This window comes from Hippopotamus amphibius, chromosome 8, assembly GCF_030028045.1.
Source record: "Hippopotamus amphibius kiboko isolate mHipAmp2 chromosome 8, mHipAmp2.hap2, whole genome shotgun sequence".
Taxonomy (NCBI): domain Eukaryota; kingdom Metazoa; phylum Chordata; class Mammalia; order Artiodactyla; family Hippopotamidae; genus Hippopotamus; species Hippopotamus amphibius.
In genome coordinates this window covers 141,107,535-141,332,208 of record NC_080193.1, presented here as the reverse complement: position 1 = coordinate 141,332,208, position 224,674 = coordinate 141,107,535, and the positions used below count along the sequence as shown (strand labels likewise).

Here is a 224,674-nt window from a genome sequence, read left to right as displayed (position 1 = left end):
GAAGAGAAAGCACCTTTCCCCTCTGCTTTTTCAACATGTTTTGTTTCTATCGGAAACTTACCTAAAACCTATCAGTTTTCCTAAAGATCTAAGCTTTTCCAAAATGAAGCCCAGAGTACTTAGCGGCTATTTCTCTTTTCCGCCTTGACATGTAATTGGCTGGGTTTGGAAAGAAGAAATCAGTTCTCTGCCTGAATGTGTGGAAAGTGAGGGAGAGCAGAAGCAAAGGGTAAAGACAGGATGGAAAAAAAAAAATCTGAACTGAACATCAAATGATATCTGAAAATATGCAAAGTAAAATCTCATTTTCTTTTTGTGTTAAAATTCTTATAGCATAGACTGTCTCATATACACCAATAAACCAGTCTGTTCTTATTTCCAGGTAGTATATTTAGGTACAAAACCCAAGAAAAATACAGACTCTCTGACCTCAAGAAGTTGTCATCTAGGTGAGGGAACAGACTATTAGTAAAATGAGATAAAAATAATTAAAGGTGGTATATACTGCAACTCAGATTATTAATAGAAGTAAAGGTACCATAGCTACTGACTTGATTATCACCATAGGACTTGATCTGGCCTCTGACCACACACTAGCAGTATCTACATCATTAGGAAAAACAATATTTTCACAAGTTTAAGCCCAATCTTCTTCCTCTCTTGCTTCAACTCCCAACTACTTAAAGTTCTTCTGCTCAGAAAATCACATCTTTGCTGCCACAACACAGCCTGAGCACTTGAAAATCCATTACCAAGAATTCTGAGTCTTAATGCTCTCAAAGCTTCCAGTCCATCCAGCAGAAACAAGGAGAGCAGCCTGCTTTCCAGATGCGCACCATACTCTCATCCTGAGCAGCAAAACTGCAGAAAATTCAAGGCACAACAGTGAAAACTGTTCAATAAATTCCTTTTAATAAGTGTAAGCTTTAGATAAAAGTTTATTTTCTGACTAGGTCTCATCATTAAGTATACTCTATGTTACAAATGACTATTTGTTCTCCCAAACTTGTTCTTTCATTCTTATATGGTAATAGCATCCCTGATTCTTAGCTAGATACATGGCCTTCTGGAATAAATACTATATTTTGTAATCTTTTTTTTTTTTTTTCCAGTTAAGACTGGCCACATAACTAAATTCTATCCTTTTTAACTTTCTTTCCACTGACCAGAACATGGATGGAGAGGCAGGCCATCTGTTATGAAACAAGGGAGACCAACAATCAATGAATGCTAAGCAGTAAGACAGAAGAGCCTGGTTCAGATAATCATACTTTATGATTAAAGTATAATCATATTTTATGATTAAAGCAGGGAACAGTCAGATCACATTGTATCTCCTTTACCTAAACTGTGAAGAAAAATAAGAACCCTTGAGGGATGACCTAAATCTCTTTCCAAAATTTGCAGGCAGAATCATATTCTCTAGAGTTTAAACCTGAAACTTTGTTATACAGTAGTACAGTAGAGAGCATAGCACTCTAATATAATATCCCATTATAATTAGCTCTTTGTTAGCCATATTGGTATTACGGGCAGTAGTTTCCAAGCCTACATTGACTTTCACTTTTTACTTCGAATTCTCTCCAAGAAACCTAAACAACTGTATTGGAAGGAAACTATCCTAAACCCATAAAATAGTGCAGTTGTGAAGTAGGAGTGCCTTTTCGATCACTGGATACATCATACTGTTTCAGCACATGAAAGAGCTATCTTTTTTTTTTTGCTGAATAATTATTTCTTTCTAATTGTTCTATCAATCATGCCTGACAATGCTGGTGAAGGGAAGTGTTCATTCTCTCAAATGAGTAAAGCTTTTAGATCAAGGAGAAGCACTGACATATTTAGGACAAGCAAGACTCTGCGGTAGTAGCATCAGTTTGATTAAAGGAGATGTGTTGATTTTCTTTTACATCACAGAGAGTGACTAAGAATCATCTCTAAGATTTCTGTTTTTCTCCTGAACCTTAAATTATTAAACACATTTCCCTGTCCTCACCTTGCTTTCTGCAGATGAAAGCACTGCATCCTTCCAGTGCACACAAAGACTCTACCGCATTGTAACCCAAGCAAAACCAGCCACAGTCTGCCGTGGATCTCTGCTGCTGCATGTACAGGATACACACAGGGAAGGTCTCATGAATAATACACAGTTATAAACAGGTGGCCACATCAAGATCTCTTCACATAATGCTATTCCAAACACACTCCAAGGAAAGTAATTGGATACCTTCATTAGCGATTGATCTGTACAGGAAGAAAGTGTGATTAAAAGTTTGCAAAACGTCAACTGCATGTGCATTAGCTTGCATTGACCTGCCCTGTTTTCTATGGAAAACCCATGCACTAATCAGAATTGTAGTGCTAAGCAGAAATATAAACTATTTTAAAACCACAAGTATGAAAATCCAGAACAATTCATCCACTGCAGCGTGTGTAAGAAGCAAAACAGCTTATCATAAGGCCACGTCATAACTGGGTACGTGCTCTCGAGGCAGCGTTGAGTGCTGATGTGCTACCTATAGAACAGCTTGCAGGTTACGAATCCACTCTAGTCCCGTTTTCTTAACACCAATGGCAAGAAATGTCAGGAGGCTCTAAGCGCCTTCCTGGAACAGCCATCATTAATCTCCAATATGATCACATTACCTTTTTATTATTTTAGATGAAAAAAATAGTGGGCACTTTTTTTTTTCCCCAATCACAGACTATGTGTTAAACCTACAATGTACAACCTTTGTGCATTCACCTCAATATGCTAGAAGTATCAACACAATTAGCCACTGTCAACTGCCGCCCCTGGTGGTGGAAGAGCAGATGGCTTCCGTTAGCGAGTCATATACTACAGATATGAGCCTCTCAACGCTTTTACACAAATCTTCCTTAACAGGAAGATGCAAAATGTTCTAGTTATACTATACGAGCTAGACTATAAATTATTATTATTGTAGTAAGCATTTATGGGTGTTTGTAAGACAGCACTAAAATAATTTCTGTATGTTTTGTTTTGTTGTATATTGTTTTAACTCAGTGGTTCTTATGTTATCAGTAATTCCTGTATAATATTAACTGTATCTGATTAACTTTTTCTCTCTGAAATTACAAAGTAGAGTAATTCATCTAGGTGCTCTGGAGATTCTATGTTGCTGACTGTGGTAAAAAGTTTTGTTTATATCAAAGCTCTGTCATGGTTATGTTCTCCATATCTTAGTTACATCAGGTTGTCTGTGTTGGTTTAATGCATGAGAATTAAATATCCTAATGTGGAAGAGAAAAAAATCAAATTCTAAGCTATCATTAATGTGAGGTGCAGTCATCGGGGAAGAAGGATTTATTTAAGGTTACTTAAAATTAAAGTCAGGATCTTCTACTTACATTTACAAAAGGTTGATGTAAGAATTGCCATCTCACTGTAAATAACTAGAAAACTTGACAAAATGTATGAAACAAATATTTTTAGACATTGAACAATAGTCAGCACAAGATTATGAAATCTGACAGAATGGTTCCTGAGACAACTAAGTTTCAGGATCTCTGTCCTTTATCAAAGGCTGCTCCAGACCTGACTCAAGTACGCTTTAACATAAGCCTCAAAAATCTAAACAAATCTTAAAGGAATTTAAGTGCATTTCATACTTAAGGAATACAATAAAATGCAGCAATCAGTAATATAAAATTCATGATGTCAAGTATACAATCAAAACTCTCAGACAATGGAAGAAGCAGGAAAATGTGGCTCTTAATCAGAAACAAAAAGAAACAAATTCAGTTACAATATTAATTATGAAATAAGTAGACCAAGATATTAAAATAGCTATTCTGAATATTATAACTATGGACAAGGTTGTAAAGGAACACATGAATTAATAAGGAGAGAAATTAAAATTATAAAAAGTTATCCTAATAGAAGTCCTAGGGATGAACAAAAATCACCTGAAATGAAAAACAAACCAGATGGGTTTAACTGCAGATTAGAGACTGCAGTAGAAAAGATCAGTGAACTTGAAAATGTGGAAGAAAAACTATGCAAATTTAACAGAGAGGAAAAAAAGTTACAGAGTCTCAGTGACCTATGGCCCAATATCTAGCAGTCTTATGTATGTGTAATCTTGCCAAAACAGAAATAAATATTTTTTAAGACAAACAAAAGATAAGAAAATTTATCACCAGTATTACTGCACTACAAGGTCAAAGGAAGTTCTTCAGGTGGAAAGCAAATGATGTCAGATTGAAATGTTTATTTAAACAATGAAATGAAGAGCACTAGAGGTTGTAAATATGTGGATAAATATGAAAGATATTTTCTCATCTTAAATATTTTTAAGTTGACTGTATAAAACAAAGTTAATAATGTATTTTGCTATAATTTGTTTGTAATACATGTATAAAATTGCATAACAACATAACAAAAAGGACAAGATTGAGGAAATACAAGTATTTTGGAATAGGTTTTATACTGTAAACATGAATTGGTATGTTATTTGAAGTTAGACTGTGGTAAGTTAAAGAAGCACATTGTAAATTGTAGAATAACCATTTAAAAATATAAAACAAAGAGAAAGTTAATAAGCCAAAAGAGGGGACATAATGGAAACTTTTAAAGTACTAAAATAATCTTTTAAAAGAAAGAAAAACTTGAAAAACAAACAAAAAAACAGATGGAACAAAGAACAAATAGTAAAATAGCAATATGATTGATTTAAATTCAAGCATACCAATAATTACATAAAGTGTAAATGATCTAAACATTTCACCTACAAAACAAATATGGGACTTCCCTCGTAGTCCAGTGGTTAAGACTTCGCCTTCCAATGGAGAGGGTGTGGGTTCGATCCCTGGTCTGTGAGCTAAGATCCTACGTGGCTTGCGGCCAAAAATAACAAAACATAAAACAGAAGCAATATTGTAACAAATTCAATAAAGACTTTAAAAACGGTCCACATCTCACACATACACACACAAAGACAAATACATCAAATAGAATTTAAAAATTACCAAACCCAATTTAAATATGGAGATATAACTAAAGTACAAAGATGGGATAAAAGATACCATGCAAACACTAACCCAAAGAAAGCTGGACCGGATTTTTGAAATAAAAACATAAGTATATTTAAGATAGATAAGACGAGAAATAAAGTCATATGTTTTCTTGCAATAGAAGAGTCAAACATCAAAAGTAAATATCAACCTAAATGTATATGCACATAATAGCAGAGCTTCAAAATACGGAAAGCAAAACTAATGAAACTAAAAAGAAAATTAGCCATCCATAAGTACACTCAGATTTTAACACTCCTTTTTCAGCATTTGATTGAACAGGTAGACAGATAATCAGAAATAATGTAGAAGATGTGAACAACCAACTTGACTTTATTGACATTTTAGAACACTCTGCCAACAACAGCAGAATATAGATTCTTTTCAAGTACAAATGAATTATCCACTCAGACACAAGAGGCTGAGGCATAGAACACACCGCAATGAAGGTAAAAGGATTGAAATTATTCAAATATGTTCTCAGACCCCATCAAGATTAAACTGGAAATCAATAAATGAATATATGGAAAATCCTCCAAATTTTTGAAAATTGAAAGCCACAGCTAAATACTACATGGATCAAAGAAAAAACCAAAAGAGAAGGATGAAATAACTCTGCCTCTGTTTGGAGACAAAAACATTGTGTACATAAAAAAATCCATGGATTTTTTAATAAATAAGTTTTAGAAAGCTATTACACCAAATAGAATTTAGAAAGATGCACAACACCAATAAACAAAATCACGTAGTGTTTCTCTATAATTTTTTGGACATTGCTTTTAAGTAAACAATATCATATACAAGCACATGGAAACGTGAAGTACTTAGGGATAAATTTGATAAAATGTATACAAGACCTATTTCTGAGAGGAGTTAAGGCATATAAATGAAAAGAGATACACAGTTGATGGATTAAATGTTTGATGTTGTTAAAATGTCAATTTTCCCCAAATTAATTTGTAGAGTCAATGCAGTCCCAATCAATATCACAGTAGAAATCATCAAGCCAATTATAAAATTTATATGGAAATGCAAAGTTCCAAGAAGAGCCTAAACAACCTTGAAAAAGTATACAAAGTTCAATGACTTACATTACCTAATTTGAAAAGCTGCTATAAAGCTACAATAATTAAGACTATGTAGTATGAGGATAAGAATAAGCGTACATATATCTTTGGAACAGAATAGAGTTCAGAAATAAATCCACAACTACATGATCAACTGATTTTCAACAAAGGAGCCAGGATGACAAAACGGAGTAAGGAAATGTTTTCAACAAATTGTGCTGGAACAATAGGATATTGACATTCAAAAATAAATAGATAAATAAACCTTGGCTATACATCCCACCATTTAAACAAAAAGTTAACTTGAAACAGATCTTAGGTATAAACATAAGGGCTAAAGCCATTAAGTTCTATAAGAAAATATAAGAGATAATCATTGTAGTATTTGGTTAACCAAGGCTTTCTTAAACAGGATACAAAAGCAAAAACTATCACAGGAAAAAATTGATGACTAGGACTGCATAAAAAGTCAAACCATTTGCTATTGAAAACACTGCAAAGAAAATGAAAGCCCATTATAGTCTAGGCAAAAGATTTCCATATATATATCTAACAAGAATAAAATATACACCTCAATAACAAGATAAAAAAGACAATAAATGACAAAAGATTTGGATACTTCGCAACTGGAGACATATAAGTGACAAATATAAGAGATACAAATAACGAGTTCAGAGGAATTAGTTATTATGGAAATGCAAATAAAAACTCAATGAGATACCCGTATATACCCACTAGAAAGGATACATTTTTTAAAAGTGACAATGGGGGGTACTGGTGAGGATGCAAAGCAGCTAGACCTGCTGTATATTATTGTTAAGAAGGTAAAATGATGCAGCCACTTTGGAAATAGTTTGATGACTTCTTACAGCACAGTTTTGTTACCCAGAAAACCGACTCCTAGGTATATAGGAGAGAAATGAATACAAACATCTACATAAAGACTTTATAAGGTGTTCGTAGCAGGTATATTCACGATACTCCCAAACGAGAACAATCTAAACGACTGGTGAATAGATAAATTGTGATGATCTCTACAATGGGATACTACTCAGGAAAAAAACGGAACAAACGACTGGTACTCACAATATAAATGAGTTTCAAAATCATTGTGCTAAGTGAAAGAAAGCAGATCCAAAAGACTGCATATTCTATGATTCCATTTAAAGTCAGTTCTAGAAGAGGTGAAACTGTAGTGATAGAAAGCAGATCAGTAGTTGTCTGGGGCCGGAGGTGGGGTGAAGGGACTAAAGGGAACATTTTGGGGGACAGAAATATTCAATTCAATATCTTGGCAGTCATGGGTATACCACTATACATTCAGCAGAACTCACTGAACTGTACATATAAAATGGGGAACTGTATTGGATATAAATTATACCTCAATAAATTTGATTTGAATAATGTATAATTTGTTATGGCAAATGAAATAGACACACATGTATGCACATGAATTCTGGAAGAATAGACAAAGGAAAATTTTCGCAATCTCTAGGTAGCACATTTATTGACGAGAAGTTAAATATAATGAATAAAATATTTTATTAGAAAAATTTATATCTGGATAAGAACATGCTGTAAACAGTTAAGAATAAGTATCACAAGAAATGAAAGGAAATAAAGAAAACATATCGACCAAATAGAAGGCAAGAATGGAATAAAAAGAAGAAAATTAAAAGTAACACAAACAGGAAAAAAAAAAGGATGCCAGAAATAACTTCAAATACTAGTACATAAGTAATTACAATAAATTAAATAGAATACACCTATGAGGACACAGTATTTCATACAGCGTGGAAATGGCGAAAAACAGAGTGACTTTACAATGAAGAGACCTGGCAAACACTAGGTCAGCCAGATGATGAAGGTCAAGATCAATGGTGTTAATTATGCTGATAGTGTGTACCTTTGATATGATATGAAAGAAAAGGGACTTTACCTCTGTGATCTTCCTCCAAAAATCCTATAACCCCAGTCCAATTATAGGGGAAACATCAAACAAATTCCAATAGCAGGGCATTCTGCAGAATTGCTGACCCGTAGTCTTCAAAACTGTCCTGGTCATTAAAATCGATGGAAGCCTGGGAGACTATCACAGCCCAGGGAAGCCTAAGAAGACATGACAAGTATATGTAATGTGTTATCCTGGATGGGATTTTGGAACTGAAACAGAATGTGAGGTAAAAACCAAGGAAATCTGAATAAACTATGGACTTCAGTTAATAATTATCAACATTAGTGCAATAGTTGTAAAAAAATACCATGTTAAATTAAGAAATTCATGATTGGGAGAGCTAGGGTGAGTATATGGTAACCGTTCTCGTTTTTTCTGTAAATCTAACATTGTTCAGAAAAAAAATTAATTTTAAAATTTAAAAATATATTATAAATTTATGTACTTACATACCTATGTATGTATGTAAGACAAATCAGAGTGTCAACTATTTCACTCAAAAGATAAAAATAAAAGAACAGAGTAAAAAAATGTATCTATTTTTTAAAAGTAGATAAATAAAACCCACAAAAACACGCAAGAACAAAAATACCTGCATAAAATTTGCTCTTAAAAATACAGTTTTAAGACTACATAATTAAAAGAAACAAATACCACATATATATTCCTCAGAGATATACACATAAAGGAAATCATAGAGCAAGATTGAAAACAGCAAAATAGACATAAATAAATGCTAATAAAAAGGGGGTAAGCAATATTAATATTAGACAATACAAAATATACACTAAAACACTTTAATAGTGATGAAGAGGGCCACTATTTAAAGAAACAAACATAACCTAATAACTTGGCATTTCAAAAAAGGAGTCAATGGAGAGGTATGCCGATGGAGAGGCTTGATATTAAAGAAAATAGTAAACTCTCCTAAAATTAATATAATTCCAATTAATATTTTTCTTAATATTACCGCTATTGCTGGAACTAGGCAAGCTGGTTGTAAAATTCACATTAAAGAGGACTTTTCCAAGTGTAGCAAAGTCAATCATGAAAAATAAACAAATAAATAAACAAATAGGACAATCACCTTTCCAGATATTAAAAAACAGCAATAATTTTCCTCCTTCCTCCTCCTTTATTGTTCTCCCTGCCTCCTTCCCTCACTACTTTCTTCTTTCCTTTCTAGCTTTTCTCAGTTCCCCCTGCTCTCCCTGTTCCTTCCTTCCTCCCTCCATTCCTTCTTTCTTACTTATTTATGTAACCTAATCCCATAATGGAAAAGAGCAACTTCAGCCAAGATATTGGAAAACAATGTTCTAACTAGTAACTTCTCACACACTTCTGACTTACGTTATAATATCAGGAATCCTTTATCCTCAGAAGTAGTCAATATTCTCTGACTAAGCCATCAGATACCTCCAAATGAAGGAGCACCTTTGAGATAATTCTTTTCAGATAGTGAGATGGGTCCCAAATTTGACTCTAGTAGAATGAATGATTTAATGAAATGGTACTAATCAGGGGATTATCATTATGTTAATAATTTATAGCTTATAAATTATTTATAATTAACATTATAAATTAATTAAAATTTTATATAATTTTAATGACTCACAGGATATCTCAGTTTATTAGAGCAGACGCTAGTCTTACTTTTAATTCTGATTATGACTTTTATTCAGTCTATAGATATATACTATACTTAAAAGATATGCTAGAGACAGCTGATAATTGAGGGTTACTTTTACCAAACAAATTAGCCACAGACAAATTATAAGAAAAAGTGTTTTGACTAAATTCATATTGAACACTTTAGTGCTTACAGTAATGTAGCATTTATAAAAGCCATTTTATGCATAATACTATAAATTCCACTCCTTCCCTCAAATGTGATGAATAATAATGGCTTATAAAGGTGGCAATCAGTTATTGAATGCTGATGATAAGTCAAGCACCATACTAAGAATTTTATGTGTATTACCTTCTTACAAAGATCCACTGGATGGGAATTATTCTTGTCCCCATTTCACAGATGACTCTTAGGCAGGTATATGGTAGAGATAAGTTTCAAATCTATGTAAACAGATTCTACCGCACTTGGCCACTTTTAAGTAAAAATAGTGAAATGTCTATTTGGTTTTCTTAAATCAGGACAAACTTTCATTTGTACAGATATTGATTTGCACCGCATCTTGTTCTAGAATGGAGTTAAGGTAACTTTTGAAATTATAGTCCTTATGCGGCAGATTCTATTTGTGGTCCCAATTTTTCACTCTTCCCTATATCTATGCCCTGTGCTGCGTGGTGTTACAGTTTATCTCACTAAAGAGTGAGATACGTTCATTTCTCCACCTTGAATCTGAGCTTGGCCACGTGACTTACTTTGGCCTTTGCACACCATTTCTGGACATCGGCCGCAAGACATCTTACATGTTTCCACTTCTGTTTTGTGCCTGAAAACATGGAAACATCCTTGGCAAACCTGCCCTTCTGGGTGATGAGAACTCTATCCCGTAGTATTGAGCTGTCCAAAGTGTCCCAGCTGAGGCCACTCTAGATCAGTCTAGTTTAGTCACATCCAGCCAACCTCCAACCAGTCCAGATCATCAGGGCGGCCCATCCAATCCCCAGGAAACTGTGGCAATAAATGCCGATTATTGTATGCCAGTGAGATTTTCTGTGACTGTGGCTTATGCATTATTATTATGGCCACAAGTAACTCACAGGATATAAATTTCAATGAGCTGAGACTTTGAGTGCTCACTCTATTCTAGACGCTAGAGTTACAGTAGTAACCAAAACAGACACGGTCCTTGCTCTTTTCAGAGATTGCACTCTATAGAGGGACACTGATTTTTTTTTAATGTGTACAAGATATTTTCAGATAGTGAAAACTACATAAAGAAAATCAAATCAGATGGTGTAATAGAGACTGATTGGGAAACAGAAGGTGTGAGGCATACTGTATGGTCAGGGAAGGAAACATTCCGGTGTGGCATCACCACAGATTTCAGAAAGAGACATTTGGGCTGGTACTTGACTGACAAGAAGGTGTTAGCCATGCGAAGATCTGAAGACAAATCATTCCAGGCAAAGGAAACACCACTGCTGAGTAAAACTCCAGGCTGGTGTATGAGCTGAATTTTGTCCTGCAGAAAGATATGTTTGTTCTAGTCCTACCCCCCAGTACCTGTGAATGTGACCATACATAGAAAAAAGGTCAACTTTACCATCAAGTTGAGATGAGATCATAATGGATTAGGGTGGGCTCTAATCCAATCCCTTATCCAATTTGGAAATCTGGACAGAGACACAAGCATACACAAGGAGAATGCCATGTGAAACCAGAGGCCAATTGAAACACTTAGAGACCAAAAAACAAACAAACAAAAAAGCCAAGAACGGTTAACAACCACCAGAAATCAAGAGAGGGGCGTGAAACAATGTTTCTTCCTCAAGACCCCCCAAAAGGAATCAACCCTACTCACACCTTGATTGTAGCCTTCTGGTCTCCAGAACTGTGAGAGAATAAATTTCTTCTATTTTAAGGCAATCTGTTTGTGGTACTTTATCACCACAGCCCGAGGAAAGGAACACAGCTCAGGACAAATTTGGTGGATTATAAGACCTGAAAAGACTCACGAGCTACAATACGGTGAGGGAGGGAGGGAAGTGCAGAAGTTGAACTGGAAGAGACCAGGGGCCCCGATATTCAGGGAAATAAGCTATGGTTTCCTTTTAAAAGTAAAGAAAGAAGGAAATGAAACTAAAAGAAAAGAAGGAAAGATACAATGAAACCAGGAATAAATTTAAATAGACAGGTATCCATTTCATGGATTCCACTGTGCTTGTTAGAAATGGACTCTGAATATCGCCCTAAATTTTCTATGGTCCTTTGCAGAGAGAATCTCATGAATCAAAGTGCTCATAACAGCAATCTAGCTGCCCATCACAGACAAGATAAACTCTAAGTTCCTTGGCATGTCATATAAATCCATCCATGATTTATTTCTGCTTCTCTTTTCAACATCATTTTCATTCACTGTCTGCCTACAAATAAAAGTCATCCAACAAGTTGTAATAATTTCATTGCACCATTTTATCTCTGCATTCTGCGTTTGCACATGCTATTTGATGAAATATTGTACCACCATCAGCCCCGCATTCACTTGTCAATTTCTTCTTTATTGTTCCATCCATTCATTTAATAATTGAGCTGCTCTGTACCAAGCATCCTTTAGGATTAAGGCATACTAATAAATAGAGTACATATATTCCCTTTTTCACTGAGCTTTGGTTTAGCAGGTGAGGCTTGAAAATAATTAGACAATTAATTACAATTGTGTCAAATGCAGTGAAAGGAAAGTTTAAAGCATGCGACAGGGAGAACCTGACCCAGTCTTGGAAGTTGAGAATTGGCTTCACACTGAGAAATAATGGATGAAAAGAGTTATCTAGACAAAGAATGGAAGTGGCGTTCCAATCAGAGAAAGCTGCATGGTCAAAGGCCCTTGAAATGAAAAGGAGTATTTCATGCTTCAACAATCTGAAAGAAACTGCTTCTCCTTTCTCTCTCTCTGTTTCTCTCCGTCTCTGTTTCTCTCCGTCTCTGTTTCTCTGTCTCTCCTCGTCCCCTCTGTTTCTCCTCCCTCCCTTTCTCTTTCTCTCCCTCCCTCTTCTCCCTATCCCTTTGGTTGTTGATTTTTATTTCCACTCAAAAGAGTTTACTATTTGTGTAGAAATTTATTTATTTAAGATATGCCCCAGTATCCTTAGCTGTTAAACAGGAATAACAAAAATGCTTAACCCCTGGATTGTAAGGAGGATTTAATGTGTTTGTGCGCCAACGCCTCAAAAAACTTAGCTATGACTGTATTTATTTATCTAGTTTTCATTGAGCATTAACTATTCGTTTTATCCGACAAGCTTAGCGTTAAGGTCTTTTTATAGATATGGTCTTATGAAATCCCTACACGCATACGAGACAGGTGTTACTATTCCCATAATGAGAGAACTAGGATGTAGAGTGTTTAAATAACTTTCTCATAATAACACAATTGACAAGCTTCACCTGCCCCTAAAACCGGGGCTTTTAAACACTGCAGTATACTTCATCCTTTCATGAGTTTCATGAGTTAAACGCATGGTGTGCTTCATCGTTTCACCTTTTATTTTAAAGGAAGTGTGTTCTTTCATACTGACACTGTTTAGCTTTGTTTACATGTAGAAATTTTAAACTCAAACGTAGGATAGGAACAAGATAAGATAGCATGATTCTTCGGCTCATAACTAGTTACTGCAAAGTTAAATCACTGAGAAAAAAGGATAGAAAGCAAAGTGATTGTTAGAAGAATGTAAAAGGAAATAAGTCAATCAAAATGGAGTCATTATGTTTTTAATTCCTGTGAACTATAATGTCCTTGCCAACCCAGCTTAATGATACAAATCATTTTCCAAACATGTATAATATGGGAGACTTCCAAAAAAATACAGGCTAGATCATTAAAAGCTACAATCAGCCAGCGGCCATCATTTCAGCTCTCTCTCATCATTTTCTTCCTTCCCCAGTTCCCATAGGGCTGATGCTTTGATGACATCCCTCGATGTGGGCCAGTGGCCTAAGAGATCAGGAAAGACAATTGTATCAATTGGTCTCATTTATGGTTCTCTGATGGTCTGTGTCAGATATATATTTTGGGGGTGCCCATAAATCATAAGTACATATGGATGGCTGAATTTTCAGACAGTATCCCCTTTCTTTCAACAATGTTACTGAAGCACAGAATGTAATAAATTCTCTGATAAAAGCTTGAAGTGCAAATTCTCTGTACGTGTTAAGTCCAGATCTTTTGTGCATCATTTGAGCTGGCGTACACTCCGTGTTTTTAATCACACTACAAAGTCTATGGCAAAGAGTAATACAAACATCAATAGACTCTTCAAACAAGAGGTTGTCGATGTGGGCCCATGACTGTACAAATTCCTGAGAAGTTTTCACCTGTCCTCAACGCCTGACCCCTCTATAATGGGGATCAGTACCTCCAGTCTACATTCTCATTGTAAGCAGACATCTGTCTGGCTTGGTGGCGGTGGGTGGGTGGGGGGGGATCTGCTGTCTCCATAGCTCTTACAGCTTGAACAATTAGCCAATTCATTACCTGGCCTCCAACGCTTTTATTCTCAGACTTTCAAGGAAAAGTCAGAAATAGTGCCAGATGATAGAAACCGGAAAATATTTTCTTTAAATTCTTACAGTTTCCCCAGAACAATATAACAGGGCAATTGACTCTACTTTCCCCAACGTTTCTATGCAATACAGAATCTTTTGAGACAGAGGAATCAGACAAAAAGAGTTGTATGGAAATTCGTTGGGAAGTCATCTCAGGAATTATAGCTGCACAGAAACAGAAGAAGAAGGATTAGGCAAAAGAAATTGAACTGTTGCAGCTGCACAGCAACCTTAGTCAATTCAGGGGAAGTACTAACCTATACCCAGGAAAAGGGACTGGGCCTTTGTACCCTCCCATTAACCAGTCGTTGGATGCGGTGTGCCTCTGGGGAGGGGCCACACCTTGAGTTAGGCTTCTCCCTTCATTCAAGGATAACTCCCATATAGGATTACAGCTGTGAGCCATGAGGAGCCCATGAACCCTTCAGTTTCAGGAATGAGCTCTTTTTTCCTGAAGGGGGATGGGAAACATGCCACAGCAGCCACTGCCTGTTGTGAACAGTGATACGCTGGGTCCAGGGTACCCCAGATATTTGTTCTTGTCTCTGCGTTTTGCGACCAGATGTGGATCCCTAAAGCGACAAGCATCTAAGTCAAGAAAATCATGGCGAGCAATGTGATATTGACAGATAAAATTAAGTGGTAACTTTTCAATTTAGAAAATTATATATGTGTGTATATATCTATATATATATGTGTGTGTGTAACACATATATATACACACAAAGGATTTTTTCCTGTCAAGAATGTTACTTTATTCTGAGATTATGTTCTGGGTACTCCTTTGGTGTTAAAGTATAGGTCTTAAATATCATATTTGGAATGTTTAAAAATGACAACGTTATGTTGAGTCCACACATCCAGATTTCTTCCTAAACACTTCCACTTGGATGTCCCCCAGCATCTCAGACTCAATGTGTGTAAATCCCTAGTCAGCAGCTCCCTGCGTTAAGCCTATTTCTCTTATCATATTAACTTTTTGGTGGGGCAGTGGAGGGTTGTTAACAAAACCATTATTGTCATCTGTGGTCACTCATGTCAAACTTTTGATCTATCCTAAATACCTCTATCTATTCTCCTGCCTGAATTCAATAAATACTTAAAAAAAAAAAACTCTATTTAAAGGAAAAAAAACCTAACAGTTCTAACTATACTGCTCCATTTTTTACTTCATTAGTTTCTTTAGGTCTTTATTTTTTCTCCTCTATATTATTGGTCAAACCATGCTTCCTGGTGTTGCCAGAGTAATGTGGATTTTTCTTTTCTAATAGAAATGATGCTTGTAAAAATCAAACATGAGAGTGATAATTCATAGTTTCAAAACATTTAGAATGTCACCTTTTGGATTAAGTGCAGACGGTTTATCAGTGTATATCCAGGACCTTTCATGACCATATGCCTCCTTCTCTCTTGGCTTATGTTCTCTCATTTTCCCAAGTGCTCCCTGAACTTCATTCAAACTGAAACTGAAGTCATCTGCAGTTGCACAGGAATATTCCATCTTCCTGGAAGCTCTTTATCCTCAACCCCATCTGCTCGACTAATTCATGAACAGACTCCCAGGTCCAGCTAAAGCCTTTGCTGGCATCCAAACAAACAATTACAATAAAATGTGATAAATGTTTGGATAAGGGAAGTTCACGGTATAATGTAAGTAGGGAGGAGGGGAATTTAACCCATACTTAGCAGGGCAAGCAGGGCTTAGAGAATGTGACATCTAAGATCTGATGAGACAGGGTGCTCCATCAGAGGAAAGCGCAAGAGCAAAAGCCTTCCTGCTAGAGGTAAAGCATAAGTTAAGGAATTTGACCTCCATCCTGAGGGCCACTAAGTAAACAGGGAGTGTAGAGAATTGGTTAAAACTGGTAATGCTGAAGCTGACAAAACAACGTGGACCCAGTTTCTATAACCCGGATAAAAGTTTATGCCACCCAAGCTAAGATAGTAGGAATAGGAACAGAAATAAACAACTAAATTTGAGAGAATTTAGTATAAATACCACCCCCCCAAAAAAAAAGAAATAAAGGAAGGAAGGAAAAGAGAGAAAAAAATGAAAGAGAGAGGAAGGGAGGGAGGGAAGAAGGAAGGAAAGGAGGGAGAGAGGGAGGAAAGAAGGAAGGAAGGAAGGCAGGAAGGAAGGAAGGAAGGAAGGAAGGAAGAAAAATATCAGGAAAGAAATGTTTGCTGTATGCTTCTTTCCTTTCTCCTTTGCTTAGAGAGAACAAACAGCTCCTACTTTCCAAGAGGCCACCAAATGTCCAACATTTGCCATTGACCTCTTCTTTGGTCAACATATATTAGAATCTCTTTGATAATTTCTTTGTGAACAAAAGGCATTTCAAAGCCAACCCAGAAGCAAAGATACAGCATTCTGGAATAGTACTCTAGTTATTAATGTTTTGGCATTTCATCAAAAAAGGCAAAGATCATTGCCAGATGCCTCCCACAGTCTGCCTTTACTTATCATTACTTTTCTCCTTTCCTGCAAGAGCATATACTAGTGAGGGTAGGAAAAGTGAGAGGAGATATTAGGAATAGTATTCAAGTTTGAGATCTATTTAGAAGTCTATCAGGGGACTTCCTAGGTGGTGCAGTGGGTAAGAATCTGCCTGCCAATGCAGGGGAAATGGGTTCGATCCCTGCCCCAGAGAGATACCACATGCCGTGGAGCAACTAAGCCCGTGCGCCACAACTATTGAGCCTGTGCTCTAGAGCCTGTGAGCCACAACTACTGAAGCCCACGCGCCTAGAGCCCGTGCTCTGCATCAAGAGGCTATCGCAATGAGAAGTAGCCCCCGCTCGCCGCAACTAGAGAAAGCCCGTGTGCAGCAACGAAGACCCAACACAGCCAATTAAATAAATAGATAAATAAATTTATTAAAAAAAAAAATAAGAAGTCTATCAGGGATTATTCAAAGCCTGCCACACTTGGGAGTAATTCAATTTAAATGAGTTCAGGCCTTAGAAGACAACAAAGGCCCTGGAATGAAGCAGACTTTTCTGGAGAGCTATAGGCACATCTCCTCTTAAGAATATGTGTCCCCCACTGATACTATCACCTCCTTTGCTCTCTCACTGCTATGGAAACAGTGCTAATAGGCCTTTCCCTGTTCCACTCCTTGGTTTCCTGTCCAGCCAGTGATTTTACCTGGTAACTCTAACCACCATACCTTGAATTTCCTCCAACCTATTTTATTATGATGAAAGAAGTAAAAATAGCTTGTTCATAAATTCGAACAATTTTATTTGAGGTATTATATTTTTAAATTAAATTGTGCTTCATAAAAACTTTAATTACATTTAAATTTTCAGAAAGAAAACTTTCTCAAATATGCTAATTTCTATACCTATTTCTACTATCCCTCTGTTTTGTTTTAAATTCATACATATCTCTGAGATGCTTTTGTTGTTTTGCTTTGCTTTGTTTTAAATCAAGAGAATAATAACAAGTTTATATGATTCAAGGTAGGTTTTTCTGTATCAGGTAAGGTCCCCTTAAAAAATAACTTGAATAATTTTTAAGAAGATCACAAATAGGGAAAGAAAAGGTTGCACAAAATAATTACAAACTGTTCACAATATATCTCAAAAAAAGAAAAAAAAAAGGAAAAAGAATCCAAATCAAACCTGTTGTATTAACCAGCTGAAATGACTTCTTTGAAAATATCTCCTATACACACTCAGATGTAGTTTTGTTCAGCTCATCTAAAGATAGATTTTGGGACTTCCCTGGCAGCTTAGTGGTTAAGACTCTGTACTTCCAGTGCAGGGGGTGTGGGTTCAATCCCTGGTCAGGGTAACTAAGATCCCACATGCCATGTAGCGTGGCCAAAAAAAAAAAATAGAAAAAAAGACAGATCTTAAATCTGAACACCAACAAAGCATAATTTCCTCCTTGCTGGTCATGTAAAGAAAATTATGACAAGATCTACAAGAGGAAAACTACAAAATTCTGATGAACAATATCAAAGGAGATCTATCCCATGTTCATAAAGAGGAAGACTCAATATTGTCAAGATGTTAGTTCTTCCCAACTTGATCTACAGATTCAATAGAATCCCAATCGAAATCCCAGCAATTATTCCATGAAAATTAACAAACTGATTCTAAAGTTTATGTGGAAAGGCAAAAATCCAGAATAGCCAACACAAAATTGAAGGAGAACAAAATTGGAGAACTGACACCACCTAACTCCAAGGCTTGTGATACAGCCACAGTAATCAGGATAGTGTGGTACTGGTGAAAGAATAGGCAAATAGATCAATGGAACAGTATGCAGAGCCCAGAAATAGACACCCATAAATAAAGTCAACTAATCTTTGACAAAGAAGGAAAGGTAACAGTGGGACGAAGAAAATCTCTTCAACAAAGAATGCTAGAACAACTAAACATTCACAGGCAAAAGAAAAAAAAATCTAGACAGGAGCTTACACTCTTTACAGAAATTAACTCAAAATCAATTACAGACTTAAATGTAAAATGCAAAACTATAAAAGTTTTAGAAGATAACATAGGAGGAAACCCAGGTGACACTGGGTGTGGTGATGCTTTTTTGGATACAACATCAAAACTCAGTCCATGAAAAAAAAGAATTAATAAGCAGGACTTCGTTAAAATTAAAAACTTCTGCTCTGCCAAAGATACTATGTTTGATTTAGAAGATGAATCACAGACTGGAAGAAAATATTTGCAAAAGACACATCAGATAAAGGACTATTATCCAAAATATACAAAGAACTCTTAAAACTCAACAGTTAGAAAACAAACAACCCTAAATATGAGCCAAAGACCTTAACAGATTCCTCACTGAAGAAGATACACAGATGGCAAATAAGAATATGAAAATATGCTCCACATACTATGTCATCAGGAAAATGCAAATTAAAACAACAGTGAGGTATCACTTACACAGCTGTGAAGGCCAAAATCTGTAACATTGACAATAGCAAATGCTGGTGAGGATGTAGAACAACAGGAATTCTCATTTACTGCTGGTGGAAATGCAAAATGGTACAGCCACTTTGGAAGACAGTTTGGCAGTTTCTTACAAAACAGCACTTACTCATAGCATATGACTGAGCAATCGCCTTCCTTGATATTTATCCAAAAGTGCTGAAAATATATGTTCACACAAAAACCTGCACACACATACTACAGCAGCTTTACTAATAACTGCCAAAATTTGATGCAACCAGGATTTCTCTCAGTAGATGAATAGATAAATAAACCAAGATACATGTAGACAATGGAATACTAACTCAATGCTAAAAAGAGAAGAGCTATCAAGCCATGAAAAGACATGGAGTAAATTTAAATACATATCACTAAGTGAAAGAATCACTCTGAAAAGGCACACAATACTGTATGATTCCAACTTTATCACATTCTGGAAAAGGCAAAACTATGGAGACAATAAAAAGATCAATGGTTGCCAAGGGTGCAGGGGGAGAGGGAAGAGAAGAACAGAATATAGAAAATTTTAGGGCCATGAAAATACTCTGTAAAATATTATAATGTTGGATATATGTAATTATACATTTGTGCAACATCCCATAGAATGTACAACCCCAAGAGTGAACTCTAGGGTAAACTATGGACTTTGGGTGATTATGACGTATCAATACAGATTCATCTTTGGTAAAAAAAAAATATACCATTCTGGTGAGTGATGTGAATAATGGGGAGCTGGGCATGTTTGGGGGGAGGGGTATATGAGAAAGCTTCCTTTCAGATTTGTTGTAAACCTAAAACTTCCCTAAAAAAGTAACACAAAAAGAAAAGAAAAACTGTAAAAGATTTGTATGACTTTCTAAAACATTTGACTTATTTTGAACACCAGGTGGCAGTAGATATAGCATTTATCAAAAATGAATGCATGAGGAGGAAACTGTGTGTGCAAATTAATAGTATATACAGAATGTCCACTGTTTGCAGCATGGTAGAATTTGACTGGGGTACCTCTGAAGGAAACAGTCATAATCCACTGCTGTAGAGATAACGTCACGTTTGAATTTGTGGTTTTTATTCAATTAAATCTCATGTGATTATTTCTTTTAACCTGTATCAATAGACATTAACTAGTCATTTTGACAACATATTCCAAAAGAGGCCATCAAAGAGAAGATATGAATACTGAATACATGTTTCTTACAAACAGCAATTCCCCAGTAAGTAACACATTTCAATGAAAGAATATTTGATTTAAATTCGACTTGGAAAAAATTACTCACATTCATATAGAAGAAACAAATCTAAATTGTTAATGAAGAATGGACCTTAAAAATAATTTAGTACAAACCTTTCTATTTACTGAGGAGAAAAGTGAAATACACAGAGATTAGGAGAGTTGCCCAATGAATGACACAGTAGTAACTGATAGGTCAGGAAATGGCTTCTGTATTCTCTGCACTATGTACAATGCAATTCAACTTCTCTGACATGTTTGATTTCAGTTAACAGGTTTATTTGTAAATAAATGAACTGCTGAGAGGTTTACTTACTTTATGTTTATGTAGTTCTACATTACATTTACCAATTTTATTTTCAAGTCATAATTATAATGTAGCCTGGCCAATTTTTCTAAATGTGTATATTGTCTTTTTATTTATTTATTTATTTATTTATTTATTTTATTTATTTATTTATTTATTTATTTTTGCACGGGCTTCTCATTGCAGTGGCTTCTCTTGTTGCGGAACATGGGCTCTAGGCGTGTGGGCTTCAGTAGTTGTGGCATGGGGGCTCAGTAGTTGTGGCGCACGGGCTTAGTTGCTCCACGGCATGTGGGATCTTCCCAGACCAGGGATCAAACCTGTGTCCACTGCATTAGGACAGCTTCTGAGGATCTATGATTTCCTGACCATCTTTGTCTCTGGAGCAGAATGTTTTCCTCTACTTTCTTCTGGGTTGATAATTCTATAAACCTTGTCTTACTTTTTTCTCAGGGAGTACCTGTATATTGTCTTTTTAAAACATAGAATAGCCGTTTCCCTACGGGGGTAATATCTCTTGGTACTTAAGCACAGACTCCGCAGCCTGATTCTCTAGGCTAACACGTTGGCCCTTCCACACATTAGCTGGGTGCACTTGGGCAAGTAGATTAAAACTCTCACATTTAAATTTTCTTACCTGCAAAACTGTGGATGATAATATTACTTACCTCCAAGAGTTGTTGTGTGGATTAAATGGGTTAAAAAAGTAAAGTTTTAAAAACATCTGTACATATTAAAATGTCAGCAAGTGTTATTAACCTCACTGGCAAGGACAAAAGTAATTTTAAGTGTTAAACCTAACTACTTTTCTGAATTTTTTATAAAAATGTACTGAACATTTAAAAAAAAAAGTACTATTTACCATTCAGTCTATCTTTATCACATTTCACATGATGATACACTCAAAATATTTTTTGGAATAGGTAGCTATTTTAGACATTGCTTAAACAGGCTTCAAATTTAAAATTTACCATATTCTATTCACCGTAATACAAATACTTTTTTTTAAAATCTGATTTCTTTTTTTTTTTAATCTTTCTTCACTACTAGAACATTTGAGTCTATTTACTGAATTGCTTATAACACAGCAAGGTAGACCTTTTTTTTTAATTGTCAGAACTCCCCACTACAATGGTAATCTGATCATTTGAAAATCTGGAATTTCAAACTAAATTAGTATTTACATGATAAAAAGTTGCAGTGTGGGAATCTTTAAACAACAAACTTAGTGCTTAGAATGTGGGGTCCATAAGTAGTAAAAAAAAAAAAGTCCTTACAAATGTATCTCAGACCCTTTGAACCCTGGGCCCCTGGAGACCTCCCCTGGCAGACCCCTCTCTTACGTCTTCCTCAGTCACTCAGAACTTCTGATATAGACTGGGAACATTCATTCCATTGTTTCTTCTTTCTCAAATACCCATCCCATCTTTGCTTTAACACTGCCTACTCTGGCAAAACTCAGTTATGACCACATCCTAGACCACACATTTGAAATTGCCAACAGTCTACTTCTGACAGCAATCAAAACAACCCCTCAAAATGCCTATATAAACTCTATATAAACTGCATTTCATGTTGCATAATGGAAGTTTCTATTTAGTAAAAATACCAGAGTTAACACATTTAAATAGCCGTTATCCCCTTTAAAGTAGCAGTTTGGGAAGTTATAACTTGATTTCACCAGTGATAATTGCTGAAATATTTTTAAATTTTTCTTTTGGAACTATCTTCAGTGCCTGTTTTATATATCTTTAATGGACAAAAATTTCTTTTCTTTTTTTTAAGAATTTTTATTCAGATATAATTGACATACAATAAACTGCATATATTTAAAGTATACAATTTGATATTTTTTTCTTAATAGTGATGTATATATGGCAATCCCAATCTCCCAATTCATCCCACCCTAACCCTACCCCCCAAATACCCCCTTGGTGTCGATATGTTTGTTCTCTACATCTGTGTCTCTATTTCTGCCTTGCAAACCAGTGGATCTGTACCAGTTTTCTAGATTCCACAACATGTGTTAATAAACAATATTTGTTTTTCTCTTTCTGACTCACTTCACTCTGTATGACAGTCTCTAGGTCTATCCATGTCTCTACGAATGTCCCAATTTTGTTCCTTTTTACAGCTGAGTAATATTCCATTGCATATGTGTACCTCATCTTCTTTTCCATTCATCTGTTCTTGGATATTTAAGCGGCTTCCATGACCTGGTTACTGTAAATAGTGCGGTAATGAACATTGGAGTGCATGTGTCTTTTTGAATTATGGTTTCCTCTGGGTATATGCCCAGTAGTGGGATTGCTGAATCATATGGTAACTCTATTTTTAGTTTTGCAAGGAAACTCCATACTGTTCTCCACAGTGGCTGTATCAGTTTACATTCCCACCAACAGTGCAAGAAGGTTCTCTTTTCTCCACACCCTCTCCAGCATTTATTGTTTGCAGATTTTCTGATGATGCCCATTCTAACCAGTGTGAAGTAATACCTCATTGTAGTTTTGATTTGCATTTTTCTAATAATTAGTGATGTTGAGCAGCTTTTCATGTGCCTCTTGGCCATCCGTATGTCTTCTTTGGAGAAATGCCTATTTAGGTCTTCTGCCCATTTTTGGATTGGGTTGTTTGTTTTTTTGATATTGAGGTGCATGAACTGTTTATATATTTTGGAGATTAATCCTTTGATGATTCGTTTGCAAATATTTTCTCCCATTCTGAGGGTTGTCTTTTCATCTTGTTTATACTTTCTTTTGCTGTGCAGAAGCTTTTAAGTTTCATTACGTCCCACTTATTTATATTTGTTTTTATTTCCATTACTCTAGGAGGTGGGTCAAAAATATCTTGCTGTGATTTATGTCAAAGAGTGTTCTTCCTATGTTTTCTTCTAAGAGTTTTGTAGTGTCTGACCTTACATTTAGGTCTTTAATCCATTTTGATTTTATTTTTGTGTGTGGTGTTAGGGAGTGTTCTAATTTCATTCTTTTGCTTGTAGCTGTCCAGTTTTCCCAGCACTACTTACTGAAGAGGCTGTCTTTTCTCCATTGTATATCCTTGCCTCCTTTGTCATAGATTAGTTGACCACGGTTTATCTCTGGGCTTTCTAACCTGTTTCATTGATCTATATTTCTGTTTTTGTGCCAGTACCATATTGTCTTGATAACTGTAGCTTTGTTGTATTGTCTGAAGTCACGGAGTCTGATTTCTCCAGCTCTGTTTTTTTTCCTCAAGATTACTTTGGCTATTCGGGATCTTTTGTGTCGCCATACAAATTTTAGGATTTTTTTGTTCTAGTTCTGTAAAGATTAAATTTTGGTGTTTTTATATATTCTGTTTCTCACTCTTCATTATGCTCACATTTTTCTCTACTGTCTTGGGCATACAAAGAACATATAATATGGAATCCAATGTCCTAATCTGTTAATTCCATCGTCTTTGCCACTTCTGGGTCTGTTCCTGTTAATTGACTTTTCTGCTCGCTATAGTTTATATGTTCCTTCTTCTTTGCAAGTATGGTAATTTTTTTAAGAAATGGATGCCAATCAGTGATAATTTTATGTTGTTAGGTCCTTCAGGAAGTGTTGGATTGTATTCTGGTTAGCATTTTAAAAAGCTGAAACCAGTTGGATTCTTTTAAGTTTTGTTTTTAAGCTTTGTTGCTGTAAATCTGGAGCAAATTTAATCTAAAGCTAATTTAGCCCCACTACTAAGACAATACCCTTTTAAGGATTCTACTGATATCTCACATGTGACAAGATCCTTCTAGTTGACTGGCGGGACACAAATTCTTTCTATCCCTGTGTGAGGTCTAAGAACTTTTTGACATGCTGCTTTCCATTAGTTCTTTCCCTGGCCTTAGGTATTTCTGTTTTCACACAATGACATATCAGGAACAACCAAAAAGGTCAGGGGTCTCCTCTGCAGGCCCCTGGCGTACTCTCTGTGCAGTTCCCTTCACTGGTTCTCCAGCCCACAAATGCCAGCTGCCTCAGGCTCTCAACCTCTAGTTTCTGTCTTCTCAACTCAGGGAGACTGTAGGGCTCTTTGGGGTTTCCCTCTTTCTGTGCTTCATGAAAACCGATTTCATGTAGTAAGCTGGGGCAAACATGGGACTCACCTTGTTTATTTCCTTTCTCTCAGTGTTCACGTTTTGCAATCAGGTTGCCCCAATGTCTAAAAGCAAAGTTTTCATACATAGTGCAACCTTGTCTAGTTTAAGGCTTCTGCAAGAAGGGGACTTGGCTAACAGTGGTTCTGATCAAAAAGCATTCCATAGAAAGCACATCATCAGCAAAAGTGTTGCTTTGATAAAGGACCTATCGGTGGGCTGTTGGATCTTGTGAGAATTCTTCACGAATAATTGACCAATCAATATACTTACTAAGCATCTACTACATGTAAAACAAACATATTTATTTTTCTTTACATGAGTTTACTGGCACAAAGGCCAATAGCATGTCAAAATAGATCAGCAAACACTCTGATGTGGATGCATTTTTAGGAAACTGCTTTTCTTCTGTTGTTTCGTTATGCATAATTTGTCCATCTTATCACTTCAGCCTACGTCTGAGAAACTTTCTTGTTTATTGCACCATGTTTTAACTATAGTTCTAGTTCTTTTTAATCCTACTCTGAAACTCTACTTTTGAACCCTACTTTTTAGCTATGTATACAAAGAAACTAATAGCCGTATTCTTCCATTTTCACAACAGTGCAGTTGTTTTTTCTCAAATTAGAATACTGCCATGTAGCAGATATTAGAAGATAACTATATATTTCTAATGCTATTTAATAAGAAAAACTCTGCCAGTACTGTATTGCTCAGTTTATTGTCTCATATTACTATTTCTTTTTCCAGAAACTTCTGTAGTTTTGAAAATTGGAGTGGCAATTATGGAAAAGATAGATGTGTGGATTTCCATGTTATCACCAAGTAAAACAAAATTCTTATTCTGGTTTTGAAGTATAATATTCATCATTTTCAAAAAACATCTCCATTTTTTTCTACCCAAATTATAGAAGATTAGTTGTGAATAGTCCAAGAATTTATTGGTTGTTGGTTGGTCCAACTGGGTTCTTCTCTGCCTCTCCTAATTCAAACCTACCTTTTTTCTCAATGGCCTTATCTACTTATGTCTACATGTGACACCATCACTTAGTGTCTGGTGAATTCTTAGGGCTATTTAATATTCAATAGGAGACTCAGGTTTTTTTTTTTCTGTATTTAAACAAAAACAAAACATCCCAGGACTGCCAAAAGAGCGATAAAAACACAGACAGCATAGACCAAAGGAAACAGATTACAAAATGCTTGCAAGACTTAAAATGGTACATAAACAGATGGATGATAAACAAATAGCTGGGAGATGAAAGAGAATTAGAAAAATAATGAATAATACACACCATACTTTGCCAATGAATTCACAGGCAAAATCCCACCAGGGATGCCTCAGACAAACCCAGGAGGTTTTATTTCTGAAGACCCCTAAGAATAACCTAGGTGTATTGAACAGACTCTTACAGTGGCAAAGCATGGTGTATATTCATTGGCAAAACACAGTGTATATTATTCATAATTTTCTTAGTGGCAGGGGGAGGAGGATACCAAACCCCTTTCCTACCACACAAGTGGGAAGAATTTTTTTGGTCATTAAGAAAAGCTGATACACTTCATCAAACCGATGGATCACCCAGCCTAGTATCTCATCACTATCCCAAGTGATGTTTTCTAGGTAGTGCTTTATGTCATTCACCATCAAAAATGACTCCAATTTCCTATAATACTATATGGTGCCATCATTTATCAATTCATCTTGACTATTTTTGTCTTCATTTTGCATCATTTCTAGGAATAACAAATCTAATAAACTCACTCCATATTTTATAATATGGTACTTTGGTTTGTTCTTGATTGCTTCTTTAAAGCTCTGAGTATTTTGGAATTTGATCAGATCTGTGTTAATCATATTAATAAATTTTATAATTTGAGAGTCATTGATCATTTTTTCTTTGTCCTAATCAGCTAGAAACTTTATGTTCTAATTTATCTTCTTAAGGAAAAAATACCATGGATTTGAAATTCTCTGGGTTCTAATTATCCCGAATGTCATATGGATTATTCCCTAATGAAATGGAGATTAGATATGAGAGCTATAAGTGAAATGGTGGACTGAGCTCATCTTACATCTCAGCGGCTGCGCATCAGACAATTTAGTTGAAGAGGGACTTCAAGGTGGTAAGAAAAGACAGTGGCTACACTGCATCTAATTAAGAGTACAGTTAACTCTTCTTATATCTGCAAACAATGACAAGAGAGTGATTTGGCCATGGCATGGCATTGAGAATTAGCCCCAAGTTTCCAAGTTCGCTCTTCAGTGAAGAGCCTCAGAAACTGACAGTTTCCTTCCTTCAGTAGCACATCTTAGGAGTCAAGAATGTAAGGTCCAAAGCCCAGGACAAATCTCAGAATCTCAGTAAGCCGCCCAGGAAGGTAAATCCTGGGGCTTGAAATCCTGTGTGTTTACCACTAAGTTTCATTTCCACAAAAGAAGGAGTGGAAGCAAATTACACTACAGCTGCAAATGGCCACCATTCATATTTACACAGCAAAGTCATCTATCCTTTCTTTAAGGCAGGGACCCAGAAATCGTCCCTGCCTCAATGTCGAATCCTTCTATTTTTCCCCTTGGTGGAAATTTCCTGTTTCTCTTTGAGAAAAATAATTCGATCCTGTTTGCATCGCTCTTCCTCCCAGCAGGCTGCTGTAGAAAACACGCGCGCATGCACACACGCCGCACAAAATGATTTATGAAGATTTCTTTTCACAATCGCTCGCACCCAGCTTTGAAAGTCAGAACCTGTATGACTGATGGTGCATCGAGATGAGCAGGTCCCAGGTCCAAGAAGGCACCCTCTGCGCCACGTGCCCCTCTCCACCCACGGCAACCTGGAGTCCTCACTCCGCCTCTGAAAGAAAATGCATTCTTTGCTTGCCTGGAAGACTTGGCAACCCCACCGATCTATCCTAAAAAAGAAAAAGAAAATCGCAGCCTTGAGACAGGTCTTGCACGCCACCACCCCAGCCTCCATGCGCAAAGTCCCAGGGAAGGAACCGATTCCCAGTTTTGAATCCACCGAGCCCAGGGCCCAGGAGGCACTGGCTGGGCCTCTGCCATCGGTCCCCACCTCCTCTGCCCGTAGTTTTCTCCGGCTCCCCGTCAAGCCACAGTTAGTGGCTTCTCGGAAACGCTGGCAGATTGTGCTGAGCGGGAAGGAGGGAAGGGGTGATGGGGGCGGAGCGAGATAAGGGAAGGGCTCTTCTGGCGGCTGGACACACACGAGCGCGCGCACACACACACGCACACGCGCACACACACACACACACACACACACACACACACACACACACACGCCCCGCCCTATGGGGTAGGCGAGGGTCCGCGGTCGTGCGACCCTCCTCCTCTGCACACGTGCGCGCGCACACACACGCGCGCGCGCACACACACACGCCCCGCCCAATGGGGTAGGTGAGGGTGCGCGGTCGTGCGACCCCCTCCTCTCCTCTGCCTTCTAACGCCCAGTGGAGACACTGCAGCATCTCCATCACCGCCGGCTGGGTCCCCGCCCGGCGCCCCGCGCGGGCGTGCAGGGCGGCGCGGAGCGGGGCTGGGGAAAGGGCGGGGAGCGAGGAGGGGCCGGAGCCCCGGGGCGGGGCGGCGGGTTCCCTGGGCGCGCCCGGGAAGGAGGGGCGCGGGCGCCGGGCTGGCAGTCGCTGGGCTCCCGCGGCGGGCGTCTGCTCTCCAGCTGCGCGGGCTGGGCGGGCTCGGGGGCCGGCGGCGCGCAGCGGCAGGCGCCCGCTCGGCCACGCGAGCCCGGAGAAGGAGGGAGCGGCCGCGGCGAGGACGCTGGGGGAGAGGGGCCGGCGGCCACGAGGGGTCCCCGAAGCCCGCTCCCTCCCCGGAGCCAGACCCTGCGGGCGCCCTGGGCGGCCACGATCGGCGGGCAAGGTCGCAAGTAAGTGCCTTTCCTGTCGCTCCGCGGGCGCGGCGGGGAGGGACGCCGCCAGCCTCTCGCCGGGGCTCGCCTCCGCCGCCACACCCACCTGTGCCCGCGGTCGCCGCGCGCGGGTTGTGGCCGCCGGGTGTGGACGCCACCTGGGAAGCGGGGAGGGGAGAAGTCAGGCGAGGAGGTGCCAGCGGCCGGGCAAAGAGGAGCCGCGCAGGCGGCCGGTCCTTGGCCAGCCTCGACGGCGCGGGTTTGCTGCCAGGTTCTGAAGATGTGGAAAGGCAAGGCATCTGTAGCTCACGGTTTACTAGGATTTCTTTCCGTCTACGCGAGCTGAGTCGTTGGGTGGGTTTCGGCTCCGGGTGGTGGTGGGGGGGGGGGGGGTAGTCGTATCCTTCCCGAGCGGAAGGCGTGTGTCCTCTTCCCCATCTGCGAAGGTGAGCGTGCGGAACCCGCAGAGCGGACGCTACCTGTGGGCCCGGGAGGATGCGCCGCACCCCTTCCCGGCGCACAGACACGAATGATTGACGCGGCTGCTTAACCCCGTTTCTCGACGCAGTGTATTATTATTCTTTTCAAACGAATATTCACCTCATCGTGAAATTCAGATGAGGTTCAGTATCGTTTTAACTTTTTATCGGCTTCAGCTGAAACCGTCGTTCAGTTTTAGAAGAAAACAGTTGTTTTCGTTACTGCTGTTAAAGGCAAAAGATCAAAGCGAGATGAACAAACTGGGAACTTCTGTGCCAACTTTTGTGATTACAGCAAACATATTTCTCATTATTTTAGTGGTTTTTTTTTTTTTTTTCAGTTGCAGCGTTCGAGGTAATTTATATCTCCTCTGAAGCTAAGAGCAGTTTTTATGTGAGAGAAGCTTAGGGGAGGTTTTAAAAAGCTCACTCCAGCAAGATAAAGACCAGATCAGGGTAGGCTTTTAAAAGAATGAAGGATTTTCAGTTGTTGAGTGAAGTCAATGTTCCAAGGTTCGGGTTTTTTCAGAAACACAATGTTCTTTTCTATTTCCCCTGCTTCTCTATGGGCAGAAGAAAGGTTCTGTCTGTCTGTCTGTCTTTCTCTTGGTAATTTAAAATATATATTTATGATTTTTGCTTTCATATCAATAAACCCTATCTGTATATAATCTGCAAACCAAGTCCAATTATTAAACAGTCAATTTTACTGAAAAGTCTTCAAATCATTTTTCCCTCATTTAAAAAAATTTAAACTAGAGTTCACTTTTTTAGAAACTATGTTCAATAGGATCTTTACCAAATTTTATTAATTATTGGAAAGCTAGTCTTATCTGAGCCCTGTGTATGGAATGATCATGATTGCTAGAACAACTTATTCACAACAAAATGTTAGACAAAATACGGCTTTTGATATAATGAAGGATGTTAGGCAACTGACAATAGTTTTGCTTAAGATAAGTTTTTGTATTTAAAGTATCTGTCTATTTAGAGGTGCCCTTCGAATGTGAACCATTGTACAATTGTGGGACATGGTGACATATTCTTATAAAAGCTGGGTATATGGTTTGCCATGATTCCTATAGTGCAGGGCAGGGCTTTACAGGGTACTTTACGCTTCTATGGAAGAAAAGATGAGTCAGGTCTGGCTGTCTGCCAAGAGCATCCTCCTGCCTGTGTCTCTCAGGACCAGAGAAGATAATCATGGGAGCCCTCCCGTGGTAATGCTTCTGTGTTTTTGCTGCCTGTTGCTGAGGAGACTTTTGGCAGCAAAGAAAAAGTAAGAAATTCAGAAGTGTGGAATCAGTGGGGTCCTATTCACCTTACTTAATGTGACCAACCAACTTTCTCTGTTGGAAAAAAAATAGTATCTTGCATTTTTCATGAATAGTAAAAATTAATATGTGTCTAATACCTGTTCCTATTAGATTTGTGAAAGAGTGTGAAGTACTGGGGAGAATTATATATTATTTTTTGAACTTTGTAAAGGAACTTAAAGTTTATTAATATGAATGGGTTGTTCTAAATGTCATAATGGTAATATGATTTTCTCTGAAACTCAGTCTCAGATCCTTTTCCCCAATCTTTCTCATCTGGATTAATGGTTCCAGCATCCACCAAGTGTTGACTGCTTTCTCTTCCTCGTCATGACATTTCATTCCTAGCCAGTCCATATTTAGATCTCTCAGTCTTATCTCCCAAATGCATTTGTGTTCAATTATACTTCCCGGCTGTTCCTCTTCCACCCTGTTTTCTATATCTACCCTGCACCAAATTAGTGGCATCACTCTAATTTTCCTGGACTCCTGCTACAGCCTTCACATTAACCTCTCTACTTCCATAGTTTGCTCCTTTGTGATTCACCCTTCTTTCAAAGTAATGCCATTATGCCTCTCCTTAAGAACATTCAGCGGATCATAACTACGTAGAAAAAAGGAATAAACGCAGACACACAGAAACAGATTAACAACAAATTCCTTCTGTTAGCATACAGCTCACTTTCTGATCTGGCCCTCTACAACCTCCCTGAGCCCATCTTCCACTCATTTATATGCTCCAGCCACTCTGGTCTTTTAGTACCTGAAACACAGGAAGCAATTTCACTCCCTGAGGCCTTTTCAAGTGTTCCCAGTGCCTGGACTATTCCTTCCTCTAATTCCTCACTGGTTTGCAGATTTTAAGCCTCAGCTCAAAAGTCTCTTCCTCACAGAGATCATTCTTGATCACCTTGTCAAGAGTAGGCCGTTACCTGTTAGTTTCTGTCTCGCTGCCTTGTTTTATTCCTCCGTAGTGCTTATGACAGCATGCAGGTATCTTGTGGATTTGGATGTTTCGTGGATTTGGGTATAGAATGCTCCAAATGAATGGACACCATGTTTTTATTGTTGACCTCGCTTCCAGAACAGTACCTGCAGTGAAGCAGTAGGGGGTTCCTAGATATTTATGTAAATAATGAAGTACAAAGATAAGACTTATTTCACCATAGAGTGCACTAACCCTGCAAACTTACGCATTTTAAGATTCAATTTCTTTTTTATTTGTTGAGCGTCTGGTATGTTTACACTCAGTACTATGATTGTGAGGAGGTAAAATTAAAATATCCTGGAATGTCTTCCCATCTCTCCGCAGTGTAAGCATTAAGATGTTCAAAGGAAGTAGATTATAACACACCCTTAGAAAGGCAGTGACCACAACTGGAATAAAATGTATTTTGAAGAAACATTGGCGTGCATAAGCCAGTGACTGTATGTCATTAGTGTGAGTGACTCCTAATATACAGAGATGACCTTATTAGGTTTTAAATATATATCTTTTACCAAAATTTGAGGGTTACTTAGTAATCACTAAATTTAAAATCTTGTTTTGTAGTAAATATGGACTCATATTTGAGTCCCTGTTTGAGTGGGCTCAGTTGATGGAATTATAGTCGAATGAGGCTGAGGCCATAGCTAGGGTGCCCACATGATCCAAACTGATGTTTATTCCAGACGCAAGGGACGAATTGTCTCACAAATGCAAAGTGTTCACCAGGGAAGGCTCATAGAGACGCTGTGGACTAATCCAGGAAGATCCATCACTATTATTGGGGCAGGGCAATGGGCTTCAAAATTCACGCTGGTTAATAAGAGCGCCATATTTGTACTGGAATGTATACACGCACACACACACACGCTCTCTCTTTGTGTGACAATAAGTCCCCTCTTTTTTTGAGACTGTACTTAAAGATATGAAACAAATAAGTAATTTTGCTATTAACATTTGGTTGAAAATTTAGCTTTCAGTTAGGCAGTCAGCTTTAATTAATGATATTTTTTGTCTAGGAAGTAGCCAACCACATTTGTTTTTGTTTGTTTTTGGTAAAGAATTTGCAATCATGTTTCTTCTTGAAGGACTAAACTGTTTCATGAATTGTCATCAGGGATTTTGTTAAATTTGCAATGATGGTGGTACAGTGTGGTTGTGTAATGTATTGGAGTGCATCTGTGCACTAATTGAAGTTGGGTCCCCATTTTACACAGCCCGCATTAGCTAATTCCCACATGGAGGTATTAGAGGTTCCTTCTTCAGGACTAGGTAGGATTAGATTACTATTTAAGATGGCAAGGTCATAATGAAGTGGATATTCTAAGATTGTATGAAAATGATTTTCATATGAGAATTTTTAGGAGAGCATTCACAGAAGGTGGGTACATTACTTTTGTGGAACATGAGAGGGCAGTTTTGGTGTCTTGCCATCCTGCACACTGAAATTTCTTCATTGGAGGTTTAACTTACTCTTCCTTCTCTCTGTAGCTAGAAGGAAAAGGTTTTAGGCAACAGGGAAAGCCATTAGCTCTTGGCAGGTAAAGGTAGAATGAAGTTTGGTGGAATGAAACCCTTGAGTGGTGAGGAGAAATGTCAGACCGTGAAAGAGGGGAAGGAGGAGGGAGTGCCTTGAACATCATCTGCCACTAACAAATCTGAGTTGACATTGTGTATAGAATTGAATGATCTTGTATCTTTTTAGCCCCACTGAGAAAATAACTTTCTCTTCTCTTTAAAACAACAGCTGTGTTTTAAGTGAAAAACTTCTGTCATTGCTTCTTTAATACAGGAAATGGAATACCTTTGGATTTTTAAAGTGATGTAAACGGGACCCAAAAATACCATCTATTATTGTTAAAATATACCATTACTTTAATTGTAATTTCATTGCTATTCATTTTATGCTTTCCTTCTGTTGTGTCAGGTGTTTGAGAGGCTGCCATTATTGATCACAACTTTCTTTAAAATGTGTCTTTGGATTTTTTACAAAGCTGTCTGAATCATTTATCAAAATCTGATAAAACTTTAATTGCAGCTATGATTGTTCACTTGGAAATTGTTCACTCTTAGAGGGCGGGAGTCCATTTACGGATTCATTAACCTACCATGTCTACCCTGCAATGAATGCCTTTTTCTTTCCCTTTCTCTCTTACATCTCATCTTTGAAACATTTGATCTGTATACCAGTAATACAAATTTTGCCCCACTATTAGGTGAAAGTATTAGCAAATAATTGGCAAATTGAGCCTCTAAAGAAGAATTAATAAGATTAGATAGCTACATTAAAATATAAATACCAAAACATTTCTGTATAGATGTTTAATGAAATCTTCTTTGTGTTATATACCAAACCAAACTCCCTGTGTCATCGGATTGTTTTTTAAAAATAGGGGTGATTTCACTAGATGTAGTGTTTGCCAACTATATTAGTTGCTCATAAACTATATATCTTATAATCTAATGTAATTACAAACATGTCATCTTCTTCAGGGCCTATAATTTCGAAGTTCGGAAAAGGAGTAAATAGAAGTAAACAGTAGATATACAAATTCATACATAAAAGTAAAATGGGGAAATGAGAGAAGTGTTACATGATAATGAAATATCCCCTTACATATTTACTTAAACTCCACTCAATGATTATTCTTTCAAGTCCAATGGACAGTGCTTCCTTTAGGGCTTAGAGTATGGATAGTTTACTAACTGTACATTTTAAATAGAATAAATAGGATATTTTGCTGGTAAATTACGCTTTCACTTTCTCTGGGTGATGATATAAAGTTAGCATTCTTTCTAGATGAATTTTATGGGACCAGTCGTCATAGATGATCCTTTCATGGAACACATATTACAAAGCTGAAGTGATGATTTCCAGCCCTCATCCCCAACATAATGCGTATACATCCTTGTTACCCTGGACAAACTCAGCTCATTGTAATTCGAGTAGGAAGAAAAGAAATGACATCCTCAGGGGTCAACTGGGAGCACGCTTCTTACAATCCCATGAGATCATCTTACAGACTTTCAGGAATGAATGTTTGTGGAATGGCTGTGCAGAGAAACTTTTTTGAAAATTCATATTATGTCCCTCCTATAGTTCAGAATCTTTGTAAAATGCTGTTATAACATGTCAAAAGCACAGAGGATTAAATTTGTGTTCACATTAAGGTAGTGAAAAAATGTTTTTCTAGATATCTCTCTTGCTGAACATGTGATCTTAGTCAAATATTTTCACTTCTCAAATGCAACTTTGTTCTAAAATTGGTAGTGTCTACCTCTCAGGGTTGCTGCACAAATTAGGTTAAAATATATATATTCACAGAAGTCATTGTAGTGTCTCACTCATGATAAAGAGGTGTTCAATAATGTTGGCTAGACATTTGGTAACTATATTATAATTAAAATGTACTCTGATTATATTTTGAATACAAATGGTACAGCATCTAAAGTTTATCATTGTTACTTCTACTTTCAGTCCTGTTTCAGTGAATAGTAATAATGCAGTTTCCCCTGCTTTTGAAGACAGTATAATTATAATATCTCTAACATAGGACCATACCATTTATAACACTGTTGGTAAAGTTTTCAGCTATAGGCTATTACAGAGAGTTTATATGAAGTATGTAAAAACTTATCAGTAGGAAAACATAGGAGAGACATTCAAAGATCAAGAATTTAACCATCCAGTTACATTTTGTTTATGTTTTTGAACCTGACCTATCAGAATTCTGCATTAACAGAGAGCAGTTCAGTGGAGGTGACCTGTCAGATGTCCTATTAGTGCATCTTACAACAAGTAATGTCTACTTTGATAGGAATTTTTTAAAAGAACATATGAAATGTCTCACCTATGTATGAAATCAAACTTACTCTAGTAATTCAGTCATCAGGAACATAACTTCAAATTTTTAAATCAGTAAATAAAATGTCTGAACTTGAGGGAAATACTTGCCAATATGTCCCTTCATTTACTTTCATTGGTGATACATTAACAAAAATCCAAATTTTGTAAAGCAAATCATCAAATTAAGGGTAATCATTAAATTGTTTTTTATTGTTTTCTTTAGCATTTCATATTTTTTGCTCAGATACAAAGAATAACAGAATACTAAGAGGTTGGCCAGGGCAATATCATGAAGACAGAAAATGAATATATAACGGGTACACTGCCGTAAGGGAAAATACAGACAGTACAATTTACATCTTGTTAATATTACTGATAATAACATTGATTTAACAGCTTTGTGTGTTAGGGTCTCATTTATGCCAAGCAGTACATTAAGGGATTTGCAAATGCGCCTTTGAAATCCCTACAACCACCCTCTGAGGTGAAAAAACACTAAGGTTCAGAAGTTACCTAACCTTCCCAAAGACGCACCGTGTTTACTACACTTGAGTAACATATATATTCCTCTTAATGGAAATAAAATCTTATTTATCCCAAGACTACACTTGCAGATATCCCTCACAGATACACCTGGTTACCACAAAAGCCTTTTTAACCCATAGTGGAGCTGAAAGAATCTACATTTGCAATGAAACATAGCAAACTGCGTGATTACAACTGTATAGAACAAGAAGAAAGGTTGAAAGTTGTTGAAATGTTTGTCTTCAGTACTGATTCTTGGGCCGTGCATTTGTATTAAACTGAAATTGAGATTTAGGTAGAAGTTTGAAGACAGTATGATATTATGAAATGTGTTTCTGAGGTTGTTTTAGACATTGAATAACTTTGCTTTCTTGGTCTAGGGGTATCCCTGTATTACTCTGACTTGAGTTGGCCACAATTAGAATGTTTTGTTTGTTTTATTATGAGAGAATCAAGATAGAAAAGGAGATTTTCCCAAGATGGACAAAAATGGAAAGAAGAGGGGTAGTGTCATTGTAAGCGGTATGTCTGTGAAATGTTCGGAGCAGGTGCATTCAGCTGTGAGTTATGAAATGGAGTAGAAACAGGGAGTGGAGCTGTATCTATGAAATCCTGGGTGTTAGGGGATGGAGAAAGAGAGAAAGCAAAGTGATCTTGTGCAGGGTAAGGAAAGAAGACAGTGTTCATCTAAAGTGTTCTTATGTCCTAACCTAAAGCTTAGTACTTCTTGTCACAGAAAAAAAATCAATGATTTATGTCAATTACAGTGATTCTTTAATATCAGTGATTCAGGGTGCTTACTCTTAAGGGTTTTAAAACATTTGGGGAAAAAGAATTTATTTTATATGATACTTACAATAATTTTTAAGGCAAATGATTTTCTTTTAATAACTATTATCTACTTAGATGCTGTCCTTTGAGTGGGATATAAAAATCATGAGAACTTGGACCCCTGAGTTCTATATATCTCAGTCAGTTATGATGACTGTGGATTGGCAGCTTATCTGCTAGACTATTAAGGTTTTAAGAGTAGAGACCGTAACTTGTTCATATTGGCAGCCCTGCAGGGTGCCATTCGTGCAGTCATTCTTAATACATATTTCATGAGCGAGTGATACATACTTATTACACAACCGTGTGCTCGACTTTTATTAAAAATAGCTTTTTTGCTGAAACTGAATACTTTCTAAGAATATAGGAGGAATAAGTTAACAAAAATTTAATAATTTATGCTTCTCTTGCCTAGCTTTTTATCCTTACTAGGTAAATTCATATTTCTTACTTCTTACTCAAGGAAGGAACAGCATTCTTGCTTATTTTCTGCCCCAGTTTGGGTTCATCAATTCTAAATGACAACATTTAGCCTTCTTTGCATAAAAGAGCCAAAATATTTTGACATGTACTCAAGTTGATGCATTAAAAAGACTGAAGCCCAAATCTTTTTCTAAAAGTAAGTTATCTTTTGGAGGATTTGCTTAAGAGGTGGACTGGTAATCAGATAGCAAAAAAAAAAAAAAAAAAAAAAAAAAAGATTCAAACTAAAATTTCCAGCTGATTTGTCTTGAGCTGATGATCAATCATTAAGCCCTATCTGGTTGGCTTCCAAAATGTGTGGGTCAGGAATTCGAATCCAAGTTGGTATCAGTGCCATTGAGGTTTGTGGGGAGGGAGGACCTGGCAGAGATCCCAAAGGGTAGTGGTGAAGAGCTGCTGAGTTGTTCCAGGTCAGTTCCTAGAGTTCTCAGCCTCACTATTCCTGGCATTTGTATGTTTTCTGAAACTTAATGATAATTCCTTCTTTCCTTCCCTCTTCCTTTGTTCACTCCCTTTAGCAAATATTTATTGAGTAGCTGTTCAAGACACTATTGTAGATACTGTACATTCAGCATTGAACAAAACATGGCGGTTTCCTGCTAGTTTTGAGACAGATAGTGACTCAATAAACAAATGTTCACCACTTCCTGACCTTGTATTATACTATATACTGTGAGGAAAAATAAAGCAGGACAGAGAAAATTGAGGGAAGGAGGCATTGTTTATTAAGGGTGGTTAGAACAGCCTTTTAGAGGTGCTATTTGAGCAGAGACCTGAAGGAGGTAAGGAAGTGAGGGAGGCAGCTAAGCCACAGGAAAATGATTCCAGTCGCAAGAAGCAGCGACTGCAACAGCCCTTAGGCATATTTGATTTGTTTACAGAACAGCAAGGAAGTCAGTATGACTGAAGTGCAGAGAGCAAGCTGGAAAGTGGTAGAAGATGAGGACCTTTTCTTAATTTGAAGAAGATTACGACGTCTGCCTAGAGGTCTGTGTGATGTCAACATTGCAGTGACTGACAGAGGACAGACTTTGGGAAGGGATGAAGTGTGCTTTTTTTAAAAACGGGATCCCATTCTGGATGTGGGTACCACACAATCTAAATATATGATTGGGAAACTCCTAATTTCCATACAAAATTAATCTATTAGTCATTTTTTTGTGCTTTATATGTAAATGTTTTATATTCTTTTCTCATCTGTAATAGATTAGATTCTTGGAAGCCGTTTGAGGAAAGAAGGGCTAATATGACAGCGGTTACAATTGAGAGTGTCTTTAAATGTTTAAATTCTGGAAATTAAAACATGGTGAAAGAACAGTAATATTTTGCATGTTTTGATTAATTTTTATGTATATTGTGCAAATTATTTCTCATGAAGTAATGATACTGCGTATACATATAAAGGAGTCCTGCCTGGCTAAATAGATACCAGAGAAGCATATCTGAATCCCTTTGTGGTTGACCCGCTAACTGCCATGACTTTGGTATCTGCCTGACTCTCCTCCTTACAGTTTTCAGCAAATTTTTGCAAATTAAAAAATAAAAAAGAATTCTTTTGTGGTAAAATATACATAACATAAGATTTACCATTTCAACCGTTGTTAAGTGTACAACTCAGGACACTAAGTCCATTCACGTTGTTTGTAACCCACACCACCATCCATCTCCAGAAATTTTTCATCATTCCACACCGAAACTCTATACCAGTTAAATAACAGTTCATCATGCTTTCCATTCCCCCCGTCCCTAACCCCCATTCTACTTTCTTTATGAATTTGACTATTCCAGGTACCTCATGTAAGAGGAAATATACAATATTTGTCCTTTTTTGTCTGACTTATTTCACCTCGCATAATGTTCTTAAGGCTCATTGATGTTACAGCATGTATCAGAATTTCCTCCTTTTTTAAGGCTGTATAGTATTCCATTGTATGTATGTACCACATTTTATTTATCCATTCCTCCACTAATGAATGTTTGGGTTGCTTGTGTGTTTTGGCTATTATGAATAATGCTGTGATGAACACTGTTGTACAAATATCTCATTGAGTCCCTGCTTTTAATTCTTTTGGGTATGTACCCACAAGTGGAGTTGCTAGGATCATAGGATAATTCTATAACTAATTTTCTGAAGAACTGTCATACTCTTTTCCACAGTGGTTGCACTATTTTATATCCCCACCAGCAATGCGTAATGGTTCCAATTTCTCTACAGCCTCACTAACGTTTATTTTCTCTCTTTTTAAATAATGGCCATCCTGCTGGGTGTGAAGTTGGCTCTCCCTGTGGTTTTGATTTGAATTGCCTAATGATTAGTGAAGTTGAATATTTTTCATGTGCATATTGACCATTTGTATATTTTCTTTGCAGAAATGTCTATTCAAGTCCTTTGCTCATTTTAGAATAGGGCTGTTTGTTTTTGTTGTTGAGTTTAAGAGTCCTTTATATATTGTGGATATTAATCCCTTATCAGATACACAATTTGCAAATATTATGTCTGTCCTCTGGGTTGTCTTTGTATTCTCTGACAATGTCCTTTGACACACCAAAGTTTTAATTTTTATGAAATCCAATTTATCTTTTTCTTTTGCTGCCTGTACTTTTGGCACCATATCCAAGAAATCATTGCCAAATCCAGTGTCTTACAGGTTTACCTGTGTGTTTCCTTATTTTAGTTTTATAGTCTTAGCTCTTACGTTTAGGTCAGTGATCCATTGTTGATTATTTTCTTCCATTCCTGTAGACGTTATAGAGTCTAAGAGTCTTCAACTTCCCTTCACCTGTCTCTCCCAGAAGTTTGGTTTTTAGTTCAGTATTCCTTACTCTGAATATTTACCTTTCCTTTCAGTAACCCCCATTTCACTTTTTCTTTCTTGCATGCTAGGATTAAAATGCTTGAATTATTGAAAGACTGTAGTAGCAACATAAAGGGATTCCTAGCACAGGGAGAATGTTATATATTCACATGTTCCTAGTCTCTGATTGGGTTCATTCATCCTTTTGATCAGTCTTATTATTGAAAAACGTTTGGGCTTAGTCCCTTCCTATGTAGTTTATTCTGATTCTTTACTAACTAGTTAATGGAGTCAGGAGCTCTTTATATCCTGATCCTAGGTATTAGATGATATGATTAAATGGAGCAAGAATTTTGTCTTGCAACAGTTATAACCCCTCCAACCACAGCATAATATTTTACACAGAGTGAGTTCTCAGTACTACTTGATTGAATAAACAAATGAGTAAATGAATAAAATAAAAGACTATCTTATTTCCTTAGATATTTGGTAAATCAATGACCTCTACTATTTAGAATTTTAGATTCATTTTAATAAAAAACAAGTTCACAATCACCTTTCCCCTTTCCCTTAATTCCTAGTGAAGACACTAATTTTTCTATCAGTCTTGTTAGAATTGTTTTTAGAAGAGTTTGCTGCTGAGAACTGACATTTGAAGATTAGAGTTTGTACCACACATATTTCTGTTCCATTAGATGGTCCTTGTGGAGGTTAAGCCCTGTTAGCAGCACCTTTCCCTTGGGTAGATACCAGCAAATGAAAAATGGTGACTATTTATAGAAACTCAGGGTCACTGTGTACAGTTTATATTGTCATGAAAGTCATGCATTACTTAGAACAATAGCTGAAAGAAATAAAACCCGGGAAGCACTTTTGCCATTGGATTGTTACATACTCTTTTTGTCTAATAACTCATCTCAGATTCCAAATCTTCTGGTCAGATATCTACTAGAATATAAATTTGAAGAAGGATGGGAATTATTTTCTCCCCATTTACTTGTTACTCTTTGGCTACTACCTAATCTGGAATTTTCTCGATTGTTCTAAGCCTATTTACATTTATTATGAGAGTCTGAAAATCCTGCCTAAAAATGGCAGAAAGAAATAATATCATACATTTAATTCATCCCTGTTTAAAAACAGCCATACCCTTCATCTTCTGAATATCTTTTAAACAACAACCACCTCAAAAGAGGGAACATTTTATTTTTTTAAGCTCTTTATTGGAGTATAATTGCTTTACACTGTTATGTGAGTTTTTGGTGTATAACAAAGTGAATCAGCTGTATTTATACATATATCTCCATACGCCCTCCCTCCCACAAGTCCTTCCCACTCTCCCTATCTCAGCCCTCTAAGTCATAACCCATCTAAGTTGATCTCCCTGTGTTATGCAGCAGTTTTCTACTAGCTATCTATTTTACATTTGGTAGTGTATGTATGTCAGCGCTACTCTCTCACTTCATCCCAGCTTCCCCTTCACCCCCCCCACCCCGTGTCCTCAAGTCCATCCTCTACATCTGCATCTTTATTCTTGCCCTGTCACTGGGTTCATCAGTACCATTTGTTTAGATTCCATGTATATGAGTTAGCATATGGTATTTGTCTTTCTCTTTCTGGCTTACTTCACTCTCTATGACAGACTCTAGGTCCATCCACCACACTACAAATAACTCAATTTCATTCCATTTTATGGCTGAGTAATATTCCATTGTATATATGTGCCACATCTTCTTTATCCATTCATCTATTGATGGGCATTTAGATTGCTTCCACGTCCTGGCTATTATAAATAGTGCTGCCATGAACATTGTGGTACATGTTTCTTTTTGGATTATGGTTTTCTCAGGATATATGCCCAGGAGTGGGATTGCTGGGTCATATGGTAGTTCCATTTTTAGTTTTTTAAGGAACCTCCATACTGTTTTCCACAGTCACTATACCAATTTACATTCCCACCAACAGTGGGGAGGGTTCCCTTTTTTCCACAGAGGGTACGTTTTGAACAGTGTTATGTAGGTTTCATCATATTCTCAGGTTAAAGTCAGGGCTGCTAAATGCCTTGCCATAATTATAGCCTCTAGTTCCGAGAAAGAGTAGAGAAGTATGAAGCACAGGAGGTTCCTCCCTTGATGAACGTATTAGTTTGATGGACATATTAGTTTGCAAAGGACTTGTTTGTAAACTCATGTGATTTATTCCATGGTTATTTACCATCCCTAGATGAACTTCCACTAAATAAGCTGTTTCTTTAGAATCACAAGACCTCCTTTCCCTGCCATTATGCATTCTAAAAAAATATCTACATCAAAAACCTTCTAAGTAGACAGCAACTTTTCTTGATCATGTCCACAAATATTCCAAAGAATCTCTTGGCATGTGTGCTACTTGACTCACTTGTTCTGATATTGAGTTAAAGGGCTTTGAGTCTGTTGAACCCTTTCTGGACTGCCAGAAATATTTCAGCAGCAGCTGTCCCTGTGCTTGGATTTTACCTTCTTGAACAAATACCTAGCCTTCTCTTGCTTTAACATTAGGTCCTGGAGCATCCACTACTAATGAAGGATAATGCTCTGACCCCTACTAGAAATTTCTCCCTTTTTGTTTTTTCGTAAGTAATATTTCTCTGTACCATGCTGGCTATTGCTTACCCTCAGCATTTTTAACCTATTTCTCAGTCCTAAAAAACCATTTCTACTGTCAGATGATTAATCTTTTTCGAACTTGCCACATTCCTTAGACACTTTCAATTATTTTATTATTTCCACTTTGGTTTTCACCAGATTCCAATTTTTTGGTCATCAGTTATTTTAACACTCTTCGTATATTTGCATTTAGCAAGCCTGATTGATTCAATAATTTTCATCACCTCTTAAAAGCAATGTACACATTCTGTGTACACTGCGTGGACTGATTAGCCTTATGTCGGGCAGGGACTAGATAACTGTGTGACATATATTGCCATCTGTTGGTAGAAAGCAGTGTCGTTTTGGTTTTACAGTGATCATAGTTTAGTTTTAATCTTTAAAATATCCTGAAGAAGAAAAGTCTCTTTATGTAGATAAATGCAAAGCTTTATCTATTATGTAGTAACCAAATTTATTCTCCTTTCTTAAGAACGTTAAGTGTGCAAAATCAATTGATAAGAATTAGTTGAAAAACTCACTCATAATAGTGGTTAGAGTGTTTTGTGCATTTACAGTGTTATCAGGAAATATGCTAAATGAATGGTTAGAATGTATTGTACACTTAAAATGTACTAGGAAATGTGCTTCATGTTTAAAATGCAGTGTCTCATTTTTTCCCATAAAATGATCTTATTGGATAATCATTTTCAGCCCTGTTTTCCAATGCAGAAACTAAGCTTTAGAGAGGTTAATAAACTTGCCCAAGGGCACAAGCTAGTAAGCAGTAGAGATGAGATTTCTCACTCTGGAGCCACAAATTTAAGAACTGTGAATATTGCTAATATTTATTTAGCCTAGGCACTGTGGTAGGCTCAGAAACTGTTTCTATTTTACCTAATAACCTTGTAAGACAGCTACTTTCCCTGCTTCATGTGTAAGGAATTTGCATAATGTCACAAGGCTACTTATGTGTTATAATCAGGGAAATCAAACCTAACCCTGCCTGGCACCAAAGGTATTCTGCCCTTTCTCCAAAACCATGTCGATGTTTTGGGGAATTGGGTGCATGCATAATCATAGTAGAAGTGTACCCTCTATACAACACTTTATAAAAAGGGTTAGGACCTCTTCTGCAGCCATACTTTAGTGACCCAAGAAGTTACCTAAGTTTGTGATGATTTGTGCTCTCAGGAAAGTGTTAATTCTAGCTAATAGGGAAAATTTCATGTGAGCAAAGAAACCTTTTCCCATTTTCCTTCATACATCACATATAAATGGGACCACATGAATTTTCTTTTAAAAATTTCAAATTTAAACATATTTTAAAAATGATGCCAGCAATCATTGACAATAATCTTAATTTCCCTCAAAGTAATATACTTCTTGAGATCATAAACTTTAATTTCTTATAAATTTGAGGAGTACTGTATTTTGTAAGCCTATGCATGGAGACAACTTCTATCTTAAAGTATAACATAGATAATCCTCACAGGCTGTTCTGAAAGACCCAGATCACAATATTTCAATAATTTTCCTTATCAAAGAGTCTAGAAATAAATCCCTATCTGTCTGCTACTTTTGGTGTAAAGTTATCACACACAGTCCTTAAAACTTTTTGTGTATCAGTTGATCAAACACTATAAAATGTCGTGAAAACGCTTTGATTTGGGGACATGGAATACTGAGCTACTCTTTTGAAGTATTTGTCACCCCCCAAATTATACATCTTTAAGAAATAATAGTCATTTTAATAATTGATTGATATAATTAACATGGTGCTAAATATGCAATGGTAGGATTTCAGCAATCAGAAAACAATTAAAATGATTATTATTATATTTAATTTATAGATGATATACCTATACTTAACATTAGGGGCTTTAAAGTGGGTAGCCAGCTCAGCCCATTTTTCTTATTATGATGGCATACGTTGTGTTTATGATCTAAAGAAAAGGTATTAAGTGAAGGAGGTATAGCATAGGAAGATGATCATTCTTTTTTTTTTTTTAATTTTATTTATTTATTTATTATTTTTTGGGGGGTACACCAAGTTCAACCAACTGTTTTTATACACATATCCCTGTATTCCCTCCCTTCCTTGACTCCCCCCCCTCGAGTCCCCCCCACCCTCCCCGCCCCAGTCCTCTAAGGCATCTTCCATCCTCGGACCATTCTTTTTAAGTTAACATATAAACTTACTGCAATCCCAATGAAAATAAAAATAGAATTTTCATTCTTTGAGATTAGATAAACAGTCTACTTAGCTAGGACAATATACAGAAGAAAGAGTAATATCTGATTGGAATATCTAACCCCATTAGATATTAAATGATTTTATAAAACTAGAGTAATTAAAATGGTGTAATCTTGGTATAATACATAATGCAATGGAGGAAAATATAATGTCCAGAAATAGACAGATTACATATGAGAATTAGAAAGGTGGCATCTCAAGCAGATGTGGGGAAATATTATTTAATAGGTGTCCCTGGGACAGCTGGATGGCCATGTGGCTAAAGATGAACTCAGGTTGCTACCTTACAACTTAGTCCCAAGATAGATTTCAAATGAATAAAATATTTAAAATATAAAATATAAACCACAAGGAAAAAATATTACTAGAAGAAAACGTTGCATTTTTTCAAAATCTTAAGATAGAAAATTTTTCTAAGGTAATATAAAATGCACTAGCCATTAGAGAAAGGATTGGTGAATTCAATTCAATAAAAAACTAAATTTTTTGAAGGGGCAGCATCACCATAAACCCAAAGAAATGAAAAATAGCAAAGTGTTAAAAATGTTTACATCCTATTCCACAAAAAAGAACAAATTTCATTATTATATTGAGTTCCTAAATTAGCAAGAACAGACCAATAGCCCACTATAAAAATGGACAAAGGCTGTATACAGAGAGCTCACAGAAAAGGAAGAACAAATGGTTTCTAAGGATAGGAAAAGATCCCCAACCTTACTCATAAGAGAAAATGCAAAATTAGGCAATAGGAAGTTGTCATTTCCCACTTCTCAAAACGTCAGAGATGAAAACATTTTTATAAAACTCTGTGTTGAAGTTATGTGCAAACAATTCCTGGCATATTGTGGGGAGTATGAATTGATAGAACCTCTATGAAAAGTATTTTGGCACTATTATCTTTTTCCAAATTAGAAACATAGATACAATTATGACCCAGCAATTCCACTTTCAGGCATTTCTCACAAATATAGTTCCATATTGTGAAGCTGTATATGAGAGGATAATCATTGTAGCTTTGTGAAAAAACTAAATGTTCTACAAGGGGAAATGGCTAAATAATTTTGGCACATTCATACAGTAAGAATTTATGAAACTGTTGGAAGGAAGAGGTGGTGGCTCTATACATTCTACTGTGGAAATATTTCCAGGTCATATTTTTAAGTGATAAATGCAAAACGTAAAGCAGTGTGTATATAGGGTATTATTTGTGTGAAAAGAAAAGTTAATCGGTATTTATGTGTTTATAAAAACATGTAGATGGATACACAAGGGATTGGTACCAGTGGTTCCCTCCAGGGTAGGAGTCTGGGTGCCTGGGAAACAAGGGCGAGGGAGAATTACTTTTCATTATATATACCTTTGAGTTTTGTGGCTGTATTTAGTCTTCAAAAACAAATATAAGAATGCTATTTAGGGGGAAAGAGTCATAAACCTGTAGTTTTGACCCAACTATTCAACTTAAAAGTATTCTATTCTTGGAGTTACTAATTGCTCTGACGCTTAGGGTTGTAATCAAATATCATATCCTCAAAAATACGTCTACAATGAATTTAAATGAATGAATGATACAGGTAAAAGTGTTTAGTGAACCAAAATGTGTATAAAAATATATAATATTATTACCAGCCCTTGTTTAGAATGGAGTCATCTGAATTAAAGAAATGTCACTCTACAGAAATTCCAAATGCAAAAAAGGTTATACAGAAGATCTGAGGAGGTACGTGACCCAAACACTGAGAAAAGAGGAAAGGCATAGGTTAAATTGGATGAATCCAGTCGAGGCAAAATGAGCACCCTCTCTCAGCCTCAGACCTGCTCCAGGGACTATGTGAATAGCTCATTCCTAGGCAAATTTTTACAGCCTTTCTGGAAAGCATTTTGGCTGTATGTATATGTATAAAAAGATAAAGCAAACACTTCAGAATATCATCAGTGATTTTTCCTGAATAGGTTAATTTCATTTTAATCTTTATTATGCTTTTCAATATTTTCTAAATTTTCTACCAATGAAAATTGCTATATTTATATTCAAGTATATTAATAACCTTAAATTAGTTACATGCATAACGTTCTTCAAAGTATATTGTATATTGGATTTAACAATAATAAAATATTTTCTGTATAACTTGGCTCTGCTATTTACTTAAAAATTTTAAGTACATTGCATTGTTAATGGCAAAATTTGTTAGAATTAATCACCAATATTTTATCTGTGCCGAAGTTTCTAAAACGATTAAGTTATCACTTTGCTAGAGAGCCAGACATTTGGGGATTTGTCGTTAATCACATACACGTTTCAGATGGAAGTATTTGTAATTTGGGCGTGCTTAAGCACTGGTGAAATGGAAAAACATTCCTAATGCATTCTTAGGAGTGACTGGTATGATTGTGACAATACATGACTCGTATGATTCAGAATTGAAGAATTTTAACATTTAATTAGGTGACGTCCACCTTATTGGTCTCCCTTCTAATCTATCAGATCAGGCTGTTAACTTTACTGTTTTTGGTTGTTAGAACACTGCTTTGATTAAACCCAAGCAGATAGGCAGTAGTTTTTATTTTGATATCATTAAAATGAGAAACAGACTATAACAGCAGAAATTTTACATTTCTTGCACACATCAGGCTACATATAAGGTTAGGAATTGTTTTGTTTCTGAATGTGTTTTAACTTTTCAAATGAGGAGAAAAAGAAAAATTGAGAGTGCCATATTTTTTTTAAAGTTTCTGATGTTAAGTCAGTGACATGATAGCTATTGATTACTGTATTTGAAGATACTCTCAAAATATTGAAAACTCGTAAGTAATTTCACTAAATAATAATTGAAATTCACTTACAAATCAGTGTGACATATTATACATTACATTAAAGGCAAGGTGCTTGCTTCTTCCTGTACTGGGGTTGGGAGAAGTTGTCATTCATCAAGCGTTCAGCAGGTTCCTATGACATGTAGATACCATGCAATATGCTAGTGATAAAAGATACCTAGAACAGGTTTCCTGTCTGAAGAACTTAGAGTCTAGCTGAAGAAGACAGGCGTGACAACTAATGAAAGAAATGAGGCATTATAAGAAATATGATGAAAAGCTGTACTAGGGTGTAGTTGGGAGTCCAAGACAGGAGAGATGAGAGAAGGAGAAGCTGATAAAGAGTTAAATTTGTACTTCAGGGAGGAAAGGTAGGAGATGAGATCAGAGCTCTTCATATAACAGGTGCTGAACTGAATATTAAAAGTGAGTACCCAGATGACCATGGTAGTTGAAACTGAATAGAAGGAGCAGCCTGAGAAGGCAGGGGTCATAAAACAATCTGGCTGCCCTTTGGGGAAATGGAATGCAGAGGGATGTAGCTGAAATGTAGATGCACACAGGAGAGGAAAAGAAGCTGTCGGCACCTGGCTAAGAAAAGCTTTCTGTGCCAAACCAAAGCCATGGCAGGTTATCCTGCAGGCAGTGGTCAGCTATAGAAGAATTTTTTTTAGCAAGGAAGGTCATTGAATTTCCCACTGTAAAGGCAGGATCTCTTGCACGTTGAATGAATATTATAACTGATCCAAACTTCCTTGGTACTACCCAACTAAATACTTTCCAGCATTTTCTGTAGCACAACTCTTTTTTTTTTTTTCTCAAAAGAAATCTTGTGGTGCTTCAGTAAGAAAGATAGATAAAAATGGAACGATAGGGTCCTTAACAGTTTTAAATCTTGGGTTAGAGAAAATAATTCATTTTTCTAACAACCCCTGATACACCTAAATTGAAAACCACTAATGTGGCCCATCTCACATGCCCAGAAATGACACCCAATTTTCAATTGATGGAGGCAACAGAACAGAGCAGTATGGAAACCTGAAGCCCCCTTTCAGGTGGAAGGCTCAAATTCCTCAAATAGGCTCTATTTGGAGTTTCTTCCCTTTTTTTAAGTTTGAAAGTCTGACCATATTCTTATAATTGCGGGGGCAAAAGTATTTTGATAAGATATAATAGAATATTTTACAATATTATTGTAACTAGAGAGAAAAATTTAAAAATTTGAAGCAGAATATTTTTAATGAATTCATTAAAATTCTAATGAAGATACATTTAATAACAGCAACACATGTATTTTAGTTAATGATTAATAATTTGTGATTGAGGATTGCTTTCCTAAATACTCCTTTAGTTCAGTGTAGGACATAAGGTCCTTGCTAAGGCATTATTTGGTTTCTTAGTTTCAGTCTTTCTGTGCTCTGCTCTTATGGTAGGTTTTTTTAAAAAAGTTATCATCATTAATGTGCCATGGTGTTTCATTTTTTTGAATTTCACTTATTTAGATCATATTTTAGATGCTTTATTTCTTGTCTCAGAGCAAAGGAATACACATCAGCCATGTAAGTATTTTTGAGTAGGACAGTCTTTAAAAGTACATCATTAAATCAATATGGATTTATCTATTTTACATTTTCTATTAAGCTATCTAAAGTAGGACTGTGTAGAACTGATAATCTGTTAAATTATAGTAAGAAATGTACCAACATTCCAAGTGAGCAGTTTTTTCCCATCTTGCAGGTATAAGGTTTGTTTTCTAGTCATGTCAATATATGTTCAACATTGTACATGTTGCTTAAGAACATGCAGAAGAAGAACCGTAGAAAGTATTTGTGACATAGTAGATATATATAATTTAATAATATAATATAATCAGTTATAATGGAGCTAGACTATATATATAATACACGTTTATTTATATACTTTTTTTTTTTTCTGTGTCTTACAACAGTAAAAAACACTATAACACATTGTACTGGAATAAAAGACTTTTTAAGTGTCACTGTATTATTTCACTTATAAATATGTCCTTAGGTGGTATCAGGTATACTGATGATGTGCTTCATAGTACTTGTTTAAAACTCCAGAATAAGATTTGTTCCCCTTGTAATTAAGAAGAACAAGGCATTTTGAAGAAAAGGAAAGAAAGGAAGGAAGAAAGAAAGAGAGAAGGAAAGAAAGAAGGAAGGAAGGAAGGAAGGAAGGAAGGAAGGAAGGAAGGAAGGGAGAAAGAAAGAAAGAAAGAAAGAAAGAAAAGAAAGAAAGAAAGAAAGAAAGAAAGATTTATTCTCTGGTAATTAAAGTTAAACATATGGGCACCTGGCTGAAAAGGTTTAGATATTGTGAATCCACGTGGTTTTTCTCCCCAGCCCCCAAACCTAATGACTTAGCCGCTCCTGTTGTATCCGCTTGTCCATAGCAAAGACAGGTGGATCACCCAGGGAATTCTCCACTAGCTCTGCCTCTCTGAAACCACAGTGTCAGGAAATGTAATCAGAGGGCCCAGCTGAACCAGAGCAGAGCTTTCCTAATGGGTAACTGTGACTTGAGAAATCACATCCATTAGATAAAGTGATTAAATATACATCAGCCCTTTGGCAAGGGAGCCATGAAGATGTTGCAATAGAACATCATCATGTGACCCATCTCTCCTGCTTGAAAAAAGAAACATGTTTTTACCTTTGACATGTGTCATCTCTACATTCCTCAGCTCAGTTGCAGGGAAACATTTTTTCGTGACGAGATTTATGCAGTCCTGATTTTCTGTGAACTAAAAAGTAATCGTGTGGTTGATAAAACATTATAAAAGAAATATTTCTGACTTGCTCATTCCCCCACACTGTTTTTGTTTTATTTTGTTGTTCTTCATTTCTAGGGCATTTCATACTTCAAGTTATTTTTTAAACATTCTTCCAGTGGAAGCCTTTTGTGTCCCCAAATTAGATTTCTTCCACTTAGATATACACATCTTACACATCTACTTAGAGAAAAAAAATTGTTGTATCTGTGTTCATGCAGATTTCTCTTAGCTTTCCAAAAAGTTTATGTTAAAATAACATTTAAAGAAGATTTATCTTTATAAAGAAATAGCACCATTAAATAGCATTGACTTTGACTATATTTATAGTTCTAGAGACTCCAGTTTCTTACTCTTAGTTACAACCATCTTTTGATTAATAATATGCTGCCCATCATATATTAACATATTTGCTGCTAACCTACTTGCTACTAAAACATGCCTTAATGTTTTTTTAAGCAATGAATAATCTTTCAGTTTTTCCCTGGTGATCATCAGCAAACTGCAGGATGACTGACAGATAATGTGTTTATAGTCATGGAGTCACAGATAACTAACTGGAAAGTACCCTCAAAAATTATAGGCAACCGCCTCACTTTAAGGTGAATCCTGGAGTGCTCAATTTGTTGAGTCTAGCATAATAGAAAGCACAATTAAAGACATGATTTCTCTTCATATTCTTAAATCTCCAAATCCTCAAAGTCAGCAGAAATGAAGTGAAGCTCTGATTTTATTGGGTTTTGTGCACATATTTATTGGATTTTGAGGCACATACAGGGATGCCTACTTTCACGAGACCAAGTGGTGGGGGTATTACATACGCAGAGAAAATTGTCGCAAACAAAGCCAGATAAGAATGAATATGAAGTGCCTGGAAAGCTGTCTTCACTAGCCTGTTTAATAATGTCTGGTTATGCAAAATACTCAAATTTTACTTGCAAATTATACATGCAGGAAAAATGGAATCAGAATTTGCATACAGAAGGGAACCTTACAGATGTGCTAGTATAAGTGTTCTTGGTGCCAGAGATAGCTTAGCTATAGCATAGCAAGTTACAGACAAGTCTATGAACCATTCATTGGTAGAAAGGCTTTCAATTGAAAATACAGCAGACCTAGCATTGTTACTCTGAAACATTTTTATGTGCATGATGACTCTAGGCTCCTACAGTGTACTGCCTTCAGTGTCTACTTAGAGTGTTTGGTAAAATTATCCCCAAACTTACAATGTAGTGGAGATATTATAATTTGCAGAATTGACAATATTTTAATTCTCTCCGACCATTGAGAATGTTTCATTTAATATTTCACAATTGGGAGATGAGGAGAAAGTACTCATTAGGTAAGTAAAGTATGTGATTCAGTGCAGAAATTGAAATTAAAAAAATGGATTGTATAGAAAATAATAAATACGAGAGAGAAGTGAAGAATTCATTACATAACTTTATGACATTTTTCTTTCTATTCTATTGGGGGTCTTGAGTTTTGAGCTTTTTCTGACCTTTTCTGGAGTAAGGAATAGAGAAAAAAGTGTATAACCATTGAAGCAATGTTTGTTGTCTACCTCATTGGGCTAAACATTGGGATTGAAAGATGGATAAGATGTCAAACGGTGATGAGAGTAACTACCTTGGAGACTTAAGGAAAGTGGTCCTGGGTGAAATAATTTTTGAACCGGCTCTTGAAGGATGAATGGGAATGCTCCATTGGACCAAACATTGGTGATTTTTAAGTGAAGTGATATGATCAGTTTTTATTTACCACTCTGATAGTAATATGTAGTCTGTAGATTAGAGGAAAAGAGATTGGAAACCTAGACATTGGGAAGCTATTGTGATAATGTAGATAAGAGGTAAAGAATAAAGAGAAAAGCTGTGGGGATGTAAAAGGAAAGAACTTAGGGAAGATGTAAAAAGAAGAGTCAGTAGGACTTGTTGATTGGATATTAAGAGGCTATTCTGAATCCCCAGACAGTGGGTGATATTTGTTACTTCTAGTACCGGCTGCTGCTGAGTAGTGTCATTTAAATGATCAGGGTGATAAAGGAGTACAGGAAAGACAGATACGAGTTTGCCAAACCGAAGGACGTAGCTAGGCTGGAAAATAGCTGTGTCTCATGTTTTTGCAGTGGAAAGCCTTTTCATCCTTAGTGTGTAAAAAAAAACACCGTCCACATGATGACAAAAAACTGCATGTGTGCAAAGGTGACATCTTAGTTGATTTCCATTGGCTCATGGGTCATTTCTGCCTGGCGTCCTGAGAGTCGCAGCATGACAGCTGGGAAGTGGGTTCTCTCCGCCATGTGTTCTCCCTGTGTGTGCACCTGATTTTAGTACCCGCCATCTTATTATACGATAGGAAAAAGGCCTAGTTCCTCTGGTACATGGTCATGAAAAGTTGCCAGTTCCTTATGTAGGTCCTGGAACTATCTGAAATTCAAATTCAGCTGGGCACCACATATTTCATCTGGCAACTCTATCCTGTATTTTAAAAAAAAAAGTTCATCCTTTTCTGTCTCCTCATGACCTCATTATATAAGCTCTAGATCAGAATGTACCTCTTAAATTCTGGGACATGAACTTCAAATGCATGTGAAGGATGGGGTCAGGGGAGGATAGTCTACCAATCAATTCCAGGTACTTCAGACATTAATTCCTGGATTTATTTTCAATGTTGTCATTTCTTGATGACTTCACATAAAGCTTTAATGTGTTTATAACTCAGAAGGAATGATGGAATAGTACTAACAGTGCCCCAGGTGTGTTTTGAGCATTAATTAGTTAATTATGAAACAGTTGAGAGGCATCTTAAGTAGCACAGAACTCAAGGCCTTTCACCTCAACTGGGGGTCCACTTAAATAGCACTTTACTAAACCACGAAAAACAAATACAACTTGTCCATGAGGTACATCACCCACTAGGAAGGCTGATCTCCCAGTGTGATCACTTGCATGAAGATATATCCCCTGGGTGTCAAAGGCTTTCTAAGAGCAATGATTCATGAACCTCCTGGATTTTTAGGACAATATTGTGAAAATATTTTTGTCTGTATTCTTAAACAGTTACTTGACATGATTAAAATATTTTATGCTTTGATCTAGGAGTTATAGATGTAAGTGGAAAGGACATAATACTCCAAAATTATAAGACCCCAGAGGAGATTAAGGAGTGGGAGAGGACAGTGGGTTAGGAAGATGGATAGAGTGGTAACCCACTGCCTAAAGATTTTAGACAAACTTGCAGTACTAATGCTTCTAGTTTGTATTCTCTAAATTCCATTCTTGTTCATTCAGGATCACCGTTATACATAAAAACATTAAAAAAAAAAAAAAAAAAAGACCAATCAGGTATCAGCACGTTGATGTTGAGGAGGAGGAGGAGGAGGAGACATGTGGGTGACTCAGCCCCAGTCCCAATTCCCCATCCTAATCTTCATATGAAATATTCAACCCTTCAAGGAAACTGAGTTCTTTCCAATCAGAGGCTCAGATGATTTGAATGGTTCTCTCACAACTATTGTGCAGGTGTCTGTTTTTCTATAATTTTTTGGTCTTTCTGGGTTTTTCCTCTCCTGGCTTTCCCACCTACTACTAGAAGTCATATACTTTATCATGTGCATTTATGTATTATACGTCCTTTTCCTTGAGCTGGATTCCCACCTGAACCCGTGCTATGGAGAGAACAATGATAGATTTCTCTGCATCTGTTCCATGTTTAGTAAGTTTCCAGTTCCTTTCAGTGTCAAACAATAGCATCTATCTCTGTAGTCCCTCAGGTCACTAGTGTGCTTGGTTTTGTTGTCAAGGTAGCAGCTGAACTATATCTTTCACAAACGGGTGGTAAACTTTTTTCCAACTTGAGCTGGGCATCTCCCATTCATTAGGAGAAATCCCCCTAGAGGCCCATCTCTATGTCGTGGACACAGCCAAAGCATTGTATACTTTAAAATGTCTAATATATACAGTATTGAATTGTTTTAAAACATTAAGTATCTTAGTAAATCCTCTTACTTTGTTGAGATGAATAAAAGGCCTTCAGTTTCTCCCAAGGCAAGACTGAAAAGATCTATGAGAAATGCCAAGTCATACTAGATTCATTTGGGGAAAAAAAGAGAAAAGTTTTGTGCAAAAGGTTCATGATCTTTGGTATTAAATTTTAGAATTAAGAATAGACCTAAATAATGAGAGGATTTTCTGATAATCTGTTCCATTTTTATATCCCCTGACTAAGCCCATTTTCTTTTTGAGATATTGACTAAGGCAGGAAAGAGGGGGCAAGCATTAGGGCATCACTGGTCCTTCTTTCCATGTTTGTTTACAAGTGGTGAGACAGATTACCTCCCACAGCAGCACAGGTTAATCAAGAGGCTCGGAGGAGCAGAAGGATGAGACACTCCTTACTGACATTTCAGTACAGAATTCTCCATCTTGGTGATTTCAAGGCAGATGACAAAAGCTCCGCAACCCATAAATCCCAACAAGCAGACCTAATGACATAAAACTTCATCACATGTTCCATGGTGGCAATTTTAAATGCAGAATACTGCCATGTTTTAGCGAGGATGCTAGGTCTAGTTGTTTTTCAGTGATATTGGAAAGTCTAATCTGTAATACCTTTGTTTAAACAGTCTTTTGTTTCTAACAGGTTATAACTTTTTAGAAGGCATTCTCTTGGAATGAGAATTAAAAATGCAGGTTAGGCACCGTTTTATTTTGGGAGGAGGTGGTAGTAGGGAAAACATAACCAAAGATATCATCTTCATTGCTAATCATGGCAACATGCAACTCTGGGAGCTCAGGAAGAAGGAAAGCAACTAATACTTTCACCTTTAACAGGACCTCTGGCAAATATACCTGGGTGTTTTTTGGTTGGTTAGTTGGTTGGTTTTTGTTTTATTGTTTTTTTAAATTTCTCTATTGGTTTGAAATACCTATTTGTATCGTGTGTTTTCTTATAACTTACACCTTTATGTCAGCCAGTATCCCATTTTCCATAGCTTTTTCTCCCCTCACCTTTTAAAGAGTCTACTGTTGATGTCAGCGTGGTGAAAACTTTCAAAACAGGGAGAACTGAGTTTAGGCTGCCTCTGCCCTTTTCTGGCAGTATCAAAGAACTTCTCTAGGTCTCCATGAATTAGAATGAGAATCATAACACATTCATAGTGTTTCTGAAAAGATTACATTTCCAGCACAGTGCTTAATACAGAGTAGCTGCTAGATAGATAGATGATAGATAGATAGATAGATAGATAGATAGATAGATAGATAGATAGATAGATAGATATAGATATGGATATAGATATTAGCTTTCTTCTATAGCACAACCAAACTCTACCTACTCTCAAAAATCATATTCTCTCCTGATGTCATTTATAGCTTTGTAAAAGCTCTCTTATCACTGGCCTATTTTCTAAGCTATGCAGCCACAACTCAGTACCAATTTTATCATGAAATGACCTAAAGATAGCCTAATAGAGATTCTGTGAAAGAACTTTGGGTACTACTAAACCAAGATATGTATTACCAAGCAGCAATTTGCTTGCTATTCTTCTATGCAGATGAGAGCTGAGGTCTCTAGGCCACTTGATGATCATCTTACATGGCAGCTGTGATATTTTAACTTCTGCAGTAATTGGGGGAATATTTGCAATACAATCAGCTCAAATCTAATTTATCAATTTTTTGAGGTCTGAAACATAGTCAGAGCTCCCTTTCGGAGCCTTGAGGAAAAGCTGCTTTGCCAAGATAACAAAGGGCATGACTCAGGGCTTTCTGATTTGCACTCCTGCTTCACATCAGACGCAGAGAATTTTATATTCAGCGACCTCCTCCTCCCACATATTTTGGATTGTCTCATCTACAGGCACAGCTGTGACATCAGCGGCGGAAATTTCCATGTCTGAGTTTGTTATCTTGATTAGTTTTTCCTGCTTGCACAAAGGATTTTAGGTGGCTTTCCATAAAACACGCATGAAAGGGATCACTAAAAGGAATTTCAAGCTGAATTAGGTATTTGCAGTGGAGAAAACAATCCGAGCAACAGGAAATTTTGTTTTGTCTTTGACAGAAGGCCTACCACATACTGATGAATTACTCGTATGATGATTATTTACAAAGCTCAGATACATCTTCTTAAGGCTCATTCTCTAGTTTCTTTTGACCAAGCCCAGTTACCCTTATAAGGTTGAATGATTCTGAGGATAGTTGACTAGGAGGACCCCTTTCTAAGCCAATGTAGACAATTGCAAATCCTTAGTTTCGTAAGATAACTTCTCACCAAAAGGCTTTACTTTGTGGTCTCTCACGTTTCACACTTCTCTGAACTCCTCGGTGATGGTTAATGGTATTGTTTTTTGCAGTGCAGTGTTATTAGGTTCCAATGAAATAACAGATAGTAAAAAGCTTTATACACTTAAAAAAATATCAAAAAATATCAAAATGTGGTTTTAATGGTGCTTCACTTATTCTAAATAATATGATGTAGTTAATAATTTTTCAATTAAGTATGTGTCTGTGCCAGCTTAGTTTGGTTGATTGAAATATGATACTACTAAAGCTAATGCAATGGATTGGATCCGTATAGGAACACTTAGCATTTATTTCTCCATGAAAAGACATCCTATACTCTCAGGTACTCCTCCTTGACCCTAGCCGCTCATCCACATAAGCATAGATTTAACTGTAGCATTTTGAGATTTAATACTTTATTGAGTGGTTTTTGTGTTCAGCACCCCCTCATCTCTTTATCTTATCAAGTCATCTATATAAATAGATGGCTTTATACGCATTATCTGTTGTAACGCACACAATAGCATGATGAGGAAAGGCACTATTGTTGTCTCCACTTCTTAGGTGAGCAAACTTGATCTTAGAGAAGTAAAGACACTAGTCCATCTCATACAGTCAGAAAATAATAGAGCTGAACTTCAAAAGCCCGCTTGTCTGACTTATAGTCCCTAATACAACACTATGTTCCTCAAACCGAAGGATCTCTCTTGGCTTATTTTGAAACGTATAGCATAATTAATTCTTGGGGGAAAAGAAAGCAAGATTTTATTTAAATCTTTTTCTTTCCCAGAAAAGTTATCTGGGAGGTATTTTGCATCAACTGGGACTTCTTTTTTGAAATACAGACATTTCCAGTTCTGTAAAATATTGACATATGTAATGTTTCCTGAAAACTTGGGGTTTCCATATATAAAGCCTTCTTGCTTTCGTTTCAAAATAAAACACCAGTCATAATTCTAAGTGAGTTATCCCAAATATGTAATTTTCTCCTGTAAACCAGCAAAGTATATGACAAAAAATTTAATGTGCTCTCTTTTTCACCACACTGAAAAGTCGGTTTTATAATTATTTCATATAAATAAGACTTTTCACCTGCACTAAATTATGTAGTTAATTTCACAACACCTAGAAAGATGTTATACAGATGTTACAATTAATCTTGATGTAAAAAAAAATAATAATTTTAAAACCAAAAGTGGTCTGTGCACTAAGAGTATTTTTGCAGTATGAAGGCAGGAATAAATGGGGGCATGTTTGTCAGAGTTCTCCAGGGAAGTTTTGGTGGTGGATATGAGGCCTGAACTGAGCTAGTAAAATAAGTTATGATTTGGACGTGGGAAAGGCATAACCTGTAGTCTCTAAGTGCATTATACACAGCTAAGAAGGATGCTGGAAGACCTTTTTTTTTAATTCTTGTGTTTAAATTTTCAATTTTATATGTACATACTTTTAATGTGTATAATGTTTTACAGTTGCACATGTAGAGTCTTTAAAATTTAGTAATAGTGTAAATTCTTGTATTGGGAGATGCTCACTTTATTATTGTTGTTTATTATATTATTGTATTATTTTGCTAGTAAAAATGAGTCTGGGACATTTTTATAGTGATAAGGATTGCAGACTGATCCTTTAAGTATTACCATGTTAAGGAAAGGCAGGGAAACTTAACTGTAGGAATTGACTGTTGGCATGTTGTAGGGGTCATGACTGGCCTAGTGTATCAGAAAGTGACCAAACACAAACATCTCCATGTGACATTGACTGAATAGATTGGCCCACCACTGATTTAAATCATTTGTGTTTGTTTGACTTGTATTTCTCTAATGATTAGTGATGTTGAGCATCTTTTCATGTGTTTGTTAGCCATCTGTGTATCTTCTTTGAAGAAATGTCTATTTAGGTCTTCCACCCATTTGTGGATTGGGTTATTTGCTTTTTTGGTATTAAGCTGCATGAGCTGCTTATATATTTTGGAGATTAATCCTTTGTCCGTTGCTTCATTGGCAAGTATTTTCTTCCATTCTGAGGGTTGTCTTCTTGTCTTGTTTATGGTTTCTTTCACTGTGCACAAGCTTTTAAGTTTCATTAGGTACCATTTGTTTATTCTTGATTTTATTTCCATGATTCTAGGAGGTGGGTCATAAAGGATCTTGCTTTGATTTATGTCATAGAGTGTTCTGCCTATGTTTTCCTCTAGAAGTTTTATAGTGTCTGGCCTTCCATTTAGGTTTTAGTCCATTTTGAGTTTATTTTTGTGTATGGTGTTAGGAAGTGTTCTAATGTCATTCTTTTACATGTAGCTGTCCAATTTTCCCAACATCATTTATTGAAGAGACTGTCTTTTCTCCATTGTATATTCTTGCCTCCTTTGTCAAAGATAAGCTGCCCATATGTACGTGGGTTTATCTCTGGGCTCTCTATTCTGTTCTATTGATCTATATTTCTGCTTTTGTGCCAGTACCATACTGTCTTGATCACTGTAGCTTTGTGTTTCATGCACAAACTTGCAATAACCCAAAAATTCTAAATTATTTTAAAGTAAATATAATGTGTCATGATATTATATATTATATACATACATCTGCATATATATTTATTTGCTCTTCTTTTTTTATATTTGTAAAACATCACATATTCCCAAATGTCAAGGACAGAATCTTCATGAGATTTTTAGAAAGTATACATAGTCACTCTAATTATTATTTTGATTGATATTTATGCAGCACACAGAAATAAGTCTGAGACATTTCCTGTGTATTGACCTCATTATTCTGCAAGTATGCTTACAAGACAATAAAAGAGAGACCAGAATCTCCTTGTTTACGTAAAATTAAGATCAACACGCCTCACATTTCCTGAATGAAACGACAGGTTAATACTATTGATGAAATGATTATGGCTTGGCTTCCTTGAAACAGAAGCTGTTAGTAAAAAAAAAAAAGCAATTAGGAAAATAATAAAGAAATGAAACAGCAGTTCCTCTCCCATTTTTTCCTTTCCTCTGTGTTGTGTCATAAGCAAAAGTAATGTAATAGCCACTAATTATAGGAAACCTCTCAGACTTTGTAATCGGATCTCTCATTTTTCCCACAGCAACTGTGAACTGAGAATTTATTCACAGATAAGTGTGGTTCATTCCCGTGACCTCTTCGTGTGTCTTTCTGAGAGCCTTAAAAAAAAAAGAAAGAGAGAGACCCATGTGCATATTTAGACATATTGGCTAAACTGGAGCCCTTTTTTTTTTTTTTTAAGAAAGCAAATATCTTCAGGCTTATTGTTGCCAATTCTTCCATCTACTATCAAAATGACCTGTCTTAAGCAGAATGAGGTGGTGAGAGGCACTGAACTCAAAGCTCAAAACTTGACTTCTTGTCATGGCTCCAATATTTCCTTCAACATGACTTTGCAAATACTAAACTGTAAACCTTGATGTCACCATTTGTTTTAAGAAAAGGAAAGGATATTTGCATTTTTTATTGCAGAGCATTGGCATATGAAAGAGCTGTGAAAGTTATAAGACCATTGTAACTCAGTATATCTTCAAATAAGTTTGTTATTCTTGAATTGGAAGTGTATTTTTAATTTTTTCTCCTCAAAAGGTGCTACCAATTAAGAGGTGTTTCCAAAAGAAATTAGTTCTTTAGAAGATATGTTGGCATAGTAATGTCTGTCAAAAAAAATACAAAGAAATGTAGATATAAAAATAAAACATAGAGCAAATACGCAAAACCATGTTCTTGGCATACATCAAGAAGTAAACTTCATAATGTGATGAGAGAACTGAATCTGAAATATTAGAAACCTGATAAAATCAAAATTAGAAAACAAAGAATCATTGGCACTAGTTGAAAGAAAATAAAACTGAATGAGAAGTCGTGGTGAAATCGATGTGGAAACAATATTTGGTAAAATGTGTATGTCTTTGCTAAGTCATGTATATCAATATTAAAATTGTATAGCTTGAGAAAAAACCCGTGTCAGATGCAGTCAGTATAAATTATAACATTTCTAAAAGTACATTCTTGCCTGTTTGTATTATTGTTTTCACTCCTTCTCATTAAGGAGACAGGTTTCCCATGTGCTTCCTTTCTTCCTTTCTTCCTTCTTCCCTCCCTTCCTTCCTTCCTCCTTCCTTCTCTCCCTCCCTCATTCCCTCCCTCCCTCCCTTCTTTCTTTCCTTCCTTTCTTCCTCTCTTTCCCTTCCTTCCTTTTTTCTTTTTCTTCCTTTCTTTCTTTTTCTTTTTCTTTCTTTCTCTTTCTTTCTTTCTTTCTCTCTTTCGCTCTCTTTTTCTTTCTCTCTCTCTCTCTTTCTTCCTCTCTTTCTTTTAGCTGTAATGCTGTAGAATAATACTAGCCAGTTTGTGAACATGCTTATCTCATGCCCTCTTCCCAACAGATTAGCTAGATGTTCCTCACCACTGAAAGGGGATGTAGAATTCCTGAGTATCTGAGAGAATAAATTACTTACTCTTTATATGACAGTATGAAGCTAACATTTGGACCTGTGCTTTTGTGACAAGAGAGCTTATGATTTGCCAACTATAATATGCTGCCTTTCTAGACAGTGGGCTTTAGTTTCAAAAAGAAATATCATAAGAGATGTTGTATGTGCTCATATTCTGCAATAAGGTTCTCATTTAAAATTTTTGCCATGTTATTATATAGAGGTTATTTAAATGAGTTGATTCATCTTGTGAAGATGATTTTTATACTGACATCAAGTTTCTTCTTTTCAGTGGTGAATTTATCATTAATTAACCAGTACTTATTGAGTAGACAGATGCAAGGGACTCAATTTTGTTGTTACTATATTTTTTTAATTTAAATATAGAGACTTGATATCACATATTGGGATGAAAGGTAATAGATTTAATAAGCTTCTGTTCCATCTTCATAAATTCATTAATATTCTCTTGTCCTCACGTACTTTTGCATATTTACTAATCTTTAATTACAATAAGTCTAAATTACAAACTTAGAAATTCCCAAATTATGTTGCTGTCAATAAAAGATTACTGCCTATGAAATGAGCCTTTTCTTTGACACATTAAATATCAGAGAGTTTGCAATTACTTGTTCATGCCTTTAAGGAAGTTAAGAGCAACCTACCTGTCATTTTAAATCTGATTTTCAAAGAGCAGTGTGACAAAAATGTGACATAAGCAGACCAACAAATTGTTGCTCCTAGGTGTTACTGATGGGTAGACATTCCTCAATTAAGTTTCCGGGGATTGTTTTATTTAATTACAAAGGCAGTTTACTAGATAAACTACTTGCTGATTGAATTTCTAAACTCAAGCCTACTGAACAAAGCCAAATGAGTCATCAATTAAAAACTTCAGTGATTCAGATGCCAAGACGTTTGTGACGGGTATATACTCTAAAGCATATACTTATGCATTTTGAACTTTTTAAAAAATGAAAATCCCATGTCTAATGTTATCTTTTTTCCTACATTGGGGATGAGCAGACTTTAGTCCTCGTCCTGCCTCTGCTTTACACAGCTATGTCATCTTGGACAAGGTTACCCTCTAGATGACACTTCAGTTTCCATATTTGCGAATTGAGAGGTCTGACTTAGATTTCCTCTAAGCTCCAATCACTGTAGAGTAGTATTTTTAAGAGGGATTAGTGAGTTGTAGCATGTAGATTTAACACACACACATACACAAAGGTAATGAGGGTAGAGTAGAAGAGAGAACATCCCTGAGTATTACTTACAGTAAGAATAAATATTGTTTGTGAAACTTTGTTTCAGATGTAAGTGAACATGTATACTTAGCCACAATGTAAAACATAGTTTGCATGGTGGCTCATGGTCAAGAACTGTGAGAACTTCTTTAGAATCTTACCTATCTTTCCCACTCTGTTTATAATAGTTGGTTTGCAAATGAAAACTTAAATAACACCTGTTCCCAGAACAGAATTTTAATTGTCACAGCCTTAAAAATGCCATGTCCCCACACAATAAACCCCAAGATAAAGCCAACACAAACCAGGATAATTCATGCCCAGACTATGTATGATATAGGGGTTTTTTTTCTTTTTCTTTTTTTTAGTTCTTTTTTTTCCCCCAGTTCTTTATTGGAGTATAATTGCTTTGCATTGTTGTACCAGTTTCCACTGTACAATAAAGTGAATCAGCTGTATTTATACATATATCCTCATATCCCCTCCCTCTTGAGCCTCCCTCCCACCCTGCCTATAGCACCCCTCTAGGTTATCACGAATCAAGTTGATCTCCCTGTGTTATGCAGCAGCTTCCCACTAGCTATCTATTGTACAGTTGGTAGTGTATATATGTCAATGCTACTCTCTCACTTCGTCCCAGCTTCCCCTCCCCACCACCCCATGTCCTCAAGTGCCGGGATCAACTCGGCGACTCGAGGTGAGGGACGGGTGCCGCAAGCTTGAAGAACACACAGACACAGACTGAAGAGAAAGATGGGACCGGGGGACTCGAGACCTCTAGGATCAAGAGCCCTGCTGACTCATCCCAGGTTGCTTTTATTGAGTTCGTGGGCTAACATTCTCAGGTTACACTCATAAACAATCAAGGGCCTCACATGACTGGGGCAATGATCCTTGTTTGCCTCCTGGGTCCCAGCTGAGCAGGTGTGGATTTGAGCTGGGTGTGGAGAGCAAAACAGCCCTGGGGGCAGGAGACCTCTCTCAGATATTGGGGGTCTGTGCCCCACCCGTGTTGGCCCCTCTGCGACTGTGCCTGTCTTAGGTTGTTCCTCCCTTGAGGAATCTTACCCGTCTCTGGCTAACCAGTCATCCTCCAGGGCCAAACACGGTGATATAAGGAAGGCTCTATGCACCACCCCTGTTGGCCCCTCTGCGGCTGTGCCTGTCTTAGGTTGTTCCTCCTCTGAGGAATCTTACCCGTCTTTGGCTAACCAGCCATCCCTCAGGACCAAACAGGGTGATATTAGTCTCCACGCCCCGCACCCTCAGCTCCTCCACTGCTCAAGCAGGACATTCTGAATCCCATCGCTCGGCCCACATACTTAAACATTTTCAAGGTTTCAAAAAGGTTCCAGAATGTCTTCCCACATCTCCCCCTTTTTGTTTTCGTAGGAGAAGATAAGCCTGTAGGAGAAGATAAGCCTATTCGAGTTATTTCTTTTTCCGTCAATCCTTGGAGCGTTCCTCCTGTACACCTGAGAACTTAAACATAGGGTAATTAAAAGACAACAAAAAGTATCAAAATGCTTAGGAGACTGCTATTCATGCCTTTTATCCAATCCAATGGATGCAATGCTTTTAATCCATCAGCTATACTTTGTAAAGTAGCAAATTTGGTGTAGAGACTGCAAAAATCATATTGCATGCCAGTTATTTTAGTTTGTAATTGTTGTACGTCCAGTGTGAGACCATCCGCTCCATATCCCAGCAGATGTGTCACTGGCATCATGGCCATTCCAGATTTGTAATGTTCTTAAACTTAAGGGAAGTTTCCATATTTCTGTTTGAGCTCTGCCATTCTCTAATTGAGGCCAAGGAGGTATTAATCCAATCCTAAACCATAAAATGGGATAGGGTGAGTGCATGGCAATATTGGTATATGCCATCACAACCTTTTATAGGGATTGCAGGAGGAGTTTTTTTTTGTGTGTAAACCATTAGAGACTGCATACCCCTTAGGGGACCAGTTTCATACTGTTCCATAGGAACCATTAAGTAGTATCACACCCTCCGTCCCACAGCAAACATCCCAAAGAATCTGATCTTGTCTGTCAGCCCATATCCGTTTTATTTTACACAAAGGTCTATCAGGGATGGCATAATTAGTAAACTTAGTCTCCAAAGCTCAAACCTGAAAACAAATGTACAAAGTTTATCTCCGGAGATTCTATATCCCATTCAAGATGGCGTTTCTTTGGAACGCTCATGATATGGCTTAATTCTCCGAGATGGAATCCACACAGGTTCCAGGCCTTGTCCTGGTGACACACAAGCAAACCCTCTTCCCCATGTGATTAACCTTCCTGATGACCAGATATTAGTCAATGGGTCCTGCCACCATATCAGAAAAATTATAGAAGCATCTGGTATAGGAATCTATTGAGTTCTCTTAAGAAACTGCAAAATGGGATTTTTCGGATAGTGATTATCAATTTTCCCAATATAATCAGCAAAGGCAATTTGCCAACTTACACAATTTTGGAAACAAGCCTGAATTTCTTTAGTAGTTAAATTAATAATTATATGTGAAGGGTCAGTTCCAATTAAATGCTTACTTTGAGTTCTTCCCTTCAGAACCAACTGAGTTAATAATTCTAAATAAGGTGACAAGGATTTTACCATAGTATTTGCTAAAAACAACCATTCCACAATTCCTTCATTTTGCATTAATATCCCCGTAGGTGAATGAAGAGAAGGTAATATAATTAATTGCAATGGCTGATTAACAGTTACTCTCTGTAATTGAGAAGAATGAATTTTATTTTCTACAAGTTTTAGTTCCTCTAAAGCAGCTGATGTTAAAGTTCTTGGACTATTTAATTTTGAATCTCCTTTTAACAAAGCAAATAGGTTAGACTGCATAGGTGGGGATCCCTATGCATGGGCGAAGCCAATTAATATCTCCTAGGAGTTTTTGCAAATCATTAAGAGTTTGGATTTGATCTGACCTCAGTTCCACCTTTTGTGGTCTAATAGTTGTTCTATCAACTATTGTGCCCAAATATTGATATGGGCTATGCATTTGTACCTTTTCCGGAGCTATTTTAAGTCCTGCTCTATCAAGGCAAAGCTGCATGCTAATATACGCAGAAGTAAGTAAATCTTGATTAGGAGCAGCACACAAGATATCATCCATGTAATGGATAAGATAACAATTAGGAAATTCTAGTCGTACTGGTTCAAGGGCTTTAGCAACAAAATTCTGGCAAATAGTAGGGCTATTCAACATGCCTTGTGGTAACACCTTCCATTGAAACCTTTTTCGAGGTTCTTTATTATTTAGTGCAGGCACAGAAAAAGCAAATTTTTCTTTATCTTTGGGATGTAATGGAATGGTGAAAAAGCAGTCTTTCAGATCAATAACTATTAAAGGCCAATTAGCAGGGATCATATTAGGTGATGGGAGGCCTGGTTGTAAGGTCCCCATTGGTTGTATAACTGCATTGACTGCTCTGAGATCTGTTAATAAACGCCATTTACCAGTTTTTTTTCTTTATTGGAAATACTGGAGAGTTCCATGGGCTAAAAGATTCTTCAATATGTCCTTTTTCTAACTGTTCAGTCACTAATTCTGTTAGAGCTTCTAACTTTTCTATGGTTAAAGGCCACTGCTCAACCCATACAGGTGTATCAGTTTTCCAGGTCAATGGGATTGGTGCTGGGGGAAGCGGTAAGCTTTTACGAACAGTGGCCACTAGTGAAAAGACTGATATCCAAGACCGTCTCTATTTGCATTACCTTCAGCTGGAATGGGAAATAGTTTCCCTTGATGATATTTACCAAGACCTAACCCTGGCTGATATCCTTGATTTATTAGCATTTCTTGACTTTGCATACTATAAGTATCTATCGTTGGAATGTGGATTTCAGCCTTCCATTGTTGCAATAAATCCCTTCCCCATAAATTAATGGGAAGGTCTGCTATATGGGGTTGTAAGTGGGCTGGCTGCCCATCTGGGCCAATACAAGGCAATATTTTAGCACTTTGCTGCAAGCCATGAGCTCTACCTAAACCTACCACTGTAATGTCTGCAGGACAAGTAGGCCAGCGAGAAGGCCAATGATTACTGCTTATAATTGAAACATCAGCACCTGTGTCTATTAATCCTCTAAAAGCTTTCCCACTTATAGTTACTGAGCATGTCGGGCGTGTTTCTAAAATTTTTTCAGAGAGGAAAACTCCAGCCTCTCCTGTGCTTCCAAAGCCTTTCGTTCTCCTTACTTTTGTACTATTGCCAATCTTATAATATGGCAGAATAAGCAACTGTGCTATTCTATCACCTGGATGGGCTTTCCATGGAACCGAAGTTGATATCATCACTTTAATTTCTCCAGTATAATCATTATCAATCACTCCAGTATGAATTCTAATTCCTTTTGATGTTAAACCAGACCTTCCTAGTATTAAGCCAACGGTTTCTTCTGGCAAAGGTCCAGTAATTCCTGTCCTGACCAATGTTGGAGTTTCTCCAGGCAGTATAATAATAGATTCTGCACAAGGAAGGTCTAAGGCTGCGCTGCCTGCTGTGGCTGGTGATAATTCCATGGCACTGCGGAGTATTGGGCCATTTCTGCCTGTTTCTAGATCTGATAGGCTCCCTTTGGTTGCGGGGCTAGGAGTGAGCCCCGTTGATAGTTTCCCGACAAGGGGGTTCCATCCTTATGGAAGTTAGATTTACACTGGCTTGACCAGTGAAATCCTTTTCCACATCTTGGACAAAGTCCAGGCTGTTTTTGCCCTTTGATTACATTATCTTGAAAATTAACAGCCCTTCTATCCACTCTCTTCCTACATTGTTTCTTTGTATGTCCTTGTTTACCACAGTTAAAGCATTTCCCTGGAAATTTGTTATTTATTTTCAGTCCAGCCATAGCTTGTGCCATCATTGTTGCTTTAAAGCTCTCAGTTCCCACTCCCTGGCACACTCTAATATAATCATTTAATGTTCCCTTTCCTTTCATAGGTCCAATGGCCTTCCTACAATCTGTATTCGCATTTTCAAAGGCCAATAATTGCAAAATAGTATCAGCAGCCTCAGCATTAGTGATCTGCCGCTTGATAGTCTCCTGTAATCTGGCAATAAATTCAGTATAGGGCTCTTTTGCCCCCTGCATGATCTTTTGAAAAGAGACAGGAGCTTGCCCTTTAGCTTCTATTTTCTCCCAGGCTCTTAAGCAACAACGTCTCACCTGTTCTATGGCCTGATCTTCCATCAGAATCTGGTCTTGAACTCTGCCCCAATTTCCACTACCTATCAATTGATCCAAGGAGATAGGAATCTGCCTTGCTCGATTCTGGTTTGCCATAGTTTCAGCATGATCACACCACCAGGTTTTGAATTGTAAAAATTCTCCCGGGGCTAGTACTGCACGAGCCAACGTTGCCCAATCAGCTGGAATCAAACGAGAGCCTTTGGCTACTCCCTGTATGATACCTATGGTGAATGGAGAATTTACTCCATAATTTTGTACTGATTGTTTCAATTCTTTCAATATTTTGAAGGGTATCGGCTCATGTACTGCCTCATAAATTCTATTGGGATTATTAGGATCCACTCCAGGTGCCACCCTTTCATGAACAGTCACTGGAAATGCCATTTGCATAGCTTCCAGATCTCCCTCTTGTCTAGCCTGCAAAATGCCCTTCTGTAAGGGTGATAAAACTGAGTGTCCTATAGACACAGGAAAGGCATAAGCTCCCCCAGGCGGCATTAAAGAGGGTGGAGGAGGGGGCAGTATAGGAAGTTCGCCCTCCTCCACAACTGAGGGAGCCGAGGGTCTTAATCCCTCAGCCATTTGTATTCCCTTTTGTTTTTCAGTTTCGTTTGGCACCGCATATGCCCATCGGTCCTCTGATGGGCCGGCTTCTTCATCAGAGCTATCATCTGAGCCTTCAGGAGCCCGTAGAGGCTCTAATAGAGGCTCTAATACTGACTTAATCAGAGACCACATTTGACCAAACAGAACCTGGTACGGGAGTCCCTTTAGAATGTAGTTTTTTAAGTTCGTTCCCAACCTTATCCCTAAGTACATAAACCCAGTGTTAGCCTAAAGAAGGAAACTATATACAATATTCTCAACTACTTACAGAATTTCTAACAATCGACCTTCACTTGCTTTTTACAAGACCTTCACTTGCTTTTTACTCCACCTGCCCTTAGGAGCTGCCGTAACAGGCATACATCTGGTCGATATTAATCTAAACTTTATTTCCCATATTTTACCCCGAACACAAACTACCCAAGAGATTTACTTACTGGCAGGATTTTCTCAGAGGCCTCTTACTCTCCTCTTGGGGGCTTCACGGCACTTCCCAATTCTTTACTTTTATCAATTTCACTTTCCGTGAACCTTCGTCACTCAAGCCTTTCGAGCCCCACGTTGGGCGCCACTTGCCGAGACCAACTCGGCGACTCGAGGTGAGTGACGGGTGCCGCAAGCTTGAAGAACACACAGACACAGACTGAAGAGAAAGATGGGACCGGGGGACTCAAGACCTCTAGGATCAAGAGCCCTGCTGACTCATCCCAGGTTGCTTTTATTGAGTTCGTGGGCTAACATTCTCAGGTTACACTCATAAACAATCAAAGGCCTCACATGACTGGGGCAATGATCCTTGTTTGCCTCCTGGGTCCCAGCTGAGCAGGTGTGGATTTGAGCTGGGTGTGGAGAGCAAAACAGCCCTGGGGGCAGGAGACCTCTCTCAGATATTGGGGGTCTGTGCCCCACCCGTGTTGGCCCCTCTGCGACTGTGCCTGTCTTAGGTTGTTCCTCCCTTGAGGAATCTTACCCGTCTCTGGCTAACCAGTCATCCTCCAGGGCCAAACACGGTGATATAAGGAAGGCTCTATGCACCACCCCTGTTGGCCCCTCTGCGGCTGTGCCTGTCTTAGGTTGTTCCTCCTCTGAGGAATCTTACCCGTCTTTGGCTAACCAGCCATCCCTCAGGACCAAACAGGGTGATATTAGTCTCCACGCCCCGCACCCTCAGCTCCTCCACTGCTCAAGCAGGACATTCTGAATCCCATCGCTCGGCCCACATACTTAAACATTTTCAAGGTTTCAAAAAGGTTCCAGAATGTCTTCCCACACTCAAGTCCGTTCTCTACATCTGCATCTTTATTCTTGCCCTGCCACTGGGTTCATCAGTACCATTTTTTTAGATTCCATATATATCCATTAGCATATGGTATTTGTTTTTCTCTTTCTGACTTACTTCACTCTGTATGACAGACTTTAGGTCCATCCACCGCATTACAAATAACACAGTTCTGTTCCTTTTTATGGCTAATATTCCATTGTATATATGTGCCACATCTTCTTTATCCATTCTTCTGTTGATGGACATTTAGGTTGCTTCCATGTCCTGGCTATTGTAAGTAGTGCTGCAATGAACATTGTGGTACGTGTATCTTTTTGAATTATGGTTTTCTCAGGTATATGCCTAGTAGTGGGATTGCTGGGTCATATGGTAGTTCCATTTTTAGTTTTTTAAGGAACCTCCATACTGTTTTCCATAGTGGCTGTATCAAGTTACATTCCTACCAACAGTGCAGGATGGTTCCCTTTTCTCCACAGCCTCTCCAGCATTTATTTGTTCCTAGATTTTTTGATGATGGCCATTCTGACTGGTGTGAGGTGATACCTCATTGTGGTTTTGATTTGCATTTTTCTAATGATTGGTGATGTTGAACATCTTTTCATATGTTTGTTGGCCTTCTGTATGTCTTCTTTGGAGAAATATCTATTTAGGTCTTCCACCCATTTTTGGATGGGTTTGTTTGTTTTTTATATTGAGCTGCATGAGTTGCTTGTATATTTTGGAGATTAATCGTTTGTTAGTTGCTCTGTTTGCAAATATTTTCTCCCATTCGAGGATTGTCTTTTCGTCTTGTTTATAGTTTCCTTTGCTGTGCAAAAACTTTTAAGTTTCATTGGGTCCCATTTGTTTATTTTTGTTATTGTTTCCATTACTCTAAGAGGTGGGTCAAAAAGGATCTTGCTGTTGTTTATGTCATAGAGTGTTCTGCCTGTGCTTTCCTCTAAGAGTTTTATAGTGTCTGGCCTTAAATTTAGGTCTTTAATCCATTTTGAGTTTATTTCTGTATATGGTGTTAAGGAGTGTTCTAATTTCATTGTTTTACATGTAGCTGTCCAGTTTTCCCAGCACCACTTTTTGAAGAGGCTGTCTTTTCTCCATTGTATATTCTTGCCTCTTTGGTCAAAAATAGAATGACCATATGTATATAGGTTTATCACTGGGCTTTCTATCCTGTTGCATTGATCAATATTTCTGTTTTTGTGCCATTACCATACTGTCTTGATTACTGTAGCTTTGTAGTATAGTCTGAAGTCAGGGAGTCTGATTCCTCCAGCTCCATTTTTCCTTCTCAAGATTGCTTTTGGCTATTCGGGGTCTTTTGTGTTTCCATATAAATTGTATAATCTTTTGTTCTAGTTATGTGAGAAATGCTGTTGGTAATTTGATAGGGATTGCATTGAATCTGTAGATTGTTTTGGGTAGTATAGTCATTTTCACAATGTTGATTCTTCCAATCCAAGAGCGTGGTATATCTCTCCATCCGTTTATATTGTCTTTGATTTCTTTCATCAGGGTCTTATAATTTTCTGCATACAAGTCTTTTGCGCCCTTAGGCAGGTTTATTCCTAGGTATTTTATTCTTTTTGTTGCAATGGTAAATGAGAGTGTCTCCTTAATTTCTCTTTCTGATTTTTCATTCTTAGTATATAGGAATGCAAGAGATTTCTGTGCATTAATTTTTTATCCTGCTACTTTACCAAATTCTTTGATTAGCTCTAGTTGTTTTCTGGTAGCATCTTTAGGATTTTCTATATGTAGTATCATGTCATCTGCAAACAGTGAGAGTTTTACTTCTTTTCCAATTTAGATTCCTTTTATTTCATTTTCTCCTCTGATTGCTGTGGCTAAAACTTCCAAAATTATGTTGAATAATAGTGGTGAGACTGGGCACCCTTGTCTTGTTCCTGATCTTAGAGGAAATGCTTTCAGTTTTTCACCATTGAGAATGATATTGGCTGTGGGTTTGTCACATATGGCTTTTATTATGTTGAGGTAGGTTCCCTCTATGCCCACTTTCTGGAGAGTTTTTATCATAAATGGGTGTTGAATTTTGTCGAAAGTAATATAGGGTTTTTTGATTATCCTAAATGTAGTCACGGAAAAGCAGAATGTGTTCAAGGCACTAAATAGTATTTGCCCTGTTAAAGCGAGGTGCATTTTTAAGTATTTGCTGCATCCTAAAAGTCCAGTTGGTGGTTAAATTTTAATGTTGGCTTTGCTGCACCCTGTTCCTTTCAGAACAATGAGTCTGATCCTTGCCATATGACATTTGCATATTAAATCAAGATGATTAATAATGGTTGAGCTGCAGTGGATAGTAATTAATGTAGTCTTCTTAAAGTATTCAAATTGTCTTCTTATTTCTAGGCTATAAAATAGATTTTAGTACTATTGGTCTTGGAAAACTTCAGTTCGGAAGAATTGTTTTAGTATAGCCATTTATATGCAGACCATTTGGACCCAGCTCTGTACACACTATAATTGTTGGAGTCTTATTAAAATATTACCTCTGGATTCATGGGTATAGTCCTTGGGATTTTCTTATAAGTGAAACTGATATTTTGCTGTGCCTTGAACTTCCTTTTGAATGGCACCTAGGATGTAATCGCTCTGTGCTTCATTCTTCTCTTTGGAGAAATAATATTAATTATGGTATTAAAGTTGTTCAATTGTGGGATTCTTTTTATATCCCTCTGCAATTTGTAAGGACTGTGCTTCTTGAGGAAACCAACCTGTGTGGTAACACATCAAACACTGAGTAAGATAATTTTTAAAAATTAGGAACAATTATGAAAAATGAAATAAAGTTTGATAAATGTAAAAAAACAGAAGCAAGTAAAATGTGTTTCAGTGACGTATGTGATCTTATTAAGAACAATTTCATTCAGAGTTAATCAGTTTAACTTAATATGAATCAAATTAATATTACTTACTTTGATCGTTATTCAATATTGCTTTAGTGTCATTTGGAATTGGATTCAGCTGCTAATAATAGTGACCTGAACACAGTAGCTTAAACTCCCAAATTTTATGCTTTCACTTAATGGAAGGCCAAGATAGATATCCAGGACTGGCCCAGTGGCAGCACAAAATCAGTGGGTACCCACCCATATCCTTCTTCTTCCTGCTCTACTACTTCCAGCTTGCAGTCTAAGATGGCTGTTGGAGTACCAATATCCAAATTCAAGGCAACAGAAGGAAGGGAGGTCTCATCTTCTCCCTTTTCAGGCTTCTGAAAGGGAGTTCCATCAGCACTTCTTACATTTATTTGGTCAGAACTAGTCACACCCCTACCTGTGAGGAAAATTGAATAGTATAGTTTTTCTATTGGGCCAATAACCAAGGATTCTCATGTAGAGAAAGTGAGAATATTAGAACACATACATTTCCTCTTTTGTTCCAAATAATGACCCACTTTAGGTTTTTTATTTTTTCAAAAAGCAGTCTCATTAACAAGTAATACTGAAGGGTTTATTAAATAATTATTTATAAACACCGTGTTTTTTATTCAGGTAGTATTACAGGTTCATAAAAGCTGTTTAAATGAACTTTTTAGACCAGCAAAAAACTTAAAGATCATCATCTAAATTCTGTATTTTCCAAGTGGGGTAACTGGTGCTAGGGTAGGCTGAGTGACCTGCTCAGGGTCTCATAGGTGACAAGGGTAAGAGCCAGGTCCTGAATGTAGGCTTCTTAAGGTTCCTGCTAGTACTCTTCTTACTACATGATGGCATAAAAATTGCTGAAAAGATTCCCATAGAAGGGGAATGCCTGTTACCACTACTCTGCTAGCAAGTTCTGGTTGTGTCATCTCTTCCTGGGTTTAGGGCTACCAAGTACTCCCTAGACCTCTCATCAGTTCCTGAACTTGCTGAGTGTTTTGATACATCAATGCCTTGGTTCCTTTTGTTCCCTCTGCCCTATTAATGATGATAATAACAGCAGTCATCATAGGTATTTATTAAGGTCTTCCTGTTTCAGATGGCGTTTGGAAGAGTTTATATTTGTTAATTCATTTAATTCTGCATTGTCCTTTTCATACTCATTTTACAGATGCATAAATTGAAACGCCCAGTTAAGTAATATGACCAAGGTGACATAGCTTCTAAATCTTGAAGTCAGGATTAAAAAGAAAGTCTCCTGCCTCATACAGTCCAGCTTTTAGAAATACGCATTCAATGATGTACTTATGGCGAAGGGGAAGCTGGAATGAAGTGAGAGAGTAGCACTGACATATATACGCTACCAAATGTAAAATAGATAGCTAGTGGGAAGCTGCTGCATAACACAGGGAGGTCAACTTGGTGATGGGTGATGACTTAGAGGGCTGGGCTAGGGAGGGTGGAAGGCAGTCGCGGGAGGGAGGGGATATGGGGATATATGTATAAATACAGCTGGTTCACTTTGTTGTACAGCAAAAACTGGCACAACAGTGTAAAGCAATTATATTCCAATAAAGAGTTAAAAAAAAAAGATGTGGTACATATATGCAATGGAATCTTACTCCGCCATAAAAAGGAATGAAATTGGGACATTTGTAGAGACATGAATGGACCTAGAGACTGTCATATAGAGTGAAGTAAGTCAAAAAAGAGAAAAACAAATATCAGTAATGCATATATGCGGAATATAGAAAAATGGTATAGATCAGTTGGTTTGCAAGGCAGAAATAGAGACACAGATGTAGAGAACAAACATATGGACACCAAGGGGTGGAAGTGGGGGGAGGGGGTTGGGGTGGGATGAGTTGGGAGATTGGGATTGCCATATATACCTTACTAATAAGAAAAAAATATCAAATTGTACACTTTAAATACATGCAGTTTATTGTATGTCAATTATATCTCAATAAAAGTTCTTTTAAAAAGTGATGTACTTATGTAGAATTCTTGCTTAGCGTTCCTATAGCAGCTCAAACCCACTTCTACTTCCTTGTGTTTCCAATGTACTTTTAAAATACTTCCATTCAAGTAACTATATCATCCCTTATATTATGGTAATTTGTAAGTCTTTTCTTAAAGACTATTGACGCTTTAAGAGTAGAAATTTACCTGGCAATCTCAAATCATTTTTTATGCTGGTGACTCCACAGTTACTATTTCTAGCCCAGGCTCATGGGTTGAGTTCCAGAACAACATGGCTAACTACTTCCTGGACCTGTATGCTTTATGTCTCCAGGCACTTCAAACACATTATGTTCAAAACTTGACCTATCATTTTTCTCCTTTGTTGAAGCCTTGTGCTCCTAGTTTTCCTACCAGAAATTATGAGAGCATTTACTTGGTTGACCAAGTCCCATACCAGAAAGTAATCTTTGATTCTTCTCTCATTCCTAGGGTCCCACATTCAAGTGTCAGTTCTCACTCACTTTTCATTATCTCTCGAATATGACCACACCTCTATACCTCGATATGCTACAGAGTCACACTCATTTGCTAGCTGATCTCTCTGCTGTAAATGTGCCCTCTGCACTGTGGGAGACATGAAATTTATAAAATACAGATTTGATCATTTTCCTGCTTAAATCAATTCATAGTCATTGCATCTACCTTCTTCTCCAACCCCCTTTCTCTCCACTTTATTTTTTCAACGACATGGTTCCTTTTTTTTTAATTAATTAATTTAATTATTTATTGGCTGCATTGGGTCTTCATTGCTGCACACGGGCTTTCTCTAGTTGCTGTGAGCAGGGGCTACTCTTCATTGTGTTGCGTGGGCTCCTCATTGTAGTGGCTTCTCTTGTGGAGCACGGGCCCTAGGCACGTGGGCTTCAGTAGTTGCGGCACATGGGCTCAGTAGTTGTGGCTCATGGGCTCTAGAGCACAGGCTTAATAGTTGTGGTGTATGGGCTTAGTTGCTCCGTGGCATGTGGAATCTTCCCAGGGCAGGGCTTAAACACCTGTCCCCTGCATTGGCAGGCGGATTCTTAACCACTGCACCACCTAGGAAGTCCAAGGACATGGTTCCTTTAAAAATAATTGAACTAGTCGCTGAATATTTCCCAAGTGAATCAGTGTCTGTGTCTAGGGTCTATAGCTTTGTACAGGTATTCTTTATAGAGAGTAGTGTAATAGGAGTACCAAAGGTTAGACCAAGGCTAATGGCAATGTAATGATTATAACTGAAAACAGTGGAGCCTTTGTGAATTTATTGACAGCCTACAATAGCCTTCAGGAGTTAAAGAACTAAGAACTGAGCCATCAGTTTGGGGTGTTTATAATGTAAACAGCAAGCAGATAATGTAGAAATCAGAGCCATAATTAGCAAGTCCTGGTCCGTGCTAAATCAGAGAGGCCTGCAGATGAAATTGTCGTCTGAGTGTAGGTTTCTCAACTCAGCAAGAGTGACTTTTAGGCCATGTAATTCTTTGTTGTGGCAGGCGTTCCTGTAGGACTGTTAGCAGCCTCCCTAGACTCTTATTCCTAAATGTCCATAACCAACACTCCTCTCTCTTATTGAGTTAGGAGTTAATCATAAAAATTGTACTTCTTTTGGTGGAGATAATACAAATATAATTTGGTGAATGTTTGCCTAAAGGTGTGTTGTTTATTCAAAGTTGAAGCAAAGTATCAATGAGTATCTGGATGGCAGTGGCTATTCTGCTGTATTGTACATGGTGAACAACATCTAGTGTCCTTTATATGGACAGTAAAGTAATTGTCATGAAATTATTTTTATATTGGAGAATTCTGTTCAAATAGAATGATTAGAGGATTTTTGTAGTTTTGTGTGCATTCATTATTCTTCATTTCTCTTGCATTCTAAAAGTTAGTGGCTAACAAATGCGGTGGAGAGAATCCTCAGCTATTTGAAGCACTGAAATCATACATTAATTCTGAAAAGACGCCACAAATTCTTGCTGACTTTTTAAAGCTCATTGCGTGAAGCCTATTTATTTCTGGTTTATGGTTTTCAATATGTCTTTACAGTAGGCTTATGCTGTTTGAAAGAAGAGTAGAAAATATTATTGAAGTACTCCACTGCTTAAAATAACTTGTTGAATGAAAAAAAGTAATGAAAATATTATTCCTTAAATGCCAAGGCTGTTTTTAAAAGGGACAACATTACTTAGGAACATGTGGGGGAAAATCCATCTTGAAGTGAATGATTACAAAAGTTTTCATGACTATATTTTGAAGTGGATTTTATCTCTTGAAGAATTTGATTCTTGTATGTGAATGTTGCTTAATACTCTTCCAGAATGGGAATAACAGGAATCATGTGTAGTCAAAGAAGAAGAGAATAAAAATTGATGATATCACTTTTGTTTGTCAATATACAACATTTTAAAAAGTCATAGATCGAGACAACTTAGTCCTGAAAAATGCAAAAGCAAGTTATGTCGTGAATTATGTGCTTCGAAGAAATAGCAAGGCTCAGAGTTGTTAACTTTATATACATATATGTTCAGCATCCCAGCTTGTAAGGCTAATGTTGACCATGTTTTCTCATTAATGAATGTTCAGTGGACGAAAGAATGAAATAAGTAGATGTGACCACTATGGCAGGTATGTTACAAAGTGAGTGGAACATAGATTCCAACTGCAAGACATTTTATAAAAGAATTCTACAAAACAAGGAGCTGTTAATGAAAGCTGAATCGTTAAGGACATATTCAGGAAAGACATATATAGTTTAGATACTGATAATTTATTTCAGATGAACAATGAATGAATTTTTAGAATAAGTATGCTCTGTGTATATGTTTTATTTATCTTAAAATGTGTATAGGCAATTGGAAATAATTTAAATTTAACTGAAGTTTGTGATTTTTTTATTTGATAACTTTAACAACCCTACCTGAGAGGTGAGTAGGGGAGAATTGCCCTGTTGAGAGAACTACTAGTTTAGGTCAAGATCAAATAATATAGCATTCTTATGATTATTTAAATTACTTTATTATTAATCTTTATATTTTTCATAATCACAATATTCCTTATGTCCCAGACTTTACTGAGGATGAAAAACTACAAATATTTTATTTTGAAATGTATTTAAAATGTAACTTTAAAAGAAAATTTAATTTTGAAGTATTTTAATCACTTAGCAAAACTGCCCTGTCTAAAATTAGCTTGTTCTTGTCATAACCTAGTTTCCACACAGTGAGTCAGAAGTGATTTTCCCTTATTAAATAAGAATATTGGTTGAAAGCAAAGAGAAATAAAGGTTGGCTGTCTCAAGCCAAAGGGAGATGTATTGGAAGATTCTGGGTCCTCACACAATCACTGGAAGACTTTGGAAAGCTGGACGAGCTGGATGGGGAAAAGAGCAGACCAACGGGAGGGCTAGAGGCTGTTTGTCAGACCCATCTGGCCAGGGCAGGACTGCTGGACAGTTCTTCCACAATTGGACTCTACCATAGTTGCACAAAGACTCCAGCACAAAGGAATTCCAACCAGACCTTCCTTCATCTTGGCTTCACTCATTCCAGGGTCAAAGTAAAGGGAAAGTCAGTCGATTTGGATAAGCTTAGGAGATGCGGCCTCGCCATACCAACAAGAATAGAAAGGAAGGATGACTCACCTTAGATTTCCACAGTAAGAGGTGGGGCTCGAGTTCCATCACCACTGCTCCTGAGGGGAGATCCCTGTTCACCCCAGTTAAGAAGGAAGATTGGTTGTTGGATATAAATATATATATATGTACACACACGCACATATACACACACATATGCATAGACACACCTGTAACTTGCTTTGGGGTTAAAAAATGAAGCAAATTAATATCTGATTATATAAGATTGATCAGGTATGTGCAATCAGACGTACAGTGGCCTAGTGGTTAGACTAGATATACCTTATATGCTTGAAGGAGAGGAAGGCATTTTACCTCAAGCAGTATAACTTTTAAATAAAGTATCATTTTACATTTGGATTTAAGTCATCTGGTGGCAATGGATAGCCCCTTCTCCCCAGGGTAATAGATAATTTATAGTTCTTTTCTAACTTGTGAGTTTGTAATTCTATAGTTCAGAGAATTCCCAAGTGATTTAAGCCCAACTATGCCTATTCTCTAATTTGATAAGTGAACTATGAAGTCGTATATTATGAAGCGATAACATGAGTGTAAAAGGTAATGCACCAAAAGATTACATTAAAAAGAAGCAGTTAAAATTAAGGACATGGCATTTTGTCTTTTTTTTAATCATTGAATTCCCAGATCTTACTCAGTATCTGACATAAAGTAGTTATTCATACTATATATTGCTGCTCCAAGAAAAGAAAAAGAAATAAAAGGAGAAAAAAATCTGTCATTATTTTCAGAAGATATGATCATCTGTTCAGAGGACATAATTGACAAATATTAGAAATGAAAATTAAAGATCACAGGGTATAAAGTAAAATCAGTAGCAATTATCAACTAAAATGTATTTGTTTTTTAAAAATAAGACCTCATTTACAATAGCAACATAAAACTATACAGTATCTAGAATTAATTCATTAGTTTAACCAGGAATATACAAATCCTTACGTAGAAAAATTTAAACTAATAAAGGACGTAGAAAATTTAACTACCTCATTAGTGAGTCAGTCTGTGCTTTAGGATGGGAAGACAAGTATTATAAATGTATAAATCCTTCATAAATTATTCTATGTTTCAGTTGGCTTTTTGGAGAAATTGATAAAATAGAAGAATAAGTGATCATGTATAGGTAAGTTAACCTCAAGTAAAGAGGAAAGAGAGGACATGTCTCAATATGTACAAAGACATACTACAAGAAATCTTTGTAAGAGGAGAGGTGAAGAAGCCTATATGAAGCAAGACTTTCAGAACATTAAAATAAGGCCAATTAAAGATACCTGTTCAATGAAGAAAAGATACTACTGACAAAGTTAATGATAGAATAGAAGATATTTCTGAAACTGAGATATTACAAGCTAGTATATACAGGGAACACCTGCTGATCAACCAATAAAAGACAAAAAGCATAATAGGAAAACTGGAAAAAGAATAAGAACAAAGAATTCACTTAAGAAGAAACCCAGAAATTAAGTAGGCATACAAAGAGATGCTCTACATCATTTTAGGCCAGTGCAATGCTAACTCAATTTAAAAAGCGATAGGTTTTTCACCTCTCAGTCTGATAAAAGTTAGAAAACTGAATAATGACATATGTTGGTGTGGATGTAGAGATACAGAACCTTCTTTGGTGGGAGAATAGAAAAGTGCAGCCGTTCTGGAGAGGAACTTGGCATTACTTAGTGCACTTAAGTATGTATGTACCCTAAGACCCAGCAGTTTTGCTCCCTACCTCAGGAGATTGCCGAGGAATTCTCACAAAGCTGCAGAAAGGGACACGTGCAACGTTGTTCATGACATTGTCATCTGGTGCTGGTGACAGAAGTGAGTTTACTGAGGAAATAATAAAGTTTAAGCTAGGAGGAGCCTTGGCAAGGTTTTCACATGTGATCTCTTTTGGTAAGATTTACAAAAGTAAGATATTGTAACTATCAATATTATCATGAATTGCCCTCCGATCAAGCAGTGTTGGGATAGCCATGGCCATATCTGGTTTGTAGCAAAGAGGAGTTGAGTTGGAGATACATTTAATTTCAGTTTATTTATGGGGTTTTCAGTTACTTCCATGTACATTTATCACACGCACTTGTACAAACACGAAGTATATAGAATAGGTGCCATGCTCAGCTCTTTAATCTTGCCAGAGAAGCTTCCCAGTAACTGAAATCATGATTACTTTGGTATTTTTCAGCAGTTATATGTGGGGTTTTTTTTTTACTGATCACATTTCATAGATGGCATATTTTAAACATAAATGCCAACTTGGAATTTTCTTTTATGCGCTCTGCCTATTAGAAAGCTTTCCAAACTACATGAAATAGGTACAATGAGATTCTAAAATATATCCTTAATATATATTTTGGGTTTCTTGAGAAACCCAGATACAAATGAGGTGCAAGGTATTTATCCACAAACATAATAAAGCTCAAATATGACAGTTTAATTGCAATTTAGAAGATATATAAAAATACTTTGTTAAAATTGCACATTAACTAAATAGATATATGTATATACATGAAAAACACTTTCTTTCTCATCTTTAAGTTTTTGTGTTAAAATACCAAGAGAAAATTCTGATATAAAATTAGTGGAATATGAAACAAAAATTGTAAAAAATAAGGAAATTATTATATTAACATTGAGCAATGAAATATAACAAAATGTTTTGTCATATCAGAAGCAAAAGTAAGAAACAGTATTTCACTAAACGGAAGAGTGAATTTCTAATAAATGTATTAAATAGGCTCTTGGATTGTTTGATGATCCAGTTAGAGAAGAGTGAATCCTATAAATATGTTGGGGAAAAATATGTAAATTTCTTGCTGATTGGCCATGAAATACCCAAACACATGAGATAACATGAAATAGATCATGCATTGCTACATTGCAGACATTGATGACAGAGGGGTTAGTGAGTGTTGTCAATTCAGAGTGTATAAGATTAACCATTGAACAGGGACACTCAAATGCTCTGGTATCTTACAACTCATATACGAAAGGAACTTGCTGGAGGTTTTCCCAAACTTGACAGTAATACTAAAAAGGTACATGCCGTTACCAAGACACATTCCAGCTAGTTATGCTAAAGGAAAGACTTAAATTACCTCTGTTTCCCCTATTACAGAATTGTTGCCCTGTGTAGAGATGGTCAATGAGAATGAAGCCAAAAATGGAGGAAAAGTATTAAAAAGGTGTACTAGGGAGTTAATTAAATTTTGAAATTTGTGGTATTTTGGGGATTGTTTATTTTTTTAAATGGAAATACATTTAAGTTCTGTATCTAATTTGTATTTGTAATTTGCATTTTCCCCTTCAATTCTCCTGCTAAAAAATTGTATAGGCTGTAGGCTTATAAAACCTGCATCTGTCTCTAAGTCTCAGGAGAAGGGGGGGTGTGCCTAAATGGCACCCAGGTTTTCTCACTAGGAGAGCAGATAGGTAAAATGTCTGATAATATACTCTGCAGTATTAGAAGTAGTTAGAAGCACATTTTAGATGTACTTATTGTAACACAGATGGGTCTTATAATCATAGTACTTAGTTTAAAAAAAACAGAAACAGAATGAAGTGTATAACAAAATTTATAAAAATTTAAGTTACACGTATCCAAGGTAACGTTCAATTTTTAAGAAAATATAATACAGAGATTCACAGTAAACCCATTAGGATGGTTGTGTATGGATGAGAATGGGGATGACAAAGGGCTGGAGTCACCAAGACTGGAATATGTGGCTGAATAAATAAAAAATAATAATAAAGAGAGGCTTTGCATGGCCAGTGGTGACAATGGGCACCATCTTGGGAGATTAGCTCTCCAAACCTGAGATTGAAACAAAAAAAACTATGGAATGCAGGGATGGTTGATATTATCTACCATGTAGCTAAATTATGATTTAATCTTCACAAGCTTTGTGCAAGCTTTAAAAATTTTTAAATTAGAATAGCCTGAGATTAGATAAATCCAGGAATGGAATCTAAAGAGTTTATGAAGTAATGCATTTCAGATTCCATGGAAGGACAAAGCAAAGATGATTTTTTTATTGTTTAGAAAAGCTGAGTGCATTAAGGACAATCAGACTGGGGACAAACCTAAAAAATGACAAAGACAGCGCCTGGACCATAGCAGGCACTTAATCTTATGATAAAGGGTGCCAAGGCAGAGGAGGTATCGGGGATACAAGTTGTAGTGCAGACCTCCCAACTTCTACTCATCTTCCCTCCTTGACCAAAATCTTCCTTCCAGAGTCCAGGTCAGGTCAGGTGCCTTTTCCATATATTGTCATTACTTTCATATGATAGGTGCATTGCAATTGTTTGCCTTCCCATATTCCCCAATAGACTGTAGGTCCCAAAGGACAAGAACCTGTGCTGCCTAGTTTGTATCTGTGTCCCAAGAACCTGGCATTGTGTCTGGCACTTAGTAAAATCACTTTAAAAATATTTGCTGGACAGTAAAGTAAAATGGAATGAACATATTAAATGAATATTAGCATCATATCATTTCACACATGTAACAATTATTATTTGTATAAGCTATTGGGAGGTGATCTTAAAATCAGGATTACCTTCATTTTGTCTTAATAATTTGAACAATAAGAAATTCATAATATTAAGGTCTTCTTGCTTTAGTCTTTTGTAGCTTAATAAGGAAAAATCCCCAAAGCACATCCTGTTAATTCTGCTGGGAGTTTATTGTGATGGCATTTAAAAATAAATTTTAATACAAATAATAATGTTGAAAATAATTTAACTGATGGCTGGTCATTTAAGATTCACTTCCTAATTACTTTTCAGTTATTGAAGCCTCTTTCAAAATAAGGCTACTTTGAAAAATAGTAATATTTATACAACAGTATACCTAGGGGTCTTCATGGACACTGTTTTCTGTACAACAGAGAAAAAAAAATCCCATCATCTTTTTTTAAAACCCAAGAACAATTACCATAATAATAAAAGTCAAATGTTACAGACTGAAATAAATAAAAATTAGATTAAAGGAAATCTAGATTGTATATATAATCATGGATTTAAGAAATATGTAAACTGGAATTCATTCATGCATTTTATTCTACGTAGTCTTAAAATCCATGATAGATAATCATTATTGCTTTGTATGTCATTATTCATTTTTGTAGAGTCAGTTTTTCCTTTTATATACACATACCCATTCTGATGTTCTTCATTTCTCTCTGCATTTCCACTCTTCTTCCCTTAGAATCTTTTCCTTCTGCCTAAAAACTTCCTTTAAAGTTTAATGTGTATATTAGTGCAGTGATGAATTCTCTCAGTTTGTGTTTTCTGAAAAAAGTTTTTACATTTCACATTCATCTTTTTAAACTTTCCATGAAGTACAACACACTTATAGAAAAATACGTATATCCTGAATATACAGTCCAGTGAATTCCTCCAAACTAAACAAACTATTCAATCAGCACTGTGGTAAAAACACAGAACTGCTCACTCTAGAAGGATATTTTTACTATATCTAATGTTCTGGATTTGTCAGGGACCATGAGACTATAAAACCAAGTGATATGTCTACTTTGTTCTAAGCACAATCACAGGCTAAGGATACACTGCTTTCCAGGATCATGTAATCTTAGAGATTCCTAGAGATATCTCACTTTTTTTCTTTAAGAACTTTTATTGAGATGCAATTGACATACAATGAACTGCATATATTTAAAGTGTACAATTTGATATTTTTTTTCTTTTTAGTAATGTATGTATATGGCAATCCCAGTCTCCCAGTTCATTGCCCCTCAACCCCCGCTTTCCCCACTTGGTGTCCATGTGTTTGTTCTCTACATCTGTGTCTATATTTTTCTGCCTTGCAAACCGGTTGATTTGTACCATTTTTCTATATTCTGCATATATGTGTTAATATACGATATTTGTTTTTCTCTGACTCATTCACTCTGTATGACAGTCTCTAGGTCCATCCATGTCTCTACAAATGTCCCAGTTTCATTGCTTTTTACAGCTGAGTAATATTGCATTGTATATACGTGCCACATCTTCTCTATCCATTCATCTGTTGATGGACATTTAGGTTGCTTCCATGACCTGGCTATTGTAAATAGTGCTGCAGTGAACACTGGAGTGCATGAGCCTTTTTGAATTATGGTTTCCTCTGGGTATATGCCCAGGAGTGGGATTGCTAGGTCATATGGTAACTCTGATTTTAGTTTTGCAAGGTACCTCCATACTGTTCTCCATAGTGGCTGTATCAATTTACATTCCTACCACCAGTGCAAGAGCGTTCCCTTTTCTCCACACCCTCTCCAGCATTTACTGTTTGTAGATTTTCTGATGATACCCATTCTAACTGGCGTAAGGTGATATCTAATTGTAGTTTTGATTTGCATTTCTCTAATAATTAGTGATGTTGAGCAGCTTTTCATGTGCCAGTTGGCCACGAGTATGTCTTCTTTGCATAAATGCTTATTTACGTCATCTGCCCTTTTTTGATTGGGTTGTTTTTTATGATATTGTGGTGCATGAACTGTTTATATATTTTGGAGGTTAATCCTTTGTCTGATGATTCGTTTGCAAATATTTTCTCCCATGCTGAGGGTTGTCTTTTCGTCTTGTAATACTTCCTTTGCTCTGCAGAAGCTTTTAAGTTTCATTATGTCCCACTTATTTATTTTTGTTTTCATTTCCATTACTCTAGGAGGTGGGTCAAAATTACCTTGCTGTGATTTATGTCAAAGAGTGTTCTTCCTATGTTTTCCTCTAGGAGTTTTATAGTGTCTGGCCTTACATTTAGGTCATTAATCTATTTGGAGTTTATTTTTGTGTGTGGTGTTAGGGAGTGTTCTAATTTCATTCTTTTGCACGTAGCTGTCCAGTTTTCCCAGCACTACTTACTGAAGAGGCTGTCTTTTCTCCATTGTATATCCTTGCCTCCTTTGTCATAGATTAGTTGGCCATCATTTATCTCTGGGCTTTCTATCCTGTTCCATTGATGTATATTTCTGTTTTTGTGCCATTACCATACTGTCTTGATTACTGTAGCTTTGTAGTATAGTCTGAGGTCAGGGATTCTGTTTCCTCCAGCTTCATGTTTTTCCCTCACGATTGCTTTGGCTATTCAGAGTCTTTTGTGTTTCCATACAAGTTTTAGGATTTTTTGTTCTAGTTCTGTGAAAAATGCCATTGGTAATTTGATAGGGATTGCATTGAATATATAGATTGCTTTGGATAGTATAGTCATTTTCACAATGTTGATTCTTCCAATCCAAGAACATGGTATATCTCTCCATCTGTTTGTGTCATCTTTGATTTCTTTCATCAGTGTCTTATAGTTATCTGAGTACAGGTCTTTTACCACCTTAGTTACGTTTATTCCTAGGTATTTCATTCTTTTTGTTGCAATGGTGAATGGGATTGTTTCTTTAATTTCTCTTTCTGCTCTTTCATTGTTAGTGTATAGAAATGCAAGAGATTTCTGTGTGTTAATTTTGTATCCTGCAACTTTACCAAATTCATTAATTAGCTCAAGTAGTTTTCTGGTGGCATCTTTAGGATTTTCCATGTATAGTATCATGTCATTTGCAAACAGTGACAGTTTTACTTCTTTTTTTCCAATTTGGATTCCTAATATTTCTTTTTCTTCTCTGATTGCTGTGGCAAGGACTTCCAAAACTGTGTTGAATAGGAGTGGTGAGAGTGGACATCCTTGTCTTGTTCCTGATCTTAGAGGGAATGCTTTCAGTTTTTCACCGTTGAGAATGATGTTTGCTGTGGGTTTGTCATATATGGCCTTTATTATGTTGAGGTAGGTTCCCTCTATGCCCACCTTCTGGAGAGTTTTTTTTATCATAAATGGGTGTTGAATTTTGTCAAAAGCTTTTTCTGCATCTATTGAAATGATCATGTGGTTTTTATGCTTCAATTTGTTAATATTGCATATCACATTGGTTGATTTGTGTATATTGAAGAATCCTTGCATCCCAGGGATAAACCCCACTTGAGCATAGTGTATGATCCTTTTAATGTGTTGTTGGATTCTGTTGGCTAGTATTTTGTTGAGGATCTTTGCATCTAAATTCATCTGTGATGTTGTCTGTAATTTTCTTTTTTTGTAGTATCTTTGTCTGGTTTTGGCATCAGGGTGATGGTGGCCTCATAGAATGAGTTTGGGAGGGTTCCTTCCTCTGCAATTTTTTGGAAGAGTTTGAGAATGATAAGTGTTAACTCTTCTCTAAATGTTTGATAAAATTCACTTGTAAATCCATCTGGTCCTGGACTTTTGTTTGTTGGGAGATTTTTAATCACAGTTTCAGTTCCATTACTTGTGATTGGTCTGTTCATATTGTCTATTTCTTCCTGATTCAGTCTTGGAAAGTTATACCTTTCTAAGAATCTGTCCATTTCGTCCAGGTTGTCCATTTTATTGGCATATAATTGCTTGTAGTAGTCTCTTATGGTGCTTTTTATTTCTGCAGTGGCCATTGTAACTTCTCCTGTTTCATTTCTGATTTTATTGATTTGAGTCCTTTCCCTCTTTTTCTTGATGAATCTTGCTAGAGGTTTATCAATTTTATTTATCTTCTGAAAGAACAAGCTTTTAGTTTTATTGATTTTTGCTATTGTTTTCTTTGTTTCTATTTCATTTATTTCTGCTCTAATCTTTATGATTTCTCTCCTTCTACTGACCTTGGATTTTGTTTGCTCTTCTTTCTCTAGTTTCTTTAGGTGTAAGGTTAGATTGTTTATTTGGGCTTTTTCTTGTTTCTTGAGGTAGGATTGTATTGCTATAAACTTCCCTCATAAAACTGCTTTTGCTGCATCCCATAGGTTTTGGATTGTTGTGTTTTCATGTCATTTGTCTCTAGGTGTTTTTTGATTTCCTCTTTGCTTTCTTAAGTAATCTCTTGGTTATTTAGTAGCGTATTATTTAGCCTCCATGTGTTTGTGTTTTTTACAATTTTTTTCCTGTAATTGATTTCTAGTCTCATAGCATTGTGATTGGAAAAGATGCTTGATATGATTTCAATTTTCTTAAATTTACCAAGGCTTGATTTGTGACCCAAAATGTGATCTATCCTGGATGCTATTCTGCGTGCACTTGAGAAGGTATAATCTGCTGTTTTTGGATGTAATGTCCTATAAATATCTATTAAATCTAGCTGGTTTATTGTGTCATTTAAAGCTTGTGTTTCCTTATTAATTTTCTGTGTGGATGATCTGTCCTTTGGTGTAATTGGGGTGTTAAAGTCCCCCACTATTATTGTGTTACTATCGATTTACTTGTTAGCATTTGCCTTATGTATTGAGGTTCTCCGATATTGGGTGCATATATATTTATAATTGTTATCTCCTCTTCTTGGATTGATTCCTTCATCATTATGTAGTGTCCTTTCTTGTCTCTTGTAACATTTTTTATTTTAAAGTCTATCTTATCTGATATGAGTATCACTATTCCAGCTTTCTTTTGATTTCCATTTGCATGGAATATCTTTTTCCATCCCCTCACTTTCAGTCTGTATGCGTCCCTAGGTCTGAAGTGGGTCTCCTGTAGACAGCATATATATGTGTCTTGTTTTTGTATCCATTTAGCCAGTCTGTGTCTTTTGGTTGGAGCATTTAGTCGATTTACATTCAAGGTAATTATTGATATGTATGTTCCTATTACCATGTTCTTAATTCTTTTGTTTTTGTTTTTGTAGGTCCTTTTCTTATGTTTCCCATTTAGAGGAGTTCCTTTAGCATTTGTTGTAGGGCTGGTTTAGTGGTGCTGAATTCTCTTAGCTGTTGCTTGTCTGTAAAGCTTTTGATTTCTCCATTGAATCTGAATGAGATCCTTGCTGGGTAGAGTATTCTTGGTTGTAGGTTCTTCCCTTTCATCACTTTAAATATATCGTGCCACTCCCTTTTGGCTTACAGAGTTTCTGCTGAGAAATCAGCTGTTAATCTTATGGGAGTTCCTTTGTATGTTATTTGTCATTTTTCCCTTATTGCTTTTAATAATTTTTCTTTGTCTTCAATTTTGTTAATTTGACTACTATGATTCTTGGTGTGTTTCTCCTTGGGTTTCTCCTGCCTGGGACTCTCTGTACTTCCTGGACTTGGGGAGCTATTTCCTTTCCCATGTGAGGGAAGTTTTCAACTATAATCTCTTCCCATATTTTCTTGGGTCCTTTCTCTCCCTCTTCTCCTTCTGGGACCCCTATAATGCAAATGTTGGTGTGTTTAACATTGTCCCAGAGGTCTCTTAGGCTGTTTTCAGTTCTTTTCATTCTCTTTTCTTTATTCTTTTCCTCATCAGTGATTATCACCATTCTGTCTTCCAGGTCATTTATTCGCCCTTCTGCCTCAGTTAATCTGCTATTGATTCCTTCTAGTGTATTTTTCATTTCAGTTATTGTGTTGCTTATCTCTGTGTGTTTGTCCTTTAATTCTTCTAGGTCTTTGCTAAACTTTTCTTGCAACTTTTCGATCTTTGCATCCACGCTTTTTTCAGAGTCCTGGATCATCTTCACCATCATTATTCTGAATTCCTTTTCTGGAAGGGTTCCTATCTCCACTTCATTTAGTTGTTTTTCTGGGGTTTTATCTTGTCCCTTCATCTGGTACAAAGTCCTCTGCTTTTTCATTTTCTCTGTCTTTCTGTGGCTGTGGTTTTCAGTTCCGCAAAACCAAATACTGCTGGTACTGCTTGATAGTGCTCGAGACATCTAATTCTAACAATCAGTCAAGTGAAGCTTATACATTTATGGACTGTAGTTAAATGGTGTCACAGATTAGTGTATCTAACCCATTTTGTAAGGGAAATCTCCTTAGTACTGCTTAGATGTGAGGAATGACTAGGCTATGCACGGGATAAATCCACAATGAAGATAGGCAATTAAATGATAAATAAAGTGTACTATATTTAGTGACTACCGATGACATTTTACAGTAAGAAATTATATAAAGTTAAAAGCAAATTGAGGAAATAGAAGATTGTATATAGATTCATAAAGGCTGTCTTAATTCTAGTCTCCTTACTGCCTACATAAGTGAAAAAGCTTTGGTTAATTTTTAAATTTCAGGTAACAAAACAAATAATATGGCCATCACCTAAATCCCTAAATATATTGGGTTACAGCCGCTGGTTTTAATGAACCTTGACCTAGCAAAGGGTAAGACAAAGCATCAGCGGTAGAACAATTGACAATTTGAAAATTTGTACAATTTTCAAAAATGATAAACTGATATTCAGGAAGTATTGGAAGATCTGCCAAAATTAGAGCTAAAAATATGTATTTATTTTGATCAAAATAAGACAGAAATATCAAGACAGCAAATTACAAGATTAGTCAAGGGATTTTACAGACTTTTTATTGCATATTAAGTGCAATGCCAGGCTGTATTTGGATATAACCCATTGTGCTTCCAGTTTGCACCTCAAGTTGGGAATCTTCAGTTATCTGAGGTCCCAGGCTGGAAGACTCCCTGGGATGCCATTTAAGCATCAGTAGCAATGTCAGTATAATTAAATCTTCAGAATTTAAGAGTTAAGTTCTGCCTATGTTTATTTTAGTACTGTTGTGAATGGCCATAATATCTGTCTTTGAGCAAAGCACATAATAACTGTGACATATCTTGGCAGATAACGATCAGGACAATTAGTCTTATATGCTCCCATAGAAAGGAAAAGTATTACAAAGGAATGCCTTGTAAGGATTTTAGGTCCTTTTTGGTAACTTCTAGAATGTTTCAAAAGCAAGATGAGCATATATCTAAGTTTGCCCAGAACAGACCCAATTTATGTTTTGGTGTCTGATGTGATATAGCATTTATTCTTGACAAACGTTTTTGCTTTGCAACATACATGCCTCGGTCATCCTGCCAAGAATGGAACCACATTTGTACAGCCAGGGCATGTTGGTCTGTTGCCTTCCTCCAATGATGTTATCACGTGTTCACATATCAGCAAAATGACTATTGAGAAACCTTCTAATTACAATTTAGGGAGCAGCCAGGACTGGGCTCAAACCTGGTTTAGTTACTGTTTATTTTTTTCCTATATTCTCCAGATTCAGTGCTCCAGCAGTGTTCACTTTCTTCTCTAAACAGTAGAGTTACTGCACGACTAATGTGCGCTTCCTATCATCTTTGAATGTTTCAGCTTCATCTTCCTTGTTGCTGACAGACAAGATTTGTATGATCTAGGTATTCCTCTCATATACTGAAGCTGAGTGTAGGAAGGATCTGAGTATTTCCTTTGGTGCCAAGATGTAGAGCAGAAAACTTCCAGACTCATCTACAGTTTTTCAGTTCTCATGAAAGAGTGCTTATATCATAACAGTTCCTGCTGGAAGTAAAGGTTGCCTCTTGCATCTCTCCTGATGATGACTTTCTCTTTTATCATGGGATTCTAGATTTTCTGAATAGAAAAATTGTAAAGGGGACGTCACTGAACACAGGTGAGGATTTTAAAATGCTTTGCTGGCAAAAGAAGACTATGGTTATAAGAAATGGTTAATTAAGTGTATCTCTGACAGCCAGGATAGAGTTGTCTGTTGCCTTGTTTGATGATGTTATCAGGTGTTTAGAAGTCAGTAAAATGAGAATTCCTGAGTCAAATAGATTGCTTTCAATGCAGTGTTACCCCACAGTTCCTAAAATAATACAGAAACCAAAAGAGAGCCTTTTGTATCTTAACTGCATCATCACAACAGATATATAATAAAGCATTAATTTAACAACTTAGAAAAATAGTTGGTATGCTTAACACTACCAAGTAAGTTAAATTACCCTTTTTCTAAAAGAAAACACACATGAATCCCATATAGATGAATTTTTTAGCCTACTTAGCCATAATGATCTCAAGTATAATTAGGACTGAGACATTGTGACTCCAGTCTAGTTCTATGTTTATAAGTTGTAAGCTTATTCCTTCCCCAAGAGGGCACATTTATAAAAATTACCCTCCCAAGCATAATAACTTAAAAATTGATCAGCATTTCTAATGGATATCCTGTTTATTAAAGTGATGCTGTTTTTCACTGTGTAAAATATTATTTTATGTATTAATTACAACCCATTTTAATTGAAGTAGTTCAATTTTGTGGGTCTATTATTGCTTGGGTACATTCTAAATAATGGCAATGTATTTACTTGATAAAATCAAATTACTTAGACGTTGTTAACCTTACATGATATTATTATAATTTTACACCTATGATTTCTTTTTTTTAATGAACTTTTCATATTGGAATCATTTTAGATTTACAGAAAAATTATGCAAGTAGTACAGGGTGTTCCCATGTACTCCATAACTGGCTTCCCCTATTAATAATAATTTACATTTTTATAGTATATTTGTTGCAATTAATGAACCATAATGATACATTATTATCATTAAATAATGTCATTACTTTATTCTAGGTTTTCCCCACTGTCTTTTTTTTCTCATCCAAGGTCCTTCCCAGGATACCAGGATTACCTTTAGCCATCATATCTCCGTGGGCATCTATAGGCTGTGGCAGTTCCTCAGACTTACCTTGTTGTTGATAACTTTGACAATTTGAAGGAATACTGGTCAGGTATTTTGTAGAATGTCCCTGACTTGGGATTTTCCGATGTTTTTCTCATGATTTAGATCAAAGTTGGAAGTTTTGGGGAGGAAGACTATACAAGAAAAGTACCATTCTCATCATATATCAAGGGAATATCTCATAAACATGAGTTATCACTGTTGATGTGAGGTATGATTTATTTTAAATGGCCCTTTAAAATGGTTGTGTATGGATTCCGTGGTGCCTTGAGAAGGCTTTAAAAATGAATGGGACTCCAGCTAAAAGTTTACCTATGGGGGAATATCTCTTTCTGTTTCTAGACAAGTGACATTTTCAAAGCAGTTTTTCTTTTGACAACAGGGAGCATCAATATAACAATCTACTTATTTTTACATTTTTTCCACTGTCTTAAATAATTTAGATTTGACCAAAATTGATTCAGATTTTGGCAGATCTTCAAAGTGGTTTATTGGACCTATTTTAATTTTATATAAATTTAAGTTAGCTATAGGAAGAGTCTCAGTGATGGAATATATAACAGAGCCTGAGATTATTATAAACTTATGAACATGCAGTTATTCTCCTGCTCCTTGAAATGAGGAAATGTCATATCTTCAATTGTCCAATCACAATTAAAGAAACAAGAAATTCAAATATTACCTGCTTTCTACAAGAAATGTTAAAATTTGTCAAATGAAACTAACTGCTAAGGGAATTCCATCGGAAATATTTTAAGAGAATAATTCTGTTTTTAAGTATGTATTACATGTGTCAAACAAAGTATGCTATCATTATAAAAGCCCAATTCTTATTACAAAATTACATGGATATGATATGCACATATCCTACCTGAACCACAATAGAGCTGACACTCTGGCATTAATGAGTCAACTGGGAACTGCAGTTTAGAGTTCCAGTATTAGGCACCTGCCATGGGGCTAAGGTAACAGAGGCCACTGAGACCTTTGCCAGCGTAAGATAATGGGCAGAGACCACATTTTTCCCTTTTCCACATTTACGTAAAAACTGGCGTTGGGGTTCACTTCACTGATTTCTGGGAGATTCCCAGTTTGGACTGTAAACGTCTAGGGGAAGCCACAGCCATCCCACTCTCAGGGGTTATCCCTATGCGAGGGCTTCATAGGACCCTGAGCACTAAAGGAATCCCCCAGGGCAGCTTCCTGATGGCTGCTGCAGATATATGGCTACAAGGATACATTTTTTGGAACAGTACGTTCAGAGCCATAGAAGGTATCCAGAGTCCCTAAAACTCTATAGAGACCGTGATATTTCTTTGCTTGAATGAAAGGATCATTCTTGTACTCGTTGCATTAATGATACTTAAATGCTTCTCAGAAGGTGAACCAAGTGGTAGAATTCATTTCTTTTTGAGCCTGTTCAGAAACACCACTTCAGTTTTTTTCTTTTTTTTTTGTTAAAAAAAAGAAAAGAAAAAAGTGTTAATGATAGTTCTTGAACCACATAACTTTGTCTAAATAAAAAACATCTTGCAAGTGTTGATATATAGTTCAAAGACAACAAAGGCAAAATAATAGGAATTTACTTAAACAAAGGAAACAGCAGCAATCTGAATCTCTAAGCAATCAAAATTCATTCTGGGGATATTTGTAGTTTTTAACATTATGTTTTACAAAGTAACTGGTTCTATACTAAATGCTTCAATGTCTTTTAGGCTCAGATAGGCTGCAGAACTCAAATAAACAAGATTACATCGCTAGTAACTGGTAAAACCAGGATTCAAACTCTAGGATTTCTAGCTCCTGAACTTGCACATGAATCATGTCGCTAAATCAAATCTCTGCTTATGTTACACCTATTGGTGAACTATGTGTCATGTTTAAAAAGCTAATAAATTTCCATACGTTGAAATATCCTCAAGTGTATTATAATTAATAGATCTTAATTACAAATGTATGATGAAATTGACCAAAGCAAGGAACTCAGATGGAAGGATGAGACAAGTTAATAATATTAATGGCACCATTTATGGTTACTATGTGTAAAACTCTCTTAAGCACTTTATATACACTTAACCATCCCCATCCTAACCACTCTTTGAGCAGTGATTATTAACCCCATTTTCAAACTAGGAAACTGAGGCTCAGAGAAGTTAAGTCATCTGTACAGGGTCAATAGCTATAAAAAATGGAACATGGATTGTGATGGGAAAGGTCAAGATGATGACTAATCTGTGAGCTACTGAAATCAGTTCAGATTTTTCTGCATCGAATGCAAGTGCACTTCATGATATCAGTTATGAAAGATTTTGTCCATTTTACATTTTCGGAAATTGAGCCATATTTTCAATGTCTTGCAGAAACACAAATTTGAAAAGAAACTGGAGAAACTTACATTAAATGAAAAAAAATGTTTTAAGTGTGTACATTCCTAAATAGCATTCATAAATTAATATACTTCTTTAGTTCTTGAGCTGATAAACATGTTTCTTTTAATATCTTTGTCTTTTTTTGCAGTGCTGTCATTTATTCCTAAAAGTTGAAAGGTCAGCTTTTTTTGTTGAGAAATAATTGACATATAACATTGTGTTAGTTTCAGGTGTACAACATAACAATTTGATATGTGTATATGCTGCAAAATGATCACCACATTAAGTCTAGATACCATCTATCATCATGCATAGTTACAACTTTTTTTTCTTGTGATGAAGACTTTTAAGATTTACTCTCTCAGCAACTTTCAAATTTGTAGTAGTATTATTAATTATAGTCACCATGGAAAATCAGCTTTTTAAAATAAATGCTTAGAAAGACTAAAAGTAAGTCTTGGTATTTTACAGTAGCAGTATCTTCCTGCTCCATGCTTGTTGCTTAGCAACAGATTATCTGTGCTCACCTGAGAGACCACAGGTCTGAAGGATGAGTGAGTATGGGGAACATTCCCAGGAGGAGCATTGCATGCCTCAAATGAAAATGTGGAGAATAAAGGATACAAAAATGGGGTTTCCAGGCTTAATAGGGATGAAGTAGTGTAATACTTCATGAGTGATGCTTAAGATGTTGAGAATTAGAAATAAAAATTAGTATGGCGAAGAACTTGCTTTGCTTTTTTATTGTCTTAGACTTTGTAGCTGGAAGGGAGCTAAGGGACCAAGGGTATTTTTGTTAGTCTTTCTCCCTTTCCCCCATTACACTCTCCTTTCCTGTTTGGTTTATCTTCTTCCTTCTTTCATTCACCCTCTTTCATTTCCTCCTTTATCCCCCTCATTCCAAATCTTCTTTCTTTAACTGAGCATAATATAGATTCAGAGTTCAAAAAATGCGTTGTTTTTATTGAATGGAATTTATATTTATCCTTTCAATTTTAACATGGAGACTTTAAACTTTCATATTTTGCATTCCTACACATACTCTTCAAATAAAACAAAATCCAAAAACTTTTGTATGCTTTTCATTGCATTTGTTTTCTCTTATTCAGTAATAAAACCTGGTCATTAGTTTGTGTGTATTTATCTGATGTTTTTGATTTAGCACATTTGTTGCTTTAAAAATCGTTCTTAAAAGGAGAGTCACATCAATATTTTATGCCTTTTTAAAGTAGATAAGCTTAAACCCTCCCTCAAAAATTTTATTTTATTTGGATAAGCCCTGGCAGTTGTATTTTTTAAGTTTTGTAGATGATTCTTTTATACACCCAGGTTGGGAACCACAATGGAGTGTACCTTCATTCTAACATACACTTTTTGGCAGCAATAGGGAAAAATGACACTTAGCTACATTTTTACTGTTACCTAACGTAAGTGAAAAGAGCTTTCACAATAGTAGTATTTAAGAAAATCGTAGGGAATAAGGCTCATTAATTTCATACTATGGGTTCTTGATACTGTTTAACATAATGTCAGTATCCACACCTAATTATGGAAGAACTGGTGTTAGATGCAATGAAAATTGATACCACTGGAAATCAGACATTCAGCAAGCCAACCATAGGTGGCGTTCTGTATTCATTTAAGCAAGCGAAGTAGAAGAGACATACCTTACCCTGTGGGAATTTGCAATGTGACACCTTGGTCCCTTGAAAGAAAAATATTAATAAAATAAATTTCAAATTGTCTCCAATTTACCCTAAAGGGATCAAAATAATGGATCTAATATATGGATTTATTTCAAAATCTTGTCTTATTAGAATTGTAAATTTTCACGAGAATAGACCTTTTTAATTGAACCTCTTTTGTATTGTCAGCATGATGACTCAATTAATTTTCTTCCCTCATTTTTTAATTATTATTTTCTCTTTTCCATTTGCTGCTCCCTCTTTTGGAAGCTCAGATGAGACTGGTGTTGGGACTCCCTGGATTATTCTATATCTCCTGAATTTTATTTTGAGCTTTCCTTTGCTGTTTTGCACTACTTTTTAGGAAAATTTTTTGTCACAAATCCAAAGTATAGAACTCCATTAAATTTTACATATGTACATACCCATATGACCATCACACAGATCAAGATACAGAACTTTGCCACACCTGAGGATGCTTGCTGTGCCCCTTCCTGGTAAAGTACCCTGGAAAGGTAACTATTCTGACATCTTTTCAGTAAATATTCGATTGAAACTTTTCTTTTGATGATCATGTCTCTAATTATCAAGAATTTTTGTGTTTTGATATCTTTTTTTTTTGGTAGCCTATTCTTTTCTATAATAAATTCTCTATCCTCTCAAATTTCTCTGGGAATACTAATTTTAAACTCAGTGCTAATTTTAAACTCTGTGTTTGCTTTTTCCTTTCTTCTAGAGTTAGGAGTTTGGTCAGTTCATCTTAATCCTTCAGTTTTAAGTTTCGTAGTTTTTGATTACCAATTTGTCCTTAATTATCTATTAATAGTTGTAAATGAAAGGCTATGTTGCTGTTAGTCAGGGTTTCTTCTGCCTTTGTGTAGGCCTGTTTGCCAAACAAATACTCCCTTGAAAGAGAGGGAGGACTGCAAGCTGTCTGTATGTGTCTGGTGTGTTGATAGGCTGGCTGCATTTTAGGATATATGGGCAAGAAGAAGAGTCCACCTTTCCCCAGACTCCACTCTGCTTTCAGCTAAAATGGAAATGGACACCCTAGGGGTCTTATCTCAGTTAATTCCGAGATTAACTTTTTGGTTTTAGGCTGGGGATAAATTCTGCTGCTTTATACTCGAATATAGAGGGAGTAGTGGGAAATGCAACCTGCAAGTGGTTAAATCCATAATACTTGCATTAGTTAACTTGTTTTCTGACACTTGCCCTGTGTGCCAACTCCATGACTCTGTGCTGGGAATACGTATTTCTTTCCCTGTTCTAACATTCTCAGATGAGTGTTTTAGGCTGTGCCTTCTGCTCTGATCTCACTAGGGTAATCCCATCTGCTATCTCTTCTTCAGATTTGTGAAAACTCTTTAGTGTCTTTTTTTGGTTTTTAATGATGTTGTGAAACTGTTCCTTACTGTGCATCATCTTTGTTTTCAGTGCAATGGGAATTTGGAAGCCAAGGGGTGATAAACAGATGGTATAAGACCATTGTCATGACCTGGAAGCTGACGTTGCTTTGACTGGAAAGATGTATGAGATAGAAATAGATGATAGGTAGACAAGAGATAGATAGACAGATAGATGCATACATACATAGGTAATAGCTAGAAAATAAGAGGAGTTCAGAATAAATATTTTCATACCTATTATAATTGTAAGAAATCCTAGATAAAATGATAACACCTTCGCTTTTTATTTTCAGAGGTTAGTATCCTCTATTAAGAGATTAACGATAGGTGGGCAAAATAGTCATGAGAATACAAAAAATATTGTCTTCGTGTGCAATGTTGTGATCTTACTCCGAAGACGATGCAGTCATAGTGATATTAATACATGGAAATATGGTATTTTTCAAAGTTGTAAACTAAACATGGAAAGAATAAATATTGTCTGATATTATTAAATATATTAAATCAGGCCAAATAAATTTAAGTGCTTCTTTTTAAAGTACTTTTTTTGATAAAAAAAAAAGCATGACATTTTTATTGTTAAAATTTGAAAAATAAAGTATAAATAAATAAAAATAACTCATAAACCCTCAGCTAGGAATAACATTCTAAAATATATGGTGTATTTAATTTCAGACTTTCTTTCTACATATTTTAAAAAATTGAGATGAATATAAATATGCTTGTGTATGTGTACCCTGTATTCTATTAATTACCCTTTATAAAATTTTTTAAAATTTATTAAGTAGTCTTTAAACACCACTCAGTTTTTCATTATATGTTCATTTTTCATTTAATGAAACCCTGAATGTTAGACTTTTGGATTGATTATAATTTTTCAATTTTATAAAATCATTGCAGTAAACATCACGAATGTTTGAGGCCATCTGAGATCATTGCTTTTGGTTACATTCCTAGAAGGGAGGTTATTTGGCAATAAAAATGAATCAACAGTTAAGGCTTTTGATAGATATTGCAAAATTACCCTCAAAAATTTGTACACATTATTTTTTCCCAACATCCAAATAGGTGGCAGTGATTTCCCCTCTGCCCTCAAACTAGAGGACGATGATGGAATCTGACCCCTCTTCAACTTAATTTTCAAGGCCCTGATATTAAGCAGGTGCTTAGTGTCTTCCTTCAGTTTAGCCTGAGGAGAATATCTCACAGGTGTGGTACCACACTGACTTGAATCACCCGCCATCCCTGCTATTTGCATATACTTTAGTGATTCAGAAACTGTATATTGAGAATGTGCTTGAATAGAGAGAGAGCAAGGAGAAGAGAAAGAGGGAAAAAGAGAATAAGAATATTGGAAGAGTGGAGCTGATGACTTGGACATCTGAGTTCATGACCTCTACTTACCTGAATTTATGTCAAATAATTCTTGAAAGAGGTGACACCTCCATTTGAATGTAAGATGTATAAAAATACCAGTTCTTCAGCCATCTCTTCCCCCAGGAGACCAGGTATGTGTACACTGAAAGTCAGTGACACAAGTAACACCTCCTCACCTTTGTGATTTCCAAAAGTGTTGAGGAATCTCCTAAGCCCGAGTGGCAGCTACACTCACCACCTTGTTTCTCTGATTTGTGACCACAGTTTTATAAACTGTACCAGGCTTGGCCTTCAAGTGCTAGAACTAAACCTTATCTTCTCCTAAATTAATCTCACACCAAAAGCAATCCCATGTTTGTACGGAGATGATAAAGATTTGTACAGTGTTTGGTGTTGAGTACCTGCATTTGTTTCCATTTTCCTAAACCTCTTTTCTCATCTTGGGGTATTTTTCTCAAATTTCATGATTCAATTTTCTTAGAGTGTTTTTATAATAATTTTATTGAGGTGTAGCTTACATAACCTTAAAAATCATCTTTAAAAGTGTAAATTCAGTGGTTTATAGCATATTCACAGAGCTGTGCAGTCTTTGCAATTGTCTAATTTTAGAACTTTTTATCACCTCCCCAAGAAACTTCATTCCTATTAACCATTAACCCCATCACCATTAACGGTCACTCCTCACTACCTTCCCCCCCCCCCCGCCCCGCCCTCTGGCAACAATAATGTACTTTTTGTCTCTGAGTAGATGCCTGTTCTGGACATTTCATACAGATGGAATCATCCAGTATGTGGCTGTTGGGTCTGGCTACATTCACAGGGTTTTCCGAGTTCATCCATATTGTAACGTGTATCTGTATTTTATTTCTTTTTATTGTCATATAGTATTCTGTTGTGTGGATACACCCCATTTTGTCAGTTGATGGCCATTTGGATTATTTCCGCTTTTTTGGCTATTAAGATTAATGCTGCTGTGAACGTTCAGGTACGTTCAGGTACAGGTTTTGTGGGAACATGTTTTCAATTCTACTGAGTACTTACCTAGTAGTGGAATTGCTGAGTCATGATTCATTCTTTCATGAGTTGCTCTATCCTGCTTTTGAATGCGCACATGCACTGTCCCTTATTTTTCGCTACATTCTTTAAAAAAAAATCACCTCAACTTTAGTTTCCATCACAATGTGTCTCTTCTTACTGGTTTGAATTTATAGAAATAACAGAGTAAATAATCTTAGTCAAATACTTTAAAACCCAGGACAAACCAGCAAACACATAGTCAATTAACTATACAAATTTTGTTCAAAAGCAATAATATTAGCTACTTGTGGCCAGCAGAATGGACTGACCTTGCTCTTCTTTTTCATAATTGTAAAATTCCGTAATTCTGAATCCATAGGTAGAGATATGTTCTTATTTCCAAATATGCCACTGTGTGGCTTTCAACATATTCCCTCCCATGAACTATTGCTACATATCTACTATTTTATAAGAGGTTTTTAGTTCTCCACATTTGGAGAGGCTCCTAAAAGAGTCCTGGAATTGTCAGAAATGTTTGAAATTTTGTACTTAAATTGGAGGAACTCGCCACTTCCTATTACCTATGCTACCCTCTCTCCTGACATATGCCTATGTCTCTAGCTCTGTTTCTACATCAGGATACAAAAGAAGGATGTGAGTTATTTAAGCTGATGGTATTCTCCTTTACTGTGGTCAAACCAGGTTTGTCTTTGCTGTGTGATTTGGTATGACTGGTATTCCTTTTGAGAATGTAAGTTCCTTAAAGACAAAAACTGTGTTTTCTCCTTCTTCTCACAGCTCTAAGTGTCTGATATGGGAACATGCCCAGATTAACTGTTTGGTAAAAACCTTTTAAATGAATATGGGTTAGGAGATTTTTTAAAAAAAGGTGATCATATATACCATGGCAAAAACCAGGCTCAATTATGTGATAAAATATAAAAAGAGCACTTTTCAGAAAAGCTAAACTTGCATGATTAGCTTTTATATAAATTCACATTGCTAAATGATTGTTTCTCTGTTGTTTTTAAACTGGTTTTCTACCTTTTAAAAAATACATAGCTTTCCGATAAGGGTTATTTTTATACCCTGCCCAAATAACTAAGGGGAAAAGTCATCCATTTTGCTCTAAACATAACTGAAGTAAATTTTGTTTGACATGGGAATAGGAGAAATCTGTAAAAGAATAATTAGTTTCAGCTTCTTTTCACTCCTTTTTCTGAATCTATATAACTTATATTGTCACGACTGCGACTTGCTCAATTTTTACAGTTCGCATTGGAAAATTAAAGAACAGACCATGGCTTTTCTTAGCTCATCCTCCCTCTATATGTCTTATCATGTAATATACAGCCTTTCAAGCTGTTCACAGTGGGTTGACATACTGGAAGCTGGTGTGTCCCAACTCTCAGGCAGTCCTAATGCAGGAGGACTTTTTTATTTTCCAGTGGAGTTACCTTGACTCATTGAAATAATGTCTGTTATTTTTAAAATAAGCATAGTTATTTTGTATGCTCTTTTATTTAGAATATTCCAAAATAATAATATATAGAAGTTTGAATTTTTTATTTTGTATTTTTCTTTCCTGTAGTTTCTGTAATGTTTTGTAGACACAGGTAAGTTGTTTAGGGGAGTCATAATTTGAATGCCTATTATAGTGGTTATTTTACTTTTTAAATTGAATCTACCCCAAACATTTCCCCAATTCCTTTTATCTTCTTTGTTCTTCTGAAATATTTTCCTTGTTTTTAATTCAAAATGGAAATGTATTTTTTCTGATTTGTAAATATTTATCATAAGAAAATTTAAATGTGTAAAATAGAGTGTAACAATCTTCCACCACCTCACTTTACAGAAGTGAGTTTCCTCAAGAAAGAGAAGCAGAGGGAGTGAGTATATTATGAGATGTCAGACAGAAGAGGATCAGGTGACCAGAGAGGCAAGAGGAGGACCTGGAGAGTGGTGCTGTCATAAAGATTTTTAAACAAGGGAAGTTGAATTGAATTGCACTAAGAGTAAATACAGATATTTTCCTTTGCGCTAGGCTAGAGTAACAGGGCTCCCACATATTTTTACATTAAACTGACAAGACGTCCCTTCAAAAATAAGACTTCGCTTGCACCAAAAAAGTATTTTAGAGACGCCTTGTTCACTAGCAAATTGAGAGGAGGAGGGAGGGATCCGTTTTAAGCCGAAAGCCGGGCTGCGGTGACACCTCCCAGCACTACCAGACGCTGCTGCAGGACACTTCTCAGGAGGTCGAGTTTAACTGCGGGGGCCGGGTAAGGGGAGAATCTGGCTTGGCGACTTTGGCTCCGCGCCTTCGGCTCCCTTCCCTCTACACAGCGGGTCCGGCTCCGGCCGCCACCAGCCGCCCGACGGCTCTCGGTCCGGAAGTTCAGCCGCACAGCGGACCAAGGAATAGGTTCTGGGAGAATCTCTTCGGGCCTGGTAACGAGGAAACTGTCTCCGGAGACCATCGCCAACGCCAAGGCCGAGGAGCTGAGGTCGCCGTGGGAAGAGCGGTAGGCCACCCGGCTGCTCCGATCGCCGGCAGACAGGGACACACGGGTCAGAGCCATCTTCAAACATTACCCGCAGGATCTGTGTTACGTCCCACGGTCAAGGCAGGCGCTTCGCGGCGGCACAGATCAGTCCAGCGGGTCTCGAACACGGAGACGGACTTCGCCGGAAGCCATGGCCAGAGCGGCAACGGACCAAGCAGCGGCCTTCCCCCAGACCTCTCCTCCGGAGCGTGCGCACTCCGTCCGCGCACGTCGACGCCGCTGAGAGCCGGCGTGATGGACGTTTACGTCGGGGACGCCTGGGAGCGCGAGGACGTGGGGTTTCTGAGAGTGCGCAGTGGGTGCTTCGGCGGCGACCCTTAGCTCTTTTTCGGGCGGGGGTGACGCTGAGATGGGGGCGGTGGCAGTCGAAGCGGATCGCACGCTCTTTGTGGGCAACCTTGAAATGAAGGTGACCGAGGAGCTCCTTTTCGAGCTGTTCCACCAGGCTGGGCCAGTAATAAAAGTGAAAATTCCAAAAAATAAGGATGGTGAACCAAAGCAATTTGCATTTGTGAATTTCAAACATGAAGTATCTGTTCCTTATGCCGTGAATCTGCTTAACGGAATCAAACTTTTTGGAAGGCCCATCAGAATTCAGTTTAGATCAGGAAGTAGCCATGCCTCACAGGAGGTCAGTTTGTCATATCCCCAGCATCATGTTGGGAATTCAAGCCCTACTTCCACTTCTCCTAGCAGATATGAAAGGACAGTGGATAACATGACTCCATCAGCACAGATAATCCAAAGATCTTTTTCTTCTTCAGAAAACTTTCAGAGACAAGCAGTGATGACAGTGCTTTGAGACAGATGTCACATGGAGGGAAATTTAGTTCCCCAGGATCAATCAGGATTTTCCCCATCAGTTCAGTCACATAATCATACCTTTAACCAGTCTTCAAGCTCCCAGTGGCGCCAAGATACGCCATTATCACAGCGAAAAGTCAGACAGAATTCTCATCCCTACATAGCGGATAGACATTATAGCCGTGAGCAGCGTTACACTGATCATGGGTCTGACCATCATTTCAGAGGAAACAGAGATGATTTCTTCTATGAAGACAGTAATCACGATGGCTGGAGCCATGACTGTGATAACAGAAGAGACAGTGCTAGAGATGGGAAATGGCGCTCATCTCGACACTAACAAGTGCTAAAAGGATGTTTTCATAGGGTCATTCTAGGGCCTTTTTGTAAAGTTGTTTCTTGGAATTTTTCTTAAAAATAACTGTATAGAGCAGCTTTACAAGTTGCCACATTTCTTTATAAAATTTTTAAAACCTACTTGTGGTCAAATACAGAAATGAGAAGAATTGTGGTTCTAGTTTTATTATATTAATAACCTTTCACCTCAAGGTTTTGAGAAGAGGAAAGGGTTTTATGCAGAAGAAAGTGCCACAATCCTCATCATTTTAGACAGTTGAGGAAGGTGTGCATTATATGGATTGGTTGTATTATGAAGTGAGTATTTTAATTATCTGTTGTCTTGTATGGCAAGAAGTTTCTTGTTAGTGAATCAGACTTTTGGTGTATATAGTGAAAAACATTCAAGTTGATAGTCTGAAATGACTCAGTATTTTGTTAATAAATGAGAAAATGTAACTTAAGTGATTAACTTTGCTAACATATGAGAAAACCTTTTGGTCAAGTTTGGGGATAAATCATATTATTTAACTTCTTAGAGAATTTAAGTGTAAGTTCTGTGACATGATCTTGAGTTTTACCGTAATTGAGCATATAAGTATACATCTACACATGCTGTTTCAGTAGAAAATTTTAGGATTTGCTCATTAAATTATGTTTGATGTATGACTGAAGTCACTCAGGAAGTTAAATATCTCTAAATGTATTTTTTATAGTAAAAATACAGTGTTAATGTAAATCTTTTTATGGAAGAACAAAAATGTAAATGCATAATCAGATAAAATGGTAAAATGTTTTACTGAAAGTATACTTTTTTGGGAAAAAAAGGTTAACGAAAGCTTTAAGTGTTGCCTCTATCACTGAAACTTCTGAAATTTTAACATATTCAAAGTGCCCAGGACAAGTGACAAGGACACATTTTATTATGGAGATTGTACAGGTTGTTTTCTGTTTCTATTTAAACATTTGAAAGAATTTAGTCTAAAACACTTTGATTTAAAAAATTTTAAATCTTGTTTAACAAAGCTTTTATGTATCAAGATGCTATTTCCCTTTCATTGTAGAACTTGTTTATAAAAACTTACTCCTTGAAAAATTTGGATCCTTTTTAATATTAACTACAGCGTTTGTACTATGTTGCTTTTTAATATATTGAAAACCAACAAAAAAAAGAGTAAATACAGATAAAAAGTAAAGGGAATTAAACGTATTTTTCATTAAGTTGTCACTTTAAGGTCTGTGAAGTGTTAAGTTCAGATTCTTAAATGAAGGACATTAGAGAGTGTGGAAAATAAGTCATGTACATAATAGTCATTTAAAAAGTGCTCATTCAACGTGATGATAATTCTGTGAACATATTACGTCGTGTAGCTGAAACCAAAATCTGTTTTATTTTTACTGTTATTATTATTTTAAGTGTCCCCCCACCGGCTGGCAAGCACTTAAGGCTTCGTTTGTTTCTACCTAGGCCTCTTATGTAAAGAGCTGAAGGGGAAATAAAATATACAGGATGAGAAGATGGCAATGTTGCCTCCCCCAGGACCTCAGAGCTTTGTCTACTTCACAAAACAGTCTCTTGCTGTCATTGAACAACGTATTGCTGAAGGAAAAACAAAGGAACCCAAAGAAGACAAGAAAGATGATGACGAAGAAGGGCCAAAGCCAAGCAGTGACTTGGAAGCTGGCAAACAGCTGCCCTTCATCTATGGAGACATCCCTCAGGGCATGGTGTCGGAGCCCCTGGAGGACCTGGACCCCTACTATGCAGACAAAAAAGTGAGTTTATTGTGCCTGCAATGGTGCGGTCTCTGTTTACCTCTTTTGTACAGGAAGATATTTTAAATTGAGATTAAGCAGAATTTTTTGGTGAAAAACCACATCATGACAAAAATGTTTAGTTAAATACATATTTCAGAAGATGTCCTTTTCCTAGTTTTCCATCAAAACTGGTTCTGTCACTAGCATACAATTTTGTTTAGTTTTTAATTTAGTAGTGTTCAGTATAATGTTCTGTCTTTTTGGACATAAGTGCATCCTGGTAGGAACAAAATAATTGTCAGTTTGAGAAGTAAGACCTGGGGATATGTCCAGAATTCATTTGCATGGAAGTGACAGTTGAATCCATGGGAATATATAAAATCATTCAACTAATAATGGGGTTTAGAGAGCCACTGATTTAGGGCATTGGAGAGAAAGAAGAATCTGCGATGGTCAGAGAGGTAAGATATTGTAAATCAGAAAACTTTCCATTTTTTCAAAAAAAAAGAAAAGGGGGTGGGGAGAGTATCTCATAAAATTACCCAGGTAGTTGAGGCTAGATAAAGGCTATTAGAATGAACAAGGAGGGTGAGTTGGTAACTTTCTGCAAGCAGTTTGTGTTATGTGATGGAAATCAAAGCAAGACAATGGTGGATGGCAAGTAAAAAGAGGAAGTGGGTGGCAGCTGATGCATGCTGAGAAATTTGAGAAATTTCCACCAGAAATTTCACTTGAGGCAACAAATACATTGAAAATCTTTTTAACCTAGGATATTAATAGCACGTTTGAAAGTGGAGAGAAATTATTCTTAGAAAAATACAGAGGGTTGAGTAAGTAAGTAGCTAGTTGCTGATGTTAACAGGCGAGGGGTAAACCACAGGTCAGCTTGTATTTGCATTAGAAACATGGAGAGAAGCCTTATTGTGTGAGGCCTGACGGGCAAATAGGAGACTGAATTTGAGTCCTGATGTGTTGAAGTAAATTTAGGCACATCTGAGGAAATGCATATTAAATCGTATCAATATTTTCCATACTGCATGAGTGGAAATTGTCCTTTGAGAATCAGTCTTGAGACCAGCAGATCTGAGAAAGTGTTGATTGCATTAAGGAAATGGGAGAGTTTAACCTGCTATAAAGGTTATTATACCAAGAAAATGAGGAGGGGAGTACAATCATTTCTGAGACAGTAGCAGATACAATCAGATTGAACTTGGCAAAGAGGAGTCAGTAAAGGATTAGATCAGCAGGTTCCATATTTTCTCCAATGATGCTTTGCTGCATGGCAACTGCATACTTATCTTAAGAGGTCAAGAAAGGCAGGATAAAGTCCATTTTAAAAAATTATTTTGATTTAAAATATAAATAAAAGGGATTATTTCTTGATAAAACATCCAGCAAATAAAATAAAGGACACTGAAATGTCTTGAGAAATAGAAAATGTGATGAAGTTAATTTTGATGGTAGTTACTGTAAACAGCAATACATGATATTTTGATTCACAATAAAACCAGCATCTTAACAAGCTGACAGCACATCAAAAGAAAGCAGAATACCTGAGAAGCCTTAGAGATACTACTCAGTGTTCTAATTAACCAATCAGTATTCTGACACAAGAAGGAAGAGTGCTAACACGTATTCAGGATCTCTGCATCAGGCACTAGACTTTTTATACAAATTAGCACACATATTTACCACAAGTTGGTAAGATAGGAAGTTATAAAGGACTTGGGGAAAATAAGTAACTTACAAAATGCTACATACTAGTAAATTTTGTCAGAAATATTTTAGTTCGAGTTGATTTTTTAGTTTGACTCCCTACTGAAATATTCTGTTGTACAACACCTCTTCGTTTAGTTTTATTTCTGTTGTATAGCAATCACCATGCTCACAACTTTACAAAAATGAATGGAATACTGAATGGGTAAATAATGAAACTGGCAGCATAAAAAGTACTTTCTCATTTTACTTAATACGTCATCCTGAAAAATGCCTGGCTCTGCATGGATACCTCCTGCATTTCCCATTTCTCAAGGGAGCCTGGATGTTACTTAACCAGCAGCCCCTGAAGGAGGAAAGGAATCTTTCTGAAATAAATCCCAGTTCAGAGATATAAACTAATATTGGCTTAAAGTGACTTGGGAGGTAAGGAGAAAATGTTTGTATTTGAATAGAGGAGTAACTAATAGGTATGTGGTGGACGACTTCAATGGAGAATATTTAGGGTGGGACTCCAATTCCTAGCCTTGGCCCCAGGTCCTTTCAGATATGACACCAACCACATTAAAAGCCTAAAGCACATCTGCATCTGTATACTTGGGTAGAGCTAGATCAAACGAAGTAATCTGTTTTTCATGGTCCTCTATTAACAGATGGATAAATACCCAAAGGGATTACAGTCTTTTTATTTTTATTTTATTTTTTTTGGTTTCAAGCTTTAAATGATCAGCTTTTTGTACCATGTCTTAGTCCCTCAATCATTCTTGATTAAAGAAGTTTTGACTTCCGCTTGCAACTTCAGGGTTGACTTCTGTGTAGATTGATTCCTTAATGTTTCACATTATTCACACTAATTGACAAAAACTTTATTTCTCCTACATTAAAATCATTGCTTGGATTAAAAAATCTTAATGACTCCTGATTTGACCTGGGTTCAGATTTTAACTTATATTTGAGTGTAATTAGCAATGCTTTGTTTAAAAAAGGGCACTTAATAAACTAATGATAGAAGTTAGGGCTTCATTTTCATGTGTGATAAATATATTAAGTGCTTTTGAGTAGTTTTATGTGTCACCTTTATTATAGATAAAAGTTTGTGTCTTTAAGAAAGAATAAATTACCAGTCACCCCCTGCTATGGGTATTAAGAGGACAGGTACAATGTCTTATTATCTTCATATCCTTGGTGCCTTATATGTTGCCCAAAATATCAACAACTGTTCCCACCATTTATCAATAGTAAGAATTTACAATATACCAGAATTAAAACCTTCACAGACACTAAGTGCTGGCTCTCAGGTTGTGAAATGGTAGATCAGGTGTTTAGAATCCTCTCTCTCCAACTCCAAAACTTATATTCTTTAAGTACCATAATTCTCTAATATTATGTTCAATCAATTATTAAATAGGTGAGTAATATTAAAATAATTTATTCAGACCTTGACACCTATGCATTTGCTAGTAAGATTTTAGAGTTTGCTAAAGGGACTCATTCTGCTACCCAAAATTTCATAGGCATATCTATTGTTCTCACCTGTATTTAACTCCTGGATGTATATAAACCCAGACAATCCTAAAGAAGATTTTAATATACATGAAAATTGGGGATCTGAATTTTAAAATGGCAAACGAGTTCTTTTTTAAAAATTTCAAGTACAAGGTAACTTGATCTTGCCAAGTTGAGGCAGTAATATCATTTTCATGTTAGCTCAGATGACCTCTGGTTCACGAAGTCTCAATGATTATTCTCACAGACATGTGACCCTGCCCTGTCTTTACTCGCATGCTCTGTGTTTCTCTGTGTGCTGCCTGTCACATCTTGCCTTGTATTTCAGGTAAGTGTCCTTACCACTTTTCTAGGAAGCTCCTTGAATGCAAAACTCATTCCTCATTTACGTTCAAATTCCTTTCATTGCCTCATATGCCTTAGTTGTTGACTGCACAGTTGTAGAAAATAATGGATGAATGAATTTTAAAAAGCACAAGTGTAATACGGGGATATGTGTATAAAAACAGATGATTGAACTTGGTGTACCCCCCCAAAAACAAACAAAAAAATAAAGTACAAGTGTATTGAGATTTAAGAAAACAATAGTACTCAAAGATGAGGTATTAATTTTAAAACTAATTTTCAATGTAAAAGTGAACTTTATGTTAAATTATGTTTAGAAATAACTGGTATAGTAAAAAGGACCAGGAATGTAAAAGGGCATCTGAAAGTAAAAGATTCTGCTTTTTTTCTTGGGAGCAATGTCACACACAAAAGCAAGATAACCTGAAGTTATATCTCCAATTTGGTGAAAAATATTTATTACCAGAAGCTCCCTCAAAAACATATATAAAATTCAGAATCAACAAAAAGAGAGCAAATTAGTGTCTTCTAGCTAACACAAGGAATTTGCTTGCCAGCGACAGAAAAATAAGACAAAGATTTGAACATGGTCTTTCTGATTTCCAAGCAAATTGCTTAAGTTGTTTTAATGTTTTGTTGTTATTGCTATTGTTTGTTTGTTTGTTTGTTTTGGCTCTTTATTGGAATATAATTGCTTTACACTCTTGTACCAGTTTTTGAGGTACACCAAAGTGAATCAGCTGTATTTATACACATATCCCCATATCCCCTCCCTCCCACGAATCCCCCCCACCCTCCCCATCCCAGCCCTCTAAGGCATCACCCATCATCAAGTTGATCTCCCTTTGTTATACAGCAACTTCCCACTGGCTATCTATATTACAGTTGGTAGTATATACATGTGTATGCTACTCTCTCACTTCGTCCCAGCTTCCCCTTCGCCCCCCACCCACCCAACCCCGTGTACTCCAGTCCATTCTCTGCATCTGCATCCTTATTCTTGTCCTGTCACTGGGTTCATCAGTACCATTTTTTTTTTTTTTTTTTTTTTTAGATTCCGTATATATGAGTTAGCATACAATATTTGTTTTTCTCTTTCTGGCTTACTTCACTCTGTATGACAGACTCTAGGTGGTCTTTCCACCTCATTACATAGAGCTCCATTTCATTCCTTTTTATACCTGAGTAATATTCCATTCTATGTATGTGCCACATCTTCTTTATCCATTCATTTGTTGATGGGCATTTAGGTTGCTTCCATGTCCTGGCTATTGTAAAGAGTGCTGCAATAAACATTATGGTACATGTTTCTTTTTGGATTATGGTTTTCTCTGGGTATATGCCCAGTAGTGGGATTACTGGATCATATGGTAGTTCTATTTTCAGTTTTTTAAGGAACCTCCAAACTGTTTTCCATAGTGGCTGTACCAACTTACATTCCCTCCAACAGTGCAAGAGAGTTCCCTTTTCTCCACACCCTCTCCAACATTTGTTGTTTCTAGATTTTTTGATGACAGCCATTCTGACTGGTGTGAGGTGACTGTGCCTTTAACTTGCATTTCTCTGATGATTAGTGACGTTGAGCATCTTTTCATGTGTTTGTTGGCCATCTGTATGTCTTCTTTGGAGAAATGCCTATGTAGGTCTTGCACCCATTTGTGGATTGGGTTATTTGCTTTTTTGATATTAAGCTGCATGAACTGCTTGTATACTTTGGAGATTAATCCTTTGTCCGTTGCTTCATTGGCAAGCATTTTCTCCCATTCTGAGGGTTGCCTTTTAGTCTTGTTTATGGTTTCTTTCGCTGTGCAAAAGCTTTTAAGTTTCATGAGGTCCCATTTGTTGATTCTTGATTTTATTTCCATGATTCTAGGAGGTGGGTCAAAAAGGATCTTGCTTTGATGGATGTCATAGAGTGTTCTACCTATGTTTTCCTCTAGGAGTTTTATAGTGTCTGGCCTTACATGTAGGTCTTTAATCCATTTGGAGTTTATTTTTGTGTATGGTGTTAGGAAGGGTTCTAATTTCATTCTTTTACATGTAGCTGTCCAATTTTCCCAGCACCACTAATTGAAGAGGCTGTCTTTTTTCCATTGTATATTCTTGCCTCCTTTGTCAAAGATAAGGTGCCCATATGTGCTTGGGCTTACTTCTGAGTTCTTTGTTCTTTTCCATTGTTCTTCCTTTCTATTTTTGTGCCAGTACCATACTGTGTTGATCACTGTGGCCTTGTAGTATAGTATAGTTTGAAGTCAGGAAACCTAATTCCACCAACTCCGTCTTTCCTTCTCAAGACTGCTTTGGCTCTTTGGGGTCTTTTGCATTTCCATGCAAATCGTAAGATTTCTTGTTCTCGCTCTGTGAAAAATGCCATTGGTAATTTGATAGGGATTGAGTTGAATGTGTAAATTGCTTTGAGTAGTACAGTCATTTTCACAATGTTGATTCGTCCAATCCAAGGACATGGTATGTACCTCCATCTGTTTGTGTCATCTTTGATTTCTTTCATCAGTGTCTTATAGTTTTCTGCATACAGGTCTTTTGCCTCCTTAGGCAGGTTTATTCCTAGGTATTGTATTCTTTTTGTTGCAATGGTGAATGGGAGCGTTTCCTTAATTTCTCTTTCTGCTCTTCCGTTGTTCGTGTATAGGAATGCAAGAGATTTCTGTGCATTAATTTTGTATCCTGCTACTTTACTAAATTCATTGATTAGTGCTAGCAGTTTTCTGGTAGGGTCTTTAGGATTTTCTATGTATAATATCATGTCATCTGCAAAGAGTGACAATTTTACTTCCTCTTTTCCAATTTGGATTCCTTTTATTTCATTTTCTTCTCTGATTGCTGTGGCTAACACTTCCAAAACTATGTTGAATAATAATGGTGAGAGTGGACACCCTTGTCTTGTTCCTGTTCTTAGAGGGAATTCATTCAGTTTTTCACCATTTAGAACGATGCTGACTTTTGGTTTGTCATATATGGCTTTTATTGTATTGAGGTAATTTCATTCTATGCCCATTTGCTGGAGAGTTTTTATCAAAAATGGATGTTGAATTTTGTCAAAAGTTTTTCTGCATCTATTGAGATTGTCATATGGTTTTTATCCTTCAATTTGTTGATATGATGTATCACGTTGATTGATTTGTGTGTTTTGAAGAATCCTTGCATCCCAGGGATAAACTCCACTTGATCATGGTGTATTATCTTTTTAATGTGCTGTTGGATTCTGTTAGCTAGTATTTTGTTGAGGATTTTTGCATCTATATTCATCAGTGATATTAGTCTGTAATTTTCTTTTTTTGTGACATCTTTGCCTGGTTTTGGTATCAGGGTGATGGTGGCCTCGTAGAATGAGTTTGGGAGTGTTCCTCCTTCTGCAATATTTTGGAAGAGTTTGAGAAGGATAGGTGTTAACTCTTCTCGAAATGTTTGATAGAATTCGCCTGTGAAGCCATCTGGCCCTGGGCTTTTGTTTGTTGGGAGATTTTTAATCACAGCCTCAATTTCCCTACTTGTGATTGGTCTGTTCATAGTTTCTCTTTCTTCCTGGTTCAGTCTTGGAAGATTGTATTTTTCTAAGAATGTATCCATTTCTTCCAGATTATCCAATGTATTGGCATATAGTTGCTTGTAGTAGTCTCTCATGATGTTTTGTATTTCTGAGGTGTCCATCGTTACTTCTCCTTTTTCATTTCTAATTCTGTTGATTTGCGTCTTCTCCCTTTTTTTCCTGATGAGTCTGGTAATGGTTTATCAATTTTGTTAATCTTCTCAAAGAATCAGCTTTTAGTTTCATTAATTTTTGCTATTGTTTCCTTCCTTTCTTTTTCACTTATTTCTGATCTGATCTTTATGATTTCTTTCCTTCTGCTCACTTTGGGGTTTCTTTGTCCTATTTTCTCTAATTGTTTTAGGTGTAAGGTTAGGTTGTTTATTCGATAATTTTCTTGTTTCTTAAGGTAGGACTGTATTGCTATAAACTTCCCTCTTAGAACTGCTTTTGCTGCATCCCATAGGTTTTGAGTTGTTGTGTTTTCATTGTCATTTGTTTCTAGAAATTTTTTGAGTTCCTCTTTGATTTCTTTAATGATTTCTTGGTTGTTTAATCGTGAATTGTTTAGCCTCCATGTGTTTGTATTTTTTACAGTTTTTTTTCCTGTAACTGATATCTAGTCTCATGGCATTGTGGTCAGAGAAGATGCTTGACATGATTTCAGTTTTCTTGACTCTACCGAGGCTTGATTTGTGACCCAAGATGTGATCTATCCTGAAGAATGTGGCGTGTGCACTTGAGAAGAAAGTATATTCTGTCATTTTTGGATGGAATGTCCTATAAATATCAATTAAGTTGATATGGTCTAATGTGTCATTTAAAGCTTGTGTGTCCTTATTTATTTTCTGTTTTGATGATGTGTCCATAGATGTAAGTGGGGTGTTCAAGTCTCCCACTATTATTGTTACTGTCGATGTCCCCTTTTATGGCTGTTGGCATTTGCCTTATGTATTGAGGTGCTCCTATGTTAGGTGCATAGATATTTACAATTGTGATATGTTCTTCTTGGATAGATCCCTTGATCATCATGTAGTGACCTTCCTTGTCTCTTGTAATAGTCTTTACTTTAAAGTTTAATGTGTCTGATATGAGTATTGCTACTCCAGCTTTCTTTTGATTTCCATTTGCATGGAGTATCTTTCTCCATCCCCTTACTTTCAGTCTATATGTATCCCTTGGTCTGAACTGGGTTTCTTGTAGGCAGCATGTAGAAGGGTCTTGTTTTTGTGTCCATTCAGCCAGTCTGTGTCTTTTGGTTGGAGCATTTAATCCACTTACATTTAAGGTGATTATTGATATGTGTGTTCCTATTACCATTTTCTTAATTGTTTTGGGTTTGTTTTTGTAGGTGTTTTCCTTCTCTTGTGTTTCCTACTTAGAAAAGTTCCTTTAGCAATTGTTGTAAGGCTGGTATGGTGGTGCTGAATTCTCTTAACTTTTGCTTGTCTGGAAAGCTTTTGATTTCTCCCTCAAATCTGAATGAGATTCTTGCTGGGTAGAGTATTCTTGGCTGTAGGTTTTTCTCTTTCAGGACTTTCAGTATATCCTGCCATTCCCTTCTGGCCTGCAGAATTTCTGCAGAAAGATCAGCTATTATCCATATGGGTTTTCCCTTATATGTTATTTGCTGCTTTTCTCTTGCTGCTTTTAATATTTTTTCTTTGTGTTTAATTTTCGTTAGTTTGATTAATATGTGCCTTGGTGTTTTTCTCCTTGGGTTTATTCTGTATGGGACTCTCTGTGCTTCTTGGACTTGGTTAATTATTTCCTTTCGCATGTTCGGGAAGTTTTCCACTATCGCCTCTTCAAATATTTTCTCAGACCCTTTCTTTTTTTCTTCCTCTTCTGGGATGCCTATGATTTGAATGTTGGTGCGCTTAATGTTATCACTGAGGTCTCTGAAACTGTCTTCTATTCTTTTTATTCTTTTTTCTTTTTCCTGATCTGTGGCCATTATTTCCCCCATTCTATCTTCCAACTCACTTATTCCTTCTTCTGCCTCAGTTATTCTGCTGTTTATACCATCTAGGGTATTTTTAATTTCAGTTATTTTGTTGTTCATTGCTGTTTGTTTGTTCTTTAGTTATTCTGAGTCCTTATTAACTGTTTCTTTTATTTTCGGTATTTTGTTATTGAGATTTTGGATCATTTTTACTATCATTACTCTGAATTCTTTTTCAGGCAGTTTTCCTATTTCCTCCTCATTTATTTGGTCTTGTGGGTTTTTTTCCTGCTCCTTTGCCTGCATGGTGTTTCTTTGTTTTCTCATGGTAGTCCAAACTTCAGGGGTTGCTTGTCCCAGCAATAAAGGGGTTTAAAGAAGACTGTCCAAGTCCCAGACTAATGGCAGAGTGTTGAGTCAAACAAATACTAAGTTAAGGAAAAACATACATGTATAATACACACAAATACTGAATCCAGTAGAACATAAGGCACTAGAAAGACCTGACATGAGAACCCCAGTATGCTGTCAGACATTCAAAGAGAAAACCAACAGAAATTCAAAACCAAAACAGAACAAAACAGAAACAAAAGCAAAAACAAACAAATAACACCACACACACACAAACACAAATCCAGGGAGATACTGAAAGCTAGGATCAAATATAATAAAGAGCTAGAGTACTACCAGACAGACTGAAGATTCTCCAAATGAAATCAGACAGTTATACTTAGAAATAAAATAAAGACAAAAACCTAATAATAAATACCAAAGCAGTGTGTCATCAGGAGAATAAAGCAAGGAAACAGAGCAGACCAATAATATTGCTTATAAGTATATTAAGATACAATAAACTAAAAAAGGGTAGAAGACAGGGCAACAGAAGAGCATAGTGTGACTGGAAATATGAAAATAAAAAGAAAGAAATAGAAAAGTATAAAAGATAGCGATGAAAAGAAGATAGAGATACAGTCAGCACTACAAAAACTTAGCTAGAAATAGAAATATATAAAAAGGCTAAAAATAAAAATAGAATAAAAATGGAATGAAAAATGTTATAAAACTTGTAGATCCCTTAGGACTAAGATCGTAATTAATAAATAAATAAATTAATTAATTAATTAAATAAATAAAAAACTAGAACTGACCCCAGAATGGACCGGTTCAGTAGAATCAATACTAATATTTCTGTTTCTTTGTGGTCTCAGCTGTAAATGTCCTTCTACCTGCCTTGGGTTTTTTGTATTATTCTGCAACCAGCAGAGCTTCCTTTATTGTTTGTCTATAAGTGCTGGTGTGTGGGGAGAGAGGGTACAATAGTGGTTCCTTCCCCTGGAAGTGAGTGAGCAGTGGCACCCTGTCTGGGACATGGTGGTTCAGTCGGGTGTGGCGGTGCCTGTTGGAAAGGGATGCCAGTGGCTCAGGTGTAGACAGAGTGTCTCCAGAGCTGGGCCATTCTGTGGGCTTTTGGCTCTCTGCTGCAGGCACTCTAGACCAGCCCCGCCCGGTGGCCTTTGTTATCCCTGAGTGCGTTAGCTTGGCCCACAGAGGTCCTTCCTCTGTCCGTGACAGGCGGCCAAGAAAGAGGCTGCGCCTGCGACTCCTTCCCCCGCTTGTGAATCAGCAGTATCCAGCCGCCACTGTGGTCTCGCAGCTCTCTGTGACAGGCATTCCTCGCTGCAGACCTCTTCCCTCCTGTCCCCTCAGTCCATCTCCCCACCTCCAACAATGTTTCTCACCCTGAACCAGCTCTCCAGTTCCCACGCTCCTGCTCCCAGACCCCCTGTTCAGCTGTGAATCGACGTCTCAGTCTGGGCACGCTGAGCCGTGGTGCAGATGCTCCATGTGTTTCTCACTCCCTCCCATCTGCCACAGCTCAGCCGCTTCACCCTCTTTGAACAGTCGCAAATGTCTCCCTACCAGTTATGTTGGGATGTTTGCAGTCCTTCCTGGTGTCCAAGGTTGTTTGCTGGTGTTTAGCTGGTTCTCTGTGGGAATTATTCTGTCTTTTGGTGTATTCCTAATGCATCTGTGGAGAGGGATGCATTCCATGTCCTTCTACTTCGTCGCCATCTTTATTCCTCCTGTTTGGGTTTTAAATTTTTCAACTAAATACCAAAGCCATGGAAGATGTCACTCATTATGCAATGGTTACATAACATATGTTTAAAATGTTTGGTTTTATTCATATTATTTCAGAAAATTGCTGTGGATAGTAGCAAACAAGTCCTTTAATTTATGTTCTTTTATTTCAGCTCTTGTTGGCATTAACATCTAAAATAGGAAAATCAAACTGAGTAGTAGGATTCTTTCAACTCTAATGTTCTTCAAATTTATGAAAATATTTTTGAAAACTCATATTTTGGAACATTTGCTGCTAACCCTGACAGTAGCCAAGAAGTAGTAAAATTCTCGAAGTGATATGATAAAAAACAAGGATAGCTAATTTCTATTTGGTTTGCATAAAATGCAATGTCACGAAAGAAGGAAGTTGTATTTTAAAATAATTCCAGTGGCCACAAGTTATTGTTACCGATTTGGGTGTTGAAGGGATATGAAAACGAGAAGACTGTATTTTGAAAGCTCTAAATAATACATGCTCATATATGGCTCACTTCTTACTTTCCTGAAGTAATGGACAATGGACTTGGAGTTCATTGGCCAACAGGACGTGAATAGCTGCATCAATGGCATTGGAACCACACTGCTTGGTCTGATGGCAGTGTTTCTTTAATATGACCCTACCACATGGGGAGGTAAACTGCAGGTATTCATGTACTAGACTGAAATTTTGGAGTCTCCATTCACACTGTTTTCTTTTTGCTCTGCAGACTTTCATAGTGCTGAACAAAGGGAAAGCAATCTTCCGCTTCAATGCCACACCTGCTTTGTACATGCTCTCTCCCTTCAGTCCTCTCAGAAGAATATCTATTAAGATTTTAGTACACTCATATCCTTTTTAAAATGCTTGCTTACAATGAGTCTTTAAAATGTAGTTTTTTGCTATTTTATTTACATATAGATTTTAGTCCTTTTGTACTTGAGAAGACTCTGATTTATCAATCTCAATATTATTTACTGTAGAACTTTGAGTAGATTGGGAGAATGGCAATTTTAGTATTTTAGGATAAATTGCTTTTGTCTATTACTCCCTTGTCCAAAGAGATTTTTTAAAGTCTGTAGATTCGTTAAGAATTATTTTCTAAAGAAAATTTGTTAGCGTTTCAACAGATGTCTTCGTCAAATATTCAACGTTCCCACCATGGTCTTTTATCCTCTTCCTTGACTCTAAGCTACGGCATTCAGCATGCTTATCATGTGCACTATTCTCACCAACTGCATATTTATGACCATGAGTAACCCTCCAGACTGGACCAAGAATGTAGAGTAAGTGGGTTTCAGTCCATTTTGATATAGTCTTCGTACAGTCATTTTTATCCTTTCCTTTTCATACAGGAAGTTATTGCATCTATAAAAACTGTGGTGTTTATCTTCCCATGTTACATAGTTGCATCTCTTTCAATTATTTTTTTCTCCTCTGCAGTATTAACCTGCTAGTATTAGAATAGAATAATATATGCTACAATCTTTTCTAGAAAAAAGACCTCATCAGATACCCTGCTTTGTTCTTAGACCTGTTGCATATCTCTTGTCCTTGGGTATATTTCTGATAGGAACAATATAGGAATTTTCTAGGCAGATCTAATGCCTGTGTTCTTAGTAATTTTTAAATACCTCTGTTTTCTGAGAGTGTTTCTGATATGTACATTTTAAGATTTTCTGGAAAGACCTTTACCATAGTTAATTCTAATAGTTAGAATGGGTCCATAAACCAATAGCCACACTCCAATAGATGCCTTCCTTTGGTAGATGAGAAAAAATTATTAAAGATTCACATGGTATCGTATTCTTTTCACACTTAATATCCCAATGGATCCTTGTGCCTAGGTACACTTTTACTGGAATATATACTTTTGAATCACTTGTAAAAATCCTTGCAAGAGGCTTCTGTGTAGGAGAATTCACTTTTCTTCGTGACCCCTGGAACTGGCTTGACTTTATCGTCATTGTTTTCGCGTAAGTACTTTCAGTTTCTTGAAGTGCCAAACTCATGAAAGTCTCAGACAGCGCAGTGTTCCAGTAAGAACAGACTTTCGGGGTCTGACTTTTCCTGCTTAGAATGGTTGCATTTAAAGGATACTGTATGAAAATTAGTCATCAAAAAATATTAATACTTTTTCAGAAAGAACATTTCCCACTCAAAAGTGTATGACATCATTAAGAGAGATGGTCTTCTTCCATGCTCAGCACTTGGATGGATAGTATATGTGGTGCCAGTTAGGGTCACACTTTTTCCAAGTTCTTATTTAAAACCTGGTGAAACCTATAAGAAAAACAGAGAAAACTCAGGCATTTTATTATAAGTATGGTCTTCTTTTTTATTAACCTATATTATTCAAAAGCTAATAAGTATATTAAAATGTAGAAGTAAATCTTTTTATAAGGGATGTCACTGCATACTAAACCTAACATTAATGAATTATGTATGTATTACATAGGCATCCATAGTTTACTTTCAAGGAAAAAAATATCACATTAAGATATAATTTTAATTTATTCATATTGCTGCTCTTTTCCTAAATATATTTGTCAGAAACATTATCTGACAAACCTCAAACCTAGATACAATATTTTCCTTCTGTCATTTTGAATTGTAAAAATAATACCTGTTCATTGGAGGGATTTAGACAATACAGAAGGGTCTTGAGATTTCTAGTCTCCAGTATCCACACACCTGCCCCCCCCCCTTTGTTCTTCAGGCTGGCTTTTTCTGTGCTCACAAATGACTGCTGTCGTTCCACCCACTCTCTGCTAAGACAACACTGTGTCAAAGAAGGCCGCATCTTCTCAGGGGTCTCCTTTTTTAAATTTATGTGCCATAAACTTTAGCTTTTTTAATGTATAAATTTCATTGTTTTGTAGTATGTTCACAAAGTTGTACAAAGATCACCACTCTCTAATTCCAGAATATTTTCATCACCCCAGAAAGCAGTCACTTCCATTCCCTTCTCCCCTCAGTCCTTGGATACCACTCATCTGTGTTCTGTCTCTATAGATTTGCCTATTCTAGACATTTCACATGAATGAAATCATACAATGTGTAGCCTTTTATGTCTGCCTTGTTTTAATTAGAATACAGTTGTCAAGCTTTGCTACTGATTTTTATAGAATATTAAATATCTATATTACCATAATATTGAAGTCTAGTAATTGAAGCATTTAATTGTTTACTTAGGCATTTAAGTGTATGAAGCCTTTTTAATAATATATTTGTAATTTGCTCACATCAAATGACTCAAATCAAATCAAATTAGTAATGATAGAAACAAAAGACTTGCAGAACTATAAATTTAAATAAGAAGTTCCAAACGTAGGAAACACCTTGACTAAAGGCACAGGTAAGTATCATAGACTCTATCTAAATTCTGAATAACTCTGATTTAATTCTACAGGTATTTAACAGAATTTGTAAACCTAGGCAATGTTTCAGCTCTTCGAACTTTCAGAGTGTTGAGAGCTTTGAAAACTATTTCTGTAATCCCAGGTAAGAAGTAATTGGTGTGAAGCATTAGGCCACTCATAACTCCAACTATTTGGGAGTTGTTCTTTGTTCGTGTGTGTGTGTGTGTTGTCACCGTGTTTGTGTATAAACTCCCCTATTACAGATATGTGACAGAGTTTGTGGACCTGGGCAATGTCTCAGCGTTGAGAACATTCAGAGTTCTCCGAGCTTTGAAAACAATTTCAGTCATTCCAGGTGAGAGTGGGGTTAAACACCGGGGCTGACTTTGATCTTTTGGAGGAAAAACAAGAAAAACTGTCTCTTATGCAATTTTAATTAAATTTGATCTCATGTTTTTCACAGTCGTTATTAAAAGTCAGCCTTTGTGTTTAATCAATTGCATGAGTGTTAGATGATGAAGATGGCCATTTGGTTCACATCTCAACTTGAAATTTTCTCTCCTGTCTAACAGTTCATTTTCCATTTTGCTTATCCAGGAAGGAAAATTTCAATTTGTTTTATTGGTTTTCATATAGTTAAGAAAAGAGATATAAAGATATCAGCATGGGGAGGATTGCATGACCCAATGTTTTTTTCTTTCCTCAGCAAACCATTTCTTAACTGGAAATTAGCAAGTTGTCACCATATGCTGCAATTCAGCCTCTTTTTTGTTTTGGTATTACTATAAAGAGATGGTTTGTCTGACAGATGTGCACTGAATTGACACTTCTTAAAAGTTATTTTTTCGAGTGAGTGTGGATATGGTTTGAACAACCAAATTATTCATTTTGACAGTTTGATTATTCTCTGGACATATTTTAAAGTTTTAAATCCCTTGCTGTAAAAACAAAATATATAAAACAGCAAATCCACCCTTTTGAGCTGGTAGACTTTTTTGACCTGGGTTATTTAAGATCAGTGATTTGTTAAAATGCATGCATTTCTAGGAAAGTTTGTGTTTTGATTTCGTTTCTCATTCAGAAGCTTTATTTCATTTTGAACACCTTTCCCCCCGCTCACTGTATTCAGGCCTGAAGACCATCGTGGGGGCCCTGATCCAGTCTGTGAAGAAACTCTCAGATGTCATGATCCTGACCGTGTTCTGCCTGAGTGTGTTTGCACTCATAGGATTACAGCTGTTTATGGGCAACCTGAAGCACAAATGTGTGCAGACTCTGCTTGAAAATAATGAAACAATAGAAAACATATTGAATACCCTCGATGAAGAAGACTATAGAAGTAAGAATCCCCTTAAGTTGTTAATAGATTGAAATAAGGCTAAGAGCATTGTTCCCTTTTGGCAGTGAAATGTTGCTTTCATTTTAATTGTTTCAAAATCACTCAAATATAGAGAAAGTTGCTACAATGTAAATTTGGATCATGTTATAGTTTCATAAATTTCCCTGGATCTAAGTTTTCTAGCAGTTCTGGTATTAAGAACATGGGATAGTTCCACCATTCTCAATTTCTGTAAAATAAGAATCAGCTTGCTCTAGAGAAATACATTTAGCTATGATTTAATGATATTTACCATTAAATTCCATCCTAAGCTATATATTTATATACTGTTTGTTTGTACTGTATAATTTGTACTTACATTTTTATAGTATACTTTATTACATAATATAATTATATTTTTACACTTGTATTATTCTTATTGCATTGTACAGTCATGTTAATCATTATAGTGATAATATTTTCACATATTAAAATATTTGTCTCAATAGTATTCCTAAGGATTTGTGTAAGTGGGGCAGTTTATTCAGCTTCCTCAGCACTATCCTCATATTATAACCAATGATGAGTTTCACAGCTCTTTTTAATAGCTTCCCCCAATCTAGCTAATGGCCATCAAAGTTTAATTCATCAGAACTAGTTCTGTAGGTACCATTGGAGATGATCTGTGTACACAGTCTCAGAAGTCTACTTAATTCACAAGTGTATTTTAAAGTATCTTACAGAAAGCATAACCCTAGCACGGTTTCTCTCACCAGAGCTGATGAGTTTGGGTGAGAATGAGATCTAGCAAGATTGTGCTTTCTGTCTAACACCTGCAGTGTGTCTGTCTGATGTTGCCCACGTGAACCCATAAGCCTTAATAATTAGATCCAGAGGTAAGGTGGACATGTAAGTAAGTGCTTTTGATAGAAGGAGATCAGGGAGTAAAAGTCAGGTGTTAATTCTCCTTAAAAAATAGAGTCGTATACATCAATTTTTTTTTTTACTATACTCAGTGTGTTTTTTCCTACTCTGTGAGGAATCTAAAGGCAGATATAACCTAGCTAATATAGTAAAAGACTGTAAATAAAGAAAACTGAAAAAAGGAAGCCTAAAACAAGAAAACTGATGGTTTTCAAAGTAAAATTTTGTGTGTATTTTTTTTACTACCAGCAATGGATGAGGGATTTAGCATATTTTCCTCTCTTTTGTAACTTATTTTTTCAGCTTCTGATTTTTCTTAATATGATCTTAAATTTTATTTCTAATTTCCAAAGGATTTTATTTCTCAGTATATATACCATGAAAGTTATATATCCTACAGATAATTGCTGACATTTATATTCTGCTTTATGAATCCATGTACAGCACTTACTTAAAGTTGACTTTTTTTTACTAAGATCACTGCTAGTCCTTTTATTCTGAATCTTGGTCTCATTCCTGAGTTCATGATTTCAGTAATTTTTTTTAACCTTCTGGAATTGCTTTAAGAAATTTTTTTTCAAAAGGAGTAGAAAAAGCTCTTGGATTTTGCAATGCATCTTCATACTGCATTTACACATGAGTGGATGATAGCTTAGCTAACAATGCAATTTTATGCATTATTCTTTTTTTTTAATTAATTTATTTATTGGCTGCGCTGGGTCTTTGTTGCTGCACACAGGCTTCCTCTAGTTACAGCGAGCAGGGGCTATTCTTCATTGTGATGCAGGCTTCTCATTGTGGTGGCTTCTCTTGTTGCAGAAACGGGCTCTAGGCACACGGGCTTCAGTAGTTGTGGCATGTGTGCTCAATAGTTGTGGCTCGCAGGCTTGGTTGTTCCATGACATGTGGGATCTTCCCAGATCAGGGATCGAACCCCGTGTCCACTGCATTGGCAGGTGGATTCTTAACCCCTGTGCCACTGGGGAAGTCTCTCTATACATTATTCTTGATTTTCTTCTGAAATATAGTTTCACAGCAGAGATGACTGTGTTAAGTCTGAGTTGGTTTCCCACCTGTTTTCTGTGTCATAGAAGCCCAGTCTCACTGCACTATTTATTCAAGCATTTATTTATCACATGTGTTTATTGAGTGCTCCCCTGAGCTAAGCATTGTAGAAGTTTCTGGAGCTGTAGCAATGAGTATGATAGCCTCAGCCCCTGCATGCACAGAGCTTATCTTTTAGGGGGAATGAAAGAGTAAAAGGAGGAAAACAAACAAATAAGAAACATTGCAAGTTATAGCAAATGCTGTGCAAAGAAAATAAATCTCAGGGGCCGAGATACCAACTAAATGAAAAGTCCTCTCTGAGGAGATAACATTTAAGCAGAGGTCTAAAGGATATTAAGAAGACATAAAATAGTGTAAGTGAATATGGGGGCTGTTCCTTGAGTTAGAAGGAAGAGCTTGTGGAAAAGCCCTGAGACAAGAAAGCGTATCAGGTGTTTAAAGAATGGGAAAACAGCAGTGTGTGTAGACCTTAGCAAAGGAGAGGCAGGAGGGCAACAGAGAAAGTAAGAGAAAAAGGCAGGGGTCGTATCATGAAAGATGTCTTAGCCTATGGAAGGAAGTTTGGATTTTATTTTAATGCAGTGGTTTTAATCACTTTGCCATATGGGGAGCTGACTGGGCAAGAGTGGATGGTAGATTGGAATAAGGACAACCAGTAAGAGTGTTGTTTCTATCATCCAAACAAGAAAAGATTGTGGCTTCATCTAGAGGTGTCGTAAAAGTGTAAAGGGTGAGTTCAAGATGACACCTCTAGAACTCATTGATGAATTAGAGAGCAGAGGAGGGCTTGGGGATCTCATCTAGGTTTCTGGCCACAATAACTGGATAGGTGGCAATGGAAAGTGAGGGAAGAGTGGGCAGGTTTGTAGGAGAAAGTCACTATTAACCAGTTAAAATTAAGATGTCATTGGGACATCCAAGTGGAGATAGAAAGTAGACAATTAGAGATTTAAGCGTAAGGATCAGAGGAACTGCCTAGTTTGGAGAGATATTCTTTGAAGTAATCAGCAAAAGGAAAAGATATGTACACACATACACACACCCTTCTGAAAAACCCTGATGTTTATAAGTAGGTAGAGAATGGGCAATCTGGTGTTTAAAGCAAATTTGGTGGTTAGAAGACGCTCATCTCCACAACCCTAATGTCTAGACGGCAGGTAGATAGGAGGACCTGGAAAAAAAGACAGAGTGGCCAGTAAAGCAAGCAGCAAAGATACAAGTAGGGAAGCCAAAAGAAGAAAGTTTGTTGAGATAAACGGAGTGCTTGTGTTGAGTGATGCTGCAAGATCAAGGATTAAGATCAAGATCAAGGATGATGAGGATCGAGAAATATACATTATCTTAAACAACATGGAAGTCATTAGAGACTTTCATGAGCAAATTCTAGTGGAGCAGTAGGAGCCCAAGGTTGGGCTAAGGTGGTGACAGGGGTGAATAAGATGTCAGAAGAGAAGACAATATGTGTAGACAATTCATCCAAGAAATTTGGCTGTAGGGGAATCAGAATAACAGGGGCAGTGGCTGGCATGTTTTTAAAAGATGGATTTTGGTAGGGATGTTTCTCTAGTGCTAGAAATGAATGAGTAGTAAAATATGAATTAATAATTCAGGAGGGGGAGGAAGGCAAGTCCTTGAGAAAGTGGAAGAGCGAAGGGGAGAGACATCTCCACCACTGACGCAGAAGCAAAGACGGAAGAGCAGGCTCCAGTGTAATCAGAAGAGGTTGAAGTCAAGCCCAGTGGCTTTTATTTCCACAGAAAAGTGTGAGATGGGATCATTGGCTGGGAGTGCAAAAGAGGAATTCTTCTCTTGGTATTCCACTTTCCCTTTACGTGTTAACCTTAAATTCTCTTGAGGCTAATTACCCTAATAATTTACACTTCACTTGTTTAGGAATTATTTTCACGTGTTCCACAAGACCAGCGTGAGCTACTCCCATTGCTTTACCTTTCATCATTCGTGTACTGAATTGAAGAGTTAGCCCTGCAACATGCCAGCACGGGCAGCTCTACAGCCCACTTTAATAAAGCAGCTCCTCGGTAATTGGTAAATGTGAACTGGTATTACTTTAAAGGGTGACTCTAAAGTAATCCTTCCATAGTAAAAATATCTCAGAGGTTTATGTATAAAACATTGCATGATAACTTCCTCCATCCTCACTCTGCCATGCCCACCCTTCCTGAGGCACGGGGTTTTTTTCAAAAGAGTTATTCATGAACACTGTAAGACTTTTCACCTCAAACTAAGAAGCTTTATTGTTTTATGTCTTCTAAGATTTACGGGTATCTGCTACGTAAATCCAAAGGATGTTGTGTAAGCCAATTAGTTTTACCTGAAGTTATTTAATACAAGAGCTGTTACTCTTTGAGCATCTATATAGAAAGTGTGAGTACTTTATTAAGTGTTTTACATGCAATATCCTATTACTACTGATCAACAGCTCTACAAAGTAGGTAGTCCCATTTACATTTTACAGATACAGTAGCTAAATCTTCAAGTGGTAAAATAATTCACCTACATAGGAAGGAGTAGAAACAATATTCAAATCCAAGTACATCTGACTTCAAAGTGTTTGTTCTGCGGGTGCTCCAGAGCCTCCTAAAAATTACATCTTTATTTTTTTTTTCACTTGAGCCAAATAGGAAGTTGGGCTCCTATTAAAAAAAATTTCTTTTGTCCTTTATACCTTTACTGTGTGCATTGGGATCAGCCCCCTGTATTAAGAATAAGTTATTATAGTGAATAAAGGAAGAGTTATGAGCTCCTTTACACCTGAAAATGGGCACAGAGTGTATGTACCATGACAGAGGAAAATGTGCATTTATTTCAGTTCCATATTCTCAACATCCAGAATTTAGTAAGTCCTAAATAAATACTGATTGATGAACAAACAATGAGAGAATTTCAGAAAATACATTTCCTTCATTTATAGTGTTGCCTTGCCAACTCTACCCCTTCTGGAATACTTGCGGCTTAGTGGGGGCCTCTTTTCCTTCTCTTCTCCTCCCTCCCTCCCCTTCCCTAGCTCCACTTTCTCTCTGGATTAACTCCTCAGGTCCCATGGCCTGACAGTGACTCCCATCTTTGTATCTCCATAGTTGATAGCTTCACTGACTTCAAGACTCATATCAATCCAATCACTTACTTGACAAATATAATTTAATACCTAATAATCACCTCAAAGGAAGCACAGCTAAAACGGAGCTCCTGGTTTTCCTTTAGGCCATTTCTTGCCCCACTCTTCCTTATCCCAGTAACTGGTACCACTCTGACCAGTTGATACATCCTTGTGTCCCCTCTCTTCCACACACCCCACATGCACTCCATCAGTACATCCTGTCCACTTTATTCTGTCCTCTTCTCTCCGTATCCATGGCTACTCTCTGAAATGTAGCCATGTCACCTCCCATGTAGTCACTTAGCTTGTATCCCTGCTTCCACACTTGCCCTCGTAAAGTCCATAGTCCACAAAGCAGCCACAGCAACATTTAAAAATGTTAGCGGGAGCCTCCTAGATAGCTTCCTCCACAAGAGGGCAGACATCAGTATCAAGCAGTATCAGCAGTATTTCGTGTTGTGGAACTGAAAACCACAGCCACAGAAAGACAGAGAAAATGAAAAAGCAGACGACATTGTACTAGATGAAGGGACAGGATAAAACCCCAGAAAAACAACTAAATGAAGAGGAGATAGGCACCCTTCCAGAAAAAGAATTCAGAATAATGATGGTGAAGATGATCCACGACTTTGAAAAAAGACTGGATGCAAAGATCGAAAAGTTTACCAAAGACCTAAAAGAATTAAAGAGCAAACAAATAGAGATATGCAACACAATAACTGAAATGAAAAATACACTAGAAGGAACCAATAGCAGGTTAACTGAGGCAGAATAAGTGACCTGGAAGACAGAATGGTGAAAATCACTGATGAGGAAAAGAATGAAAAGAACTGAAGACAGCCTAAGAGACCTCTGGGACAATGTTAAATGCGCCAACATTTGCATTATAGGGGTCCCAGAAGGAGAAGAGAGAGAGAAGGGACCCGAGAAAATATTGGAAGAGATTCTAGTTGAAAACTTCCCTCACATGGGAAAGGAAATAGCTACCCAAGTCCAGGAAGCGCAGAGAGTCCCAGGCAGGATAAACCCAAGGAGAAACACGCCAAGACATATAGTAGTCAAACTGACAAAAATTAAAGACAGAGAAAAGTTATTAAAAGCAACAAGGGAAAAATGACAATTAACATACAAGGGAACTCCCATAAGGGTAACAGCTGATTTCTCAGCAGAAACTCTGCAAGCCAGAATGGAGTGGCACGATATATTTTAAAGTGGTGAAAGGGAAGACCCTACAACCAAGAATACTCTACCCAGCAAGGATCTCATTCAGATTCGAGGGAGACATCAAAAGCTCTCCAGACAAGCAACAGCTAAGAGAATTCAGCACCACCAAACCAGCCCTACAACAAATGCTAAAGGAACTTCTCTAAGCGGGAAACATAAGAGAAGAAAAGGACCTACAAAAACAACAACAAAACAATTAAGAAAATGGTACTAGGATCATACATATCGACAATTACCTTGAATGTAAATAGACTAAATGCCCCAACCAAAAGATACAGACTGGCTGACTGGATACAAAAACAAGACCCATATGTATGCTGTCTACAAGAGACTCACTTCAGACCTAGGGACACATACAGACTGAAAGTGAGGAGATGGAAAAAGATATTCCATGCAAATGAAAGTCAAAAGAAAGCTGGAGTAGCAATAGTCACATCAGATAAAATAGACTTTAAAATAAAAAATGTTACAAGAGACAGGAAAGGACATTACATAAAGATCAAGGGATCCATCCAAGAAGAGGAGATACCAATTATAAATATATATGCACCCAATATAGGAGCACCTCAATACATAAGGCAAATGCTAACAACTATGAAAGAGGAAATGCAAGGCAGAAATAGAGACACAGATGTAGAGAACAAACACATGGACACCAAGTGGGGAAAGCGGAGAGGGTTGGGGGGGAATGAATTGGGAGATTGGGATACCAAATTGTACACTCTAAATATATGCTGTTTATTATCTGTTAACTGTATCTCAATAAAAGTTCTTAAAAATAAATAAATAAATAAATAAATAAAAATGTTAGTGATTATCTCATATGTCTACTTACTACTTCCGTGACTTCCCATCATACTTAAAATCCAAACTCCTTTCCATGGCATGCAAAGCCTTGCTACGTGGCCCCTGCCTACCTCTGCCACTGCAGTCCTCCACGCTCACTACACAGTAACCGGGCTGGCCATTTTGCTGGGGTTTTTTCCATAAATCAACTTCATTTCTACCTCGAAATTTTGCGCTTTGCTCTTCGCTCTGTCAAGATGTCTTACCAGGGTCTTTGAATGGCTGGCTTCTCTGTAGCATTTAAGTCCCAGTTCAAATGTCATCTCTTTAGAAAAGACTACCCTGACCATATTTTATCACATTGTCTTAATTTATTTTCTTTAGGGTGTTTATTCCTATGTGAAAATACCTTGTATATTGATTTGTGTACTTGTTAAAGTGTCTTTCTCCATCCCCAACCTCCACCCTCACCTAAACGTAAAGAAAGCTTCATAAAATCGATGATCTCACCTATCACGTTTGTGATTATATTCACTGCCTGGCCCATAGAGGTTATCAGCAAATAGTTGAAGGAGACTATATAAGAAGACAATAAACAAATAAATGAATGCCTATTGCCTGGGACAGAGCCTGAATGTGTTTGTAAATATATCTACATTAATTAACTTACCTGCCACGTCACTCTTAAAGCTTACACTGCATAATGTTGCATTGTTCAATTTCTTCCTAAACAGAATATTTTTATTACTTGGAGGGATCCAAAGATGCTCTCCTTTGTGGTTTCAGCGCCGATTCAGGGTATGTAATATTTGTTTTCATTTTAGTCTGAAGGCTGGGGAAAAAAAGGAAACTCAAACTCAATCAGTTTGCTCATAAGAACCTTTGATTCTATATTATTTTCATATATTTCATGGCGTTTTTTGACTCATTCTGTCCCACAGTGAGTCCAGACTTTAACATTCATGGTTAATGCATACCGTGCATTTGAAAGCAAGACATTGAGGTAGTGCTTAATTAACACAAGATACAAGTCATATACATCTTAAGAAAGCAGGAAAAAATTACCCCCAGAAAACTCCACCAAAAGTTGATTGGAGAGTTTCCAGCCTTTCTCCTTTCTGGAAAGAAGAGTGACAAAATCAGCTTTTCTTTCCGTCCCCAAATTCTACTCATTCTCCCATCAGGTATGGTTCATAGGTGACAGAATGCAGTGACATTTTGGCCACTCTAAACAAAAAGGATCCCATGGACTTGGGTAAAGATATTTTAAGAATGTCATATTTATATAAGTACCCATTTTGCTGTTTCTCCCACACACCAACTTTATTTCTGCTGCAGGGCCTTTGTTCCTGCACTACCCCTGGCCAGACATCCCTTGCCCAGGGGCTCTGTGTACACTGGGACCATAAAAATGAACAAGATAAGGCTGCTGCCCCCAGAGACACCCCAGAACACTGTGTTTATCTGGCATCATGCATGCCAGTCCACCGATTTTGAAAAGAAAACAAGTCTTAAACTGGAAATCTCTATGAACTTACACAATTGCTATCTATTGACTGTTCTTGAGTCTAATTCACCCCAAGAATAGTTTGGGGAGAACAGTTTTATTAGAGGCCTATACATCAATCTTTATGGATACAGGAACTATTATATGACATCTGGTGAAAGTTTCCAAGTTTTGATGATTGATGGTGATGATTCTAATAGCAGCTACCATGTATTAAGTGCTTTCTGTGTGCAGGAGCTAGGCTACGTAATTTGCATACATTGTCTCCTTTAAACTTAATAACCGTCTTAACCTTTGGAGGTAGGTATTATTATCTTGCCTCATAGAAAGAAGGATCCGGGCCTTGGAGAATGTAAGTAGTTTGACAAAGTCAATGACTAGTAAAAAGTCAGAATGCAATTCAAACCCAGTTCTTCCAGACTTCAAATAATGTGTTCTTAATCATTACTCAATATTGTCCCCTTAGCAAGGAAACCTTGACTTTCCAACTTCTCTGAAGTACTCTTTAGGTTGCATTCTGAAAGTACTCTGACTTGTGATGTCTTTTTTTTTGTATGTAGTCAGTGTCCAGAAGGGTACAGCTGTATGAAGATTGGCAGGAACCCTGATTATGGCTACACGAGCTTCGATACTTTCAGTTGGGCCTTCTTAGCCTTGTTTCGGCTAATGACTCAGGATTACTGGGAAAACCTCTACCAACAGGTGAGCACCAAGGGCAACAGTCATAGCATCCGCAACAGGTGAGCGCCAAGGGCAGCAGTCATAGCATCCCCAACAGGTGAGCGCCAAGGGCAGCAGTCATAGCATCCCCAACAGGTGAGCGCCAAGGGCAACAGTCATAGCATCCGCAACAGGTGAGCGCCAAGGGCAACAGTCATAGCATCCCCAACAGGTGAGCGCCAAGGGCAACAGTCATAGCATCCCCAACCGGAGAGCGCCAAGGGCAACAGTCATAGCATCCCCAACAGGTGAGCGCCAAGGGCAACAGTCATATCATCCCCAACCGGAGAGCACCAAGGGCAACAGTCATAGCATCCCCAACAGGTGAGTGCCAAGGGCAACATTCATAGCGTTCCTTGCACACAAATCTGAGGCATGTTCCGTACCAGCTTTATATATGAGATGTTTTATTTAATATAGATTGGAAAAAACTCTACTGTCTTAACACTGAAAGTAGACATGTTCTATTTCCAGCACTATTAGAATGGATAGTTCTTAAATCATAAATTATTTTCTTATCTTTTCTGGGCTTTTTGATCACTATATCTTTTTCCCTCTTTCTGAATATAACACCCAATGAGGTCCTAGGTAAACAGCAAAAAATACACTGTAGTGTTCTCCCATAGCACCCCTACACACACTGTGCTTTCCACCCATGCCTCCCTGCTTGCAGTGCCCTAAACACCAGGCTCTCCTGTGCTCACCATGCCTTATTTTGTGAACTCCCATGTGTCGTTGTTCTGGACTGAATAGTATCTCCCCCAGATTCATATGTTGAAGTCCTAGCTCCCAGTTCCTTTGAATGACTATATTTAGAATTAGGGCCTTTAAAGAGGTAACTAAGGTAAAATGAGGCCATTAGGGTGGGTCCTAAACCCATCTGATGTCCTTATAAGAAGAAAACATTAGGACATGAGTGAGAGAGACACCAGAGATGCATACACAGAGACAGAAAATACCTGGTGAGGACTTAGTGAGAAGGTGGCCCTCTGCAAGGCAAGGGGAGAGGCCTCAGGAGAAACCAAACCTTCCAAGACTTCGATCTTGGACTTCAATCCTCCAGGACTGTGAGAAAATAAATTTCTGTTGTTTAAGTTACCCAACTTGTAGCATTTTGTTATGGCAGCCTGAGCAAACTAACACAAGAATGGAAGACAATGCAAGGTTCTAAGCTTTTCTCTCCCAACTCAGTTCAGTTGGGCCTTAGCCTTGTTTCAGCTAATGACTCAGGATTACTGGGAAAACCTCTGCCAACAGGTGAGTGCCTAGGGCAACAGTCACAGCATCCCCAACAGGTGGCATCCTCTCCACCTCCATGCCCTTTGACTGTTCTTCAGTTTATAGCATCCATCTCTTGTACGGAATTCTTCATTAACGTGGCCATCTCCTCTAACTTACATGTTCTCCTCTTGGGACTGTAGGCTCTGTCTTTTCACCTGTAAGTTATCAGCACCCAACCCCAAGAGCAAGGAGACCAGAATTGATTATTCTGTAATATAAAAAATAATGAATCACTTTTCTCAAATTGCCACAAATTCTTTTGGCCTGTTTTATGTGCATTTTATTTCAGAGAATATTATAAATGAATATAGAAATTATATAAAAATTTACTTCACAGGAAAAAAAAATACAAATGACTTCTTAAGTATGCAGAAGATACCTTTACTGCAAATTAAAACTAGAGTAACATAGTTTTGCACCTGTCAGAATGACCAAGATCAAAAAGTCGATCAAAAGAAACATTCTGTCTAAGAGGTGGGGAGGCAGACTCTCTCCCACGTTTCTGGGAACCACTGGAAAGGGTAACATGGGAATTTCTATAAAAATTAAAATGAATATATCAATACCTGTTGACCTGAGAATTCTACTACTAAAAATTTGTCCAAAAGAAGACTCAGTAACAACAGTAACTGATAGAAAGGGAATTGAGTTACTAGACATCAGAGATAAGATAAAGAGACTTATTTTTCATTTAATATCTATTTGTACCGTTTGAATTTTTTACTATGTATTACATTTAAAACTTTTTAGTAAATGTTAGTTAAAAATACATAAAAGATGAATACATAAGTTCATATAATAAGGCTATCTACCTTGTGTTAACATAATCATTAATACTTAAAGATATAATTTTATTAGTTAATGATACTATAGAAATTGTCTAGTCCTATAATTTGCAAATGAGTAAAGCAGCTAGTTTTTGAGTAATTTTCAGACAAGGGAAGAAAAAAATTAAGGATTATTATTATGCTTAATAATAGTCAAGGATCATACTTAATTTTGATACAGGCTTAATTGCTATATCTTTTTTTACTGAAAAAGCGTGTATTTTAATACTAATTGTTTTCCATGAAGATACAATTTTATTCCTTTATATTTTTTGATAATATGAGAGTATACAGAGCTGTCTGATTTACCATGCCTAATATACCATTCAAGTTGAAATGATTTACCAAAAAAAACCCTCTGTGTTATTAAAATAATGATTTCCATTTTTCCCTAGACACTGCGTGCTGCTGGGAAAACCTACATGATCTTCTTTGTTGTGGTAATTTTCCTGGGATCCTTTTATCTAATAAACTTGATCCTGGCTGTGGTTGCCATGGCCTATGAAGAACAGAACCAGGCAAACATCGAAGAAGCTAGGCAGAAAGAGTTAGAATTTCAGCAGATGCTAGATCGGCTTAAAAGAGAGCAAGAGGAAGCTGAGGTATCGTTATTTGGTTTAAAATTCTTCCCAGAAGTAGAAATGCAACGGGGAACAACAGAAGCCTGTGGTCTGTGTTCGGCCTTCCCCGGGGAGATTTTCCTTCCTGTTCTTTTATATAAACTGAATTTTCATTCTGGTGTGGTCAAAGGGAGCGATTCTGGATTGATTTAGAACTGACATCTGCCCCATTCCCCATTCCCCCAGTATCAGCTCACTTCAGCGTGGAGGATATTCTAAGCTCTTCCTCCTAAACCTGTTACTCACAATTCTTCAGTGTGTCTGGCATTATGCAAAGTCCCAAAACATATATGATGTATTTCCCCAGAGTAACACTTGTACACAGATGTTTGGGGGAAATTATTTTGATGTTAAAGTCAACAGATACTCTATGGGGTAGAAAGCAAAACATGCATCAGTTTTGGTTAATGTTGCAAGGATTTTAAGATAACATGTGAAATGTTAAGAAAATCATACTTATGATTGTGGCCACTTGAGGTCGAGTCACAAATTCTTGAGGATTTCTCTTTGCTTCTCCCTCCAAAGGGTTGTACTTCAGTAGAAAAGTTTGAGGAGGTTTGTACTAAGAGAATCAAAATTTCAGATATTCTACATGGGTTTGATCGTTTGACCTAGTAAATCTCTTCAAGGAATTTAACCTGTTGCGGGGCTGGTAGTAATCTTTAATGCAGAGAAACTCTGAAGCAGAGAGGTGTTCAGTGCAGTATTCGTATTACAAATCAGAAAGCATTTAAATTTCTAAAAATTAGAAAATGGTTAAGAGGATTAGGATATTTTTGTGTCTTGGAGTATTATTCGTCCATAAAATGCTGTGTTTTGAGAATATTATGACCGGAAAAGGTGTTAATATAACAATATATTAAGTTGCAGAATATAAAATAGAGTATAAGGTACAAACCATTTAAAAATTATATATATAAAGACGGGAAGAAATGTTAATGCCATTTATTTCTGGGATATAGGGTTATGATTTTTTTGTTTTTTATTCACAATATCTTTGTTTTCCAAATTTTTATAAGGGTTGTTTTATTTTAATAATAAAAACTTAATTTTATAAAAGGGGTAGCACTAGGCTGTCCCAGGAATTTCCTAGGGAATCCCTGAAAGTCTCTTTTATTTTCTTCAGATATTATTCTGCAATAATTCACTTTATTTTCAAATAATTCATTCTTCATTAAACTATAGAAGTGACTCTATTGATAATATTGAGTTAATTACCTGAACAAGGTATACAAACAAATTATCAGGTGGTTTATGTGAGTTTTAATGTCCCAGAATTACCTAAAATTAAAACTTTTACATGTAGTATTTAAAATCGCTTTACTATAAATATAGTAATAGTATGTAATAGTTTAATTCCAAAGCACAATATGACTTTATTACAATGAAGGAGAAACTATAAACATATATTTTGTAAGCTCTCTGGTCATAATGCAAAGGAAACAACATTACTTCCCGTACAAGGGACATGATTATATGCACAGTGTAATTAAATTCATGGTAAAGAGGTGCCGCGTGTTAGGCTTTCCCAGACACTGGAAATGACTCACGATGTGTGTGACCTCTTGGTCCAACAGGCAATAGCAATGGCAGCAGCCGAGTATACCAGCATTGGGAGAAGCCGAATAATGGGCCTCTCCGAGAGTTCTTCTGAAACATCCAAACTGAGTTCTAAAAGTGCTAAAGAACGAAGAAACAGAAGAAAGAAAAAGAATCAAAAGAAACTCTCCAGTGGGGAAGAGAAGGGAGATGACGAGAAATTGTCCAAATCAGAATCCGAGGAGAGCATCAGGAGGAAGAGCTTCCACCTTGGCGTTGAAGGTCACAGGCATGCCCGTGAAAAGAGATTGTCCACCCCCAACCAGGTACTGCCACATGCGTATCGCCAGAGGTGGCATCATCACGCAAAGGGTTCTCAGGGAAGGGACCTCAGGAGAGCAGGGAGTGACCTCCATAGGGTGTTTTTAGGTCAAAAACCTACTGATGGCTGGGCATGTATGGAAAGAACACAGAGGCACATAATTTTCCATTTAAGTTTGACCATTTTGAAGGAGTTTATAGTTTTGGAATTTGTCATATCTTCTCCAGTATAAATATCCAAAACAAATCTTCCTGAGAACCATTGTAGAAATGAAGAGATTATTTACACTGTAAGTTATGTTTTATTATTTTTAGTCAGTCTGTATTTTGTAATGCCTCATTGGTTAAATACTCCCCTTAGATTCGTTTTCTTTCTTCTCTTCACCACTGTAGGAAATCACCAGATTACTACAGGAAATCACTGCTGTAGGGATCACCAGAATATCAGTCACCCAAGCCTGATGGCCTGCACCCCCAAATGCACCAGCTACTAACATCTAGTCCCACAACCTGTTATCTCTGCTTGTGTGAAATTTCTCTTTCCTTTTTTCTCTTTTTCCACTGACCCCTCCATATTTCTGGTCTTCCTGCCTGCAAATCTCCAAAATGAACCATTATTCCTATTCTCCTTTATACTTCCCCATTTTCCATTGCACACTCCTTTCAAATCATTTTTCTAAAACAAAGTTGTTCTTCTCAACTTAAAAAACAAAGCAAACAAACAAACAGCAACAACTCTGTTGAACTGCCACTGACCACAGAACAAGACCCACATCTTGTCAATGCCATGGGCTGGCTCCTCCTCAGTCCCCTCTCTCAGCCTTCATGTGCCCTCAGTCCCCTGTGATTGTTTACCTACAGGCCCTGTATTTTCATGCCTTTCTTACTTGGTACACATGGTTTCCTCTAAGTGGGATGATTTTCTTCCTTGTTCTCCTCCTGGCATAGGACCACCCATTCTTCACCCATTAGCTCAGGTGCCACCCATCCACAAAGTTTCCTCTGTCTGCTCCACTCTTCCCAATCTGCTCTTCAGTTACCCAGTCAGAATTACTATCCTTCTCATCTATGTCATCATTTAAAATTTCTAGCTTCTACTACTTAAGTCTGCACGATCCTTCCATATCTATACAAAAATGTAAGTCCCTGCCTTCAGAGATTTCATAATCTAGTTGGGGAGAGAGAACTTGAATACATGTGATATCAGTGAAACGAAATGTGACAAGAGCAGTCCAAGCTAGTTTTAAGGTAAAGACCTTGTCATATGCGTTTTCCATTACTCACAGCCTCTACCACCTTGTCTTTTACATGGTAATGTTTATTCAATTAGATACTTCCAAAGAATATGCAGTTTGGTTTATACACACGGTTTATCTTGGACATGAGTCACATAAATGTGACTTTTTCCCCCTCTTTGGTACTGGGCAGCTTCTTTTCCAAGTTCTAATATTTTATGACTTTGTAAACTCACAAGTTTTAAAAGGTCTTTCTTAACACACCTTAACAGAGACCTCAATATGCAGGGTAGACTTGCAAGCAGTGGAGGACAAAGGTACATACAGCGTGGCCTTTGGCCTCAAGAAAGTTTCGGTGCTTATGGAATGTAGGGGTTGATATATGAAGAGCTCAATAACAGGTATCTACACCAAATTCTTTTTTAAAGTGATACGTTCTTTATAGGAACATGAATGGTACAGAATGAATGGAGCATCACTCTAGGCCAGAACTGTAGAGAGCAGTACAGCAACAAATAATGTACCTGGTCCTGAAAGGATGGATTTTTCCAGTCTTTTCATTCCTTGTTTGGAAGAATTTGGCTTCTTTGCTGAATTTCTTTGTTTTTAAATATGTTTCTTTTAAACCAGTACCGAGCCACCTGCCCTCAGGCCAGTGGTCTCCGTGGAAGTTAAAGGAAATGCACTTCTGTTTTTGGATGCTTCAGCAGATACCTGTCCTCTTTTATTTTTTTCTGCAGTCACCACTCAGCATTCGTGGCTCCTTGTTTTCTGCAAGGCGGAGCAGCAGAACAAGTCTTTTTAGTTTCAAAGGTCGAGGGAAAGATATGGGATCCGAGACTGAATTTGCCGACGACGAGCATAGCATCTTCGGAGACAACGAGAGCAGGAGGGGCTCGCTGTTCGTGCCCCGCCGACCTCGCGAGCGGCGCGGCAGTAACATCAGCCAAGCGAGTAGGTCCCTCGCGGTGCTGCCGGTGAACGGGAAAATGCACAGCGCCGTCGACTGCAATGGTGTGGTCTCCTTGGTGGATGGACCCTCCGCCCTCATGCTCCCCAACGGACAGCTTCTGCCAGAGGTGATAATAGATAAGGCGACTTCTGACGACAGCGTAAGGATGTTTTAAATAGCTCAGGCATGGCTCGGCCCTTGTCCTTGCATCCCTCAGTCTCCCTGCTGGAGGGGCCTTCTCTCTGGTCCTGTGGATGGCTCTGCATCTTGCAATACTTTTCATGTTAGAAACACACCTTTAACTGGTTAACGTATTCCACATACTATTGTTGTAGCTATCTAATTCCAAAATATTTGAAACCCCCGACTTTTGAAAAAGGGTACTTCTCTATTGATATTATACTTGATTGTGAATCATCCCCTTAGAAAACAATTTATAGAAGGTGTATATATCAGCACAGAATGCATTGATAATGCAGATCTTATTAGTTGATAATAGGTCCCATGTCTCTAAGGAAATTTGGATTATTTGTTACCTACTGCTGTTTTTTTCAAGTCACTACTTAACACATACCTTACTGCAAGGGATCTTCTTTGAGTTGTTAATAATTAGTAATAGTAATAACAATAGCAGACACATTAATATTTACAACAGCCCTGTGAGGTGATATATGATTATCCCTGTTTTATAAATGGGGAAACTGAGGCACAAGGAAATAAAGCAACTTGTGCAAGGTCGCTCAGCTAATAAATGGTAGTCCTAAAGTTCAAACAGAGGCCCTCTGTTTCACAGCTTGTGCATTTAACCACCATACTTTCTCTCCAATGTGTGGTAGGCTTCCTGGAAATAATTTAGAGTAACTGTGCTTTTTCCCATACATAAATGAAACTTACTGTTTTCATTAAAAAATGACACAACGTTTTTATCTGGAATCTATGAATAAAAACATAATATCCAAAACACATACATAAATGCAAACATCTACATATAAAGACAAAAACAAAACACCTTTCCAAAACAACAATTTCAAGAGTTTAGGAGTCATTGAGCAGTTTGAGAAAAGAGTGTGATTAGGCTTGAAAGTGAGATCTTCTGGTTTATGGAGTTTCTAGGTTACCTGTGAAGGCCATTCGCTATGTTATACTGCATTATTCAGTATCAGCAAGGCTTTCACTAACGTAACAAGCTCTGAACTTGTGCTACTTATTCATAAATTCATAGTTGCAGACAGTGTAGTATTTCAAATGAGAATAAAGTTCCATCAAAGCCATGGCCACACATGTATTTTCATTTGGTTTGAATGAATGCATGTGCTTTTAGGTCATGTGTGACCTCTGTGCTTGCATGACACAGCTTCAGCCCTCTGTCAAGGTATTTTTCCTTATCAGACGAGCATGTTACATTTCCATAGAATCAGATCTTTATTATGTTTTGCTTTTCAACGATGTGTATTACCTATAAAAGATTATATAATATAGATCAGATTTGGAGATTATTTCCTATTTTTAAGTGAAATGTTTCACTTTATACTTTATTTTTACCCACAGGAAAATGAGTAGCATTCTAAATCCTGAAACTACACAACTTGAGTAATTAGTGGATACGTTAAGATTCAATAGAAATGCAAAACATAATAATGTGGAATAACGTACAGTTTAAATGAAAAAATTGCATGAGAAATAATATAACCTTGGCACCTGAAACATGTCTACATGGAGAAAAAAGTATTTAATCAACACGGTTGATTGTTTGACTTGGGTAGAAAGAAATCTCTGCTTCCGGAAAGTCAGTAAATTAGAGAGCATATCAGAGAAAACATGGTTGGGGAGAGATTTCTATAAAAAACCACCTGCAGAGGGGTGTGTGTGTGTGTGTGTGTCTTTGCACACACACACACATGCATACATACATACACACATACACATATTTATGCCTGTTTGTCTGTTTTAATATATACGCATATATAACTGTATCTAAACAACCGTACAACTTTACAACTCTAGATCCATATATCTATAGATATGTAGAATGGTGTGTGTGTGTACACATACATACACAGCACACACAACTAGATATATAGATGATAAATGTAAACTTGTATAGTTGTTTGTATGTGTATATATGTGTGCGAGCACGTGTGTGTGTGTGTTGTTGGCCTGCACTGAACTGGCATAGTGTTTTAACTTTGAATTAGTTGCTAAGATTCAGAAATAAGACATCTTTACATAAAAATGGGTATACCTGGTAAGACTGAGCTCATGTTCCTGCATTGCAGCAATCCTCTAGAGCTGGAGGATGGTTGCCTCTTTTAGATGGAGCTTACATTCTCCATTTTGCTACAGTTTCCATCAGTCTTAATTGTCTTTTTCCAACTAAGTCATTTATCCTCATAGCCTCAGAGCAATTCGTGAGATCTTCCTTGGCAGTAAGAAAGTCATTCTAGTTGCCTCTGTTACTGCTGTATCTCAACAAGGAATAATGCAGAAATTTATCAGAGAACATCGAGGTTCTACCCCTTTACACACACGACACTACACTTGTTTAGCTGTTTATGCGTAGGACTCTTACATGGTTACACTATCTGAGTAAATTAGAAACCTAGAAAGATGGATAATGATAGTGATTATAACAATGAAAGCAGGTCATTTTATTTTTTATTTCCTAAGTATTAGTTCATTTAATACCCATAGCAAGATTGTGAGGCAAGTACTATGATTACCCCCATTTTACCAGCGAGGAAATTGAGACAGAGAGGTTAAGTAACTCTCCTATGATACACAGCCTGTAAGTAGCAGAGCCACAATTCAAATAAACAATCTAGACTCTACTTTTAATTATTTGCTACAACTACGTGAGGAAGTTTTTTTTAAGCTCTTTATTGGAATTTAATTGCTTTATGCTGTTGTGCCAGTTTTTGCTGTACAACAAAGTGAATCAGCTGTATTTATACATATATCCCCATATCCCCTCCCTCCCGTGACTCCTTCCCACCCTGCCTATCCCAGCCCTCTAAGTCATCACCCATCTTCGAGTTGGGAAGATTTTATTTTCTACCTACAATTTGCTAGAATTCCATTCTTAAAACTGTACCTAATCATCTCTTTTTTTTCAGGGTACAACCAATCAGATACACAAGAAAAGACGTTCCAGTTCTTACCTCCTTTCTGAGGATGTGTTGAATGATCCCAACCTCAGACAAAGGGCAATGAGTAGGGCAAGCATATTAACAAACACTGTGGAAGGTACGGAATCATGTTCTCTTTACCATACAGATTTTTACGAAATTCGGGTATGTCCTGGTCAGCCTTAAATGGATACAGCAAGTTCTTAGGAAGAATTCAAAGAATATAAAATGGTTATAAACAATGGTAAGGCTAACCAATGGATAGTAAAGAAATTCTCTTCATGTGCTGAAAAAAGTAGATAAAGTTATTGGTGATTAAAGACAGGCTTTAGGTGATAAGACCTTTCAAAGATAGATAGCTTCATGGTACTAAATGAAGAAAAGAAGGTTAACCCAGGGCTGCGTGGTTCTCTCGCTATATATTCTTAGAAACATTACCTAGTCTCTTGGAATTGATCATCTTTCTAAATTGCGAGAAAATAATGCAAACTTCTAGATGTCTATAAATTGCTGCCTCTGAGCACATTCTATAAAATTGTAAAACGGTAACATGTGACATGACATCTGTTAAGATTGTGATGCAAAGGCATTAGAGAAATCAGTTCAAAGAGCATGATGTGACTGGTAGTGGTCGTCAGAGGATGGCAATTTGAAAAATGTGTTGGCTGCCACCCTCTCCCCTGACAATGTGCCCGAGGTCTTACCTTGTCCATGGGCTACTACCTCATTCCCCCACATACCCATGATGGGCCCAGGCAAAGTTTTCACCCACCTCCTAAATGTATGATGAGAACGAAATGGGATAATGGTATGTAGTACCTATTGCATGAGTCACTCTATAAATTATTCCAGTCTCTTGGTTCTGGGATTGTTTTCACCTGTGAACTAGCAAGAGCTTTTCCTGGATAGAGTAGAAATGTGTTATTGTTGTAATGGGTTAAGGACACCAGGGAAAGTTTGTATACTGGTATACATACATATATCTTAAAAATATACGTACCTCCATTAAGAAAACATCACATCTCTTGTTTACGGTTATATGTTAAGTGTGTGTTTCTCTCACAGTTATCCATATCTGCTCTCATTAATTTCACTGCCTTTCTCTTTTGGTTGATCTAGTAAATAAGCGCGTGATATAAGATTTTTATGTAATATGCTGTGCTTTCACAGAAACAGCACTGTTAAATTTGCAAAGTCTAAACAGAAGACTTGTTTCAATGTTAAAGTGTCCCGCTGATTTGTATCTGGTTAGAAATAAAAAAAATATACAATATGCAAATGATTGACTTGGTGTTCTCTGTTGTTTTATTCTCCCAGAACTTGAGGAGTCCAGACAAAAATGTCCACCTTGGTGGTACAGATTTGCGCACACCTTCTTGATCTGGAATTGCTCTCCATATTGGATTAAATTCAAAAAACTTATCTATTTTATTGTAATGGATCCTTTTGTAGATCTCGCTATTACCATTTGCATAGTTTTAAACACACTGTTCATGGCTCTGGAGCATCACCCAATGACAGAGGAATTCAAAAACGTGCTCACTGTGGGAAACCTGGTGAGTCTTTTACTGTGTGTGATGTAACCAGAGCTGCTCTCGTTGGTTGCCGTGACTGTCATTTCTTTTTTCGAAGTCAGATGGATACATAGCTAGGTAATTATGCATCTCCAGAATTCACACTATGAATCATTGTACAGAGGCAAGTTTCTGGTGAGAGATACTGCTTTTAGAGAATTTTGCAGTAGTATTGAGGCCTATAAATAGCAATACTGTTTCCATAACGGGTCACATCTCGGGAGTTGAGGGTGTGTTTTGTTTTTCTGCTGGAATGTCTCTTAGTAGCAGCACTCTGAAACTTTGATACTTTCTTACCCATTTTATAATTACATTGCAGCTTCCTTGTGAGTACATACCCTACATGCTATAAGAAAAACTATGAATACTTTGTTTTGACATATAGGTAAAGTATCCAGGCCTCTGGATGCTCAAAGTCCTGAGTTTGAATCCTGGTTTTGCCTCTTACTGGTTATATGACCTTGGGAAAATGTTTTAATATCTATAATCTTTAATTTTCTCATTTATGTAATAATACTTTATAAAATAATAATTATTTATTTTAATATGATAATATTTTATTTATCACATTATTGAGAGGAATACACACTTTCTACTTATTAGCCTGGCGTGTAGTAAGTACTCGACAAATCACACCTCTTGTCATCATCTCCATGCTTTTTTTTTTAATTTGTTTTATATTTATATTAGAGTATAGTTGATTTACAGTGTTGTGTTAGTTTCTGCTGTACATGAAAATGAATCAGTTATACAGATATCCACTCTTTTTTTGATTCTTTTCCCATATAGTTCATTACAGAGTATTGAGTAGAGTTCCCTGTGCTATACAGTTGGTCCTTATTAGTTATCTTTTTTATGTAATCATCATGCTTTTAATGAATCACAGAAACAAGCTTTAAGAACAAGAATATTTAGAAACCAAGAAGATTAAGCTGGACACAGATGATATCAGGGTGGACTAGAAGGGATCTGTAGGCTTCAGGAAGATACAGGATTCTAGTAGGAAAGTTGATGCCAGAGTGATCTCTTTAATGTGCAGTGTTGATCATAATCAAAGTAATTAATGCCTTACGGCAAATAGAAAGTGCTAGTTTCCAGCAATCTGCATGAACCAGGCAGAAGTAGTATTTCACAGCCAAAAGGTCCCAACTTATGACTCTTCATAAATCATGAATAACTCTAGATGTCTTTGCGAATGTCTTTATAAGATGATTTTACTTTTGCCATCGTCCCAAAAGAATTGATCTTTGAAGTCAAAGAGTGTTTCTGAGTTGATCTTCTCTCCAAAATTTCTCACAGATATTCCCAGGCGGGATGTTGAAAACTCATGTGCTCTGAGTTAGCATTCTTCTTTCTATTCCTCACTGGAAAAAGGCAGGGCCATCTAGTTTCTAATTGTTCATAGAGGTCCAGATCATGAAAACCAGTACCTTCTCACTGAGCTGACTGTATCCCTGTGAATCCAAAAGAAGATTCACCATATTTCTTGTCTATGACTACAGTCCCACGTCTGGGTGCTCCCTGCTAGTCTTAACGCTGCATTGTTTTAAAAATGACTCACACAGTTATAGAGCTAACCATTTCCCTTTGAACCTTCTTTGGTCAGTTTCTTTGAATCAAATTGTACCTGAATGATTCATAAGTCTTTCACCGTTGCCTTTTTAAGTGAGTCCTTCGATGCCATGTCATGAATTAATGATGTTCTGTGATGCACTTTTGTGTCACAGCTTTGGAAGTTTTACTTTAGCTGCCGCTCTATCAATTAAATACTTTTTTCCTCTTCTACTGATAAATCTTTAGAGTGAGTCAACTTGTTCCTTATTACTCTGAGTAGTCAGACCAGAAAACAAGACTGTCTCAAAATTTCAGAATCAGTGTTTCCTTTTATTTTCTTCCAGAATAACTTGTTGACCCACATAAATGTTTTGCAAAGAGTGCTATATTATTTTTCAAAGGTTTTATTTATCTGAAATTTTAGTATGCTCTTCTAAAATGCTATCTAAAGGTGATGAGACCTGATGGCAGGGTTAGAGTTTCTTAACCCTTCAATGCTTGTATTAGAGTTAAAGGAATAGTGATATGTGATTTGTAGGATTAAATGAAATAATATCAATGTATGTTTATAAAGTATCTGGCACATTGTCTGAAACACAGTAAATGGTAAACAAATAGTCATTCTTATTGTTAGGTTGATTCCATACCTTCTGATAATACTAGAAAAATATTATATTTCTCACATAGGTCTTTACTGGCATCTTTGCAGCTGAAATGGTTTTAAAACTAATTGCCATGGATCCATATGAGTATTTCCAAGTAGGATGGAATATTTTTGACAGTCTTATTGTGACTTTAAGCTTAGTGGAGCTTTTTCTAGCAGATGTGGAAGGATTGTCAGTTCTACGATCATTCAGACTGGTAAATATAGACCAACTTTGCCATTATATTCTGTATATAAAGGGGTGTTTCTTTGGTTTCCCATTATTATTTTTTTAAACTTTTGGAGATTTGATTCAAAAGATAAGATTAAATCTCAATTTCTAGTAAAATAAAGTTCATTCAGTAACAAGTGTACTTAAAGAGCTCAAAATCACATTAATATTTTAATTTTAGGATCTTGAAGACATGCAAGTGTATATGCTAGTATAATGGCAGAGCAATAATTTATGTCACAATAAGAAGCTTATGGTTTTTAGAATTTTAACCATTATAAAATGTTCATTACTTTGTGGATTTAATAATTAAAGATTATCCCCTCAAAACTGTTGTCTGATATCAAAAATGTTAAAAGGTGGGACTTCCCAGATGGTCCAGCGGTGAAGACTCCACGCTTCCAATGCAGGGGGCATGGGTTCGATCCCTGGTGGGAGGAACTAAGATCCCACATGCTGCGCTGTATGGCCAAAAAAAAAAGATTAAAAAGCAAAGACATTTTAATGCTTTTTCCTCTAATGTGTTGGGCTTTCTTCCTATGTCAGCATGAAAAAAAATTATGAAAGTATCAGAAAATACAATTAAGGATAAGCCACAATAAGAGGCTTCTATAGCCATCCTGAACTAAAATTACAGTTCCTTCAAAATATGTGTGGTAATTGTATGGTGGCAAGTATAACAAAATAACAGGAATATTGAGAATAGATGAAAATGAAAAACGGAAATAATCAATTTAGCTAAGTAATAACGACAATAATTTAGAACTAAATTTTGAAACAAAATTCACGATTGGAAACGTTGAGAACCTTTTCATAAAAATTAATATTAAGCTTTGTGCTTTCCTTTAGCTCCGAGTTTTCAAGCTGGCAAAATCCTGGCCCACCCTGAACATGCTGATCAAGATCATTGGCAATTCGGTGGGGGCTCTGGGGAACCTCACCTTGGTGTTGGCCATCATCGTCTTCATTTTTGCCGTGGTCGGCATGCAGCTCTTTGGTAAGAGCTACAAAGAATGTGTCTGCAAGATCAGTGAAGACTGCACACTCCCGCGCTGGCACATGAATGACTTCTTCCACTCCTTCCTGATTGTGTTCCGGGTGCTGTGTGGAGAGTGGATAGAGACCATGTGGGACTGCATGGAGGTCGCCGGCCAAGCCATGTGCCTTATTGTTTACATGATGGTCATGGTCATTGGAAACCTAGTGGTATGTAACCTGATGTTCATGCATTTAAAATTCTCCATAGAAAATTGTTATATGATGATATGATCGGTTATTTTTATAATTATAGGATTAATTAGATCTAAAATTATTAATTGTAATAGAATATTGACCATTTTAATTCAGTGAAGAACAGAAAAGAAAATGAAATGTTGTCTTAATTTCTGTGCCAGATAACCCATATTTATATTTTTCACAATATCTATTTTAATGGAAAGTTTTCTATTTTAGTCTTTCACTTTGATAGTGATGTCTTACGAATTAAATCTGTGGTTTTTATGTCTCTTAAATGTTGATTCAAATATGAAGCTATACTAGTACATAGAATATGATTGAATTAACAACAGCAAAGATGAATTTATGATGGAACAAAGCAAATGAGAGGGCTAGTCCTGCCGCGCTACAGTCGTATTTAAGACTAGCATCTATAACAAGTATCAGCAAACTATATGGTCCACGGGCCAGATCCGACACACTGCCTATTTTCGTATGGCCCTGCAATGCTGAAATGGTGTTTACCATTTTTTAATAGTTAAAAAAATCTAAAGAAAAATATTTCTTAGCACATGGAAATTATATGAAATTCAAATTTTAGTTCCCATAGCAAAATTTATTGGACCATGGACATACTCATTCATTTACATGTTGTCTTTGGCTGTTTTACTCTACGTGGGCAGGTCTGAGTAGTCTCTGTAGAGATTCTTTGTCCTGCAAAGCCTAAATAACTTATTAGATGCTCTTTTACAGAAAAAGTTTGCCCACCACTGCTCTATAGCATCTTTTACAAGTGTCTACTTCTCCATTAGTGTTTTCTTGGCTTGTACACCTTCTCTGTTTGTTCCCTTCTTTCTGATACCTACCTATTGGTAGAAATTTTCATGCTTAGAGGCAGGAGAAAATTTCAAAGCCACCACGTTGGTTTGGTTTAGTTGGTCAGCGTGGCATCAGACTCCTCAAGGATGCCAAGAGATTGTCTATGGTAACAGCCCAAAAGGTTAGTAACTTCACTTCCCACTGGCTTGAAAAGAAGTTGCTAAATTTTTTTTGCCCTTGTAGCTGTCATGCCAACTTGAAAGTTGCTAAGAGAGTAGACTTAAATCTTCTCACCACATAAAAATAATGCTAATTATGAGATATGATGGAGGTGTTCCCTAACGCTATGGTGGTAATCATTTTGCAACATATAAGCGTATTAAACCAACATGTTGTACACTTTAAACTTACACAATGGTATATGACAATTACATCTCAGTAAAGTTGGAAAAACTAAATTTAATTACAAGCTTGAAGCAAAAACAGAAATCTGTTAACATTTGCTTTGATTAGGGAGACTGAAGGGTAAACTGAGCGCTTGGCTTCTCATCAACATTCCTATTAAAACATACACATCAACAAATATATATTTCATAGTGAAATATATTTTTTCACTGACAATAAAGGCCAAAATGGAAATAAACAATTCCAGAATTTCTTAATGATTCATCAAATTGTTTTCTGTGATTTTCTCTTTCCCCTCCCTCTCAGAGTCTTCTCTTAAACCACATGTGTTATCATAGACATTTTTAACTTGTGATTTTCTACTTACATTTCTGAGAAATTGTTTTAGGTGTGACCAAAATCAGGGGTGGGTCCCTTTTCCTCAGTTTGATCTAATTTTGATTATTTAAATATGAGGTAGATGTTTTTGGCCATGAAGAGACTTATGAAAGGGTATTTCAATTATCTTTTTGTTTTATATAAAGCATTTAAAAATATGATTTACATATTTCCTCCTGGGAGAATTTTTTTTTTTTTTTAACAATGTCCAGTTCACCTGGACCCTCACCTCCAGGAGGAAAAACAGAAATGGTTTTTCACACAAACAGGATTTTGCTTCAGGGGTAGGAGTTGTCCTGTCCTCTTTTATAATCTCTTCCAGGACCAAAATTACTGGCAACAAAGCCATGCAGTCATGCCATTATCTCATTCAAATTGGGTTCAGTGGGCAGGTTTTTTTCTTTGCTTTAAAAGCTTCATTAAGTTGCAAGTTGGCACAATTCTTGGACAAGATATTTTATTACAGGAGCTCTGCAAGTATTATATGTTCCATTTGTTGCAATAAGTGACATTTATCTCCTAGGAAAAATGCACACAGATCTTGACTTAAGTTACCTTCAGCACTGTAGATACTAGTCACAATTTTCTTGTTCTACTTGTTTCTCACAGGTAACAAATATTAATTAAAGGTAAATGTTAGGAGGGCCTTTTAGGCCCATAAAAGGGAGTTTGGACAAAGGGTTCCTACTGTAGAAATGAACTTAGGAATGACATCGTGATAATGGTGAGGGAGCATTCTCCTTGCTCCTCATGCTAGCCCTTTAAGGGTAGGGCTGACCTTTGCTCCCCAGAGTTCACAGAAGCTCAGACATGGAGATTGATGAGGGCTCTAGCTTCTCCTCTACACCTATCACATGTTCTTATCTATGCATGAAGAAGTACAGGGCCCTTCATTGCTGGTTTGGATTTTGGCCTGTATTTCAGAAACCTGCACTTATTTTCTTTTTTATTTCCCATCTCCCTTTTTCTCCACACCCTATCCCCACCCTGATACAGGTCCTTAACCTATTTCTCGCTTTATTATTGAGCTCATTTAGTTCAGACAATCTTACAGCAATTGAAGAAGACACTGATGCAAACAACCTCCAGATTGCAGTGGCCAGAATTAAGAAGGGAATAAATTATGTGAAACAAACCGTACGTGAATTTATTCTAAAAGCATTTTCCAAAAAGCCCAAGATTTCCAAGGAAATAAGAAGAACAGAAGATCTAAATTGTAAGAAGGAAAACTACATCTCTAACCGCACTCTTGCTGAAATGAGCAAGGATCACCATTTCCACAAAGAAAAAGATAAAACCAGTGGTGTTGGAAACAGCATGGACAAATACGTGATGGAAGAAAGTGATTATCAATCATTTATTCATAATCCCAGCCTCACAGTGACAGTGCCAATTGCACCTGGGGAATCTGATTTGGAAATTATGAATACTGAGGAACTTAGCAGTTATTCAGATAGTGAATACAGCAAAGGGGTAAGATTGTTTTGTACACCTTTTGTTTCATGTTATTAACTAGTATGAAATGAGTTAAATATTTCAGATTTTTGCCATCATAAGTTTTTTCTAACACTGCATACTAATGGGTAATGTGTGTGTGTGTGTGGGTGAATTTTTACAGTTGCTTCCTGAAGGTTCATCTGGTAAGGTTTTACTTACTGGTTCTTAATAACCGATATAATCCCTTTTAGCTAGATTTGAAAGCACCAGGTGTGTTTAAGTCTTCCCTTCCTGTGTTCCCTGTTTGTTTTCAGTTGTAAAATCACATACAACCTACTTTCACAGTGTCTGTTGAATCCACAGCCCCTCTTCATCACCTTTGCCTTTGCACACTCTACTTCTTGCCCAAACCATTACACGTGGGGTCCCCACTAGTGTCTCTGCCTTCATTTTCCATCTTCTCTAATCCACTAGTTTGATTAATTTTATTCAGGTTCAATCCTAATCAATCACTCCTTTCAAGTATCCTTGATCCCCAAAGTTTAATAGATTTGAATTGCAGGCTGTAGGTAAAGCCTTCACACCATGGCCCCAACCAGCTGACCAGCTGTCACCTGGTGCTCGCCTGGGCTCCTACGTCTGAACCAAGCCAGTTTTCTTCTGGGACACATACAGTCACAACCTGCATGATTTTGCTTGGGGTTTCCTTCTTCAGTCAAAATCCTAAGCACATCCTTCAAGACATAGCCCTCAGCTTCCTCATGTGTAAAATTATTAGCCCTTACATCATAGGGTTGGGTGAAGGTTAAATGAATTAACACACGTAAAATGCTTAGAACAGTACTCAGAGTGCTCAAAAGTGGTAGCTATTGCATCCTTCCTAATTTCTCCCCAAACAGATATGATCTCATTTTGAACCTCACACAATTTTATGCCTTTTGCTGGATTTATTATTTAATAGCCTTGTATCTTAATTTTTTGAGAAATTATTGTATGCATCAAATGATACTGTAAACTCATTGAGAATGGGAAACTTTTATTAAAACTTTTTTTGTATCCTCCTTCCCCATACCTGATTGCATATATTCAAAGTATTATTGAGCTGTATTGTTAGTAATGTGGAATATAATAAGGGAGTTTTATGACACAGCATTTTTATGGCATCTCTTTGAAGTTTTAAAATATCACTTTAAAATATTTTTTCCTTTCTTTAGGTCACATTTGAAAGTATTTGACAGATATTTCCCAAACATCTTCTATCTGCTTAACCCTATATTAAGACCTGTCCTCCATGAATTTATAGTGGATTTTGGAATAAAGATACACAGCTCTGTGCATGTGTGTGTGTGTGTACACATGCATGTGCACACAATGGCTGTATGACCAGTACTAGGTGCATAGTAAATGCTTAATACTTACTTATTGAATGAATAGGTGACTAAATAAGTTATGAATATCTGTATTTCTGAGTAGCCAAAGAAATGACTTCCAAGATTGCAAAGTAAGGAATAAAATATTTTATTTTTTGTTTGAAAAATCTTTACATGGAGGAAGTAATATCTCCAAAATTCAAAAGGTGTGGTTGTTTTGGCTTGAAGGTAGAAAATTAGATTCCACATACCCTGTTCGGGAGCAGTAATGTGGGTCTAGCCACATGTGAAAAGGAAAACTAATTCAATTACCCATTTTTCTGCCTACAGAGATTAGAGCTGTAAAACTCTAGTTGCCTGGCAGACTTTCTGAATAAGCTTGAGAGTCTGGTTGTGAAGGCCCTTTGGTAGCTTGACTGAGTTTACCAAACCGTTCTTACATATTGATATGTGGAAGGAATCACTTCTTACCTGGTCGTTTTACTTTGCTCAGAGCCACTGGCTATGCATACATAGAGCTCCTTAGTTGCTGGCAAAAATCGTATTCTTAGTGTGTTAAATGATAACATTTTAAAGGGAATCTAATAGACCCGCCCCCCTTAGAACCTCACTTTCTAACGGAGGAAGCCAGCAAGAGGAAGCGACTTTATCTACAGTTATAAAGCTGGTTCCAGGCAGAGCCAAGACAAGAGTCCCAGACTTGTTATTTGTAAGTCTGCCTTCCTTCTCCTGTCTTTGTCCATTTCAGGGATAAAACCTACATTCCTACTGGGGTTAATACCCAGTTTGTCTCCCCCAGGGATACTGAGCTGTGCTTCTGAAGAACTTACATACCCTGTGGTAGCCAAAGGAGATTTGTGCTGTCATAGTATCCAGCTGTCTTTTATCATTAATGCTTTAGTCTATAAACTATTTGGTTACTGAAGTAGACTGCTTTAACCATCCATACTCTGCCATTTATCTCATAAACCTTTCCTAAAAAGCATAAAATTTAGTGCCCTTGAACTGTGTTATCTAAAGATGGTAATGTTTTAATAATATTCTTAATTATCATTGGGTTTTTGATGACATTATAGTCATAACTACATGGGAAAAATATACTTTTTCTATTTCATGTCTATGGTTTACATGGTATAGTATTCAGGAGCTTGAAGCTACCTTATAGGTTGTAATAAAGAATACATGGGATAGTCTCTTTAAATCATCTAGCACAGTATCAGAGTTGGTAAGCCCTAAAAAATGTTAGGTATTGTATTTATTATTGAATTCATCATCATTATTAGCCTCTAAAAGTTCAGATTTTAACTTATGGCTGTTTAAAATTTATCCTTCTTCCTAACGCATTTTCCATGACATAGCTCAAAGTGTGTCATCTTGAGTACATTCAAACCTATTTGACTGTATTCTGGACTTGAGAAATAATGAAATTTCAAGCTCTATGGGAAATTTGTTAGATAATATTAAACTGTTGCCAACTGTGACACCCTGCATCTAGAGTCTTTCGAGTCATTTAAGATTGAAATGTTCCTAGTTATGACTTGCTGGTTTTGCTTTTCGATTTGGACCACCAAAAAATGCAGACTTCCTTATTTGCCTTAATTACGTACTACACTTCCATGCTAACCTCCCTGCTCTACTTCCCCGAATCTTCAGCTCCCACTTGAAATCCCAGTTTTGTTAACTGCTTATTCCCTCATTTGTAACTTTCTTATATTTTCATGCCTGAGATACCTTTGAAATAATGACTCCATGTTTTTGATGAACCTTGGCCAAAGAGGCAACTCATGATTATCTGATAGAAAATAATGCCCCACTTAACATACATGTAAGTTACTTAAGTCTCAAGCACTACCTTGGAATATATAGTGCTCTATGTGAAAAATGCAGCTTCTGGAGACAGATTACTTGCCTTAGATCCTAGCTTTGATATATACTAACTCCATGATCTTGAGCAATTTACAAAAACCTCTGTTTTTTTTTTTCGCTAGTTTACTTGTATGCAGAATAGAATTATAATAAAAATTAAATGATTTAGGTACATAGACAAGTACCTGTTGGAAAGTAAGTGCCCAGTGAACGATCATTATGGGTATGGAATTGAGGAATCATGCACATACTGCAAGTGGCTATTTGCTGCAGGTTAAATTTTAGCATGTAAAGACAAACATAGGGAGTTGTTACAAATAAGTACTTGTTCTTGGCCACATCCTCCAAACTCTCCCGGCATAAGTCTGGATGCAACCTCAGAATCCTTACTGGCAGGGTTCCCAGCGGCCACTGTGTTGGATTGAGTTGGCGTAGGAGAGGAACCTAAGTTCATCTCTGGCTTGTCTTGATCTAGGTGTCTGAGAAATCATTTTCTTTATTCAGGAGCTGGGGATATTTTTCACTTTTGTGTGTTTAAGAATCTGCATTTTGAACAGGGGAAAAGAACATCTTTGACACTTTTCCCTCTTTCCCCTTCTCCATCCAAAAAGCAAATCCACTCTCTCTTTCATGGCCTAGCAGTCCTTTTTTTCTCCATTGTATTTTATGGAGACTTTCTGTCCCCTTCTAGCGTCAGCTCTCACATAGGCAGGTTTCCTTGTTCTGATAGTTAGATATACATTCCAGACTGAAGTCAAAATATTTTGTAATCAAGCCACCTTACCAGAAAATAACCAAAGAGACGAGTTCAAATAAGGTGTTGAGTAACAGAGTTTTGAGGCAATAATTGGCGATAGAACATCAGCATTTCTCTGAACATACAGTCTGCCTCAGAATCGAGAAAGATACCCTGTCATCTCAAGGCGACCCATGAGAGTAAGACTCCTGTTGCTACTTCTCAGAATACACTGTGAACTGATGACCCCTCTCAGAATCAGCCTCCCCCTCTGGTGCAGTGCAGCCCTCTAAGCCCTTGGCAAACATTAGCACACTGCAGCCAAGCCATTCATTATTATGAGCCGCAAATGAAGCATGAGATGCACCCATTCATTCAATAAATGTTTATTGAGATCTACTATGCTCCAGGCACCATGCTAACAGTCGCTTAGAGAAAAAAAAATTTTTTTTTCACCCCGCTGCAGTAATTCAATGTGATTGGCATCTGGCTTAACTAAATTTTAAGAAGTGTAGTTCTTTTTTTTTTTAATCGTGCCAAATCTCAAAATTGAAAGTTTTAACAAACTACATTAATAATTTTTTTTCATGGAGAGCTCTTTCTTAGAAGGTTAAAGCGACATCCCTTTGTTTTCAGTTACTACAGATTACTTCTTTCTTTGCTTTAAAGGTGGAAAAAAAGAGTCATTTTACAGAATTGTGATGTTGATCTTGAAAGTATATGTAAATTTTGGGGAAAAACATTACACGTATCAGTTTATTTCTTCAAATATTTTAAAACATTACAGCCTCATGTCATTTTGGAGTAGTTAAACTCCCACAGCTTTCAGAGAAGCAACTAGCTGTGAGTCTAATACCCCAAATCTTCCTGACTGCTCTTTAGACAGATGTATCTATTATCAAGCCTGGTTTGAGTGAATTTGCTCATCTTATGTACTCAGTAGAGAGGAAAACATCCTGTGTAAAATTTTCCTCACAGAAAGATGGCCCATTCATTTTTCCTCCAGCCAAATGCAGCTACAGTACTTAACTTTACTCAGCTGTTCTTTAGTGTTTTGAAACATTGTCTCCAAGTTATGAGGGAGCTAGCTGAGGTCCTTGAAGAAAGGAGATCAGTAAAACCTTCAAATTTTACATCATCAAACTTCTCACCTTCAAGAGAATGTCATTTAAAACACTAAACAGAGTTATACAAATTTATATTCTTGAAGAAAGCAAAGTCCACATAAAACGCTCATTCACTTTGATCATTGTGGGAGAAGAAAATTGCAAAGGAATACTTGAGTACATATTCAGTAACCTGTGGCGATTTATTTTTCAACTCACATTTCCTAAGCTTGTTGCCTTGTGCCTGCTGGACACTGGGAAGATGTCATCGGTGGACTCATTTCCTCAGTGGATGTAGCCTAGGGTCTTCTTGGTCTCCGGAGCTGCCTTAAGTGATTAAGAGTAAAGCAAGCTTCCTGCCTTTGTGAACAAACACATATAGAAACCAGAAATTATAAACATATAAAAAAGAATTAAAGCAGATTGTTAGAAAAAAAATATTGAAGCAGGATAAGGGTAGGGTTACGACTCTTGGAAATAAATTGGAATACTTCATCGAGGAGATGGCACTTGAAGTGGATTTGATGGGAAAACGAGAATTCCTCAGGAAGGAGAGAGAATGAAAGAGAGGGAGCAGGAGGAAGGGAGGGAGATAGACAGAGATGGAGAGAGACAGAGAGACACCTTTCTGGTAGATGTAAAGCGCCCAGCATGCGTGGACGCATCCACATGCAGAAAGGCCTGTTACACACACATGAGGATGGCCGGGTGGGAAGTAGTAGGTGATGGAGGTAGATTGGAGCCAGATAATGAGTGGCCTGACTTAAACATGACGAGAGATTGAAATAGGTTTCATTTTATTTAATGGCAAGAGTTAACGTTGTCTTGTTTTGTTACACTTTGTTGTTGGTAAACTTCTACCTTTAAAGAAAGTTTGGTTGTTATTCAACATAGTTTTGGAAGTTTTAGCCACAGCAATCAGAGAAGAAAAAGAAATCAAAGGAATCCAAATTGGAAAAGAAGAAATAAAATTGTCACTCTTTGCAGATGACATGATATTATACATAGAAAACCCTAAAGACTCTACCAGAAAACTGCTAGCACTCATTGATGAGTTTAGTAAAGTAGCAGGATACAAAATTAATGCACAGAAATCTCTTGCATTCCTATACACTAACAACGGAAGAGCAGAAAGAGAAATTAAGGAAACTCTCCCATTCACCACTGCAACAAAAAGAATAAAATACCTAGGAATAAACCTGCCTAAGGAGGCAAAAGATCTGTATGCAGAAAACTTTAAGACATTGATGAAAGAAATCAAAGACGACACAAACAGATGGAGGGACATACCATGTTCCTGGATTGGAAGAATCAACATCGTGAAAATGTCTGTACTACCCAAAGCAATTTACAGATTCAATGCAATCCCAATCAAATTACCAATGGCATTTTTCACAGAACTAGAGCAAGAAATCTTACGATTTGTATGGAAACGCAAAAGACCCCGAATAGCCAAAGCAATCTTGAGAAGGAAAAATGGAGCTGGTGGAATCAGGCTTCCTGACTTCAAACTATACTACAAGGCCATAGTGATCAAGACAGTATGGTACTGGCACAAAAATAGAAAGGAAGATCAATGGAATGGAATAGAGAACTCAGAAGTCAGCCCAAACACATATGGGCACCTTATCTTTGACAAAGGAGGCACGAGTATACAATGGAAAAAAGACAGCGTCTTCAATAAGTGGTGCTGGGAAAATTGGACAGCTACATGTCAAAGAATGAAATTAGAACACTTCCTAACACCATACACAAAAATAAACTCCAAGTGGATTAAAGACCTACATGTAAGGCCAGACACTATAAAACTCCTAGAGGAAAACATAGGCAGAACACTCTATGACATCCATCAAAGCAAGATCCTTTTTGACCCACCTCCTAGAATCATGGAAATAAAATCAAGAATAAGCAAATGGGACCTCATGAAACAAAAGCTTTTGCACAGCGAAAGAAACCATAAACAAGACTAAAAGGCAACCCTCAGAATGGGAAAAAATAATTGCCTATGAAACAACAGACAAAGGATTAACCTCCAAAATATACAAGCAGCTCATGCAGCTTAATACCAAAAAAGCAAATAACCCAATCCACAAATGGGCAGAAGACCTAAATAGACATTTCTCCAAAGAAGACATACAGATGGCCAACACACACATGAAAAGATGCTCAACATCACTACTCATCAGAGAAATGCAAGTCAAAGCCACAATGAGGTATCACCTCACACCAATCAGAATGGCCATCATCACAAAATCTGGAAACCACAAATGTTGGAGAGGGTGTGGAGAAAAGGGAACTCTCCTGCACTGTTGGTGGGAATGTAAGTTGGTACAGCCACTATGGAAAACAATTTGGAGGTTCCTTAAAAAACTACAAATAGAACTACCGTATGATCCAGTAATCCCACTCCTGGGCATATACCCAAAGAAAACCATAATCCCAAAAGAAACTTGTACCGTAATGTTTATTGCAGCACTATTTACAATAGCCAGGACATGGAAGCAACCTAAATGCCCATCAACAAATGAATGGATACAGAAGATGTGGCATATATATACAATGGAATATTACTCAGCTATAAAAAGGGATGAGATGGAGCTATATGTAATGAGGTGGATAGAACTACAATCTGTCATACATAGTGAAGTAAGTCAGAAAGAGAAGGACAAATATTGTATGCTAACTCACATATACGGAATCTAAAAATGATTCTGATGAACTCAGTGACAAGAACAAGGATGCAGATAGAGAGAATGGACTGGAGAACTCGAGGTATGGGAGGGGGCGGGGGGTGAAGGGGAAACTGAGACGAAGCAAGAGAGTAGCACAGACATATATATACTACCAACTGTAAAATAGATAGCCAGTGGGAAGCTGTTGTATAACAAAGGGAGTCCAACTCGAGGATGGAAGATGCCTTAGAGGACTGGGGCGGGGAGGGTGGGGGGGACTCGAGGTGGGGGAGTCAAGGAAGGGAGGGAATACGGGGATATGTGTATAAAAACAGATGATTGAACCTGGTGTACCCCCCAAAAAAATAATAATAAAAATAAATAAATAAATAAAAAAGAAAGTTTGGTTGGGGTGTAATAAAGGTGGAGAAGGGGAGAGGATGGGAAGCTATCGCAGCCATCTGAAGGACCCTTGATGAGGGCTCAATCTAAGGGAGTGATGGTGGCATGTGGGGTGAGTGTAAGACACTTCCAAGTTAAAGTGTAAGGGCTCAGGATCTGGATATGTGAGTTGTGAGCCATTTCAAAGGGTGTATTCATTTCCTGTGGCTGCCATAATGGAGTATTACAAACTTAGGGCTTAATACAACAAACTGTATTCTCTGATAGTTCTAGAGGCTGTAAGTCTGAAATGAACGTGTAGGCAGGGCCATGCTCTCTCTGCAGTCTCTAGAGAGCATCCTCCCATGCTTTTTCCTAGCTTCTTGTGGTGGTCCTTCATCCTTGGCCTTCCATTCTAGCAGTTGCATCACTCTGGGCTTTTCTTCTGTTGTCACATGGAGTTCTCCCTGTCTCTGTCTTTTCTTTTTCTAAGGACACTAATTAGGGCCCACCTAGTGACCGCATCTTAACTTGACTACATCTGCAAAGACCCTATTGCCACAGAAGGTCCTGTTCAAAGGTACCAGGGATTAGGACTTCAACTTATCTTTTTGGAGATGCAGATGTAGAGAATGGACTTGAGGATGGTGGGGGGAGGGGGAAGCTGGGATGAAGTGAGAGCATAGCATTGGCATATATACACTCCCAAATGTAACATAGTTAGCTAGTGAGAAGCTGCTGCATAACACAGGGAGATCAACTCGGTGATGGGTGATGACCTAGAGGGGTGGGATGGGGAGGGTGGGAGGGAGGCTCAAGAGGGATATATATATATAAATACAGCTGATTCACTTTGTTGTACAGCAGTAACTGGCACAACAATGTAAAGCAATTATACTCCAATAAAGATCTGTAAAACAAAAACACATCTTTTGGGGAGATACAAATTAACTCAATCAAAAGTTTCGGCTTAAATACTAGATGGATATTGATGCTATTAAAAATATATGAGGGATGGAGGAAAGAAAACGTAGAGAATTTTCTCTAAGCTGTCTCTCACCAGAGACAGTTTAATTTGGGAATATCTTAATTGTGATCTATGTACAGGATAGGTAAGTGATGTGAGCAGTATGCATTTGGAGGTTTTAAGAAGATAAGTCAGCATTGTAGACAGGTTGGAATTTTGTATGTTAATTTTGAGGTCAGATTCCCTAGGGAACCAGCTCTGAATAGTGTTCTCAGGTTCAACACCTAACACCTTGTTAAGAATTGAGGGACGCAAGATGATTGGGCAGAGGGCAAAGTTGAAATGCTTTGCAATTGCAGCAGGGGCCTCAGTTGATCCTTTAGGCATCTCTGGCACTGGAACGATCCTCTGGAGTAATCCCAAACTGAAGCAAGGGGTCCAGACTTTGTGTGCCCCCCACCAGTCAGGCATTGGGTACAGGCTTTCCCTCCACTCTTCTAGGGGAGCAGGTGTAACCTTGGGTAAAGCAGCTCCCTTCTGTATTTCAATTGCCAGAGAGGGACTCAGCTGTGAGCCTTCACTGCCAACACTCCTAGCAGGTGGAGGAATGGATAGCTTGTCTTAAAGGGGGATCTGGGCAGTGTACCACAGCATCCACTACACTACAAGAGGAAGAGGACAGGTGATCAACTCAGCAGTTGAGAAGTGAACACAAAAGAATAAAGTACCAAAGAGACTAAGGAGAAAATGTATACATTAGCTACTTTCACATGTGCTATATAACTTTCCTCCTAACAACAACAACCCAGGAAAGTGGATAATATTAATCTTTATTTACAGATGACTAAGATGCTAAAAGATTAAAAAATGATGCTGGTTAGTCTCTGATGTTTCTGGATCTTTTAAAATTTGAACTCCAAGCTTTAACCACCAAAATACATATCATAGAAAGGCAAGAGGGTGGGTACAAATATATTATTTTCTGTTCTCTCTCTGTAATGTTGTAATTCAGGATCAGATTTTCTGTTACACTGGTATTGTGCATTTGCTGATTCACGTTCAGTGTCTAATCCGCCTTAATGCTAATTTATTAACTTATAGTCTACCTCAATAATATAACATAGACCAGAACAAAGCACAGTCCACAAGAGAATAATAAACCAGTCCATTGAGGATACATTGAGTAAGGAATTATATCAGGTTGAAGGCACATGAACAGAGGAGGCACCTAAGTTAGACCCTAAAGGATGGAGATCATTTCACTGTGTGAATGTGGTGGAGAAGGAAATCCCAGGCAGAGGAACAAACATTCCTGTTGTTCATCTGATTCACTCATTCATGTATCCACCCACCCATTCATCTATTCAGCATTCAATTTTTGAAAGCCATCATCTTTGGAGAGACTTAAATGTGCTCACTTGTTATTAAATTCATTCCCTTTACTGATTTTATAAAAAGTTGTTTAAATACTTTCAGTCTTCAAGGTTAAATATTGTATTTATTTTTAATATATGGTGGTTTTAATTACATTGTTATCAGGTCTATCTCTCCTTAGATTTTTTATAAAGATTTTTTCCCACAAAGCGGCGGTTGCAGGCAGTTGATATTTCTTCTCATTATAGCATTGTAGAAAATATAATAATCTTTTCCAGAAATGCATTTAATTTGGCAAGATTTATGGATTAATTTCAATTATACCTTTGGGGGAAGCTGACATTTGATCCTATCTTTTATGCATAGATTCTTGCAAAAACAAAACACTCCTATAGAATTTTAATTGGATCATTTCTTTTTTGCAGATTGGTTCCAAACTATTTGAAAATTTTTTCATCTTTATTGGATTTGTTCACGTGTCCAAAAACAGTGAAATTTTGGTCTGACATTTAAATCAATGTCTATTTTTATATTTTGATAAATTTGAAAACAGTCCTTTCCTGTAATGCTGTTTGAAATGTCAAAATTAAGAGTAAATCAAGAAATACTAATTTTAGAATATGCTTCAAAAACCGCATACTCTCACCTCATTCCAATATTGAAGATCACTTATTTTAAAATGTTTGTTATGAAGAGCAAGCAGAATGCAAAAGATTGCCTTCACACATTATGTCAATGGTATTTAAATTCATCTCCTAAATAACAGAATTACGTAACTGTTTTTAGTTCATTATTTTTAAATCTGTGTTGAATGATATTTAATCTTATTACTGTGTTTCAAATATATTGCTTTGCGTCGAGCATATGTTAATAGCATGCATTGTCAAATATAACTGATTTCTATTACAGGTGTGTGACTTTAAACATTTCAGATCAGTTGATTATAACATTTCAGATCAATTGATTATAACTGTTCCGTCATGCTGCATTTGCAGACTTCAGTACCTGACCTTTTTACTTCTCACAGGGCTAAAACCAAACAGGATCCATCAGGGATGCAGCTCTGTGCTTTTAACCAGGCAGAGGCATATGTGACCGCTTTTACACAGGTTACCTAAAAAAAAAAAATCATACATATGTATATGATATTTTTTTCGGTGTCATGCATGCTGTTCAGCTGCAAACTCTCTCTGCCTGACCCATTGCAAGAAAGTTGAAACATATAGAGTTGTTCCGTAGATAAATTGACATCACAGCATGTCACGGGGGCAGTTCCATCGTTTTTTGTTACTCTTTTGATGAATTCCTTGATATCTCTCTCATGTCCTTAGGTGATTTCAAGTGCATGATCTGTAAATTTTTATTGGCTAGATTATAAAAGTAAGATCGAGTATGTAACAGAAGCCATGGAAGCAGCATTTAATTAAAAAACCTCTATTAACTTCCCCTCCTAATCTAAGCTGTACAGTTGACCCTTGAACAACAGGAGTTTGAACTGCATGGTTCCACTAATATGGGGAGTTTTTTTCCAATAGTAAATAATACAGTACTAGACGATCTGTGGATACTGAGGAACGGTGGGTGCAGAGGGCTGACTATGAGTTACAGTCAGATTTTAGACCTCACAGAGAGTTGTGCCCTGACCCCCATGATGTTCAAGGGTCAACCGTATATGGATAGATGTACGTCATGTTAAATTGTCAGGCTTACTGCAATGAGAGTAGAGTTTTAATATTCTCACCATAACAGCAACGAAATGGTGATTATGTGAGGTGAAGGATGTGTTAACCAACCTTATTGTGGTAAACATTTCACAATATATACCTGTATCTAATTATCACATTGTTTACCTTAAACTTACACAATGTTATATGTCAATTGCATCTCAGTAAAGCTGGGGAAAAAATAAAAATTGTCACATTCAAATTCAGTAAATTAAAACTCTATTAAGAAATAATCTCTATGGGAGAAATATTTCAGGCATAAACATAAAAATCTTGTAACAGGAAAGGACCTTTCTAGTGCTAGTCATGTAATTCACAGGTAAGGAAACTGAGAGTCATACAGTTTCCGAGTACACGTGTAGAAATTTGGAGACAGAGTCAAAGTACCCAGCTTCGAAGCCAAACTTATTTTGAAATGATTTTAAGCACAGTGATAACTAAGGCTTTATTTCTTTAATTAATTCGGTAATTAACATTTGATTTTTATTTGATCGTGTGTAAAACGCGTCAATTTATAATTTACTGGGTTCTGCTTATGAATGAATGTGTTGTAAATGCCTGAAATGATTAATCTGATTCCAGAAACAGTTTTGCACATTGATGAGAATACGTTTCAGATTATGTACATTTGGCCCTCTGTGTCCATGAATTCCGCATGCGTGGACTCAACCAACCAGGACTGAAAAAATTCCAGGAAGTTCCAAAAAGCACAACATGAATTTGCTGAACACCAGCAACTATTTACATGCATTTACATTGTATTTACAATGACTTACATAGCATTCACATTGTATTAGGTATTGTAAATAATCTAGAGATGATTTAAAGTATCAGGCAGGATGCAGGGATGCACATAGGCTATATGCAAATACTACACCTTTTTATATAAGGGACTTGAGCATTTGCAGCTTTTGGTATCTGCTGGGACCCTGCAACCAATCTCCCAGGATACCAAGGGATGATTGAATATATCTCATGAGGAGATAGATATACAGTGTAGCCTCAAGAAGATAAGAGGTTTAAGTGGAACATATTATGAAGTGAACACTAAATCTGTCAATAAGACATAAAACACTTTACCTAAAATTAGAAACAGATTAATATGGATTGCTGTATCTAATATGTCTAACATATAAAAGAAAATATACTACTCAAATATAATATCTTGTGTTCATGTTAGTATAGCTTGTTGAACGACTGAACTCTAATAGTTCCTTGGAAGGAAAAAAATCCAATATAATAAGAATCTTGCCTTTTTTATATTTAATGCAGTTCATATTTTGAATTTCTCTGTCATTGTTTGGATGTTTGTATTATTGTTTTCCATTTGCAATGATGAAAGCAAAACTATCTAAAATTGATACACTCTAGGAATAATAATGCTAACAGCTTCAGATTTAAGAAGAAACATATAATTGTTCTAGCTTATTTGCAGTTAATTTTAAAGGTTCTTCTGAGTAAGACATATTTTTCTGTTTCAAATTGATGGTGAAAGACATTTAGAGGCAATATTGTCTTAGAAAACTATTTTCTTCCAAAATGTAGTAAATTTCCTTCCCCTAGAACCTAAGTAAAGATGTACACATACACAATAGTATCTATATATGTACAGGTAAAACACAATTTTTGAGAAAACTTTTATAGAGATATATCAATATGTGTGTGTGTGTATGCTTAATTCCTAAATCATTATTACTTCTTTTTTAACCAAACAACTGTTAGAAAACATGAGGTGCATATTAAGGAGTAGTCATTCTCTGAATAAACAAAAACCCAGTTGCAAAGAATAACTTGAAATACAGTAGTTTTCTCCAGCAGAAGCTGCCTACATAAAGGTTAGGAAAAATATATTTTATCTGTTCCAAATTTTATTTTACATTGTGTTTGCAATATTAGAAGCCCAGGTGTTTAACAAAGTGGCAATTGTTCCATTCATTGGAATTTGTCTTTCCTTGTCCTTCCTTATTATGGGTAGTTTCAGGGAATAGCATTACAGGTAGTTTAGGGAATAGTAATTATTCAGATGTACAGGTAGTTTGTTTTGTGTTTGTCGTTTCTTTTTTTATTATAAATAATATTCAGTGATCTTGAGTCATAGAGTATATGCTTTTAACCTCACATTTTGATGTCATGTTTGCCTATGTTCCAATACTTATTTATTGGACTGGCCAAAACATTGGTCCGGGTTTTTCTGTACGATCTTTTCGAAAAACCTGAACAAACTTTTTGGCCAGCTCAATACCTACTTGCAGTTTTTTAGCAGGCCTCAATAGCAGAACTGTTTAAATGTTTGTTCCTAAAGTTTTAAGGTATTTTTTCTGATTTGACACACTGTATTCCAGCTATTTAAATACCTATTCTCTGCAAATAGCAGTTCTGTGTTAGTGCACAAAGCCCTTGAATACTAATGGTTGCTTTACCTTTCAAGACCTTACTCATGAATGCCACTTACCTTTCCATTAAAAAGAAGTTGATGATACTGTAGGATCTGGCTGAGAAATGTGTAGCCAGTCCAGTCTTCTTATATGGCCAAACTTGGTTGCATTTGTTTGGTTTTTTGTTTTTTATATGCAAGATCTTGATCTTTCAGTCCCATAAATTGTCGTGTTATTGGATAGAAAGTACCCTAGGTAGAAGATTCTGGGAAAACTGAGAATTTTCAGTAAATTATTTGCTTTATTTTGAATTTCCCTGGTGGTGACTGAGATTTGACCTCATTATTTCTCCATCATCTAATACTATAAACCATTTGACCCTGTGATGGAACTGTTAAGTGGATTTCCTGCCGAATGAACAGCTGTTCCCTAAAAGCCCACACAGCTTCTCTAGTAGCAATAAACAAAACACTAGGAAAGGAAAAACTCCATTTTCTGGCCCTTTATTTGAAAAAGTGCTGGAGTTTTAGTTGCCCATAATTATGTGAGAAAAGAATTTATTGTAACCAGTAAATAAACTATTTTCTGCTAACTTAAATGAAAGTAAAATGAAAATCTGGATCACAGAGAGGAAAAAAATATTTAATTTTCTATTGATGAAGACTATCTGGAGTACTTTTTTAACTGGGGCATTGCCTTTTAAAAATAATCTTGAAAGAAAGCAGAATTCCAGAGAGACCAGGAAAGGATTTGAGGGACTTTGAGGGGCCCAGAAGCTAAATCAGGTAAAGAAACTAAGTATCATTACTCTCAAGATAAAAAAAAACACAAATGGTAATATCATAGGTGATCTCTAGTTTTGAAAAGGCTAAAGAGGGTAGTGTTTGCATTTCTTCAGAAGGCAAAAAAAAGGGGGGCCTAACAATTGCAAGGGAGAGGAAAGCATATTTTGGCTTTAAAATCCAAGTTATCCCATAGTAGAACAGTAAATTTGGAAAACTTGGACTTCTGCTCACACAAAGCATAGTAGATATTTATGGAATTCCTCTCTAAAGGCCCCTTGATCCTTTATTCTAAACTTTACCATTTGACTCCTCATTATAGATTCAAAACCTTCATTATAAATATCAATTGTAACATTAAAAGATGGATGATATTGATTTGAATCTAATAAAAAAAAGTCTTTCTTGTTTATTGACGTACAGTGGAGCTTAGTGTAGCACTATCTCCCATAATTTTTCTGCTCTTATGTGCCCATCCCTTCCTTTTGATTTGCTTCTTTCAGCCTTCTTGCTGTCCTTTGTGTTTTCTTGTTTGGACATTCAGGTGAAATAACTATTCTAGGCTCTGCTACTCAAAGAATATCTTTCTTGTGTTATATACAGCAAACAGCCTTATAGTATGTACTTTAAACGTGACATCTTTGGGATGTTTTCAACGCCAACCATCCTCTTTGGATAAGGCATTTGTTGTGTTCTGTGTTTTCTACAGTGCCGCTATGTGTTGATAGTGTTTTTGATTTTGAATGCCAGGTTATCAAGTTATTAGACAATCCTACTTCATACCTCTGGAAATAAGAAATAACCAACTAGCATTAACGGCCATCCATATCAGCACGAAATAGGCTTACAATGAGAACGCATATTTCAGGAAATGGTCAGTACGAATTTGCAAGTGACCAGTCTAGGGCAGTTTTTCATTTGCACATGACACCTCTATTTTACAGTCTCTACTTATATGCAGTGTTGTAGAAAACACACCTTCAAGGCAATCAAAAGGAGATCCATGAAGAATAATCGAGCTTTAATTTGATCATATTTTCAGTAGTGAAATAGCTACATAAGTTTATCATCAAAAGTAGTATGTTTCAAACCTACTTCAGTGTTTTATAGATGCACATTGAAGAATATAGAAAGATATGTCAAAAAATACATATATATGGTATAGTCATTACCTGAAGGAAATAGAATCAGGCAGAGAGTGGAGGGGACTTGTATTTTTCATCATATGCTGTTGTACATTTGAAAGTTTTGAATCAACTGTATAGATTTTATTTAAAGGAAAGAAAGAAAAAAATTTAGAAAGTACCTACAGTCAATACCATATTATTTAATAACAAGTCAGGAATGCTAACTATAGCATACTTGCTGTTCTATACTATACTATACTAGTGAGTCTACCTTTATGGTCCTATTTTTACACTTATTTCTATTTATATGTAGACCACCAAAGATTAAAAATTATCTTTGTTGACAAGCGAAGGAATAATAGACAAAAAGTATATTTCACATTTTATTAAAAATAAAATTGACATGAAATTATAAAATGACCTGTTTATAAAAGCAGAAGGGACCTTTTTTATACTGAAGTATTTATTTCACTGCTCTTAGTATAGTATAATTATTCTTCCATTTCCAAAATCACAAGGAAGAAAACCAAATATTGGGTTGGTCAAAAAGTTCACTTGGGTTTATCAATAACATATCACAGAAAAACCCGAGTGAACTTTCTGGCCAACCCAATGGCAAATGGTTGAGTTTATAGAAATGAGAATAATCATGTAATTAATTATATAAAATGATACAAATGATTGACTTGATCTTCTCTGTATACTAAACAAGAAAAAAAGAGAATTCAGTAGTTAAATCTAGCAATGCCTACTATGAGATTTAAAAGAATTCACCTTCAAGAGAAAACCTTTGTTATAAATGTTAGCCTTTCTATTTAAAGATATCCTTTTTGGACCCTGTTAAAGAAACTCCTGCTCCAGTAAGTATAAAACTTAAAAGCTGAGTAGATTAAAACTAATCTGTTTATATTGCTAGGACATGCACATAAATATTTAATATTATACACAGTACTGAAATAGCTACTTGTGAATACTTAAGACATTCCCAGGAAAACATTGAACTCCTAAAAGCATTCTCAACACTGAATTTGAAAGCCACAGTAATTTGGCTTGTGATTCAAATTATAGTTCATATTAAATATTTTGATCATTCCTGTTCCAGTGAGGAATAATTTTGAATAGCTGTCATTTATCATGTAGAATCTGTGCCAAACTCTGAATTTAATTGACAAAAAATTGCCATAAAAGTTATGGGGGGGAAAAGGCTTCAATGGCAAGATAAGCTTCACAAAATCATCTTAATTTTTACTTATAAATTAACTTGGCATAAGTCTGCTTTGTTAATGCTCTTTTAAAGAGTGAGAAAACCAAATATTGAGGTTAAAGATGCTTTAATTAATTTAACCTACATCAGAGTTCTGCAAATTTGAATCGTTTTATTTAAAAGTTGTTACCAGGTGAGAGAAAACCATGATAACTATATCCCAGTTGTCAGTATTTCGAATAATAGCAGGGAGGAGCTTTGTATTCTGTCAGCTATTTCACCCACTGCTTTGTCTCAGAGTCCAAGCCAATAACTTTTTCAACATGGAATTATTTGGTCTCATCTCCACGGAATCATAGTGCCTTGTCTTTCAGTTCCCTAGTGATGGTTCACTTGCAACTGAGAGTTCAAGAATTGAGGACATCAAATAATTGTAGTCTTTTAGATATGGTACTTAAAATTGCTTTTTGTGGTAATTGGCACAATAGGGCATATTAATAATTGTAACTTGCCCTATTGTTTCCTGGAGTGGTACATACTTTAAAACCTTAAGTCTTACAGAATTTTCCATCTTATAATTAATTCGTATTTGCTTTATCTTAAAGCAATTTTAGATGAATTCAATCAGTTTAAATACTCTGCTCCTTAAATGAAATTTCATATTGATACTAAATCATAATATTTTTCAACTCTTTGACCTTGTGGGAATAATACCTCTATGCCAATGTAGATTAGAAGTATTAATTTAATAGTGTTCATAATTCCTTACTTCATTTATGCAAATAACTTTGCTTACATCATTCCTTATGTTTAATACTTTATCAACGCCTTCCTTACTGAGATTGAATATTGTGTGATAATAGCACTGAGAATTTAATGTGGTGCCCATAAAGCACACTTGTAGCTTCCAAGTCATTCTCTAAAAGTTAATATTTTAGGTCGGGCCTATGATCTTAAAGCAAGTTAACAGATTGAAGAATTAATTTAAACGAAATAAGTATTTCCTCATTCTAAGCGCTTGCATTTGTTTGAATTATTCTTAAAAAAAGAGTAAAGCTGTAATCTTAATAAGAGAAGTATCAATACATACTGTAATAACTAGTAGTTTTCAATATTCACATGTCGTTTAGCAAATGAGAATGAGAATTGAACTCTTCCATTGATGTGCTGCTCTACCCCTTATAAAATAATATTAAGAAACTTTGACAGAGTTTTGCTACAATTGCTGTATGTATTTTTTCTAAAACTTTCTGTGTATGTGTATGTGTGTAAACATCATGTTTGATCACAGAGTTTTGGGTGGGGAAACCTTGTGTTATGATCAGTTTTATGATCGTAATGACAACGGGTTCATCCCTCTTATGTGTTGGTCTGCCGTGTTCAAGTCCATGGAATCTTTGTTTCAGAGTTTGCATGTGGTGCTCCCTTTAGTAGCCACTCTCTCTTGACATTATAAATAATATTTATGATCTCTTCTACTATATCCTGAAATTCCATCACTAAAATAGGTGGTATTGGATAAGATAATTGCTGTGGTCTTTGGCATTTTGATTCCAATACAGTGTTTGACTTTTTTTGCTGTGATGAAAGGCCTTCTATCTATATCATCCTGATAAATATTCTTAAACCCAAGCGATGATAGAAGAAATATGTTTGGATTGCATTTTACACTGATTTTATTCTTTTTTAAAATTTTAAGTATCAACAAGCTTTTTCTGCCAGTTGTCAGATCTGACCTTTCAATTATTAGGTGCTGGCAATTTGGCACTTGTATATTATTGCTATTAGGGTCTTGGTTGTTCTAAAATGGTAATTATTGGTGTATACAAATTTATATTGAACAGTAAAAAAATGTGGCCAATACTTTGCAAATGTTACATAGTTCACATAAAAATATTACCTTAAGGTTAATTCTGTCCATAACTTGTTAGCATATTCAAAATAACGAAATGTATTTTTCACAGGATGTGTAGATAGAAAGATCAAGCTTAGATGCATTGTCAGGTGACCTGACCTCAATGTGTGTTTATATGTTTTTATGGCCATCATACTGTTAATCTTTTTTCATAACGCTTTGCATGACTCTGATTATCAAATATGGTTTTAATGCAAGACTTGAATGAACCCTAAATGAACTCTCTGGTGGGGTGGTGAATTTCTTTTTAGAGGCTGAACCAATCGAGTTCCTCCGAGTGCAGCACAGTTGATAACCCTGTGCCAGGAGAAGGAGAAGAGGCGGAGGCTGAGCCTGTAAATTCAGATGAGCCGGAGGCCTGTTTTACAGATGGTAAGAGGAAAACCGACACCTCGGTTAGCATCCATTTATTAGTGTTTTGGCTTTGGTGCTAAAACCTAATACTTACTGGGGGTTGATGAGTTAAGAAGTCAGAAGACTCCATTCCATGCTGATTTGGCTATGACTTTGTGACTAGGGGCAAGTCACTGGAGCTTTCTAAGCTTCAGTTTCCATACTTATGATATGCTAGTAACTAATTTATGACAGTATGTTATACTGTAAAGCACTTTGCTTATGGAAGGATGTTTATATTCTCATTTAGATCCTTAATTCATGTTCCCAGCTCCGAGGAACCAGTAGAGAAAGTAATGGGATAGATGGTACTGTTGTCTTTCTATCAAAAGCTGAAGCTACTCTAACTCTCAGGAAACCGTTTGATACTGTTGGCTACAGTGTGTCTCAAAATTCTTCCTTCCCTTAGTTTCATTAGCCACACTCTATTTTTGTTCTTGTACATCACTGAGAGTTCTTTCTTCCCATATTTCTTCTGGTGACTGCTTTTATGCACAAACCTTAAATAATGGTGTTTCCCCACATTTTGTTGCTTGGTTATCTACTTCTCTCATTCTCTAGCCCTAAGTGGTTTGATCCATGTCTGTGGCTCAAGCCACCATTTCTGTGTTGTTGCTCTTAAATCTTTACCCTTGACCTCACTCAAGTTCCAGAGCTGCCTACAGCTCCCCATTGCTCCCCTCCGCTTGTCATCTTTAAACATCTCAAGTTTAATAAGTTCAAAACAAACTTTATTGGGGTTTCTCTATGTAAGCTACCGCTTCCTCCAGTCTCTATCACATTTAGTGATGTCATGATCTATTCTGCCTCTCAAGCTAGACTTTAAGTCAGTCCTAACCTCTCTTTCTAGCCACAAGTTGATCACAGAATCCACAAGTTGATCAGAAGCTTAGGAGATAGGGTCTAAGTCCTGCAGGGAATTCTGATGCACACTAAAATTGAGAACCATTAGTAAGATAAAACCTTAATTTGGCATATAAAGCCCTTTGGCCTCGTCTCTTATTTTCTGACAGTGCCTCTTTTCACTCCTTTTCACTTCCTGCCTTACTGAACTTCTTACTATTCCTGGAATTTTTCAGGGGTTTTATTCAAAGGAGTAACTTTGAACTTGACTTGGGAAAGTATGCAGTTTTCTAAGCAAGTATTGTGTCATCTAAGGAAAAATACAAACCTAGGGTAGGGTTGCAATGTAATACAATAATGTGGTGCACAAGCTTTGGAGCATGATAAATATGAGTTCTAACTGGTCTACTGCTAGCTCTCTATGAGACCTTGAGCACGTTTTAAATCTTACACCTCAGATGCCTCATCTGTAAAATGGGTACATTTACATCCATATCATAGGGATGTTGAGATTAAATGAGACAGCATTAATAAATTAATTAGCACAGTACTCTCTCCCATCTCCTTCTAGTTTGCTTATTGTTTTTAAGGTATTTTGTTAACAGTCTTATCTAGAAGCAATGGTAGCGTTGATGCTAATGGCTCGTGATCTACTCCTGGGCTTAAACTCCTAGCATCATTGTTTTTTGTAGAAATCACTGACTTGCTTTCATTCTCCAAAGTTTTCTCAACCAGTCTCCTGTAATACTCATGCAGTAAACAAAATGACCAGCAAATAAAGATATCTGCAAACTACAATGGATGCATGAATTTTCTTTTTTTTTTTTCAGATCTTTATTGGAGTATAATTGCTTTACACTGTTTTGTCAGTTTCTGCTGAATTTTCTTTAAATAAAAGCCAAATGTCATTTTTTGTGAGATGCAAACAAATATGACACCCAATTAATAAAAATTTGTGTTTGCTCAAATTAGTACTGTAAGCAAAACACATGGAGTTTCCTTTAGACGTGTTCGTGTTAAAGACATTTAAGGGTATCATCATGTATTTCAGCATCATGATAAAATTAAATAGACTAGCACCATGTAAACTTAAATTTGTACAGATGCTGCCAAGATTTCTTCTACACATTTTATGAATGACCCTGACTTAAATTTCTAGGATAACCATAAAGAAGTTGGGCTTATCAAACAAATTATGGGTTTATATCAGAAAAGGGCTTTAGAAAAACTTAAACCCTCTGCAGAAAGTATTAATGCTAAGCTATTTCAGACTGCAGGTGCTATCTTACTAAGATCAAACTTTACAAAACCTATTTTAATCCTATAAAACTTCAATAAGAATACTTATATAATGACTTTGAGATTATTCATAACTTCTAATTTGAGTCTAGTATATAGGAGATATTTTAGAAACACATTTTCAGTGAATTGTGGCCTTGACCACTGAAAATTTGCTGAGAGCCAAAGTTTCAGTTATGCAAGATGAATGCATTCTGGAAATCTAATGGACAGCAATGTAAGTGTAGTTAACAATACTGTGTTGTATACTTGAAATTTGCTGAGAGGGTAGGTCTTTAAGGTTCTCACCCCACCCCCCCCAAAAAAGAAGAAATTGTTAACTGTGTGAGGTGATGACAATTTAATTAGCTTGATTGTGGTGATTATTTCACAGTATAAACCTATATCAAATCATCGAGTTATATACCTTAAATATATACAATTTTTGATTATAAATTATACCTCAGTAAAGATGGAAAAAATGGGCAAAACAGTAGAAGATTAGGCAAAATCAATCTGCAAAGATAGACGTCAAACTAGCAGTTACCTCTAAGGGGTACAGGTTGGGAAAGGGTGTGAGGGTGATTTCTGCGTGCTTGGGAAAGTTATATCGTGACCTACATGGCTGTTACATGACAATATCAATCTATACACTTAAAATATGTGTACTATACTATATGTATGTTCTCAATAAAAATTTAAATAAAGAGATAAATATATGTTTTCAATGACAAGAACATCTATGAGCAAACGCACATCTCTGAGTCACACCACATTGAGCAGCTTTGCTTCCCTGGAGGCTTTATACTCACTGGACCTGCTGGGCTAAGAGGGTCCGCCTGCGAAATTCCACAGGGCAGCCAGTTTGCTGAGCCCTGCAGCCATTTAATCATTCTTTTGCCCAGTCAGCCGATAATCATTGAATACCTCCTGTCTGCTGGGCCCAGGCCCAAGCACTAGACAGAGATGCAGCAGTGAAAAAAACACGTTTCTTCCCCAAATAAATATATAAATCTACAGTAGGGCAGATAGGTGATATGTGCTACGGAGAAGTAAAGTGAAAATGGGAATACTAAGTCTGAGTGGTAGAAGCCTGCTACCATATATAATAAATAGAGTGGTCAGAGAAGGGCTTTCTAAAAAGGTGACATTTGACCAGAGACCTGAAGAACGTTGACGTGGACCATGCAAATATATAAAGGAAGAGTATGTTAAGCAGAGTGATGACGGCACCTGCCCTGAAGTGGGGATGTGCACATTTGAAAACAAAATCAAGGGGCCAGTATGAGTAGAACAGATTGAGAAGTGAGAAGAGTGGTAAAAGTTGAGGGTAGAGACACAGTAGAGGCCACATATCAAGAGTGTTGAAAAACATCCTAAGAGTCTCATTTAGACGTCTCAAACATGCCGTCTTAAGAGTAGATGGGTGGATAGCAAGGGCAGAAGCTGGGAAACCTCTTGGATGTTCCTGCAGTAAGCCAGGTGAGAGATGATGGGCGCTTCGACGACTGTGGGAGGATTGGGGATGGTGAGAGTATGAGATTCTGAGTATATTTTCAAGTTAAAGCTGAAGGGATTTGCTGATGGATTTGATGTTGGGTGTTAAAACTTTCTTCTCTTTAGAAGAGTCAAAGATGTCTCCAAGCTTGCGGCCTCAGAAACTGGAAATATGTGGTTTCCACAAGAAGAGTTCAAAATGACTGGGCTTGTCAGGATGGGAAATCAGGAACTTGTTTACTTGCAGTGGAAATGACCCTCACCAAGTCATGATTGGTTGACAAGTGTTGAGCTAGAACCAGTGCCAGTTTAGAGCAGCATTTGGCCTCCAGAGGTTTTTATTACCTGAAAGGCAGCAGAAAAATCAAAGGAAGTGTGAGAGTTAAATCAGAGTAGTTGTGTTTCAGTGAAGGCAAACACTAAAATGACTTTGTTGTTTATAGCGTCACATCCTTGGTCCTTTTTAACTTCGTAACTATCACTTTATTAATTTGCCTCTCTTTCCTCTTCGCCTTTTTCTCTCCCCCCCACCATTCCATATCTTTCCTTAGTTCTGTTTCATTAGCTTTATTTTTTTCTCTATTGTATTTATTTATTTATTATTTATTTAATTTTTTTTTTTTTTTTGACTGCACTGGGTCTTCGTTGCTGCGCACGGGCTTTCTCTAATTGCAGCAAGCAGGGGCTACTCTTCATTGCAGTGCGTGGGCTTCTCACTGTGGTGGCTCCTCTTGCTGTGGAGCACAGGCTCTAGGCACGTGGGCTTCAATCGTTGTGGCACACGGGCTCAGTAGTTGTGGCCTGAGGGCTCTAGAGCACAGGTTCCATAGTTGTGACTCAGGGGTCTAGTTGCTCTGCAGCGTGTGGGATCTTCCCAGGCCAGGGATCAAACTCGTGTCCCCTGCATTGGCAGACAGATTCTTACCAACTGGGCCACCAGGAAAGTCCTATTTATTTGCTTTTTCTTTTTATTGGAGTATAGTTGCTTTATAGTGTTGTGTTAGGGTTTCTACTGTACAACAAAGTGAATCAGCTGTACGTATACACACCCCCCCTCTTTTTTGGATTTCCTTGTTTCATTAGCTTTATAATTCAAGACTTCAGGTTCCTTCCCCATACCTGGTACTGTTCTTCACTGTCCTTAATTATACATGTCTTTGCAATCTGTATAATTATGAACATGACATGACCCTTTGCTTCTGCTTGGTTTTATATTGTACTCCTTTTAGATTATACAATTAGTAAATCACACAATCAGGATTAGGGTGTGAAAAGAATACACTCTTTTCCTTAAAATAATGTGTTTTCTATTAATTTGACAGGAGGAGCTAACTCAACTTCCCCCAAAAATGTTCTGAGTTCAATGTCCTATAAAATAATAACTAATTCTAACTTTAATAACACAATAACCAACTCTTTTGTGCCTATTTTTGTCTTTTTTTGGAAAAGAAATCTGGACAAAACACTTGTTTTAAAGGATTTAGAAATTTTTTAGTGTTAAAAAAAAAAGATGTATTTTCCTAATCAATTTTTACATTAATTATACTGATCATGCTGTTACATTTATATTAATGGGTAAACTGTCTTAGAAGAGGCCTGTGGTTTCTTTTTTATTTGAAAGCATTATTTTAACATGATGAAACCCAGTAGAGATTTTATGTAATGGATCACAAGAGCAAATTAATGAAACCACCCAAAAGAAATAGCATTTACCCATGGGGACCCATTAAAATGTTTGAGAGGTTCTCTGTTATGTTTACATGTAATTAATAGTCCTAAAAAGAAGGTGTGAGAACATTGCTAACCAGCTAGGTTGGAACTCTCTTTGATATGCCTTTACATAAAAGCCAGACAGGCAGTGGTCCTGTACTCCTGTCTCAAAATAAGAAAGAAACTCTCTGAGATGTGATAAATCCTGGGGACAATATTTATGAACCTTCATCCCAGATAAGAAGTTTACCTACTTTTCTCATTAGAATATACAGCGCCTTTTCCTGCCTCAATCATAGAAACAATATTTCTTTTCAACCTTAAGACCGACAAAAAGAAATCCCAAATAGTAAAATCTTCTCAACCAAAGTTAGATAACTTTCTCCTCTGGTAATTATACTTGATGCAGATAGATTCTGTTCTGCACAAGATCTTTGTTTTTAAGTTTTATGTAAATTCTAAAGTCTCAAGCATTAAGTTAACTTAAGAAAAAGCCATCTTAATTTTTTCCACTCTATCTGGTGTTTTCTTTTGCCCTGAAAAAGATTATCTGGGAGTCAGTTTTTGGCCTTACCTTTTACTGTTTTTTCATATCATTTTATAAAATATTTTTCTTTACTAAACACATTTGAGATATAAAATTTATTTTAGGTACCATGAAGGTAAATTCTTTCAAATCTGAGGTCATGGAAACGATAACATTGGATAAATGAAGCCATGTATATATTTTCCATTCACCCTGTTGGTTTTTCGTTTTTGTTTTTGTTTTTCTGTTTTATCCAATCTTTGTGTACCTTCTAAAATTCACAAAGACATGATCCTTCAGATTATGACTAATGCTTAGATAATTTTAGAACTTTTTTATTGGGGGGGGCACATTATGTCTTTGAAGTGAGCTATCCCAGCATATGAAGCTATGTCGAGGACTGCAGTAAGTCCTGTGAGCAGAAAGAAAGGGCATAGCGGGCACAGTTTAGCTTCTGGGAACTTAGAAGTTTTCAGAGAGAAAGGACAAGAACGCATGAAATATACATGTTAGCAGAAGTTTCAGGGACTTGGGGGGGAAGTGTAACTTGCTACATTTCTATAAAACTAGAAATTAAGGTACTAGAAGAAACCTTGTATTGAGGATCAATGAACTAATTTCACTACAGAATCATAAAAGAAGCCGTAACAAGGCATTGTCCAAAAAATGTATTTCGTCAAGAGAATTCTAGCTTTGTTGTTTCAGGACAGTTTATGATTATATGAAGTTTTTACTTGATAGGCTCAATATTTTTAAGGAAATACATTGTTTTATAGACACGGAAATTATTTTTAAAGTGTCTAACTTGCAGACTTCTAAGACAAGTAACTAAAAAGTGCTGCTCATTTTTGCTTTCCTACCTACGTTCCCTCCGAATGAGGTTTTTCATCTAAAATTTTTAAGAGAAGAATTCACTATAGTTCCTCTTTTTAAATTCTTCCTTTTTTAAAAGTAGTTTTGATTGTTTTTTTAAAAAAAAAAATAAGTTTTAAAAGAATTTCGATCATTAGCTCTCTGAGCCTCCCTTGGTCACAGCTTTGTTCACCAATCCTTCATGAAACTCTTTCTTCTCTGACTTTTCTTTTACTGCAGCCTCTTGTACATTTCCCCCACCCCCACTTTGTCACTTCCTTCATGGTTTTCTCTCCTTTCACCTTTCCCAGTGCCATACAGGTAAATGTTTAACAACTAATTCTCCAAGAAAAAGAAAGTACACATCAGTTTACCGTGTATTTTACTGATACAAAGTACATGTGGTACACAATTTACAGGCAATAATGTAATCGACATCCTTCATTGGACATTCCATATAGCTAATGGGTTCCCACAGAAAGCTTTTGTTGAATTTTGCCAACATTTTGTATTTATAAACAACAGTGGTTGCCACTGATGAACAAGTATAGTTTTAACCTGCAGGTTGGTTGGTATTTTAATTTACGATAATCAGTAAGGTGAGAATGAAACAAAGAGGCTGTGTGTCAGAACTTGACTCATTCATCAGTGATGTGAACAAATCTTTGCTGAATCAGATAATAGAATTTGAATAATGAAAGAATGTTTCCTCAGTGTTGTGCTATTCACACTGTAATGGCTACAAATATGATACTTTTCCTGTTTTATTAACATTTTCTCCATCACTTTCTTAAGTCTACTCTAGAAAATCAACAAGCCTTGATTGATAGCATTTGATGACTTTTGTAAAGATTCCCACCATGGCTGACTTCAAACTACTGGTGTGACTTTGCTGCATGTAGAGCTGGAAAGAGATACGCAGTAGCCCAACAGTATAACATATTTCTATCCAATCAGATAGAATACATAAATATACTCGAGTACAGATAATAGTAAAATGCAGTAAAATTATTAGAGTAATATGTTTTTAGTGTTTATTACCTTTTTAAAGTAAGTTATACTTTTAAGCTTATACAATGTAATTTTTGGTAACAGCTGCATTTAACAACAGGTTAACAAAATTTCCTGGCAATTTAACAGTAAGTTGTCAAGAGCCAGTATGAGCTGGCGCAGGCATACCGCTGAATTCTGTCTCTAAATATTGCTGCCCCAGAATGTTCCAGACTTAACCATTTTCTCTCCTCACCCTAGATGATTTTTGTGTGTGACCTCAACAGCTGTCCCGATCTCAGCTGACACGTATGTGCTAATGATTCCTACACATTCTTTTCCAGTCCAGACTTTTCCCCTGAGTATCAGATTCACACCTCCAGATGTCTACAGGATATCTGTATTTAGAGATTTCACTGGCATCTCAAACTCATTACCACCCCAAGCAGCTTCTGCTCCTGTGGTCTTCATTTCAGTGCTGACATCCTCCCAGTTGTCTGGGCTTCTCCCTTCCTCTTACATCCCATATCCAATCAGTCAGCAAATCTGCTGATTTTACCTGCCAGATATGTCTTGACTCTGTTATGGCTCTAATTCCTAACCAGAGCTGCCCTAATCTATCCTTCTTGTTGGGGATACCGAACCAGACCCTAAATGATTTTCTAGTTCTGGGTCTTTCTTTGCCCCCTTCCCCTCTTTTTGCTTCTCTTCCAACTTACCCACCACAGTTGCTGGAGACATCTATTTAAATTACAGTCTTCCTGTGTTATTCTCTGCTTACAACCCTTCACTTACTCCTCATTAGGCTATAGGATATAGACCAAACTCCTTAAGGTGGGGAAAAATGCTTTCCATAATCTGACCAGTTTCCCTACCTCATCTCTCATCCTTGCCTCTTGTGTACACTTTGCTTTCATCACAATTCTGAACTGCTTGTAATTCCTGTACACAACACATTTTGCTGCCTCTTGGCCTGGAATTCCACCCAAACTCTTTTTGGCTAATACTTTGATTCAGTTCAGGTTCCACCTCTTCCAGAAAACCTCCTGTGACCTCACTTTCTCAGCAAATAAGCCAGGTTAGATGAACTTCTTCAGTGCTACCAGAAATAACTGCAGTGCATCTGTCATTTTAGTTGTGTTACTCAGTTATAGGCATTTATGTCTATATCCAGCTGCCTAACCGAAAATCAAAAATAGATCCCTTGAGGAGAAGAAACTATGTACAGAGCTGAGTAAAAAGCTTATTTAATAAATGTTTGATGGGGATATGAATGAATAAATCTAAACAACTTTAAATAAGATATTCTTCAGTTTTTTATAGCAGTATGTTTCACATCTGGGATTCCAAAGTCAGATTTGTTTTTAACTTATAGTACTTGAAACCGTTTCATCTGCATCTTGTAATTAAGGTCTGTTTCTTTTGAACTGAATTATAAGACCTTCCACTAGTTTTTAAAATATCACTTAGAATACTCTTTCTCAAAGGGATTTTTTATAGAAGAGCTGAAGCAGCACCAGATTGTAGACTAAATTCATATCAAGAAGGCTATGAAATGCACTTTTGTCTTGAGATTTTAATTCATGCATTCACCAATAATTATTCATGTTCATTGTGTATCAGGATTAGGCTTGCATTAGGGCTGCAATAATTTAAAAAACATTATGTGGTTTAAACACTGTAGAGGAGATTGATGAGAAACCAGGGAAATACAGAAAACCCGAATACATCCCAAGTTAGAAATTACTGACAAGTATTAAGAAAACACCATGGACAGTTAGGAGATGAGAAAAGGCAGCATCCAAGTTGAAACTATTTGAAGCTTCGGGTGTAAGTGTTAGAAATTAATTGGTTGAGGAACTGTCGTAGGGAGCACTTTGCATTAGATAATGTATTTTAAGTATTTTATTTATTCCTGATATCCGGATTTTACATGCATGTCTTTCTTGCCAGGTTGTGTGCGGAGGTTCCCATGCTGCCAAGTTAGTATAGAATCAGGGAAAGGAAGAATCTGGTGGAACATCAGGAAAACCTGCTACAGGATAGTTGAGCACAGTTGGTTTGAAAGCTTCATTGTACTCATGATTCTGCTCAGCAGTGGAGCTCTGGTAAGTGATCTGACATCTAAGGCTGAAATTGTCTTTATTTTTAATAAATGAGTTGGAAGATAAAAATATCATGGCAGATTGTTTTACTTAAAAATGTATCCCTCTGATCTGCCTCAAGGACAAAATTTTTGTTAGCTCAGTAAATATTTGCTCCATGCCCAGCAGTAGTCTTGCTGCCCTGAATGCAAAGATGGATAAGATCCAGGTACTTTTCTCAGGGAGCTCAGAGAGCATTAGGAACGTGAGAGGCACAAGTGATACGGAACTGGGATGTGTCTGTAAGTGAAGTGTATGCATGGTTGAGCTCTGGAGCAAGAAGAGTGGTCTGCTTGGGATTTCAGAAAGATAGATGATATTTAGCAAGATCTAGAAAGATGAGTAGGAATTTTGCAGCCAGGAAGGTGGCCTGAGGGGAATGCAGCATAAAACAGCATGAGACATTCAGGAAATCAAAAGATGCCAAACTACAGAAAGTGTTGTGGGAGGAAGAGCAAATCCAAGGAGGTGGGTGTTGACCAGAGATACTGTGACAAAGATAGGCAGTGTCAGCTTATGAAGCATCTTGCATAAGGGAAGGTAGACTGTAGTTTTAGGATGAGAATGGGATAGGCCTCTCATTCTTGTATACGTGCCAAAGGTCTTCTATGAGGTTTGAAAGGGATCTGGGAGAATTAGAAGCTCCCTGAGCCTTTTCTTGGTTGTTTTTCTCTCCTGCTGACACTAATAGAGATGAGCCATTAGAAAAGCCCTGTTCCAGCTAAAGATACCACTGGAGATTCCATTTTATTAAAGACAGAATACTCAAGAACTTTGTAAGTTTCCTCATAGAGAGTGTTCATGGATTTGGAATTTGATTTTACTTACGGAAGTTAACCTGTTACTGTTTCATGGATGCCGGAAGAAGATGCGAGGCTTCAAGTCAGGGACAAAGGACTTCATTACTCAGGGCATAGAAAGCAGCACAAACTTCAGCAGATGTGTGTTGGTTCCCTTTGTCCCCAAGTCTAATGAGGGCATAAAAGGGACTAAAATAAACATTGCACACCCAGGGGGTGAGCATCACAGCTGAGAAGCACTGGGCTTAGGGAACCCATCCTTTTATAGCAAGCAATAAGCAGACTTGCTCTTTGTCCCAGAAGGAAACACTCCCTCATCCCTCAAGGTTGCTTGTTGCAAAAACAATCCTAAGAAATGAGTTTGATAAAGAGCCGTCAGGACCTTGCCTTCTTGGCCTGCCCAACAGAAAGATGCAGAGATGCTCAGGGCCCACAGTGCACTGCCTCTCCCAACCAATTTCCTATCTAAAAAACAGAAGATGAAATAAGAAAAATGCTACTCTGCTTATCTGGTGGAATCTTGATAATGTCTACATTTTCTTGTTTTCCTAAGAACTGAGGAAACTGATGAGTCACGTTGAGTCACGTATTGACTGAGACTTTTAGAAAGGAGATTACAAAAAATTAAAGAAAAGGTTAGGGCAAACCTTGTTCAGAATGTCTAAAAAGGAAGATAACATTTGGGGGAAGGGCATTCTCAAAACTGAAATTCAAATGAATCATATGAGGAAGAAAAGGGAAAGGCGTTTCAAGAAACTGGTGTTTTTACTCAAGGAGTTTGCTAATTGAGCTAGATTTCTTAAATACCGTAGTTAATAATACCTTAATTAATAATAAAAATAAAGAAAAAGTAATAGCTCTAATTGAGTACATATTTATTGTGTGTCGATTATAGGTTTTCTTTAATTTTCAAATATCTTGTGAAATTATAGTATTTTGCTCATTTTACCAGTAGAAAGCTGGACAGAGTTTTTTGGTTTTTGTTTTTCAAGAACTGTTATTGAGATATAATTGACATACAATAAACTGCACATATTTAAAGTGTACAACTTGATTTTTTTTCTTATTAGTAATGTATACATGACAATCCCAGTCTCCCAATTCATCCCACCCCAACACCCCCCCACCCGCCACTTTCCCCCCAAGAGTTTTAAAAGTTGCTTAATAACCCAGAGCTAGTAAATGACAGAGGTATAACTGAAGTCTAAAGTCAAAGCCACAGTATCTTTTCACTGTGTTGTGGCTCCTCAGAAAGGGGAATACACACCAGATAGAAAAAGATGAGTGGTGACTGAAAGGAGTAACGGAGAAGCCTGTGCCCCAAATCAGGCTGAGCTCACACAGTGATCTTGCCTCCTTGTTCCCAGGATTAGTCCTACAGGGTAGGACCCTTGCAGGCAGAACCCGGCTTCCGTCTCTGGCACTAGTTGGAGCAAGGAGTGCTCTTCTTTGTGATCAAGCCCCTTCCTTGTCTTTGCATTTCAAGGACTGAGGCATTGCTGGCTTGTTTAGGTAGCTTGTCCAGTTCCTCCAGAACTTGGAGAAGGGAAACAGGAAAGTCCTGGGGGCTGGACTTCAGTTCTTGCCTTTCAGTTCCCTTGTCTTTCAGAACCTCTGCCAGCTGCTAGAACCTTCTCTCAGCATCTTCGTGGGTCTGTCCATTCTCTCTGTCCCAACTTCTCTGTTTTCTTCAATATTGATGATAACATTTTGCCAAAAGTGTTGGATCATTTTTAAAGTATGGATAGAAGAATTTGGAATAAGAAGAATAAGAATGGCACAAGCCCATGACGGGGGACAGGTAGTCTGTGTTACCGCCGAGGATACAGGCCCTTTTGCTTTCATTTTCTCCAACAAAGTGAATATTGTTTATACTTGAAAGGGAAAAATCTAATACTTTAGACCTGTTTAGGTCAGCAGTCATTTTCAATGACTTCAGTGAGGTGAGTTCTTTTAAGTCCATTCACATTATTTCCCAAGGGCCTTGTGGCTGTGACCAACAGTATCATCGTCTGTTGCTTCCTAAAAACTCTTGGAAAGTGTTAAAAGGTGTCCCATTGATGGAATGCATATAACAGTGATTTGCAGAGTTGAAACTTTTAATGAATGATAAAGTATCGGTGCAAAATTCAAAGGAAGAAACCATCCTGTGTCTTCTAGAGCCCTATTAAACTACTGCACTCATTCATTTAGTAAACCTTTCCTGCTGTGTTCTTGACACAGTGCTAAGCACTGGGAGTGCACAAGCACATAAGAGCTGAAGGAGAGGCTTTCAATCCTACTTCTGGGTCGAAGGACAGTGCAGGGTGAGAGAGATTTATAAAAGGGGCTGACCCTGGAATCGTGTTTTAAATTAGTAGGACTTATCTAAGTAGAAGGAGGGTAAAAGGGGAGTTAGATGAGTAGAAACCCCTGGAAGTGTCAGAGATCATGGGTCTTTTAGAGGACCATAAACAATTTCATTCTTTTGCACCTTCTTTTCTTGACCTCTGGTGACCAGGCACCTGCGCTGGTGAGAACTGAGTGTTACACAGTAACTGTAAACCAGAAGGAAGACAGCTGTCCCATAACAGTATTATATCTCAGTGGTCTCTTCATCAGAATTTCATTTCCTGTTTTTGTCGTGAATCATAAGCTTTAATGTGTACTGAATTTAAATTTGAATATTATTTTCACAGGCTTTTGAAGACATATATATTGAAAAGAAAAAGACCATTAAGATTATCCTGGAGTATGCTGACAAGATATTTACTTACATCTTCATTCTGGAAATGCTTCTAAAATGGATAGCTTATGGTTATAAAACCTATTTCACCAATGCCTGGTGTTGGCTGGATTTCTTAATTGTCGATGTAGGTACTTTTGAGTAAATTTTAAAAGAGGATTTATTCTTACATATAAGTGTTCTGAAAAGCCTTCACTAATGTTTATATTATCACATAGGTGATATGCAAAAAAAAATTTTTTCCAAGGCATAGCTATACATTATATCTCCTATGTTCTCTAAGACTTCCTCTATGAGAAATTTAATTTCTGATACTTTAAATTAATGATTTCATACTTGATTGTTTTTTGATTCACCTTTTTTATGTATACATTACATAGTCACTGCCTAGAAAAATGAATGGTAAGATGAATACTTTTGTAATATAATAGTTTTATATATATATATAAAATATATATACACCAACACACACACATATATACATATATACACATGTATATGTGTTTGTATATAATTTATTTAGTTTATATATATATAATGTTTTTAAAATGCAACAGAGAGAGCGAAACTCCACTCAATATTCTTGCTGATAGAGGTGCAAATCTAGGCATGTGGATTTTGGGGGAGGAGCTGCGATTTTTTTCTTTCTCAAAAATTGATAAATTTGTTTCGTAGCCCAGTTGCTCTCAAAGTCTGATCCCTGAACCAACAGCACTGGCACATGTGGGTGGGAACTTGTTAGAGACACAAATTCTCAGGTCCCACTCAAGTCCTGCTGAATCAGAAACTCTGGTGTTGGGACCCAGAAGATTGTCATAACAATCTCTCCAGATGATTCTGGTACATATTCAGGTTTCAGAACCTGATTTGATATTCATTTGATTTGCTATTCAGAGGATGGATCTGTTTGATTTCTGCAAGCTTCCTGACTATTTGAAACTTACTTGAGTGAGCATTATTCATCAGTAGGGGCATATACCATGCATATACACAGTATACATAAATAGATAAATACATGCATATATATATGTTCTCAGTTACAGACTACACTTTAGTTTTCTCAATAATGTACATATCTTCAATATAATAACGCTCACTTAACAGTGGTTTGGAGATCAGGTTAACCATTTCCTTAGGGGTTATTCAAATTATAATACACATTTTAAAACTATGTTTTTTTCTGATTAAAAAGGAGCATTTATTATTCTGATTAAAAATACACATTTTTTAAGCATACTTAAATGGAAAACAATGGGCCTGAAAAACTGGTTGAATTTAACAGTGATATTGAGCATTAGTTAGTAATTCTGGATACATATCATGAGGACCTAAAAAGAAACAGTTATGTTAAATTTAGTGAGACATTTAGAAGTAACTATGTGAGAGCAAAACACTTCAACACATCCTGTTTCAAAATCAGTTCACTATGTCTCTGAGAGCAACAGCAGTGAACTTGCAAGCCATAAATTTTTCTACTCTTTCAATAGTTAAACATAAGGAAGGTGACTCTCAAGTTGCTCCTAATCTTCCCTGGGAAACTTCCGTCTTTCAGTCATTACTTAATTCCAGAGAACTGCGTTGCAGACATTGTTCTTAGGCATCGCCTCCTACTGCACGCAGTGTGCAACAGTGGATATTGTAAATGAAACTTCTTCAAAGACTGAATGCGGTTACAGATCCAGATCGCGGCTCATTGAGGAGCTCATTGCTCCTTACCAAAATGTGTCTTGATTTTACTGCTGTCCACGTTCTTTCTTCTGAGACAACACACGATAGTAACACAAATTTCCGTTGGATGCTGGTTATGGTAATTGTGGAGGGTCTGTCTAACACGGCGAAGTTCTTGTATGTCTGTGTTGATTGTGAAGCCGTTGAGATCACCTGCTTGTGTGCTTTCTTCAGAACAGACGAGATTTTCTCCCACTGATTATTGATAGGAAGATCTTTGGTGCCAATTCTGAGAAACTGTCAGGCAGAGTAATCTTGGGGGGAGTTTGCCTCAGCTCAAAATCATGTGTCTTCAGAATGCTTTTGAATAAGGTCTACACTAGGACTTCTATTTGGTTGCGTGATTGCCACACTCTTTTGACTGACCTTCAGAATCACACACTTTGTTATACCCTAGGCTTTATTCCAGCTGACATTCTGATAGTTTCTTAATTAAATGTTCAGAATTCATAAGCAAGTACAAAACCAGCGACTACAAAAGTGTGAAAAGCATGTGTGATTTTTTTATTCAGATATAAGAAATAACTTACTTTCCTTCTATATTTCTTCTTACTTTGGTTAACTTTCCTTTAAATCTGTTTCCTTTAAAAAGCATCTATCTTATCCAATTTTTAGACAATAAGTAGATTTTCTAACCTTATACATAAAATCATTTTGTTCTCGTAGAGCTGCTCCTAGTGACCTTTGAAACTGACTTTTTCTCTTCATGCTTTATTATTTCATTGAAATGATTGATGGAATTTTTCTTCTTTTGTAGGTTTCTTTGGTTACTTTAGTTGCAAACACTCTTGGCTACTCAGACCTTGGTCCCATTAAATCCCTTCGGACACTTAGAGCGTTAAGACCTCTAAGAGCTTTATCTAGATTTGAAGGAATGAGGGTAAGAAAATACTAAACTTTCTAATATAATATTCATATTTCTTAATAGAGTATAAATACGAAACAATGGGCATGTAGAAATTATGGACTGTTTATATTTACACACATGAATATATATACACACACGTATATACGTGAGCTGTTTATGTATGTAAGTGTATATACATGTGCATATTTACCCAGTACTTCAGTGCCTAACATTTAACAAAGACTAAGTCAAATACAGTAATGCCTCCTTCATTTTGTATTGTTAGGCAATGATTCAAATAAGTGACTTTTCCCTTCCTAGATGAGAATCTTTCCTATGCTAGGAAATTCAAGCGAAGGGGACCCTGTTAGTCCTGACAGCATCTCTCATATACAAGTCATGAAGGACTTGCCTTTATCAGTGCTCAAACATTTTTTAAGGAACTGCCCTGGGTAGGGGGCATAAGAAAAGACAGAGAAGTGAAGCAGCATCAGGCATCACTTTTAGTTTCATTCTTTAAACATATGACTCAATGAAAGTGGAAATAGCTCCAAATTATATTTGAGAAAACTAAAGCCCTGCGTTTACTTAATTTGCACTAGGCAGCAATAGTTCCTGAAAAGAGATTCATGTTGCAGAAACACACAAGGTGAGGTAAATAATGACTACCAGCAACTTAGCTTTAGGGCTATATTAAATCAGCATCTTCAATGACTTTATTTTCTCTAATGAGCCTATATCCTCATTTGTTGCTTCTCTCCTTGAATTTCTTCTCCAGATACATTCCTACTTTCTCATGCCTCTGTTCTCTTGGCTGGGAGTGCTTCTCCCTGCCCTGTCTTAACCCCTGCTCACCAATATAGCACATACCTACTCATCCTTTCAGCCTCAGTTTAGATGTGCCTTGTCTGTCCACCACCAGGTATTATGGGGCATCGTTCCTATATGTTCAGACACATAAAATTCTCATTATATTGCATGGTACTTACTTATTTACCTGACTGCCTTTCTAACTATAGACTCTGAACAACTTAACATGCAGATTAGTCTAGCTCACTGCCTTTCTTAAATGTGGTCAGCATCATCTGAAAACTTACTAGAAATGCAAATTCCCAGGTTCCACCCCAGATCTACTGAATAATAAACTCTGGACGGGGGCTCAGAAATCCGAAGCCTCAGATGAATGAATGTTAGACATGTTTTAGTCTAGCAGATCTTCATTATTACCCCTCCCAACCTAATTATAACTGTAACCTCTACTAGTTAGTGTACCCAATGTCTATTGGTCCCCATGTACATGAGAGGTCATGATTATACAAAAAATTTTTTCATAAGTAAAAGTCAAGTGCTTTTTGTCATGTAAGAACTGAAAAATTACAAGTTCCATTTTATACAGAAAGGTAGAATGGAATTGACATTAATTTTACTTTTTGAGCATTCGTAGAATGTTGTGATCTATTCAGAACTTATGACTAATCCTTGAACTCAAGCAGAGCGTGTACTACCTTCTCATGGTCAAGTAATGTACTTTCTCCAACAAGCTATTAATACATCCCACAGGGATTAAGCCACTCCATTATTTTACCCCATTTGCTCTTTGTTGTTTGTCTATAATACAGGTGAATTGGTTGCAGGAGAATGTTTTAATATGTTTGGAGTGACAAATATGTCTATTTGGTTATGTTTATTAGCCATGCGAAACAGGGATGTTTCTTCAAATTGCAGGGTCCTTTTGAAGAATAAATGAAACATGACTGGAGGCATTTTGTAGTTAGCTTCCTTTGAAAAGGCTTGAGGTTCTTGAGCTTACTGACTTTTCCAGATGGCTTGTCATCAGTGATACATATCCGTGTCCCTCAGGGACTCATCATGACCCACATTCTTTCAACAAACATTTTCGATACCAACTATGTGTCAAATTTTGTTCTATAAAAAGAGTACAATGGTAAATAGACCCCAGCCCCCCAAGAGTGAGTCAGGACAGTGGTCATGGAGAAACAGAGAGGGGAATACTAGTTACTCTGTGACGTCTGCTATAAAAGAGTAAGCACGCAGTGCTACGGGAGTAGAGATGAAAGTGGCTGCCTGGGGAGTCCGGGAGGGGCTTCATAAGGAGGTGACCTTGGAGCCAAGACTGAAAGATGGGCCCCAAGTCACAGGCAGGTGGGCATTCCAGGCAGAGATGCAGCTTGGTACAGACGGACAGAGTTGACTAGGCAAGGTGTGTTTGAGCAGGATTAAGCAGCACCTAGGATCAGCGTGCCTAGGTTGTACGCATAGTGGGAGGGTAGCAAGAAATGAGAATAAAAATGTAGGTTTGAATAAGAGCTGCCCACTTTGCATTCTATTCCCTAATCCTGTTCTTCCTAACCCTTTTGGGTCATGTACACTCTAAGAATCTCATGAAAGTATAAATCATCTCTCCGTAAAGAAAGCATACCCATAATGTTTTTCATGTAATTTCATGCCCCCATGGAACCTCTACTGGTCTGTGAACCCCAGGGTAATAACTGTTGTTCTGGACCAAGGGTCGACAACCAAAGCCCGCAGGCTGGGTGCCTGTTTTGTAAAGGAAGTGTCTTTGGGTCACAGCCACACCCGTTTGTTTATGTTTGTGTGTGTATGTGTGTTTATATATTTATGCTACAATGGCAGAATGCAGTAGTGGCAATTGGAATCATATAACCTCAAAGCCTAAAAATATTTACGAAAATATTTGCCAACTGCTGCTCTAGACAATCTCAAAAGTGGATTTGGGATCCTAATTGTCTCCCTTTTTGGAAATGTCTTGAGCGCTTCCTTGATATATTGCAAAAAAAAAAAAGAGGGAGCACATGCTCTTTAACAAGTTAGTCTTTCACACATTTGCACTCAAATTCAGAGTAGAGGTCAGCTGTAAGAAAGATAGTAAGTTTGGAAAGATGAGATAATTAAGAAAATCTGGAGAGTGATAAATGCTGCAGTAGTCGCCATGCAGGAGCACTGGGTGGCAAGAGGCACTGGGGATCAATAGTGGAGAAGCTGAAAAGCAGAAACGAAGGGAGCATTAAAGATAAACTATACTACATTTTTTGTTTCGAGGTCAGCACTATCTATATTTAGCCAAATGCTTATATATAAAGTGTTCTTAGAGTTAGAATAATACGTTTGAAAAGATTGCTCTCATTCTGCAGAAAACAGAGGTCCCAAGGTCTTAACTAAGTTTACATCGCACACACCTAGCAGAACCTTTTAAATCTAAGGGGTTCAAACCATGAAAAGATTTGCAATCTTAACTCCAGCTTGTAATATACTAGTAGTTTCTCTAGATGGGAGAATTTTAGCACTGGTAATTCTAGGACTGTGAACCTTTAAATGTACATTTTACGTATTTTAATCATTTATATTTATAAATTTCTTTCTTTTCTAGACCATGCAGATTTTATGACTTCACCTTACATAAATCAGGTTTTTGGTTTATTCTTTTTATTTCTTTTTTTCATTTATTTAAGCTGTCATATGATCTTAGTGATTTGTTGCTAATAGTTTCACTGTGTGATCCTCATGTATGCTTGTAAATGCCTTGATCGCGGGTCTCCTGTCTCATTTTGTCCCGCTGGGCATATAGTAGGCATTCAGTAAATACATGTTGGTTGGTTGATTTGTGCCTTAAACATGTAAGGGGGGGGGCTCTTCTAACTTCTTTAATTCTGCGTTGCGTTTTATTAATGTTGCCCATTTAACATCTTACTAAGCCTAATCATGCTCTTCCTTCTGAATGCTAGGTAGTCGTGAATGCGCTCATAGGTGCCATCCCTTCCATCATGAACGTGCTGCTTGTGTGTCTGATATTCTGGCTGATATTTAGCATCATGGGAGTAAATCTGTTTGCTGGCAAGTTCTATCAGTGTGTCAACACCACAGATGGGTCACCGTTTCCTACAAGCGAAGTGGAGAATCGTTCGCAGTGTTTCGCACTTATGAATGTTAGTCACAATGTAAGATGGAAAAACCTGAAAGTGAACTTTGACAACGTTGGACTTGGTTACCTGTCTCTGCTTCAAGTTGTAAGTGACCCCTTTTATGAATGCTTGACATGTTAGTGCACTTTCGATGGAGGAGCCGTCATTATTTATATAATTATTAACTAAAAATTAAAGTACGTTGTGACTTTTAAAAACAGAGTTGGTCTTTCTTAGAACATGTGCCTATAAACACGTGCACAGAACATGGGTTCTTTGCATTTTAGAGTTATTAACCCACCTGAATGTTGATCTCAAAATGAACAGTCATTTCTTGAACTGTACGTTTACACTACAGGGAAATGAGAAGGACTTCCTACTGGTATGGAGAATCCTTAAGATATGAAGAAAAATTGTTTCCTTCCTTATTCATAAAATTCTCCCCCTCTGGAAAAATAAAAGTTCATGTACAAAACACACAGGCAGTTGTAACAACCTGGCAAGAATTAACTAGGAGTCAGATTTAGAATGTGACTTTGGAATGTGTCCCTCCCTTTTTTTCTCCTTGACACAACATCTTTACGTTCAGTTGGTATTTTGCAGTACAGTGGGCTTTCCTTACCTGTGGGTTCACGTCTGCCTCATGTAAGAGACTTGAGTATGGGCAGATTTTGGTATCTTCAGGGGGGCCCAGGAACCAATCCCCTTCAGATACCGAGAGACGACTGTACCGTAAAACTCACTGATTTAATATAACTTAATAAATGTTGTAACATTAAACACACTAAACTCATTTATGACTCTTCTAGAGTATGCGGTTCGTATTCCGATTGCATAAATTTTATATTTACAGGCAACATTTAAGGGATGGATGGACATTATGTATGCGGCAGTTGATTCTGTTAACGTAAGTATCAGTAAACATAACACGAAACTCTACAATTTTGAAGAGTTCCTTAGTTTAGGTAGGCTGTTTTCAAACAGCAGCTCCAAGGAGCCCGTGGTCGGTGCACACACACTGAAGAGCATCCACCTGGTGGCAGCCTAGTGGTTACCTGTGCAGTATCTGGAAACAGAGCTTGGCTGAAATTCTGGCTGTACCATATCAGACAAGCTTGCATATGACTTTGAGCAAATTACTGTGTCTCTCTGAGCTTGTTTATAGATCTATGAAAAGAAAATAACTCACCACCTACCTCATGGGGTTGTTCTGAGAGGATCCAACTAGAAAATGTTAAGTAGAGCACTTAGCACAGCCTGGCAATAAGTGCTCAGCAAATATTTTTTTATCCAAATAGAAATGAAAGAACATATTTTATTTATAGTTTTTACTGCTTTTAAATTTTAAATTTTAAATTTCCTTGAAAGAGTTTATGCAAAATAAGGCGCACGTTAAGAAAGTTTGAAGACTACTCTTCATATTGTCATAAAAGCCACAGAAGACATTTCTGTAATCAAATGAAAAAAAAAGCAAAGTTTATATAAATATGATATCATCTCTTTTACTCTCTTTTTCTGGAAATAAAAATTATGCATTAGGTCATTTACTTAGTCTAAGAACAAGTACTACAATGGCTAACCCCTTTGTAGTGCTTTGAAATTATATTCATACTAAGCGTGTAATAAATATTTAGTGTTGAATAACTTTTTAAGAATGATAATGTCAAACCTCAACAACACTATGGCTTCTGAAAAATCACATTTACCTCGGCTAGCACTGTTTGAGTTACCTGGTCAAACCATATGAAAAAGAAAATGATACATTTTATTGTCAACATACTGCTAACTTTTGTTGATTTTATAGGTAGACAAGCAGCCCAGATACGAATACAACCTCTACATGTATATTTATTTTGTCATCTTCATCATCTTTGGCTCATTCTTCACCTTGAACTTGTTCATTGGGGTCATCATAGATAATTTCAACCAACAGAAAAAGAAGATAAGTGTTTCAAGCTTTTGTCATTGCACTGAAAGAAATGAACAATTATTGTCCCAAAAATACAATGTGAAATTTAATTTGATGTCAATTAGTAATTAGTTCATTAGAATTTCATTAATTTTCCAAGTAATTGGTCAGTTTACAGTGATGGATATGCTTAATCTCATTCCTATCTGCACAGAAAATAATTATCTCCTAAGTCATATTTATTTTTAAGCAATATGTCAACTATTCAGTGTTTTTCCAATGTTCCCTGTAGAGGATTGATTAAGAAGGTTCAATGCACGAATTATTTATTCAGTACACATTTCATAAGTAGTTACTATGTTCTGTTCTGAGCCACTATTCTGTGTGGGATGTACTGGGCTGGAGAACAACATAAGATACTTACTTGCTCAAGGAGTTTATATTATAGCAGAAAAAAATGATAGATACAGTTCAATCCCTAACGTCAACCATAAAAGGAATTATTATTATAGACTTTGTCTCATAAGTGAGGAAATGCACAGAGATTTTGAGCGATTTACCCAAGATTAGGCACCTGGTAAGTGATAGAGCTAAACAGTCAGTAGTTGATCCCAGGCACCTTGTGTATTATTTAGGCCCTTTCCTATGCTGTACCCTGCAGTACTGTAATATGACATAGTAATAAATGCAGTAAGAAAAATTAACAGCCAAACATGTGAATGGGCAGTTAGAGGAAATCTAGATACAGCTATAGGAAGTTTTATGATGTATATGACAGTTGAGCCGGCCTTGGAAGATGGATGAAAAGACATACAGCAACTGGGAGGCACAAGGATAAGTAATCCACATGGAAGGTCAGAGAAATGTGTGAGCACATGTACTGTGCTGGTAAAGGAGGCAGCAGTTCAGGAGAAATGCCAACCCATCCATTTCGGGTGGAGTTTTGAGAATAGAAATAGTAAAGACGAGGTCTTTACTGCTTGAGAGCAGATCTGAAAAGCCGTATTAGATTATTTTTTAGTAGGACCGGATGTGTCATTGAGGTATTTGGAGTACAGAAGAACATTGAAGCAGGACATAGATATTTATTAAGATTTGATGACATGTCTGATCCTGTGTGAAGTACTTTACACAGTAATCTTCATCACGTTTTAGAAGTCTAGAGAGCATAGTATTCCCACCTCAGCTCTCAGAGGGGTTTTGTGACTTGCACGTGGTCTGATAGCCAAGAATTAGCTTTGTCACGGATCTAGCTCCAGAGTCTCTTTTCCCAGAGATTACGAAAACTCAGCTTTAACTAAAACATTACCCTAGCAGTGATGCAGAGGATGACTGGGGAGAGACCAAAGACTGGGTCAGACCCTGCTTTACCTGCCACCCAGACCACACTTAATTCTCCAAATTAGTCATTCGCAGCAATAGAGAATAGGGGATACATCCAGTTAAGCGATTTTAGGGGGTAGAGTCTACAGTATTGTTTGTGATTTGCAGGAGAAAAAAAAGTCTCAGAAGTCTCAGTTTTCTCACAGTTACCTGAATTACTCAGTGTTCTCAAAGTTAACAGAGTTACTGTGGCTGTAGCACCATCCACAGGAAAAGAGACCTTTGAAGGAGGAGGGCTAGAATAACAAGAAGAAGTGATTTCAGGTACTGGCTTAGCATCTAAGAAAAGACAGATGTACGTGCAATGAAATATCATTAGTGTCCTGATTGACTTTCCACAAGTGACGGAAAATGTAGTAAATATTAAATGGTTTTTTTTGCTTACATTTCCAAATACAGGTGTTTATGTGTCAAATAATTTTTTAAATTCCGTGTTCCATTCTTACAGTTTATATCTGACAGTCAGACTTAGCTAACATCATCATATATTCATGCCTTTAGGCAGGGGGTCTTGAATAATTCATAATGAATATTGAAGGTAATTTTACAAATTATACCTTAATTTCCAATTTAATTATTTTTTTCTGCTTTAGTCATTATGTATGTGATATATAAGCACACATATGGTTCCCCAGCATTCCCTGTATAAGATAAGTTATAGGTGCATCTAGAAAGTGCAGTATGACCGTGACAGGACAGCCACAGCCCTCATTGCTTTGATCCCCTTGCTCTCAAATGCTATTCTTACAACAAGAATCGCCACTGCAGGAAGATGGGGTGGGTAGACACCCTTATCAGTAACATCAGGCAAAAGTTACTAATTTCAAAGCACTGACAGCTACAGTTATCCCCTACCATTCTTCCAGGGTTTCATGTGCAATCTAAGCATGCTTTTTTTCTCTTCTGATCCTTTCTGAATGGTGCAGGGTTTCTTTCCAACCTACTAAGAGAATGAAAGAAGACAGGACCAACACTTCAATTAATACTCGACTACATCGGAGGCCTCTGCTCCATAGAGGCCTCTATACAAAGTATCTACGTTCATCTAATCCATAGAACAAGCAAATGAAAGTGGTATCTTTATACAAGTGTATAAACCAGGGCCTGGAGAGGATAAATAACTTGTTTCACATCAAGCAGTAGGTCATTGGTAGTCAAGATCCAAAGTTCTGTTTGACTGCAAAGCCTGTTTTTTCCGCAATGCAGTGTTGCCTCTTAATGCTTTTTAACTTCAGCACTTTGATCTCAGTTTAGGACTCTGACAAATTCCCATACCTCTTTCTAATAACCAACCCCACACTCCTAGTTTTCCAGCTCTCCATCTTTCTTATAAATAGTTTTCATCTTTAACAAATCCATGTGATAATTGGGTTTTAATAGTTCATCAGAAAATATGCTTCTGAAAATTAGAACACGTTATTAACAAGTTCAAGTTATAAAAGGGAAATGTGTGCACTGTATTTACACAAATGACTAAGTACATACCTGCGTACATATGAGTAAATTCCAAGTAACATCAACCCTTTTCAGTAACTATAACCTAATTTGAAAGGTTAATAACAACGACAGCAGTTATAAATAATTATTGAGTGTTTGGAATGCAGGATCTTAATTGATCCTCACAACAAACCAGTGAGGTAGTTACTTTTGTAATGATGAGATGATTTAACCTTAAAGAGATTTAAAAACTTGCCCAAGAGCAACAAAGATGGGGATTGAACAAGATGATCTTACACCAGAACTGGAGTCTTCACTACTGTGTAATACAGCCTTGACATAGAGTGTAAAGACCAGCCTGACATACAGAGTGTCTCCTACCTAGCTTTTAAAGGGATGCATTTTACAAGCTCTGTATAAGCTACAGTTAAATCAAATGACATCACAAGTTTCTCCACTGGAGCATTTTGTAATCTCCTCTTAGCTTCATCCCACCCTTCATTATGTTGACAATCAGGGTCTTATCAAGGGAAGACAAAACCTGCTACTTTGATTTTTACCTCTAATTCAGAATTATCTTCCCAGTGTTTTCCTAACTTCTTGTAAGTTCTTGACAGGCTATGATATTCAACCCTCATCACTGAGGAATAAAGAGTCTGGGCTTCTCTTGACATTGGCGTGAAAGTTCTCTCTCTTGCATCAGTAGGTCAGATGAATACCAAAATTACACAGACTGCATATCAATTAGAGGAGATGTAATTAAAACACATAAGACAGAAAAGGAAGGCTGGTTATCATTAGGTATTTGATAGATAAGAAAATGCAATCCAGGAAAACCAAAGGGAAACCATAACCAGATCACCTTAACTCCAGGACCCTACAAGTTAAGTAAGGGTTTCAGAACTTAAATACCCCAAAATAAATTCCTAATTATAATACATGGATTGCCCTAATTTATGCCATAACTAAAAAGTTCATATTAGAGACCAGTGAGGAATAGCATGAATCTGTAACAATTATAGATAATTTTAAGAAATTAACAGAGTTTAAAAGAATAGGCAAAGCTTCTAGGCCTCCTTTGTGAGATATAGACTTACACAGTGTAGAAAGGATCAAAAACTTTATTTAGAGGTTAGTTTATTTAGTGTTGAATCTTAAATGTTAAATTCAATTAGAAAGTCCTTCAAGTCAGAAACCCTGGATTATTGGTAATTTTCTCAACATCTAAAACTCTATTATGTGTAATGTTTACACCCAATAGTCTTTATGTTGAAATTCCTTTGTTTGGAATTAAAGAGTTTTTTTATAAATAAATAAGTAAATAAATAAATTTATTATGTGTATACCACGTATATGTGTGAATATACACTATTTTTAGATATGTGTTATATATATATATGGTATATTCATTTTTTCTACTAATGGAATATGGTGTGTTAAAGTTAATACAAGTGAATATAAAAATAATACTATTGATAGTTTAGCTACCACTTTTGGCCCCCACTCTATAAGTCAATGCAGCTAATAAGTAAACATTAGCCAAATTATCATTCACTACTTTTATTTCTTATAACCTTTTCTGATATATTTGTTATTTTGCAATGAAATGTCTGGTGAGACAAGTAGCATATAAAATGAGATACCAGCACATTGTTTAAAATAAGACAGGTTAGGCTATTAAATGATAATTGAGCCAATCATTACTGCATATAACCCATATATTTTATATGTTCTACACATCACATTACCTACAGAGAATCATATGCCTACACAGAGGTAATCCTTTAAGACAGGTTGGATTTATAACTACCTTGCACATAATAAAATGCATTTTATTTTTTTAAATTGAGGTATAATTGACATATAACAGTATATTAGTTCTAGGTATACAACATAATGATTCGGTATTTGCATACATTATGAAATGACTACCATAAAAGTTTAGTTACCATCTGTCACCAAAAATACAGAATGTTTCATGAATTTGCATGTCATCCTCAATCAGGAGCCATGCTAATCTATGTGTGGTTCCAGTTTTAATACATGTGCTCCTGAAGTGAGAACACATTTCGTTTCTATATGAATTCATTTTTAACCTGAATAATTATCTAAAGGAAGATCTAGACAATGATTCTGCTTTTAACTAGATTTATTTTTTATTTCTTTACCTTGGAGGTCAAGATATCTTTATGACAGAAGAACAGAAGAAATACTATAATGCAATGAAAAAGCTGGGATCCAAGAAACCACAAAAGCCAATACCTCGTCCAGGGGTAAAAAAAAAAAATTATATTTAGCATGTAAATTTTTTAATTATTTTGCGTTCATCTTTAATATGTAATTGTTTCTTAAACATGGATGCATATATTTTAAAATTCTGAAGAAAAGTTCTTATAAAATAATATATGTGTTTTGAACACCATCACAGTTCTTAACGTTCCTCATATATTTTCTTTTTCTACAAAAATGAAAAATAATTGTATATGCTTTTACCTCTGCATTAGCTATACAACTTACTATTAGTACAAATAGCCTGTAGAGAATCAAAATAAAATATACTTTGATTGAAATTTGATTATCTTGATGGCTTTGTGGTGTAGTGATAGCTGTCTATCAGTCAGGTGAAACTAACCTTGTAGATCTTTGATATTAAGACAAACAGCCAGAGAAGCAGTTGGAAAGGTCCGGAATCTAAACCTTATCTTACCATAGGGTCAAAGACCAGAATAGGCTCAGATATAAACAGTAAGTCTCAGCAGTTAAAGAATAGTTTTAACAATTAAAATAATTTTAAATGCATTACACGTGTTCCAATTTCTATTCCACACAACACACCTCACCAAAGTCATGGCTGAAGACAGGACATCCTGAAGGTGGGAATCCACCGAGTACCCGCTGGGCTACGTGAGGATTGCCCAGCACGCTTTAAATGGACACATAGCCAGATTTCACAATCGATGAATTTGAAGCTCTGGCATTTAATTTTTTCAGTGCCCTACTTGATTTTGATACAGTGCCTTAAAACTTGCCTGTGCAACTAACAAAGTGATTTTGAAATTGGGCTTCCTGGAAAGCATAATACTGTCAGTGAGACTGATAAGAAAGGTGATATGTTAAGTATGGATATGTTTGGAAATATATATTCTATACATGGAAGAGATAGAAAAATATAGATCTCTGATGTTATAACAGTAATGCCAACAACACATTAATCAAAATAACGTGACAAAGTAGAAATTTAGAAATGTTGTTTCATTACCTTGAAATACTCCAGGTGCTGGAGCTGAAGTTTTCTTAGTAAAAAATTACCTTGTGATTCTGGCAATTCCTATATAACATACTAGAGTCAATACGCTTGAAAGCAAATATTAGTTTACAAGGTTAACTGAAGACTTGGTATACTGAAAGTCAACAACAACGAAAAGTTTTCATGTATGCTGACTTAGATTTAACCCATTAATAATATTTCTTGTATAAAGCAAGAACCTATGACCAGGGATAATTTCTGCAAGTGTTGAAGACAGATACTGTTAAAAAATTTTTTTACTAATGATTTATGGATACTACTTATAAAATTTCCTGTACATTTCCTATTATCTTTGTTTCTCTGCAGAACAAATTGCAAGGATGTATATTTGACCTAGTAACAAACCAAGCTTTTGATATCGCCATCATGGTCCTTATCTGCCTCAACATGGTAGCCATGATGGTAGAAAAAGAGGGACAAAGTGCATACATGACTGAAGTTTTATATTGGATCAATGTAGTTTTCATTATCCTGTTCACTGGAGAATGTGTGCTGAAACTGATCTCCCTCAGATGCTACTTCTTTACTGTAGGATGGAACATTTTTGATTTTGTGGTTGTAATTCTCTCCATTGTCGGTAAGACCATTTATTAATCAGATTTTAATTTTGAATCAAACTAAACATCACACATACGCAGAGAAGTTTCTGAATTCTTGAATGTAAACTTACTTTTGAATAACTTAGGAACACTGAAAGAATAAGGAACCTTAAAAACAAAACTAAACAAATTTAGTTTGTGTCGGGACCTCTGTGTCAGAATTCCTAGGTTCACACTACAAGCCTCAAAGCCAGATATTTTCTATTTGTTGGAAGCACATAATACTCCTTGGTATTTGATTTCCAAGATTATCCTTCACAGAGGTAGCAACTGTGTCTATAGGTAGGTATGTCTTAGAAGACCAGTGTAGAATATGAAAATTTTTGCACATATGAGAACTGTCCCTTGATTAATGATAATATAAATAGCAAGAATATCAGTGACTCTTTGTGAAAATTCTTCCTGAACTCAAAGTGAAGTTAAGGTCTGAATAAATGCCAGCTTCATTTCTTATGGCTTCATACTTGTCAAGTCTGTAATCATTTCTCAACTAACCGCAGTGATATCTGTGAATCATAGTATTTGATTATATACTTCCTCTCATTTCGTTACCATAGCTTTTTTCTTCTATCCTCTTGCTTTTTATTGTTTGTACATGCCTTGCCCAATAGTTTAGGATTGCATTTATTTTTATAATTATAAATTTTAGAGAAATTGTGGAGATTGTTTAATACAAAACTCAATTCAGAGATGCTGAAAAGGTCAGGCCAAGAAAGATTAAAAGTTACATAACCTAAAACCGCCATATTGAGTACTATAAGTTAGAACAGGCATTCAAAATCAACTTTTGAAAAGGGAGTATTACTACCAGAGGTGACATTAAAGTTAATATATAAAAAAAAAATTAAAAATTAAGTAGGAATCATATACTAATAACAAGCAAAATAGTGGAAGCATTCCAATTAACTTAGGAAGAAGAAAAGAGTGTCCCTCTATTATCTCTATTTGTAACAGTGCTAGCTGATGCAATTAGATAAGAAAACAAAGAGGTACCTATATTTGAAGAATGGAGCAAAATATCTTTTTCAGATCTTATTATGGCACTCTAAAAATGCAAGAGAATCAACTGAAAAAGATGGATTCAATTAGAGTTCAGAGGTGCAGATTTTAAGTTGCATGCATCATAGTTAGTAATTGTTTTATGTGTGGACCAAAAAATTAGAAAATACACCTAGAGAAAAATCTCATTCTCAGTTCCAATAAAAATAAAGTAAAATACCTAGTAACAACTTTAGCAAGAAATGTATAAGGCTTCTATGAGGAAAACTAATAGAAACAAAAGAAAGTTTAAATAATTGAAAGGCTTTTCTTGTACTTGAATAAGAAGGGTCTCACTGTAATCGTGACCATTTTTTATAAATCAGTCTATAAGTCCAGTGTTATCCCAATGAGAATATGAGTGTCTTTTTGTGTTGTGGGGATAATAAATTGGTGATATAAATGTGAATGATTCTAAAATTCACCTGAAAGAAAAATTAGAGTAATGAGGGGTGACTTACATTGTTAGATATTTAGATGATTATTACACTAAGTAGAACAGTGTTTACTAAGAAGCCCAATGGATTCAAATAAATAATCCAAAATTAAACTTCAATATATAGAAAATTACTAAGTTACTCAAGTAAAAGATCTCATGGATCAAGATTAATTAATGTGTAAAAAAATGGATTCTAATTGAAATACATTTATAACCATATGCTTAAATAGTCCTTTCTATTCATTACAATCTTGACTCCATGGAGAAAAAATTATAGATATGACTACACAAAAATTAAAATGTTCTGTGGAAGAAAACTCACTACCACCACCACCAAATTAAAAAAAAAAATTGAAAGGCAAATTAAAAACAGGGAAATTGTTAACGTAACATTTAAGGCCAACAAAGGACTAGTAATTGTAATAGAAAAATAGTCCTCATAAATCAATAAGATAGTAAATCTCCCAATAGAAAATTGGGCAAAGGGCTAGACTAGGCCAAAAAGAAAAGGTTGAAAATAGCCAAGAAGCACACAAAATGTCTAATAAATAAGAAAAAAAAAATGTGGATTATTTTTTTCCCAAAAGAAATGCAAATAAACTACAATAACAAGATGTTTTAAATGTCACAAAGATTTCTGGTAAAATTATAAAGAAGAAGGACAGCACTGGTGAGCAGGTGGAGTGTGAACACTTGCAGAGACTATCACTAGGAGTGTTAATTTGTACAGACTTTACAGAGATAGATTTGCAATATGTAACAAAATTTTAAATATACTGTTTGACCTATCTTCTGTTATCAAAATATGCTTAGGCAACTAGAAAAAAACACACCTGCTTGGATATTCGTCTCAGCCAAAACAATTGGAAACAACGTAAAATTCTTTAATATACAGTTATTTTGACAGAAGATTATACAACTATAAGGAATTATTCTGTTGTCATTCATATGGAAATATCCCTATAAAATATGATGAACTAATTAAAACAGATGACAAAAAAAAAAAAAGCTTCTATACCATGATTACATTTGTATATGTTTGTGTGCTTGCATAGAAAAATGGAGTGGTCCTCAACAAAATGTTAACAGTAGTTAATGGTTGGTTGATATTTCAGGTGATTTATATTTCTTTTTAGTATTTTACTGTGTGGCATAAATTTTTCTACGCTTACAATTAAAATTGTTGTGGAGGAAAAAAAAAAGTTAGTAAAGGAGAGAGTATGTCACAGTGGTAATTCTAACCATTTTCCTATGGGATTGGTCGATCCTTGGATTGTTGCGAAATTGTTTTCAAGATAAAATGACAATCCTGAAGTCGTAAGAGATAAGATGGCACATAAAACTGTTTAGAGTCATGATTTTCTGTAGTATGGATATTTAAATATTTTCTTTTTATTCCTTACCTCTTCACCAGGTATGTTTCTAGCAGGTTTGATAGAAAAGTATTTTGTGTCCCCTACTCTGTTCCGAGTGATCCGTCTGGCCAGGATTGGCCGAATCCTGCGTCTGATCAAAGGGGCCAAGGGGATCCGCACGCTGCTCTTTGCCTTGATGATGTCCCTTCCTGCGTTGTTCAACATCGGCCTCCTGCTCTTCCTGGTCATGTTCATCTACGCCATCTTCGGGATGTCCAACTTCGCCTATGTCAAGAGGGAGGTTGGAATTGATGACATGTTCAACTTTGAGACCTTTGGCAACAGCATGATCTGCCTGTTCCAGATTACCACCTCTGCCGGCTGGGACGGGTTGCTGGCACCTATTCTTAATAGCGGACCTCCAGACTGTGACCCCGAAAAAGATCACCCTGGCAGCTCAGTGAAGGGAGACTGTGGGAACCCATCTGTTGGGATTTTCTATTTTGTCAGTTACATCATCATATCATTTCTGGTCGTGGTGAACATGTACATCGCCGTCATCCTGGAGAACTTCAGTGTTGCTACTGAAGAAAGTACTGAGCCCCTGAGTGAGGATGACTTTGAGATGTTCTATGAGGTTTGGGAGAAGTTTGATCCCGATGCCACCCAGTTCATAGAATATAGCAAACTCTCTGATTTTGCGGCTGCCCTGGATCCTCCTCTTCTCATAGCAAAACCAAACAAAGTCCAGCTCATTGCCATGGATCTGCCCATGGTCAGTGGGGACCGGATCCATTGTCTCGACATCTTATTTGCTTTTACAAAGCGTGTCTTGGGTGAAAGTGGAGAGATGGATTCTCTTCGTTCCCAGATGGAAGAAAGATTCATGTCTACAAATCCTTCTAAAGTCTCCTATGAGCCCATCACAACTACACTAAAACGAAAACAAGAGGATGTGTCTGCTACTGTCATTCAGCGTGCTTACAGACGTTACCGCTTACGGAAAAATGTCAAAAACATATCCAGTATATACATAAAAGATGGTGACAGAGATGATGATTTGCCCAATAAAGAAGATATGGTTTTTGGTAATGTTAATGAGAACTCAAGTCCAGAAAAAACAGATGCAACCCCATCCACTATCTCTCCACCTTCATATGATAGTGTAACAAAACCAGACAAGGAGAAATATGAAAAAGACAAAACAGAGAAGGAAGACAAAGGGAAAGATGGCAAGGAAGGCAAAAAATAGAGCTTCACTTTTGATGTATTGTTTACAGCCTGTGAAGGTGATGTATTTGTGTTAATAACACTCTTTTAAGGAGGTCTATGCCAAAACTCTTTTTATCAAAATAGTCTCAAAGTCAGTGCAGTCCCTAGCTCTGAATCTCTAACGTAGGTGGGCAGCATTAGCAGATGGCTATTTTTGCATTGGTAAATGAATCTATGAGAATTGCTAAGAGTAACTGCACAGGGATTATTGATTACAGCAAACAACGGTGATTTATTTACTTTTAATAAATGAGAAGACCGTGTAGCATATGTCCACATCTCCCTTGTCATCTTTTCACAGGATTGTTAACATTCATATTTCCCATGCAAATACACACATGCACACACACACACACGCAAACACAAATACCTATCATTTGGATATCTACAAAAGTATTTGCCTTGGCTTTGCAATGAAGTGCCTGATAGAAGGAATGGATACTAGTAATGAATGTTTAGTTAAGACATCTTGTTATTGGGGGCAAGACTCTTTTATCCATGTACAGAGGTCATTCTATATTTTGAGGTGCTTAAATTTATCCATATTGCATCAAAACCAATTCATATGTGCCTACTTAATGTCATAGGATATGTAGGCTAGTCAGTTCTAGAGATACTTTTTATTTATCTTGACTCATATACCAACTAGGATAAGAGTAACCTTTAGAATGTTGTGCTTCATAGACTGCCTTTTTCTGTATCTTTCTTTGTTCATACAATAGCCATGGAACATGAAAAATTAAGTACGTATCACATTCCTTGAAAGAAAAAAGATGAAGATAATTGAGAAAAGAAGCAACTAAAGAAAGCTTTATTCACTTTTATTTATACAGTGTAACACTGGACTGTCGTGCCCCCAAATACCCATAATGCCCCAACCGTTAATCATTTTTGTCACAGTTTTCTGCTTTCTCGTGCAGTATTGTTGCATCATTCTTTAGCACTAAGCAAAGTTGATATTTCTCTTCAGTAGAGTGCTTCCAGACATGCAGACAGATATTTGATGCCATGGTACATGTTTGAGCAGATAATGACTTGGGTACAGTATTTACTGTATCACCTGCATAACATCCTTTCAAGTCATAATACATGGCAGGCTTTCGACACAGACTTGTGTGTAGTAAGAGTGAAATAGCATTCAATTGAGATTCTTCCCAACTTGCTTTCCAGATTGGTACCAGTAATCCTCATGAACCTCTATTCTTTCATCTACAAAATGAGGAGGATGCCACTTTCTCCTTAAAATTCTATGACTATGAAGTATATCATGTACCAATCATTAATGTACCCTGAGCTTATAGTTTACCAAGCACACATTCATTTTGCTTTAGCTGTTGTTGTTCTACCAAGGATTATAAATCTAGTTTTCAAAAAACCCTTGTTAATAGTGGCTTGAAAAGAAATAGCCATGATGCATTTTTGATGAGTTTATTCCAGGAATATGAGATCTTTCTTCTATCACATTATTCATGCACAGGCAAAAATTGAGTTACATAAGTAGGGAATAATTTTATTTAGAAGTTTTTGTAAGAGTTTTCAAAGCAAATATATACAACAATATTTCATTCATTTGCTTTCTTACATGAAAAAAGAATATAAACTATATTTCTATATTAAGTACTTTAAACATTTTTTTGTTGTTTTGGCTAGTTAAAAATAAAGGAGATTTAAGCATACCTATAGAGATGAAGAAGTGTGGGTAGAGATGAGTGGCAGAGGGGCAAAGAAACACACACATGAGAAAGTCAAACAAAAACAAAGAAAGCAACATTTCTACAGAACTTCCTACCTAGAATGTTTTTAAATTGTGATGTATTTTACAGCATCTGTGAAGGAGATTATCACGTCTAGACATTTGTCCTAAGGCACGTATGAAATTAAACCTAGGGCCAAAGATTCTTTACACCTAAGTTCAGTCATTCATCTTACATCATTTGAGCCTCTTTTTTATTTACTGTATAAGATACCATGCAGTGTTTTCCCAGGCTACATAGAGCATTGCATCACATCCCTGTTGAGTCTGTTGAAAATAGGTTTCGACAATTTAATCAGAGAACCATACAAAATATATTACCTTTGTAAGATTTTTTAATACATGAAATTAAGAAATTAATATTACCTTAAATTTGAATGCAGTTTATTGTCATCATTTTAAATCCATATAAATATAACTGCACTTTGCATATTTATATACTATAGTGTGAAAAGATGTATAGTGGGCAGGTTTATGTGATTTACTATTAATGTTTTTACATTGCCTGATTTTTATGTGAAAAAAATATTGGCAACTGGTTCCTCAACACAATTTCTTCTTAGCGTTTCAAAAAAAGAAAAATTACAAAGTTGCACTTCCTTCTATTTCATGCTGAACCTACTTCATGCTGAACTATCATTTTTTTTAATGTAACATGGTTAGGTTTTGTATGTATATGTTTTCCCAGGAATGTCTGGTTGTGACTTTTTATCAATTAATAACAATATTTGGAACCAAGAACTCATTTAATATGTTACACGCTTGAAGGAAAATTAGACTTCTCTTTTCATATAGATTGCTGTTTGGTACTGATTATAAGATACCACTCTCAGAAAGCACTGTCATGCTAATATTTAAGTCACACAATCATTGAGCTCATTTAACCTAATGATATAGAATGGCAGTTACACTGTAAAATTTACATTGGAATAAAATGGAAGTGAACAGATTTGAACACAAATCCATTCATACGATTTGGATAAAAGTGGGAGAATCTCATCTTGCTTTTTTGAGTGTTAACGTAGTTTGCAAAAGATACAAGTGACTTGTGGGCTATTTGTAAATGCTGATTGTTGAAAACCTCGACCCAAAATGTTCAGCATGATTTTATAGAATTTTGATAGCTTTATTAAAAAGGGTTAAGATGAAATTCATATGTAAATAAAGCCATTCTAAATAGCAGTTTCGGAGAAATGTTAATGAGAGTGATGAAAGAGGGCCAGCTAAATTAGAATGGCCAAGTAATTGGCTTGGGTGTAGGACCTACATATAGAGGTCACCAATTTCTTTTAATATTTGTGGTTTATTATGTTATATTCTTGATGAAAATCAAGAATTGCTTCATAAAAATAAGTGAATAGCCATGAATATAATAATGCTGTTTACATAGAATTCTTTACAAATTTCATACATCTATGAATGCTCAAAATGTTTGAGTTTGTCATAAATTATGTTGTAGTTATCCTTGAGACTTACACATTGTAATAGAATCTAAAAATAAAAGTCATCAAAAAATAAAATAAAATCATGTTTGCATGTATTTTCTGTTTTTGTGAGAATAACCTTTAAGGAGATCAATTCGGTGCATCACTAAATAAGTTGTAGCTGCTGATAGCTTTTTTTCTTTTTATGGAAAAATGGACAGCTTCAAATGTCTTCCATAAGAAGTCTCCCAGGATAAGAAAGATGGGAATAAAGACTATAGAATTCCAAAGAAATGCATTGAAATCCACAATAGAGTTTATGCAGGAGAAGAAAATTGAGTCAGGAAGTGAAAATATACATTTAGCCACACAATGACAGTGTATCTTTTTTGTGTGACAGTGTTGCGAGTAATATAGCATACATAATGGCTAGGGTTTGGGTTCTAGATCCAGAACTGTATTTGGATACCAGTTAAGCCAGAACTGTTCAAATTTCCTTAATACATTATTTAACCTATGTGCCTCCGCTTTCCCATCCGTAAAATGAAGATAATAGTACTACTTTGCCATATGGTTATGAGGGTAGAATAAGGAAATTCACATGAAGCAAGTAGAACAATGCCTGACAACACAGAATCAAGAATTTGTATTACTAATAATAGTTAGTGTGGCAGCCAATTTGCCACTAAAAGTATAAGAGCCCAAGCTACCTCTCCATCATACAGGAGCACAATGCGTTCTCCATAAATGTTAAATGATCATATTTCTATTTTATATGGATAAGTATAAATATAGCATCCCAGAGAGTCTCATGCATCCAATTGGTATGTAGTGAGCATAGTGCACCAAAATATTTTTAAATTGAACAATATTTTTTTTTTAGATTTATGAATGCAAACAACGTGTTAAAATGAGAAAATATGCGTACTGTACTTACAAAGGTTTTGCTTTTTCCAGAAAAGTATTTGGAGGTAGTAGCTCCCAAATTAACTAAATAGTCAATCCAAACCTCTATTTTATTTTAGCTGTGAGCATCCAGTCCTGTTACTGGTCTTTAAATAAGATACACTAAAAAGAATTGCCGCTGGGCTGAGCCACTATTTCTACCTTGCGTTATTATAATGGCATGTAAAAAGGTGTAAAATACTCCAGGTGATCTCTGTGCTAGCAGTTGTGATAGTCATTCTGCAGAATAGAACTGTAGTCACTCAACGGTACCATCATCTCAACCTGATTGGTAATCACATGCAGTTCCTGCAATAGAACAAGTCAATTCTTCCTTGCAGTAGATAATATTAAACCATAACCCAGGCAAAATGAGCTGCAGAGCACACGGTAATAATCTCTCTCAAGGGAGGGAAAAGTGGCATACTGATTAGAGCAGGGGAGACCTTTGCCGCAATAGCATCTGATGCATACAGGAAGAGAAACATGAATAATTGAGAGCTGTAAGCAAGCAACAGAGCAAACATGCTATACTTGATCATTCTGAGAGTTGTATAATTAGATACCTACATTAACAATTAATCCGTCCCAGAAAAAAAAGCCAATTTTGAGAGATTTAAGAGGCACGTGTCATGTCTGTATCATGTGCTTTAGCCTGACTCTCAAATATTTAATATATTTCTCATAAGCAATTGAAATGCAAAAAGTCGTAGATAAAACTATAGGCAAAAAGTATAGAGAAATGATTCAGAGCTTGCTAACAATTTTGAAAACCTAGCAGAACTGAGGAAAAATTAGTCCTGTTCCAGATGTAGTATTTATTGGCATGTGCTGGTTTTGACTGTATTTCGTGCGAGACAATATGACTTCTATTTAGTTAATTTCCGCTAGGTGACTAGCAACATCTTGCGATGTCTTTATGGGCCAATCAGAATAATGAAAAGCAAAGACAAACCATGTTACAAAGTGAAAGAAACCAGTCTGAAAAGGCGACATAGTGTACAAACTAGCAGGTGACACCAATGAGAATATTTCAACTCAGGCTGAACATATTGAAATTTCATAACCTTGGGTTATGAAATAGAATTAAAATCGAATTGATTTTAACTGCATTAGATCCCTAGCAAAATGGAAATGAGAACTACCAAAGAAAACCTCTGTAATATATTGAGGAAAAAAAACACAATTCAAAGACAAAGTCTGAGAAAGACTCCTGATAAATTGAGATTACAGAAAAGTGAAATCTTCCAACCTTCCCCAAACAGTCACCCAAACACCAACTACTTTTGGTTTTTCTGCAGGGTTTTAGAGCTGCTGATAGCTTCACTTCCACCTCAGCCTATGAAAAATCCATGAATTCAAACCTTTTCTGACACTTGATTAATTTCAAGGGAGTCAAACTTAGCAAAATTCAGTTTATGTTAAAAAAGAACTAAACATCATACGTGAATGTCATTCATTCGTTCAATGAATATCTACTGAGCACCTTCGATCTGCCAGTCCCTGTTTCACTCTAAAACAGACAAATCCTTTCCCTCATGGAGCTTTTATTTGAGGAGAGACAGAAATGATGACACCTGAATGATTACAAATATCAGAGAGTAAAATTATATTGATTTATAATTCATTATAAATCATGTATATATGTGTTAAATTATATTTTACTATTTCTTCTGTTACCTATGTTATTTACTGTTTTCCTTTAAAATACTTTGAAAGACAGTATCAGGACACTCCACTCTCAAAAGCTTCACAATATCTTGAGGTTGTGCAGATTTTTTTTTCTGCAAATTTTTGTAACTGTAGAAATACTCTAGTCATTCATTCTAATAATTTATAAGCTATTTTGCCAGAAAAAAATCACTGTGGAGCTAACATTTCATCCTGAGTGGCTGTTTTACTTCTCACTCCTACAAATAAGTGATTTAAAAATCAAGAATTCAAAACAGTATTTCACTTTGGCAGCTCAGGCCGAAATATCTATTGAGAAAAGATTAAAATTTACAGTTAAAACGTGTGCTTCTGTTTGAAGCTAGGATATTATCATTGTCCTTGCTGTTCTCCTCAATCCTGGAAGTTAAGAACTAATTTTGTAATAAATTACTATAAATGAGAAATAGGGATCAAAACTCCAGAGAAAACATTTTTTTCTTAAAAATCCTTTGAAACTCACAACTACCAAGCTTCTAAATATCAATATTTCCTTTTGACTTCTTTTAAGAAAATAGTAAAGATAGAATTTTCTTGTAATCTGCCTAAAGAACTCAGCCTGTGTTGATATATTGGTTCTAGTTGATGCCTTCAAGAAAATCAGCTCTATTAAGAGAAGAATTGGGGGAAACAGAGGTGGGGAAAGAATTCTTCCATGCTTCATTTTCCTGCCTAATTTATTTTCTTTTATATATTCATCTTACCCTAACCATCTCATTTCCACCCCAAATTCAGAACAAAGATTGAAAGTTGGTTTAGAGTCACCTGATTTGGGCCTGACACTTGCAACTAAAAGAAAAGATGTTTATCTCTAAAGAATCACACATTATCCATTTATCTGAGAGGTAGATGGGTCTGCCTCCTACAAACCTCAGCCAGAATACCACTTAGAGCCGGGTTATGGGCAGAAAGCGATCTGGGAGGGAGCCAGGGATGACAAGAGAATGATCTACTTTAGCTTCGTGATACTAAACCACAGCCTATATGAGAAATCTGAGGAATGACTGCAGGCAAGATGTGAATGCGGGCAAGCATATTTTAAATTTTTCCCTTGAAATGAAGTTAAAACTTCACTTAACTCTCATGCCAAGTGCTATAAGGGGCATGATTAGCTTGGTCTAAAGAAGCCAATGCTTCTATAGAAAAACAAAGCCCACTGACTCGAACAAAGCCAGGGAATCACTCTGGCAGCTTCAATGGCAGCCATTGGCATTTTTTCCCCATTGGCATTTCTTCCTGTCCAGCTATCTCCTCCAAGAGTAAGAAAAATCTTCTTTTCTCCTCTGTATCTGTCATTCTCAGAGCTAAACCTGACAAAGTGAATCTCTTCCTCTTTACAAGATCAATAAAGAAAATTAGACATGACGCTGAAAACACTTAAAGAAATCTAAGCTCTGCTTTTCAGAGTGCAATACCATCTTAAGAATTGCCAAAAATGTAAATATCCACGTATATACACAGCAGCAGCAGATTACATAATATGAGTTTAAATCTTTCTGTCACTTACTAACAATGTAACTATAAACTTGAACAATGTACTCTATTCTCTGAGCCTGTTTCTTCATCTATAAGAGACTGGCACTCATTAGATCCAAAATACATAAATAGGAACTTTAAAGGGCAACAATTTATTGTGCATTTTCTGAAGTACCTCTCAATCTAGGATTCAGTAATAAATTCTATAAAATGACATTGAGCATCTACTGTATCTTGGAAGAATCAGTCAACGATGATAGTACAATGCTTTACTTCCATATTTTACCATGGGGGACAAATTAAATCTAGCCAGGGTAGACCACAGCTTAGTATCGAAAAGTGAGCAAGAGTTAGTTTTGAATGTGTTGAATTTGAGGTACTATAGATCAAACAAACAAACAAAAATGCCCTGAAGGCAATTGAATATAAGGGCCTGCAGTTCAATGAACAGATCAGGGTTACAGACACATATCCAGGAGTCATTGCTTTGTAGAAGTGGCAGAATCCAAAGACAGACTAAGTGGACCAGGTAGAGCATATGCAAGGCAAGACACGAAACAGAGACTTTTAAGGAGAACCAAGAGAGTGTTAAGAAACAGAAAGTAAGCAGTATTACAAAATGCTGCAAAGTTGTCACCCAACTAAAAGTATCCGTCATTTTAGTGCAAAAATTTTTCAAGGAATAGTACATGCAAAAGCTATGTTGCGTGAATCAATGAAAAATATGTTAAGGCTTAATACGACCATTACCCACCTGTCATGAAATTCACCTCTCTAGCACCTAGCAGAGTGGATACTGTAAGAACGGAAACTTAAGGAGCCAAATTGAACATCCTCTTTCGTGAAGTACATGCTCTCATTTTCTGCCTGTTTTTAAACTGGGCTTTCAGGACATCAGTGTATACATCAGAGTAAGGACTTCTGAAAATCCACTTCTCTGTAAATAAACAGGAGCACCCACAAAACTGGCAAAACCAACTTTTTTAGAACTTTGAAAATTACCCAAAGGAACATTTATTCAAGAAAAATGGCTGTATCTCAGCAAGAACAGCAAACTTCATAGTAGCCTTTGAAAACCAACAGTCCTATAATGACAGTGAAAACCTACAGCCTAGAAACACTGGAGGGGAGAACAGATTTGGAGCTCCCCAAAAGCCATTACCAGAGAATTGTGTGGCAGTTCCTTGGTAAATCCACTTGTCTTACTTGGCCTGCCTCAGAGCTCACCCAGCACAAAGAACCTTTACCCTGTGGTTGTTTTTAATTATTTAACATCTCAACTGCCCAAGGCAGTGATAATAGTTGAGGTAAAAAAAGATTATCAAAAAATTTAAAAGCAAAAGCTGGAGAATGAGATGTCCACAATGGACTTGGTAAAGCTCCAACGTATTTCTGAGACTCTGCAGCCCACGTTCATGTACACAGCTGCAAGCATCCCAGGGCTGTGCACACATCTTGAGCACTCACCTCTGGCTGACCTTGAGGCTCTGCACAAGCAGGAAGTGACAGCTAAGGCAGAGTTGTAAAGACCTGGGTCTTAAAGCTATGTCCCAATAAGCAAACAAAGCCCCTCAGCAAAGGCTGGGAGATTTAATGGTCCAAGTCATCTAAAGAAATTTCTATTCATTCACTAGGTAACCACTAAGCTAACTGAGTAGAAAGTTCAGTGTTCACACATAACAAAGAATACAGACTTTGCTGATTTGGTCCAGGAATGTCACTAAACAAATGAGCGGAAGCAGCAACACCCATCACCACCAGAAAAAGCAACAATGACAAATCCAGGGGAAGGAAGAGAATCTGACCTTCATAAGACTAATAGGCCATTTCTTCTTAGAAACCATGGAGAATAGAGGCAGTGGGATGACATATTCACAGCATGGAAAAGAAAAACTGTGAACCAAGAATTCTATACCCAGAAAAACTAGCTTCCAAAAATGAAGGAGAGGGACTTCCTAGGTGGCGCATTGGTTAAGAATCTGCCTGCCAATGCAGGGGACACAGGTTCCATTCCTGCTCCAGGAAGATCCCACATGCCATGGAGCAGCTAAACCCGTGGCAACAACTATTGAGCCTACGCTCTAGAGCCTGTGAGCCACAACTATTGAGACCGTGAGCCACAACTATTGAGACCATGTGCCGCAACTAATGTATAAGCCCATGTGCCTAGAACCCAAACTCCCCAACAAGAGAAGCTACCACAGTTTGGAGCCCCCACTCTCAGCAACTAGAGAAAGCCTGTGTGCAGCCACAAAGAGCCAATGCAGCCAATAAATAAATAATTTTTTTTAAGAAATGAAGGAGAAATCAAGACATTCTCAGATAAACAAAAACTGAAAGAATTCGTTGTGGGCATTCATCATACAAGAAATACTAAAGAAAGTGCTTAGGCCGAGATGAAAAAACACTAGACCCAGTAACTCAAATCCACATGAAAAAATAAAGAGTACCAATACAGGTAACCAGATCAGTAAATATAAAATGTATTTTTTGTTTGTAATTCCTCTTTTTCTCCTATATGATTTAAAAGACAACTTCATAAAACAATAATTTTAAATCTGTGTTGATGGGCATATAATGTGTAAGGACATAATTTGTATGACATAATAGCACAAGGAATGTGGAGGGAAAGGGGATATTTAGGAGCAAATATTTTGTATACTATTGAAATTAAATTGGTATTAATCCAAACTGGATTGTTATTAAAATGTCAATTGTAATGCCCAGGACAACCACTAAGAAAGTAATTCAAAAAATATAATAAAAGAAATGGCAAAGGAATTAAAATGGAACATCAGAAAATATCTATTTAAAACAAAAGAAGGCATTAAAAGGATGGAGAGAGATAAAAACAAAACCACACGTAAGACATACAGGAAACATAAAATAGCAAACAGAAATGCTACCTTATCAATGCATTGGAATATCAGTATTTTTCTCTTTTTGTTTATTCATCAGATAAACAAAAATTAAAACAGCAATGAAATATCAGTAGACCAAATGTAGTCAGAATGACTACCTTTTAAAGATAGACAATAATGCCTTGTCAAAAAATTGAAGCAAAAGAAAGTCTCATATGTTGCTAGCAGGAATATAAACTTGAACAATTACTTTGAAAATATGTTTGTCAGTATCTATTAATTCTAAACATATATGAATTCTATAACCAGAAATTTTATGTTAGGCATATAAACCCAAAAGGAGTGTTTATAAGCATCAAAAGACATTTTAATGAATATCCAGAGATGCAGTATTCATAGTAGACTCAAAAAAGAAACAATGCAAAAATCCATCGAAATTAGAAAGGATACCATGGTGTAATACACAACAAAATGCTATGCACCACAGGAAAGGACAACTTAATGATGCCCTTAACATCACTAAGGACGTCATGCAATATCATGGAGAATCTTATCCACTTCATGGTGAGCTAAAGAAGTTAGACAAAATATTACATATTGTATAAATTAATTTATAAACTTTAATAACAGGCAAAACTATTTCTGATCACAAGAGTCAAAAGAGTGGCAACCTTTCGGGGGGTTACTGACAGAGGGGCGTAAGGAAGAATTCTAGGGTACCAGAAATGTTTTATATCTTATTCTGGGTGGTATTTACATAAGAGCATAAATATGTATATTCAAGCTGTAGAATTTTTCACTGCACTATATATTTATTATACCCCAATAAAGTAATAACTGACAACAACAACAAAAGACTCCAAGTTAGAGATCAGCCACCATCTCCAAGGGGGCTCAGCTGCAGTGTCACCTTACTACTGTTTCCTGCGGCTTCTTTGCTTTTGGTTCTTGGGAATCTTCTTTAATTTCTCGTAAACTTTGCCTGACATTCAAAAATATGTTTATTAACTTTTACCCAGTAGACGTTTTCTCTCAGGACTTTGTTCAGGATGTCTGGTCATCTAATTTGGGGCACCAGATGGACACGAAACAATTTCCTACCTAGGAATCTTCTGTAACATTTTCTGAGAATCATAAAAACTAAGGTCATTCTAATGAAACTTTGGCTCCCAAGATAAATTTTTTCTCTATTTCTAAAGCCTCCCACAGCAAACCTAGAAATAGCTTTAAAAGAATAGTAGGAAAATGGGAAAAAATAATTTATTCAAAGAGTCATTAAGCCTGAGACTTAAGTTTGTAAATTTAGATGTCTTAATTCTTTTATGTGAGAGTCATTCTTTGGTGATCTAATTGGAACATCCTTTCCCTACCTCATTGTAATTGCATTTCACTAACAACACAAAGTTATCTGAGAACTTGGATGTAACATAAATGCATTCACCATTTATCTTTGGAGGAATAGCTTGAAATAAAGGATGCAATATGAACAGCTTTCTTTCCTCCAACTTGCAATGTCTGCAGGTTTTTCTTTTCTTCATTGTTTAGACTGCTCATTCTTTTTAAACCAACCTCAGACTAGAAATTAGCGGAGAGATATAACTACCCTGTTCCTCAAATTAAAACAAAAACAACAGCAACAAATGAGTATTCTTACTTCCTTCCCTTACGTAGGCATCCAACCCATTGACAATACTATTGATTCAATCTGTAAAATATACCCCAAATCTGCCTGTTTCTCTTCATCTCTGTCACCTTCACCCAGGTCTAAACCACTGTTATTTTTGGCTTGAGCTGTTCTAGTAGCCACTTAACGGGTCTCTTGGCTCCACTTTTGATTCCCTACAATCTATTCTCCGCAGGGCAAACAGAGTGATCCTTCGAAACCCTAATTTAGATCAAGCCGTTCTCCCCGTTGCCCCAATTCCTCTTAAGGTTCTTCAGAGCTTCCTCTTACACTTAGCATGAAAGGTAGACTTCTTAGCATTAAAAGGGGTGACATGGCCAGGCCCCCACCTAACTGTACGGCCCCGTGTCACACCACCCACTTCTAAAACGCAGAGAGCTTTAGCTCCACTGACTCTCCTTTTCTGCTTTGACCCATTAAGTCCGCTCCTGCCTCAGGTCCTTTGCACTTGCTCTCCCCCTAGAATGTGCCTCGGATTCAGCACACACATGCAGCCTCTTAGATCTCAGCTCAGATGCTGCCTCCTTAGAGAGGCCTTCCCTCACCGACCTGTTTAAAGGAACCTCACTGCCCTAGTCACTCTTTACCAGGTTAAAGTTCCATTTTCATCTCACCCTTTTCTATTATCTAAAATGATTATGATTTTATCTAGTTGTTCACGTGCCTCCTCTCAGGTGATACAAGTAACTGTGTGAGGTACAGGCCCTCTTTATTTTAGCCATCTCTATCTCCGGAAGGCCCGACACCCAACAGACGCTCAGTAAGCGTTACTTAAACGGATTAAGTCTGAGGCCTGACCGCCCTCCGTTTGGCTTGAAAAGGAAAAGCTCCGATGGACTCATCACAAAAAGGTCAGTGTCTGCTCACAGCGTTACCTTTTCCCCGGGTCTGTGAATTTAGCAGAGAAATTCTGGGAATACACGGCAGGAGAAACATGGCAGGGAAGGGCTTTCCTGAAATCCTCCCACCCTTTTCATCTATTTGGGTTACGTTTGGCTACTTTGTTTCATAAGAGAAAAGCAAATCACCTCTCATCAGCAGATAAATAAACACAAAAGGAATGCCTACCAGTGGTGTGCTGGTGTAGGTTTAATAACTGGCTCTGGGGGAGTAAAAAGTTCTTATTTGTGTGTACCTTTTGTCAGTCTCTGTGGTGTAAATACTCCTCCCACAGCCAATTTCAAGCAAACAACCTGAAGAATGGCGTTGGAATGTGGCGTTGGAAGGAGACGGGCCCGACAGGCTCCTCCAGGCAGTCCACGCTGACTCCAGCACGCGGCTGCTGTCTACCACGTGCAGAGAACAGGGTGGAGATTTTATATACAGTCTCTCCTGCCCTCCAGCAACCCGTAAATTGACAGTCACATGTCAGACATGTGGACATAAACTTAGGTAACTTGTTCATGGATGCACTTAACAAAAGGGGTAAAACCAGAGTTTAAATCCAGTTTTCTCTGACTCCAGAGACTGTATCTCCCAGCTTTTTCAGGGAGCAGTAGTCAACAAAGCCACCCCAAACCTCAGCAACAAACAAGAGTTTGGTTCACTGTTGAGCTGCTTCTTAAGATCATGGCTACCTTCTGAATATCTTAGATGTCTTGCAGATGATAGAGATTTTATTACTAGCACCAGCTGCATGCAGTGTATATAATTAGATGGATGGAGAATCCTTAGAGTGGCAGATGAATCAGAGTTCAGTGCACCCACAAACTCTTGGAATCCCTCTCTCTAAGCCTCTTTCTTGCTTTGTTTGCTAGCTCTTATTTTGACCCCTTTCCTCTAAACAGTAACATCCTAGACATGGAGGGGAGCAGGCATTGAAAGAAAAAGTTAATTTCCAACAGGATGTGTCTATTTGTTAAGCACTTCTGGTGAAAAACAAAAAGCGGAACAGTTTTGTAGATAAAACTGTCGAGGAGGAAGTGAAGACGTTCCGTCCCTTTGGAAGACTGAGTAGCCAGACTGAGTAGCCACCTGCCAGGGATAACAAGGAGGTGATTGGTTCCAAGTGAGACCCGTGATTCTCAGATGTTAACCCATGTTGAATCACCACAGATTGCTGAGTTGCGCCACAAGCTTCTGACTCACTAGATCTAAGGTGGGGCCCCAAATTTGCATTTCTAACAAGTTCCCAGATGATGCTGAGGCTTTTCATCCAGGGACCACACTTGGAACAGGGATGCTTCAGATGCCCGCTAACCTGTGTACACAGTACAGACAGAAGAGCACTGGCCGAGATCCCTGCTTCTCAAACTTCACTGCACGTTGCTATCACCTGGGGACTTTAAAACCAGTGCCTAGGTCCCACCCCAGAGATTCTGCTTTCATTAGTCTGGGGTGCAGCCTGAGTGCTGGAAATGTTAAGAATGCCGCAGGTGATTCCAATGTGAGGCTAAGTTTGAAAACCAATAAAGTTGTTCTCGACTTTAGTCCACAGATGCTCTATTCTTTGCACACGACTCTCGGTGTTTCCTTCTAAAACAGACCCCTAAGAAAAGCACTCATTCCTCAATGTCCTCGCTTGTTTCACGTGTGTGTGGAATGGTATAAGCTGAGAGCCAGCTGGGAGGTCCAGTAAACTGTGCCTGAGCTGGGAGCTAGGAAGCTCTCCTCTGGGTCTCAGTCCCTGCTGCTTACTGGGTGTGTGACCTTAGATAGTTAAATACGACGTTTAATTTCTCTGTTTTGTCTCCTATTCTTAGGTATAGATAATAGTGAGCAGTATATTTTTTAGAACTTGGAAAATAATAACATTAATATATTATTTCTCCGCATACGTGAGGTTAAAACATGTTACCTCCTTTCCATTGTTAAGAACAAAATGACATTCAGCCTACTCAGATTGCCTAAAATAGTTAAAAATAATACTATAGGAAAGAGAGAATTTGTGGTTCCATGTTGGCTGGCAAGTTTTACAAATTCTTTATTTAATGGCTCCATCTTCTGGTCAATGAAATTAAGAGTTTTCAGGCTCCAAAATGCAGTTAGGTTTCAGGCTGCACAAATTGACTAGGCCAGTCTGAGTCAGGAAAAGGAGACTTTTTACTCAGAAGGTTTCCACAAACTTGACCTAGTTTCTTCCTTGAGAGTTTTACTTTGTTTACTGTTTGAATCGAGCCCAACCTCTGTAACTCTGCCTTGTAAAAGCGCACGGTGCTGTGTTTGCTTTGTTCCCTCTGATTTTCCTTCCTCATCCCTCCCCATCCTTCCCTCTTGGTACTTCTCCTCTGGCACTCAGAGTCCTGCTGCTACCCCTGAGACTTCAGGCAGGCTTAATTTGGAAGCAGTTTTATGAAATTTATGCTACAATAGCCATGAGAAGTATGGCTAACTAAAGTATGATCCATGAACAAAGTTTGGCTCCTAGAGACTGAATGTCCAGCAGAAAGATAGACTCTCAATAGTAGATCTAGATCCAATAAGTGTACGAGATCTTTGGGGGCTCATGGGCTTAGCTTAGTAGGAATGAAGACCTATTGAAAAGGGAGGTTCATTTTAAAGGGATAGAAAAGATGTGTACTTGAATGGAAACAAAACAAAACCCTATGAACCTACCTACTGTTTGGATATAAATCTCGTGGGTATCTTTTACTGTCCCTGTGCCCAGTGTATTTGATGGCAAATATAACACAAGTTATCCATATTCTTTAGTTCATACAATACCATAAAATAGTAGACCATTTAAAATTGTGTTTCAATGTCTATCTGAGCCTTAGCAAATATAAGTTAGTGGTTCAATATAACCGAATGTTAATATACACAGCTACGTTAGTATTTTAGAAACCCAGTTTGAGCCTATTGTCATTATAGCCGTTGCTTGGCTTTTTATTACGAGAGATACAATCTTTTCTTAGAATAGGGAGACAGTGACATAGTTAAATAGAAATTATATGTTTATTCTTTGTATTTATTTATGGAAATTGTGATTTAGTTTTGTATGCATTGGAATGTTCTGGGCCACAATAGGTAATATTCACATCAAGGCATGTTAAGTCCAATAGGACACTATTTACACCAACACACATTGAGTATTAATATGTCTCTTGGGATAAAGCAAGTGCAAGCAGTTAGTTGAATAATAAAAGAAAAATGTTAGGGAGAAATACCATACTTTTTGCTCTGTAACTGCTCTATAAGAAATATAAACCTTTTGCTACTGTTTCATGCTACAAAATATGGTAGTGAAAAACTTAGTCTCTTCCAACACTTTAGTGTTGAGATATTTTAAATGGTTTTATTAAAATGAAAGGGCATGAAAATTACCTCAAAAATATAGTAAAGAAATTATAAACCCCATCCTTCTTGGCCCAGTTCAACCTAATCTCCCCCAGGCCTCTCTGAAACTTTCTTAGATAACTCAAAACATAGGTGTCTCACTTTCTTCTGACATCACAGCACTTGTTATCTCTAGCTCTCATTTGGCAATGATCCTATGATTGCCTTATGACATATTTTTGTATTGTGGTTTAATTTTACAGACATTTTAAATTTTGAGACAATAAGACATTTTACACTGACATCTTAATTTTTTTAATTTTATGTATTTATTTTTTGGCTCCATTAGGTCTTCATTGCTGTGCACAGGCTTTCTCTAGTTGTGGCGAGCAGGGGCTACCTTTTGTTACGGTGCAAAGGCTTCTTATTGCAGTGGCTTATCTTGTTGGGGAGCACAGGCTCTAGGCACATGGGCTTCAGTAGTTGCGTCACGCAGGCTCAGTAGTTGTGGCTTGTGGGCTCTAGAGCACAGGCTCAGTCGTTGTGGCACATGGACTTAGTTGTTCTGTGGCATGTGGGATCTTCCTGGACGAGGGATAGAACCCGTGTCCCCTGCGTTGGCAGGCGGATTCTTAACCACTGTGCCACCAGGGAAGTCTCAGGACACCTTAATTTTAAGATATTTTACATTTTTGTTTAACTTTCTGTGGTTATGTCTAATATAACCTCATTAGACTGAGAAATCGTCCTTCAGTGTGGAGATATGGGTCTTTTGTTATTTTATATCCCCCTCTTAATCCAACATAGAAATATGCTCTTTATAGGCACCCAAACAAATACTTATTACATGATCAGGAATCTTATATTTTTTTTTATAGTGGATTGTTTATTAAGGAATCTTATATTTTAATTTACTCTTCTCTTTGAGGACTAAAATGCAAGTTGGTATCCTGTCACTCCCTGAAACCATTTCTAAAACTGTCGAAATTTTCCCAAAAGTATACATTCAGAAATAATTATGTTGATGAAATCCATAAGGAATATAGATGCAGTTCAGACCTACACTCAAGAAAGCAACATATTTCAGCTAGAATTTTTTGGTTACAAGCAACAAAATCAGTTCTGGCTAATTTTCTCTACGGAGAAAATAATGTATTATAAGGCTGTTTTGTAGTTCAAAATTCACAGGAACGCTAAAGAAGAGGACTCAGAGGAAAAGCTATGAACAAGACTCTAAAGGTCCAAAGAAGCACACCCATCAGAGTACCACTTCCAAAATGAACAGGCTCTGACCACTTTTTCTGTGCTGTGTTCAACCTGCTCAAGGTTCCAAGTCTAAAGAGAGAAAACCAGTTGGCTCAACCTGAGTCATTTGCTCTTCCTCTTGACAAGATGCCTTAAGTGCACAAAAATGAGGAGAGGTCATTTGCCCAAAGTGAATCCTGTAATTCCTACCAAAAGAAGAATAATGGAAACTAGGCTTCCAAACAAAGAACAGCTGGTAGAACTGATGTACATTATAGTCCAGCGAATATAACGGTGAGGTTTTGTAGAACAAAATTCATTCTGCTGAATGAATTTTATAATCAGTCTAGACAGAAAGCAGGTGGTATGAGCATGGGGCAAAAGGGTTATTTAAAAGGCTTTAGCCTTGAGGCAGACTTGGCCCCATAGTATGAGTGTGAGCTTTTGGACAGGAAGCACAATCAGGTCCGTGCAGAGAGTGGGCAGTTGCCAGGTGAGGATGCTTTCAGGATCTGGGCCTTGATGTCTGTTTGGATACTCCTTTAAGGCCATGTTGTTCATCATTCTAATGGGTTCACATTTAATAGGAGCTGCATGTGTGAGAGGTAATGGTTTCAGGGGAAAGGGGTAAAGGGGAAATTAACAAAATATAGCAATGCTGTAGGTGACAGGGATCCCTAGTGCCCAAGTGGCATCTAGGTTGCACAGAATTCTACTTAAGGACACAGACAGTGAATGAGATAAGCTGTCCAGTTATTCATCTGGCATCTCCAAACACAAAGGTATTAAAACTGCTGGGGTTTTTTTTCATTTAGTATTTGGATATACTCATAAATTTTCAAAACATTTATGAAGTAATTTTATCTTGGAAAAAGAATAATACCTTAAACCTGAGAATAAATAAACCACAAATTGATTGTATGAAGTTAAAAAAGGAATTTTCCTATAGTATGTATTTCTCATATTTGTGTTAGTTTTAACTGCTTCTATTATCTTAAAGAATAGGAAGTACAAAGCTTACTTTGTAAGATGATTTTAACTATTCTGCTCTTAGCAGCAGATCCCAAAGCTCTTGTGTCTTCTTGGAAACAAAAAAAAGTCATTGAGAAAATAAGATTCATTCAGAGTGAGAAGAGCTAGTCTTAGTATGAACATGCTTTAAATAATTATTCTGGTCACATACTATCAGAACTGAGCAAGGTATTTAATTTTACTAGTGAATTTAATAAACCTAGACATAAAAAGAGGACTATTGGAACATATTGAAGTAGAGAAAAGAAAAATCAACATTTCATTTTCTTAGCATGTGGAACACAGTCAAGAACCAGTGAACAGTTGTTTGATATTTTTTATAAACCCAAGAAATAAGACAATAAATCGATCCCATTTTTCATGGGCAAATATGGTACTGATGAGACATCTTTGAATCTGTTATTAAATATTTAGAGCTTGATTTCTAAAAAGAAATGATACTCATACCTTTTAATCACTTGCTGAGGAGTGATTTTAATGTGTGCAATTATTTTACTTCTTGGGTCAAAGGGACTACAAAGTAAGATGAAGTTTTCATTTTTATGGTGCTCTAAGGATTAGGTAGGGAGATGGATGTGTATCTGCCCTTTCCTTTCTACCAATTAGCCATGGAATAAAAGGAAATCAAGAAATGTGTTTTGCTGCAAAGTGAAGTTCACCATAGTTGTGTACAACTAAAAGAAAAAAATACAGAACTGTTAAGACATCTGAATGTTACACCTTCCCAACAACAGCTATATTTAAGCATTTCATCCAATGTGCACAGAAAATATCCAACATCTTGTACATAGTTTCCCTCTATAAAGACAGCATGGGAGACTTCAGACAAAAACAATGGTGAAAACATTTTTAATGCCTCACAATCACTGTTAAACATGATATTGCTATTGGCAGACATTGAAGCACTTAAAACCAATTTAAACACGGCCAGGAATTGGGAATACTGCACTGAAGGGCACATTAAAGTGTTTTTAATTCCATCTGCAGACATAAAACTAGTGTGGAAGCTAACAATTTTATTGGCTCTTTATAGAGCCTTTTCTACCACGGGAAAATAAAGCATGTTATAAAAATAAAGTTCTATGGGGATGTCTTTTAAAATATATAGTCCTTTCCTCTAAGAAAAATGTTCTTATACCATATCCTCAGGACAATGAACTAGGATGTATGTGGGTGTATGTTCTACACACACACACATATATATATACCTTTTCGTATTACTTTTGGGGGATGCATAAAAGTGTGTGTTTTAGGGGGTGAGCAAATAAGTGTAGAAAAAACTGAAATCTCAAAGTAGCTTCCAAAGCTCTTGGGGATTACTGACCTGAGATTTTTAATTTCAAGAAGGGTTTTTGGAGGAGGATGGGGGGCAAAGGGGAAGCTGGGATGAACTGAGAGAGTAGCATAGACATATTTACACTACCAACTGTAAAATAGAAAGCTAGTGGGAAGTTGCTGTATAACAAAGGGAGATCAACTGGATGATGGGTGATGCTTTAGAGGGCCAGGACAGGGAGGATGGGAGGGAGTCGTGGGAGGGAGGGGATATGGGGATATATGTCTAAATACAGCTGATTCACTTTGGTGTACCTCAAAAGCTGGTACAAGAGTGTAAAGCAATTATATTCCAATAAAGAGCTTAAAAAATAAAAAAATTTAAAAAATTTTTAAAAAAGGAAGGGCTTTCTGGTGGCAGCAACCTCTCTGACTTCTTTATCTATTGGCTGGTAGTTAGAGCCCACTTCATACAAAGGTGTCAAGGGTGAGGCCATCACTCAGCCTCAGTTGTCAGTCTCTCGCTTCACTATGTGCTGATGTCAAGATTCTGATAACAGCAGTGGGAGAGAAGGATCTTTTAGATCACAGTGGAGCAATTAACTAAAAGAAATTGCTTTGGGGAATCTCTGTCTTCTAAATTCTACAGGGAAATACCTCCAGTATTTGCCTGCAAGAAATGCAAAACTAGAATCATCTCAACTTGAAGACTTGTGTGACACAGAAAACATCAAACTACAAAAATGTGGAAATATGAATGCTTTTCAAAAATTCCAGAAAGATTATAACATACTTTTTAAAAAGGACAGCAAGTGGTAACACAATATGAGAGTTTTAAGCAGTGAACAGTTAGTTCTTCCTAAGGATTTTCCTACCCTTTACCCAAATTTTCTAAATTAGTAGCGGAATATTAAGTTCTTTGTGGAGCACTCAGATCAAAGACGTATTTCATTTTCTTGTTGTTCCTTCACTGGATACAAGTTAAAGCTGCCTGAGATTTCAGAATAACATTTCTAAGATGAAAGAACTTTTTTAAAAAATTCATTCATTCTTTTATTTATTCCTTAATTTGACAAATATTTATTGAGCATGGACTCGGGAACCAAAGTCTAGGTGTGATTCAAGTATTGGCCACTTAATAGCCCTATGTTATTATTTATTTATTTATTTATTTATTTATTTATTTATTGGCTGCATTGGGTCTTCGTTGCTGTGGGTGGGCTTTCTCTAGTTTCAGGCTACTCTTTCTTTGCGGTGTGCAGGCTTCTCAATGTGATGGCTTCCCTTGTTGAGGAGCATGGGCTCTAGGTGTGCAGGCTTCAGTAGTTGTGGCACACGGGCTCAATAGTTGTGGTTCGCGGGCTCTAGAGTGCTAATTCAGTAGTTGCGGCACACAGGCTTGGTAGCTCCGAGGCATGTGGGATCTTCCCAGACCAGGGCTTGAACCTGTGTCCCCTGCATTGGCAGGCAGATTCTTAACCACTGCACCACCAGGGAAGCCCTATGCTATTATTTTTAATCATTATTTTTTAATTGAAGTAGAGTTGCTATATAATATTATAAGTTACAGATGTAGGATATAGTGATTGATTCACAATTTTTAAAGGTTATGCTCTATTTATAGTTATTATAAAGTACTGGCTTTATTCCCTGTGTTGTACAATATATCCTTATAGTTCATTTTATATATAATAGTCTGTACCTTTTACTCCCCTACTCCTATACTGCCCCTCTCCTCTATCCTCTCCCCACTGGCAACCACTAGTTTGTTCTCTATAACTGTGAGTCTGCTTCTTTTTTTTATATTCACTAGTTTGTTGTATTTTTAAGATTCCACTTGTAATATGCAGTATTTGTCTTTCTGACAGTATTTGTCTTTGTCTGACTTATTTCACTTAGCATAATGCCTTCCAGGTCCATCAGTGTTGCTGCAAATGGCAGAATTTTATTCTTTTTTAAGGCTGAGTAATATCCCATTGTATCAAGGTATACACATATATGTGTATATATGTGTGTGTGTGTATATATATATATCTCACATCTTGTTTATCTATAGATACAGATATAGGTATAGACATATCCCACATCTTATTTATCTGTTCATCTGCTGATGAACACTTAGGTTGCTTCTATATCTTGGCATTTGTAAATAATGCTGCTGTGAACATTGGGGGTGCATGGATCTTTTCAAATTAGTGTTTTTGTTTTTTTCAGATATATACCCAAGGGCGGAATTGCTGGGTCATATGGTAGTTCTATTTTCAGTTTTTTGAGAAACCTCCATACTCTTTTCCACAGTGGCTCACCAATTTACATTCCCACCAAGAGTGTACAAGGGTCCCCTTTCTCCACACCCTTGCCAACATCTGTTATTTGTTTTCCTTTTTATGACATCCATTCGGACATGTGTGATACCTCATTGTGGTTTTGATTTGCATTTCCCTCGTTATTAGCGATGCTGAGCATCTTTTCATGTGCCTGTTGGCCATCTGCATTTCCTCTTCGGAAAAATGTCTATTCAGTTCTCCTGCCCATTTTTAATCAGCTTTCTTTTTTTATGTTGAGTTTTATGTTGAGCTGTTTATATATTTTGGATATTAATCCCTTATTGCTCATATCATTTGCAAATATTTTCTCCCATTTGATAGGTTTTCTTTTCATTTTGTCAATGGCTTTGCTGTACAAAAACTTTTAAGTTTAATTAGGTCCATTTTTTTTCTTTTATTTCCTTTAGGAGATGGATCCCCAAAAATAATGCTGCAATTTATGTCAAAGATTGTTCTGCTTATGTTTTCCTCTAGGAGTTTTATAGTATCCAGTCTTACTTTCAGGTCTTTAATGCATTTTGAGTTTATTTTTGTATATGGTATTAGAGAATGTTCTAATTTCATTGTTTTCAATGTAGCTGTCCAGTTTTCCCAGAACCTCTTGTTGAAGAGACTGTGTTCTCTCCATTGTATATTCTCACCTCCTTTGTCATAGATTAACTGACCACAAGTGTGTGTTTATTTCTGGGATCTCTGTCCTGTTCCGTTGATCTATGTGTCTGTTTTTGTGTGAGTAGCTTACTGTTTTGATGACTGTAGCTTTGTAGTCTACTCTGAAGTCAGGGAGCATGATTCCTCCAGCTCTATTCTTTCTCAAGACTGTTTTGGCTCTTCAGGGTCTTTTGTGTTTCCATACAGATTTTAAAATTATTAGTTCTATTTCTGTGAAAAATGGCATTGGTAATTTGATAGGGATTGCACTGAATCTGTACATTGCCTTGGGTAGTGTGGTCATTTTAATAATATTGATTCTTCCAATCCAAGAACACAGTATATCTTTCCATCTGTTGGTGTTGTCTTTAATTTCTTTCATCAACATCTTATAGTTTTCCAAGTAGAGGTCTTTTTCCTCCTTAGGTAGATTTATTCCTAGGTATTTTATTCTTTTTGATGTTATGGTAAATGGGTATGGAATCAAAGAAGAGCAAATGAGAGAGAGATGACAATGAATTGGGAGGATGGGAGAGTAAACTTAAGTGGTACATTATGGCACTGGCCTGCTTCACCAAGAGACACAACTGGTCACTAAGCCCTGTGGGATGTCTCTGGATAGGCTATATAGCAACACAATGCTTTGGAACTGTCAACAAGAGTAGGAAAAGGAAAATAAAGTTACCTGTTGGTTCCTTCATCTCTCCTGTCTGCCCTTGGTCAATATTTGTCCCACTCTTCCCACTCCTGTAGCACAATGCTTCATAGAGACCAGATGTGGTGAACAAAGAGACCATACAGTTTTTTTCATGAAGCATAGGAACTCGATAGAACCGCACAATGTTCAAATTCTAGAGAGAGCCAGTGCAGGTTTGATTTGATTATAATCACATTTTTTTTAATGATGTAGAATCATAAGAGGCTGCAGCTGAAACCACTGCCAGTGTTTGCTAACAGCTTGACCAAACATTGTAGTTTACAACCAAAGATCATCTAAATATGTACCTTTGGGACAGAAGAGAAGGAAAAAAGTCTGAAGTGAAAATTGGCTTTAAGTCAAGTTTAGAAAGGATTTTAAATGAGATCGTGTAGGTCAAACTAAAAATACATGCAAGTTGATACCTAAATACTGACTATGAAACTTAGAACATAAATTGCTAAACTAGAAAGTAGTTGGACAGTC

General features: G+C 36.8%; 2 protein-coding genes, 1 non-coding gene and 1 pseudogene across 3 annotated transcripts; 2 read left to right on the top strand and 2 right to left on the bottom strand.

Annotated features, from left to right (window-relative positions):
- Positions 1-28,719: 28,719 nt before the first annotated feature.
- On the top strand, positions 28,720-200,873 carry SCN9A (sodium voltage-gated channel alpha subunit 9). Its single transcript, XM_057745529.1, has 27 exons — positions 28,720-28,794; positions 104,648-104,955; positions 116,828-116,946; positions 117,294-117,383; positions 117,945-118,073; positions 119,510-119,601; positions 120,589-120,798; positions 128,632-128,695; positions 129,965-130,106; positions 132,628-132,834; positions 134,430-134,717; positions 136,688-137,059; positions 140,013-140,142; positions 141,342-141,580; positions 143,840-144,013; positions 144,877-145,233; positions 147,841-148,317; positions 168,132-168,252; positions 177,923-178,077; positions 181,592-181,765; positions 184,124-184,246; positions 187,978-188,259; positions 189,008-189,061; positions 189,959-190,096; positions 195,052-195,156; positions 196,497-196,767; positions 199,681-200,873. Exons 2-27 carry the CDS (start codon positions 104,698-104,700, stop codon positions 200,871-200,873), a joined length of 5,964 nt encoding a protein of 1,987 aa, XP_057601512.1. The 5' UTR covers positions 28,720-28,794; positions 104,648-104,697.
- Positions 101,659-102,054, bottom strand: LOC130858676 (uncharacterized protein C11orf71 homolog). Its single transcript, XM_057745531.1, has one exon. It carries the CDS (start codon positions 102,052-102,054, stop codon positions 101,659-101,661), a length of 396 nt encoding a protein of 131 aa, XP_057601514.1.
- Positions 102,389-103,183, top strand: LOC130858675 (RNA-binding protein 7-like; annotated as a pseudogene).
- LOC130859700 (U6 spliceosomal RNA) lies at positions 194,844-194,949 on the bottom strand. Its single transcript, XR_009055262.1, has one exon. It is a non-coding gene; the product is annotated as a U6 spliceosomal RNA (small nuclear RNA).
- Positions 200,874-224,674: the final 23,801 nt, after the last annotated feature.

Coding starts and splice junctions, on each gene's coding strand:
- LOC130858676 (XM_057745531.1), bottom strand. CDS start 102,054: ATGGCTCTGACCCGTGTGTCCCTGTCTGCCGGCGATCGGAGCAGCCGG.
- SCN9A (XM_057745529.1), top strand. CDS start 104,698: ATGGCAATGTTGCCTCCCCCAGGACCTCAGAGCTTTGTCTACTTCACA. Junction 132,835..134,429: donor GAGAGCAAGAGGAAGCTGAG/GTATCGTTATTT, acceptor TTGGTCCAACAG/GCAATAGCAATGGCAGCAGC. Junction 195,157..196,496: donor AGCCAATACCTCGTCCAGGG/GTAAAAAAAAAA, acceptor GTTTCTCTGCAG/AACAAATTGCAAGGATGTAT.